The 285,876-nt window shown below is 45.0% G+C and overlaps 4 protein-coding genes and 2 long non-coding RNA genes across 25 annotated transcripts; 3 read left to right on the top strand and 3 right to left on the bottom strand.

Annotated features, from left to right (window-relative positions):
- The first annotated feature begins 1,874 nt into the window (after positions 1-1,874).
- Positions 1,875-144,805, top strand: NBEAL1 (neurobeachin like 1). 4 transcript variants are annotated; one of them, XR_014007218.1, is made up of 57 exons: positions 1,875-2,039; positions 3,694-4,127; positions 26,694-26,785; positions 31,270-31,431; positions 35,049-35,130; positions 39,233-39,360; positions 43,462-43,544; positions 48,699-48,784; positions 50,227-50,533; positions 53,667-53,773; positions 60,594-60,680; positions 62,222-62,305; positions 64,403-64,501; positions 65,478-66,058; positions 71,951-72,083; positions 74,041-74,160; positions 76,684-76,987; positions 79,759-79,844; positions 80,526-80,615; positions 82,634-82,802; positions 82,978-83,111; positions 84,572-84,731; positions 84,859-84,961; positions 85,858-86,014; positions 88,791-88,949; positions 90,803-90,962; positions 92,466-92,554; positions 95,059-95,616; positions 96,617-96,792; positions 97,953-98,106; positions 98,780-98,908; positions 100,164-100,469; positions 101,506-101,655; positions 102,667-102,824; positions 105,112-105,236; positions 105,906-106,032; positions 107,429-107,577; positions 109,991-110,124; positions 110,858-110,959; positions 113,245-113,340; positions 113,457-113,581; positions 115,873-116,013; positions 119,817-119,947; positions 121,036-121,145; positions 121,326-121,443; positions 123,362-123,459; positions 124,580-124,696; positions 126,148-126,237; positions 127,171-127,280; positions 127,987-128,159; positions 129,615-129,709; positions 132,588-132,704; positions 134,711-134,872; positions 139,420-139,568; positions 140,479-140,614; positions 142,625-142,792; positions 144,587-144,805. XR_014007218.1 is itself a non-coding variant. In XM_081190962.1 (56 exons), exons 2-56 carry the CDS (start codon positions 4,077-4,079, stop codon positions 142,724-142,726), a joined length of 8,151 nt encoding a protein of 2,716 aa, XP_081047088.1. In that variant the 5' UTR covers positions 1,875-2,039; positions 3,634-4,076; the 3' UTR covers positions 142,727-144,805. The 4 variants fall into 4 exon arrangements, 3 of the variants coding, with proteins under 3 accessions (XP_081047088.1, XP_081047087.1, XP_081047089.1); XM_081190962.1 differs by having other exon boundaries at positions 3,634-4,127; positions 142,625-144,805; XM_081190961.1 differs by having other exon boundaries at positions 142,625-144,805.
- Positions 140,621-161,853, bottom strand: LOC308581596 (uncharacterized protein). 2 transcript variants are annotated; one of them, XM_081184250.1, is made up of 4 exons: positions 160,978-161,853; positions 150,320-150,379; positions 148,076-148,140; positions 140,621-140,794 (listed from the first exon to the last, which is right to left on the bottom strand). In XM_081184250.1, exons 1-3 carry the CDS (start codon positions 161,180-161,182, stop codon positions 148,100-148,102), a joined length of 306 nt encoding a protein of 101 aa, XP_081040376.1. In that variant the 5' UTR covers positions 161,183-161,853; the 3' UTR covers positions 140,621-140,794; positions 148,076-148,099. The 2 variants fall into 2 exon arrangements, 1 of the variants encoding a protein (XP_081040376.1); XR_014005122.1 differs by lacking the exons at positions 140,621-140,794; positions 160,978-161,853 and adding an exon at positions 152,981-153,180 and having other exon boundaries at positions 147,938-148,140.
- On the top strand, positions 153,377-193,194 carry CYP20A1 (cytochrome P450 family 20 subfamily A member 1). The gene is made up of 13 exons (XM_081181166.1): positions 153,377-153,460; positions 156,391-156,440; positions 158,115-158,281; positions 162,651-162,796; positions 165,187-165,354; positions 169,300-169,378; positions 173,783-173,898; positions 176,317-176,371; positions 178,795-178,915; positions 181,087-181,198; positions 183,963-184,027; positions 189,870-189,959; positions 191,914-193,194. The coding sequence occupies exons 1-13, from the start codon at positions 153,389-153,391 to the stop codon at positions 192,062-192,064; spliced, it is 1,392 nt and encodes a 463-aa protein (XP_081037292.1). The 5' UTR covers positions 153,377-153,388; the 3' UTR covers positions 192,065-193,194.
- On the bottom strand, positions 181,114-189,073 carry LOC308582043. Its single transcript, XR_014005461.1, has 3 exons — positions 188,659-189,073; positions 183,928-184,021; positions 181,114-181,234 (listed from the first exon to the last, which is right to left on the bottom strand). It is a non-coding gene; the product is annotated as an uncharacterized lncRNA (long non-coding RNA).
- LOC308582424 lies at positions 184,161-188,650 on the bottom strand. The gene is made up of 2 exons (XR_014005683.1): positions 188,099-188,650; positions 184,161-185,690 (listed from the first exon to the last, which is right to left on the bottom strand). It is a non-coding gene; the product is annotated as an uncharacterized lncRNA (long non-coding RNA).
- A 22,390-nt stretch (positions 193,195-215,584) lies between the features above and the next one.
- Positions 215,585-279,058, top strand: ABI2 (abl interactor 2). Of its 16 annotated transcripts, none has more exons than XM_081176975.1 (12): positions 215,585-215,709; positions 253,129-253,296; positions 255,772-255,948; positions 258,417-258,434; positions 266,066-266,163; positions 266,991-267,137; positions 268,215-268,339; positions 268,674-268,862; positions 271,660-271,818; positions 275,436-275,522; positions 276,546-276,719; positions 278,675-279,058. In XM_081176975.1, the coding sequence occupies exons 2-12, from the start codon at positions 253,234-253,236 to the stop codon at positions 278,848-278,850; spliced, it is 1,413 nt and encodes a 470-aa protein (XP_081033101.1). In that variant the 5' UTR covers positions 215,585-215,709; positions 253,129-253,233; the 3' UTR covers positions 278,851-279,058. The 16 variants fall into 16 exon arrangements, with proteins under 16 accessions (XP_081033101.1, XP_081033108.1, XP_081033109.1 ...); XM_081176972.1 differs by lacking the exon at positions 215,585-215,709 and adding an exon at positions 233,926-234,329; XM_081176980.1 differs by lacking the exon at positions 215,585-215,709 and adding an exon at positions 233,926-234,329 and having other exon boundaries at positions 268,218-268,339.
- The last annotated feature ends 6,818 nt before the right edge of the window (positions 279,059-285,876 follow it).

Consider the following 285,876-nt stretch of genomic DNA (forward strand, 5'->3'; position numbering starts at 1 on the left):
AAAAATCCCTAAGCCGCGCGGTCACAATTTCAGCAAAAATCTGACGTTCTCCAATTCACTCAAAAATGGTGCCAAACTGTTGCAAACGATCCCCTGAAAGGTTTTTCGGTGGAAACAGATGGGTTTTTATAATCAAAACAGAATTAGCCCTCGAGGTCTAAACGTTTTTTTGAAAAAACCCTAAGCCGCGCGGTCACAATTTCAGCAAAAATCTGACGTTCTGCAATTCACTCAAAAATGGTGCCAAACTGTTGCAAACGATCCCCTGAAAGGTTTTTCGGTGGAAACAGATGGGTTTTTATCATCGAAACAGAATTAGCCCTCGAGGTCTGAGCAACTTTTTTTTGAAAAAATCCCTAAGCCGCGCGGTCACAATTTCAGTACAATAATAATAATAATAATAATAATAATAATAATAATAATAATAATAATAATATTTGGGGCGACAGCACAACCCTTCTTAACGCCTGAACTCACTGTGAATGGTTCACTTTGAGAGCCATTGTTATCTGAAATTGTTGATGCCATATTATCATGGAGGAGCTGAAGGACGTTCACAAATTGATCTGGACAACCAATTTTCAGAAGGACAGTCGACAGGGCATTACAATTCACAGTATCAAAGGCCTTAGTCAAGTCAATAAACACATATATGGGGGTTGGTTGGGCTCTCTGCATTTTTCTTGAAGCAGTCGAGCGGTGAAAATCACATCCTCTGTCCCTCCAGAAAATCAAAAAACCATTTTGGGATTCAGGAAGGCTCGCCTCGGATATTGTTAGGAGATCGTTTGCCTAAGATTCTTGCAAGAATTTTGCTGGCTGCGGCTGGTATTTTCCACAATCCGTTCTATCACATTTTTTAAAATAAAGAGATTGATAATTTTGGCATCCCTAAAGTCTGCTGGGATCTCCTCTCTCAGATTTTTTCACCAAAGAATAAAGAATAATAATGATAATGATAATGATAATAATAATAATAATGATAATAATGATAATAATAATAATAGATTCATCATCATAACAAATAGAATAATAGAAATACAGAGTACTACTACTAAATATAATAAATAAATAATAAATAGAAATGATAATATAATAATAACAATAAATAATAATAAATAAATAATAAAAGTATAAAATGATTAAAATAAATAGAATAATAGGCATAACAAGCAGCCCTGTTTAGGGAAGCTTTTAATAATAATAATAATAATAATAATAATAATAATAATAATAATAATAATAAGCTTTTAATGTTTAATAGGTTATTGTATTTTAGTGTTTTGTTGGAAGCTGTCCAGAGTGGCTGGGGAAACCCAGCCAGATGGGCGGGGTATAATTAATTAATTATTATTATTATTATTATTATTATTATTATTGAAAAATATAATGATAATAATGATAATAATGATGATGATAATAATAATAATAGTAATAGTAATAAACCTCAACAACAGAAACAACAACAACAACTATTATTATTGAATATGACGTCCCTCTTTTCAGAATTGTTGAAATAAAAAAATTCCTTCCAGTAGCACCTTAAAGACCAACTAAGTTAGTTCTTGGTATGAGCTTTCGTGTGCATGCACACTTCTTCAGATACACAGAATTTTCAGAATTGTTGGTAAGTATGCTCCCGTTCTAGAACAGAGAGCAAGCAGCGGGGGCAAGAAGTGTGCGGGAAGGGAAAAAGACTCTGCCAGGAACCAAGATGGCCGCCGAGGCTTCCTTTTCCCCTCCCCTCCCCCACCTCCTCCGCCAATGTCATCTCCGTGCGCCTTCGCCAGAAGGGCGGACGTGGTTGCGTCGCGGGGCGGGGCGGAAGGAGGCAGCTTTGGAATGTGGGCGGGGCGTCGGGGCGGCCGATGTGGCTTCCCATTTGCCAGCAGCGGCGGCAGCAGCAGCAGTAGCAAGCATCGCCGCCGCCGCCTCCTCGTCCTGCTGAGCCGTCTCAGCTTCTTCCCCCGAGCTGGGCTGAGTCCGCGGCCAGCGAAGGCGCCTCGTCTCCGGGGTCCGAGGAGCCTCCCGCGTCCCCGGTGAGCGAGGAGCCCCTGTGGGGCGGCGGGGAGGGGAGAGCCGCCTGGCTGTGGGGCTGGAGGAGGGCGAGGTATGGGGGGGGGGGGAGGAAACAGGGAAGTGGAGAGGGCAAATGCAATGAGAATAATGATAATTTCTCTCTCCTGAAACTATAATTTCTCTCTCCTGAAACTATAATTTCTCTCTCCTGAAACTACAGCACGGGGATTAGAGGTGGTGTGCCCTGGAAGAAGGGTGGGGTTGGGGGGCGATGAGAAATTAGTATTATTATTATTGTTATTGTTATTATTATCATTATCACCATCATTAAATTATTCATTATTATTATTATTATTATTTATTCATTTTTTTAAAAAAAAATCTGTGCTTTTCAGGTTTATGCATTATACTAGTTTTGCAATCCTTTTAACATTTGGGAACTCGACTTCCCTCCCCCTCTGTCTGCGGCTCCTTCAATTTATTTGTAACATCTTCTGCAAATTTCAAATTAGCTTAAGTTGCTCACTTTTTAATCTACTTTAACTCGACTTCCATCCCCCTCTTTCTGCGGCTCCTTCAATTTATTTGTAATATCTTCTGCATATTCAAAATTAACTTAAGTTGCTCACTTGTTAATCTACTTCAAATATATACGCTTGTCAAACTGCAGGTTATTACAACAATCCCGTTTTTACCTGTTTACAGTTTATCTGTAAATATTCAGTAAACCCATTTCCATTCTTTTATAAAAAGTTTGCTTTCTTGCTTTCTTATTTTTCCAATAAACCCATTTCCATTCTTTTATAAAAAGTTTGCAATCTTGATTTCTTACTTTTCCGGTAAGTAAGTTTCGCCATTTCTGCGTATTCCGTACGTTTTGGTATCCATTCTTCCTTTGCTGGGACTTCTTATTCTTTCCATTTTGGGGCGAGTAACCTTCTTGCGGCTGTAGTAGCATACATGAATAAGTTTCTATATAGTTTAGGTAGTTCTGTCCCTATAATTCCCAAAATAATTTATTCATTGTTGTTGTTGCATCATTGTATTGTGCTGGGCTGAAGGAGAGGCACCTTGTAAAAGGGGCAGACAAGTGAAGTTAGGAAAACAACTGTGTTTGAAATAGAGGAAGGTGAGGGGGGGGGAAGAACCATCAGAAACAAGGTTTGAGGAGAGGTGATCTGTGTTTAATTTTGGATTATTATTTTAAAAAGTATATATCTTAAGTAGTACTGTGGTAGAGCGCAGTCGACACTTTAACCTCTGACAGCTTTATCAGTCTACCCACCCCCCAAATTCCCCGGAAGTTGTCCGTTTTTCATCACCCTTTGAAAATGGTTAGGGTTTTTATAATTTCTAAGCTAGGGGGAACATTTGGACACTGGGTATGTGAGAGGAGGGGAAAACCTGGAGAGGTTGGTGGTTCTATTGTGAAGAGGTTTTATTTTTGCTCAGGGATGCCCTTATTCTAATTTCTGGCGCATTTTACGGAAGCAAAAGCAGGGAAATGAGTTTCCGAGCACTTTAAAATTAAATAAATTATTTTGAATTGTAGAAAATACCCAACATAGTGGGTACTTTTTAAATAAATAAATAAATCAGTCTTTATTTTGCCAGGTGATCTGTCAACATTGCTTTGCTGTTTGGTACACTGAAAATATATTTTCTACCATGCAGTTTGTCACTGAGGGGGATGATGAAGACTTGAGGTCAACAACATCTTACTGAGATTTCATCATTCAGAAACAACAAGAGCAGTTCCTGGGATCTCCTTCAGCACTCGTAATATGGAATTATAACGTTTCCTTTCTTACGTCGTCACACATCCTGCACGTTCCAGCCAGCACAATTTTCCTTTCAGAGGTTAATTCCAAAGTGCCATCGATGAAAAGGAGAGGGCTGATTGTCACCCTTAGCCGATTTAACCGTGCAAGAGTATTGGAGAAACTTGTTTTCCCCGTCCTTGATTGGATTGACGAATTAAAGCGAACATTTTGAATTGAAAGTGAGCATGATAGGATCTTGAGCATATGATACTTCACGACTGAGGAAGGCGAACGATGGCGTCCAGAGAGCGGCTGTATGAACTTTGGATGCTCTATTGCAATAAGGTAACTTCTTTTTAAAAAATAAATAAAACTTGGGGGATGCTTTAGTTGAAGCTGTTTTGTTGAAACCAAATGGCTAACAGTGCAGTCTTAACCACGTCTGCTCAAAAGTAAGTCATCTTGAATGCATTGCAGCCTTAGACTGTTTTTTTTATTGGAATCCTGATATGCTGGTACAGTTGACCAAAATGCCCACAGTTATGTTCTCCTATAGGACAGGTAAGGGACGCAGGTGGCGCTGTGGGTTAAACCACAGAGCCTAGGGCTTGCCGATCAGAAGGTCGGCAGTTCGAATCCCTGTGACGGGGTGAGCACCCGTTGCTCAGTCCCTGCTCCTGTCAACCTAGCAGTTCAAAAGCACGAAGTGCAAGTAGATAAATAGGTACCGCTCTGGCGGGACGGTAAATGGCGTTTTCGTGCGCTGCTCTGGTTCGCCAGAAGTGGCTTAGTCATGCTGGCCACATGACCCGGAAGCTGTACGCCGGCTCCCTCGGGCCAATAAAGTGAGATGAGCGCCACAACCCCAGAGTCGGCCACGACTGGACCTAATGGTCAGGGGTCCCTTTACCTTTACCTCTAGGACAGGTATGACAAACTTTTGAATCTCCAGGTGTTGCTGAACTACAACTCCCATCATCACTGGTCATTGGTCATGTTAGCTGGGGCTGATGAGAGTTGTAGTTCAACAGCATCTGGCTGGTCAAAGGTTCCCCATACCTAACCTAATCTGTTATATCTAAAACTTTAAATATTTGTTACCTGGCCTTCTTTCCACGGAACCAAGACTGGATGCATCCTTCCACTTGAGTGTATACTCATTATGCAAGGAGTTTGCCAAACTTGATGCTGAAGATGGTCTACAGTGAATCTCAGGCTACAGAAACGAGATGTTTACACCACCACAACAATTTGCCGTATAATCATAATTATTCTCGTTAGGCTCCGGTATTATTTCTGGTTCCTTTCATCTGAATTTTGCTTGCGTTAGGGTGGCGTTTTCTTCAGCAGTTTCATTGCGCAAAAGCACTTGGCATTTTTGTTTGCGTGTTGATTGTTTTGTTGCAAAGAAGAACATGCAGAAATGTTCCTCTGAGCCATAAGATTTGGAGTTCAGGAATTTGCCTTTAGTCCGCTGCCTAAGCTGGTGAGCTTTTGAAACACAAACGTCCTATTGTTTAGAAACTCAATATGACCGAGCTGATTGAGCTTTGTTTTGAAGTGAGCAGATACTTGGTGGCATAATGAAAAATAGCGCAAATGTGCAACAGAACATTTTCAAGTGGGACCTAAACTTTTATGAAGTTAGCAGTGTTTTCTAACCATTCCTACCTAGCAATTAATAAAGGTAAAGAGACCCCTGACCATTAGGTCCAGTCGTGCCTGACTCTGGGATTGTGGCGCTCATCTCGCTTTATTGTCCGAGGGAGCCGGTGTACAGCTTCCGGGTCACGTGGGCAGCATGACTAAGCCGCTTCTGGTGAACCAGAGCAGCACACAGAAACACTGTTTAGCTTCCCGCTAGAGTGGTACCTATTTATCTACTTGCACTTCGTACTTTCGAACTGCTAGGTTGGCAGGAGCTGGGACCGAGCAACGGGAGCTCACCCCGTCACGGGGATTCGAACCACCGACCTTCTGATCGGCAAGTCCTAGGCTCAGTGGCTTAACCCATAGCGCCACCCGCGTTCCAGTCTACCTAACAGTACAAACCACTTAAACCTTCCAGATGCTCTTAATATCTTTTGCCTCTGAACGCTTCCTCCAAGCTAACTACAGGAAGCCCTCAACTTACAGACATTTACCTTTTGTGCATTCAGCTTTTACATGCATGGCCATTTAAAAATAAAAAGGGGACAGGGGTCTGGGAAAAATGACTTTGGCAATCCCACCCGCCATTGAACCCAATGGGTTTTGACTATACGGGACTTTGGCATTAGGTGGAAGCCCTGGAACGCAACCGCTGCATAATGTTTATTGTATTGTGCACACGTGAGAGGAGAGAGACGGTAATGTGCGTCGCTGGGTCGAAACGGGTTACAATTTTATGGAAATAATATCTGGAAAAGTTGGTGGAGACTTGCTGCTTGTAGCACTGAGCCCAGCTGCTGGGGGCGCGTTTGGGTATTTTAAGTTGTCCTCTACCAAGCACGACGCGGGTGGCGCTGTGGTTAAACCACAGAGCCTAGGACTTGCCGATCAGAAGGTCAGCGGTTCGAATCCCCGTGGCGGGGTGAGCTCCCGTTGCTCGGTCCCTGCTCCTGCCAACCTAGCAGTTCGAAAGCACATCAAAGTGCAAGCAGATAAATAGGTACCACTCCGGCGAGAAGGTAAACGGCGTTTCCGTGTGCTGCTCTGGTTCGCCAGAAGTGACTTAGTCATGCTGGCCACATGACCCGGAAGCTGTACGCCAGCTCCCTCGGCCAATAAAGCGAGATGAGCGTCGCAACCCCAGAGTCAGCCACAACTGGACCAAATGGTAAGGGGTCCCTTTACCTTTACCTACCAAGCACTTTTCTTCTCTGATCAGCTGTGAAGGTCGCTTGGGCCAGTCACTGTTTTGTAGTCTAACCTGTCTCATACGGTTGTTGCGAGGACAAAATGGGGAGGGGGTAAAACCATGGATTCCCCTTTGAGCTGCTTAGAGGAAAGGTGGGGCATAAATCAAATGTATTAGTTGAGAAACCTTCGGTCTGGGGGTCAAATGCAACCCCAGAAGCCTCTCTGGAGGAGTGGAAGAATGTTTTCTGCTTGGCAGGGGGTTGGACTCGATGGCCCTTGTGTTTCCTGCTTGGCAGGGGGTTGGACTCGATGGCCCTTGTGGTCTATTCCAACTCTATGATTCTATGGAGGCCAAGACAGACACTAGCCGACCTACCAAAGTAAATGTTTATATTCCTTGTTCCACCCATTGTGGCTTCTGTGGCCCCAGGGAGGTGGCCCAGAGAAGAGTGGATCCCTGGCTGCTTAAAGTCTTGCCACCGTGCTTTAGAGATACGGTGTGAATGTGACCTAGGCAGCAAAACATGTCCCTGAAAGAAAGTACATTATGTGAATGGTTGAAATGAGAACCACCCCTACTGATATTGCCCGTTGCAAGGGCCCACTTGAGATCTTGACATCCTAATGTATAAGGATTCTCTTTTTCTCGGCAATCATGCCTGAAGATGACACTTTCAGTCAGTTCTCTCCATGCTGACTCGAAAGTAGGTTCCACTCCCAATAATTCAGTGTGACTTACATCCTAGGAAGCATGTTGAGAATGGTAGCCTGGGCATGTGCTTACGAGTGCTGAATGACTGGAAATTCTGTTGTATCAAATCTAACAAAACTTCTTATAATCTAGGAGCGAACTGTCTGATAGGGAATGCAGGAATCACAAATGACTTATGGGTTATGAAAGTAGGTTAAGATGACATCTTTTATTGGACCAACAGCTGTTGGTGAGAATGCAGAAGCTTTTGAGTTAAAAGCCTATCAGGCAAAAACTACTGCTCTTTAACGCTTTAATCTATGAGTAATGTATGGCTGCTTTGAAGCTGTCTGCAGCACAAAATGCAGCACCGGATCAGGTTTTGAGCTACCAGAGGAATATATATCAGTACTGTTTTTGTTTCTCTGCTGTCCTGTTTATGAGTTGAGTGACTCAGATTCGGGTGATCATCTTGGAGTGACTGCAAAAGTCAACCTTTTGAGGTTCATCCTATTTGACTGAAAAGGAGCAGAGATACTCTTATCCACGTGAAATGATTTCGTCTTTCATTTGCTGAAACTGTTTTCTTTAAACCCACAAATTAAAATGTAACGGTGAATGAATAAAATATCTACTAAATTGTTTTATTTGCGTCAGTATTTAGATGACCTATTAATTTCACTTGAAATTGTGTAGTCTTGCTTAGGGGGATTACAAGGCTGGAATTGTTACATAATAAGCTGTGCCAGTATGCCAGGGGCTACTTAGGAATAGAGCTCTGCCACTTCTAGGAAAAAAAGAGTGTGAAAATATTTGAATTGGTCAAACCATAAAACAATTTCCTTCTGACTTTACTTTTTAATGAGAGACGAGACAGAGACCAATGGCACGTGGTTTGACTTGACTCAATAAATTGTGTTATGCATATATTTTTTGAAATGCCACGTATAATAATACCATCTCCTTTTTTGTGCTGAAAAAAATACTCTGGGCAGAAAGCAGCAGTAAAACTCAAGAAAGCCAAGTAAGAAGCAATAACTGCTCAAGATAAAATGGAGCCTCAATCCTGTTTCCAGCAGAGATTGAGGATCCCCGTAAAATAGTCTCGCGGTGACAAACTTTGGGTACGATTCAACATGCAGCGAGTCCTGTTTTGTTCCCAGTGGGAGGAATTCTGAGCAGGTGCTTGCCTCTCTGCTGAAATCAATAGCACGTAAAAGGGCTTCGCTGTGGCTGGAGCAGGCCCATTGTTTTTTGGATCAGTATGCCAAATTGAAATATGTGGGCTTCTTGTTTTGATACCGAGTTAATGACTGCATAATGCATGAAGCACTTCTGCCACTTTAGGGCACTTGTTCAGATGTCTGTTTTGACTTTATTGCATTCCTGTCAAGATGTCCGCAGAGGAAAAGTTTCATCCATTGAGTAAATGCCCTATGTGGAGGGGGAAAAACCTGGCAGAAGTTCCTTTGTTTGCTAACGCATGCTCGTCTTCTGCCATTTAAGATTAGAAAAAAACTTTTCTGGCTATTGAAGGGAAGATTAGCTGCACTCATTATATAGACAAATGCAGCTTGGATTGGCACTGAAACAGCAGAAAATATCCAAGCTCTGTAAATTGTTCTTTGCGTGGCAGGAAGAAGATAGAATTTGGGGGTCATGTTTTTTGTTTAAAAAAGGCATTGGACCTACTGAGGTGATCTTGCTGGCTACATGTAGTGGAGGAGCTAGATTGTGGCTTCTTGTCCAGATATGTGCTTTCCTTGGTTGAAGAGATCCTACATGGAAAATCCATCATGTAAAGATTTAAGTCACTTACTGAATCTGTCCATACTGTTCTGTGTTGCTGGACTCCGTCTTCTGTCAGCCCCATTCAGCATAGATTGCAATGGCCATTGGTGATGGGTGCTGCAGTCTACAAAGATGTGGACAGTTTAGCCAGCCCTTTGATAAATGGCGGGTTGTTTGTCCATAAGTCAAATGTGGAACAGTTGTTACATCCTGGAGACAGTGGTGGAAACTGAGATATGAAAGCTAGGAGCTTAAATGGCACCTTAGACCTAGGTCATGGGTGCAACAACACAATGTCTAGTCTTGCTTTTTAATACAGAGCTGAAAATAAATGAACTGCTGCTAAAATATTACATTAATTTTTCACATGCTCTAGTCCATGGGTAGGCAAATTAAGGCCCTGGGGCCCGGGTCAGGCCCAATTGCCTTCTAAATCCAGCCCACGGAGGGTCTGGGAATCAGCATGTTTTTACATGAGTAGAATGTGTGCTTTTATTTAAAATGCATCCCTGGGTTATTTGTGGGGCATAGGAATTCGTTCATCCCCCCCCCCCCATACAGTCTGGCCCTCCACAAGGTCTGAGGGACAGTTGACCTGCTGAAGAGGTTTGCTGACCCCTAGTCCTTCCCCTGCCCACCCCCTTCATGTTCTTAAGAGGGTCTCTTCTGCAGTCTTCAGAGAGTAGCTGGAGGTGGGGAAGCAGAAAAAGCTCCTCTGCTCATGAAATTCCCTGTCGCAAAATGCGCCTAGGACAATGGGAGTTTTGAACACTGCCTGGAGATTGACATGTTCCCCCAGTGGGAGAGGTCACAATCCTGTCCGCCCCCCACCCGGAAAGTAATATGACTTGCTTATACAGTGGTGCCTCGCAAGACGAAATTAATTCGTTCCGCAATTATCTTCGTCTTGCGGTTTTTTCGTCTTGCGATGAACGGTTTCCCATAGGAATGCATTGAAAATCAATTAATGCGTTGCTAGGGAAACCGCCTTCAGACCAGGTCCGGGGACAGTCTGTCCCCTGGCCTCTTCTGAAGGCTGGGGGGGGACAAGGGCTTTTCTTCCCACCCCCAGCATTTTAAAAAACCCCGGGACAGCGGAGGACTTCTCCCCTGTCCGGGGCGATCTTAAAATGCTGGCGGGCGGCATTTTAAAATCGCCCCGGACAGCGGAGGACTTCTCCGCTGTTGGGGCGATTTAAAAGCCCCTGGGAAGGCAGGCAGGGGGGACAAAGACTTTTGCCCCCCGCCAGCCTTCAGAAGAGGTCCTGGACCTCTTCTGAAGGCTGGCGGGGGCGAAAGTCTTTGCTCCCCCCGCCTGCCTTCAAAAGCTGTCCGGCCCAGGCTTCCCGGACCTCTCCGCCAGCAGCGGCAGCGCTGCCGCTGCTGGCGGAGACTTGCCGGCATGCAGAAGCCTGCGCGCAGCGCGCCCAGGCTTCGCGGATCTCTCCACCAGCAGCGGCAGCGCTGCCGCTGCTGGCGGAGACTCTCCTGCCTTCAAAAGCCGTCCAGGATAGCAGGAAGCGCTTCCCTGCTATCCCGGACTGCTTTTAAAATGCTGGCGCTGGGGAGCAAAGCCTTTCGGCCCCCGCCAGCCTTCCTGGACTTCTTCTGAAGGCCGGAGGGGGGGGAAAGGCTTTGCTCCCCACCGCTAGCATTTAAAAGAGGTCCCCGGAGATTTCCCTATGGGCTTTCTTCTTGCGAAGCAAGCCCATAGGGAAATTCGTTTTGCGAAGCGCCTCCAAAACGGAAAACCCTTTCGTCTAGCGGGTTTTCCGTCTTGCGAGGCGTTCGTCTTGCGGGGTACCACTGTAATATGTTTGGAAAAGCAGCCTGTGGAATTGTTGAATATCGGGGCAGAACATTTGGTGAGAAAGCGAGGAGAAGTAATTGAACTGGTTATTATTAATATTAATGATATTATTAATGTATATTAATGAGTATATTAACGAAAGATGGATAGAAGCATACATACACCAGACAGGTGGACCTTCCAAGTCACAAGCCCACTGATTTACTAGCTGTAATATTCTGCCACTTTGACAGGGTAACCTAAGAGTCTTAGGAGCTAGTTGCGGCTATATAGACAGCTGTCACGTCAGGGATGTCCTCAGGTCATATTCGGCTTTGGGGCTTTGAAAACTAAAGGTCACTTTGGCAAAACAACAACTTGAAGTAAGTGTAAAACGATGAAGACCCCGTGTTTATAGTCACTTGCATAATCTGGTGGCGGTTATGGAGAAATGTTTTACCCAAATGTTTAACAAACTGAGTTCTGCCCAAACAGGTTTTTCATTCACCTGAAATGTAGTTACTGTTTCTTCTTCGTGAAACACAATAAGCCTTTTTTTAGGGGGTGACAACACCATTATTACTACTTCTTTTTAAAAAATCGAGTCACTGTGGTTTGAAAGCAATAATTTTACTCTGCTTCCATGACTTTTACTTTTAAAAGTGCTAAAAACTGAAACGGGGAAAAAAGTGGTACGTTTCTCTGGGTTTGGAACACCTTTCAGAGAGATGTTCCTTTGCCACAGCAACAGTGCAGAACCTGCAGCCCACGGTCAGAATCAGGCCTGCTAGGCCTCTCCATTTGGCCAGGGAGGCTGTTTGGGCCAAGCCATGTGCCGTTGTCCTGCTCCTAACATTGCAGGTAAAGGTGGAGCTCCCATGATGTTTGCAGGCCCTGGCAGAACCACAGAGCCTAGGACTTGCCGATCAGAAGGTCGGCCGTTTAGAATCATAGAATCATAGAATAGGATCATAGAATCATAGAGTTGGAAGAGACCACAAGGGCCATCGAGTCCAACCCCCTGCCAAACAGGAAACACCATCAGAGCACTCCTGACATATGGTTGTCAAGCCTCTGCTTAAAGACCTCCAAAGTAGGAGACTCCACCACACTCCTTGGCAGCAAATTCCACTGTCAAACAGCTCTTACTGTCAGGAAGTTCTTCCTAATGTTTAGGTGGAATCTTCTTTCTTGTAGTTTGGATCCATTGCTCCGTGTCCGCTTCTCTGGAGCAGCAGAAAACAACCTTTCTCCCTCCTCTATGTGACATCCTTTTATATATTTGAACATGGCTATCATATCACCCCTTAACCTCCTCTTCTCCAGGCTAAACATGCCCAGCTCCCTTAGCCGTTCCTCATAAGGCATCGTTTCCAGGCCTTTGACCATTTTGGTTGCCCTCCTCTGGACATGTTCCAGTTTGTCAGTGTCCTTCTTGAATTGTGGTGCCCAGAACTGGACACAGTACTCTAGGTGAGGTTTGAATCCCCGCGATGGGGTGAGCTCCCGTTGCTCGGTCCCTGCTCCTGCCCACCTAGCAGTTCGAAAGCACGTCAAAGTGCAAGTAGATAAATAGGTATTGCTCTGGTGGGCATTTCCATGCGCTGCTCTGGTTCGCCAGAAGCAGCTTAGTCCTCCTGGCCACATGACCCGGTCCCTTTACCTTAAACCTTTACCATACCTTACCTTTACCTTATCAGTCGTTAAATGGACTGCCTGAAATATTTTGGGCTCAAAATAAATTTCAAAGCAAAGCCCTCCCAAAGCAACTTTCGTCTAAGCCGTAATACCAATTCCATCACATATAATGGATGCTTTAGCTGAGATTCCTGCATTGCATGGGGTCCCTTCCAACTCTACAATTCTATGATTATTTATAAAAAAACAACCATTAAAATTCACACTAGCAAAACAGCAGAGGTTAGAACACAAAATGGTAAACGGCAGTTTGAAATAAACGAGTCTTCGGTTTCATTGAAAAGCCAATAGAGCTGAAATCATATGTTGCCTCTCTAGGGAGGGAATTCAAAGAGCACGGGGCCACTACTGAAAAGGCCCTTTTTCCTGTGCCCTTTGGACATACCCAGTCTGCCCTTGTAGCTGTTAGTTTATGGCAAGGGATGCAAGTTGGGTTTGTTTTAATCTTGGGAGTTGACACTTTCCCATGGAGTTTCTTAAAAGTTTAGTCATGCTATGCAGTCGGTTAAAACGCTTTTACTTGTACAGTGGTGCCTCGCAAGACGAAAAGAATCCGTTTTGTGATTCTCTTCGTCTAGCGGTTTTTTCGTCTTGCGAAGCAAGCCCATTGACGGATTAGCGCTATTAGCGGCTTTTAGCGGCTTTTAGTGGCTTATCGGCTTAGAAAAGGGGGGGGGAGGGGGAGAAACCCGCAGGAACTCGCAAGACATTCTCGTCTTGCGAAGCAAGCCCATAGGCGATTCATTTTGCGAAGCACCTCCAAAACGGAAAACTCTTTTGTCTAGCAAGTTTTCCGTCTTGCGAGGTATTCGTCTTGCGGGGCACCACTGTATATAAAGCAGTACATTAATACATGGCAGTTGACAGCCTCTTGCAGAAGGAACTGTGAGGGTGGATTTTAATTGACTCGATATTCAGACCAGTGTTTAGAAGAGGAAGGAGAAAAATATGCAGAGAGCGTTGCAACTATGAATTAAGCACATTTCAAGGTTCTGTTTTTCTTAGATGCCTAGGCAAAGTATGAGTGTTTAGTTGGGGTTCTCGGGACACGGGTACCAAAAACCTTGCCTTGAATTTGCCTTGAAAATATTCCATTAATCCTGAGACGTAGTGTTTATTTTGTGACAGTGCAAGACCTACCACCTCTCAGAGAGAGCGTGGGAAATGCATGGGCTTCTACTTCCGGATGATTTTTGGCAAATCACACAGCACAGTTTTCCCTGAGAGTTACCGACTGTGTTCTATTCAGTCACATGACTTATGACTTACTTTATAAAACATGCTGTAAAAAGCCTAAAGGATTTCATTGTATGGGATGAGCAAGGCATTTAAAAAAGTGCATTTTAAAAATTATTCTTGTACAGTGGTACCTCGGGTTACATATGCTTCAGGTTACAGACTCTGCTAACCCAGAAATAGTACCTCAGGTTAAGAACTTTGCTTCAGGATGAGAACAGAAATTGTGCTCCGGCGGTGCGGTAGCAGCCGGAGGCCCCATTAGCTAAAGTAGTGCTTCAGGTTAAGAACGGTTTCACGTTAAGAACGGACCTCTGGAACGAATTAAGTACTTAACCCAAGGTACCACTGTATATGATATCTGTGGGAGATAAATTCCCACTGCTTTTATATATCAAACTTGAAGCAAAAGGGTTTGTCTTAGTAGCTAGCTCTGTGTCTCCTACAACTTGCTTGTTACTTTTAAAAAGATTTCTCAGCTGATTACTTTCAACCTCTAAAGGGGGCATGACATAGCTGTCAACCTTCCCTTTTTTGCGGGAAATTCCCTTATTCCAGTGCCGTTTCCCGCTGCTATCCCGGATTGTTAGATATCCCGTAGGTGAGGCTGCTGATCTCTTATTTTCAAATCTGAAAGCTTGACAGCTATGGGGCACGAGGAACCTTCAGCCACTTATCTGTCGATGAACTACAACTCCCATCATCCCTTGCTATTGGCAATGCATGCTGGGGCTTATGGGAGTTGTAGCTCAACAACACCTGGAGGGTTTCCCCCCCACACCTGCTCTAAAAGCAGTCTTAGGGCTAGTTCAGCCATGCACCTTTATTTCATTTATGTATTTATTTCATGTTTACCCTTCCTCTGAAAGAGCTCAAGGCGCCATACATGATTCCTAGTTCAGTTTTATCCATGTAACATTTTTGTAGGCCACCCGATGGACTTCATAGCCAAGTGGAGATTTCAAACTTGTTCTCCGCAGCCTAAGGGGAAAAGATTCCTCATCACAACACACTTGCTAAGTGATTTTAATCACGTGACAGCTTTCATGTGCGAATGGACTGTTGCTGCCGCCATCGCAGATGCACCAACCAAAATTGTTTTCAAATTCAGTCAGTTCACGTGTTCAGCTGCAGATCGTCAACAGTAAATCATCAAGTGATGTGCTTTTAAAAAGTCTTGCTTTTTCAGAGAAGGCAGTTATTATTAAGAGCCATAGATTTAGCCTGGTTGCAGAGTATATATAACTATTTGTGAATGTTCACTCCAGTCCATTGTTAGAATAACGTCACTGAGTATGTATGTAACAATGTTTGATTCCAGCTAATAAGGGAAATGGCTGTGATTTACCAACCTCTGCTGGATAAACATGCTGAAAGTTACTCTCAAGAAATCATAGTTAACAGTATTTTTGCACTAATTTGATGTTCTGCTAGGATGGATGCTTTGTGACTAACGTAACGGCGGGTTGCACCACGATTCAGGTTTCCCATGGTTTCCGTTTTGAAGAATCCCCACCCCCAGTGTGGGGAATCCAGTACTGAAAGCTTCTACCGGCTGATCCAGCTTTTGTTTATAGCGGCCAGTACTTCCTGGTATAGCTCTAAAGGACTGAACTTTGCTCTTCCGGCTATTACCATCAGGTTGAGTTGAAGCTCAGTGAAGTCTCTTTCGAACTGTGCAGGATTCTTTCCTCACTGCCAGCATTGTAGTAAGATTCAGCTGCCCATCCGATTGGCATTTATGTATGGAATGGGAGGACAGGCGCCATTTTGATGCTTGCCTCAGGTGGCAAAACAGCTTGGCCAGCACTGAATAATATCCACACACAATAAATCTGTTACTAGGGCCCAGAACAGGTGACTTTAGTAAGGTCCTTCCTTTTCTCACATTTTGTGTTTTTCATTTTTCACAAAATCAAGTGTGGGGGAACCTTTGACCCACCAGGTATTTCTGAACTCCAACTCCCATCATGCCTGGCCATTGACCATGCTTACAAAGGCTGATGGGAGATATAGTTCAGAAATGTTTGCCATGCCAGAGGTTCTCCACCCATCTGATGTGGAAAAATTAACAGGAGGTCTTGACTCAAGATGACATCTCACTGGGTTAGCATTTAGAAAAATTTGCCTTTTGAGTCAGAATAAGACTGCTGCTTCCAGCAACCACTTCTTTTATGTACTTGGATACTTTTAGGTTTTCTGAGAGATGCTTTAATCTTCCGAAAGCTAAGGAGTCAGCTGCAAAAGAAGCAGGAGAAGGGATACAGAAATACCGTATTTTTTGCTCTATAAGACTCACTTTTTCCTTCCTAAAAAGAAAGGGGAAATGTGTGTGTGTGTCTTATGGAGTGAATGCAGGCTGCGCAGCTATCCCAGAAGCCAGAACAGCAAGAGGGATTGCTGTTTTCACTGCGCAGCGATCCCTCTTGCTGTTCTGGCTTCTGAGATTCAGAATATTTTTTCTCTTGTTTTCCTCCTCCAAAAACTAGGTCCATCTTGTGGTCTGGTGCGCCTTATAGAGCAAAAAATACGGTAATATGAAGAAGAGTCGGTTAAAGTTTCCCAGTGGAATATCGTTTTTTATTGCCTGATATGGGAGGAAGGGTCGGGATGTTGCCTAGAATGGCTCTTACATTAGAAACGTTCTGAATGTGCCATCAGTGTCTCTGTCTAGACTAGCCTCCCTCAACTGGGTGCTTTCCAAATGTTTTTGGACTACAACTCCCATCGGCCTCGGAAGCTGGCTTAGGTTGGTGGGAGTTGTAGTCAGAAACATACGGAGGTCTCCAGGTTGCAGAGGATGCATTAATGGGTCACTCCCATGAAATGGAGCGGAGGTCTTGGGCAGACAAAGGAAGATGCTTCTTTACAGAATGTGTCCTGTTTAGCTGCTTCCTCTCCCTAATACATGGGACGCGGGTGGCGCTGTGGGTTAAACCACAGAGCCTAGGACTTGCCGATCAGAAGGTTGCCGGTTCGAATCCCCGCGACGGGGTGAGCTCCCGTTGCTCGGTCTTCTGCCAACCTAGCAGTTCGAAAGCACGCCAGTGCAAGTAGATAAATAGGTACCGCTCGGGCGGGAAGGTAAATGGCGTTTCCGTGCGCTGCTCTGGTTCGCCAGAAGCGGCTTAGTCATGCTGGCCACATGACCCGGAAGCTGTACGCCGGCTCCCTCGGCCAATAAAGCGAGATGAGCGCCGCAACCCCAGAGTCGGCCACGACTGGACCTAATGGTCAGGGGTCCCTTTACCTTACCTCCCTAATACAGGGGTCGGCAAACTTTTTCAGCAGGGGCCTAGTCCACTGTCCCTCAGACCTTGTGGGGGCCTGGCCTATATGGGCCGGGGGGGGGGGATGAACGAATTCCTATGCACACTATGCACACCAGGCAGGCCCCATAAATAACCCACAGATGGATTTTAATAGGACACATTCCATGCAAGAGCACCAGGCAGGCCAGACAGTACTGCAGATGGTAAAAATTAAAATTAAATTTTTTTCTTACCTGCACTGATGGTAGTCATTGTTTGGATAGGGGTCCTCGCCTGGGGTTGGTGGTGCGTTGCGGCCTGCTGGGCCTCCTGCTGCCGGCACCTCTTCTGCACTTTGGGGGTGGGATTGGGGCCCTCCCTCCGGCAGTGGAGGCCAGATCGCTGCTGTGCAGCCAGCGGGCAGAGCTCCGGACTCCCCACAGGAGCACCAGGGCGGTGGCAGCAGCAGCGGAGGGAAGATGAGCGGCATGAAAGGGCTGGCTCCAGAGAGGGGCTGCAAAAAATGGCTCTCAGCCAGCTCAGCCCAGCCCAGCCCCCTTCCTCCTCTAGGCAGGGCAGAGAGAAGCCAGGAGGAGGGAGGGAGGAGGCGCCGCCGTGGTGGGGTGGGGGGAAATGGCGATGCAGAAAAAAAATGAACAGAATCCCCACGCCGATCCACAGACAGTCCACAGGCTGGATCCTGAAGGCATTTGGGCCTGATCCAGCCCACAGGCCTTAGTTTGCCGACCCCTGCCCTAATGAATCTGAAGCTGCAATCCTAAACAGATTTAATTGGGATTTCCCCCCCTCCCCCAGTAAACATGCATAGGATTGCAGTTCTGGGAGTTAGGGGGTAGAAAATGGTTGAGAGTCTCATCTGGGTTTTGTAAGCATATGTGGCATGCTGTAAAAATGCAGAACGTGGTGCAGAAAATCTGAAGCTATTAGAATTTCAAGGCGTGCGAATTTTGCTGCTCTTGCAAGCTCAAGCCGGCCAATCCTATTTGTCTCCTGTTTGTGCGTTATGTAAGACTCGCACGTGTGTTTTGCTGGGATTCTGTGGGAGGGCAAAATGTTGCATTTGGTGCAGAATTCAGGCTCCTGAGAAGCTGCTTGACTTTCATTTGAAAGGGAAGCAAGGCTCTCGGTCTTACGTGCTTGTGAAAATATGTGGCGATGCCTGGTGAAAGGCCAGAGCCCAGATGAGTTGTTGAATAAGGATTTTGAGTGGACTGGGGCAGGAATTTAGTCCCTTGCTTAGCTCCTCACACCTTCCTGTCATAGCGGACCTCAAATAACAATAATTGTTATTCTGATATGCATACTATACAGTGGTACCTCAGGTTAAGTACTTAATTCGTTCCGGAGGTCCGTACTTAACCTGAAACTGTTCTTAACCTGAAGCACCACTTTAGCTAATGGGGCCTCCTGCTGCCGCTGCTGCCCGATTTCTGTTCTCATCCTGAAGCAAAGTTCTTAACCTGAAGCACTATTTCTGGGTTAACGGAGTCTGTAACCTGAAGCGTATGTAACCTGAAGCGTATGTAACCTGAGGTACCACTGTATATGATTGGTTGCATTCGGAAGGTTAACTTGGTTTTCTTAAAAACAACACGACGTGGCTTGTATTTACATGAAAACCAATAAAATTTATTTGGAAAAAAACATGTGGAGCACACACAACCTTTTATAATTGTGGTACCTCGGGTTACAAATGCTTCAGGTTACAGACTCCGCTAACCCATAAATAGTACCTCGGATTAAGAACTTTGCTTCAGGATGAGAACAGAAATCGTGCGGCAGCAGCAGGAGGCCCCATTAAGTAAAGTGTTACCTCAGGTTAAGAACAGTTTCAGGTTAAGAATGGACCTCCAGAACCAATTAAGTTCTTAACCAGAGGTACCATTTTGGTGCATTTTGTATTGCATTGCAAAGGAAAGTTGTTGGAATATGGGAAGTTGAAACTAAAACTTGAAATTGCTGGACTTGCATTAGCTGTGTCCATTAATTTCAGTAGGTGTGCTCTGATACAACCCTGAAATAAGAACAAACCCTAAATTTCAAGTGTTTGACAATACACCCTTTAACATTTGCAAACCTCTTAAAATGAAAATTTGTCTTGTTTGACAGCAACAAACAAGGTTATTTGTTTTTTTCCCCTTTTGATCACAATCTTCGGTGCATCCCTGAGAGTTGAGCATTCCTAATTCTTTCCTCCTGGTATCTTGGTTTGTTTAGTCCTGGTCAGCAGATGATTGCCATCATATGATGTTTTTAATCCATCTTGGACAAAGATAGCTAGGCTAGGAACAGCAGGGGTAGCGGTGGCAGCACCGTGATAACAACGGGAGATGAGGAATGGATGGTACAGAACCAAGATGCTGGCGCAGGGAATGAACAGTTTGAAAGAGAAGCGGACACGGAGCAATGGATCCAAACTACAAGAAAGAAGATTCCACCTAAACATTAGGAAGAACTTCCTGACAGTAAGAGCTGTTTGACAGTGGAATTTGCTGCCAAGGAGTGTGGTGGAGTCTCCTACTTTGGAGGTCTTTAAGCAGAGGCTTGACAACCATATGTCAGGAGTGCTCTGATGGTGTTTCCTGCTTGGCAGGTGGTTGGACTCGATGGCCCTTGTGGTCTCTTCCAACTCTATGATTCTATGATTCTATGAAACGCATCCAGTATCTTTTTGCCCAACTTTATTACCCAGCCCGCTAGTTAAACAGCATTGTCAATATTAAAAATATACTGTAGCAGCCAGATGGTGATCTTTCTCACCCTCCCATGTGTGCTACATACAAGTCCTAAGAATGATAAGATCAAAATATTTTTCAAGATTTGGTGGCTTTTGATCAACATCAGGCATAGGCAAACTCAGCCCTCCAGTTTTTTGGGGGGGACTACAACTCCCATGATCCCTAGCTAACAGGGCAAGTGGTCAGGGATGATGGGAATTGTAGTCCCAGAACATCTGGAGGGCCGAGTTTGCCTATGCCTGACCAACATCATCAAATGTTGGCACAGCCCCTATATTTCTGCAGCGATCAAAGTTTCGCTCCAGTTCCCCCATCCCATCCTGGTTTGGAAAACCATCATTTGCCTCTAAGCCGCAATTAGGGAACAAACTGAGTTTGTGCAAAACGTAGCTCAGTTTGAACATAAGAGCATGCTATGGTTTTCCTGAGCCGTAGGGAAACAATTAGACCATGGAAACCTGAAGCGTGCATGGATTCAGTTGGGTCATTGGCATGTGAACTGAGCCATTGGCTGTGTTCACATGTAATGCTTAACCACATGTAACACTGTTGATACGATCAGGAAGGCGCTTCCATGAGCCTAGGGCCCTTACATCTCTCCCCACTGCACAGCTGGGAAGAGAAGAGCTTTGGCAGAGCTTCAGCTTCCACAAAACCTGGCCGCTTGTTGAGTACAAACCATGGATTGTGGTTTAAAACAAACCCTGATAAGCTCTGAAACAAGCTAGCTTCAAGCCATGGGTTACGAAACTGGACTGTTTTGAAACTTATCAGAGAATCAGAACTGTAGAGCTGTAAGCAGTGTTAGAAACTGGGATATGAATGCTGGGAGCCATGTGGTCCCTGGGACCTAGGTTGTGGGCACCCAAACAAAATGTTTAGGTGCCTTTTTGCTTTTTTGCTGCCCTGCTACCAGACCAGGCAGCCCCGCAGCAAAAATGGCATCTCCATCCAGTTGCAAAAGGCTGGTTGCCAGTCGCAAAATGTGACTGGTGCCCGCTAATTTCGAACCCTGGTTGGAAGGATCCCTGAGGCTCATCTAGTCCAATGCAGGAATATGCAGCGGTCCCATCATGGTTTAGTGTTGCTTGGAAAAGAAGCTGATGAGTTGCAGAGCCATTTCTGGGCAAATCCTGAATGTGTCCCCCAAACTGAAAAGCCATGCTTTTTGTCTCTGCTTGGTGGAGTGAAGAAGAAGAAGAAGAGGAGTTTGGATTTGATATCCCGCCTTTCACTCCCTTTTTAAGGAGTCTCAAAGCGGCCAACATTCTCCTTTCCCTTCCTCCCCCACAACAAACACTCTGTGAGGTGAGTGGGGCTGAGAGACTTCAAGGAAGTGTGACTGGCCCAAGGTCACGCAGCAGCTGCATGCGGAGGAGTGGAGACGCGAACCCGGTTCCCCAGATTAGGAGTCTACCGCTCTTAACCACTACACCACACTTTTTCAGACCTCTAAGCTTGAAAGAATATAGACAACCTATTTATTATTTTTTGCTTCTTAGATGCCATGCCCTTTTGTTTAGGCAACTGCTCTACAAAATCCTTTAAAACATTATCTAATTACAGCTTTTGTCATGACCTGTAATTCTGTAAGTAGCACTATGTTTGGATTTTATTTTACATTGTGATTCCAGTTTTGCCATGGCAAATACAGTCATACCTTGGGTTGAAGTAGCTTCGGGTTGAGCGTTTTCGGGTTGCGCTCCACGGCGATTTGGAAGTAACAGAACGCGTTACTTCCGGGTTTCGCCGCTTGCACATGTGCAGACACTCAAAATGACATCATGCGTGGAAGCGGCGAATCGCAACCTGTGCACGCGCAGACACGGGTTGCGTTCGCTTCAGGATGTGAATGGGGCTCCAGAATAGATCCCGTTCTCATCCAGAGGTACCACTGTAGTATGTATGAACTGAAGAATCCAGCTGTGCATCTTTACAATATTGTAGTGGAGCACAAAATCCTGACAGTTGCCTTATAACCTCTTAATGAACTAATGCCAAACTTGCTGAGTGACAGGTATATTGTCTTGTGATCTGTTGCTTAACCTTGCTTAGGGACCTCCACTTCCTGTTCAGGTTGTTAAACGAGGAAGACTTCTTTCTCCAACCTCGTGCCTTCTAGGTATTTTTTGGACTACAACTCCCATCAGCCCTAGCTAGCACAGCCATGCTGTTTGGTAGTCCAAAGCATCAAGAGAGAACCAGGTTTGTGAAGGCTGCCCAGGGAATTAAAATGCTGAAGTCCTGTGAATTCAGAAATACTGTCCAACTGATTGAATTAAAATCATTCCCATAGCCATAATAAGATTTCTAGTTATTCGGAAGAGCACGGCTCCAGTCTAGCTCTATGACTAAATTATGATCAAATTTGCATGATTTTGGACAGGTTGGAGTATTCAGGGTTTTTGGTGAAAAAATGTGAGCTGCTGAACTACAGAATTCCTTTTTTTTTTTTAAAGAGTAAGAACATAACAGCTGTACTGGATCACACCAAAGGCTTTATCTCAGGGGTAGGTCATACGGTACCCTCCAGTGGTGTGCTGTCAGTGGACTAGGGGGACTAGGCTGGTTCCCTAAATGTTCCCCTGGCACCTCCTTCCCAAAGCCTGGGAAGCTTCTGCCCGGCTTAGGGAGGGAGGCATGATGCTCCGATCGGTCCAAGAGCCTTCCCACCACCTTCCCAAAGCCCTCCTGCTTTTGGGAAGGAGGCAGGAGGGCTCCAGTATCTGGCCAAAGCCCTGGCGCCTCCTTTCCTATGATTCCCGGCTTAGGGAAGGAAACATGATGCTGTTCCAATGTGCAAGGTCACCCTAACTGTTCTCCTACGGAAAAAATTAACTGCATGCCACTGGTACCCTCCTGAAAGTGTCAGACTCCAGCTCCCATCAGCCCCAGCCAGCATGGTCAATGGTCAGGGATGATGGGCATCATAATCTAACAGCTGGGCATCGTGTCAGCTCCCCCTGACTTATCCAGTCCACCACTCCCTCCCCACCATGGCCAACCGGATGCTTATGAGAAGCCCTCAAGTATGCCCATCTCTCTCTTTGCTGCATAATAAACAAGATACAAGTACCCTAACAAGTTATATATAGCATCGCTATGAGGACTTTCAGAGATTCCAAGCATAGTTGTTTGGAGCTCTGTAGTACACTGCTAATTGCTCTTGCTGCTACTTGTTTCCAGGAAACACACCAAAAGGTGCCCACTTGCCATAGCTCAGCCTCTTGTTCTCTTTAACAAGCACTTAATGCATGGAACTATGGGTAGCGATCCAGCCTTCAGTCCTGGCCGCTGCTTCTCCCCACTCCCCAATGCTTCTATTTATTAATTTTGACATTCCTCTTGACTGAAAGCAGCTATACCACTTTCCAGGAGGTCACTAGCTCTGCTTGAAATTGGGAGCTTTTCTTCTCTAAGTTAGGATGTGCCTTTTCCGGCTTTTGGTGACAGCAGGGAGTTTGCAAATGCGGACTGCCTGTTGTAAAACAGAAGCCCTATTTGGGTGTCCATTCTCCTCCCTCCATCCTACACAACTCGATTCCAAAAGTGTGATGGGGAAAGCGAGGCTACACTCATTGATCCCACCTGCTGTTGTGTCCTGGGTAGAGCTGTGAAGGTCTGGGGGAAAGATGGACAATTTTGGATGGAAAACTGTTTCCTCCCCAATTTTTCTGTTGCCTCCATATTTAGGACACTGGCAGAAGAATGGGAAAGTGTGTGTGTGTGTGTGTGTGTGTGTGTGTGTGTGTGTAGATTCCCCCCATACATTTTTCCATTCCCTACCCCCAAGCCTTCATATCTCTAGTCCCCATTGGCTTGGCCTGCCAACTTGCATGGATTGATCAGCAAACTTCGAACTGCAGGGAAGCTGCTGTGCTCTTGTAGGAACCACGTGTGAGATAGAAACTTGATCGCGCAGGAATTATTTTGGAATCTAAGATGCTCCTTGAATTATCTGTGATTGACCTAGCTCAGGCGTAGCTGACGTGGTACCTATTGGAAGTTGTTGGACTATGACTCCTATTAAAGCATTGGCCATGTTGACTAGGGCTGAAGAATAACCTTTTCAGATTACCTGTGTGGTTTGCGACATCACACCCAGGAAAAGTAGCACTGAGCCTTTGTGGTGGTTACCGTGACTGTAGTTCAACACTGGTTTATATTGAAACAGACCGGTGTCTTACATGGAAGTTTCCATTTCCTTAGGAGTCGAGTTTATTTCTTGGACACATTTCTACGTTTGTTCCCTGCCACGTAGGTGAATGGGCTGATTTGTCAGCTGTGGTGGTCAGAAATGTTTTTTTAAAAGCAACACAACACTCTAGTGAAGGACTTCTGTTTACTCTGGAAGTGAGTCACCCTCCTGTTCTGTTTTTTTTTCTTCTCCTGAAGAAGTGTTTCTATTTTAGAATAGTCTTTTGATGTCTGTCCCTGTCTTTGAGCAAAGACTCCTTATCCTCGTGGATGATGCTGAGGGCATGACTACTTTTTAAAAATGAGAGGCCAAGAGATGCTTCAGTAGATTCTAGAAGGAGCACAAGTCCCCCATAATGTATAGAAGGAAATTTATTACATTTGCCTGTAGCCACTGCCTTGTGGGACATCTAAGGCTAAGGAGTAAGGTAAAGGTAAAGGGACCCCTGACCATTAGGTCCAGTCGTGACCGACTCTGGGGTTGCGGCGCTCATCTCGCTCTATAGGCCCAGGGAGCCGGCGTTTGTCCGCAGACAGCTTCCGGGTCATGTGGCCAGCATGACTAAGCCGCTTCTGACGAACCAGAGCAGCGCACGGAAACGCCGTTTACCTTCCTGCCGGAGCAGTACCTATTTATCTACTTGCACTTTGATGTGCTTTTGAACTGCTAGGTTGGCAGGAGCAGGGACCGAGCAACGGGAGCTCACCCCGTTGCGGGGATTCGAACCACCAACCTTCTGATCAGCAAGTCCTAGGCTCTGTGGTTTAACCCACAGCGCCACCCGTGTCCCAAGGCTAAGGAGTAAACCCTACAAAAATCCAGAGTGGAAAGCCAAAGATGGTTGGATGGTATCTTGCATGCGACCTGCAGCCAAGATGGTGCCAAAGGTATTGCTCTGCTCTCCTTTGGACCACATCTGCGAGGCCAAGAGTGGAGTCTTATTGTCTGGGCAGCCCAGGAAATTCCTACACACTGCCCAGGCTTGCACCCTGGAGAGGTCACTTAGATGCTGCTTAAGCCACAGAAACAATGCAGGAGGAAGCAGCAGTTATGAGCTACCGGTCTCTGCAGCCACAGCAGGTGCTGTGATTCTCCAGTGGATTGTCTTTGCCCCAGAGGCACACTCCAGTGGTCTCTCAAGACAGACGGGTGCCAACAACACGACTTTAAAAAAATGGTTGCAATTAATTCTACAGGTCCCAGTGTTCCATACTGCTTCTCCTGAAATTCATATTGGAGTTGCTTTTCCTTGGGTAGATGAAGATGGTGACTCAAGGCTCCACTTGAGAAGGGATGGGAATTTTGAAGGCGATTCACCATGCGCTCACAAATGTAAACCCGATAAAGCAGGTTGTGGGACTTGCCAATGCCCACAAGTTTGAGAGCTGCTCCGCCCAAGTCTTTATGTGGTTGACTTCCACAGGAGCAACATCAGCTTTCTGCAAACTGTGTTCAGCTTATTGCAGCAATGGTTGTGCTAAATCATGGCAGAGAGACGTATTGTAAGAGAAGTACCCAGTAGTACGAGAGATTGCTGTGCCTGTTCCACTCAAAGTGGTGGACTAGCTGTGATCACCATGGAACTTGGCATGGTTCCAGTGGCCTGATTCACCCAGCATGGAAAACTAAATTGGCTTAATGCACGAATATGTGGCCTTCTGGAAAGGACTTTGCAGCTGCTTTGCACTCCCCTGACTTTTCTACTCCTGCTGTGCTCCAAGCTAAGCTAAGGTTTGGCTTAGTGTGTCGTCCAGACTTGGGCTCATGCTTAAGCTCTTTGATCACTGGCTATGAGCTGCAGCCAAAGTTTATTCTTGGCCAGCTGTGACACAATGACATTTGACTGTCATTGGCAAAAATGACCACCTTGACATTTTCTAAGTCGGCTTTGCTCAGTTGCTCCCCAGCCTCCCCTTCTGCTCTGCCCCACTCTTTATCTTGTCTGCCTTCTGCCAAAAAGATGTTCTTTCTTATACCTTCTAGCTAAGTTATAACATTTAAGGATATGTTAAAGATAAGAAGCTGCGTCTATAGAGTCAGACACTTGGTCCACCTAGCTCCTCACTGTTGCTGGCAGCAGCTTTGAGGTTTCTTGTTGATAGGTCTTTTCCAGTCCTGCTTCCTGAGATCTGTTGTCAACTGAAGAAAGGAGAGATTGACCTTCTGTCCTTTTAAGCTTGCATTTGTTCTACCACTGTAAGCCCGTCCATTCCATCTCATAGTGGCTGGAGAAACCCAGCCAGATGGGTGAGGTATAAATAATATAATAAATCAATATTAAAACCATCATCTCATAGCCCGTCTTGGGGACCTAACAGGTCAATGTCCTTGCCTTCCTCCCAATTTATTGGATATGGTTATAAAAAAGTTGTATGAAGTTGCTGATGTCGTATTATGTTTTATTTTATTATTTTTGAGTGTTTGGGGAAGTGGAATCTCTGGGCAATGCTCATTCTTGTTAGGGAATATCTCAGCGTCAGGGCAGCAGTGTCAGGAAGAAGAGTGTTATTCCGGGAAGTTTAAAGTGGCCTCAACACCAAGAAATACATGATTATGGCAGGAAACTTGGAGGGCAGGAATGGGGCAGCATTGGACGCACACATTTACAAATGCTTTCAGAAGAAAAATTAACTTTTTAAATCTTTTTGCCTTTGCAGAAAGACCCAGACTACTTGAAGCTCTGGTTGGACAGTTTTGTTTCTAGTTACGAACAGTTTCTGGATGTGGATTTTGAAAAGCTGCCCACTAGGTATGTAGAAATAATAGTTCTTTGTGTTGATGCCTAAAAGTGATATGGCTGATTTAATAAGTATTTGTGTGTGTTGATATATGTCATCTCTTTGGGACTTCTCTACCTTGTGGCTGTGCTGCTTGCAGACATTTTGCTCAACAGAGGCGCAATGAAAACTTAGCGGCTGCATCCATATGATATAATAAACCATGGCTTTGTGTGACATACACAAGCTGGAATAAGCCATGGGCCTTACATGGCAGGGAGGAGAGGATTTGGGCTGTGTTTCCTCTTGTGGGTCACAAATTTGATAAGCTTCAGAAAGCAAAGAGTAGGAATGAGCGGGTAGCAGGCTCTTCTTAGGTTTTTTACATGGAATCCCCGCTTGTTGGGTGAACTATGGAGGGTGGTTTCTTAACAAATTCAGGTTACCGTATTTTTCGCTCCATAGGGTTCACCGGACCGTAGGGTGCACCTAGTTTTGGGAGGAAGAAAACAAGAAAAAATTATTCTGAATCCCAGAAGCCAGAACAGCAAGAGGGATCTGGCTTCTGGGATACCGTGTGGCTGTTCTGGCTTCTGGGATAACCGCGCCAAGCCTCTTCAGGGCAGCGGGATGAAGGCTCCCCCTGCCCGAAGAGGCTGTGCAGGGTTAAGGCAGAAGCTAGGACAGGCGCATCGCTGAAGGGGCGCTGCGCAGTTCTCCCTCTCTGAGAGGGAGAACTGCACAGCGCCCCTTCAGCAAAGCTGGAGACGGAACAGAAGGAGACCCTTCTGTTCCTCCTCTGGCTTCCAGGTCAGGCGCGTCGCTGAAGGGGCTCTGCGCAGTTCTCTCTCTCTGTGCAGCGCCTCTCCTTCACAGGAGAGGTGCTGCGCAGAGAGGGAGAAGGCGCAGTGCCCTTCAGCGAAGCTGGAGAAGGAACAGAAGGAGACCCTTCTGTTCCTCCTCCTGCTTCGCATGACAGGTGCGTCGCTCAAGGGGTGCTGCGCAGAGAGGGAGAAGGCGCTGCGCCCTTCAGCGAAACTGGAGAAGGAACAGAAAGAGACCCTTCTGTTCCTCCTCTGGCTTCTAGGTCAGGTGCGTCGCTGATAGCCACCTGAAGCCTTTGGAGCGCAGCGGGAACTCGCTCTGTGCTCCAAAGGCTTCAGGCGGCTATCCCTGAAGCCTGGAGAAGGAGAGGGGTCAGTTCTCACCGACCCCTCTCGCTCTCCAGGCTTCAGCGAAAGCAACGCGAAGCCTCTGGAGCGCGGAGGGAGCGCTCCCTCTGCGCTTTGGAGGCTTCACGTTGCTATCGCTAAAGCCAAGGAGCCTGCATTCGCTCCGTAGGATGCACACACATTTCCCCTTCATTTTTGGAGGGCATAAAGTGCGTCCTATAGAGCAAAAAATATGGTAGTTAAAAAGCCAGCTTCAGAAACCACGGTTTGAAGTTCTGCCAAATTCCTGCTCCCAGGTGCTCATTTGGGCTCCTTCTGCCTTTATATGCCACACCAATCACGGCCACTGATTCTACAAACTTTTACATCTCGCAGTTTGCTCTCAAAGGTGACTGAACTGTGTAATTAACTTCCAGCGGAAACACTACCAATTCCTAGGTTTTCCCAGGTCAGCTGCTGGTTAAATCAAAGGGGAATCAGCAGTAACCCAAAGTAAATTTTCAGTGTGAATAAGCCCTGTGTTTACGTGTTTAACCCCCACCCCACTTGTTCCACACTGGTATTTCTTGATTGTCCTGGTGTTCATTCTTTAAAAATGGGCTTTGAACTGCCAAATTACAGAGCCAGGTAAACATTCTTGTTTGCGGTGAACCAGGAAATGACCTCAGTATGCGATTTCAGCTGCACAGTCATAGACACATTTACTCAGAAGTCAGTTCCCACCATGTCTAGTGGGGTTTACTCCCCAGGCCTTAGTTTGCTTTCGATGATGACCATTGAATCAACCTTTTGATTGATTAACAGGTTTAATCAATCAAAAGGTTGATTCAATGGTCATCATCGACAGCAACAGCGGCAGAGACAGTTGCAAACCAAGCATAGATTCCTGAGATTCAGAGGGTGAGACACATTACCAGTAGACAACGACAGGTGGACTTGGATGCTTAGCAGATTGTGAATACCTTTAAAAAAAAAAAAAGATTAAATGGATAGTGTGTTTCCCCCCCTCTTAACTAATAGTATTTTTTTTAAAGACGACATGAATGCATGAACAGTAGCTTCCATCACCATTACTCTCCAGTGCTGTTACGGAGTGCTCTGTATAAAATCCGCTGTTTTCCTCTGAGATTAATGACGGGATTAAACTTGCGACCTAAAAAGAAAATCGTCATAGAGGACTGGACTTTTATTGCAGCAGATGAACAAGGGAAGATATCTAGGCAGCTAAAGACAAGGCGAGACTGTATAGAGTATTGGATAGCTGGCATCAAATAGCAAATTGCTTCCCATTATATCTTCTATACATTGTGTTTCAGATTACCATTTTTTTTGCTGTCTGTAATAACCAGATTGCATAGGAAGAATGCCGTCTCTTAGAATACATTACAATGTAATGCTGACGAAGCATTGATGGTAGGAAGATTTGAAACGTGGAAGGATAGCAATTGATATGTATTACCATGTTTTATACCTGGCTACATAGAAATCTAGTAGTTTCCTGTTGGTTTTCTTATTATTATTTTCTTTTGTACAGTGGTACCTTGCTTTTCAAACTTAATCCGTTCCAGAAGTCTTTTCCAAAACCAAAGTGTTCCAAAGCCAAGGTGGGCTTTCCCAAAGAAAGTAATGCAAAATGGATTAATCCATTCCAAACTTTTAAAAACAATCCCTAAAACAGCAATTCAACATGAATTTTACCATCTAACGAGACCATTGATCCATAAAATGAAAGCAGTAAAAAATGTACCGCAGTCACACAATCAATCAATCAGTAGCTGAACTGGGTTCTACACAGTCACCCCCCCCCCCAAAAAAAAAGAGCCACAGAAACGCAAAATAAACAGCAAAAACAGACAAACCTCAGCATAACACTCAAATCGGAAGTGTGGCACTCAAATCGGAAGCGTAACTCAAATCGGAAGCGTAACACTCAAAATGGAACTGTGGCACTCAAATCAGAAGCGTAACACTCAAACCGGAGCACGTTCAGCTTCCGAAAAACGTTCGCAAACCGGAATACTTACTTCCAGGTTTGCAGTGTTTGGTTTCCAAGTTGTTTGAGTACCAAGGCATTTAAGAACCAAGGTACCAATGTATAACAAATGTGGGGCAGCAACCATCCATTGGATCATTTCTGGCTCGCAGACTGAATGCAGGATGCAACCAATTGCACACACTCATCCTGTGGTTTGCAGGCTTTACTTTCGCGTAGCCTTCTCACCCGCCAATCCTTTCTCCTAGCAATCTTAATGCACCCGAGTCCTGAACACATTTCAAGGAAGTAAATTCTCTTGAAACAACCAGGTGCTTGTTTCTAAGAAACACATTTCAGACCAAGATGTTTAGCATGGCGTTTGTGGCTGTTTCTGCAGCCTCTGCTGGGGGCACGGGGGCAGCGGAGGGCAGGCAAGATTGAGCCCTCTGCAGTATAATAGATCTCTTGACAGCTGCGCTCAGGAGAACATGAAAGATTAATCCATTCTGCTGCTTTGTGTTTTCCCAACGCAGCAATGGCATCTTGTTCTACTTACAATTGAAAGGATGAACCCTTGCCAGCTGGTTAAAAAAAGTCTGTTTGTCTTCCTGCAGGGGAGCATTTTTCAGTTGCGAAAGGAATTTGAATATGCCAAGCCCTCGCCCTTCTAATTACGGTGTCAAGAGTATAAATAGAGAAATGCAGGTTTGCCTGCTATAAGGTGACTTGGACACTGACGTGCTTTTCTGGAATCGAAATCCACAGAGCAGTGACTAGTTTGGGGAACAATTGGCGGACACAAATTGATTTTTACAACTGTAATTACTTCTGAAAACGTTATATCTCATTGGACTTCTGGCCCTTCCAGTTAGCGTATAGGATTAGTATCCGGTCCGATCCATCTTAAATTCAATATTTGAATTCTACAAGAGAAGTAAGCACATGCTCCACTCTCTCCCGTTGAAACCGATGGAATTGAAAAGTGCTGAATTTCATGTGGATTACGCCCATTGTTAACCTGTTATGCCTTGCTTCTTCTGAATCAACAGTTTGGCATTTTGTGAGCCCTGGCAGCCTGTACACCTGCTTATGATCTCATAATCGCCCTGTGCCAGAGTGAAGGCTTTTTTATTCTTAAAGTCAAATATTTATTTAAAGTGTTAATTATAGGATTAAAGTGCAAGAGTCAATCTTACGTAATTTATTGGCATTATTACAATTTATTGGCCCTCTGGCAGTGAAATGTCTGGATACCATTGTATTGTCAAGTGCAGTAAAAGATGTTACGTGCATAAAATACGTTAGCGATTATTGCTGCTTGCCCTAGTTGTTGTTTTTTTTTAAAAAAAGCTCTTGGCTTTATTTTTAGGGTGGATGATGTCCCCCCGGGAATATCGCTGCTTCCTGATAACATCCTTCAGGTCTTGAGGCTCCAGTTGCTGCAGTGTGTCCAGAAATTGTCAGAAGGGCTAGAAGAACCACAACAGGCCTTGTCGCTTCTCCTGGTCAAATTCTTCATTATTCTTTGCCGGTATTTTGTATTATTATTATTATAAAAAAACTAGTTGACTTTTCTGAAGTTGGCTGGGGTGTGGAGTGTTTATGGGGAGATATCGCCAGTACTTCCGCCTCGCCATTTGTTATCTTACCAATTCCCAACTTCTTGGGATGAATTTTAACAATTCCCAACTTCTTGGGATGAATTTTAACAGGGAGAAATGTAAAGTATTGCACTTGGGCAAAAAAAATGAGAGGCACAAATACAAGATGGGGGACACCTGGCTTGAGAGCAGTACATGTGAAAAGGATCTAGGAGTCTTGGTTGACCACAAACTTGACATGAGCCAACAGTGTGACGCGGTAGCTAAAAAAGCCAATGCAATTCTGGGATGCATCAATAGGAGTATAGCATCTAGATCAAGGGAAGTAATAGTGCTACTGTATTCTGCTCTGGTCAGACCTCACCTGGAGTACTGTGTCCAGTTCTGGGCACCACAATTCAAGAAGGACACTTACAAACTGGAACGTGTCCAGAGGAGGGCAACCAAAATGGTCAAAGGCCTGGAAACGATGGCTTATGAGGAACGGCTAAGGGAGCTGGGCATGTTTAGCCTGGAGAAGAGGAGGTTAAGGGGTGATATGATAGCCATGTTCAAATATATAAAAGGATGTCACATAGAGGAGGGAGAAAGGTTGTTTTCTGCTGCTCCAGAGAAGCGGACACGGAGCAATGGATCCAAACTACAAGAAAGAAGATTCCACCTAAACATTAGGAAGAACTTCCTGACAGTAAGAGCTGTTCGACAGTGGAATTTGCTGCCAAGGAGTGTGGTGGAGTCTCCTACTTTGGAGGTCTTTGAGCAGAGGCTTGACAGCCATATGTCAGGAGTGCTCTGATGGTGTTTCCTGCTTGGCAGGGGGTTGGACTCGATGGCCCTTGTGGTCTCTTCCAACTCTATGATTCTATGATTCTATGATTCTTAGGTGCCGGCGTGGTTGCTTGAGAGCGAAGAGGCAAGACTCCCCCCGGTCTTTTCCAGGCTTTATTATCTGTACAAAAACATTTACAGTGCAGAGCGTCTCAAGCCCCCTTGCCCAGATTGTCTGGAGCTTTGGGCTGGGCTGTCACCAATATGCTGATGACACTCAGCTCCATCTGCTGATGGATGGCCACACTGACTCGGCCCCGGACACGCTGACCAAATGCTTGGAAGCTGTGGCTGGATGGTTTCGTGGGAGCCGATTGAAACTAAATCTTTTGAAGACAGAGGTCCTATGGCTGGGTCAGGATGGCATGGGGATGAGGGACCAACTCCCTTCTCTTGCGGGGGCCCAATTAGTGCCACTGCCTTCCATTAAGAGTTTGGGTGTAATCCTTGACGCCTCCCTTTCCATGGAGGTGCAGGTTACAGCAACAGCCAAGGCAACATTTTCCCAACTTCGCTGCATCAAGCAGTTGGTCCCTTACCTTTCCCGCCCCAACCTGGCCACAGTGATCCATGCGACAGTCACCTCCAGGCTTGACTACTGTAATTCGCTCTACGCGGGGCTGCCCTTGAAGCTGTCCCAGAAACTCCAGCGGGTGCAGAATGCAGCAGTGAGGCTCCTCATGGGGTCTCTGCCATGGGAGCATATTCACCTAGTGCTTTTCCAGCTGCACTGGCTCCCGGTGGAGTACACTGGCTCCGGCCTGGTGGAATGCTCTGCCTCATGGGACCAGGGCCCTGCAGGATCTGATTTCTTTCCGTAGGGCCTGTAAGACAGCGTTGTTCCGCCTGGCCTTTGGCTTGGAGCCGATTTGATTCCCTCCCCCTCTTTTTCCTTTCTCCTCCTGTGATGAGGCTGCATTTTAATATTTTAATGTTTCAATATTTTAATGTTGTATTTTAATCTTGTTTTTAAGTTGTATTCATTCAACTTGTTTTTATTATTGCTTGTTAGCCGCCCTGAGCCCGGCCTTGGCTGGGGAGGGCGGGGTATAAATAAAAATATTATTATTATTAGTCCATGTCTGCTCAGTCGCTAGCAGAATCTGGGAGTGGGAGGTCCTTAAACTTTCCCCAGCATAACAGTCTTTTGACCCCCATCCTTCTCCTCCCCTCTCTGCGCGCAAACCGACTGCGCAGGGAGGGTGTTGGCAAAGGGGGACGTGCCTCCCCCCCGCTTTGCTCAGGCTCGGTGTTGCAGCTCTCTCTAGCATCTTCCGATCCCTGCATCCCTTCCCCACAGGAGGCGGGGCTTCCCTCCTCCCCGGAGGAAGAGCTGCTTCGCACGATCTTCGGAGGCTCCCTGTAACCCAACTGCCCTTTCACCTCTCGCCTCTGAGCTGATGGCAGTTCCCTGACACAACTGTCTCGTTTAAGCCCCCTGCCCCATACCTTCACTTTTTCACCTTCTCGATTCACTGCCCTCACCCCATGCTCCATTGACAACGGCTCCTTCATCCTCAGAATCATGAAGCTGGGGCGAAGAAGCCCAGGCCCTCCAAACCTAAGGTTTCTGCCCAGGCCACTCCCTCCTTAGCCACGCCCCCTTAGCCACGCCCCTCACTGGCCCCTACCTTCCTATGGCATTTTTACCCAGCTGGAATGTGTCCTTGGGCTCTGACAATGCCTTTTGTTTGCCTGGAAGGGCTGTGTGAGCATTTGTAGAAACTGCCATGCAGGACAAGGGTGCCAAATTTGCCTCTGGCCCCCCACCCAGCATTGTCCTGTGGCCCCCCAGAAGTTTGTCTAGAAGGCAATGTGGCCCTCAGCCTGGGAAAAAGCTCCCCCAGCTCTGACATGGAGCAGGGTCCGTTCTACAGAATTAGAGGTGGCTGTGTCCATCAGTGACGTATGGGCAGGACATCTGATGTGAAACAAGATTTACCCTGGTAAAGAGCAGGCTGAGATATGATAGCCACCGTCAAATATCTTGAGGGCTGCTGCATGGAAGATGGAGCAAGCTTGTTTTCTCCTCCTCTGGAGGGTAGAACCCAAAGCAATGGATTCAAGTTTGAGAAAGGAGATTCTGACTAAGCATCGGGAAGAACTTTCTGGCAAAAAGAGCTGTTTGGCATCGGAATGGGCTCCCTCGTGAGGTTGTGGACTCTCCTTCCTCAAAGGTTTTTAAGCAGAGGTTGGATGGCCATCTGTCATGGATGCTTTAGGTTTGATTCCTGAATTGCAGGGGGGTTTGAACTAGATGAACTCTTTGGGTTCCATCCAGCGCTGTGATTCTTCCTTACTTCTGATTCTAGCCTCATCCAATTTGGTTCCAAATACCTCAGTTGGCTTTCTTCTGTAGCTCAGGTGACGCTCACAAACGTTCTAAAACATACAAAAAGTTGTAAAACACACACAAAAATAGTTGATGGTCCATGACTACATCTATGTGCAGTGTTGCTGTGAACCATTTTGATGCTATTTGGTGATGGAAAGAGGGATTTAAATTCCATTAATGATACGGTTTGCCATCAAGCGGCTTTGATTGGCTATAATTTCCATGTTTAAAGACAACCTCTTAATGTGAGATTATTCTGTATTTTTATAACACGGTGCAGAATGTTTAGGGAAATCGTGATATACCATTCTTTTGCTGCACCTTAAATCATATTGGACAGTTTTACCATGTCTTGCCACTCATGCCTTATTATTTCCCTTTCAGAAATTTGGCTAATGTGGAGGAGATTGGCACCTGTTCCTATATTAACCATGTCATTACGATGACTACACTGTATATTCAGCAGGTAGGTGAACCCGTAATTTGCTTAAATTGCTTTCTAGTCAGAAACTGGTGCTGCACTGAGAATAAACTCACCAGCACTTGACTTGGCCATGTGTACTGTCATCTGCAACACAATTCATCTCTTTATTTCCAAGTTCCATTTGGAGCGACAAAATTAATTCCACCACTGGAGTTCAGATTTAGTTGACTGGTTAGAACAAGCTCACTTGATGGTAGTGAGGTAGGCTTGAGTTTTACAATAAGTTTTGTGAGAATTCTTGATTGCTTTTTACAGTGGTGCCCCGCAAGACGAATGCCTCGCAAGACGAAAAACTCGCTAGATGAAAGGGTTTTGCGGTTTTTGAGCTGCTTCGCAAGACGAATTTCCCTATGGGCTTGCTTCGCAAGACGAAAACGTCTTGCAAGTTTGTTTCCTTTTTCTTAACACTGTTAATACAGTTGCGACTTGACTTCGAGGAGAAACTCATAGAACGCGGTGTGGTAGCCTTTTTTGAGGTTTTTGGTGATTTTTGAAGCTTTTCCAAAACTTTGCCGAAACCGTGCTTCGCAAGACGAAAAATTCACTAGACGAAAAAACTCGCGGAACGAATTAATTTCATCTTGCGAGGCACCACTGTATTTTTGTAGCCGTACTGCAATGGCAAAGGAATGCCTGAAAATTAATTTAGGGGGTAATTTATAAGGTGGCGAAAGGTTTGCTAGCTCAACATTACATGGAGAGCCTAATGCAGTGCTTTCCAAACGTTTTGTGTGGGCAACACACTTTTTAGACATCATTTTGTGACACAGTAATTCAGTTTTGCATCATGTCGTGACACAGTAATTTAGTTTTACTAGCAAACCGGAGGTTAAACAAACCCCTTTCCAGCCCCGGGAGAAGCGTTTGTGTGATGCACCTACACATTGCAGCCAACACACCAATGTGCTGCGACACACGGTTTGGAAAGCTCTGCCCTACCAACTTGCCTAAAGGGTGTGGGGACTGCATGTGCCCCCCACCTCATTTTATAAAACCTCCAATACTTGCTGAATGCCCCTGTTTTCTGTCTCATTAGAGTTTCTTCCTTCTTGTTTGTTTGTTCCTTCCTTCTTCTGATCATGAGTGTGCGACACTAAAGTCAGAAAGGAATTACTTTCACTTGGTTTCTACAAGAGTAGTTACAGTATTTTTCGCTCTATAGGGTGCACCGGACCATAGGTCGCACCTAGTTTTTTGGGGGGAAAATAAAGAAAAAAAAATTTTATTCCCCCTCCCCCCTGCTGGCTGTCTTCGCTTCCTCTTTAGCCACGCACAACCTCTCCAGCTGGGAGAGGCTGCGTGTGGCTTTGGCAGAAGCCAAGACAGCTAGCAGGATGGAACCTTTTTAGCCCGAGCTTTTTAGCTTTTTAGCTTCCTTTTTAGCCCGAGCTTCCCCTGACCCCAGCCACCAGAACGGGTCCGGGAGCAGGGGCGAGGTTACATGCAACCTCGCCTTCGCTTTCAGAGCTTGCTGCTATCCGCAAGCCTTGGGAGCCCGGCGGGAACTCCCGCCAGGCTCCGAAGGCTTGCGGATATCTGCCCGAAGCCTGGGGTGCGCAGCGCTGCGCTCCCCGGGCTTTGGGCTGCAGGCTGCTATCTGCAAGCCTTCGGAGCCCGGCGGGCACTCCCGCCATGTTCCGAAGGCTTGTGGATAGCTTCCTGAAGCCTGCATTCACTCCATAGGACGCACACACATTTCCCCTTCATTTTTGGAGGGGAAAAAGTGTGTCCTATAGAGCGAAAAATACGGTATATAGGTATTTTGTACTAAAAATTAAAAAAAATCCTACATACCCTTTTGTTAGAAGAGTATATCCATTGAACTCAGTAGGGCTGTGTACAATTGGGAATTTGGGGTAGCCATGGTGAAAACAGAAGCAGAGTGGTCTGAATTCTGGTTCTGCCCACCAGCAACCTTTGACTCTGCCCCCCAGCCAGGCAGGAAGAGAAAGTTGCCTTCCCTTCGGTAATTTTAGATATTTTAGAAGTGGTTTTTTTTGGTTCAGAATGTTTTAAGCAAACTACCTCAATCCTCATAAATAAAGCTGCAGGTCAGTGTTATTATTCCCATCTTGACAATGGGGGCTGAGACAAAGAGAGAGTGGCTTTCCTAAGGCGAGTTCATGGCTGGAGACTTCTTGAGTAACAACTTGTTCTCATAGATGGTATACTACAGTGGTACTTTGGGTTACATACACTTCAGGTTACGGACTCTGCTAACCCAGAAATAGTGCTTCAGGTTAAGAGCTTTGCTTCAGGATGAGAACAGAAATCGTGCTCCAGCGGTGCGGTGGCAGCAGGAGGCCCCATTAGCTAAAGTGGTGCTTCAGTTTAAGAACAGTTTCACATTAAGAACAGACCTCCAGAACAAATTAAGTACTTAACCCGAGGTACCACTGTACTTGCCAAATAAATAGTGGTCAATTTTATCTTTAATCCCCTCCCCCCATTAATTTTAAATATTAAATATGGTAGGATTCCCCTCCCAAAAAAACCTCATCATAGCTTGCTGACAGTCAAATATTTTTTTTAAAATGCAGCAATAACTTATAATAATTGACTTCCATCAGCTGGCCTCTAGTCCATTTCACAGGTTTCCTGTGCAGAAGGGGATTCCCGGAATTCACTAACTTTTTTTTTTAAAGCTCCCTCTGGTCAGTCCCAAATTTAACAAGCAGTTTGGTGTAAGAACTGTGGGGGGAAATAAACAGAGAAAATTATACTGTGTGTGTGCCTCCAAGGCAATTTTCTCCTACTGCTATTTTAGCTGTATAATTTTTAGCATGTGCTTTGTACTTATTTTGGGTTTTCTGCACACCCCTCTGATATTTTATAATGCGAGTGGTTTAAACATCTTTTAAAAATAAAACAATTACGGGAGCTCTCACATCCTATTTCAAATTTGCTTTTTGGGCCTCTTCTGATTATGGCCGCCTGGCAACCCTGTCAGATGGGTTGGCCACAAATAATAAAAATATTTATTTATCATCATCATCATCATCTTGGGACTGGCCAGTAGGGAGGCCTATGGGAAGAGGCAAGGACATGGGAGATAAAACCTCAATATCCCTTATTCGAGACAAAAGCAATATTGGAGCATTTGTTTCCATTTTTGCATGTGCTTCGGTTTAACTGCTCCAAACGGTGCTGATAATTACCGTATTTTTTGCTCTTTAAGACTCACTTTTTCCCTCCTAAAAAGTAAGGGAAATGTGTGTGCGTCTTATGGAGCGAATGCAGGCTGCGCAGCTATCCCAGAAGCCAGAACAGCAAGAGGGATTGCTGCTTTCACTGCGCAGCGATCCCTCTTGCTGTTCTGGCTTCTGAGATTCAGAATATTTTTTTCTTGTTTTCCTCCTCCAAAAACTAGGTGCGTCTTGTGGTCTGGTGCGTCTTATAGAGCGAAAAATACGGTACGTAGGGAGGGGGTTAGATTCCACTAGAATTGAAAACCTTTACAGTTAAACAGAACAACAACAGAAAAGTTGGTGTGTTTGGCAATGCTCTCACATGGAAAGGGTAGGAGAGGAAAGAAGACCTGGTCGGAGGGCATGCATGTTTTTGTCCCCGATCCCGAAACCCCCGTCTTCCTTGTGCATCTGAGCCTGATGAACGTGGTATTTCACTTCTGCGCAGCTCTCTTTGAAAACCCTACTGTATTTTTTGCTCTATGGCTCACTTTTTCCCTCCTAAAAAGTAAGGGGAAATGTGTGTGCGTCTTATGGAGCGAATGCAGGCTGCGCAGCTATCCCAGAAGCCAGAACAGCAAGAGGGATTGCTGCTTTCGCTGCGCAGCGATCCCTCTTGCTGTTCTGGCTTCTGAGATTCAGAATATTTTTTTCTCTTGTTTTCCTCCTCCAAAAACTAGGTGCGTCTTGTGGTCTGGTGCGTCTTATAGAGCGAAAAATGCGGTACATTTCATTTTGTTTCCTGGAAACCACAGGTAGCTAGCTGCTTTCCACAGAGTCAGGCTGTTGATTCCTCTCAACTGACAACAGCTGTCCAGCATTTTAGGCAGGGGCGCGGTGCATGCAAAACTGGTGGTGTTTTGGTGACCATCGTGTTTTTTTTGCTGTCTCTTCAGCTAAAGAGCAAAACGAAGGAGAAAGAAGTAGCCGACCAGACGCCCATAGAAGAGTTTGTAAGACACGCGCTGGCTTTTTGCGAAAGCCTGTACGACCCCTATCGCAACTGGAGGCAGAGAATTGCTGGGTAAGTGGCAATCGAGTGGGCGGTGTTTTATTGCTGCGCCGAATCTCTTTGCAGGACAAATGCCAGTGGAATGTGCCGACTTGCAAGCTCAGTGGACAGGCAATAGATGTGTATCTTTGCATTCTGTTGAAGAAATGTTTGCATGCACAGAGGAACTTGGTTTTTAGCTTCCCCCGCTGATGAAGAATATCCCGCAGTGTGTCTCCTTCCACCGCTGCTCACTGGGTACCGCGAGACTCCTTGAAAACCTGGGTTAGCACTTGCGTGGGGCGTGTGAACTCCTCTGGCACGGTCAGAGGCACCAGAAGGCAGGGAACTGCTGCTGTGATCTGTGCACTGGTGATGATGATGATCATGATAATAATAATAATAATAATAATAATAATAATAATAATATTTTTTTATTTATACCCCGCCCGCCCTGGCCAAGACCGGGCTCAGGGCGGCTAACACCGAATATAAATACAGTAAAAACATTAAAAACCAAACAAAACCCAAAAAAACAGTTGACTAAAATATTAGTTACAATACAGTTTAAAATGCAGCCTCGTTTTTGTGGTTGCCTATAGATCAAAGCCTATATATATTGGGACACGGGTGGCGCTGTGGGTTAAACCACTGAGCCTACGGCTTAGTCATGCTGGCCACATGACCCGGAAGCTGTACGCCGGCTCCCTCGGCCAATAAAGCGAGATGAGCGCCGCAACCCCAGAGTCGGTCACGACTGGACCTAATGGTCAGGGGTCCCTTTACCTTTATAAATCAAAGCCATAAGGGGAGAAAAGTCAAATATTCACCGGGGCCAACTATCCATGCTGGTCCTACATGGGCCAGGAAAAAAGAGCTGAGGGAAAATCTATATACAAAATCCCACATGAGGGGTTCCATAAAAAAAATAAATGAGGGGAGGGGGTTTAGACTGAGTCCAGACCAAAGGCCAAGCGGAACAGCTCCGTCTTGCAGGCCCTGCGGAAAGATGTCAAATCCCGCAGGGCCCTGATGTCCTGCGGTAGGGCATTCCACCAGGCCGGGGCCAGAGCTGAAAAGGCCCTGGCCCTGGTTGAAGCCAATCTAATCTCTTTGGGGCTCAGGACTTCCAAAGTGTTGTTATTTATGGACCTTAAGGTCCTCCGCTGGGCATACCAGGAGAGGCGGTCCTGTAGGTACGAGCCTTAGTGGGGCCTTAACGCTACCTTAGATAACAGGGCCTTAGTGCCCAGTTTCATGTTAAAACTGGGCTGGGTGTGTGTGTGGGATGCGTGCGCCTCTGCATGCTTTTGGACTCCGATTCCCATCAGCTGCACCCAACATAGCCTGTGGTCAGAGATGATGGGTGTCATAGTTCAGCAATGTTGGTGTGCGGACACAGGTTGTCCAACCCTGCTTTCAAACCACCACCTTGCTGTTCTCTCCCCTGTAGTATCTGTTGCTGCTTCGCTACCCGTATACCATAGTTTTCCGTGTATCAGATGAGGTTTTTTCCTAATAAAAATTAGTTTAAAATTTGGGGTCGTATTATATATGGGCAGTGCATTAAGGGACGGGGGGGCGCTGTGGGTTAAACCACAGAGCCTAGGACTTGCCAATCAGAAGGTCGGCAGTTTGAATCCCCGCGACGGGGTGAGCTCCCGTTGCTCGGTCCCTGTTCCTGCCAACCTAGCAGTTCGAAAGCATGTCAGAGTGCAAGTAGATAAATAGGTAGCACTCCGGCGGGAAGGTAAACGGCGTTTCCGTACGCTGCTCTGGTTTGCCAGAAGCGGCTTAGTCATGCTGGCCACATGACCCGGAAGCTGTACGCCGGCTCCCTCGGCCAATAAAGCGAGATGAGCGCAGCAACCCCAGAGTCGGTCACGACTGGACCTAATGATCAGGGGTCCCTATACCTTTACCTAGTGTATTGGTGGGACGTGTGATTGGTTGCTGCCGCGATCAGGAGATTGTCAGTGGCGATTGGGGCGGGTGAGTGGTGGCTGTGACAATGGCTGCTGTGTATTGGCTGCCGCTGTGACAATAGAGCGGGCGATTTGCTGCTGTTGGCGGTGAGCAGGCATATGATTGGTGCCTTTGGTGATGTGTGCGGTCATGCGGGTGAGCAATTTTCAGCAGTACCCCCTCCCAGAAAACCTAACAACTATGGACATTTCCCCCAAAAAGGTCAACAACTCTTGGCAATCTCCCCAAAGCTTAACAACTCCGCCCATTTTCTTAATTTGGAGTCCCCAAAAACAGGGGGTGTCTTAAACACAGGGCTGTGTTGTACATGGAAAAATGTGGTACTTTTTTTCAAACTTTCCTGTTAAATATTTTTTCCATTAATACGCCCCCTACTTTAAATACACCTTTTTTCAGTACATTGGGCCTATTATAACAACTGCCTTTCCAGCGTCTTGGCAAGCACAATCTGTAACTTGTTTTCTGCCATTGCTTTTGCTGCGTTATTCTTAGCCCTTGCACAAGCTCACTTTGGAACGATGTAACCGAGCCTAGAAAAGTAAAGAAACATAGCAAGATTCGTCTCCTGCGGTGTAACCTTTGCATCTTGGAAAAGGCATTCTTTTTTAATCACGCATGCAAGATATTCACTGAATAAAGGAGTGCTGGAACTTGTCATAGCTCAGTCATACATACAGACAGTTAACTAAGGAGAGAACTTTATCATATAGCATCCACTAAATGACTTATTAGTCAAGGAAATGCCATCTTTAAAGAGAGAGAGTAGGAGAGGCTAGTTTTGTTTGTTTGTGATGGGGGGGCAGAAGCAGGGGGGAACTGCATTACCCATGAAATTAGTGGGCCAGCAGCTATGGGAGACAAATGTGACTCTTATTGTGCTCATTCCATGGGAATGTGAAACTGCAGTCAATACATGCAGTCAAATAAAGACGTGGTTGACCCTTATCTTTGGCGATCACTTGTAGCCGAGTCAGATTGTCTTCCATAATCACGGTTTTAACAACGAGTCCGTAAGTGACTGTGGAGGCCAATTCTGGATCCACAGGTCCTTCCACAGTGGGGACATTGGCTACTGGGTGGGAGTTGATCACAATGTAGATTTGCCAAGCATGCCTTCCTCTTAGAACATTTCTCCCTTGCTTCTTGAGTTTGAGTGTCTTCACATTCCATGACACCTTTGGTAAAGGCTGTTCTCCAATTGGAGCGCTCGCAGGCCAGTGTTTCCCAATTGTTGGTGTTTATACTACATTTTTTAAAAATTGCCTTGAGAGAGCCTTTAAACCTTTTTTGTTGACCACCAGCATTATGCTTTCCATTTTTAAGTTTGGAATAGAGTAGTTGCTTTGGAAAACGATAATCAGGCGTCTGCACAACATGTGCTTATGTGGCACAACAAAGGAGCATACTGGCCTAGCTTGGACCAATATAAGTTGTCACATTCAGATCTTGGATTATTAAGCCATATGCTTTCGGGAGCAGCTTCTTCACTCCTCCCATTGCATGAGACTTGATGATGCCAGGACGTCATCTAAATCAGGAAACCATGTCTACCAGGATACTTAACCACAGTTTGACGGTGGGTCAAAATATTGGCGTGTTCAGAAGCTGGCAGTAGCCATTGTTTCCCAGTTTGGGCAAAACAGGAAACCGTGGTTCCCTTGAGACTTCCTGATTTGATTGTTTGCACCACAAAAGGACTGTGGCTAAAGACTCATTCATTCTGTGGCTTATTACGCTGAGATACAATCACTTAAACATGGTCACAGTATATGTAGGTACCTACCAACTTGCTTATGTGAGACGTAGCCTTCTAAATGTATGGCAAAATGGGTCACTTTGAGTAGCTGAGCTATCAATAAATCCTATTGTTTTAATTTGCCAAATTTGTAGTGTTAAAGCTGCATGTCCTTAAAGTCAGTTATGGGCTGGGTTTTGGTTTTGGTTTTATTTAAAAGTACACTGCTTAGAAATAAAGTAGTCCAAAATAGTACCCTGGTAGTTTTAAAAGTGCTGCTAATGTAATATGGAATAGGTATTTTATTGCATTTGAAGAAAAGCATGCTTTAGAATAAATAAAAAATGTGTTCTGCAGCGTCCGCCTACAAATAAATCTTACCTCTTGGTTTCTCCTTTTAAAAAAATATATAGACGAATTCTGAGCAGTGTTGAAAAAAGCAGGCAAAAGTACAAACCAGCTTCCCTCACAGTGGAGTTTGTCCCTTTCTTTTACCGTGAGTATCATTGCCTTGTTTTCTTAATGTGCTTACTTCGGAATTTTTTAAGGGATAAAATTTATTGCTGGACACTTCCAGTCTCAAGGTGACGAATACAAAATACCGTATTTTTCGCTCTATAAGATGCACCAGACCACAAGACGCACCTAGTTTTTGGAGGAGGAAAACAAGAAAAAGAATATTCTGAATCTCAGAAGCCAGAACAGCAAGAATGATCGCTGCGCAGTGAAAGCAGCATTCCATCTTGCTGTTCTGGCTTCTGGGATAGCTGCGCAGCCTGCATTCGCTCCATAAGACACACACACATTTCCCCTTACTTTTTAGGTGGGAAAAAGTGAGTCTTATAGAGCAAAAAATACGGTAATTGCTGAGAACTCCTTCGGGACATTAAGCACAGTTAAATGCAAGTTCTTAACAAATTCTTTTTGGCACATATTATCTGACCATTTCCATGCATGCCTGTGGTTGACTTTTGTGTATTTTGCCAAGGCTCACTTATTAGCTTAGCCATGGAGCTCACTTGGTGACCTTGAGTTAGTCACTGGCCCAGTTTGCATGTACAGTCGTACCTCGGAAGTCAAACGGAATCTGTTCCAGAAGTCCGTCCGACTTCCAAAACTTTCGGAAACCAAACTGCAGCTTACGATTGGCTGCAGGAAGCTCCTGCATCCAATCGGAAGCCGCAGAAGCCCCATCGAACGTTCGGGTTCCAAAGAACATTTGCAAATGGGAACACTCACTACCAGGTTTGCGGCGTTCAGGAGCCAAAATGTCTGAGCAGCAAGGTGTTCGGGATCCAAGGTATGAGTGTAAATCTAAGCCAAACCATGTTGTTGTTGTTTAATCGTTTAGTCGTGTCTGACTCTTCGTGACCCCATGGACCAGAGCACACCAGGCACTCCTGTCTTCCACTGCCTCCCGCAGTTTGGTCAAACTCATGCTGGTAGCTTCAAGAACACTGCCCAACCACCTCGTCCTCTGTAGTTCCCTTCTCCTTGTGCCCTCCATCTTTCCCAACATCAGGGTCTTCTCCAGGGAGTCTTCTCTTCTCATGAGGTGGCCAAAGTATTGGAGCCTCAGCTTCAGGATCTGTCCTTCCAGTGAGCACTCAGGGCTGATTTCCTTCAGAATGGATCTTCTTGCAGTCCATGGGACTCTCAAGTGTCTCTCCCAGCACCAGAATTCAAAAGCATCCATTCTTCAGCGATCAGCCTTCTTTATCGTCTAGCTCGCACTTCCATACATCACTACTGGGAAAACCATAGCTTTTACTATACAGACCTTTGTTGGCAAGGTGATGTCCCTAAGATACCATCTAGGTTTGTCATTGCTTTTCTCCCAAGAAGCAGGCGTCTTAATTTCGTGGCTGCTGTCACCATCTACAGTGATCATGGAGCCCAAGAAAGTAAAATCTCTCACTGCCTCCATTTCTTCCCCTTCTATTTGCCAGGAGGTGATGGGCCCAGTGGCCATGATCTTCCTTTTTTTGATGTTTTTGGATGCCAAACCATGCCTTAGTGCAAATTCCCCCAGTCCTGCTGTTGCCATGCTATCTGGGGCTAAGCCATGGTTTGACTTAGTCTTGTATCTGAAACCAGGCTCATGTTTTGTCTCCCCCCAACCCTGACCAACTACAAGCAGTAAACCTTGGTTTGAACAAACCTTGGTTTGTCTGGAGCAAGACAAACCACGAGTCCTTGGTCAGACGTAACTAAAAATTAATTTCTACGGTTTTCCCTTATACTCTAACACAAGTCAAAGGTTGCTGCTGCGAATACAAATTAAAGGTTAAATGCCAGGACCTCAGGAAGATAACCGTGATTAAATAAACTGAGCCCAACCCAATAACTGCCCCCTCCCAATCCCACCCATATGGGATCTCATCTTTGGAAGCTTACAGCAGGTAATAATTCTTGTTTGAATCAGGGTGGATTTGATTTAAATCAAACCGATTTAAATCACGATTTAAATCACTATTCAGTAAGACTTGATTTAAATCATTTTTTAACAGAAAGACCCGTTCTTGCTGGTATCATCTTAATATTCACAACCAGAGGAATGTTTCATTTTTGGAATAATAAATTTTCAGAGTAGTTTTTACAGCGATATCAAAAATTACTGATTTGGTTATACTATTAGAAATACATAGACCAATATTTATGAAATTATTGTGAGGTTTAATAAGTTAACTGTTTATATTTGAATGACTTTTCTTCTATGCTTTATGGGAAGGAGAAAAATAATCATTTCCTTAAAAACAATTTATTTAACTAAAATGATAACATTATAGCACATGTATCCATGTTTGTTAACTGATGTGGTTAAACAATTTTAAAACAACAACAACTTAGACTGAGTTTTAGCACACATGAAAACTTAAATCCTTATTTCCTGATGAATAGCCTTTGGACTATAATGTAACTTAAATAGAAAGCTATCTTGAGAAGGATTTTTCTTCCGAAAGCGTTTTATTTTAAAAATATGATTTTTTTTAAAAAAATCCGATTTAATTTTTTTTTTAAAAAAAAAACCCCTGCAACTACACAATTCAGGCAGTTTCAGACCACTTTGTACAGTCCCAAAGAATCCTGCGAACTAGTTTGTTAAGAATGGCATGGGTTGATAAGTGACCCCTGATCCGAGATCTAGCGTTCTCAGAGTTCCCTAGGGACAGGGGTTGACTGTAAAAACCACTCTGGAAATTACTGCTAACGTGGCTTCCCCCCAAGCTATTTACCCTTACATAAAGGTTTTTTAAAAAATTCCAAAATGTAGTTTTTGTTTCAATAGCTAGCTTGTTTTGAGACTTGGGCATCTCCACTGCCAGCTTCATTTAAAAATGGTGACATTTTAACAGTGCTGGTTGGTGACGTTACTCAGAGATTTTTATGGTGCTAATTTCAAACAAAATAATCTTGTGGCTTTGGCAGCAGCTCGTTCATCTGCGTAAAGTTATTGCTATGGTAACAGCTTCCAGGTTAATGTTTATTGCTGAGAAAAATTCCTTAGGCTACTTGTAATTCCCTTCTGCTAGGTATGCTTTGAGCAAAGAATACAGTGTAATGATTTTTCAATGGAAGGGGGAGATTTTAGGCTCGTTCTAGTTTTTGCCAATAGGAGGTTTTTTGTGCATTTTGGGCACTGTGAATGTTTAAGAGTTTTTTGCTACATAAAATTTTATTGGATTCTATGTCAGTATATAAAATCTCTGTGCACTTAATAGCACCTTTTAAATGGTTGCATTCTCACATAATACTAAACTACGATTTAGCATTATGTGGAAAAAATGCAGTGAGCCTCAGACTTTCATTCTCCCTGCCTCATCTTCACTTTTCTCCTCCGGCACACCCTAGAGGAGATGTCCAGAAATGTCCATTTCTGTTTCAGGCTAACTACAGCTTGTCACAAAGTCTGAACTGGGACAAATGTTGGTTAGTTTTGACAGCGGTTTGTGAAAACAAGCCAACTTCAAACCGTAGTTTATGAAGCTGCCTTGTTTTCGCTAACCACGGTCAAGGTTTAAGTGTGACACTAAACTGTGGTTAATCTGAGATGAAAGCAGAAGTTTCCAATCTTCTCGTGGCTGTGTTCAGGGAATCTTGGTGTGCTTCCTTACCGCTCGTATATTGACAAAATAGAGAAGAGAAAATGACTATGTTTTGATGTGTTTTAGTGCATTCTTTTGCAACTTGGGGTTCTCAGATGTTCCTGGACTTAAACTCAGTATCATCCTTTAACATTAGCTAATCTAGCGAAAATCATGGCCACTGGTCCCATCACCTCCTGGCAAACAGAGGGGGAAGAAATGGAGGCAGTGAGAGATTTTACTTTCTTGGGCTGCATGATCACTGCAGATGGTGACAGCAGCCACAAAATTAAAAGACGCCTGCTTCTTGGGAGAAAAGCAATGACAAACCTAGACAGCATCTTAAAAAGCAGAGATATCACCTTGCCAACAACGGTCCGTATAGTTAAAGCTATGGTTTTCCCAGTAGTGATGTATGGAAGTGAGAGCTGGACCATAAAGAAGGCTGATCGCCGAAGAATTGATGCTTTTGAATTCTGGTGCTGGAGGAGACTCTTGAGAGTCCCATGGACTGCAAGAAGATCCATTCTGAAGGAAATCAGCCCTGAGTGCTCACTGGAAGGACAGATCCTGAAGCTGAGGCTCCAATACTTTGGCCACCTCATGAGAAGAGAAGACTCCCTGGAAAAGACCCTGATGTTGGGAAAGATAGAGGGCACAAGGAGAAGGGGATGGGAGAGGACGAGATGGTTGGACAGTGTTCTCGAAGCTACCAGCATGAGTTTGACCAAACTGCGGGAGGCAGTGGAAGACAGGAGTGCCTGGTGTGCTCTGGTCCATGTGGTCACAAAGAGTCGGACACGACTGAACGACTAAACAACAACAACAAATCTAGCATCTGAAGACCCAAAGTTGAGGAAGGCTGGCTTAGTGAGATGTGAACACACCTAACCTCCTCCTCAGTTCATCTGTTGTCTCTTTCCTTTCCTTCGCCAACATATCTAGGAGGCGTTTGGAAGTTTTGCTTCTGCATTTGATTAATCTTACTTTGCGGTGTTCTTTGTACCTTTTAACCTGTGCTTAATCTTAACTGGGGCTAGTTTAAACAAGCGAGCTTCTGAAACCATGGTTTGGAACCAACTGTAGTTAAAATGATCCACAGTTTGAATGCTGGGAGAACAAAACAAACTACAGTTTTTACTAAAAGTTCAAGCAAAAAATTTTCCCATCCCAGCTGCACTGCTATGTTTCTCTGAAGGATGCTTTACTACTACATAGTTAAATGTGACAATTTGGAAAGGTGGATTTAACTGAAACGGTGGCTTAATTTTACCACTATAACTAAACATTGATTATAGGCCTTCTGGCGTTGAGCTAGGCAGCTGGTCCCGGAGCTCCCAGATAACACAGTTTTAATTGGGCTTAACTTGTTTTAAATCACCTGTTTTTATGTCTTAAAAAAAGGCAGATTTGATTATAGATTTGAGGGTTGACTTCATTATGAAAATAAAAATAGGAGCTGCGTATTTGTACAGTAATTGTTTTTGATATATATTATTTGACCATGTGGCTACAAATCTTTTAGCTCGAAGTTAATGTGCCTGCAACTTCTTCTCTTCTTTCAGAGTGTTTTCAAGAAAGTGAGCATCTCAAAGAGAGCTTGAAGTGTTGTTTGCTACACCTCTTTGGAGCGATTGTGGCTGGTGGTCAGGTGAGAATCCCAACAAATATTGGCGTCATCTTATTGACTGAAGGACGCAGCCGTGATGCCAGAAAGACCTTGAACTTCAGCATGATTGTTGCAGCCCCCCCCCCGGCTCCTCAAATCTTAGCAAGAAACAGATATGTGGAGACCAGATAGGCAGGAGTAGAAGGAAAATGCTCATTGCCACTATTTTGTACATGCTTAAGAGTTTGCGCGGTACTATGATAGTGAAGTATCCTCCTGCCATGACACTTTCTGTAAGCGGAAAGACGATATTTGGATTCTGCACATAGAAATCACTCATCAACTTTGTCCAGATAAAATGATAAGGTTTTAAAAACAATTCGATATACAGTGGTTCGATATACCTTGGTTCTCAAACTTAATCCATTCCAGAAGTTCCAAAGTTCCGTTCCAAAACCAAGGCGTGCTTTCCCATAGAAAGTAGTTCAAAATGTATTAATCCATTCCAGACTTTTTAAAACCACCCCTAAAACAGCTATTTAACATGAATTTTACTATCTAACGAGACCATTGATCCATAAAATGAAAGCAATAATCAGTGTACTATATTATAAAATAAATAAGACAGTATTGTCTTATTTGGTGCTGTGGTCTAAACCACAGAGCCTAGGGCTTGCCAATCGGAAGGTCAGCAGTTCGAATCCCCATGACGGGGTGAGCTCCCGTTGTTCGGTCCCAGCTCCTGCCCCCCCCGCAGTTCGAAAGCACGTCAAGTGCAAGCAGATAAATAGGTACCGCTCCGGCGGGAAGGTAAATGGTGTTTCCGTGTGCTGCTCTAGTTCACCAGAAGTGGCTTAGTCATGCTGCCCACATGACCTGGAAGCTGTACGCCGGCTTCCTCGGCCAATAAAGCGAGATGAGCGCCGCAACCCCAGAGTCATCCACGACTGGACCTAATGGTCAGGGGTCCCTTTACCTTTAAGACAGTATTATAGATGATAAAAATTAAAATTACATTTTTTTCTTACCTGCACTGATGATAGTCATTGTTTGGATGGGGGGCTTTTATCCATTTCCACAGTCACACAATCAATCAATCAATCGATCAGTAGCTGAATTGGGTTCCACACAGCCACAAAAACAAATTAACCGAATAAACCTCAAAAACAAAAATGCAAAATAAATAGCAAAAACAAAAGCGCCAAACGTAATCCGTTCCGGAAGTCCATTTGACTTCTGAAATGTTTGAAAACCAAGGTGCAGCTTCTGATAGGTGCAGGTGCCCCGGAAACAATAGCCGCTTCGGACGTTTGGCTTCCGAAAAACACTCGAAAACCGGAACACTTACTTTCGACTTTTCGGCTTTTGAGAACCAAGGTACCACTGTACCAAACTGGGTGTTGTTGTTTTTTTTGCTGTTTGTTTGTTTCAAGGTTTGCTGATATAATGTCCTGGTATTGAGAGAATTCTATTGTTGACTTTAGAGAAACGCTCTCCAAGCCATATCTCCTGCCACCATGGAAGTCTTGATGCGCGTACTGGCAGACTGCGACGCGTGGGACAGCCGAGACCCCGACGAAGTGAGCAGGAAGGCCGAGCTGACGCTGAAGTGCCTGACGGAAGTGGTTCACATCCTTCTGACCAGCAGCTCGGACCAGCGGCAAGTGGAGACCAGCACCATATTGGAGAACTACTTCAAGCTGCTCAACTCCGACCACACGGCTTTGCCGAACTCGCGGAGGTCCCGGCAGTGGGAGAGCCGATTCATAGCGCTACAGATTCAAATGCTGAGTGAGTGTGACGCCCCTTCTGGGAGTTGGGAAAAGGGGGGGGCAGGGTTGAGGTTTCTCCCTGGAACCATTTGCTTTTAGGGGTGGCAACATAGAATAATCTTGTGCGTAATAAAAAAAATACAAAGTGAGACATTAAGGAAATCCAAAGGGAAAATATGAAGAACAGAGGTTCTGACGAACGGATTATTAAAAACACGTGAGGTAAACGGTGGAAGTCTTTTTAAAAAAAACACACAACACTTTATTTAAGGTAGATAAAGACAAGATGAAATTATACAGTTGAATATAAATATAGATGGGAAACGGCTATGTATTGTGAGTACTTATCTACTTTTAAAAATTTTCACCTATGATCTTTTTCTTTTACTTCTTTATTCTTTCTTTGTTCTTTTTTCTGATATCTTATTTTTCATTTCACTGCTTTATTGTGAATAGCATTTTATAGAGGTATAAATAACTGTAAATATGAAAAGAGACAAAATATTCTCTAATTTTTTCCCCTTGGTTAGATGTATTTTCTTTTTCTTTTGTATTTTCTTTTGTTGTGTATATGTATGTTTTCTAATTTGTACTTAATAAAAATATTAAAATTAAAATTAAAAAAGGGGGTGGCAACATTTGTGCTCCTCCAGATGTTGCTGGACTCCCACCATCCTTGACCATTGGCTATGCCATCTGAGTTGGTTGGGAGTTTCAACAACATTCCCCATCCTCGCTTTAGGGAGTGCTGACCACGCTGCCTCGTGCCCTTTCTGTTGAGTCACTTTTTGTGACTGGTGTGTAATGATGGCTTCCAAATGAAACTGCTTCAGAAGGCTGACACAATCGAGATACCGTATTTTTCGCTCTATAGGACGCACCGGATCATAGGAGGGGGAGAACAGGAAAAAATAAATTCTCCCCCTCTCTGCTCAGCCCCTTCCATTTCTCCTCCGGCTTCGCTGAAGGGGCGCTGCGCAGCTTTCCCACTCTGCTGAAGCCAGGAGAGTCTTGCTCTCCCGGCTTCAGCAAAAGGAACCTGAAGCCTTTGGAGCGCAGCACGAGTTCCCGCTGCGCTCCAAAGGCTTCAGGCAGCTATCCCTGAAGCCTGGAGAGTGAGAGGGGTCGGTGTGCACCGACCCCTCTCGCTCTCCAGGCTTCAGCGAAAACAACGCGAAGCCTCCGGAGTGCGGAGGGAGTGCTCCCTCTGCGCTTCGGAGGCTTTGCGTTGCTATTGCTGAAGCCAAGGAGCCTGTGTTCGCTCCATAGGATGCACACACATTTCCCCTTAATTTTTGGAGGGGGGAAGTGCGTCCTATAGAGCGAAAAATACGGTATATACTTAGTTGCCTCCTAAGTGCAGTAGATTCTAAACATACACAAAAACTACTGGCAGCATCCAGCATCTGAAATAACTCTCTCAAATTATAATAACTTTATCACTGATTCACAGTGGGGGGAGAGAATATATAAAATCACCTGTGTTTCCTCTGCGCGTTTCCTGGAAAAGGAAAACAAGCACATCTTACATAGTCTTCAGTTTCACCTAGCCAGTGTTTGTGTACACGTGGTATTTATTTATTTAGGCATTTTCGGTGCTGGTCTTCAATATTTGTAATACCGGGGGAGCTTGCATTAAGCCAATTGCAAGTATTAAAAAAAACCGGTCAGCTAAAAAACACACAACCATTTCGGATGTGTCTATTCAGTTCTCCCAGAAGCAGACAAAAGAATGTGTCCTTCTCTGCCACCCCTCACCTGTAAGAACATAATCATGCTGTTCCCACACTTCCAAGTGTACCTGTAAATGGGCTAAGTTTTTGCACTCTTGGAAGCCAGTGCAATGAGTCCCTCTAGAGCAGTGTTTCCCAACCTTTTTTGGGCAAAGGCACACTTGTTTGATGAAAAAAATCTCGAGGCACACCACCATTACAGCCCCGTGACGTCAGCGCGCAGCGTCACGCCGGGAGGGACGCACGAAAGTGTAAGTTTCAATTTTTTCCCCTCCCCCTTGCCGGGGAACCTCCAAGCTTTGGGGGTGGGGGGGGGGAGGAGGCAGCAAAGCGAGGCAGGAAAGAGAGCGCGGCTTGGCTGGGTGAGCTTTGGCAGGGGCAGGGAATGAGAGCCGCGAGGCGGGCGCTGCGGACGGAGGCGCTGCCCGCCGAGCTCGCAGGCAGCCAGGCAGGCAGACGGCGAGAGCCCCGCGCTGGGTGGCCTCTCCTCGCCGCCGCCGCCTCGCCTCCCTCCAGGCAACATCTCGCGGCACACCAGGCAACATCTCGCGGCACACTAGTGTGCCGCGGAACAGTGGTTGGGAAACACTGCTCTAGAGCAATGAGACTGTCACCCCCTGCCACTCCTGTCCCTCATGCCCTCCCTAAATCTATTTGGGAGGGTTGGGAGAACCCCAGAACAGCGGGGAGGAGGAAGAGGGGAGATTGTTCTGTCTGGCAAGCAGAAATGCTTGCACTGACGCGACGATCTCCTTAGCACAATGTTGCATTCCACCTTATATTTCTTAGGTAGTAAAGGTAAAGGGTAAAGGGACCCCTGACCATTAGGCCCAGTCATGGCCGACTCTGGGGTTGCAGCGCTCACCTCGCTTTATTGGCCGAGGGAGCCAGCGTACAGCTTCCGGGTCATGTGGCCAGCATGACTAAGCCGCTTCTGTCGAACCAGAGCAGCGCACGGAAACGCCGTTTCCCTTCCCGCCCGAGCGGTACCTATTTATCTACTTGCACTGGTGTGCTTTCAAATTGCTAGGTTGGCAGGAGCAGGGACCGAGCAACGGGCACTCACTCCGTCACGGGGATTCGAACCGCTGACCTTCTGATCAGCAAGTCCTAGGATCTGTGGTTTAACCTACAGCGCCACCCGCGTCCCCTTCTTAGGTAGTAGTAGCTGATAATTTCCCATCTTGCAACAAATGTGCCCCTTTGGTTTCAGATAGTAGATGGGTAGATGAGTCAAAAAAGTCTGGAACACAAATCTTCACAGCCTTCTGGCAGCTATAGTGGCCTATTTACCAGAAGTCATGTATTTAGCATTAATTCTGGAAGTGTGTACTTGATTCTGACCAAACTAAGCCCCCTAGAGCGAAATGTCAAATTATATACTGTATTTCTCTTTGATTTTCACTTTCACCTCCTTAGATACCATCACCGCCATGTTAGACTGCACAGACAGGCCTGTTCTGCAAGCCATTTTCCTTAACAGCAACTGCTTTGAACATCTGATTCGCCTGCTGCAAAATTGCAAGGTAAACAGAAGGTTGTATAAGAGCTAATCTTTATTTCTTAAAAATACTATCCAGCTTTTGTAAGAGCTCAGTTGTTCCTAATACCTTGTCCATACATTAGATAAAATCTTCACCATTGCTGTGTACAAAATAACTCGATGCGAGCAGCAATGTTACCTTGCCAAGGAACAACTTGTACTTCTTCCATGTACTTAATACTCTGAATGCTTCAAGAGCCTTTGAGGCGGCAGTGGGGGCGTGTGTGTGTTTTTGGATTGTTATGCAGATATGCATCTTTTACTCCAGATGCCCTTAAAATTGTTATGTTGGTGTCAGGGGCAGGCCGTGAAAAGTAAATTAATATCACGTTTCTCTCGCCAAGCACACAATCCACAAGTTTTCTTTTTAGTTTCCTATAGTTCTTTGTTAATCTAGATAGCAGTGAATCATGTGGCAAGCCTCTTTTTGTACAGAAGTAGCTGAATGCTTCAGAAAAGTGCTTTCTCCTAGTCATATTGGGTGTGCTGTTTCTTTCAGTGCAGCAGAATTAGCAAATAATTTGCAAACTGGGAGCCATCCTTGGAGTTAAGTGCTTTCTATCCTTCCCGCCTGCTCCAGAGTAATTTCTTTCTCTCTTCCTCTCTTGTTACCATATGGTTTGGGCTTCAGTCCTATACACCTGGGAGTAAATCCTACGGAACACAGTGGGACTTTCTTCTGAGTAGACAGGCATAGAATCGCTCCTGCATGTCCACTTTCACAAAAGATGGTTAACGTTAACCGTGGTTCCCATGCAAACCTAGGACTGGGCTATTAGAAGGTTTGCAGACCCTTGTTAAGAGAACCCTGGCTGGCATTAACCATTTTAGTGCTGATACAGTGGTACCTCGGGTTAAGTACTTAATTCGTTCTGGAGGTCCGTTCTTAACCTGAAACTGTTCTTAACCTGAAGCACCACTTTAACTAAAGGGGCCTCCAGCTGCCGCCGTGCCGCCAGAGCACGGTTTCTGTTCTCATCCTGAAGCAAAGTTCTTAACCTGAGGTACTATTTCTGGGTTAGCGGAGTCTGTAACCTGAAGCGTATGTAACCCGAGGTACCACTGTACATGTCTAGCACTCTGAAGCATGGCTAACAAACATGGAAGGGAGGATTCACTCTGGAGAGGGGAAGGTGAGAGAGAGAGAGAACGTTTCCCAAACCCTGGATCCTAGTCTGCAAATTATTGAAGAACGTCACCTTTTATGCCTATGCAATACCTTTGTGTGTGGAATTGCATCTTGCCAACAAGATATTTACTATGCTCTTTTGAAATCAGTGGGACTTACTTCTGTGTAAGCCAGGATAGGGCTGTGATACTAGTCCCGGTAAACAACATTCAATATAGTTTCATTCTCAATGCCTAATAGCCTTGCAAAATCAATGATCCAGTAGTTGTTAATTCCTGAGATGTCAGTGTTGGTCTTACTTGCAGAGGGAATCCTAAGGTTGGGTTGTTTAAACCCATCAATTAGCTCAGGTCATGGCTATGTTTCCTTTCTGTGCTGTTTATCACCGAAGCACATTATGTAGCTGCTGTACTTGCCCTGGCCCCCTCCCTAGTGGTTAAGAGCAGTAGTCTCGTAATCTGGTGAACCAGGTTTGCGTCTCCGCTCCTCCACATGCAGCTGCTGGGTGACCTTGGGCCAGTCACACTTCTCTGAAGTCTCTCAGCCCCACTCATCTCACAGAGTGTTTGTTGTGGGGGAGGAAGGGAAAGGAGAATGTTAGCCGCTTTGAGACTCCTTCGGGTAGTGATAAAGCGGGATATCAAATCCAAACTTCTTCTTCTGGGGGGACAGGCAGCATGGAAAAAATCATGGAAGGCAACAGCGTCCTTCTTGTGGATAGGTTTCCAGCATGTGCTATGATGCACAGAACAGAGGATGTTTGGGTTTTTTGGGGGGGCAAGGCTGTGTATTTACTTCGTATCAGGCAGTAGTTCTGTAAGGTAGGGTTGCCGTGTTTCAAGAAGTAAAATGTTGTTGAGCGTTTTTGGGGGGAGAAATCTCCCCAAAGGTTGTGAGCTTTTCTTTTGGGGAATGAACCTCAAAGTTGTTGAGTTTTTCCCCCCAGGGGATTCGCCCCCAAAAGGCAAAAAAGTGAGATTCAAACACACACCTCCCGGTTCTCTTGGCAAAAACCTGGACATTTTGCCGATTTTTTGAATTTCCCCTAGTAGTTAATTTTGCCGTTTGAATCTGGACGTATGACAACCCTATAAGGCCATCCCAGGTCCCTCTAGGCTTTCCAGCTCATCCGACTTGGCTGAGCTGATGAACTGCAGCACACATTTCTAGCCACTACAGTGGTACCTCGGTTTAAGAACTTAATTCGTTCCGGAGGTCTGTTCTTAACCTGAAACTGTTCTTAACCTGAAGCACCACTTTAGCTAATGGGGCCTCCTGCTGCCGCCGTGCCGCCGGAGCACGATTTCTGTTCTCATCCTGAAGCAAAGTTCTTACCAAGGTAATATTTATAGGTTAGAGGAGTCTGTAACCTGAAGCGTATGTAACCTGAAGCGTATGTAACCCGAGGTACCACTGTACTGTGTTTGATGGACCAGTGAGTCTCCACCCCCATCGTTCAGCCTGGACACTGAGATCCAGCGCCAAGGGCCTTCTCGGTGGTGGCGCCCACCCTGTGGAACACCCTCCCTTGTGAAGGATGTGAAGGAAATAAGCAGCTATCCTATCTTTAAAAGACATCTGAAGGCAGCCCTGTTTAGGGAAGTTTTTAATATTTAATGCTGTACTGTTTTTAACACTCGATTGGGAGCCGCCCAGAGTGACTGGGGAAACTCAGCCAGATGGGCTGGGTATAAATAATAAATTATTATTATTATTATCATTATTATTATTATTAGTGCTTCTGGGGTTTCTGCCGATTTTTCTCTTCATGATACATCCCCACGCAGTGCATTGGATTACATTCTGAATAGTGCCCCTCATCCTTGAGAGCATTTTTTAGGGTTATGTTGGGCATTCATGGGTGCTGGAGCGATGGGCATGGCATGTGTGGGTATGTGTTGGGCAACCTGAACAATCTATAATGGCTAACATCGTCACCATTGTTGTTATTATTAATTACTATTGTTACATTTATATCCTGACTTTTTCCCCGGGCAGGGTTTCAAGGCAGCTTACTGATAAAATAAGAACAGCTAAAAACATAGGGGCAGGGAAATGATTAAAATAATAATTAAATAATTAAACATTTGTGTGTTTTGTGCTAGTTTTGGGGTCCCCCCTTTTTTTTTGGTCATGTTGAACTCACGTAGGTTACTTCATAATGTTCTTTTTCCTTGTACTTCCATAAATTATGTTAGGTATGTTTTTCCCTCACATATGCGGAGGGAAAACGTCTTGCGCTTGAAGGAGCAGACCCTTATAATGGTCCCAAGGCGTGGTTTGGAGTAATAATAATAATAATAATTTATTTATACCCCGTCCTTCCTGGTTCAAAAACCAGGCTCAGGGCGGCTAACAACAAATTTAAAACACTTTAAAACACTTAATTATAAAAGCAGCATAAAATACAGTATAAAAACATGAATAACAATAAAAATCAAAAATTCAGTTAAATAATCCCCAGGGCTAGCTGGGTCGTTGTGAGGATAGAATTGGGGAGGTGTCCATGTCCCAGCTTGGCTAGGGAAGACCTAACTCTCCAGATTTCAGTTGTGATTTAAGAGAGTGGGATCACACCATCAGGATAAAAGTGTTCCCTCTCCCTCAAGATAGATAGATAGATAATACTTTATTCGGCTATAAGCCCACAAGGTAAAACAAATCAATAGATAAAAATCAATAGATAAAATCAATAGCATTTTACAATCTAAAATATCAACTAAAATATTTCAACGCATAATCTCTAGATGTACCGTGTTATGGGCTTGAAGATAAAGATGGTGCATAGAGTTTACTGAATTTTTAATAGTCATGCAGCATTCCATGAAGTCTTGTATATGACAGAACTGAAATCAGGAATCTAGCAACCTGTAATGTTCTATAAGAGTCAATGTCCTGGAGTAGATAAGCTAGATGTAATTCAGGTGGTTTAGCAGCAATTTCCCTGGCCTTAACTAGAGAGTCAGTGTGATGCTTGAGCAGCTTGGAGGAAAAGCGGAATACAGTGGTACCTCTGCTTACGTACTTAATTTGTTCCGGAGGTCCGTTCTCAACCTGAAACTGTTCTGAAGCACCACTTTAGCTAATGGGGCCTCCTGCTGCTTCTGCGCCGCCAGAGCACGATTTCTGTTCTCATCCTGAAGCAAAGTTCTTAACCCGAGGTAATATTTCTGGGTTAGCGGAGTCTGTAACCTGAAGCCTATGTAACCTGAAGCGTATGTAACCCGAGGTACCACTGTATAAATGAAATAAGCATAAGGAAATAACTACTTGTTGATATCCGTCTGTCTCGAGAGACAATGGAGTTTGCACGTGCAGCGGTGAAGTCAAACCACTATGTTAGCAGCACCAAAGTGACTTTCTTGGGGTGCAAGCCTGGGCAGCGTATATGGAGGTCCTGGGATGCCCAGATAAGACCCACCTTTTGGCCTCGTTGATTTGGGCCTGCCTGGTGTTTTTACATGAGTAGAATGTGTGCTTTTATTTAAAATGCATCTCTGGGTTATTTGTGGGGCATAGGAATTCGTTCATATTTTGTTCCAAAATATAATCCGGCCCCCCACAAGGTCAGGGACAGTGGACCGGCCGCCTGCTGAAAAAATTTGCTGATCCCTGGAGCCTTAGCCTTTCCTTTTCCCGAAGATATCCCACAAGGCAGCTGAGGTTGAGTTTTCCTTCTCCTCAGTGGGCTCCTTTCCCAGGTTGAGTAGCCCACCTGCTAGACCCATTGGCTGCCTTCACTTGGTTTAGCTCAGTGTTTCCCAACCACTGTTCCGCGGCACACTAGTGTGCCGCGAGATGTTGCCTGGTGTGCCGCGAGATGTTGCCTGGAGGGAGGCGGGCGAGTCGGGTGGCGAGAGGCGGGGCGGCGGCGGCGAGGAGACGCCGCCCAGCGCGGGGCTCTCGCCGTCTGCCTGCCTGGCTGCCTGCGAGCTCGGCGGGCAGTGCCTCCGTCCGCAGCGCCCGCCTCGCGGCTCTCATTCCCTGCCCCTGCCAAAGCTCACCCAGCCAAGCCGCGCTCTCCTTCCTGCCTCGCTTTGCTGCCTCCTCCCCCCCCACCCCCAAAGCTTGGAGGTTCCCCGGCAAGGGGGAGGGAAAAAATACACTTTCGTGCGTCCCTCCCGGCGTGACGCTGCGCGCTGACGTCACGGGGCTGTAATGGTGGTGTGCCTCGAAATTTTTTTCATCAAACAAGTGTGCCTTTGCCCAAAAAAGGTTGGGAAACACTGGTTTAGCTGGCCACTTGAAGCCGTTTCCTGGGTGCGGCTGCTGTCATGTGCTGACAGCTTCTAGAAACCACAGGTGAGAGCTGAGTGCAGGGTGGGGACCAAAGTCGGAAAAACTTCCACAGAAGGAGCACAACATGCCCCCCACCACAGAGGCACTACTCTTTCAGAACCCCACACACCCCAAGGTATGAGGGATGCGGGTGGCGCTGTGGTCTAAACCACTGAGCCTCTTGGGCTTGCAGATCAAAAGGTCGGCGGTTCGAATCCGTGTGACGGGGTGAGCTCCCGTTGCTTTGTCCCAGCTCCTGCCAACCTAGCAGTTCGAAAGCACACCAGTGCAAGTAGATAAATAGGTACCACTGCGGCGGGAAGGTAAACGGCATTTCTGTGCCCTGTAGTTTCCATCACGGTGTTCCAGGAGCGATTTAGTCCTGCTGGCCACATGACCCGGAAAGCTGTCTGTGGACAAATGCCGGCTCCCTTGATCTGAAAGCGAGATAAGCGCCGCACCCCATAATTTCCTTTGACTGAACTTAAGCATCCTGGGGTCCCTTACCTTTTACCTTATTACATCCCAAGGAAATAAGGTAACCAAGTAACCTGGTTCCTCTCTATAGACTAGGGTTTGAAAATACGGTTCAAAGTGCACATGCAAATTCTGGTTAAGAGTGAACCAGTTTAGTAAAGGTAAATGTAAAGGGACCCCTGACCATTAGGTCCAGTCGTGGCCGACTCTGGTGTTTCGGCACTCATCTCTCTCTATTGGCTGAGGGAGCTGGCGTACAGCTTCATGTGACCAGCATGACTAAGCCGCTTCTGGCGAACCAGAGCAGCGCACGGAAACACTGTTTACCTTCCCGCTGGAGCGGTACCTATTTATCTACTTGCACTTTGACATGCTTTCGAACTGCTAGGTTGGCAGGAGCAGGGACCGAGCAACGGGAGCTCACCCCGCCGCGGGGATTTGAACCGCCGACCTTCTGATCAGCAAGTCCTAGGCTCTGTGGTTTAACCCACAGCGCCACCCGCGTGATTTAAAAGATCAGGGTGTTATATTTGCATGGGCCAAATGCATTCAAGAGGCCCGTCGAAACAATACATAATGCACCCCCACAATTCTATTATCAACACCATGCTTTGAGAGGTGTGGTTTGGAGGAGATCAGAATTGTCAGATCTTGGCATTCTCCTCCTATGTTTCCGTGGGCAGTGACTGTTTCCTATCTCCATATTTTGCATTTCTTGAGACGACATCTGGAAAGGAGGAAAAATATCCCCCAATCCTAGTTATTTCCTTCTGGAAAAAAGGGGCCCTTTATTTGTTACAGCCATTGTGTTAACTTGCCGGTTAGTGAGATGTTTGCTCCAGCCTTTATTGTCTCGGGCCTGCAGATTGACTGTTTAACACGCCTGTTCCCATTTATTCTTATCTCCCGTTTTTAACAGCTGTTTTTAAATGCTAACAGTCAGGTGGCAGACAAGACTGAGAAAGACCTTGCCAACAAATTACTGACAGAAATGAATCAGGAACAGGTATCTTTGAGTTGAAGCTGAGGCGCAGTGGCAATCGGTTGAACGAGACCTTTCCTGTACTTCACCTCTGAAACACCTTCCTTGTCCCTAAGATTTAGTTTGTCTTAACTAACCGAAAAACACAAGCTAGGTTTAAAGGCGCTTCAAGGCTTAAGCATTCCAAAATCCGTATTAAGGTGGTGCCGTTATTAGGCCAACAAAAATGTCAAAGCATTTGATACGTACAATATTTGTCGCGTTTTATTTTTTAAACGGAGGAAGGTGAAGTCCAGGAAGAGAACTCCAGTTTCAAAACTACCAACTTGGTGATTTCGTTTTATTTTAGTTCTGCCTTTCTTTCTTTCTTTCTTTCTTTCTTTCTTTCTTTCTTTCTTTCTTTCTTTCTTTTCTTCCCCCACCCTCGTCCATTCATCTTTCTAAGCGCTGTGGTGTATTTGGGCTTTTGGGGTTTTGTCAAATCTGTGCGATTGGATGTGATGTCTTGATTCTGTTGCAAAAAATAATGATGAAATGAAATAAAAATAAAACCAATCATTGTTCACGGTACAATGGACAGACTGAATTTGGGAGGCGGGGAGCAATTGGTGGCTTAATTTTTAAAAATGTTTTCCATCATGAGAGAATGTAAAATGCCAGATCTTACCTCATGACTTCTTTAGAAATGGTAGGAGCTTTGATAACAAATAGGTTCTTGTGCAGAACGACTGAAACAGGTGAAAACAATACACTTGCCTGAACCCCCATTCTGTCTAAATTAATCTGCTAATAAGTCAGCATGGTGATCACTGCCTAAGAGCTAATTCAGCTAACAACCTTTGTTTATTTTTATTTTTAAAAACTCCTGTTTGTTTTTGTGCAGTCCAGATGAAATGCCCTTTATACACACAGTCTTACTGTGCAGATTCACAAGCGGATTTGGGTGACAAAATATTTCTAGTTTCTCAAACAGAAAAAAATACGCCCCCCCCCCATTTGACAGAACAAAAAAGCATTGTGACTTTTTCGAGACGAGAGACTAGTGATGCCCCTTGCATGGAAAGCGCTATGGGGTTAACAAATTATCGAATTATCGTGAAACTATGCAGGCGCAATTAAGAATCTGTTTAAGAAGATGTCATGTGCTGGAGCATGGACTGAGACTAACTATTGATTACCCGCATGGCCAGGAAGCTGGCTAGATATGCATAGGCTAGCCTTGTTCGTTCCTCCCTCTTGAGATTGTCCATTAAAAGCATGGAGAAAATGTCAGTCCAACCGTCTTCCTGGGTATGTGTGAATCCTTCTTTCCTCCTCCTCCTTTCTCTTGAGATATCTGCCTACCCTTCTCTCGCGTCCTCTCTCTTGTAGGTTGTGGTGTCATAAAATCCATGCCTTTGAGGGGGGTTTGGGGCGCAGGGGGGCGTTGGGGAGATGATTGGGAAGCATGCGAATGAAATTGTTTGTTCACGCTAACACGAAAGAACGGGGTGGGCTGTTGGCCTCCAAGGTGGCAGTGGTTACTCGACTGTCCGTAACACCTTGTGTCTTTTTGCTGCTCGTAGGTATTTCAGGGACAGCTAGACTGCTTGGCGGTATCAGCCATCCGAGCCCTTACAGCTGTGATGCACAAATCTCCTGCTGCTAAGGTAAGCAAAACTTCCTCGGAGCAGTTGACGCCCTAATAATAATAATAATAATAATAATAATAATAATAATAATAATAATACTACTCTGGGCGGTTTCCACAAAGACCAAAAATAAACTAAGATGTCACACATTAAAAACTTCCCTGAACAGGGCTGCCTTAAGATGTCTTCTGAATATCAGGTAGTTGTTTATCTCTTTGACATCTGATGGGAGGGCGTTCCACAGGGCGGGCGCCACTACCAAGAAGGCCCTCTGCCTGGTTCCCTGTAGCTTTGCTTCTCGCCATGAGGGAACCGCCAGAAGGCCCTCGGCGCTGGACCTCAGCGTCCGGGCAGAATGATGGGGGTGGAGACGCTCCTTCAGGTATACTGGGCCGAGGTCGTTTAGGGCTTTAAAGGTCAACACCAGCACTTTGAATTGTGCTTGGAAACGTACTGGGAGCCAATGTAGGTCTTTCAAGACCGGTGTTAAGTGGTCCCGGCGGCCGCCCCCAGTCACCAGTCTAGCTGCCACATTCTGGATTAGTTGTAGTTTCTGAGTTACCTTCAAAGGTAGCCCCACATAGAGCGCATTGCAGTAGTCCAAGCGAGAGATAACTAGAGCATGCCCCACTCTGTCATTATATTGACAGTTCTTTTTAGGGCAGTGATTATTTGACTGGAAAGGATCACAGAGAGTGCAGCCGGCTATATTTCACATCCCTGACAAGTGAATGTTGTTTTTATTTTGATTATATATATTTTTTGCTTTCATATTTTGATTTATGTTTATATTTTGAGACCTCCGGGTATAGGGCAGTACAGTCGTACCTCGGAAGTCAACCGGAGTCCGTTCGACTTCCAAAACGTTCGGGAATCAAAGCGTGGCTTCTCATTGGCTGCAGGAAGCTCCTGCAGCCAGTCGGAAGTCGCGGAAGCCCTGTCGGACGTTTGGATACCAAAGAACGTTTGCAAACCAGAACACTCATTTCCAGGTTTGCGGCGTTCGGGAGCCAAAATTTTTGACTTGCAATGCTTTTGGGATCCAAGGTACGACTGTATAATAATAATAATAATAATAATAATAATAATAATAATAATAATAATGTGTTGTATGCCACAGAGGCTGTCCCGCTCAGGCCTGATCCTGCACCTTTAGCAGAATGTGTTGGTAGCGTGCTAAGAGGACTAGAATTGGCTGCATCCCTTCAGGTGGTGGGTCGGCAGGTGGTGGAAGAGAGAAATCACATTTTTAAATGCCCCCCTACCTTAAAAACTCTATACAGTTGAAACACCATCGCAGAGGCAAAAGGGGGCTTGGAAACGTTAGAACATTTCTCCCCAATATTGGTGTGTTCTCTTTGCAGGGATTTCTGTTGTTTTCACATTCTTTTCGAAGTAGCGTCGCTCACTTGTAGTCACAAGGGATTCAGTTCAAATTCCTGCCTTTTTCTGGTGCACCAGTAGGCCCATCCTCAGCCAGCATTTAGTGGTGGATCGAACCACTTGTGCAACTGTGCATTTCACGGAGGAGAAGGCTGTTGGTTCACTATGTAGGCTGAATTATATTTGAAGATTGTGGAACATCAAATCATTGCTCTTGGTTTTCATACTGGGGGTTGCTACCTAGATACAGTGGTGCCTCGCAAGACGAAAAGAATCCGTTCTGTGATTCTCTTCGTCTAGCGGTTTTTTCGTCTTGCGAAGCAAGCCCATTGAAGGATTAGCGGATTAGCGCTATTAGCGGCTTTTAGCGGCTTATCTGCTAATCGGATCAGCTATAAGCGGCTTAGCGGCTTAGAAAAAGGGGGGGGGGGAAACCAGCAGGAACTCGCAAGACATTGTCGTCTTGCGAAGCAAGCCCATAGGAAATTCGTTTTGCGAAGCACCTCCAAAACGGAAAACTCTTTCGTCTAGCGAGTTTTCCGTCTTGCGAGGCATTCGTCTTGCGGGGCACCACTGTATTGTGGCTTGTTTTGCTGCAGAATTTTTTTGGGGGGAGCATACAGTTACCTTGTAATTTCTGTTGCTTGGTAGGTTGAGCTTCAGCTTAAAGAAATGTCCATATCTTTGTGAACAGTATGCTGCTTATATGCAATATTAATTTTACCCCCTCAGGAGGTGTTTAAGGAGCGGATCGGTTATGCCCATATATTTGAGGTCCTAAAATCTATGGGTCAGCCGTCACGGGAACTGCTTGAAGAACTTTTGAATATGGTGAGACATCTGCTTGTTATGGAAATTTCTAAAAAAAAATTGTCGGTTGCAGCCAAAACAACGGAAGATTCTTGGCGGCAGAGCCTAACAGATTTACCGTACCATAAGCTTTTTATGACCTAAAGTCCATTTTGTCCTGTGCTTGAAACCATTTGCCACACACTTGCTACACACATGCATATACACATGTGAGTGTAGAGAAAACAAGGCAGTGTTAGATTCATGGTGTTTTTTTGCAAAGTCAAAATGCACACAAAAGGAAATGGTGACCAATTCTTGTTTCTTATTGTATATACAGACGGCTGTAGAAATACCCCAGAGCCTTTTGATTTCATTTATACTTAATATTCTCTCTCTCTCTCTCTCTCTCTCTCTCTCTCTCTCTCTCTCTCTTTCTGTCTCTCTGTAATACATGCTCACATATACCGTATTTTTTGCTCTATAAGGCTCACCTTTTCCCTCCTAAAAAGTAAGGGGAAATGTGTGTGTGTGTTATGGAGTGAATGCAGGCTGCGCAGCTATCCCAGAAGCCAGAACAGCAAGAGGGATTCCTGCTTTCACTGCGCAGCGATCCCTCTTGCTGTTCTGGCTTCTGAGATTCAGAATATTTTTTTTCTTGTTTTCCTCCTCCAAAAACTAGGTGCGTCTTGTGGTCTGGTGCGTTTTATAGAGCGAAAAATATGGTATGTTGTGGAAATGAGCTTTAATTTGCAAATAAATTACTATCCAATAATTTCTAGAGCCCAAGTTACTCTGTTTCAGCAGAAATCTTTGTGGCATGCGAAAGAGACGCTGGCTTTATGTTAGCATAAGCTCTTGTCTAGTGCCATTCGCTCGTGGCCTCCATGAAAGTCAGTGGCAGCCTTAAGCCACACAAAAATCTGCAGGTCTTTCAGGTGCCACAAACTCTCCTGTTGCTGCTGTTGCCGCTGTTCCCGTTAGCTTCTGGTAACCATTCCGTTTCCTTTCCACAAAGGCCGTTGAAGGTGAGCATGCGTCTGTTGGTTTGCTGGGCATAAGCAACGTCCAGCCCTTGTTGTTGTTGATTCAGTGGCTCCCAGAGCTCGAGTCGCACGATCTCCAGGTCTTCATCTCAAGCTTGCTGAAGCGAATTTGCTGCATCAACCGGCAGAGCCGGGCTGTCTGTGTCAATACGAACATGGTCATCCGCATCGTGGAGACCCTCGGCCAACACACCCTGCTCCACGGAGCCTGCGCCGAGAACCTGATCGTCCTCTTGGGCTCTCTGGGGAGCCAGTCGATGAGCTCCGAAGAACTCCACCAGCTCATTCGGCTGCTGAGGACTAAGGACCCCAAACAGACACACCCTTACGTTGTCCCGGTGATGCGCGCAATTCTGACGATGGCTCGGAAGCAGGGCCTGGATAGCGCCTTGCAATATTTCGACCTCTCCCACAGCATGGCGGGCATCGCCGTCCCACCTATTCACAAGTGGCCGGGTTCTGCCTTTGCTTTCAGCGCTTGGCTGTGCCTGGACCAAGAACAAACGACTCCTGGTGCCAGCGGCAAGGGGCCCAAGAGGAAACAGCTCTACAGGTATGGCGACTGCCATGGCGGGAAAGAGGGGGAATTGCCAGATCTGTGGCAATTGGCAAGCAAGCTGAGGTTCACATGCTTTTTTGATGCCCTTTTGAACAGCTGTGGGCTTGACTTCCTCTACATGGCAACATAGCTGATCTTAGTTTTAAGCAGCCCCATTGCACAGCCGATTAACGTTAAGGAAGAAGCCTGTTGTGGGTTTTGGAAGGCGGGGCAGAGTGGGAAAGCTTTGTAAGTAATAATAATAATAATGATAATAATAATTTATTATTTGTACCCCGCCCATCTGGTTGGGTTTCCCCAGCCACTCTGGGCGGTTTCCACAGAGACCAAAAATACACCAAAATGTCACACATTAAAAACTTCCCTGAACAGGGCTGCCTTCAGATGTCTTCTGAATGTCAGGTAGTTGTTTATCGCTTTGACATCTGATGGGAGGGTGTTCCACAGGGCGGGCGCCACTACCGAGAAGGCCCTCTGCCTGGTTCCCTATAGCTTTGCTTCTCGCCATGAGGGAACCGGCAGAAGGCCCTTGGCGCTGGACCTCAGCGTCCGGGCAGAACGATGGGGGTGGAGAGGCTCCTTCAGGTATACTGGGCCGAGGCCAGCTGTGTACAGTGGTACCTCGGGTTAAGAACTTAATTCGTTCTGGAGGTCTGTTCTTAACCTGAAACTGTTTTTAACCTGAAGCACCACTTTAGCTAATGGGGCCTCCTGCTGCTGCTGCCACACAATTTCTGTTCTCATCCTGAAGCAAAGTTCTTAACCTGAGGTACTATTTCTGGGTTAACCTGAAGCATCTGTAACCTGAAGCGTATGTAACCCGAGGTACCACTGTACCCAGGGCATCATCATCATCATCATTTTATTATTTATACCCTGCCCATCTGGCTGGGTTTCCCCAGCCACTCTGGGCAGAGCAGTAAAAGTAGAATAAAACATCAAACATTAAAAACTTCCCTAAATAGGGCTGCCTTCAGATGTCTTCTAAAAGTCAGATAGCTGCTTATTTCCTTCACATCTGAAGGGAGGGAATTTCACAGGGCGGGTGCCACTACCGAGAAGGCCCTCTGCCTGGTTCCCTGTAACCTCACTTCTCACAGTGAGGGAACCGCCAGAAGGCCCTTGGCGCTGGATCTCAGTGTCTGGGCTGAACGATGGGGGTGGAGACGCTCCTTCAGGTATACTAGGCCAGTGTTTCCCAAATGTTTTTGGGCAACGGCACACCTGCTTACCGGAAAAAAATCTCGCGGCACACCACCATTAAAGCCCCGCCCCGTGACGTCAGCGCGCAGCGTCACGCTGGGAGGGACGCACAGAAATGAAAGTTTTTTCCCTCCCCCTTGCCGGGGTGGGAGGAGGCAGCAGAGCGAGGGCAGCTGAGGCGGCGGCGGCAGCTGAGGCGGCGGCGGCTGCGATAGCGGGCGGAGGAGGAGCCGTCGCCGGGAGTTGCTGCTGCTGCTGCTGTTGCTGCTGCTGCCCGGACATGCCGGCCTCCTCCTCCTCCGCTGTCTCGCGCGCCTCCCTTTTGCGCGCGCTGCCCCGCCGCTCGGCACCACCACCGCGGAGCCGCCCCGGCTCGACGCGGATCCTCGCCGCCGCCGCCGCCTCTCGCCGCCGCCTCTCGCCCGCCTCCCTCCCACGGCACACCAGCCGGTGTCTCACGGCACAGTAGTGTGCCGCGGAACACCGGTTGGGAAACACTGTACTAGGCCGAGGTGGGTACTAAGAGGAAGAATGCTTAGGAAGGAGTGTGTGCTTGGGTGAGATGGAGGAAAAGGAGGACACGACTGGTGTGCATGTGCACATTTGCACGATTTGAAACTGTTGTTTCGGAAAGGAGTTGGGGCCACCGAACCTCAGCCTTCCCTCCCTCTCCCCTTCCTCCATGCCAGATTCACTCTCTGCTCTCTGTGTCGGTCTTTTTGTTTGTGGGTGGCATCACTGTGGCCCTCCCATCCCCCAAGAAAACCATGGGAATTACAGTTTACCCCTCACAGAGTTAGCAAACTATAGTCCCTGGGGAACTTTTTGGGAAGAAAATAAGCTTTAAATGTGCTTTTGACGTATGGTGCTTATGCAGCCTCAGTGAAATAGCGCTGGGAAATGATTTCTCTGCTCCGGGGGATTTCAGAAGCAGGTAAAAGAGGCCTCTCAAGACATTTATCAACAAAGCTGATCTCTTTTGCAGCATAATATTTAATGCTGTACTGTTTTTAACGTTTGATTGGGAGCCGCCCAGAGTGGCTGGGGAAACTCAGCCAGATGGGCGGGGTATAAATAATAAATAATTATTATCATCATCATCATCATCATCATCATCATCATCATCATCTTATCATTTAAGATAGTTTATCAGCAGCCAAACCTTCTGTAAATTACCAGAGTTTCTTCAAAGTACACACAGATTTATTTTTTTTAAAGGTCCTTTAGGGGAGGTCGATAGGAGCACAGTGTGTCAGTCTATTTTTTTTAGGTGGCACCACTGTGCCCCCCCTGCAGAAAAATACTTCCTTTCCAAGCAGTTCCAGTGATCAGTAACATACTGGAAGGGTGAGGGCATCCGTCAGCCTTCGACTGAGCCTTCGTTTTCTCTGTCTGGCAATGGCCAGCCAGCCAGTCAGGATGCTGTTGTCTGCATAAAGAAGGGTGTTATGACCGGCGCTTGGAATTCATCTATGCAGGACGTAGTTTTTGCTGGCTCTCATGCGTCATTTTTATAGGGCAGGCCGTGGAGAGTGACAGTGACTTGGTCTCTTTGTGGAGATCTCTTAGGTAAAGGACCCCTGTATGGTTAAGTCCAGTCAAAGGCGACTATGGGGTTGCGGCACCCATCTCAGTTTCAGGCCTAGGGAGCCGGAGTTTGTCCACAGACAGCTTTTCCAGGGCATGGGACCAGCATGACTAAGCCACTTCTGGCGCAACGGAAGCCAGAGCGCATGGACATGCCGTTTTCCTTCCCGCCGCAGTGGTGCCTATTTATCTACTAGCACTGGTGTGCTTTCGAACTGCTAGGTTGGCAGGAGCTGGGACAGAGCAACAGGAACTCGCCCTGTTGTAGAGATTCGAACCGCTGACCTTCTGATTGGCAAGCCCAAGAGGCTCAGTGGTTTAGACCACAGCACCATCTCTTAGATTGCAGGGCCAATAGGAGCAAGGTCATTTGAACTTCCTTCCCTGCCACTGTGCTCCTAATGCAGCCAAAATCCCTGCTTTTGGAAGCAAGGTGAGCTGGGAGGTCTTCTGTATTGCTGGTCTCGGGGTCTGGCCAGTTTGCACGGGGGTTGTGCAAGGTCTGATAACGACATAAAGGTAAAGGTACCCCTGCCCGTACGGGCCAGTCATGTCCGACTCTAGGGTTGTGCGCCCATCTCACTTAAGAGGCCGTGAGCTGGCGCTGTCCGGAGACACTTCCGGGTCACGTGGCCAGCGTGACGAAGCTGCTCTGGCAAGCCAGCACCAGCGCAGCACACGGAAACGCCATTTACCTTCCCACTATAAAGCGGTACCTATTTATCTACTTGCACTTAGGGGTGCTTTCGAACTGCTAGGTGGGCAGGAGCTGGGACCGAAAGACGGGAACTCACCCCGCCGCGGGGATTCAAACCGCCGACCATGCGATCGGCAAGCCCTAGGCGCTGAGGTTTTACCCACAGCGCCACCCACGTCCCCTGATAACAACATACCTGAGTCCTAAAAAGTCACTGAAACTGATATATAATATAATAACTTCTAAAAAACATAATTCCAGCTTGAAATGTAAAGGGAACTTCCTTTTTGATTACACTGAAATGAAATAGCCAGTGATTGTGTTAAGTACTACTGTAGATAGTAATATTTTTAAAAAACAACAACAAACCTTCACTGGCTATTTTCACTGTAAAGTACTACTGTAGATAGTAATCTTTTTAAAAAAATAAAAACCACAACAAAAAAACTGACAGGAATAGATTAGTGACCCATTTTCATGTTTTCTCTAACAACACTACAGTGGTACCTCGGGTTAAGTACTTAATTCGTTCCAGAGGTCCGTTCTTAACCTGAAACTGTTCTTAACCTGAAGCACCACTTTAGCTAATGGGGCCTCCTGCTGCCGCCGCACTGCCAGAGCACAATTTCTGTTCTCATCCTGAAGCAAAGTTCTTAACCTGAAGCACTATTTCTGGGTTACCGGAGTCTGTAATGTGAAGCATATGTAACCTGAAGCGTATGTAACCTGAGGTACCACTGTACTGTTGTCTGTGCCTGGGATTTAACATAGTGTTGGCGAAGATTGCCACCTATTGAAATACATACTGTATTCAGTTCAATGTGTCTTTAAAAGAACAATTTCCCAAATAATCCTGGCTTAAGTCTGCTTAATTTCCGAGGTTGTCTAATGGAAGTTCAGCACAAAGTGAAATGACCCTTGATGACCGCTAGTGTTTAGAAAGGAAATTATAGACAGGCGGACAGAGCTCAGTAATAGAGTCATCCGGTGCCTTGTATGTAGAAGGATACTGCCAGGTATTTAGAAGCATTAAACATTGCTAGATAACAGGAAGCATTTCAGTGGCTAGGTAGTTCAATGCATAGCTGTCAACTTACAGATTTGAAAATAAGGGACCAGCAGCCTCGAAAATAAGGGATCAGCAGCCAAAATAAGGGATATTCCCAGCACAAGTATGTTCAACTTCTGAGCCCCTCCGAGCCAAAGGCAGAAAGCCCAGCCAGCAGCCAAACGAAGCCTCAAGTGGTGGTTCCCACAGTGCAGCAACCCAGCAAAGGGGATGCAGCAAGGGAAACCACCGTCACCTCTCCGCTGGGAAGTGCTGAGCAAAGGCGAGTCCCCAGGCAACGCGGCCGATTTGATCAGCACAAGGCATGCAAGCTCCACCCCCCAGTCGTTCTTAGACTCCTTATTGGGTGAGCAACGCAGCCAAGCAACACAGTTGGAGCCTCCCTCCTCCCTGGCCGGCAGGGAGGGAGGGAGAGGAGCTGCTTCCTTTGAAACCCAGGAAATTTAAGGGACATCATCAATAAGGGACAGCAGCGGGACACGGCGCTGGGATAAGGGACTTTCCTGCCAAATAAGAGATGGTTGACAGCTATGGTTCAGTGCTTTGCAATCAGCAGGTATGGAAGGCCGATTCAGCAGACTGCCTCGGCCTTTGAGAGCTTCTTCTCATTAGAAACAGTAGCCTATGTTCTACTATGGTGCAAATTTTAAAATATGTTTATAAAATCCTAATTTATCTCCTCGCTACTTTCTCTACACTTGGGGAACTCAGTTGAATTTTCTGTTTCAGTTTTGATGGCGGAGGGCAGACTTAATATTACAGAAACTATAGCTAGGTTTCTCACTGTAGTCATCAAAACAAGACAATGACCGATAAAGGGAAGATAAGTTCTGAGTCAAGACTATCTGTATTCTCAAATGATTTTTGCTCGTAGATTTTCTTATCCTTTTATTTAAAAGGTGCAATCTTTGGGGATGTATATTGTATTTCCCCCCTCTTCTGTGGCTGTCTTGATAACCTTTATATGATGTTTATGGTCCATAGAACACGTAAACTAAGCTACCTATAGAATTTCAGACGGCCTCAGTTAAACAGCATTTTGCGTAGCTCTGCTAGGAGAGAGCTGCTCTCAGAAGTGGCTCCATGCTGAAATTGGTAGAATCTGAGAGGTATCAAAATTACATGGTCTGCCTGGAAAGATAAGTACGCTCAGATCTAAGATTGCCCTTCCGTCTGAATTAATCAGCTTAGTTTCAAATGAGCCTGGGGGGCCACCACCCTTGTGGAGACGATTATAACTCCTTGCAAAAGAAATGTTTATTATTATCTGCTAATGTGTGCCTCTGAAGAGCTGACCATATTCATTAAATATATATATATATATCTGTAGCTTTTTTACAGGCAATGGAACAGGGTTTGAGGCTTTTATTACGTGTTCAGGAATGCTAGTGGTTGCCGTGTGTACGAAGAAGGAATATGCGACCGTGATGCTCTCGGATCATTGCTTCTGTGATTCTCTGTGGGTAAGAGAGACTGTTTCAGCTGACCTTGTTGTAATGCAATAGGTAAAGGTAAAGGGACCCCTGACCATTAGGTCCAGTCGTGACCGACTCTGGGGTTGCGGCGCTCGTCTCGCTTTATTGGCCGAGGGAGCCGGCGTGTGGCCAGCATGACTAAGCCGCTTCTGGCGAACCAGAGCAGCGCACAGAAACACCGTTTTACCTTCCCGCCAGAGCGGTACCTATTTACTTGTACTTTGACGTGCTTTCGAACTGCTAGGTTGGCAGGAGCTGGGACCGAGCAATGGGAGCTCACCCCGTCATGGGGATTTGAACTGCCAACCTTCTGATCGGCAAGTCCTAGGCTCTGTGGTTTAACCCACAGCTCCACCCGCATCCCTGTAATGCAATAGGACCCTTTTAAAAAGTGGACTTGGCTCTCTGTTGGTAGGCACTGGGAATTCCCTGTCAGGATAAGATAACTGACCAAGTTCAAATGACCGGTTTTCGGGTTAATGCACGAAACCTTTCCCCGGATTCTCCATTCTCATGCCATCCCTTCCTTCCTATGTTCTTGGCATAGTGCATTTACACCCATAAGTCTTCAATTAACCATAGTTCCCAACGATGTCCAATTGGAAAACTATGATCATTGGGTTTGGAGCGACATAAACCAGCTTTGGACCATGTTTTGAGATGCTGACTTGCTCCAGACTTGGTTCAGATGTAACAGAAAACCATGGTTTATTATAGCTTGCCATTTTTTTGTTTATTTCGTAGTCGAAGACTGCATGTATGGACACAAAACTCATTCATATCTTGCCTTCTTAAGCAAAGATATTATCATCTGAAGGCAGTCATGATGTAAAGATGTAACGACGTCCTTGCCAGCCCCAAGTCTCACTAAATCTAGTCTGTGTAGGTCACAATTTGGGGTGCCTGACTGTTGTTAAATCTGATTAAGATGAACCCATGGAGGCTCCTAAACGTTATTGCATTTCTTAGGTTTAATCAGTTCTCTAAAGGGTGCTTAGGAGTGTCTTTGCATGCGTTGTACCAATGATTTACAACGCTCGGATGGAGCAACATTCCTGGGTATAGGAAAGGTGAGAGGAATTTGAGCATGATAGGATAGAGATGCAAGACTTGCTCCTCAGTGAGCATTACCGTATTTTTCGCTCTATAGGACGCACCAGAGAATAAGACGCACCTAGTTTTGGGGGGAGGAAAACAAGAAGAAGAAAAATTTGAATCCCAGAAGCCAGAAGAGCAAGAGGGATCTGGCTTCTGAGATACTGTGTGGCTGTTCTGGCTTCTGGGATAACAGCGCCAAGCCTCTTCAGAGCAGCGGGATGAAGGCTCCCCCTGCCCGGAAGAGGCTAAGGCACCTCGCTGAAGGGGCGCTGTGCGGTTCTCCCTCTGCGCAGCGCCACTCCTTCGCAGGAGAGGTGCTGCACAGAGAGGGAGAGCTGCGCAGCACCCCTTCAAGCGAAGCTGGAGAAGGAACAGAAGGAGACCCTTCTGTTCCTCCTCTGGCTTCCAGGACAGGCGCCTCGCTGAAGCTTTCCACTGCTCCCCGCAGCTTGTGGGATTGGCGGTGGGGAAAGCTGAGCTTCCCTCCCTGTGCTTGTGGGGCTGGCGAGGGAAGCCTGGGTTCCCCACCCCCAGCCCCAGGGACCACACATTCACTCCATAAGATGCACAGACATTTCCCCTTAGATTTTAAGAGGGGAAAAGTGCGTCTTATGGAGCGAAAAATACGGTGCGTCTCTCTAAGACCAATGAGAAAATCTAGGTCTGTTCCTAGTGATCAGATAAGTAATCTACTGCAATTGTTTATTTTATTTCTTTCATGGAGATGGATGCATATAGCTACATAATGTTCCTGGGTGCAAAATCTAGCAACAATTAGCCACTTGTAACTCCTCCATAGAATTAATAATGATGATGACTAAACAATATTATCATTTTTTTTCAACAGCACAACATAAGCATTGTTCATATGCCTGGGAAGAGGCCCTTTGGTCAAAGCCTTGTATATATTTATGTGAATGGACAGCAGAAGATCTCGGCACCCCTCAGATTTCCTGCCATGAATGAAGTAAGTCTGTGCTTTTGTCACACCTCACTTTCTCCCTGCATAGAATATGAGCCTTTAGCTTTCATTGTGGATGCATAAAGAAAAAAACTATGCAACAAGTGAGTTTGTCACATCAGCTTTTGCTTACTGACTATGGTCGCCTCTAAACTGGATAGTCAAGGAAGATTCTCCAAAATGATCAGCATGTTCTGAAAGTGGTAGTGAGATTATTAACCAAAACCTGCAAAGTGTAATACCTTTTATTACACCTGTACACCGATAATTACACTGGCTTCCAATAGGTTGTCAGGCTCAGTGACCAGGGGTCATTTACCTGTACCTTTTACCTGTTAGGCTCAACTCAAATCTTGTGGTATTCTGCTCACGGAAGACTGTTTCTTTTTCTCTTCTTTTCCCCCTATTTCAAATGTTTTATTAGATCCAAAACAGTATAGCAAAAACCATCAGTGGCTATTAAAGACAAAATAAAAAAAAGCCATTCATTCCTTGATAGATACTTATTTGTTACATCGTTTTGTAATAACGTGACCTCTGATATTCCCATTATGTTCCTGAATTTGATTCCTTAAATACGCACTTGACTGTATTTTCTCCATATTGTTTAGCTTACTTAAAATTATATAAAGTCGTCGTATTTACACACAGAAACTCAATCAAAGCCTGCCAGCAGATTAATATTTTGACAGTGTTCTTTTACATAGGTAAAGGTAAAGGGACCCCTGACCATTAGGTCCAGTCGCGGACAACTCTGGGGTTACGGCGCTCATCTCGCTCTGTAGGCCGAGGGAGCCGCCGTTTGTCCGCAGACAGGTTTTCTGGGTCATGTGGCCAGCATGACTAAGCCGCTTCTGGTGAACCAGAGCAGCGCACGGAAACGCCGTTTACCTTCCCACCAGAGCGTTACCTATTTATCTACTTGCACTTTGATGTGCTTTCGAACTGCTAGATTGGCAGGAGCTGGGTCCGAGCAACGGGAGCTCACCCTGTTGCGGGGATTCGAACCAACGACCTTTTGATCAGCAAGCCCTAGGCTCTGTGGTTTAGACCACAGTGCTACTCACGTCCCTTTTTTTACATAGACTGTGTATATATCCCACTGTTTCAGGAATCTTCTTTGAATGGAAGGGGAAGGAAGTTTCCCCCCCCCCACTTATCTCCCCTTCACCTGCTCTAGAATGGTTGAGGGATGTCTTTGAGGAGCTGGGGCAATTGTGTGAGCCATGGGGACCTGCAGGAGAAATGTGAGCCTTTGTGAAAATCACCTCCTACCTCCTTCTGTTGACAGACAGAAGTCTCTGCTGCCTTTGAGGGAAGGGGACAGCAATTGGTACAACCTTTTAAACTTTGCAGCAAAATAACCTGACATACCGTATTTTTCGCCCCATAGGGCACACCGCCCCATAGGACGCACCTAGTTTTTTGGGGGGGAAATAAAGGGGGGGGAATTTCCCCCGAGGCGCGGGGCTGGCGTAGGGGAAGCCTGAGCTTCCCCCGACCCCAGCCCTGAGAACAGCCTGCTATCCGCAAGCCTAGGGAGCCCGGCGGGAAGTCGCGCCGGTCTCCCCAGGCTTGCGCAGAGCTTCCTGAAGCCTGCATTCGCCCCATAGGATGCACACACATTTTCCCCTTCATTTTTGGAGGGGGAAAAGTGCGTCCGATAGGGCGAAAAATACGGGTGTGTAAAAAAGGGGTGTGTGCGCACGAGGTTTAAAGGCTGGTAAAGTTTTGTTTATCAATTAAAAGTTTCATTGAGGCTTTCAAATTCCATAGTGGAACACACGAGGAAAAAATAATAAGCACCTGTAAAATAAACCAAAACACAAGAGCGTAAGAGTGTATATATTTTATACATATGTATCACGAAAGACAACAATCTCTGTTACAGCAAACTTCAAGTTAAAACCGCTGATGTCTCAGTAAAAAGTCGATCCAAACTTTTTTTTGAGAGAGAGTTTGGTCACACTAAAGACCAGCATAAAGTTTTTTATGGTCTTTGACATAAAATTCACACATAATCAATGTTTTTTTTCCTGGGGGGTGTGCATTTTGTGAATCTAAGTTTGGCCTCGTTGAGGGGCAGTATTTCAATAGGAGTAGGAAAATAAGAGTACCCCTGAACATTTTTTTTTTAGAAATTTAGCACCGCACATAATAGATACATGTTTGTATGTGTACATATACCTATATGAAATTTTATTAAGGATATTTTACCCTGCCTTTGTATTAAAATGCTTAAGGCAGCTTACAGTCATTTAAAAGACAACTTAAAAAAACAAGAAACAAAAGCCGTAGCTCATAACCAGTGGCAAGAGACAGGAGATAAAACTATTTGAAATTAGCATGCTAAGGAGATTAAAGGTAACACTTGAGAGGCCAAATGTTTGTCAAAAGACAGAGATCTTCACGCAGTGATAATTTAGGCCCTTTATGGCTATCTGTTGGTATGTGCCAAACTGCATTCAATTTACTAATTTGCGATGTGTGTGGTTGTTGTTTTTTTGCAACATGGGTGAAATTCTCCAGTCTTTTACTTCATGCTGCATTGGTTCTGCTGGCCAAAGGACAACTACTCCACCGCCATCCCAGATCCCAGATCCGCCTTTTTCATCCCCTGCTCTTCCCCATCGGACGTCGCTCGGTGGTATTCTCAGCCCAGGCAGCTGGAGTGGGCTCCTGGGCAAGCCAGAACACATCACTAAGCTGATCTCGGCAGGAACGCAGGACAGCGAGTGGGGATGCCCTACCTCTCTCGAAGGCCAGCTTGGATCAGTTATCATATTTCATGAAGCGTTGCAGCCTCCTCATGTGAAAGCGTTGTATTTGGCAGGTGAGCATTCCGAAGTGCAGTTTGGTTTTTCAAATTAAAATTTTGCAGAGATATATCAAACATAAATAATCAAAAACAAGATTCCAAGGAATCTGCTGGATTTCCTCCCCTTTGTGGGTCCTGTTGTTCATCATTTCCTTCTGCATCTTTTACAGTAGTCCAAATCTTTTACATCTCCATTGTATCCATAATTCACCCTTAAACTACAAATGATATTCCAATCCTACTAACGATTTTAACTGTTCACAATGGTCTTTAAGATAAGTTATAAATTTCCCCCATTCCTTATGAAAATGTTGGTCTTCCTGATTTTTTATTCTTCTGGTATTTTAGCCATTTCAGCATACTCCATCAACTTCATCCGCCATTCTTCTCTGGCAGGGACTTTAGCTGCTTTCCATCTCTGGAAAGTGCAGTTTACTTTGGGTATTTCGATCCCGCTTCTGTTGTTCTTAAGTTTTAGTCTGCCTAGGAATCTCTTTTGTTTCCAGTTCCTATGGCCTATTATTATTAATAATAAGTAATTAAATTTCTATACTGCCCTTCATCTGAGGATCACAGGGCGGTTTGCAAGGCTCTGAACTGACATAGTTGCTTCCCCTGTCTAGTCCCTGCTTTTATAAAGGTTAAAGGTAAAGGGACCTCTGACCATTAGGTCCAGTTGTGACCGACTATGGGGTTGCGGTGATCATCTCGCTTTAAAGGCCGAGGAAGCCGGCGTACAGCTTCCGGGTCATGTGGCCAGCATGCCTAAGTCGCTTCTGGCGAACCAGAGCAGCGCACTGAAATGCCGTTTACCTTCCCGCTGGAGCGGTACTTATTAATCTACTTGCACTTTGACGTGCTTTCGAACTGCTAGGTTGGCAGGATTTATAAAGGCTAATTTGCCCCAATTTAGTCTCATTTGTTTTCTCTGCCTTATTTTTTGCTAACTTTATCTCTCATGGAAATGTGTGTTCATAAACACACGCACACAGTTCTGCGATTTGCCCTTGATTTTCTCCCATGCTTCATAATTAGCTTCACACTCATATTACAAATGGAACTCTGGTTACGCTTTAGCCGTGTGTGTCATCTGTGCCAATAGAAGACTGAGCACAGTAAAGTTGGCAAATGGAATGGGCATCTGTATTACTATCCCATTAAGTAACCACTGAGCCTCTTGGGCTTGCCGATCAGAAGGTCGGCAGTTCAAATCCCTGCGATGGGGTGAGCTCCCATTCCTCTGCCCCAGCTCCTGCCAACCTAGCCATTTGAAAGCACGCCAGTGCAAGTAGATAAATAGGTACCGCTGTGGCGGGAAGGTAAATGGCATTTCTGTGCACTTTGGTTTCCGTCACGATGTTCTGTTGTGCCCGAAGTTTAGTCCTACTGGCCACATGACTTGGAAAGCTGTCTGTGGACAAATGCCGGCTCCCTTGGCCTGAAAGCGAGATGTGTGCTGCAACCCCATAGTCGTCTTTGACTGGACTTAACCGTCCAGGGGTCCTTTCCTTTTTTACTTAGGTGTGAACCACATTGGTGACAAATATCATGAATGAAATAGTTGCTTCCATTTAGAGAACTCGTAAAACCTTTTATTGGCAACACACACAACATCCGAAACAAAACAAATCAATACAGAATTACCACTTCCCCAGTGACACGAAACATTTGCTGAAAGAAAGGAGGCAGAGCAGTCTATCGTCACATCTCATGATCTTCAGGGAGATCAGACGTCTGCAGTGTATTTTAACGACAAAAAACCAAATAGAGCCACTAACTTGGTGAGCTCCTGATCATTCCCCAGTAATAGAAAATGTATGACCTTTGACTCTGGTTTCCATTTGGGAATACAGAGTTGATCTAGAAATTGCTGGCGGAGATCAGCATATAGTTTACAATTGAGAGCCATATGTGTAAGGGTTTCCACCAGGTGGTCTTCACATGGACAAGTTCTTTCTCCTTCCACCCTGCCTGAGAACCATCCCCAAAGGAGGTTGGATGGATTTGAATTAAACCTGGCCAGCGAAAATGCCCTTCTTTCTTGAGGGTTAAGCAGAAATTCAAGGTAATTATGCTTAGTTTCATGTGCCCAAGAAAGTTGAAAATAAAGAGGGGAACGGTTATTTATTTATTTATTTCAAAACAACACGTGTCATCCCCCCCCCCTTTCTTCTGTTTTCATCTGCATCTGGGCTGTTATATACCGTATTTTTTGCTCTATAAGACTCACTTTTCCCTTCCTAAAAAGTAAGGGGAAATGTGTGTGCGTCTTATGGAGCGGATGCAGGCTGCGCAGCTATCCCAGAAGCCAGAACAGCAAGAGGGATTGCTGCTTTCGCTGCGCAGCGATCCCTCTTGCTGTTCTGGCTTCTGGGATTCAGAATATTTTTTTTCTTGTTTTCCTCCTCCAAAAACTAGGTGCGTCTTGTGGTCTGGTGCGTCTTATAGAGCAAAAAATACGGTATTTTGTCTGTCTAGCTTCATACCACTTGTTACATACATACTATGGGGCCACATTTGCTTCAAAAGAAACATCCAGCCAGGCTGGAGGAACAGGGTGTGTGGGGGGGGGGTGTGTGGGTGTGGGTGTGTGGAAATGGTCATGAGATGTGAGACACATTGAGATGCACCTTCAGCTCTCTCGATAGGCAGTCTGCATGGCAGCTTTGCTTCTTCACATGGATCTCTCTTGCTAGATTGGGGAGTAGGTGTTAAGTCAGGCTGTCGGCACAAATGTTAAACCTATTGTGGCTTTCTCTCTCTCTCTCTCCCGCAATATTTTGAAGGTCCAAACTGCTTAACTCCATGGAAATCTCAAGACTCCGAAGCAGCCGATTTGCCCAGTAAAATGCTTCTTCATTATACACCCAAGGTAGGAACTCCATTTTCCTTTAGTTTTGCTTTGATGGCTGTAGAAGAGGATTATATAAATATGGTGAGGATACCACCAGCTTTAGCCATGATAACTAAGCAGATTTCTGTACAGTGGTACCTTGGTTCTCAAATGCCTTGGTACTCAAACGACTTGGAACCCAAACACTGCAAACCCGGAAGTAAGTGTTCTGGTTTGCGAACTTTTTTCAGAAGCCGAACGTGCTCCGTTTTGAGTGTCACATTTCCGTTTTGAGTGTTAGGCTTCGGATTTGAGTGCCACACTTATTGAGTGTTACGCTGAGGTCTGTCTGGTTTTGCTATTTATTTAGCGTTTTTGCGGCTCATTTTTGTGTTTGTTTTTGTGACTGTGTGGAGCCCAGTTCAGCTACTGATTGATTGACTGATTGTGTGACTGCAGTACATTGTTTGTTGCTTTCATTTTATGGACCAATGGTCTCGTTAGATAGTAAAATCCATGTTAAATTGCTGTTTTAGGGGTTGCTTTTAAAAGTCTGGAACGGATTAATTCATTTTGCATTACTTTCTATGGGAAAGCACGCCTTGGTTTTGGAATGGACTTCCGAAACGGATTAGGTTTGAGAACCAAGGTACCACTGTCCTGCGCCTGAGCTGATTTGTTAAAGAGTGCTTAGCTCATTTTCTCCTATTTTTTGGACAGGCTTGCAGAAGCCCAATATGCCTTGACCTTTCCCCCAATCTTCTACATGGAAGGCTAACAGGGAACAAAGTGGTGAACTGGGACATAAAGGTAAACATCTCCAATGGCTTGTAATGACTGTGGGATTCCATAAGGGTTTGGATTATATTATGTGTATGAGAAATGACCACCCAACTTAACAGCGTTTTGGGGGAGCTAATGGTCTCAATCCTCTCTCTCTCTGTATGTGTGTGTTTCTAAGACCAAAGAAGGGATGGGGAGAGTAGATGGAAAGCAAAAAACCTGGCAGGGGAGATCAGTAGAGATACCTTGGAGGTGCTTTACAAAAGGTTACATAAAATCTTGACACTTTCATAGCAATGCAATCCTATGCAGGTCTATTTAGAAATAAGTCTTACTGTACATGTAAAGAATTGTGACTTTCTAAAGGCAAGTCTGCAGTGCAACTTTCTGCAGTCACAGTGAGCAGGAAGAGTGTGCGTTGACTCTTGACATCTAGGTTGTGTAGTTGTTTAGTCATGTCCGACTCTTCGTGACCCCATGGACCAGAGCACAGCAGGCACTCCTGTCTTCCACTGCCTCCTGCAGTTTGGTCAAACTCATGCTGGTAGCTTCGAGAACACTGTCCAACCATCTCGTCCTCTGCCGTCCCCTTCTCCTTGTGCCCTCCATCTTTCCCAACACCAGGATCTTTTCCAGGGAGTCTTCTCTTCTCATGAGGTGGCCAAAGTATTGGAGTCTCAGCTTCAGGATCTGTCCTTCCAGTGAGCACTCAGGGCTGATTTCCTTAAGAATGGATCTGGGTTGTAGATTCTCCCACTTGGGGCGTTGGTGGCGCTGTGGTCTAAACCACTGAGTCTTTTGGGCTTGTCAATCAGAAGGTTGGCGGTTCGAATCCCCATGGCGGGGTGAGCTCCCATTGCTTTATCCCAGCTTTCTGTCAGCCTAGCAGTTCGAAAACACGCCATTGCGAGTAGATAAATAGGTGCCGCTGCGGTGGGAAGGTAAACAGTGTTTCCGTGCACTCTGGTTTCCATCATGGTGTCCCGTTGTGCCAGAAGTGGTTTAGTCATGCTGGCCACATGACCCAGAAAAGCTGTCTGTGGACAAATGGCGACTCCCTTGGCCTGAAAGTGAGATGAGCGCCTTTGACTGGACTTAACTGTCCCGGGGTCCTTTACCTTTTTACCTTTACCTAGATTCTACCAAACGTTCAGAGGATTGGTGTAGCATAACACCTGCCATATAGCCCAATGGAGGGTTAAGAAGTTAATTCATTAACCTGTAAAGTACGTGGTAGTTTCAGCATTTCTGCTTACTTTCTCTTCTGGAAGTAGGTTATTATATGAGAGAAACTGAAAGGGACACAGTTGAGGTGGAGACAAAACCTGTCTCTCACTCTAGATTACGGGGACCAAAGTGGCACGAGAAGGGGGAAAGTTTTGCCTCTGCTTCCATGGCATCCCCACTTGCAGCCCCATACATTTCCCACAAATAAATCCAATGTTTTTAGGAATAATAATAATAATAATAATAATAATAATAATAATAATAATAATAGTAATAATAATAATAATTTATTATTTATACCCCGCCCATCTGGCTGAGTTTCCCCAGCCACTCTGGGCGGCTCCCAATCGAGTGTTAAAAACAATACAGTATTAAATATTAAAAACTTCCCTAAACAGGGCTGCATTCAGATGTCTTTTAAAAGTAAGATAGCTGCTTATTTCCTTGACATCTGATGGGGGGGGCATTCCACAGGGTGGGTGCCACTACCGAGAAGGCCCTCTGTCTGGTTCCCTGTAACCTCACTTCTCGCAATGAGGGAAGTGCCAGAAGGCCCTCGGCGCTGGACGATAGGGGTGGAGACACTCAGGAACACAGGACTGAGGCTGTTTAGGGTGCAGACAGAAAGCAGGGTGCAGTGTGATTTGCTATTAACCTCCGCATCTATATAGTATTTGCAGCTTGTTTCAGAAGCTCACAAGAATACCAATTCACTTACAGTCGCAGATCTTTACCAAAGCTCTTTGGTTGTTGATTTCCAAACACTGACTACACATTCCTCTTCCCACCCCTTCTCTCTCTTCCCTCTCTTCCTTAAGGATATGATCAACTGCGTTGGTGGACTGAATGTGCTGTTTCCACTGCTAGAACAGATCAGCTGCCTCGATGGGCAGCTACCTGAGAGGCTTGATGTGGAATCGGTTGCTCCTGAATTGCAGACACCTGTAGAAGGAGATTGGGTGGTGTTAACCTCCACCAAGGCTTCGGGTAAGGCGAGAACTGTGTGCATTGAGGCTTTTAAATAGCCTTTTTTATGAGCCCAGGGAAAAGCAATCCACCCAAACAACAACAAAACCTCTCTTGATCATTTTCTTCTTCTACTTCCACAATTGCTTAGCAGAGCTAACTTTTTTTAGCTAAAGGCCTATATTCCTTCTTCCAGAGGCTCGTTTAGAGAAGAACATTATTGCAACTTTCATCCTGATGATAAAGCACTTTATTCAGAGACACCCAATCAACCAGGATAATCTTGTTCACTCGCATGGGGTCGCAACCTTAGGAGCCCTGTTGCAGAAGGTACGCAGCAACTACCAACATTTAATACTAGCAATTGTACTGAGTAGGATAGTTAAACCATAGTTTGTATATGTTTTCATTTTTGGTAGACAAGTGTTGCCGTGTCAGATTCTCTGTTCACAAATATGTGCATTGTGAACTACAGTGAATCTATTGTTGTACAGGGTGAGTCTTTTAAAAGAGGCCCTGTGGAACATGTGTACTCTGTATCCGTGGGGCCATTTTTAAAGGAATCACCCTGTATATCCAAGCCAGATATATTTTTCCATTGATCCACACCAAAGAACTCCAGCGTAGATCAGTGAAGTGCAATGAAAATGCTACATAATTGTATGTAATTTTTTATCCAATTTTCTGTTTAAGAATTTCAAGTTCTCATTTTTACATCCTTAAGATATCAGTGACTTCCCTTCTCTTTCCGTGGTTCATTTTACATATCATAAATCCCTGCATATTTTACAGAAACTATACCATTCAGTAATTCATTATTACATCTATCATAGCTTATTTACACTGCTGAATCTATCTTAATGCTGCCAGCGTTTTTAGCTGTACACAGTTATTTCCCATATATTCAATAAACGTTTTCCAATCATCTTTAAATGTATGTTCTTCTTGTTCTCTTATTCTATATGTTAAGTCTGCAAGCTGCGCATATTCTATCAACTTAAGTTGCCAATCTTCTTTGGTTGGTAGTGGCATACATAAATAACCTTTTTTGACACCTGGGAATTTCATTCTAAATTATCCCCTGAAATGCTACAGGATTGTAACTCCCTGCCATTCATTAACATTAAGGGTGCACATATTAGCATTAGAGACTTGAATTTGATTTATTAAACTAAAGCTGTTATAAAAGGTAAAGGTAAAGGGACCCCTGACCATTAGGTCCAGTTGTGACCGACTCGGGGGTTGCGGCGCTCATCTCGCTTTATTGGCCAAGGGAGCTGGCATACAGCTTCCGGGTCATGTGGCCAGCATGACTAAGCCGCTTCTGGCGAATCAGAGCAGCACACGGAAACGCCATTTACCTTCCCGCCAGAGTGGTACCTATTTATCTACTTGCACTTTGAGGTGCTTTCGAACTGCTAGGTGGGCAGGAGCTGGGACTGAGCAACGGGAGCTCACCCCGTCATGGGGATTCGAACCGCCGACCTTCTGATTGGCAAGCCCTAGGCTCTGTGGTTTAACCCACAACACCACCCGCGTCCCTTCAAAGCTGTTATAGTCTATTGTAATAAAATTGCAAACCTGTGGGGAAAAGTGCAAATTCGGCTTGCGCACACCTCTTCTCTCAAGTCTCAGGTTGACTTCTTCCATGCAAACAAAACTGGTTGGTTTTTCTTACTAAGAACACATTTGTCACGAAGCCTACTTGCTTAAATACGCAGTCGCAATATTTGTTTTATAGTTTGTAGAACATAAAGGGATAGGCATAAATTTGTCCGACTCTTTCTTAGGTGCCGAGCAGCTTCATGGATGTGAATGTCTTGATGGCCGTCCAGTTGTTGATAGAACAGGTCTCTGTGGCGAAAAACGCACCCCTTCTGCAGCAGATGTATCAACACTTGCTTTTTGACTTTAGCATCTGGAATCGGGGAGACTTCCCGTTCCGAATCGGTGAGGCTAGGCGCTGTTAAAATTAACACTGAAACTTAACTTGGTTTGCTGCACGTATCATAATGCACTCGCCATATATATGAAAGGCTAGACTGACCTGCCCTGATGGGAAATGTTATGTTTGTAGGTCACATCCAGTACCTTTCTACAATTATCAAAGACAGTCGGAGGCTCTTCCGAAAAAAGTATGGCGTGCAGTTTTTACTGGATACACTGAGGATCTATTATGGGTATGCAATCTTGCATGTTTCCTTAGCTTGTTGTGCATTTTAACTTTTGTATGCTTTGACGTCTGGCTGTGAATTTTTCTTGATTTTATTGTTTTGTCTTAACCGCTCTGATGAGAGAGAGAAAGGGAGAGGAAGAAAGAATATACATATAGTAAAGGTACCCCTGCCCGTACGGGCCAGTCTTGACAGACTCTAGGGTTGTGCGCTCATCTCACTCTAGAGGCCGGGAGCCAGCGCTGTCCGCAGACACTTCCGGGTCACGTGGCCAGCGTGACGAAGCTGCTCCGGCAAACCGGCACCAGCGCAGCACACGGAAACGCCGTTTACCTTCCCGCTATAAAGCGGTACTTATTTATCTACTTGCACTTAGGGGTGAATTCGAACTGTTAGGTGGGCAGGAACTGGGACCGAACAACGGGAGCTCACCCTGCCGCGGGGATTCGAACTGCCGACCTTTCGATTGGCAAGCCCTAGGCACTGAGGCTTTTACCCACAGCGCCACTCGCGTCCCCGATTATACACACACACACATATATATATATCTCAAACTGCCGACCTTCTGATTTATAAAGAGTGCAGGCCAGAAGGACATGTGCCGCTGATTCAGTGCTGCCATCTCCACAGGGACATAAATGTTTTTCGTGTGGAATCTTGTTGGAATCGTCCCTCAAGTACCGCCGAGGGCAATACATTCAATCTTGTGAGAGTAAAAGCACGTCTATATTTTAGAATTGGGTAGGGGTAGCTGTTACATACAAAGAGGTAAATTATATACAAAGGGAAAAATGCTTTGTGAAAAGAAAACTGGAAGAACTAAGGTTCTCCTGGGTCTGGCCTCTTTTGTATTCATAGTACGCCATCATTTTGATGAAGTCTTCTTTCCTTGTTTTTGTTAGAAACAGCTCCAAAGACAGTGACTTGGCGCCAGATGATCTTAAAACAATAAGAACATCTCTGTATGGATTAATAAAGTACTTCCTGAGCAAAGGTGGGGCGCATGAGGAAGTGCAGAGCATCATGGGCTATATAGCAGCCATCAACGATGAGGCGCAGGTATTTAGCATGCCTGTGTTAAACTACGGTTTCTTTTTTCTTGTCATTCTCCATTCCATCTTCGAAACGTTGGGAGTGGGGGCGGGGGAAGAGATGAAATGCTTGTAAATAATGATATATAGCATATTGCATAAACCGTCTGCTGAGTGCAAGCACCATATTTTTCGCTCTATAGGACGCACCCGACCATAGGACGCACCTTGTTTTAGAGGGGGAGAACAAGAAAAAAATAATTCTCCCCCTCTCTGCTCAGCGCCCCTTCAGCGAAGCGGCAGGAGAAACGGAGCCCCTTCCCTTGACTGAAGGGGCGCTACGCAGCTCTCCCTCTCTGCTGAAGCCAGGAGAGTCTTGCTCTCCCGGCTTCAGCAAAAGGAGCCCGAAGCCTTTGGAGCGCAGCACGAGTTCCCGCTGCGCTCCAGAGGCTTCAGGTGGCTATCCCTGAAGCCTGGAGAGTGAGAGGGGTTGGTGCGCACCGACCCCTCTTGCTCTCCAGGCTTCAGTGAAAGCAACGCGAAGCCGCCGGAGCACGGAGGGAGCACTCCCTCTGCGCTTCGGAGGCTTCGCGTTGCTATCTCTGAAACCAAGGAGCCTGCATTCGTTCCATAGGACGCACACACATTTCCCTTTAATTTTTGGAGGGGAAAGAGTGCGTCCTATAGAGCGAAAAATACAGTATTTCATATAAGGTAACTGAGCCTCTTCCACAAACTCTTCTTTCTTAAGGGGATTCTATTTGTTTTTACCCTGCTATGCGTGGCAGATGGAGTGCTGCAGCCCGTGGCTTGTAAATCCAGAGCACACTGCTGTCTCGTGCAATTCTTTCCCCTTCCTCCAGAGCGAATTCCACCTTCCCTTCCATGCAGTGATCTAATCATGGCGCAGTGCTATCTCTGCATTGGCACTAAGCAGAATTCACTTCTTAACCAGGGTTTGAAGTAGCTTTGCTAAACCTGGTTCAGCAGAACTTCCTCAGTGCAGGTTGCTATGCTAAACCAGGGGGTGAGGAATTAGATCTGGCCAGCTCGTTGGATCGAAAACTGTTTGACTGCCCATCTGTCAGGGACCTGATACTGTATAAAGTGTCGGAGCCTCCGCTGCGACTGAGCTGGAAAGCTCGTCCTCCAGTCGAGTCCTTTGTAATCGCCTCCGATGATGATTAACGACCTGAGCTTCTGATAAGGCTCCAGGCACGTTCCCTCATTACGCAGAGTATCCAGCAGCAGGGAAGGACGAGATAGTATGAGCTACATTGCAAAGAGTTTTATTTCTAGCTACGCAGACAGAAAAGAAATAAACCGTATTTTTCGCTCAATAGGATGCACTTTTTCCCCTCCAAAAATTAAGGGGAAATGTGTGTGTGTGTCCTATGGAGCGAATGCAGGCTTCCTGGCTTCAGCGATAGCAACACGAAGCCTCCGAAGCCTTCGCTCCGGAGACTTCGCGTTGCTTTCACTGAAGCCAGGAGAGTCTGGTCTTTGAGGCTGGTGGTGGGGGAAAGCAGCGCTTCCCCCCACTCCCAGCCGCACAGGCTTGGGAGGCAGCGGGAAGGCACGCGACGCCTCCGCGCTACTCCCCGACCTGGTTTTGAGGCTGGCGGAGGGGGAAAGCAGTGCTTCCCCCCACCGCCAGCCCCACAGGCTCGGTCGAAAAGCCCGCAGGAGCCACACGCTCTTTAAAGAGCGTGCCGCTTTTGGGGGCTTTTCCCCAAGGAGGGGAAAGGGACTGACTGGCCGAGTCAGTCCCTTCTCCCTCCTGTGGGCTTTTGTGGGAGATGGGGGAATTCCCTCACCTCCCGCAGTAGCAGGGAGAAGGTCTGGGATAAGTGCACAGGCTGCGTGAAGCCTGTCTGCTTCTCCCAGAGCTGGGGTGTCATATTTCCCCCCTTGATTTCCTCCTCTGAGAACTAGGTGCACCCTATCGTCAGGTGCACCCTATAGAGTGAAAAATACGGTACATGCTCTCTCTGTGAAAGCAGAGAGCAACTGAAAAACAAAGGAACAGGAAACCAATAAAACATCACATCCGTCTCCTGTCTTTCATGAGACTTCCAACAGCCTGGAATCTCAGGAATGCAAAACAGAGTCTTGTGACTCCAAGCACTGCACAGTGGCATAAACAGAAACCAACATAAAGTCAGATGGTTCAACTTGAAAACCCATGGCTGCAAAGGAAGACTCGCGAGCTCTCTCAATTTTTCATTTCTTCCTTTGCACCCTCAACTTGAATTCCAGCTGTGTCTGCAAAGGATGAATTTGGTAGTGCCTTCAGTTCTTCCTTCCCTGCTTTAATGTGGCACTTTTTGAATTTGGTGCATTTTACCTTTGCCAAAAAAGGGACGCTGAATCAGAACAACCATCAATCGGTGGAACAACCAATTGACATTTGTTCCAGTTAAGCAGTAAAGAGCAGGTTTTCCCGAGGGAAGGCGGTGGGGTGAGTGGAAGTGTGGCTGAACCCTGAGTATCTGACTTGAATATCCAAGCAGCTCAATACCTCTCTGCCTTTTTCACTTGTTTTGCCCTTCCTGGCAAGTCTCTGATCCCCAGCTACAAATGTTCATGGAGAAAGCATGCAAATCCCAGATAGGGCTGTGCCTGACTCAGATTGGGTCCATCCTAATTCCATTAGGGGCGCTGGCATTTTTTAAGAAACCCCTCGCTTCAAATAATCACCCCCCCCCATCTCTGGAAATGAAAAGCTGTTTACAATGAGTGAGATTGAATAGTGAGAACTGTGTGGCTTTTGCACTTTTGATTCAGTTTTGTTCTCCCCCAAGCTCTGTGGCATCCTGGAAGTACTTTACAGCCTGCTCCACACCAGCCCAACTCGAGACCAGCTTTTCTTGTTGCTGTTCGAGCCCGGAAATGCAGACATCCTCTATGCTTTGCTGCTGAACCAGAGGTACTCGGATGGACTACGGGAGCTTGTGTTCAAGGTAACTTGCTTCATCTCCTCTAAAATGATAGATCTAGCTAGATTAAGCCACATTTTCTAGGAAACATCTTTCTTTTGGCACACTTGAGTCCTGCGCACACCGATGTATAGGATGCAAGCCAATAGCTTTTAAAATATATATATACCTTTGCTGAACTGTTGTACAGTTATAGCTTCAGCTTCTGGAAACTGGCTGTCATTAGCTAATTTTAAACTCCAATACTGTGTATATTTGCTCAGAAGTACCGTATTTTTTGCTCTATAAGACTCACTTTTTCCCTCCTAAAAAGTAAAGGGAAATGTGTGTGCATCTTATGGAGCGATTGCAGGCTGCACAGCTATCCCAGAAGCCAGAACAGCAAGAGGGATCACTGCTTTCGCTGCGCAGCGATCCCTCTTGTTGTTCTGGCTTCTGAGATTCAGAATATTTTTTTTCTTGTTTTCCTCCTCCAAAAGCTAGGTGCGTCTTATGGTCTGGTGCGTCTTATAGAGCGAAAAATACGATAGATCTTGCTGTGTCTACCTGCTCGCAAGCAAGTTGGTTTAGGATTGCAGTCTTCACCTGAGAGGTGTTTATCGACTTTTGGTTTTTTTAAAAATAATCATGTCCTTGTTCAAGCTGGCACTGCATATATGGCTGTTTTTAATCTTAGTTTGATGGTATGTTCTGAGCTGCCGCAAGGGTTCTGTAGAACTGCAATTTATTAAGAATAAATAATTGTGCCCATTTGAAATTTGTTCTAATGACATACTGACCCTTAAACGGCTTAGAAACAATACAAGCGCTGTCTAGAGAAGAAATGGAACCTCTTTACGGTTGTTTCTACTATCATCTGATAAATCTCAACACGAAAGCTAGCTCTCTTGCATTCTGAGACACAAACATGACCGAGAAAATAGTAGCCAGGATGGGCCTGTGTAGATTGGAGTCGAAGTTGGTTCTAAATGAGTGGGATTGAGGCGTTCCCAAAGTAAAGGAAGGATTGAACTCTGATTAATAAGAATACACACAGAGGCTTGAACCAGCAAGACTGGGAAGGATGCGTATAATAATCTGTGTCTCCACCCTCTGGCCCAGGTCGTTTTATTCACAAAAGAACTTTTTACAGAGTGTTCGTAAGAACCAATCAGATTTCTTCTGAGCATTTCAACAAACCCCACGTGGGGACAAAGTTAAACTACCAAAACTAATTAAGCACACATATTTCTGGGGTAAACAAAACAGAACTACAAAGGAGTGCATTTGGCAACCCCTGAGGTCATAAACAAGCAAAATACATGATAAGAAGGATGGCCAGGAAGACAGCGATCATTATCACCTTCAGGTGAGATCTGTTTCCTTGCCCTAAGATTAACATCCTAAGATTAACATATCAGAAAAGCTACAGCAAAGAAACTGCCCACTGTCTTTGATGACCCAGGATGCCTGCTTGGCGAAGCAACTGGCAGTGTACGTGACTGGTCAAGAAAGAGAAATGGAACAGGGATGCAGAGGTGTGGATTGATCAAGAATCATATCAAAATAGTTTAAACCCAGTCAACGCAATGCTTTCATTGCTGACACAGATGGCTTACTCTATATTTGTTATAATTCCTAATAGCAATCCCACCTGATCACTACATGGGATGGCGAAGACCAGGGCAAATGTCTCACCTCTATGATCATGCACTGTTTGGGGGATGAAGCCATCATGAATAGGAAACTATTCATCTTCCACCTCCAGAACCCAGCCAGACTTGGGTTTCTGGTTTCTTGCTTGTGAAGAAGGGTCTTTGGTGTGCATCAGTGCTACTGGGGAGGTTTGGATCTGGCTGCCCACCTAGGGAAGACCTTCATGCAGCCTTTCTTTGCAGATCATGGGGCAGATGTTGAAGTGCACCAAAGTCTATGAGCGGAGCAAACAGCGTATGAAACTCAGAGAAGTTGGGTATTCCGGATTGGGACTGCTCCTGAACGAATCTCCAGTGACCACATCTCTTATTAAGAACCTTCTCAACCAAGTTCTTCATGCAGGTACTTGGGTGGTTCAGTAATAATGATAATACTAATACTAATACTGGTACTAATAATATTTATTACCCCCCCCCCAATCTGGCTGGGTTTCCCCAGTCACTCTGAGCGGCTTACAGCACACACACACACACACACACACAGCATTACAAACTTCCCAATACAGGGCTGCATATCTTTCTCACCATCCTCTAAACCATGGGTTGCCAGCCTGGTCCATACCGCCCACTAGTGGGCATTTCAGGATTCTAGGTGGGTGGTAAGGGTAAAGGGGACCCCTGACCATTAGGTCCAGTCGTGATCGACTGGGGTTGTGGCGCTCATCTCGCTTTATTGGCCGAGGGAGCCGGCGTACAGCTTCCGGGTCATGTGGCCAGCATGACTAAGCCGCTTCTGGCGAACCAGAGCAGCGCATGGAAACGCCGTTTACCTTCCCACCGGAGTGGTACCTATTTATCTACTTGCACTTTGACGTGCTTTTCAACTGCTAGGTTGGCAGGAGCAGGGACCAAGCAACGGGAGCTCACCCCATTGTGGGTGGTACGGGGGTTCTAAATATTATTTTTTATTGGATGAGCCTCAATTTAAGCTCCAGGGACACCCTTGTTACAGCGCTTTAAAAAGTTCCCCACTGTGTGGTCGAACCCTATCAGTTTTTTCTTCTCGTCTGCGTTCTGAAATAGGAAAAATACATTTATCACTTCAATTCATTGCAGTGTTTTCATGGCAAAGTCCAAATACACAAAACCCCCCCAACCCTCTGCAATTTGGTGGTTGAAAAAGGGACAGAGGTGGACTTATGACATTTTCCCTTTTTCTCATCATGTGTGTCTTGAATCCTTACTCTACAGATCCAGTTGTGAATTTTTTTTTATAATATTTTTTATTAATTTTATCTTACAAAATTTTAAAGACATACCACACAAATTATTACATACATATTCTTATTTGGACTTCCATCAGCTCCTCTAATAATCCTCCGTCATAATCACATCTCCTGCAATACTTAACTTAATATTGCCTTTACATTTCTTAACAGATCGTCTCTCCCTTTCCATTTTTACAATATTTCTTAAATTACTCCTCACAGAACTTCTTGTAAACCTACAAACGTAGTTTGATCATCACAAATAACTTTTCAAATACTCTGTAAATTTAGTCCAGTCTTCGGTAAACCTCTGGTCCCGCTGGTTTTGGATACTTCCTGTTAGCTTATCCAATTCTGCATAGTCCATTAATTTCATCCTCCATTCTTCCAACGTTGGTAATTCTTCATGCTTCCATTTTTGGGCCAGTAATATTCTTGCTGCAGTTACCGCATATAAAAAGAGTTTACAGTCTTTTCTATTTATCTCATTTCCAACAATGCCCAAAAGAAATGCTTCTGGTTTCTTTATAAATGTATATTTCAACATTTTTTTCAACTCATTATGTATTATCTCCCTGAAGCCTTTCACCTTTTTACACTCCCACCACATATGATAAAATGATCCTTCTTTTTCACAGATCCAGTTGTGAATTACAGGGACTTTATAGCAGTGGTGCATCTGGCTCACAGAGCAGATATCAATGTCCGAGTGGCCATCTGTCAAAAGGTGAGTTGTTGTTGCTGTTGTCGTTTTGGAGTGGGCCAGGTGGTAGACAGGAACATCATTGGTGAATCGCAAAGAATGGGTCTATTGGACGAGGTCTGGAGAGAGACAGTGGAGTTCTTAGGATGTGTCCAGAAGTTGATGCAGGGTGCAATCCTGTTCACATGGGGCAGAGGAGGGGGAAAAGGCACCTGGTGGCTATGTGGAACTGATCTTGTGGAACAATGTTCATATCTGGTTTCTCTCATCTTTTTTTTTTCTTTTTTTGTAACCTGGTGAAGATAGTATGAATTGACTGCATTATAACTATAAGAATTCTCAGTGAGTTTTGCATCCTCAGGATTCGGCTCCTCCCCGTTTACACAGTCCATTTGTCTCTCTCTTTTGTAAAAAAAATATTTTATTTTTTAAAAATACGTAAACATAAAACAAAATCAATTAAAAATCTATAGAATGAGATTCCTCTGAATCTCAAGGTCCCCCCCCCCCAATTCCCTCCATGGGTCCTAAAAACAATGTTTACAACTGCATATCGGCTCATATCCAAATTTTCCATCAGTCTAAATCATGGGTAGGCAAACTAAGGCCTGTGGGCCGGATCCAGCCCAATCGCCTTCTAAATCCGGCCCGCGGACGGTCCGGGAATCAGTGTCTTTTTACATGAGCAGAATGTGTGCCTTTATTTAAAATGCATCTCTGGGTTATTTGTGGGGCATAGGAATTCGTTCATTCTCCCCCCCAAAAAAATATATAGTCCGCCCCCCCCCCTAGGTCTGAGGGACAGTGAACCGGCCCCCTGCTGAAAAAACTTTGTTGACCCCTGAAATTGTCCATAAGTTTTGTTACTTTACAAGTGTGGTTAAAATCCTGCTAATGTTTTCATCTGTCCGCAATTATAAATAAATAAATTAGAAATTTCCCCCATTATTTTTTAAAGTTCTTGTCCTCTTGGTTTCCGAGCTTCCCAGTTAATTTTGCCATTTCAGCATAGTCCATCAACTTGGTTTGCCATTCTTACCTGGTCAGAATTGTTTCTTACTTCCATCTCTGGGCTAGTAACATCCATGCGGTGGTTGTCACATACAAAAAATGTCTTTTCTGGTCCTTTGGAATCTTGGTACTGTACCTATAATTCCTAATAGAAAAGCTTCTGGGGTTTTTTTGACAAAAGTTATTTTAAACATTTTTTTCAGTTCATTGTAGATCATCTCCCAGAAAGCTTTTGTTTTCTTACACATCTACCACATATGATTAAAAGTACCTTATTTTTCTTTACATTTCCAGCAGATATTTGTACTTGTTCTATTTTTGCTAACTTAGTAGGGGTCAAATACCGCCAGTACATCATTTTCATATAATTTTCTTTCATTGTTCAACATGCCGTAGATTGCAAATTTGTTTACACAGTACATTTGTCTCTTAAACCATCTATTTAAAGTTTGATCTGTTGTATTATAATCCCTGCTCTGGTTTTTAAAAATGCATATTGTTTTAGGCTGAAATAATTATAAAGATGGCATGTCATATAACTAGAGATGGGAAGGTTTGGGGGGGAAACTGGAAAAATTGGGGAAAACCCCCAGTTGTTTCTAAAGCCATCCCCCCCCCCCAGAAAAATGGAAAAAAGTATGCAGAATATTCAGATTATATCAAACTGCACCCCCCCCCCGAAAAAAAATGGCTTGGGGAAAAACCAGGAAAAAACTTGGGGTTTTCCCAATTTTTCTGGTTTCCCCCCAGGTTTTTTCCCCATCTCTAGGTCACACCTTTAAATTCTCAGACCTATTAATTACAGCTTAAGTTACCGTATTTTTCACTCCATAGGACGCACCTTGTTTTAGAGGGGGAGAACAAGAAACAAAATTCTCCCCCTCTCTCTGCGCAGCGCCCCTTCAGCGAAGCGGCAGGAGAAACGGAGCCCCTTCCATTTCTCCTCCCACTTAGCTGAAGGGGCACCTACTCTTCAGCGAAAGGAACCCGAAGCCTTCAGAGCGCAGCGGGAGTTCCCGCTGCGCTCTGGAGGCTTCAGGTGGCTATCTTTGAAGCCTGGAGAGTGAGAGGGGTCGGTGCGCACCCCTCTCGCTCTCCAGGCTTCAGCAGAAGGCATCCCGAAGCCTCCGGAGGCTTTAGGCGCCAATCTGGAGAGCGAGAGGGGTCGGTGCGCACCGACCCCTCTCGCTCTCCCGATAGCCCCGGGTTCCTTTCGCTTGTGGGGCTGGCGGTGGGGAAAGCCGAGCTTCCCTCACCGCTGCTCCCCGCAACTTGTGGGGCTGGCGGCGGGGAAGGCTGAGCTTCCCTCACCGCCAGCCCCGGGGACCACACATTCGCTCCATAAGACGCACAGACATTTCCCCTTAGATTTTATGGAGCGAAAAATAGGTGCTGGTTTAGCACCTTGGTGGCTCTTCTTGAGGCAACGTGATTTACAGGCACACAGAAAGCTCTGAAAGGTTCCTGTTGCAGATTGATGTTGAGTCTTCAGCTCGCCCGCTTATTGCTTTCTGCAGCTTTTGCAAATCCTCCATAGCCAGCCGGATTCAGCGCAGCAGATTTCTCAGCAGCGTGGCTGGCAGGAGACGTTGGCGAGGCTCTTCCTGAAAGAGAACGCCGAGGTCCGGAACGGTGCGAGGGAGAACAGGAACGACTCTGCCAAAGAGGGTGAAAAACACGCTCTGGGTAAGGAGTTTCAGAAACACTCTTCTTCAAAGGCCGACGGGGGAGACGCTACCAGTTTTGCATCTGTCAACGGTTCCTGCGATCGGTGGAGCCTAGAAGACAGCAAGCCTGGCGTGATGCTCGATGATCCCACCGGGGCAGAGATGTCCTTCATGGCTGAGGACCAAGATGAGCTGTGGCAGAAGAACCCTTCTCACCTGAGCTTGGACCTCTCGAGCGTTGACTCCTACGAACTGGGCGACGGTGGGAGTCAGATGGTGGACAGCCTGCCCAGCACCCCTTCGCCTGTCGAGAACACCAAAACATTCTCTGGGCATCTTGAGAAAGACCCAAACGCAGCGGCAGAGGTGGCATTCCCGGCAGATCTCTCATTATTTGAAATTCGTGAGGTAATGTGTTCGTCCTGCTTCCGGGCAAACTTTTGTGGTTGGTCCCATTGCCCGCCCATCCAGTTTAGTTTTAAAAATTACTGTAATTTTCCGTGCATAGGACTAGGTTTTTTTCTTTAAAAATTATGCTAAAAAGTGGGGGCATAGCTGTCAACGTTTCCCCTTTTTTAAGGGGAATTCCCTTATTCCGAATAGGATTCCTCGCAAGAAAAGGGAAAAGTTGACAGCTATGAGTGGGGGTCGTCTTATACTTGGATAGTCCATAGGGTGGACGTTTGATTGGTTGCTGCCGCAGCTGTCAGCGGCTATTGGGCATGTGATTGGTTGCTGCCTTAATAGCTGAGGCTGATTGGCTGACATGACAATTGGGTGGGCGATTGGCAGCTTCTGCTGGCTAGGGGACAGACGAGAGGCAGATTTTGCGATGCGTGCGGGTGAGCGATTTTCGGCAATCCCCCCTAAAAAAAAGCTCAATAACCCTGGGTAATCCCCCCCCAAATAAGCTCGACAACTCTGTGTCATCTCTCCCCATTTTCTTCACTTTGAATCCCCTTATACATGGGGGCATCTTATACACGGAAAAGTACGGTAATCAGAATTCTTTCACAGTTAAACTTTTAATGAAAAGAGAGAAATAATGCGTGTTTATTCGGTTTTGCTCAAAAGATTTCAAGATTTGTGCTTTTCACATGGCTTTGCCACTGCATAGTAGGCAAATCCAGCACAAGTTGATTTTCTGCTGTCCCTGAATAGTTCACACTATTGTGGTTTTCACTGCTTGGTTAATTACCTTTTCTTTTTATAGTGTATCTTTTAATATGATTGGATGCTATTTTGGGCGCTTGTCAGCTAAAACAAGAGAGAGGGGGGGGGAGAGAGAGAGACCATAATTTCTAAAATAAGTACATATGCCCGCAGTCCCTGTTCCAAAGGATAAGACTTGTTAGGTACTCATAGTAATAATATTATAATTCCTTAAAATACACGATTGTTTCCATAGGCATGTGAAGAAGATCTCATACATTTACTCACTGATGCCCTGCTTTGTGTGATGTGGAGAGGCATAGAAAGATCTGACGATGCTGCTTGGGTTGAGAGGGGGCAGGTTTTTTCTGCCCTCACCAAACTGGGGATATCCAATGAGCTGCTACGGCCAACGGATGAAATAAAACTCAAGTGAGTTTATTTTAATAATTTATACACACACACACACACACACACACACACACATATATACTGCCCCTTGCCCAAAGGCCACAGGTCAGTTTTGTTGTTGTTTAGTTGTTTAGTCGTGTCCGACTCTTGATGACCCCATGGACCAGAGCACGCCAGGCACTTCTGTCCTCCACTGCCTCCCGCAGTTTGGTCAGACTCATGCTGGTAGCTTCGAGAACACTGTCCAACCATCTCGTCCTCTGTCGTCTCCTTCTCCTTGTGCCCTCCATCTTTCCCACCATCAGGGTCTTTTCCAAGGAGTCTTCTCTTCTCATGAGGTGGCCAAACTACTGGAGTCTCAGCTTCACGATCTGTCCTTCCAGTGAGCACTCAGGGCTGATTTCCTTCAGAATGGAGAGGTTTGATCTTCTTGCAGTCCATGGGACTCTCAAAAGTCTCCTCCAGCACCATAATTCAAAAGCATCAATTCTTCAGCGATCAGCCTTCTTTATAGTCCAGCTCTCACTTCCATACATCACTACTGGAAAAACCATAGCTTTAACTATACGGACCTTTGCTGGCAAGGTGATGTCTATGCTTTTTAAGATGCTGTCTACAGCATAGTGAATAACACAACGTATGCACAACATGTGTCCATACAAAGCTAAAAGACCAGCTGTATCAGCTGATTCTTCCATGCTAAGCAAAGAGTTGAGAGAGTCTTTGCAACCTGAGAAACAAGGTGTGATTCGTTTTCTTATTCCGGCGCCTGTATTGTAATTGGAACACAGTTTCGTGTGTCTGGAATTAACTTCACAGAACCTCTAACTCCTATTATTATTATTATTGTTGTTGTTGTTGTTGTTGCTGTTTTTCCATCTGCCTGTCTCAGGAGACAATGGAAGAATCAGAGCATTGGAGAGTTAGCATGCCTGCTGTGAAATGTTTTATTGCAGTCGGGGCAGATGAAGATGTTATTACTGATATATTATTTACCCGCCCTTTGCCCTGAAGCCCCAGGCTGGGTTACAGTATTTGAAACAAAAATTTTAAAAGCAGTTTAAAACACCTCCCCCTAGCAAGAAATACGGCGGCAGCGCTAGATACATAATCAGGTCCTTGTTCTCTGAAATTCATAATGTCCGCTTCCTTTGAATAACACGTTTCCTCTTTTAACTTAGCTTGCTAGAGAAGATGTTGGAATGGGCAGTCACGGACAACAGAGACACTAAATCTCTTCCAGTGTACGCAGAAAACGCCTTCCGGCTCCTGCTTGTCGTGCAAGATTTCCTGCAAGCGGAAGGGCTTGTTAATTCAAGTCTGTGGACGGAAAAGGTAGGAATGAATCTGTAAAAACAAGATACAGGTTGTCGGGTGGCTGCTTATGCCCTTGCGTCCTGCCTGCAGACTTCAATAATAATAATAATAATAATAATAATAATAATAATAATAATAATAATAATAATAATAATAATTTTTATTTATACCCCGCCCTCCCCAGCCAAGGCCGGGCTCAGGGCGGCTAACAAGCAATAATAAAAACAAGTTGATTAAAATACAATTTAAAAGATTAAGATAAAACATTAAAACATTAGGATGCAGTCTCTTCACAGGAGGAGAAAGGAAAAAGAAAGAGGGGGAGGGAATCAAATAGGCACCAAGCCAAAGGCCAGGCGGAACAACTCTGTCTTACAGGCCCTGCGGAAAGAGATCAGATCCTGCAGGGCCCTGGTCTCATGAGACAGAGCGTTCCACCAGGCCGGAGCCAGTGTTGAGAAGGCCCTGGCTCTGGTTGAGGCTAATCTAACTTCCTTAGGGCCCGGGACCACTAGGCTGTTGCCATTTATGGACTTTGAGGCTCTCCGTGGGGCATACCGGGAGAGGTGGTCCCATAGGTACAATATATGTATCTCTGTTCCTCTGCTTAAATGCTTTTTTAAAAAACAACAAAAAACACCATAACGTGTCTTCTCCTTCCCCTGTGATTTTGGAATGGTGTTTCTCGTAGCTCTTAGAAGAGTTGGTGACTCTCATGGATACCTTGTCCGTCTGGTACTCTTCTGGCCCAGAGTATGTGAAGTTCTACCAAGTGCAAGTCCAGATGCTGCTTGGATTCATTGGACAGGATAATTTGCAGGTTTGTTGTCGTGTGTATTGTACAGCGTGCAGCTGCTGCAATGCGGAATAGTGCTAGCAACATCCAGGGTCTGTATCATAGCTGTCAACAGTCCCTTATTTGGCGGGAAAGTCCCTTATCCCGGCGCCGTGTCCCGCTGCTGTCCCTTATTGATGATGTCCCTTAAATTTCCCGGGTTTCAAAGGAAGCAGCTCCTCTCCCTCCCTCCCTGCCGGCCAGGGGGGAGGGAGGCTCCAACTGGGTTGCTTGGCTGTGTTGCTCACCCAATAAGGAGTCTTAAGAACGACTGGGGGGTGGAGCTTGCATGCCTTGTGCTGATCAAATCGGCCGCGTTGCCTGGGGACTCCCCTTTGCTCAGCGCTTCCCAGCGGAGAGGTGACGGTGATTTTCCTTGCTGCATCCCCTTTGCTGGGTTGCTGTGCTGTGGGAACCACCGCTTGAGGCTTCGTTTGGCTGCTGGCTGGGCTTTCTGCCTTTGGCTCGGAGGGGCTCAGAAGCCGAACATACCTGTGCTAGGAAAATCCCTTATTTTGGCTGCTGATCCCTTATTTTCGAGGCTGCTGGTCCCTTATTTTCAAATCTGTAAGTTGACAGCTATGGTCTGTATAGCGTGTTGAGAATTAGATTTAATTTGCCATTCTTCTCTGGTTGGGACTTTATTAAACCGTTGGATTGTGCCGAAATGGCAAAACTGTCCGGAAGGCTCCGAAACCAAAGACTACCAAAACTTGAACAAAGAATGCGAAAAATGTATAATTTATCTTGGAGACCACTGCAAACAGATGAAAACGTTAGCAGGATTTCAAAAACACTTATAATGTAGCAAGTATTAGGGAGATAATGGTGTTATATAAAATTGGGACTATTGAAAAATATGCAGTAGAAAAGGTTAACAATTGGACCCATGGAGGAGAAGGTGGGAGGTCCAGAGATTCAGATGAATCTTTAAATGTGGATGTGTATAGTTGTATTGTTATAATTTTATACTGGTAAAATCAAAATTATTTATAAAAAAAGAGTATTAGATTTAAAGTGGGTAGGAGAATACAAGTGAGTTTATTGTGATGAGAATAGGCCATTGTGAGCCTCGAACTCCCCTTTCTTTTTCATTTCTTCTTCTGCAACAAGAAGTTTCTCTTTGTCGTTTTGGCTCAAACGACAGTTTGCTGTTCTCTACAAAGGAACGAAATCGCTTTGGGGAAATTGGGGGACACGTTGGCTGATGTGGTTGCCCCCTCTCTGCCTCCCCCCTCAGGTTTGCGCAATGGCTGCAGCCAAGCTAAACACCCTCCTTCAGACCAAAGTGCTGGACAACCAACTGGAGTCCTGCTACCTCCTGGGAAGGCTGGAAGGCATTCTGAGCCGATCGATCAAGGAAAAGACAGAGACCTACTCCTTCCTTATCCCTCTCGTCCGAACGCTGGTTTCCAAAATATACGAGCTTCTCTTCATGGGCTTGCACTTGCCCTCCCTGCCTTCGACGAACGGGAGCCCTTCCTTTTTCGAGGACTTCCAGGACTATTGCAACACGGAGGAATGGCAGACTTATATTGCTAAATTTGTAAGTCACAAGGCCCTCCTTCGGCCGTCGTTTTTTCTTTCTCCTTGTGGCGATCACACAGGGCCCCCAGACGTTTCACGGTCTGTTGACCCTGTGCCACCACTGCGGTTGCTTTCTTCGCTGCCACCACCCCGTGGACACACGGAGTCCAGCCAGTTGTTAACATTAACAAATAATCAAGTTTATTTTTAAATGCAGGAACAAGCTTATGGTTTCAGTTAACTTTTCTTGCCTAAGATTTCTTAATCTTAGTTCCTAACAACTTCAAATTGATTATCCCCAACTATCTGTCTGACTCTGAAGTGAAGGCCCAAGACAGGTGTTGATCATTATGTGAGCTGCGCACAGGTGGTCTGAAGCGAGCTACCACCATTCCTGTGGAGCCTCCTTTTATTGAGACAAATATGCAAGCCAGGCAAATACATTTTGGGCTGTGACCTTTACACACCTTCCGTCCCGAGATTGTGGGGTGGTACAAAGCTATTTTGGCACCTGTTCCACAGCGTCATTTTCCCCTTGCACAGTGTATGACGTAGGAGACAAAAGGTCTCTAAGGGAAAAGGTTACAGACAGGACACTGCTGACTTCTGAGACTGCAAAAGGTCAGACATAGGTGGAACGATGTACCAGAAAGCTGTGGCTTGTCGGGGGGGGGGGTGTTTCCCTGCACCCCAAGGTCACGCATGCAGGCAGACGTGGCTGCCTGCTGGTGGGGAGTGTGCTCCTTCCGGACCCCACCCCCCACTCCCTGCGATATCCCTACATGACTCCACCTAACAATTCCTCTCACTCTCTCACAATACAACTCTACCAACCCACACCTAATCCTCCCTCTTCCTTCTTCACCTCCCAAACCTCAACTGACTTTCAAAACCTCCCACTCTAACTTTTACTCCTCCCTTGCATTCCCACTGGCCAATCACATCACACTCATTTAACCCTTTCCTTATGACCCACCTAGGAGTCAAACGCCACACTCCTGCACAGGAGAGAGGAGGCGTGTTCACTATAACCCTCTTAACCTTTTGTGCACCAGATCATTCCACACATGAAACAGTACGAACTCAGCACTTTCAGCGACGGCCACGAGCGCATGGCAGTATTTTGGAAGGATTGTTACGAGGAGCTAATGGTCAACATCCACAAACGAGAGCGGGAGCGAGGAGAAAGCAAGCTCAAATTCCAGGTGACCGTTCATTCCTTCCCAAGCAGAGCAGACACCGCAAGAGCTCTTCCTATGGCATCATTGCCTAGCCAGGAAGATCCCAATTTGGTCCAAGGTTGAGGGTGGCAAAAAAACCTCTCATGGGTAGTCAACCTGGTGCCCTCTAGATGTTGCTGGACTTACAAGCTAGTTGACCGCACCTCCCTTCCTCTCTGGCTGTTCTGACTGGGACTGGGGGGGATATACCGTATTTTTCGCTTTATAAGACTCACCAGACCATAAGACACACCTAGTTTTTGGAGGAGGAAAACAAGGGAAAAAATATTCTGAATCCCAGAAGCCAGAACAGCAAAAAGCGAAAGCAGCAATCCCTCTTGCTGTTCTGGCTTCTGGGATAGCTGTGCAGCCTGCATTCACTCCATAAGACGCACACACATTTCCCCTTACTTTTTAGGAGGGAAAAAGTGAGTCTTATAGAGCAAAAATACGGTAGTTCAAAACATCTGGAGGGCACAAGGTTGGGAGAAGGCTGCCCTAATCTTTGGCACCAAGGCTTGCTGAAGACACCTCAAGGCTGGTGGCAGATCCGTGAAATCAACTGGATCTCTTTTCCAGCCTTGGGAGTCTTTATTTGGAGGACGACTCAACGGAATTATTTTCTTCTGCTTTGCCTTTTGTTGTTTTGGAGAGTATTAAAACAGCCCCTTGTATAGATGTTTCCATGTCCTTTGACAACCCCTCTAGCATTTACAGTCGCAACTTGGATCCTGAACACCCTGGAACTCGGACATTTTGGTTCCCGAACTCCGCAAACCCGGAAGTGATTGTTCCAGTTTGCGAACGTTCTTTTGGAACCCGAACGTGTGATGGAGCTTCCACAGCTTCTGATTCGCTGCTGGAGCTTCCTGCAGCCAATCAGAAGCCGCGCCTTGGTTTCCGAACATTTTGGAAGTCGAACGGACTTCCGGAACGGGTTCTGTTCGACTGCCAAGGTACGACTGCATTTAAATGTTTCAACTTTCTCACCTCCAGGAGTTTTTCGTGGAGCCATTCAACCGACGGGCAAGGCAGGAAAATCTGCGTTACAACAGCATGTTGAAGCAGCTGAACAATCAGCACACGGCAACTCTCCGACAGTGGAGAGCTGCCAAACTGTACCTCACGAGTGAGCAGGGACCCTGGGCTGAAAGGTAGGTGGAGGGTTCCATTTTCTCTTGCTCCTTCAGGTAGCATTTTGAATCTCTTTGGAACGACTCTTCCCTACCAAGCTGGTTAGCTAAATATTCTTTTGATCCTATGTGTCTTGTACATTAAGGTTCGGACTACCCATGTGTGGCGATCACACAGGGTCCCCAGACGTTTCACCGTCTCTTGATCCCTGTGCCACCACTTTATTTATTGCTGCCACCACCCAGGCCCTACCTGGTACAATACGGAGTCCAGTCAGGGTTAAATTGGAACATAAACTTTTGTTTATTTATTGCAGTTTAACAAGTGTGTGGTTTCATAAATGGTATCGGTCAATTACAATCATGGGCTGCCTATCCAGACCTATAACTTCTGTTACCTACTCTCACTCACTAAACCACCTCTCAGATATTTACCGTATTTTTCACTCTATAAGACACACCAGACCATAAGACGCACCTAGTATTTGGAGGAAGAAAACAAGAAAGAAAAATATTCTGAATCTCAGAAGCCAGAACAGCAAGAGGGATCGCTGCGCAGTGAAAGCAGCAATCCCTCTTGCTGTTCTGGCTTCTGGGATAGCTGCGCAGCCTGCATTCGCTCCATAAGACGCACACACATTTCCCCTTACTTTTTAGGAGGGAAAAAGTGAGTCTTATAGAGCAAAAAATACGGTACTTGTCTTCCTAGCCCCTAACTATTCCTGACTCAGCTTATTTCACTACACTAACTCAACCTACCCACAAACTCTATCCCAATTTACTCCCACTCCAACCAACCTCCCAACGAACTCCTCCCTTTGCCTCTCCCAGAGCTGGTTTTATAGTCCCTCTGACTCCACCCCCCTGGGTTCTGATTGGGTAACCTGTTTAACTATTTCACCTCCAGCACTCTCATATGTTAACGTCACACCATGTAAAGCTTTGGCGTGTGGCTCATTTCCCAGCAAATAATTTCTGATGCACACGTTCCTGCGCACACATTCACTCACCCCTGAGCTTTATGATTTTCCTCCCTAGTTAATCCTTTTCACAGTTCAGTTATGCAAAGCCCCATGACCATTCTGGTACTTTCAACATATTGTGGAACCTAGGGCTTTGATGGATCAATACAAGATCTTGCCGGGAAAATGGGGACAGGGGATGGCCTCTTCTAACATATGGCCATGCTTGTCAACGTTTGGGTCTAAGGGTTTTTTTTAATGTGTTTTGTCTAATCGAGGACAGATTACCGTATTTTTCGTTCTATAGGACGCACTTTTTCCCCTCCAAATATTAAGGGGAAATGTGTGTGTGTCCTATGGAGCAAATGCAGGCTCCTTGGCTTCAGCGATAGCAACGCGAAGCCTCCGAAGCGCAGAGGGAGCGCTCCCTCCGCGCTCCGGAGGCTTCGCATTGCTTTCGCTGAAGCCTGGAGAGCGAGAGGGGTCGGTGAGCACTGAAGCCTCCGGAGCACAGCAGGAGGTTCCGCTGTGCTCCGGAGGCTTCGGGTTCCTTTTGCTGAAGCTGGGAGAGCAAGACTCTCCTGGCTTCAGCAGAGAGGGAAAGCTGCGCAGCGCCCCTTCAGCCAAACGGGAGGAGAAATGGAAGGGGCTCCGTTTCTCCTGCCGCTTCGCTGAAGGGGCGCTGAGCAGAGAGGGGGAGAATTTTTTTTCTTGTTCTTCCCCTCTAAAACAAGGTGCATCTTATGGTCGGGTGCGTCCTATAGAGCGAAAAATACGGTGCTTGCAGTCAGCAGACGGTTTATGCAATATGCTATATTTCATTATTTACAAGCATTTCATCTCTGCTGTGGTCGGGTGCGTCCTATAGAGTGAAAAATATGGTAACCTGTGACCTTCCAAATGCAGTTGATCTCCAATTCCCATCGCCCCCAGCCTGCTTGGTCAAGTAGAATATGTTGTAGTTTAACAACATCTTGGGGTCCACAAATTAGCCACCCTAGAGAATCCTACCTTCCCTGGAAGAATACAAGCCAAAAATGATGCTTATCAAAGACTTCTCTGCCCCAAATGCTAGGGAGTTCTTCAACACAGCTGGGGACTGGAGTAGATTACCTTTGGGGGAATCCCACCATGGAGAAGCAGGTCTTCCACAACTGTCGACAAACCATTGCTCAGGGCCTTAAGGGGCTGCAGCTTGTTTGTGAATTTTGAAATCCACCTGCAGCAATGTTTGTCTGTGGTTTAAAGCTTTTTCTTTCTTGTTTATTTTTGTTGGAAACTCTTGTAGCAGTTAAGTTCTGTGTCTGATGCATGTCAAATTATTTTGGGTATATTCCTTTCGCCAGGAAGCTAAATCGTATTCACTGGAAACTTTCAAATGTGGAAAATTACTCACGGATGAGGCTAAAGTTGGTACAAAATTACAATTTCAACTCTCATCAGGAGGCCAGTGCCCTAAGGGATAATCTAGGTGAGATCTAATACCTTTTTTTGAATAAATTTTATTTTTGCATTTTCTCTTTTACATATTTTTGCATTTTCTCTTTTACATAAACAAATGAATCAAATACATAAACATATAATCCCTTCTGACTCCCCCTCCGTCCCCCAAATCTTAATGTAATGATTACCCCCTCTGCATCTCTTTCATAATTCTATTCTTATAAATCCTTTGTCAGTCCATAGTTCAAATTTTTACTACAAGTTTTCTGTCAATCCTACCAATGTATGCAATTGTTTACAATAGCTTTTCAAATAAATTAGAAACCTTCCCCATTCTTTATTAAAGACTTCCTCTTCCTGATTTCTGATTCTCCCTGTAAGTTTTGCCATCTCAGCATAGTTCATCAATTTTGTTTAGTGTGTTTTATAAACTCGATTTTTTAAAATCTTAAAATAGTCTGATTCGTCTCTGATCTCTCCCCCCGCCCCTTTGACTTCAGGAAACTATGTAGTCTAAAATACGTCTGTGCAAATCAGTTTGTCGCCCCCCCCCCCGCATCCCTTGCAATGATTATAACAGTATAATATGAACAGAAGCCATGTGATTTAATAGGACTTTCGTGTGGTTAACTTCCTTCAGCGATATAAGTCTAGCAGAATGCAGCTAACTTTGTAAAATCTCGCTTTATCTACAAAGGAGTCCAGCAGGCACCGCCATCGAGCGAGGCTTTGCTTCTGGAGGCTGTGAAGCAAGTGAAAGTCAGCGATATGGAGGATGATATACTTGAACTACCAGATGAAGATCCAGCATCTAATACAAGCATGTATGTCGCAAAGCCTGGTGATCCCAGGGCTGGAATCTAAAGAGCTGCTTTGTTCTTGCCCAAGGGCGCAGTAGGATTTCCAATATAAATTTGATTTGAGTAGCAGATGGCCATGCCATTGTCACAGACACTCCCCCGCTCCAGGTCCCCTCTGTTTTCAGAAGTTATTTTACACGTGGGCACAAGGAAACTGCGCTCGTTTCTCTCTGGTCTGGGACAGAGGGTGGCGCTTGGGGGGGAATTGTCATCGCGCCACTCCTTGGTGTGTGGAGTGCCTCAGGGTGCGATACTCTCCCTGATGCTTTTTAACATCTTTATGCGCCCCCTCGCCCAGCTTGTCCGGAGTTTTGGGCTGGGTTGCCATCAGTATGCCGATGACACCCAACTCTATCTGTTGATAGATGGCCATCCTGACTCGGCCCCAGACACACTGACCAGATGTTTGGAAGCTGTGGCTGGATGGTTACGTGGGAGCCGGTTGAAGTTAAATCCTTCGAAGACAGAGGTCCTCTGGCTGGGGCGGGACGATATGGGATTGGGGGGGGGGCAACTCCCATCTCTTGCGGGGGCGCAATTAGTGCCAGCACCGTCTGTTAAGAGTGAGTGTAATCTTCGACACCTCCCTTTCCATGGAGGCACATAGATTGCAGCTATAACAAAGGCGGCATTTTTCCATCTCCGCCAAGCTAAGCAGTTGGCTCCTTATCTCTCTCGCCCTGACCTAGCCACTGTGATCCATGCGGCAGTCACCTCCAGACTGGATTATTGTAACTTGCTCTACGTGGGGCTGCCCTTGAGACTGAGCTGTTCCACCAGGCCTTTGGTCAGGGCACAGCCTGACTCCCTCCTTTGGCAATCTTCACAGAACTTTAGCCTAACGGTTGCCATCAATTTGATTTGAATTAATTTTATAATGAAATGATTTTAGAATGTTGTACTATTTTATTGTTGTTAGCCGCCCTGAGCCCGGCTTTGGCTGGGGAGGGCGGGATATAAATAAAAATTATTATTATTATTATTATTATTATTATTATTATTATTATTATTATTATTATTATTTCAAGAAGCAGAAACCCAGAGGTTGAGCGGAACTAATTTTGCAGGTCTTTTGGATGCCAGACCAAATGTCTCTCCAGAAAAGAATGGTTGGGTCTCTTCTGCCCAGTTGCATTGTAAATAAAAAGGTCCACTCTGTGTTGTTGTTGTTGTAATTAAAAATGTGACTTTAAGCTGATCAGTCCAGCGTTTTAAAGATTATTTTATGCATGATAAAACTGCCATTCAAAATATTGTTAGGCGAGAGCGCAAAGAGAGCTATGGGTAGGGGGAATAAAGAGTTGCATCTTCTGGAGCTCCCCGTTGATTCTAGCCTGTCATTTTGGTGTTCCTGCTGCAGGGATGAAAAAGAGGAGCAGAGCCAGAAAGAAAAACTTGTCCTCTCTGAAGACTGCGAACTTATTACAATCATTAATGTCATCCCCGGCAGGCTGGAGGTCACTACACAGCACATTTACTTCTACGATGGCAGCATTGAAAAAGAGGAAGGTGAGGCCTGCAATGTAACAACAGCGAGCATTGTGTGGACCGTTTTGCTGTATGCATTTTAACTTTGGAATTACCGTATTTTTTGCTCTATAAGACTCACTTTTTCCCTCCTAAAAAGTAAGGGGAAATGTGTGTGCGTCTTATGGAGCGAATGCAGGTTGCGCAGCTATCCCAGAAGCCAGAACAGCAAGAGGGATTGCTGCTTTCACTGCGCAGCAATCCCTCTTGCTGTTCTGGCTTCTGAGATTCAGAGTATTTTTTTTCTTGTTTTCCTCCTCCAAAAACTAGGTGCGTCTTGTGGTCTGGTGCGTCTTATAGAATGAAAAGCACGGTAGTTCTGTTTGGGGGGGGGGGATAAAAGCTTGTTGTCAGGGAACTGCCATCGGCTCAGGGGTGAGGGGGGGGGAAGACAGATGGATTACAGAGAGCCCCCAAAGATCGTGGGAAGCAGCACTTCCTCAGTGGAGGAAGGAAGCCACGCCTCTAGTGGGGAGGAGATGCAGGGCTCGGAGGATGCAAGGCAGTGCCAGGACACCTTGCCTGAGCAAAGCTGGGAGGAGAGAGGTCCCCCTTTACCCAAGCCTTTCTTGCGCAGTAGGCTTCCGCGCAGAGAGGGGAGGCGTAGGCTGGGCGTCAAGAAACTACTCTGCTGGGGAAAGTTTAAGGACCGCCCACTCTCAGATTCTGCTAGTGAGTGAGCAAGACATGGAACAGAGGCGTTCTGCATTGTAAAGGTTTTAAGGTAAAGGTAAAGGGGCCCCTGACCATTAGGTCCAGTCATGGCCGTCTCTGGGGTTGCGGCACTCATCACGCTTTATTGGCCGAGGGAACCGGCGTACAGCTTCCGGGTCATGTGGCCAGCATGACTAAGCCGCTTCTGGCAAACCAGAGCAGCGCACGGAAATACCGTTTACCTTCCCACCAGAGCGGTACCTATTTATCTACTTGCACTTTGACGTGCTTTCGAACTGCTAGGTTGGCAGGAGCAGGGACTGAGCAACGGGAGCCCACCCCGTTGCGGGGATTCGAACCGCCAACCTTCTGATCTCCAAGGCCTAGGCTCTGTAGTTTAACCCACAGCGCCACGCGCGTCCCTTGTAAAGGTTTTAGCACCAATAATAAAGTTTTTGAAAAATCCAGTGAGGCATCTTGCCTGATTGCTCTCAAGCAACCACCCCGATAGCCATAACACTTGTCAGCTTAGGATTTGGTACAGATGAAATCAGGCTGCAGATTTGCATTGCATAGGGGGTAAATACGGGTGATTGCCAAGCCTTACGTTAGGTTATGAAGCGATGAGAGCTGCTCCTGTAAAAAGCATGGCAATTGTGCAGTTTCTTGAACTGTGTCAATACGAAATATTCCCCACATGGCATTTCCTCATGTGTGTTTGATTTCCCCAAGAAGGTTTAGTTTCTTGCGCTGCTCGAAGACAGGAGCACTGTAAGGAAATGTTATGCTGTTACAGGGCCTGGGACTTGGAGGTGTGCCATTAAACTTGTACATGTCACATGTGCAAATCTACAGATACCCAAGACAATGTTCCTATGTAGGCAAGATGGGTATGCGCGTGTGCAAGCTTAACGTTGTTGAAGCGTTTTACCGAACCTTGCTGCTTTGGCTTCACATAATAATAATAATAATAATAATAATACAATAGAGGTACCTTGGTTTGTGAGCAGCCTAGTTTACAACCATTTTGGATTACGACCGATTCAAACCCGGAAGTGCGCACCCCAGTTTGCAATTTTTTTTTGGATTACGACCTGTCTTGGGGTTTTTTTGGATTACAAACAATTTTTTTTGGTTTACAAACATATATTTTTTTATTACGACCCCTTTTTTTTGGATGCCCCATTGGTGAAAGCACGCCTTGGGTTACAACCTGTTTCGGTTTACAAACAGACCTCCGGAACGGATTATGGCCGTAAACCAAGGTACCACTGTAATTTATTATTTATACCCCACCCATCCAGCTGGGTTTCCCGAGCCACTCTGGGCTGCTTCCAACAAAAAAATTAAAATACATTAAGACATCAGTCATTAAAAACTTCCCTAAACAGGGCTGCCTTCAGATGTCTTCTAAACGTCAGGTAGTTGTTTATTTCCTTGACATCTGATGGGAGGGCGTTCCACAGGACAGGCGCCAGTACTGAGAAGCCCCTCTGCCTGGTTCCCTGTAACCTCACTTCTCACAGGGAGGGAACCACCAGAAGGCCCTCGGAGCTGGACCTCAGTGTCCGGGCAGAACGATGGGGGTGGAGACGCTCCTTCAGGTATACTGTGCTGAGGCCGTTTAGGGCTTTAAAGGTCACGTCACCACCAACACTTTGAATTGTGCTCGGAAACGTACTGGGACAATAAGTTATATGCCCGTTCAACATATTTCACAATGACCATCTCTTCTTTCCAGGTATAGGTTTTGATTTCAAATGGCCTCTTTCTCAGATTCGAGAGATTCATTTGCGTCGCTATAACTTGAGGAGGTCAGCTCTGGAGATCTTCTTCGTTGACCAGACCAATTACTTCCTGAACTTTAAAAAGGAGGTATGTCTTCTTAAAGGGTGAAATTCGTAACCAGGTGACCTCTGGCAGTTGCCGCTTGGTAAAAAGATGAACAGGGTCAACTCACCTGTACAATGTAAACATTCCTGACTGGTTGAGGATATCCTGCACTATTTGTTGATTTGCCCAGAGAATCTTTTTATCACAAAAATCCAGCTCTTTGAAAAAAAGTAACTATAAGCCTACTGAAATCGGCATTCCATCGTAGCATAAGAGAGTAAAGATTTGTCTTTTTGTGTAACTTGTTTTTTATTACTCTGAATGTTTGAGAATCACTTTTGCGATGTACATAATTCTTTGATAAAGTGCTAAAGGGGAAATCAAAGGCGTGGTTTCATTGTTAAGCTGTTAAATTGGCTGCGAAAAAGCAGGCTTCTAAAGCAAATTCATTGGACTGGCCCTTGAAAAAGACAATTGTGTAACCAGACGTAGAAGATTAATGGGTGATATTCAGCATTAGACATATTCAGACTGGACCCATTGAAATCAATGGACTCAAGTAATTAGTCCAATGATTTCAATGGATCTGCTCTGAGTTGGATTGAGTAGACATAAAAAGTTAATTTTCTAGAAAGCAGGAGGGATAATATTTGATTCAACAGTCATTAAATTCATGTGTGGGGTGGGAGGAAACAGTAAGGGGAAAATTGCATTCTTTCCAGAACGCTTATTTGGCATTTTCTTGGATTAATTAATCTACTGTACTCTGTTATAGGCAAGAAATAAAGTGTACAGCCGAATTCTGTCTCTGTGTTCTCCAAATATTAGTGGGACAAGATCTCCACAAGAATTATTTAAAACATCTGGACTGACCCAGGTAAGAAGATGTTGCCAGGAATGGCTTGGAAATTTTTTAATATTTAATTGTTGTTCTGTAGTAGGGTAGAATCTGGGTAGCTTCCTCCTGCCCTTTTAAAAAGCCCGGAACCTAACCGTTCTCTCTCCCAGTAATTTCCTAGCTTCAGAACTCAGGAAAACAACCATTTTGTTTCATATCAGGGATGGGGAACCTGTGGCCTTCCATTGGCCACTGGACTACAGATCCCATAAGCCCCAAACACTGGCTGTGCTTTGGGGGCTGATGGGAATTGTAGTCCAACAAACCGCTGGCAGGTCACAGGTTCCTCATCCCTGCTTTATACAACATCCCCAGTAGTCTGCTCTGCTGACATAATAATACTTTTTGCAAACTACTTTTGAGTTGCAATGTGTTATGATATAGAAGCAATGCGGCCGCGAGCTGGTAGCTTGAAAGCAAAACATAATGGGAATTTTGGGACTGTTCCGTGGGAAACAGAGGGACAGTCTATTCACAGTGCAGAGGGCACCGGAATTAGCTCAGAGTGTAATATGAGCTGTACAGGAGGAGTTTGTCTCTCGGCTGTTGGAGCTTGAAGAGAGCAGTCATGATTTTTGTAACGCTGCAAAGACAGAAATAAAGGCATGTAAATACGTTTCTGTCTATCTCTTTCCCCTGCCCAGGGGAGCAGGAAAGAGGGGGGGGGGTGTTCTTCTCACGCTGAGAAGGATCGCCTATCGCGACCTAGCCTGTATCCTGCTGGTGAATGCAGACAGGGAGGTCAACCGGAGATCAAGCCGGGTGCCTGGAGAGTGGCCAGTTTCTCCTGATAAAGGCTTGATTCCCAACACAATGTGCTGTAAAAATACGTAAAATATCGTATTTTTTGCTCTATAGGGCACACCTGACCATAGGGTGCACCTAGTTTCCCCCCCCCCCCAGCTCTGGGAGCAGCGGACAGGCTGTGCGCTTCTCCCATACCTTCTCCCTGCTATTGTGGGAGGTGGGGGAATTCCCCCATCTCCCACAAAAGCCCACAGGAGGGAGAAGGGACTGACTCACCCAGTCAGTCCCTTTTCCCTCCTTGGGGAAAAGCCCCCAAGAGTAGCACGCTCTTTAAAGGCTGCACGGCTCCTGCGGGCTTTTCTAAGAGGTGGGGGAATTCCCCCACCGCCAGCCTCAAAACCAGGTAGCGGAGTAGCGCAAAGGCATCACGCGCCTTCCTGCTGCCCCCCGAGCCTGTGGGGCTGGCGGTGGGGGGAAGCGCTGTCATATGGAAGCGCTGCTTTCCCCCACCACCAGCCTCAAAGACCAGACTCTCCTGGCTTCAGCGAAAGCAACGCAAAGCCTCAGGAGCCCAGGCTTCGGAGGCTTTGCGTTGCTATCGCTGAAGCCAGGGAGCGTGCATTCGCTCCATAGGACGCACACACATTTCCCCTTAATTTTTGGAGGGGAAAAAGTGCGTCCTATAGAGCGAAAAATACGGCAAATATACAAAAGGCAAACTCCACCTTCTGATCCCTCTGTTAAGAAAACCTGTTGGCAAAGTGTAATACAATAAGCCCTAATTTGTGGTGTGTAAAAGATGGAGTTCCCATCTCCAGATACGGCTGGGTTTTTCCCCCATCCTGCTGATGTTTGGTTAGCTACGTCAGACACAAAATGTCTGATTTGGATGCAGCATGCACATTGCACACTGCCCATAAACACGACAGGGAAGCTTGCACATGAACTTTATCGGTTAATCACTTGTCATATGGACCCACCAGCACGCCTGCTCTTTGAGCACTTCTAAGGTGGACCGGTGTCTCTTTCCTAGAAATTCCTAATGGACTTCCTAGAACCAGGAATGCCCAGGGTTCCCTCGAGGAAAGCCATCACTGTCAAACGGTAACCCAGGCTTCCTCAACCTCAGCTCTCCAGATGTTTTTGGCCTGCAACTCCCATGATCCCTAGCTAGCAGGACCAGTGGTCAGGGATGATGGGAATTGTAGTCTCAATTGTAGTCTCTCTTGAGGAAGCCTGTGGTAACACATGCCTACTCCAGATGGCCGGTAGCGGTGCAGAACCGGAAGGAATTCCAACCAAAGCCTTGTGGTTTTGTTTACAATTTTAAGAGACTTTGAGCCATTGGGTTAGGGCGGGATAAAAGTCCAAAATAAATAAACGTGTAAACTTGAATTTCCCCCTTAATTTTGTCACCTGAAGATATGTTGTTTAGTTCATTCAGATGCTGGCAAGATGTGTGGCCTAACCGTGATGCTCATTAACAGCTTCGATTTTTTGTTTTCCATTATTTGTAGAAATGGGTGAACAGAGAGATATCCAACTTTGACTACCTCATTCAATTAAACACAATGGCAGGACGAACCTATAATGACCTTGCACAATATCCTGTAGTAAGTTTCCTCCCCATCCAGCTCCCAGTGTCTTCTTTTCAGACTAGAATTCAGTATTTACATTTGTGGGGAGAAGCGATGTGAGATCTGAAACCTGTTTGTCTTCCCCATTCAAGTTTCCATGGGTCCTACAGGATTATACTTCAGAAGAATTGGATCTCAATAACCCGGCTGTGTTCCGGGATCTGTCCAAGCCCATTGGCGTGGCGAATGAAAAGAACGCCAAGGCTGTACTGGAAAGGTACTGTATTTCATTTAAAATGACCAAAGTATTTAGTTGCATTTGCATTCTTACTGGGGTTTTTTTTTTGGGGGGGGGAGCTCTTAATATGTTTACCTTCCTATTCTATGTTTCATCTGACAATGATGCTGTTGATTCAAATGGTGGTAAAGAAATTTACGGAAGCTACCGTATTTTTCGCACCATAGGACGCACTGGACCCTAGGGAGCACCTAGTTTTTAGACTAGGAAATCAATAAAAAAAATCTGCCCCCCCAGCCCCAAAGAGCAGCATACAGGCTGCGCACAGCCTCTCCCTGCCGGAGGGGTTGCGCGCAGCTATGGAACAAGCCAAGGCAGCCAGCGGGATGGATCCCACTCACTGCTTTGGCTTCCTCTTTAGCCCCGCGCAATCTCTCCCTACTGGGAGAGGCTGTGTGGAGCTAAAGAAGCCATAGCCCCGTGCAGCCTCTCCCTGCCGGAGGGGTTGCGCGCGGCTATGGCACAAGCCTGCATTCGCTCCATAGGACGCAGACACATTTCCCCTCAATTTTTGGAGGGGGAAAACTGCGTCCAATAGAGCGAAAAATACGGTAAACTTAGGTGGGAATCAATAGATGCGAGTTTAGTTGTTAACAGGATTTTGAGACACACATGGCCCAAACCAGCAAGGAAGGAAGCAATACTTGAAGCTATGGGCGGGGCAGTGGTGGTGGGGGGAGCAAGAATAGCTATACTGTGGAACCTTGGAATAATTCGGAACCCGAACACCGAAAACCCGGGAGTGAACGCTTCCGTTTTCAAATGTGCCTCGGAAGTCTAGCGGCTTCTGAGACGTGTTTCTCCATTTTCTCAATGGAATTTGCTGACTGCCATTGCGCCTCGGTTGTCGAATGTTTTGAAAGTCGAACAGTCTTCCAGAACGGATTGCGTTCGGCACCCGAGATACCACTGTACCTTGGTTCCCGAACTCAATCTGTTGTGGAGTCCGTTTGACTTCTGAAGCGTTCGCAAACCAAGGTGCGGCTTCTGATTGGCTGATTGGCCCTGGAAACCATGCTGACAGCCGAAACGGATGTTTGGCTTCCAAAAAACATTTGCAAACTGGAACACTTCTGGGTTTGCGACGTTCGGGAGCTAAGCTGTTCAGGAACCAAGGTACCATATTGATTGTATTGATGTATAACCATGGTAAAGAAAATAACCATGGTTCATTATTGAGACTTTGTGCTGTGTACAGCCATAGTAAGGTAAAGGTAAAGGGACCCCTGACCATTAGGTCCAGTCATGGCCGACTCTGGCGTTGCGGCGCTCATCTCGCTTTATTGGCCAAGGGAGCCGGCGTACAGCTTCTGGGTCATGTGGCCAGCAGGACTAAGCCGCTTCTGGTGAACCAGAGCAGTGCACGGAAACGCCGTTTACCTTCCTGCCAGAGTGGTACCTATTTATCTACTTGCACTTTGACGTGCTTTCGAACTGCTAGGTTGGCAGGAGCTGGGACCGAGCAACGGGAGCTCACCCCGTCGCGGGGATTCGAACCATCGACCTTCTGATCGGCAGGTTCTAGGCTCTGTGGTTTAACCCACAGCACTTTTCAGAAACTTGGCAGGTGGCATTGTAGAGCCGGTAGAGGAGGCACCTGGCCTCTCAGATCATTCAAAATGCTTTGGATTTCAGTCCACCCCCAGGTGATCTTGAAAGCTCTTGCTACTACTGGCTTTGCTTAACCACATAGTTTCAAATTGGCTTCCTTCATACAAACCATAGTAAGTGCCAACCATGGTTTGTCATTACATCTGAATGTGGCAGGTATATATACCTCAGGACTCCTGAACGATGGCTTCAGAAGAACCTGCTGTAAATCTCAAGTTAAATTGATCTGCACACTGTTTGACTAGCTCATCTTAGGTAAAGGTGAACCCCTGATCATTAGGTCCAGTCGTGACCGACTCTGAGGTTGCGGCGCTCATCTTGCTTTATTGGCCGAGGGAGCCGGCGTACAGCTCTGTGGTTTAACCCACAGCGCCACCCGCATGCTTGCTCTCCCCAAAATATGTGTGTTGCTCTGTATTTCCCCCCGTGTTCTAAAGTGAGCATAGTTGCAACACCCTGTGATAATGCCGTTTCCCAAACATTTTTGGAGGAAGAGTGTTTTTAATATCACAGGTGCTAACCAGTAACAGAATAACATCTTAGTTGGGGGGGGGTGGGAATCTTGAAATGTTCATATACCAGCAATCAGCATTTGATTTAACTGGTGAGAGAATTCAGCTATGGAACCCCTATTCTCTCTCTCTCTCTCTCTTTTAAAGATATGAGAACTTTGAAGACCCTCTTGGAATTGTCGACAAGTTCCACTACGGCACTCACTATTCCAACGCAGCTGGAGTCATGCATTACCTCATCCGGGTAGAGCCTTTCACCACATTGCACATCCAGCTTCAGAGTGGCAGGTAGGAGTATGACATGAATCAGTCGGAAACATCTCTATCTTTGCTGTCTCGGTTAAGGATGAACCCTCCTCTCTCTGGAGAGCACATTGAGGTGTTCCCAAAGTAAAGGAAGGATTGAACTCTGATTAATAAGAATACACACAGAGGCTTGAACCAGCAAGACTCTGGGAAAGGTGCGTATAATAATGTCTGCCTCTCTTTTTTTTTAATAAAAAAAATCATATTTATTAGAGTTTCCAATAATATAGAAATATAACAGAAAAGAAAAGATAGAATATATTTAAAGCCTTACTTTCGTTACCTTCTTTCTAAGACTCCCTCCTCCCCCTCCCGATTATATTCCCCTTTCATTAATTTGGTTCCACAAGCTCTCACTCCCAGTTTAAAACTTAATATGTTTAACCCATTAACCAATTTAAATTATACAATCTTACCATCATCCCTCATCGTTAACAGAAAAAGAAAAAAGATTTTTCCCCAAGATCCACCCCAATTTCCTTCCACGAATTCCCTTTTTTAAACATGTCAAATCAAAATAACATGATATACAAAAGTTATATAAAAAAATAGAAAATAAAAAATATAAGAAGGTTCAAAAAGATGGTTACATAGCCTTTGGATTCCAAAACTCCCCTCTCCCTTCCCCGGTTTGAATTCCCCATGTCCATCAGTCTATATGTTGTCAGCCTGGAGGTCTCAAGTCCATGGCCAGATTTTTTCCCATTCCACCTTGCCGGTTTTCTTTTAATTTATTTATTTTAATGATGTTTAACTTCAAAAATCCAGTCTAATAGAGGCCTTTAATTTCCTTGGTCTTTGCTGCTCCTCCCATTGTTCTTTCCGTGTCGTAGTTAGTCCTTTGTTCTTTTTGTTCCTTACTTTCTCAGGTTTCTTGTCTTGTTCAGCTGCTAAAACGTTCTTATTCCGAGATCTGGTATCTCTACAGAGGTTTGTTGTTCAGGAACAAAAACTTACGTCCAGTCCCTTCCTTTCTTCAATAGAAAATTCTATTGTCTCCTTTTAATGTAAACACCTCTGTAGACAAAATACTATTTCAGTTTTGCAGCTTTCCCAGAAGATAAGTCCTGTGCGAATCCCAGAGTGATTTTCCATGTACGACCACTTGTAATGTCCCGAAACCCCTCTAGGGGGATTGTAGTAACTTTGTATCCTCTAATCCAAAAGTCAAATTGTTGTTCCTTATTTTCCGACAGTTTATATCCATATTATGTCAAATTGTAGCAGAATTAGCCAGCAAAATCCTTGTAACAAAGTCCTCTTTATATTCTCCGGCTTTGACAGCTACTTTGACAGCTGTCAAAGTCTCCGTCTCTCTTCGCCAGGCTCTACGAATCGCCCCGGTTCCCAGGGGGGGTTGCATTTTCCCTCTCACCCTCCACTCTTCTCCTCCAGCACAGTTCTTGTAATTTCCCATCGTGGAATTAATGATTTTTGTCAGCAATAAACTTCTCTTTCGATCTTGGTTACCCAGTCCTTGTTTTAGAATGTTTACAATCGGGGGGGGGGGACTGACTTCCTTTTTAGATCACCCCCGCTCGTGCCGAATCCGAAAAAAAATTTCTTTTTTTCTCCTTTTGTACCCGGTTTCCCAATTACTCACGGGTTGTTGTTGATAGTCCGAATTTCCAATGGAAGAAGTCAGCGCTCTCCGTCGAATGGCATGCGGCTGCGCTCGGCAGGGGAAGCAATGGACTCAAAGCACCACGCCACTCCCCGGCACCCGATCTGAAGCCTTTAAAAAGGCTCCTTCACGAGTCAGGAGGGCGCTAGCGGTGCCAGCCGAGTCCCCATGTCCACGGGCTCCGTGCCCGTGGTTTTTAAGGGTCCCCGCATCGCCGGCGCGGTAGGACCCAGCCCTGCCGAGCAGACTGCCTCCGGAGCTCGGAGGGAGTCCGCCATTCGGCGATGGCGCCAACCCGGAAGTCCAATAATGTCTGCCTCTCAACCCCTCGGCCCAGGTCGTTTTATTCACAAAAGAACTTTTTACAGAGTGTTCGTAAGAACCAATCAGATTTCTTCTGAGCATTTCAACAAACCCCACGTGGGGACAAAATTAAACTACCAAAACTAATTAAGCACACATATTTCTGGGGTAAACAAAGAACAGAACTACAAAGGAGAGCATTTGGCAACCCCTGAGGTCATAAACAAGCAAAATACATGATAAGAAGGATGACCAGGAAGACAGCGATCATTATCACCTTCAGGTGAGATCTGTTTCCTGGCCCTAAGATTAACATCCTAAGATTAACATATCAGAAAAGCTACATCAAAGAAACTGCCCACTGTCTTTGATGACCCAGGACGCCTGCCTGTCTAAGTGGGTACGTGACTTGTGAAGAAAGAGAAATGGAACAGGGATACAGAGGTGTGGATTGACCAAGAATCATAAAAAAATAGTTTAAACCCAGTCAACGCAATGTTTTCATTGCTGACACAGATGGCTTACTCTATATTTGTTATAATTCCTCATAGCAATCCCACCTGATCACTACACACGTGTCTGGCATATTTTGTAATGGAATTCTACAAAGTATTGATCCAGAGCAGAACTGTGACGTATAGTTAGCAGAGTAAAAACTTAAACACGTTGCAGGATTCCCAAAAAATAGACCAGAACTTCCAGGTTTCGGCAGGTCCGTAACCCGAAAAAATGTAACCTAAAGCTTCTGTAACCCGAGGTATGACTGTATAAAATAAATGTTCATAAACGTGCCAGGCAAACACATACATAAATATATTAACCGCACGTCTGAAACAGTTCAGTGACCTCAAATATTCCTCTGCAGTTTGGATGGAATTGGGAAAAGCCTCCCCATTGTCTCTGTGCTCACAAATCCTGCCTTAAGGGCACATTTGTGTATGAATAGGGTGAGCCTGTGACCTGGACTCAGGAATTAAGTATTTACCATCACGAAAGAATGGCCAGGCTGTCCAGGTAAACCCATGAACAGGTTTCCTGCCGGACAGGATTCTGCTGTAGACTGCCCCTTCTGTGATGTATGTATGATGTATTGGGGGGTGGTCTTGAGCTACAGGGTGGTCAATTTCAAAAGTCTGTATAAGGGTTTTTCAGACTATTGTTCTGGGTTCCTCTCCTCCCTCCGTGAGTGGGAGCCCCTGTTGCAACAGTTCAGTAAAGATCAGGCTTACTAGCTGCTTTGCTTCCCAATATTCTCTGCTGAAATAGATTCCCTTTGGCAAATGACTGTACTGTTGAAATGGCCACGAGATCACCCTGGCCTATTCATTCTGAATGTTTGTAAGTGATGCCAATAAAGGTTTGATGATGATGATGAATACGGTGGTACCTCGGGTTAAGTACTTAGTTCATTCCGGAGGTCTGTTCTTAACCTGAAACTGTTCTTAACCTGAAGCACCACTTTAGCTAATGGGGCCTCCCGCTGCTGCCGTGCCGCCGGAGCACGATTTCTGTTCTCATCCTGAAGCAAAGTTCTTAACCCGAGGTATTATTTCTGGGTTAGCGGAGTCTGTAAGCTGAAGCGTATGTAACCCGAGGTACCACTGTATTCTCTGGTTGGCCTCTGTTATTTTCTCCTATAGATAGAGAACCCACATAAGGACTCTGGACGGGCTCTTGGGTTTAATAACACCTTTGCGGACCACGTGATGGTAGGATTGGGCCATTTAAGCTGTCAAAGGAATGCAGACAGCTGTGCTGTTTAAGCAGAATCCCGGCGTTTGCATTGATAGTACTTGCGCCTTGGATTGCGTTCAGAGATTTCTCAGGGCACATGTCCCATGCGTTCTCTAACCCACAGATTTGACTGTGCGGATCGGCAGTTCCATTCCATTCCTGCTACCTGGCAAGCTCTCATGGAGAACCCCAACGATGTGAAAGAGCTCATCCCAGAATTCTTCTACTTTCCAGAGTTCTTAGAGAATCAAAATAGTAAGTAGTGGAATGTTTTTCTGGCTGTGCGTTTCCCTGAGGAGAAGCTGCCTGGTTGTAGTTAACTATTCTAAGTAAAGTGCTTGGCTGAAATTTTGATCCCCTAGTTGCAGGGCACATAGAAATTCACATACCGCTAATAAACGTGGGAGTTGTTTTTAGCCAAATTACTATTTTTTTAATGTATTCCAAAGGTGGGGAAACTGATGCCTCACAGATGTTGTTGGGACTCCAGCTCCAAGGTTCCTCATTCCTGATATATTCTGTTGTATAACTTTCTGAAATCCATTTCTGTGACAAAGTACCGTATTTTTTACTCTGTAAGACTTTCTTTTTCCCTCTTAAAAAGTAAGGGGGAATGTGTGTGCGTCTTATGGAGTGAATGCAGGCTGCGCAGCTATCCCAGAAGCCAGAACAGCAAGAGGGATTGCTACTTTCACTGTGCAGCGATCCCTCTTGCTGTTCTGGCTTCTGAGATTCAGAATATATTTTTTCTTGCTTTCCTCCTCCAAAAACTAGGTGTGTCTTGTGGTCTGGTGCATCTTATAGAGCGAAAAATACGGTAATCATTTACCTAAGCAGCGGTTTTTTTGTGCTCTCACCTCCCTTCCGTATGGACTTTTAAAAACTCCTGATAAATGCTTCATTTATCGTTTCCGAGCACAATTCAAAGTGTTGGTGCTGACCTTTGGTCCAGTACACCTGAAGGAGCGTCTCCACTCCCATCGTTCAGCCTGGACACTGAGGTCCAGGGCCGAGGGCCTTCTGGCAGTTCCCTCGCTGCGAGAAGTGAAGTTACAGGGAACCAGGCAGAGGGCCTTCTTGGTAGTGGTGCCTGCCCTGTGGAATGCCCTCCTAGCAGATGTCAAGGCAATAAGCAACTATTTTACTTTTAAAAGACAACTGAAGACGCCCCTGTTTAGGGAAGTTTTCAATGTTTGATGCTGTATTATTTTTAATATTCGGTTGGAAGCCGCCCAGAGTGGCTGGGGAAACCCAGCCAGATGGGCTTGGTATAAATAATAAGTTGTTGTTGTTTGTTTTGCATGGTTAATAGCAACCTAATTGTCTTCATTGCGGCTCTACAGATTTCAGCTTGGGTCAGCTGCAGATCTCGAAAGAAGTCGTGAATGATGTTCTCCTCCCAAAATGGGCACACTCACCAGAGGACTTCATTTTTAAACACAGGAAAGCTTTGGTGAGCTATTGCCCTCTGGGTTCAGTGGCGTGTCAAAAATGCATATAGCACATGCTGCCCACAAGGCTTAAGCTGTACGTTTTGTTGCTACCGTTTGATTTGCATGTACAATACTTCGCAGTGCCCTTCGCCGCCACTTTTCCTGCGAGTGCTGAAACCCGTTCTCTTGGTCTGTCCTAGGAGTCGGAGTACGTCTCTGCTCATCTCCACGAGTGGATAGATCTGATTTTTGGCTACAAACAGAGAGGGCCAGCTGCGGTGGAGGCCATGAATGTGTTCTATTACTGTACTTACGAAGGTACCAAGCTACGTTGTTGTTGTTTAATCGTGTCTGACTCTTCGTGCCCCCTGGACCAGAGCACGCCAGGCACTCCTGTCTTCCACTGCCTCCCGCAGTTTGGTCAAACTCATGCTGGTATCTTCGAGAACACTGTCCAACCACCTCGTCCTCTGTCATCCCCTTCTTCTTGTGCCCTCCATCTTTCCCAACATCAGGGTCTTTTCCAGGGAGTCTTCTCTTCTCATGAGGTGGCCAAAGTCTTGGAGCCTCAGCTTCAGGATCTGTCCTTCCAGTGAGCACTCAGGGCTGATTTCCTTCAGAATGGAGAGGTTTGATCTTCTTGCAGTCCATGGGACTCTCAAGAGTCTCCTCCAGCACCATAATTCAAAAGCATCAATTCTTCGGCGATCAGCCTTCTCCAAGCTATACGTTACTCTTGAATCATGTGGGAAGGAGTTATATGTGATTTACATGGCAAAATTATTGCACCTTGCTGATTTCTGCCTCATATGGCTAATTCCCATTGAGCTGCAACATCGAGGTAGGGTAGGGTGGGGGGAGGCAAAGTGTTAGGAAAACATTCTTTAAGAAACAGATAAAAGTTCCTGGAAGCTTTAAAGAGGGTTCCAGAATTTTCTTTAGTGTGTAGGAGTGGCATTCTCGGCTTGTCTGGTGTCAGCTGGAGGTGAAAATAAAGGGAGAAAGTTTCAGGCTGCAATTTCTGCACAAGGAAAGCGCACATTGACACACACGCTGTCAGTACGCACACTGACAACAAGGTTGGAAGTAAGACAATGTGTGCTGCTGATACTGTGGGTTTTGCTGTGTCAGGATTGTCAATTACTGGACTGAGATTATACTGTGCTGGAGAGATAAAGAAGGAATGCAAATAGCTTGTATATAAAAGTAACAGAAATGCTTGTGGGTCAGTTCAACGCGGTCGTGCCACCCACCGTCTCGGATTTTGATGAAACTTGGTGTACACCCTTCCCTTATGGTTGAAAGAAACCCCCTTAAATTTCCCCCCTCTATCTCAAACGGTTTTTATTTTATAGCACTTCAAAGTTTCGTGAAATCTGTGTTTCTGTCTCTCTTGAGATCCTCGGCCTGGTGTGCATTTTATATTTATTCTCCATAACCAATGATCAGATCTCTTTGAAATTTTACACAGAGCTCAATAACATGATGAGCATTTCAGGGAAAAATACACCAACACTCAATTTTTTTATAAATGCCTAAAAAAAATGTATAAATGTAGGGTTTTTTTGGTGGAAAAAGGAGGTTTAGAAAACCTAAATTATCAGTGTGAGGGCATGACGGAATCAAAGGTTTTTGATGGTGAAAATTATTGCAAAGACATGCTCTTTCTCAACAAAGAATAAAATTTATGGGTCTCTTATGTCTTCTCGAGGAACAGAAACACAGATTTCACGAAACCTTGAAGTGCTATAAAATTAAAACTGTTTGAGATAGAGGGGGGAAATTTAAGAGTGTGGGTTTTTTTCCAACCATAAGGGAAGGGTGTACACCAAGTTTCATCAAAATCCGAGGCGGTGGGTGGTAAAACTCTTGTTTTTTGCGTTGATTTGATGTGGAATGACCCTTGCGCAACCAGTCAAGCAATAAAGCTCTTGACTGGAGAATTTGAGTATGACTCCTGTTCTTGTTCTCTGCCTCCGGGGGAAAACTATAAACAGTAAGAAGTGGATTTACTGAGGTGCCACCACACAAGCAGAAAAGCGCAGAAGTGTGTGGGCAGTAACCTCTAATACAAAGGCCTCCATCTCTTACGAAGGAGCATCATGGGAACAGTTGCAAAGGAGGCAGCAACTACATGCCTCCCAGTAACGGATAAATTAGGAGAAAGACCTTGTGCCTAAATTGTGTAATGAAATGAATGGGGTGTGCTGTGCTGATTTGTTTACTGTCGTCCCAGGAGCTGTAGATCTCGATGCCTTGACCGACGAGAAAGAAAGGAAAGCTTTAGAGGGGATGATTAATAATTTTGGACAAACACCTTGTCAGCTACTCAAGGTAAGTCCTTTGGCAGCAATAGAGAACACAAGTTTGCTATCCAGTCTATTTCCTGCACTGAAACAGGATATGCTGTGGGTGGAGGGGAAGAGAGGGGAATAATATATTGTTTCTGGTGTGTGTACGTGTGTGGTCCAAAGGCCTCTGTCTTGTCAAAATTAAGTTGGTCTAGCTCTGGTCTGTGCCTGGGAACCACACGGTCACCACCTTGAGTTCCACAGCAGGAGAAATGTGGGCTGTAGAAAAACAAATAAATATGCAGAGTTGAAAACTTAAATTTAGCTAGGGAGCCCCGTGTGAGTGTATATGTTTTGCCCTGCTATCCTTGTACTGGATTTTCTAAGTTGTTCTCCTAGGCTCCTTGCAAAATGTGCTTGCCCGATAATTGTGCATGGTTTGTTGTTGTTTAGTCGTGCCCGACTCCTTGTGACCCCATGGACAAGAGCACGCCAGGCACTTCTGTCTTCCACTGCCTCCCGCAGTTTGGTCAAACTCATGCTGCTAGCTTCGAGAACACTGTCCAACCATCTCATCCTCAGTCGTCCCCTTCTCCTTGTGCCCTCCATCTTTTCCAACATCAGGGTCTTTTCCAGAGAGTCTTCTCTTCTCATGAGGTGGCCAAAGTCTTGGAGCCTCAGCTTCAGGATCTGTCCTTCCAGTGAGCACTCAGGGCTGATTTCCTTCAGAATGGAGAGGTTTGATCTTCTTGCAGTCCATGGGACTCTCAAGAGTCTCCTCCAGCACCATAATTCAAAAGCATCAATTCTTTGGTGATCAGCCTTCTTTATGGTCCAGCTCTCACTTCCATACATCACTACTGGGAAAACCATAGCTTTAACTATACGGACCTTTGTTGGCAAGGTGATGTCTCTACTTTTTAAGAAGCTGTCTAGGTTTGTCATTGCTTTTCTCCCAAGAAGCAGGCGTCTTTTAATTTTGTGGCTGCTGTCACCATCTGCAGTGATCATGGAGCCTAAGAAAGTAAAATCTCTCACTGCCTCCATTTCTTCCCCTTCCCCTGTGCATGGTTAGGCATGCCTAAATTCCTAGTAACTTCGTTGCCAGGTTTGAAGAAGGCTTCCACAATTGCGACTTTCCCTGCTATTTATGTTTTACCCAGGAGCCGCATCCTGCGAGGCTGTCTGCGGCGGAAGTGGTGCAGAAGCAGACCAGAAATGAAAACGCCGCATTTCACCTCTTCCAACATCTCCCTGAATTGAAGTCATTCTTCATTGAGGTAACGTCTTGACAACATTGCATAAACATGAATTTAGAGAGAGTTGGCTTGAAAACAACAGGGTTCTTTCTAGCTAGGCCAATATCTGCAGCCGTTCCGCCTGTCTTGCTCGTTGCAAGGCTTAGGTTACCTGTCTGTGATGCATGCAATGTATTCAAAAGTCTAGGGCTGGTCTCTTATAAGATTGGCTTGGGGCCCTGGCACTATTCCACAAAATCAATGAGCGCTATTCCTGACTGTTCTTCACCCACCATTCCTTCTTGCAAGGCGATTAACAGTGCAATGATTCTTCAACATCAACTTTGTTGGACTGGTCATGCTGTGTGGATGCCTGATTATCGTCTTCCAAAGCAACTACTCTATTCCAAACTTAAAAATGGAAAGCGTAATGCTGGTGGTCAACAAAAGAGGTTTAAAGACACTCTCAAGGCAAATCTCAAGAAAAATGTAGTATAAACACAGAGAACTGGGAAACACTGGCCTGCGAGCGCTCCCGTTGGAGAACAGCCTTTACCAAAGGTGTCATGGACTTTGAAGACACTCGAACTCAGAACACAAGGCAGAAATGTGCTAAGAGGAAGGCACGCTTGGCAAACCCTCACCGTGATCAACTCCCGCCTGGAAACCTATGTCCCCACTGTGGAAGGACATGTGGATCCAGAATTGGCCTCCGCAGTCACTTATGGACTCACTGTTAAAACCAGGCATAGCAAACTCGGCCCTGCAGATGTTTTGGGACTACAACTCCCATCATCCCTAGCTAACAGGACCAGTGGTCAGGGATGATGATGGGAATTGTAGTCTCAAAAAACATATGGGAGTTTGCCTATGCCTGGTTAAAACCGTGTTCATGGAAGACAAAAGACAATGGAAGACAAAAGACATGGAAGACAAAAGACAATCTTACTCGGCTACAAAGAAGAAGATACCCAGTAATTATCTCATATGCACATATTTGGGATGGAGTGGCAAGGAGAATAACATTGTTGAGGAGCATACCTTTCCTACACTTCCTTGCCCTGTGCCTTTAGGGTACATGAGCCCAAGACACTGGTTTTCGACTGGTGAGTCAGAAACCTGCAGCCAGATTCCCAACTCCCAGCCAGCATGACCCCATTGGTCAGCGATGATGGGAGTGTAGTCTAGCAGTATCTGCAGGGCAGCCAATTTCCCATCCCAGCCATTACTGGGATGCAGTCTGACCCGAAGTGGATCTCAACAGCAACCCTACAAGCAGAAGGGGGAGGGGAATGGGGGCGTGGATCCCCAATTGCATGGTTGGGATAAAGGTTGACCCTTGCTCTAAAAATGTTGGAGACTGCTGCGCCAAGAGGATTTGCACAACTTGTTGATATCATGGGGAGCTTTGCCAAATACTGTCTGCCCAATCTCATCCAACTGTTGCCAACTGAAATTATTATTTTTTCCACCCACCCACTCCTCTCTCTTAGGGGATCAGCGATGGGATACCTATTGTTAAGTCCATTGTCCCCAGGAACCAGTCACGTTCTTTCATGTCACAAGGGAGCCCAGAGATTTTGGTGAGTAGGATGTGACGAAGAGTGGTGTTGTTGTTTGGAATTATCAACTGAGCTTGATAGTGATTTGTATGCTCTTAAGCCTTAAACGGCTCAGGACCGCAATACCTCAAGAACATCCTCTTTCCATACGAACCTGCCCGGACCCTGAGGTCATCTTCTGAGGCCTTCCTTCGTGTGCCTCCTCCTCAAGAGGTTCGGAGGGTGGCAACACGAGAACAGGGCCTTCTCTGCAGTGGCTCCCCATCTATGGAATGCTCTTCCTAGGGATGTTCACCTGGCACCTTCATTATACACTTTTAGGCGCCAGGCAAAAACATTCCTTTTTCACCAGGCCTTTGTTTGTTCTGATTGACATCCTACGCCCTTTTAGAGTGTGCTTCTTTATGTGGGGTGGGGGCTGTTGGGGTGTTCTTTTATTTTTATTATGTATTTTGTGGTTTTATATCTTGATTTTATTTTGTGAACTGCCCTGAGACCCCCAGGTATAGGGCAGTATATAATTTCAATTATTAATAATAATAATAATAATAATAATAATAATAATAATAATAATGCTGTTGCCCTGTATAACTGTGAAAAACCACAGACTAACATGGAGTGTTCTTTCTATTGAGCTCATTTTGCCGTGGTCTGAAGCACTTTCACTCTCTTCAAGTAAATGAGATTATTATTACAATGCCTAGTAAATGGCAGTAAAGATGCATCTCTACCCTCATATTATTATTATTATTATTATTATTATTATTATTATTATTATTATTATTATTATTATTACTGCTACTACCACTACAATCTAAACAAGGGGGGAAGTGGGGGGGGGAGAAGAGAAGGAAAATCAGCTGTTCTCGTCCTTGTGTAAATGTAGCTAATTAGACGCACTGCTTTAATCATTGATCGTTTCTCTGCTTTCTCCCACTGCACATTCTTCTGAAGGTAACAGTGAGTCAGAACTGCGTCATTGGAACTCATGGGTGGCTGCCTTACGACAGAAATATCTCCAACTATTTCACTTTTCTGAGAGATCAAACTGTGACAAATCCCAAGTGAGTAAAATAAGAATAAAGATCATTTTCTGGTCTATTATCGTGCCATGATTCAGGAGGACTTTCGTCAGACGTCTGAAGTGTTATCCTTGGTTGTAAACAACACAGATGTAGCTACGGAGGGAAAAAATGTGCATTAAAAGCTGGTGTCATGCAGTGGTTAGAACATGGACCAAAATCTCTCAAAGCCTCAACTCAGATCTATGCTTAGCTGTGAAACTCGCTAGCTTTGAACGTATTTGAGTGGTTCAGACATGATGCCAAGCCGTGTGGATAAGCGATGAGAAGCCTTGGGACCACACCTTCTGTTATTCTTCCCACTCCCAGGCATAGTTTGAGGCAAACCACAGTTTCCGTTTTGTCTGAGCCAGCAAACTATGGCCAGCTCTTCATGGTCACTTTTATCTTAGTCACTTTTATAAGAGAGTCACACCTTGCTACCTGCCATAGTAAAAGGCCTTTAGCTAGTATGAGAATAATAATGGTCATTGCTGAGATTAAATTTACACAATGAGCTTTGGGAACTTGAATAAATTACGAATTGCTTCCCTGTCTTTTGCTTAACTTTATTTCGTTTTCTGTATTTGTGCGGGTGAGTTTAATGAACTTATATTTATCTTGAAATTATGGGCTGAGCATTGTAGGTAGCGGAAATTAATGCCTTTAAATAGGCAACACAGACCTTAACGTCACCAGTTGTTTGCAGAACACAACGAAGCGTGAGTGGTCCTTTTGCGCCAGGACTGGAGATTACACCCAAGTTGTTTGTAGCATCTCACGATGCAAAGCTGCTATTTAGTGGAGGCCATTGGGACAACAGCATCAGAGTGACGTCACTCACGAAGGGGAAATTGATGGCACAGCATATTAGGCACATGGGTAAGTCATTTCTGATAACGGGGGGTGGGAGAGGGAGCATAGCTGTCAACTTACAGATTTGAAAATAAGGGGCCAGCAGCCTCGAAAATAAGGGATCAGCAGCCAAAATAAGGGATTTTCAGAGCACAGGTATGTTCAACTTCTGAGCCCCTCCGAGCCAAAGGCAGAAAGCCCAGCCAGCAGCCAAACGAAGCCTCAAGCGGTGGTTCCCACAGTGCAGCAACCCGGCAAAGGGGATTCAGCAAGGAAAACTACTGTCACCTCTCCGCTGGGAAGCGCTGAGCAAAGGCTAGTCCCCAGGCAACGCGGCCGATTTGATCGGCACAAGGCATGCAAGCTCCACCCCCCAGTCATTCTTAGACTCCTTATTGGGTGAGCAACGCAGCCAAGCAACACAGTTGGAGCCTCCCTCCTCCCTGGCCGGCAGGGAGGGAGGGAGAGGAGCTGCTTCCTTTGAAACCTGGGAAATTTAAGGGCCATCATCAATCCGGGACAGGAGCGGGACATGGCGCTGGGATAAGGGACTTTCCCGCCAAATAAGGGACGGTTGACGACTATGAGAGGGAGAGATGGGTACTTCAGTATGTTGCTTTGATCTATTAGCAAGAGTCATGCACAAACTAGAAATGCAAAAGGAAGTCCCTTATGGAATGGATTCCCCCTTCCCCCCTGGTGCAGAGAATTAGAGCTATCTCTGCTGCTTTGGTGCAATAGTAGTTCTGCTTCACAAAGTGATCTTGCTAATCTCATTGGATGATTCGGAGCCCAGATAACCCACCAAGGCATTGGTCTCCCTGTTTTCTCTCCCCCCCCCCCGCCCAATTTATTTTTATTGATTTCCCAAATTATTACAAATCAACTCAAACCAAATTAAATTACCGTATTTTTTGCTCTATAAGACTCACTTTTTCCCTCCTAAAAAGAAAGGGGAAATGTGTGTGCGTCTTATGGAGCGAATGCAGGCTGCGCAGCTATCCCAGAAGCCAGAACAGCAAGAGGGATCGCTGCTTTTGCTGCGCAGCTATCCCTCTTGCAGTTCTGGCTTCTGAGATTCAGAATATTTTTTTTCTTGTTTTCCTCCTCCAAAAACTAGGTGCGTCTTGTGGTCTGGTGCGTCTTATAGAGCGACAAATACAGTAATTCAATTTAATACAATACAATACAATACAATAATATTAATACAACAATACAGTCAGGTTTACCACTCCTGTTCCATCATCATTTCCACTCCTGATCGTCCTCATTTCCTCGGATATGAACATCATTTCTTATTTAGAGTCTGGCTGACACCCTTCACTTGCCGTTAAACCATTCTTCCAGCTGGCTGCTTTGGAGCGTAGAACCACACGCCTGTTTTTGTAGAAGCTGGCACGCCGCAGTCCCTTTTAAATTACATTTTGAAAATTGGGAACATATCTTGCTGTCCTCAGCTAATCGCTTTCCTTCTCTGTTCAGATATAGTGACATGCCTGGCTATGGATTTCTGTGGAATCCATTTAATTTCCGGCTCGAGGGACACCACTTGTATGATATGGCAAGTTGTTCAGCAGGTAAGTTAGCTTTGGAAGGCCAATGAAGGCAACCAGCGGTGGGTTAGGAAGCAGCAAAGGGGGGGGGGGAGAAGTGTTGTGACCTTGAGGTGTGATCGTCTTAAGAGCCAACTCATGCTTTCTGTGGTTGCTGAATTATGGAAAAATGTGCGAAATGTACAGGAGCAACTTGGGGATCTGCGATGGACGTGTGCCAGCAAGCCATTGGGATAACGGCTGACAAAGTCGGCTCTGGTGCCTGAAAGCTCATGTTAAGGTGCCAAAAAACCTCTTTCTTAAGATTGGCTGTTAACTCCTCGGAGCATTCTGCTGCACATTGAAGGTGCAAATCTCTTGTTCACACTTTTGATTCTTCCTGCAAGGAACAAGCAGTTTTAAATGTGACAAAATGTTGCCTGCTGCCCTATATTTGGACTTGGGTCTGAAGAATCCCTTAAAGAGCGTGACTCACAGTTCCTTCGTTTATTTTTATTCAAGATTCCGATATTCCCTTCTTCCTCCAGCCTCAAGGAAGTCGATAGAGAAACAATCAACAGAAAACAACACATCGTTTATACCACAGAGTCGTAGTTTTACTGATATTTAAACCCCCACTTTAAAATAGTTTACCCCGTTCTGAGTACTCCAGCTTTTTTAGGAGTGTGGTAGCTGCTTCACAAGGCTGCGTTGATTTTTTAAAATGATGATCTATTTTATTTTAAATCACCTTTTCACAGAGAAAACGAGTGATTCCCCTGGGCCTAAGGGCAAAACCACACTGTTTTGTTCATAGGGATCTATGTTACACAGAGTCACAGCATTGGTTCCTCCAGTATATTATGGTCTATAGTGACTTAACAGTGATTCCCCAGGGTTTCAGGTATTCCCAGCCCTACCTGAGGACACCAGGGATTGAACTTAGGACCTTCTGCATAAAGAACAAATTTTCTGCAATGAGCTACAGCCCTCCCCAAACCTACATCTATCAAGACAACTTGTGGGCAAAGTTAGACTTCATATTTTCTAAAATGCAAACTAGAAGCTGCTGGTACAGGAGGAAGGCTTGTCAATGGCCTTTTTGCCACAGGGGTGGAATCTACACACATACAAAAAACACTGTGAAAAACGTTTTGAAAGAAATACATTGAATTTGCCATAGCCCACTGTCGCCATCTAGTGTCACATTTGTATATTGCACTTTACAACACACTTGAAACATTTTATTTGCAGCTGTATAGCTGAGTCCAGGGGACGCGGGTGGCACCGTGGGTTAAACCACAGAGCCTAGGACTTGCCGATCAGAAGGTCGGCGGTTCGAATCCCCGCGACGGGGTGAGCTCCCGTTGCTCGGTCCCTGCTCCTGCGAACCTAGCAGTTTGAAAGCACCTCAAGGTGCAATTAGATAAATAGGTACCGCTCCGGCGGGAAGGTAAATGGCGTTTCCGTGCGCTGCTCTGGTTTGCCAGAAGCGGCTTAGTCCTGCTGGCCACATGACCCAGAAGCTGTACGCCGGCTCCCTCGGCCAATAAAGCGAGATGAGCGCCGCAACCCCAGAGTCGGTCACGACTGGACCTAATGGTCAGGGGTCCCTTTACCTTTACCTTAGCTGAGTCCAGGTAGGGAAGGGGAGTTTAACCAGTCACTTTGATGCTGCAGGGAAACATACTGAATGCCATGCCTACTTTGGTCCATAATGCGGATGCTTAAGGCCTTCTCCTGCACCCACCTGATTCTACTCTCTAGGTGGTCTCTTCCCATCGTTTTGATCCAGCTGAGCTTACTTATAATTTCAGAGCTCATCTTGGAGAGGAGGGATATGTTTCTTTAAAAGAGCTTCTGTAATGATAGGCTTTGCAGAGGAAAATTAAGCACACATAACTCTGCCCTTAGTCAGATAAGAAATTCATATCTTGCAGCTTCCTCCTTTCCTTCAAGCATTGGACAAAACACTTTCCAAGTTATTTTGGTGTGTATGATTTGTATTAACGGGTCTGTGGCTGTATATTCAAATGTGACTGGACTTGCATTTTGTGAATACAGTCGAACCTCTATTTACCATCGCCTCTTCTTATGGTTGTTCCAAGTCACGATCATGGCAAACCCGGAAGTAACCTGCGGGTGGGCTGCCGTTCGGGCATGCGCAGGAGTGGCGGTTGGCCTGCGCACATGCGCACAACGGCACCTCTCCCAGCGACCTGTTTTGACCTCCAGGCGGACCTCTGGAATGGATTATGGTCGCAAATAGAGGTTCCACTGTATATACCAGCAGTTGTTGTTGTTTAGTCATTTAGTCATGTCTGACTCTTCGTGACTCCATGGACCAGAGCTCGCCAGGCACTCCTGTCTTCCACTGCCTCCCGCAGTTTGGTCACACTCATGCTGGTAGCTTCGAGAACACTGTCCAACCATGTCGTCCCCTTCTCCTTGTGCCCTCAATCTTTCCCAACATCAGGGTCTTTTCCAGGGAGTCTTCTCTTCTCATGAGGTGGCCAAAGTATTGGAGCCTCAGCTTCAGGATCTGTCCTTCCAGTGAGCACTCAGGGCTGATTTCCTTAAGAATGGTTAGGTCTGATCTTCTTGCAGTCCGTGGGACTCTCAAGAGTCTCCTCCAACACCATAATTCAAAAACATCAATTCTTCGGCGATCAGCCTTCTTTATGGTCCAGTTCTCACTTCCATACATCACTACTGGGAAAACTATAGCTTCAAAACATGACTCTACCAGGATTTTATGTTGCAAGGATTTTCTGTACATTGATTTTGTGAGAAATTGCTTCGTTATGCCATGAGAAAAGCAAAAGGAACCACTGATTTAGAAATAACTGTTTGACTAAGCGCATTGATGTTTTGAAAGGGCCTTCTGTATGGTTAAAATATGTATTATTTTTATTTATACCAGGGAGGCATGCCTGTAGGCCTGGCACCTAAACCTTTGCAGATTCTGTATGGACACACCAATGAAGTTTCTTGTGTTGGCATCAGTACAGAACTGGACATGGCTGTGTCAGGGGGCAGGGTGAGTTTGCTTGCTATTTCCCCAACTACACTGAAAGCAAATAACTGTCCCGTGATTTAATTTTCAAGTCTTGGGCGACCTCATTTATGTGCTTCATTCTTACCCCTTCCATTTACGCTCGCGAGTTGTGTTTTTAGGCTGCACTGCTGCTAGGCAGACTTATTCTGGGAATAAGTCCCAATGAACACAGCGAGACTTAATTCTGAGTACATATGTACAGGATTGTACAGTTGCATGTTCAAAATGTGACGTCCTTCTTTAAAGGGAAGGAACGTTTAAAGAAGATTGGGAAATGTTTATTGAATATATGGGGGGAAATTGTGTACGTTGGAAAACGTTGGCAGCATTAAGATAAATTCAAACAGTTTTGATGGATGTAATAATGGAATGCTGAATGGTTTAGTTTATATAAAATATGCAGGGATTTATGTTATGCAAAATGAACCATGGAAAGAGAAGAAGGGAAGTCATTGATATTTTAAGGTTGTTTAAATGAATTTTTAAAATAGCAATATGTGTGTGTGTGTGTGTGTGTGTATGTATGTAAATGTTTTTTGCTTTTGCTTTCATATTTATTTCCGAAATCGTTCCTTCTCCTCCTCCTTTCTTTTAAAGTGAAGGGTGAAGAAGGAAACCTGGTGTATCTGATGAAATAGAAATATAGAATTAAAACATGCACACACATTGCAGATCAGGGAAAACCCAAAACGGCCCCAAACCTGACAAATGATAAGCCAAGCAATTAATTGATACTGTATAGGTGGAGCCAGAAGGGACGCGGGTGGCGCTGTGGGTAAAACCTCAGCGCCTAGGACTTGCCAATCATATGGTCGGCGATTCGAATCCCCGCGGCGGGGTGAGCTCCCGTCTTTCGGTCCCAGCTCCTGCCCACCTAGCAGTTCAAAAGCACCCCCAAGTGCAAGTAGATAAATAGGTACCACTTTATAGCAGGAAGGTAAACGGCGTTTCCGTGTGCTGCGCTGGTGCTGGCTTGCCAGAGCAGCTTCGTCATGCTGGCCACGTGACCCGGAAGTGTCTCCGGACAGCGCTGGCCCCCGGCCTCTTAAGCAAGATGGGCGCACAACCCTAGAGTCGGACACAACTGGCCCGTACGGGCAGGGGTACCTTTACCTTTACCTTAGGTGGAGCCAGAGCAGAAGATGGGGAAAGGCAACTGATGCTGATTTTGTCCCCATCTTCCACCCTGTTGTGTTCTCCAAGGGCTGAGACTGCTGAGAAAGGATGCCGCCCCCTGGACCGGTTATAAGTAAGGCAGGTCCATGGGCAGGGGCACGTTAAGGATGGTGGGGCTGTACCCCATTATTGGACCAGCCTACACTGCCTCCCCTCAGTGTCTTTTGTGTGTGTGTTGCTCTATTTCTAACAGAGCTGCTCTCATCACTGGGATTCTCAGTTCAAAACACCCCTGTTTTAAACCGAGTTTTAAGACACCCCTGCCCGTACTGCTGCCATGCAGAATGCTTCACATGGTTCCACATATGCTAAAAAAATCAATTGAAACCTGAAGGAGTGCCTCCACCCCCATCGTTCAGCCCAGACACTGAGGTCCAGCACCGAGGGCCTTCTGGCGGTTCCCTCCCTGCGAGAAGCCAAGTTACAGGGAACCAGGCAGAGGGCCTTCTTGGTAGTGGCGCCCACCCTGTGGAACGCCCTCCCATCCAGTTTCAAGGAAATAAATGCCCTCCCATCCAATTTCAAGGAAATAAACAACTACCTGACTTTTAGAAGACATCTGAAGGCAGCCCTGTTTAGGGAAGTTTTTAATGTTTGATGTTTTATTGTGCTTTTAATATTCTGTTGGGAGCTGCCCAGATGGGCGGGGTATAAATAATAAATAAATAATTTTATTTTATTTTATTTATTTATGTATTTATTTATTATTATTATTATTATTATTATTATTATTATTATTATTTAGTTGTTTTTGTTTGTTGTCTTAGAACACTTTTTGAATGGGTGGCTTTTTCTTTCTCCCTTCTGAACAGGACGGCACTGTGATTGTGCATACGATTCGGAAAGGTCAGTACGTGAAGACTCTGCGACCGCCCTGTGAGAGAGCTCTCTTGCTCACTGTCCCAAATCTCGCCATCTCCTGGGAAGGACATATTGTCGTCCACACCAGTGTAGAAGGAAAGACAACTCTCAAGGTATGGGGACAGCCAGACTCGCAAAGGCTTAGAAGCATGTGTCTTTGTTTTATTTTGCTTCCAGGGTGGGGGTGGGGGGGATTGGAGAGGGAATCAGTAGTACTTCTTATGTCAACTGGGCACTCTTAGGCCAATTCTTACCTTCCCTCCCCACCCCACCCCACATTGCCCCCTCCTAACCTATTTTTATACAGTGGTACCTCTGGATACGAACGGGATCCGTTCCGGAGCCCCATTCGCATCCTGAAGTAAATGTAACACACGACTGCGTGGGTCGTATTTCGCCGCTTCTGCGCATGTGTGTGACGTCATTTTGAGCATCTGCGCATGCGCGAGCGGCGAAACCCAGAAGTAACGTGCTCCATTACTACTGGGTTGCCGCGGAGTGCAACCTGAAAATATTCATCCCAAAGCTACTTCAACCCGAGGTATGACTGTAATGTGAACCATCCTGATACCTTTGGATTAAATAATACAGTCATACCTTGGTTGTCAAATGTCCTGGAACTCAAACCTTTTGGGTCCTGAATGCCGCAAAGTGATTGTTCCAGTTTGTGAATGTTCTTATGGAACCCGAATGTCTGAAGGGGCTTCCACGGCTTCTGGTTGGCTGCAGGAGCTCCCTGCAGCCAATCAGAACCTGTGATTTGGTTTCCGAACGTTTTGGAAGAACAGACTTCTAGAACAGATTCCGTTTGACTTCCAAGGTACGACTGTAATACAGTGGTGCCTCGCAAGACGAAAAGAATCCGTTCTGTGATTCTCTTCGTCTAGCGGTTTTTTCGTCTTGCGAAGCAAGCCCATTGACGGATTAGCGGCTTTTAGCGGCTTATCTGCTGATCGGATCAGCGGATAAGCGGCTTAGAAAAAGGGGGGGAAAGGAAAAAAACCAGCAGGAACTCGCAAGACATTGTCGTCTTGCGAAGCAAGCCCATAGGAAATTCGTTTTGTGAAGCACCTCCAAAACGGAAAACTCTTTCGTCTAGCGAGTTTTCCGTCTTGCGAGGCATTCGTCTTGCGGGGCACCACTGTAATAATGATGGCGATGATGATGATGATGATGATGATGATAATAATAATAATAATAATAATAATAATAATATCCTTCTTTCTTAAGCTCATGGGCTCAGATTCTCCCACCAGTGTGTAGCACACCTAGCACAAATTAAACCTTATTTATTTATGTAAGAACGTAACCTTTAAAACCACCACATCGCTATGTGACGGAGCTGTTCCGCCAGGCCTTTGGGCAGGATGCAGTTTGACTGACTTTCCTTTGTATAAAACAAGCCCAAAGGAGGCCCCCAACCCGCTCACCGGTCCTTGTATGATCAGTGGAAACAGTTGGTCCTGGCAATTATTAAACACTCTCAGTTCCACCCTGATAATCGCCACCTGCCCAGATTTTAACTTGTCTGAATTAATTTTAAGAGGTATTTAATTAACCGATGTCTGTTTTTATGCGTATTGTGTTGTTTTTATGACGTTAGCCGCTCTGAGCCTGGCCTTGGCCGGGGAGGGCGGGATACAATTATTATTATTATTATTATTATTATTATTATTATTATTATTATTATTATTTAACAAGTATACCTCCAACATGGCCTACTCATTATTGGGCTGCCTCCAAAAAGAGTTGAAGCAGTTGCTAAATCAGACACGCTCGTGCCTGCGCCCAGTTGCAAAATGGCTCCTTCAGATGTCACAATAAATCACCACAGAAAGGAGTTCTGAAACAGAAACTGCCAATGAATTGCAGACAGGTGTGTTGGCTGAACCTTGACAGGCTTGTGTTGTTCTTAACCGTGTCTTGTTTAAAACAAGCCAACCGCACCAGGAAGAACTTTCCGGTCGTAAGAGCTGTTCCGACAGTGGGCTCCCTTGGAAAGTGGTGGGCTCTCCTTCACGTGGAAGTTTTTAAGCAGAGGTTGGCTGGCCATCTGTCATGGATGCTTTAGACAAGATCTCTGCACTGCAGGGAGTTGGACTCAATGATTCGCAGGATCCCTTCCCCATGTGTCAGGGAACTGACATCAGAGGCACGGGAGAAGGAGAGGGTCACTGATTCTGCAGGGGAAGGTCCAAGTGCTAGAGGGAGACTTAGCCGGGAAGAAGGGGAAGAGAATGAGTGTAACACCAGGGAACCAGGAGAGCAACGGGACAGGGAGGTGCAGGGGCTCCAGGACTCTTCGTTGGAAGTTAGCGAGGAGAGCCCAAGCACCCCGCTGCCCACGCCCACCCTGCGCAGGAGACTCCCGCGCAGTGAGAGGCGGAGACGATTGGGCGTCAAACAACTCTTATGTTGGCAACGCTTTAAGAAACGCCCACAGACAGATTCTACGAGTGACTAAGGGCAGCCACGCTGAGATGGGCTGTGCAGTCCGGAGGGTTTAACCAGGCAATCCAATGCTCAAACGGGGCAGGATTACGCACAAGTAACTCCCAACCACTACAGCATGATTCTAAGTTGGCTTGTTTTTAACGAAGCGTGGTTAATATTAACTACCATTTGTGGCTTGGATCACACACCAAACTGCAGTAGCTCTAAACTGAAGTAAAAAGCTTCTTTTTTATTTATTTTTATTTTACTTTGACAAAGTAATAAGAATAAATAAATAAGAATAAAAATGTACACCCCACCTCCGAGATCATTGCATTGTAACTATCTAACCTCCCAAAATTTCAACACCTGTTTCGATGGTTTGACCCCTTTTCTGTTTTAACAGTACAAATTCTACAAACTCATTTCATATCTCCTCAAAATCATTTCTCCTGCATATTCCCCGTCATACCTTAATGGCACATGCTACTTTATTGTTAATAGCTATATCCCACACCTCTTTATACCATTCTTCCATTTTGTACTCTGCTTGCCCCTTCCACTTCCTGGCTATAATAATTCGTGCAGCTGTCAGTAAATTTGTGAGCAGGTCCTTCATAGCCTGCGAACCTTCCAGCCCATCGTAAATTGATGATGATGCTACCTGTGGACTTTTGGTCAGCTTTAACCCAGTGACTTCTGTTATCTCCTCAAAATAGAAGCTTCTAAACGCCTCCTCAGAGAAGGAAAGTACATGAGCCAGAAGAAGGTGGAGGGTTGACTCATAGAATCATAGAGTTGGAAGAGACCCCAAGGGCCATCAAGTCCAACCCCCTGCCAAGCAGGAAACACCATCAGAGCACTCCTGACATATGGTTGTCAAGCCTCTGCTTAAAGACCTCCAAAGAAGGAGACTCCACCACACTCCTTGGCAGCAAATTCCACTGTCGAACAGCTCTTACTGTCAGGAAGTTCTTCCTAATGTTTAGGTGGAATCTTCTTTCTTGTAGTTTGGATCCATTGCTCCGTGTCCGCTTCTCTGGAGCAGCAGGAAACAACCTTTCTCCCTCCTCTATGTGACATCCTTTTATATATTTGAACATGGCTATCATATCACCCCTTAACCTCCTCTTCTCCAGGCTAAACTTGCCCAGCTCCCTTAGCCGTTCCTCATAAGGCATCGTTTCCAGGCCTTTGACCATTTTGGTTGCCCTCCTCTGGACTCATTCCTATAAAACAGAGTTTCCCAAACTTGGGTCCCCCACTGTTTTTGGACTACAATTCCCATCATCACTGACCAATGGTTCTATTAGCTAGGGATCATGGGAGTTGTTGTCCAAAAACAGCTGGAGACCCAGGTTTGGGAAATCCTGATGTAAAGGATAAGTCAGTGTTTACTGCATTGCCTGAAACGTTTTCCATGTGTTGGTGGCAGAATACACCTCATTCCCACGTAATTGTCAAGAAGCATAATGCTCTTTCATATGTGGTGGACATGTAAAAAGGTAAAAGAATATTGGCAAATGATTTATAATGAATTGGAAAAAAATGTTTCAAATTATTTTCCCAAAAAACAGGGTCCTTTCTGTTGGGGATAACTCAGAGTGAAATTCCCAGGTGTCAGAAAAGGTGATTTATGTATGCAACAGCTGCGGCCTATGTTTTGTTAGCCCCCAAATAGAAAATGAGCGAAGTCCCAACCCAGAAAAATTGGCAACTTAAGTTGACAGAATATGCACAACTTGCAGACTTAACATATAGAATAAGAAAACAAGAAGAACATACGTTTAAAGAAGAAGGGGAAATGTTTAATGAATATATGGAAAATAATTGTGTACAGCTGAAAACACCGACAGCATTAAGATAAATTCACCAGTGTAAATAACTTTTGATGGATGTAATAATGGAAAACCGATTGGTACAGTTTTTGTAAAATATGCAGGGATATAAGATATGCAGAATGAACCATGGAAAGAGAAGAAGGGAAGTCATTGATACCTTAAGGATGTAAAAGGTTTATTTGAAATTGTAAAACAGAAAATGAATCAAAATTATGTTTATAAAAAAGAAGCACAATTTAAAATTGCTGCAGGCTGGTGTGAGCAAAAGCTTGGCTTTTCTCTGTCTCTCTGCCTCTTTCTTTCTCACAGTATTTATCTGCCTCTGTTCTGAAGAAATGCCTTCATTATGCAGTCTCCTGCAATCAATTCTGCTTTGTTTTTCTCAGGATAAAAATGCACTACATCTCTATTCTGTGAATGGAAGGTATTTGGGCTCCGAGAGCCTGAAAGAGGACGTGTCGGATCTGTGTGTGGCTGGGGAATATATTGTCACGGGGAGCCTACAGGGATTTCTATCGATACGAGATCTCCACAGGTAACGAGAACGGTTGGGAGGGGCAGGAAGTACCGTATTTTTTGCTCTATAAGACTCACTCCCCCCCCCCTTAAAAGGATTGGGAAATGTGTGTGCGTCTTATGGAGCAAATGCAGACTGCACAGCTATCCTAGAAGCCAGAACAGCAAGAAGGATTGCTGCTTTCACTGTTCTGGCTTCTGAAATTCAGAATTATTTTTTTCTTGATTTCCTCCTCCAAAAACTAGGTGCGTCTTGTGGTCTGGTGCGTCTTATAGAGCGAAAAATACGGTACTTCAACTGAAGCTGCTTCCATAGCTGGGGCTGCTGACTGCCCAGCGTTCCTTGGTTCTCGACTTAAAAGTTTAACCGTGAACCAACTGTTGACGTTTGCTTAGCCACAATCCCGGTACTCGGGGCTGCCGAAATAAATTCAGGGTTTTCTTACTATTTGCTGGCGGGAAGGTAAACGGTGTTTCCGTGCGCTGCTCTGGTTCACCAGAAGCGGCTTAGTCATGCTGGCCACATGACCCGGAAGCTGCACACTGGCTCCCTTGGCCAATAAAGCGAGATGAGCGCCGCAACCCCAGAGTCGGCCATGACTGGACCTAATGATCAGGGGTCCCTTTACCTTTATCCCTATAATTCCAAAAAGGAAAGCTTCTCTTCTTTTCGTTTCAGTGCATATAGAGTTCTAGTTGCTGTTGTCACATATGCAAATATGTGACAGATATGCAAATATATATCAAAAGGTTCCCCACTCCTGCTTTGAAACCATCTTCGTCCTTTCTGACGTTGGACCTCCCACAACCATAAGGCCTACCAGTCAATGTCAATATTCTCCCTGTATCCAGACATCCTCATCTAAAATATACCTTCGGCGCATTTCTAGGGGTTGCTAACCAGGCTGTTCTGTTTCCATTTATTTCAGCCTCAGCCCCAGCAGCTCCCCGTTGGCCATGCGACTGCCGATACGCTGTGTCTCTGTGACCAAAGAGTCCAGCCATATTCTGGTGGGCCTCGAGGACGGCAAGTTGATCATCATCGGCGTCGGGAAGCCGGCAGAGGTAAAACCTACCCTCAGGAACTTTATCTACCGAACGGTGGGCAGCTCGCTTATTTCTGCTTTCCAGCTGGGCAAGCGATCGCCTCTCTGGCAGGGCAAACGTCTCAGCAAGCTTGAGCTTTCCGAGGGGAAGAAATAGTTTTCGAGATGTTCTTGCCGTTTCTTTCCAAAAGGTCTTCTGCTGGAAACGAGAGCGTAGAAGGGAACAACACATTGGGGAGCTGGGGCAGAATCAGTGGACTAATATAGAGGTTTTACCATAGCTGAGATTACAACTTTCTGCTGCTTGCTAGATTGGGAAACCGTCTGAACTGAACTTGCACATTGCTGCCCGCCGTCTAACATTTCATTCTAAACACTAATGCACCACTCCTGTTTGCAAGTTACGGAATTTGATTTCGGAAGAACGCTGAACAGACAAGGATGAACTCCTGTGGATTTTTCTTTGTTTTGGCTTTACTGCATTTGGGTTTGACCTTGAAAGCTATAGTTAAAAGCACCACCTTATCCTTGCCCGTTAAGAGTTAAGAAAAGGGCAAATGCTGCTATTTTGTTCTGTGATGGTTCTTAAGCTGCTGTACGCAAGTATCACTTGTATAGCGTTCATCAGACACTGCACAAAAACAGGGTCTTACCAAACTTTTTTTTAAAAAACACAACTGCACCAAAGTATTTCGGTGCCATTGAGGAAGGATGCTGACATAAGCTTTGTGGACCAGTGGAGAATGCCATATTGCATCGAGTTTGAAAGAATTCCTTCTAATTTCACAGTGATGCCTAATAGGGCATTCCTAAGCCAAGCAAACCTCTGGACTAACATTGTCAGACGATGCTAGGAAGTAACTGATAACTATCTCCGATTGATTCCTGAAGATCTGCAGTTTTTTTCCTATCTCAAGCGTCACACGGTTTGAGCACTCCACAGATTTCTGAAATGTTTTGCACCACTTGCCTCTGGTCCAAACTTAAACCTGTGCCTGAGCCATTGGTCTGCTGAAGTCAAAGGCAACCAAACATTGCACTAGAAGTATTCCTTATGTTATATTGTATTGATTAGGTAATTGCTGGGCCCCACGAAAAGCTGCTCTGGAAGGCAGAACACTGGAGGGGGCTTGGAGGGATGAGCAAAAGTTGCTTCCATGACTGGAAATCTCTGCAGGATCTTAGCCTGTTCTGCAAACGGTGAAGGGATAAATCTGTTTGCAGAAGGGCATATCTGATTCCAGTCTAGTGTGTGCTGTTGAGACCACAGATATTGATCTGCCTTTAACCTCACCAGCATGATTGGTCCATACATATGTCAGCATAGGCTTTAACTTTTATGTATTTATGTCAATATACCTTACATGTTTTTTAAATAGTGATTCTTGCACTAATTATTTCACCTGAGCAATTTAAACGTGTACAGATTTGGCGCAATGAATGATCTTTTTGCTGCTGCTGCGCAGAATCGTCTTCTTTCTGATCCATGGTCAAGCGTTTTAGTTTTCCTGCTAAAGCGTAGCATTTTGCTAGGTGCATTTATGTCCTCCGCTTGTTTGGAATGAAAGTGAGTCCCATTGTGTTCCATGAGACTTACTCCCTAGCAAAACCTTAAAACTGATTTTGTTCTCTTACACTGGACTTTTAAAAATGGTGTTTATTAAAAAACACCAAACGAAAAACCGCCACCACAAAGCCAGAGATCTAAATTCCATTTCCCCCCCTGATTTTAAAGGAAGTCCAGACAAAGTTCTTATAAAACCACTTGACATTAAGGCCCCATAACAGTCAGAAAGCACAAGACAGACATCCATGTTGCTTTGCTTATTTGTGTGCCCTAAAATTGTCCAAGCGCTGAATTATTTTAGGAATAAATTGCCCATTATGTTTTGTTTTGTGTGTGTGCGTGTGCGCGCGCTATATCTTGTGCTGTCTGTGCTTTTCCAGAATCTCCTGAAGTTTTTATTTAATTTATTCCCCTTATCCGCTCCCTCCCCTTCTTTTTGTTTCTCTCAATTACCTGAAACAGATGCGTGTGGGACAGCTCTCCCGAAAGTTGTGGGGTTCAAGCAAACGTATCAGCCAGATTTCATCAGGAGAGACTGAATATAACACGCAAGATTCCATGTGATTTCTGCTCCTGCCTCCTCTTGGGGAATTCCACACATTTATTTAATCTTCTGATTATTTTCCAATCGTATCTTTCAACTTGCTCAGTTACGTTTGAAGCGACAGCACAGTTTCCACAGGCAGATATGGGGAATAAGCCTATAGCACCTGTCATTTTTGTAATTGTGTTAATATGTTAGAATTGGACGAAATAAGCTGATTCGATATTATTTAAGCAAATGAATTGTTTGTGAGAGATATGTATGCATTCATATGTTTATATGTGTATATTTGTGTGTAACATGTTTGTTTGTACATATATGTGTGTGTTTGATACTTAACTGACATTCGCAGCTTAATGCTGACAATCATGGGTAAGTTTGCTGAATATCTGAAAAATTGATTTCTATAAGCCTTTTGCATACATGCCAGTGAATGCGGACAAATATTCTGAGGTCAGCATTCACTGGTATAAAAGTTTATGAACACTTGCCAAATTTGTCTGGGTTATGTGACTGTCGGCATCACCAAACCGTTGACATTGACTGTAACATAATATATATTTATATAGGTTGTGATCCAGTAAATTCATTTACCTGTGCACAAGCAAATGGGTATGTGCATAGCTGATTTGTCGCTGCCCCATTCTGTGAACTAGCTTGTTGTTTAAAAATTGGCCTTGGGAGAGCAGGGAGTGTTGCCCAAAAATGAAACAGAAGATCCAATTTAATATACTGAGCAGGACATGGGCAGTCTTTTGGATCTTAACCAATGCCTCTAAATTTCCTGTCCGTTATAAGACAAACACACTTCCTTCTTTCCCCTCCAAAGCTTCCATAGTTCCAGAAATCTAAAAATGAAAATTATTCAGACTCAGCTTGTGGGGTGGGGAGAGTTTTCCTTGTGCCCTTCAGTTGAATTCTGCAATTGACGTCAGAATCGTATCGATCAGCTGGGAACTGTTCTTCAGGTGGTGCCTCCGTTGTCCAGTTTGGATGTCGTGCGTTGGATTGTCAGTGCGTTAAAAACGAATGTGGACCTGGGAGACACGGGGAGCAGGCCTGCTACTCTGAACCGTTACATGCCGCTGCAAATTAAACTTGAGAGGTAGGGTCATTTTGAAAAGAAAACGTGCAATATCTAGGCACCTGATCCAGCAATTGCAGTCCTTTTTGCACGGTAGCATATTTTTACACAAAGGGATGGCGATTCCGGGTCCAGCGCATGCAAACAGTGCTTAGTGTGGTGTGCGGAGATGCTGTCTCCAGCAGCGGGGAGTTGTGCAAGGCTGAAACCTACCTGCACACTCCCAAAAGTGATCAGCGCTGTGCTAATGTTGCGGATCCTTTGGTAATGGGGAAGAGATGGTTGTGCACAGGGCTGTGTCTTTTTCGAAGGACATTTCAGATACAGCAGAAGTAAATGGGAGAATCTAAGCACTACCTGCATTTTCGTTATTTCTTTGGACCAAGTGGGAGCCACAGTTTCCTACACATGGAGCGCCATAGTTTTGGGTGAGAGCTGAAGGATCTGTTTGCTTGGGATTCCAGAGCGTTCTTTGATGGTTAAAGCCAGAGGCCTTGGTTTTAGATCTGAATTTGCATGGGGAAATCTTGAAATCTTGTTGTTGATGGTGATGATGATGTTGTTGTTGTTGTTGTAGGGCTTTGCTCACTTGCTTGTTGGAAGAGCATCGTTTAAAACACGGTCTTTTATGGAACCGGTCAATAAGTTGTTATTTTATTATCACGCTCCAACGGACTGTGCAAAACTGGTTGAAGTGAGTGGATCACTTTGCTCAGATTTCTTTCCAGGTTGGAAAGATGTTGAACTACATGCGAAATATAAGCCATTTTCAGTTTATTCCTTGACTTTTGTGCAGATGTCTTTGGAAATTGGGTAATTTATTTCAGGGATGAAGAGCCTTTGGCCTGCCAGATTTTGTTCAACTCCCAACCCCAGTCAACACGGCCAAAGATCCAGGATGATAGGAGTTTTTTGTCCAGCAACATCTCTGCAGGCCACAGGTTTCCCCATGTCTTCTGATTTATTTATTTAAAGGATCAATGCTCTTGTATTGTGCTCTTTAACAAAGGTTATTTTTAAAAAAGTATTTAGTGGGTTTGTTTTAATAAATCTGGCTCGGGTGTGTAGAAATTCTGATTGGAAATAACTTTGCTGCTTATTATAGGGAAAAACTGGGATTTCAGGGATTAAAGCAGTTTTCACACAGGGCTGAAATTGAGAATGTGCTTATACATGTGGGAGCAAGTTAAAATGAAAGCCGTCGTTTTTGTAGCGATACCAAAGATAATCTGAAAGCGTTGAAACATTTATGAATGGGAAACTGGTTCATTAAGATTGAAAAGTGAAGGAGTATTGATGAATATTCTGGAATGAGTCACCTTTTCTTTTTTTAATTAAAAAAACTAGGTGAAGTAATTATGCTGTTACGGGTGGGTTTCTACAGTGCATTGTTTGGGGGCATCGTGTTGACGGTTATTTTGGATTTTTTTTTAAAAAAAATAACTATAAAGAAATGTCAGGCTGGTAAACAAAGACTAATTCAGGGGAGCAAACTAGAGAAATTGTGGGAACTGTTCACATGCTTGTTCTTTCTCCAGTGATATTTGGAAGGCCTCCCAGCAAAACTCTGAGTAACCTATGAGTCTTCTGCCTTTTGAAGAAAATAATGAAGGAAAGCCAACATGGTGGCCTCACAATATTGTTGGATGCACTGCCATCAGACCTGGTCACTGTTGCCAATGGTTGGGGAGTGATGGGAGTTGCAGTCCGACAACGCCTTGAAGGCATCATGTTGGCTGCTGCTGCAGTGGGTCAATGGAAATTTATCCATCTTCGATCTGTGTAGAACTTCCCTCCACAGCCGAGTTGGGCTTTTGGACTGAGTCCTTTCACGGCTGCAACTATGCTTCCATTTGGAGAATGGAAGCCTGGTTTCAGGCATAGGCAGACTCAGCCCTCCAGATGTTTTGGGACTACAACTCCCATCATCCCCAGCTAACAGGACCAGTGGTCAGGGAGGATGGGAATTGTAGTCCCAAAACACCTGGAGGGCCGAGTTTGTGTATGTCTGGCTTAGCTTAAGGGTAGGGCAGTACTATCCTTAGGAGAAGCAGCTGCAGTTCTTATGGAGAATACTGCCATTTCGACATCTTTTCTCGTAGTCGTGGTTTGTCTTAGGGTTACATGACGGGTGTGCGATTTCAGGTTCCCCACCTGCGCTGTAACTGCTAGGTCTGTGTCCTGTGCTACCCCAGTGGCATGGGTAATACCAGGAAACCGCACACTTTGCTGGCCTCTCTGTATACTCCTGTACAGAAGCATTCCAGGTTCCTCGTGCCACTTCCTAGCATGTCAACGAAAAGTCTTGCACTTTGAGAACACTAAACAGAGCTTTGAAAGCAGCAAAAATGGCATTTTCCCGAAATCTGGCAGCACCGTGCAAGAGTATGTAGGGAAAGTAATGATCATTGTTGACACCAGAGAGGCAGGGCCATTTTGTTGACTTTCCCCAATCCCCTCTTGCTTGGCCACAGACATGCATATTCTTCCCCACTGCAATGCTACAAGGAAAAAGAATACGGAGGGCGTTTTTGTACTGCTCAACGGCAGTTTTGAATATCCCAGCTTTGTTAATTAGCAACCTGCCCTGGAGATTGTGCTGCTATTTAAAACCGGTTTTTCTAAACAGAAAACAAAAATTCATTTACCACGTGCCTCTGCATTTGCTTAAAACACCACAATTAAAATAGAAACAGGACACTAAGCCTTATGTATATATACAGGCAAATGATAATCGAAGACTGATTATTCTGATAGTGCAATTGTGATTACAAATGGGTTTTTAATGCCAAAAATGCCTTCAGATTTTGGGTGGAAGTGTTTTTGATATATTTAGGTTCAACTAATCCTTGTATAACAGCAGCAAATATTTCTGTTAGTCTGTGCAATACCTTTCCTCTTTTTTTGGGGGGGTGCTTCTAAGGTTAAATAATACACTGTGTTTTCGACGGTAAGGTTTAATAATTTTAAGTCTGTATGTATGTATATTGGCTAACACGGAACTGATGTACAGCATGGTGTGAAATGTTCTAAAATTTGCACTTTGTAAGATTTACAGATTTGTAATTTAACCCTTTTTAAAAGGCTTGCTCAACTTGTACATAAAATTGATTGTCAAATTAGGTTTGTATATAATGGGTCTGCAGCCAATTAAATAAAATTGGACGTGTGCTTAGCCTCTCTCCTTTTTTGTTGCCCCAAAGCACTGTGCCTGCATTCAAACATCTGCATGGGCACCACAGCTGGATTGCAAGGTTTGCTCCACATGCAAACAGGGGCTGTGCAAACAATTCTCTTTATCCAATCTGTTGTTCAGCAGGGATGGCAGACGACAACTCGCAAAAATGGCTGGGAGTGTCCTGTCCAACCCCAGGAATACCTTCACATCTGATACGAATCTATGCATGGCTTGCACACACCCACACTTTTAGCCCTTGCGTGTTCCGATACATGCCTGGAAAAAGAAGATTTTTTGCCCTGGCTGAGCTGTAGCCTACGCAGAAACTATCACTTCTGCTATGGGAACATTTCCTCGAGCCAAAATAGCTGATAGTGGGTGAGGGGGAAGCATGTGAGAATAAGAGAGTTGCTGTGAAAGAATGCACAACTATATTTAATAATAATAATAATTTTATTTATACCCCGCCCTTCCCGGTTTAAAAACCGGGCTCAGGGCAGCTAACAGCAAATATAAAACACTGATTAAAATGTGACCTAAAAACAGCATAAAATACAACATAAATGCACCATCGATGTCAATAAAATTCAAAAATTCAGGGGTCATGGGGCGGGGGAACCCTAGTCAGTAAACATCAAATGATCACCAGGGCTAACTGGCCAAGTGGCTCCTACTAGGGCCAGCAAGGAGACCAGGGAAGAATTTAAGTGTGGGGTCCCAGAAGGGTTTCTTCATAGAAGAGGAAAGGAAAAGGGGAATAGAGGATCAGGCTAATTCAAATTGAAGGCCAGGCGGAATAGCTCTTACAGGCCCTGCGGAAGGAGATCAAGTCCTGCAGGGCCCTAATCTCGTGGGACAGAGCATTCCACTAGGTCGGAGCCATCACTGAAAAGGCCCTGGCCCTGGTGGAGGATAGTATAGGCTAAAGAAGCCAGAGTATCTAAGATAGTAAAGAGTTGCATTGTGGGAAGCAGTAACTTGCCAGCATGCGCCAGTGGCTTCTGGGCATCTGGGTTTTTCCCTCCTTCCCAGATAAGGCCATTCTTTTTCTGCTAAGCAAGAGTCTGCTTGGAAGTTGACTTCTCTTCAATTGACGTTACAGCTTACCTGAGCTTTCTGTCACCAGGAAACTCAAGTCCACTCCAGGGTCATAGTCCTTGGGGGTGTTCCCTCTGTACCAAAGGAAGAACGAGGCAAACTTGAAGTTACTAATGTACATAGCTGTTAGGACTGAGCATGTTTCTTGGAGGACACTTCTTGATTTTAATTAATTCTTATGATGTTTTTATAATGTTGCACTATTTTAGTGTTGTTAGCCGCCCTGAGCCCGGCTTCGGCTGGGGAGGGCGGGATATAAATAAAATTTATTATTATTATTATTATTATTATTACTGGTTCCCTATCTAGCTTTAACCCCTCAAATGTGAATTCGCTGGTTACATGCTGGTGGGTAAATGATTTGAGGCTCGGCTCCAAAGAACACACAACAACCAATGTGAGCTGTACTCATGTGGGTGGCGCTGTGGTCTAAACTGCTGAGCCTCTTGGGCTTGCCGATCAGAAGGTTGGCGGTTCGAATCCCCGCGACGGGGTGAGCTCCCGTTGCTCGGTCCCAGCTTCGCCACATGACCCAGAAAGCTGTCTGTGGACATACACCGGCTCCCTCGGCCTGAAAGTCCATAGTCGCCTTTGACTTTACCATCCGGGGTTGTTTACCTTTATATCCACGGCTGCTATGCCCATCATGCAAAGTCTCATGAAAGATGCACCCCCACTGCACCCCCAGTGGGGGTGCATGAAAGATGCCAACAGCAAGCTTTTATTTACATTGGGGGTCGGCAAAGTTTTTGTGGCTTGGGCCGGTTCATGGTCCCGCAAATGCTGCGGTGCGCCGGAGTGCGCACACACGCATGTGCAAACACTATTTCTGGCGCTCCTTCCTGTGCAGAGGAGGTGTGCACAGCTTCCCAGTGGCTGCAAGAGCTTCCTGCAGCCAATGGGAAGCTGGCCAGCGTCACAGAAGGCGGTCCCCACTCTGCTTTGCGCCGGTTTTGCATGGTGCATGGGAGCCGACTGAGTGGGCAGTGGGGGTGCATGGGCCGGTTAAACGACCCCCGTGGGCTGCCTGTGGCCTATGAGCCTTAAGTTGTCGACCCCTGATTTACATGATGCATTCATAGCTATCGTATAAAAGAGGATTGTGCTGCAGGTAGAGATTTTTGTCCGATCCTTTTTATTTAAAAAATCCCCAGGGTTAAAGATCGTCGATGAGATTATCTCACAGTGCGAGTGCTTGCCTCCCAACTATTAGGACAACTAAGTCTTCCTTTAAGTACCACACTTCCATGGATGCGAAGGCAATAAGAGCAAAGGAGGAGAAAACAGGTTTAAGATCTAAGATGCAACCACGGAATGGGTGGAAGCATCATCCCCCAATTATTGGATGCGTGGGGGGCAGGGAAGGCAAGTTTGAGAAACGCTTGCGCTGAGAGATCAGGAACTTAGACCCTCAGGACAGTCACAATGGCATCGTCCCAACATGGTGTGTCTGAGAAGACGCCAAGGCAGACTGCAAGGAGGAAGGGTTGCAAGACGGTAGCTGCTCCCTTTAAAAAAAAAAAAAACAAGACCAGAACTGATCTATGTTTATTTTAAATAAAAGGACACATTCTACTCATGTAAAAACACACTTTTTACATGAGTAGAATGTGTCCTTTTATTTAAAATGGGACAGTGTACCAGCCCCCTGCTGAAAAAGGTTGCTGAATCCTGATATAGATCATTTGAAATGCACATGCTGGCTATGCAATGTTTGTAATTATGGTAAAATCGCCCTTTGTACCCATAGACAGAGGTGGAGAAAATATAAAATGTTGAATGAACAGGGGATAGCAGTCACCTGCTGAGCTCAGACCTGGGCGAAAGATGCTGTCCTGTGCTTTGATGACGGTGTGTGTGTGTGTGTGTGTGTGTGTGTGTGTGTGTGTGGAGAGTTAATGTGTGTGGCACTTTAACCATTCACTTCGTTCGTTGCCTCTAAAGGGTTTACATGAAGGATCACTGCTGCTTGTAGGAGGAGGCAAAAACTACTTTGCGAGGGAAAGCTGGGTCTTGACTACTGGGGAGGCAAAAATCTCACCTTTTTGCAAGTTCCATGAAAATGGTGTTTGTAGTCCTATAGCCAAGGCCGCTGGCCATCAAATTCTTACATAGATCAGTTCTGGTCTTGTTTTTTTTTTTAAAGGGAGCAGCTACCGTCTTGCAACCCTTCCTCCTTGCAGTCTGCCTTGGCGTCTTCTCAGACACACCATGTTGGGACGATGCCATTGTGACTGAAAACATACTACTCACCAAAACAGGAGGTGTGTTGGATTCTCCATGGTACTGCGGGATCCTTTTCTCCTGAGTTTCCTGCAATAGTGATACAAAAAAGAATTACCTAGTAATCTTGTACTATACTGCAAATGTCTTTTTGAACCTGGCAAACAAAATATTCCAAATATTAAACGTTTATTTTTCAAGGCATATTACCTTGAACACCACACAATCTATTCATATTCTTCAAGATGAGACTTTTTGAGTTTTGTGCACCTCTGAGACTCAAAGGGGGGGGGGGAATCACCAACTCTTACCGCAAGTTTGTGCCGGCCTATTCAAGACTCACTATGCCCCATACGGATTGCTTGGGGGGCAAGAAGCCGTTGCAGAGGCCCAACAGGCATTTGAGCATCTCAAAACACACAGGCCTGGCCAGGACACGGGGAACATTTTCTGAATGGAGGAACCTGCATCCCCCAAAAGCTGAATGCCATGGTATAAGCAAGTTTGCAGCCCAGAACTCCTCATACACCTGTTGTTGTTTAGTTGTGTCCGACTCTTCGTGACCCCATGGACCAGAGCATGCCAGGCACTCCTGTCTTCCACTGCCTCCCGCAGTTTGGTCAAACTCATGTTGGTAACTTCGAGAACACTGTCCAACCATCTCGACCTCTGCCATCCCCTTCTCCTTGTGCCCTCCATCTTTCCCAACATCAGGGTCTTTTCCAGGGAGTCTTCTCTTCTCATGAGGTGGCCATATTGGAGCCTCAGCTTCAGGATCTGTCCTTCCAGTGAGCACTCAGGGCTGATCTCCTTAAGAATGGAGAGGTTTGATCTTCTTGCAGTCCATGGGACTCTCAAGAGTCTCCTCCAGCACCATAATTCAAAAGTATCAATTCTTCGGCGATCAGCCTTCTTGATGGTCCAGCTCTCACTTCCATACATCACTACTGGGAAAACCATAGCTTTTACTATATGGACCTTAAAACATACACCTATTTATGCTGAAATGCAACAACCGCTTGAAAAATGTGTGAATTTCTTCTTCAGCTGTTATCTGACAGCAGCGAGCTGCACTTGTTCTTTAGAGCACCTCAGTTCCCAGGCAAATGGTATTAACACTTTTTTAAAAAGTGGACAATCCTGTTCATAAATCAAGTGAGCTATGTCCAAAGCCTCAAATAAGACAATTTATTTCACTAATATTATCACTGAAGAGCCTCATACCTGTTCTGTTCAGACATACCAAACTATGGTTTGTGGTACCGTAGAAAAGAACCCAGAGGGATTGAGTTTCCATACACAAGCAACTATAGTTTGGAGATTTTTATTTATTCCGGTTTTCTGTCCTCTTTGGTGTTCAAAAGACCACTCCCCTCTATGAAAACTAATAATAATAATAATAGTAATTTTATTATTTACACCCCACCCATCGGGCTGGGTCTCCCCAGCCACTATGGGAGGCTTACGGCACATTATTAGATTATAACTGACAATTAATAAAATTATGATCTAGAGACAGAGTTGTGGGCAGCCTGAGGAAATCCCATCCACTTTGGGCCTGCCCATAAAAGCAAATCTAGAGAGAGAGTCTAGAGCTCCACAAATAACCCAGAGATGCATTTTAAATAAAAGGACACATTCTACTCATGTAAAAACATGCAGATTCCCGGACTGTCCGCGGGCCGGATTGAGAAGGCGATTGGGCCAGATGTGGCCCCTGGGCCTTGGGCTACCTACCCCTGGACTAGAATGATGTCCACTGTTTTGAAGAACTCTTTCTAGTTGCAAGACTTTTTGTGGGTGAGCTCAGAGTTTGTTTGGACGCTGGGGGAGAACCCGGAGGCCAAGAGGGAGGGTATGTCAGAAGGAAAATGGATTGATATTGATTAACAACTTTGTATTATTTTGTAAGCTGCCTGTTGCTGTTTCAGTTTTTAGTGCACAGCTTAAAGCTATTTTTTAACACATTGAGTAATGTACAGAAACAATATATCTCATCTAAGAAAGCAGATCCAAAGTTCTGAGCACAAGAAGAACATACGTTTGTATGGAAGATTGGAAAACATTTACAGTGGTACCTCTGGATACGAACGGGATCCGTTCCGGAGCCCCGTTTGCATCCTGAAGTAAACATAAGACGCGATGGCGCGTCTGCGGGTCTCATTTTGCCGCTTCCGCGCATGCGCGTGATGTCATTTTGAGCATTTGCGTATGCGCGAGAGGCGAAACCCGGAAGTAACGCACTCCGTTACTTCCGGGTTGCCGTAAAGCGCAACCCGAAAATATTCATCCCGAAGCTACTTCAACCCTAGATATGACTGTACTGAATATATGGGAAATAACTGTGTACAGCTGAAAACGCAGGCAGCATTAAGATAAATTCAACAACGTGAATAATTTTTGATGGACATAATAAGGGAAAACCGATTGGTATAGTTTTTGTAAAACATGCAGGGATACAAGATTTGCAAAACGAACCATGGAAAGAGAAAAAGCGAAGTCACTGATACCTCAAGGATGCAAAACATCTATCTGAAACTGTAAAACAGAAAATTTAATAAAAATATTAAACGAAGCTCTGGTTCATAAGCAACCGCTGCAAGACTTTTTGTACCGGAGGGCAGCGGAGCAACCTGCGTAGGAAAAAAACAAAAACCGTCGGCGAGGCAATTAATATTGACCAATATTTACCAATGAATTTTGCTGCAGCCGTCCTTGCAGCTTCGACGGGATCAAGGGCTTCAGGAATGCTTTGTAACCCAAAGCCTAAGGGAGGGGAAAAAGCAACAGTGCAAAAAAGTGCAAACAGTGCAAATGCACCGCTTTTCTTCCCGGAAGGCGTAAGGACGCCAGACCAGGCGCAGCAGCAGCAGCTGCGCGCGGAGAGGCGATGCAAACGCACCCTTGGGCGCAGCTGGGACTGGACCTCCATCAGCCGGGTTGGGGGGGGTGCGTGTGCACGCGCGTTTCAAGGAAAAGTCCCGCCCCCCTCCCCGCCTTCCTCGCACAGCCGATAGCTCGATTGCTCTCGCCTCTCCCGTTGCTCGGATCTCCGCCCTGCTGCCACCCGAACTCGGGCGAGGAATCGCTGCTGCTGCCATGCTGGACTTCGCTATCTTCGCCGTCACTTTCTTGCTGGTCCTGGTGGGGGCCGTGCTTTACCTCTACCCGGTAAAGGCTGCACCGCGCGCGCCGGGAGATCAAAGGGGAGATCAAAGGGGTTCTAGAATCTTGGGGCGCCGGGAGAAAGTGCCCGCGCGGAAGCGGGCGGCGCGTCCCCCGCAGCGCTAATGGCTTTACTGGGGAGGGAGTCCCGTCGCTGGTTTTGAGTTAGCGTAACTTAGTTCCGGGTGAGCCTGCACCGGAAGTAAGGTGTTTTTTTAAAGCATAATAATAATAATAATAATAATAATAATAATAATAATAATAATAATAATAATAATAATAATTTATACCCCGCCCATCTGGCTGAGTTTCCCCACCCATTCTGGGCGGCTCCCAATCAAGTGTTAAAACCAGTACAGCATTAAGTATTAAAAACTTCCCTAAACAGGGCTGCCTTCAGATGTCTTTTAAAGAGAAGATAGCTGCTTATTGCCTTCACATCTGAAGGGAGGGTGTTCCACAGGGTGGGCGCCACCACCGAGAAGGCCCTCTGGTTCCCTGTAACCTCACTTCTCGCCAGAAGGCCCTCAGCGCTGGATCTCAGTGTCCGGGCAGAACGATGGAGGTGGAGACGCTCCTTCAGGTATACAGGACCGAGGCCGTTTAGAGCTTTAAAGGTCAGCACCAACACCATGAATTGTGCTCGGAAACAGCACAAGCAGATATTTTTCTAGTGGAGATTCCTGCATTGCAGGGAGTTGGGCTACTCGGAAGTAAGTCCGAAGTTCTTCCCCTCCAACGATTCTGGCTGCAGCACTTGACCCATAGCTGTCAACCTTCCCTTTTTTTTTTGCGGGAAATTCCCTTATTCCAGCGCTGCTTCCCGCTGCTATCCCAGATTGTTAGATATCCCGTAGACTGTCCCCGGGACGGGTGAGGCTGCTGATCCCTTATTTTTGAGTCCGCTGATCCCTTATTTTCAAATCTGAAAGTTGACAGCTATGACTTGACCCCTCACAGAGAAATTCCAGCTCTACGGCAACTCGGAACAGACTACGGGACCCAGAATCCTTTGAGGGAGGGGACGCGCCTCCAATACGCTTTAAAGGCGTTTTTGCAAAGTGGGGACTACAGTTCCCATCGTCCCTGACTGCTGTTGCAGCTTGCCAAGGATGATGGGGGTTGTAGTTCTCCAAAACAGATGGAGATCCGAAATTCTGGCGTAGTGTGTACACGTGCAGCTGTGACTCCTCTGGGGTTAGACTTGCTTTCCAGGAGAGCAGGGCAGAAGCCACAGGGGATGAAAGCAAGGTGGTCCTTTCGAGGAGGAGGGGGCTAAACTTCAGGAGCAACTTTCCAGTAGATGATGATGATGATGATGATGATAATAATAATAATAATTATTATTATTATTATTATTATTATTATTATTATTATTATTATTTTATTTATTTATTTATACCCCACCCATCTGCCTGGGTTTCCCCAGCCACTCTGGGCGGCTTCCAACAAAGTATTAAAATACAGTAGTTTGTTAAGCATTAAAAGCTTCCCTAAACAGGGCTGCCTTCAGATGTCTTCTAAAAGTCAGAACGCTGCTTAGTTCCTTGACATCTGATGGGAGGGAGTTCCACAGGGCGGGTGCCACTACCAAGAAGGCCCTCTGCCTGGTTCCCTGTAACTTGGCTTCTCGCAGGGAGGGAACCGCCAGAAGGCCCTCGGCACTGGACCTCAGTGTCCAGGTAGTTTATCCTTGGCTATGAGCCATGGCTGCAGATGTGGTTCTGCATGTTTAACGGGAGTAAGGCCCTCGCTAAAGTCGGTGGGGCTTTCCACTTAGTACAGGTGTGCAAGTTTGCTGGCTGACAACACGGTCTTAATAGTTGTTTATTCAGTGGTTGGATGCAAGGAGGCCTGCTCCCTCGCAAGTGTGTTGAGGATCACAGCCCTTCGCAAAGGAGCCCACCATCTTCCTAGCAAGCCAGTTCTACTCTGACTGGCAGGGGTTGACCTGATTCGAACTTGGATCATGTTTCACATACAAAGGGTCCTGCTTTTTTCAGGGTCAGGTCAGGAAAGACTGCTGCCTCAAACCCCTGGGAATGTGCTGCCGTTTGATATCTTGAGTTGATCTATCTTTCTGCCCTTTGAGCATTTCAAACTTGGGGAGGGGGGGAAATACCAGTTCAAGAAGGACACTGACAAACTGGAACGTGCAGTGGCGTAGCGTGGGGGGTGCGGGGGGGCCGGCCGCACCGGGCGCAACATCTAGGGGTTAGGGTTAGGGGGTGCAAATCCACGGGTTAGGGGGCGCAAATCCACGGGTTAGGGGGCGCAAATTACTTGCCTTGCCCCGGGTGCTGACAACCCACGCTACGCCACTGGGAACGTGTCCAGAGGAGGGCAACCAAAATGGTCAAAGGCCTGGAAACGATGCCTTATGAGGAACGGCTAAGGGAGCTGGGCATGTTTAGCCTGGAGAAGAGGAGATTAAGGGGTGATATGATAGCCATGTTCAAATATATAAAAGGATGTCACATAGAGGAGGGAGAAAGGTTGTTTTTTGCTGCTCCAGAGAAGCGGACACGGAGCAATGGATCCAAACTACAAGAAAGAAGATTCCACCTAAACATTAGGAAGAACTTCCTGACAGTAAGAGCTGTTCGACAGTGGAATTTGCTGCCAAGGAGTGTGGTGGAGTCTCCTACTTTGGAGGTCTTTAAGCAGAGGCTTGACAACCATATGTCAGGAGTGCTCTGATGGTGTTTCCTGCTTGGCAGGGGGTTGGACTCGATGGCCCTTGTGGTCTCTTCCAACTCTATGATTCTATGATTCTACTTTTAGATATCCACTGCTGCTTTATAATGGTCTCGCTTAGTACATCTATACTAATGTGCAGCACATAATCTTGATGTTCCATTCAAGCCTCCGTTTACGTGACTGAATTCCATCAACCGTGGATTGTGGTTATGATTATTGCCCCTTTCCTTCCTTAGTCTTCCAGACAGGCTTCAGGTATCCCAGGGATGACTCCGACGGATGAAAAGTAAGTAGCTTCTTACATGTTCGATTGGGGCAGCGACGGGAAATCGTGTCTCCAGATGTTGCTGTGCTACAACTCACATCGTCCCTGACCATTGGGCAAGCTGATCAAGGCTGATGGGAGTTGGAGTCCAGCAAAACTTGGCAAGCCTCAGGTTTTCCACGCTCGATCAGTGGCGAGAATCTTTTCCCCTCCGTGCACAGAGGAGTAATATTTTTGTGCACAAACGGGGGGGGGGGGCGGTCTGGTCTTTCTTGGGAGCTGCTGATGGGGGAAGTTCCTACAGGGTAACTGTACCTCTGAAGGACCAGGTGCGCAGCCTGGGAGTCGTTTTGGACTCACAGCTGAACACGAAGCCGCAGGTCAATTCTGCGTCCAGGGCAGCTGTTTATCAGCTCCATCTGGTAGGCAGGCTGAGACCCTACCTGCCCACGGACCGTCTCGCCAGAGTGGTGCATGCACTGGTTATCTTCCGCTTGGACTACTGCAATGCGCTCTACGTGGGGCTACCTTTGAAGGTAACCTGGAAACTACAGTGGTACCTCAGGGAACTGGGCACGGGGCCTACTCGGTAGTGGCACCCTCCCTGAAGAACACCCTCCCACCAGATGTCAAGGAGATAAACAACTACAGTGGTACCTCGGGTTAAGTACTTAATTCGTTCCAGAGGTCCGTTCTTAACCTGAAACTGTTCTTAACCTGAAGCACCACTTTAGCTAATGGGGCCTCCTGCTGCTGCCGCACCACCAGAGCACGATTTCTGTTTTCATCCTGAAGCAAAGTTCTTAACCCGAGGTGCTATTTCTGGGTTAGCGGAGTCTGTAACCTGAAGCGTATGTAACCTGAAGTGTATGTAACCCAAGGTAACACTGTACAACTAATCCAGAATGCAGCAGCTAGACTGGTGACTGGGAGCAGCCGCCAGGACCATATAACACCGCTCCTGAAATACTTACATTGGCTCCCAGAACGTTTCTGAGCACAATTCAAAGTGTTGGTGCTCACCTTTAAAGCCCTAACTGGTCTCGGCCCAGTATACCTGAAGGAGCGTCTCCACCCCCCAATGTCAAGGAAATAAACAACTACCTGACTTTTAGAAGACACCTGAAGCCAGCCCTGTTTAAGGAAGTTTTTAATGTCTGATTTTTTAATTGTATTTTTAATATTCTGTTGGGAGCCGCCCAGAGTGGCTGGGGAAACGCAGCCAGATGGACAGGGTATAAATAAATTATTATTATTATTATTACTACTACTGCTGCTGCTGCTGCTGCTGCTGCTGATACTCTTGCCCAAGGGTTCATGAGGGCCGTCACATCTCTGGGCACCCCATTGGCAGCAAAGCATACTCTTTGCTGTGTCCAGTGGCTACACCAGGAGTATTCAGAAGTGGAGATCTCTGGATGGAGCGCATGGAACTCCAGCAGGTCTTCAAGTGCTATAGGTTTGTCACCAACTGCAACATGCCTACCATAGCAAAGGTGTCCATGGCACAGACAATAATGCCGACTTGGGCAGTGGAGGGTTCTAATGGGACCCCCTATATCTTTGCATGTTCAGAATTTTGATGGCAAATTGTATGGGTGATATTCAATTGACCAAGCTGTTCATTAATTTCAGTGGAGTAAAATTTAGTTGCCCTACCACCCGGCGGTCATCTCTGTCCTTTCTTCGTTCCAGAGATGGAAACCTCCCAGATATCATCGCTAGCGGTAGTTTGCATGAGTTCCAGGTGAATCTCCATGAGAAATACGGCCCTGTGGTCTCTTTCTGGTTTGGACGGCGTCTTGTGATTAGTCTCGGGTCCATGGATCTCCTCAAACAGCACATCAACCCCAACAAGACCTGTGAGTGCTCTTCCTTCCGGGTGTTTACAAAAAAACGAGTTGGGTTTGAACCGTAGAAATGACCGCATTTATTGTGGGATAAGCTTTTGAGGCGGGACGCAGGTGGCGCTGTGGTTTAAACCACTGAGCCTTGGGCTTGCTGATCAGAAGGTCGGTGGTTCGAATCCCCGTGACACGGTGAGCTCCCGTTGTTCGGTCCCAGCTCCTGCCAACCTAGCAGTTTGAAAGCACACCAGTGCAAGTAGATAAATAGGTACCGCTCCGGCGGGAAGGTAAACGACGTTTCCGTGCGCTGCTCTGGTTTTGCCAGAAGCGGCTTAGTCATGCTGGCCACGTGACCCGGGAAAACTGTCTGCAGACAAACGTCGGCTCCCTCGGCCAGTAAAGCGAGATGAGTGCCGCAACCCCAGAGTCGTCCGTGACTGGACTTAGCTGTCAGGGGTCCTTTACCTTTAAGCTTTTGAGAGCGGCGGCCCGTTTCATAGTGCAAGAACTCAAAGCCGCCAGTGATCTCTGTGTGTGTGAGGGAGCTGCTCAAAACTTACTTCAGTCTTCCCTGCTGAAATTTGGTGGGGCAACGTTGAGAAGAGATGTTTGACCCAGAGGCTGCAGTTTACTTGACTCTGACAACTACTTAAATTTCTCCTGATGCTTTTTGAAAAGCTCCTTGCCTTAGAAGAGCGTGGTATTTAACCAAGTCTCTGCTCACCCCTTTTCCTTTCAGGTGCGAATTAAGGTTACAGGGTTCCTTGGGCAAGCCTGCTTGCCAAAGAGATAGTTTGGAGGCAAATTTTTTATTTATTTACCCGTTGTTAGGCACGTGTTTAGTAACACTTAAAAATGGTTTCTGGACAGCTGGACACCCAATGCCTAACCAAAGCAGTCGACTTCATGGCCTTAAGGGATCTTTGGACGGTCATATGTATTACAGTGGTACCTCGGGTTAAGTACTTAATTCATTCTGGAGGTCCATTCTTAACCTGAAACTGTTCTTAACCTGAAGCACCACTTTAGCTAATGGGGCCTCCTGCTGCTGCCGCGCCGCCAAAGCACAATTTCTGTTCTCAGCCTGAAGCAAAGTTCTTAACCTGAAGCACTATTTCTGGGTTAGCGGAGTCTGTAACCTGAAGCGTATGTAACCTGAAGCATATGTAACCTGACGTACCACTGTACTGGGTTCACTTTTTTAAAAAAGTGTTAAACTCGTGTGGCATTTGGGAGCACTTTTGCTCTCAGCAAAATATTAAAAACACAGTAAAACAGGGGCCAGCAACCTTTTTCAGCTGTGGGCCGATCCACCGTCCCTCAGAGTATGTGGTGCGCCGGACTATATTTTTTTTTTGGGGGGGGGGGGAAATGAACAAATTCCTATGCCCCACAAATAACCCAGAGATGCATTTTAAATAAAAGGACACATTCTACTCATGTAAAAATACTAGGCAGGCCCCACAAATAACCCAGAGATGCATTTTAAATAAAAGGACACATTCTCCTCATGTAAAAACACGCTGATTCCCGGACCAGCCGGGGGCCGGATTTAGAAGGCGATTGGGCCGCATCCGGCCCACGGGCCTCAGATTGCCTACCCCTGCAGTAAAGCATCAGCCATTAAAAAACTTCCCTGGTGTCTTCTAAAAGTCAAATACAGTGGTACCTCGGGTTACATACGCTTCAGGTTACAGACTCCAGTAACCCAGAAATAGTACCTCGGGTTAAGAACTTTGCTTCAGGATAAGAACAGAAATCGTGCTCTGGCGGCGCGGCGGCAGCAGGAGGCCCCATTAGCTAAAGTGGTGCTTCAGGTTAAGAACAGTTTCAGGTTAAGAACGGACCTCTGGAACGAATTAAGTACTTAACCCGAGGTACCACTGTAGTTGTTTATCTCCTTGACATCTGATGGGAGGGCGTTCTTCAGGGAGGGTGCCACTACCGAGTAGGCCCCGTGCCCAGTTCCCTGTAGCTTCACGTCTCGCAGGGAGGGAACCGCTAGAGGCATCAAAAGCAGGGCATCACAGCCGTCAAACAAAAGCCAAGGCGGCTTCTGCGAATCCATAATATCCCGCTGAATTTGGCACAGCCGAGTGGTGTGGTGTTCAAGCCACCGTGAAGCTCATTGGATGACCAATGAGACGCTTCTTCTGCCTAACCTACCTCACAGGATGGTTGTGAGGATTAAATTGGGAGCTGTGAAATCTAATGCACGAAATTAAGTGCGGAAAGGCATGTGTTCGGGTTGAGGTGGCATGGAGTTCAGTCCTTGCCCAGCCAGGACGCCCACCGTGAGGTGACCTTGATGTTGTTGTTGCCCCTCACAGGGGTATGAAAGGAAAATAAGTTAGATGTGGATTGCATGGCACTATAACTGCCCTGAGACCTCCGGGTATAAATTCAATAAATACAGTGGTAGCTCGGGTTACATACGCTTCAGGTTACATACTCTTTAGGTTAAGGACTCTGCTAACCCAGAAATATTACCTCAGGTTAAGAACTTTGCTTCAGGATGACAACAGAAGTTGTGCTCCGGCGGCGCAGCAGCAGCAGCAGGAGGCCCCATTAGCTAAAGTGGTGCTTCAGGTTAAGAACAGTTTCAGGGTTATGGTGGTTGTTGTTATTTATTAAATTTGCATGCCGGCCTTCATCTGAAGACTGCGGGAAGGTTTGTGACCTAAAAACACAAGGAGAAAAACACAAAATACCTGACGACGACAGGGGGTCTATTTCAAATTTGGAGAGAGTGCCGTGGGCGCCGTTAACAAAATGGCTGCCATGGCGTCTGCGTGGCGTAACGGCAAATGGCTGCCACATCTGAAAGGATGGAAAAAGATACCAGACCACAAAATGGCTGGGGGCGTGTCTCTTTCCGCATGAATGGGGAGAAAAGGCGCCTACATCAGACGCCATGCTTGCTTGCAAACAGAAGCTTTTTGCACTTTTCCTCTTCAGAACGTGGCAGAGGGTGGGTGCCCAGTCTGGGCATCAGTAAAATGATCGGTGTGTGTGTGTGTGTGTTCAGTGTCGGAAAGGCTGAGCTGGCGTGGACAGAACCTGAAAGGGAATAGCAAACAGCCTCTTACGCATTTAAGACTTGATTTTTGAAGGGATATTTAAGGAGACCTTTTCGGGGGGCACACTTATCCACGACAGGCCCATGCGTACGAGCATTTTGAAATGCTTCTGCACACATTCCTCAGTGCGTTCCCTCCGGTGTTTCCTGCCACGGTCGTAATAATGCGGAGGTGCCTTTTACGTGCGGTTAAAAACCCGGGACTATGGCAAGGAGGGGTCTCTGCGGAGAGTGCCCACTGTATTTTTCCTAATTGAATTGAACGGCAGATGGCTTGGAGTTTTTGGCAGTGCTGGGCAGGGGATATCGCCTGCCAGCAAAGGTGGCTTGCATAATAAGTGGATTCTGCCGCAGCGCTCCTAACTGCTCTGCTGGCTTCTAATTTATCTCTCATGATTGAAAAACTCTTTCAAAGGGGACCCCTTGGTAGTTTCTTAAAGTGTGTCTCGGAAACTAAAATGGAGGGGCAGGGCTAGAATTGTATGGAAGGCACCTTGTTGCAGGAAAGGTTAAAAAGGCGAAGGGACCCCTGACCATTAGGGCTAGTTGTGACCGACTCTGGAGTTGCTGCGCTCATCTCGCTTTATTGGCCGAGGGAGCCGGCGTTCAGCTTCCGGGTCATGTGGCCAGCAGGACTAATCCGCTTCTGGCGAACCAGAGCAGCACACGGAAACGCCGTTTACCTTCCCGCCGGAGCGGTACCTATTTATCTATTTGCACTTTGACGTGCTTTCGACGTGCTGGGTTGGCAGGAGCAGGGACCGAGCAACGGGAGCTCACCCCGTCGTGGGGATTCAAACCGCTGACCTTCTGATCGGCAAGTCCTAGGCTCTATGGTTTAACCCACAGCGCCACCCGTGTCACTAAAAAAGGCCTGCATGTCCCCAAAGACAAGAGTCCCAGCAGGAAAGGTTAGTCATCCATAAATCTATTCCAGGGGTAGCTAATGTGGGGGTTTCCCCATCAGCCCTAAACAGCATGGCCATTGGCATGGGTCTAGCCAGCATTTTTGTTGGGGGGGGGCAGAACTTCAGTTAGCTATGTATTTTTATTGTTTTGCCCATGGCCATTGGAGAGGGATGGTGGGAGTTGTAGTTTAGCAACATATTAAGGGCACCGCGCTGGCCACTGCGATCTGCTTTGGTAGGTACAAACTCTGCCCTATTTTTGGGCAAGGAAGTGAGAGAAGTAGAAACTGCTCTCCGTTAAATGTTTTGACGGACCCACGCGTCACTGAATACTGCTCTTTTTGGGGACGTTGCAGGGATTTCTGTTGGATTTTGGATTTTCTCTCCCTCTGCCTAGCGGATCCCTTTGAAATGATGCTGAAGTCCTTGTTGCGGTACCAGTCCGGCCTTGGTGGAGATGCTGGCGAGAGCTGCTTGAGGAAGAAGCTCTATGAAAACGGAGTGACCAAGTGTCTGCAGAACAACTTCTCAGCCATTCAGAAGGTGAATCGCCTAGTCTTGAGGGCTCACTGCGTTGTTTGGTAGCAATGTGGGTGGTGGGTGTCTGTCTGAGCAAGGCAAGTCCCTTTTGAGGCACCAGCAAGATGGTGGACGTAAAGAGAAGCCAAGTTATTAGGGTTGTTGTTGTTTAGTCGTTTAGTCGTGTCCGACTCTTCGTGACCCCATGGACCAGAGCACGCCAGGCACTCCTGTCTTCCACTGCCTCCCACGGTTTGGTCAAACTCATGCTGGTAGCTTCGAAAACACTGTCCAACCATCTCGTCCTCTGTCGTCCACTTCTCCTTGTGCCCTCCATCTTTCCCAACATCAGGGTCTTTTCCAGGAAGTCTTCTCTTCTCAGGAGGTGGCCAAAGTATTGGAGTCTCAGCTTCAGGATTTGTCCTTCCAGTGAGCACTCAGGGCTGATTTCCTTCAGAATGGATACGTTTGATCTTCTTGCAGTCCATGGGACTCTCAAGAGTCTCCTCCAGCACCATAATTCAAAAGCATCAATTCTTTGGCGATCAGCCTTCTTTATGGTCCAGCTCTCACTTCCATACATCACTGATGGGAAAACCATAGCTGTCACTATAGGGACCTTTGTTGGCAAGGTGATGTCTCTGCTTTTCCTAATATTGCTGTTGCTAAATCTTTCATCATTAGCATGCAGAAATCTGCTTGCTTCCTCCCCAGTTAAATCTTGCCCGTTTACTTCCATCTTACATTCTTTAAACTTTGCAAAGCATTGTCTTGGCCCAGAGTCCCATCTGTGCTCTGAGATGTGGAAGCCCCCAGGTGAGGTGGCATCCACATGGACTTCTTTCTTGGAGGGAGCAGCTTCATACTCTTGTCTTTGGGGACGTGCAGGCCTTTTTTAATGACGCGGGTGGCGCTGTGGGTTAAACCACAGAGCCTAGGACTTGCCGATCAGAAGGTTGGTGGTTCGAATTCCCGCGATGGGGTGAGCTCCCGTTGTTCAGTCCCTTCTCCTGCCAACCTAGCAGTTCGAAAGCACACCAGTGCAAGTAGATAAATAGGTACCTCTCTGGCGGGAAGGTAAATGGTGTTTCCGTGCGCTGCTCTGGTTCGCCAGAAGCGGCTTGGTCATGCTGGCCACATGACCCAGAAGCTCTACGCCGGCTCCCTCAGCCAATAAAGTGAGATGAGCGCCGCAACCCCAGAGTCCGTCATGACTGGACCCAATGGTCAGGGGTCCCTTCACCTTTACCTTTATATGATGCAAACTACTAATAATTATAAATAGCAGAATGTAGGCACCCTATATATAGAAATGAGCAAACCAGTGATATTTTAGGGAGCAGGCTAGCAGGTGGGGTCCATTACTTACATCATAGGAGTCTACACAACACAAAACACTGTTCTTGTGTTTTTTTAGAGGAGGAAAACAAGAAAAAAAATACTCTGAATGAAACAGTGGGTGTATCATTTTTGTGGTTAATGCTGTGGCCACTGACATTTGATTTGATGGTGAATTTGGGGTGACCCAACGCAAAAATCCTGAGGATCCATGTGGATCCGTGCTCTGCAACCATGTTTTTGCACCATTGCGGCCCCACGCAACAGTGGGTGTGTGATTTTTTTGGAGCAGGCTGTAGCCATGGACATGCTATGTGATCTGATGGTGAATTTGGGGTGACCCAATGTAAAAATCCTGAGGATCCGTGGGCTTTTACCTCCCCCCTCCCAGGCAGCCTCCGCTAGCATCCCTTATCTCTCTTCCAATCCCACCGATCAGCTGTTTCCTTTCAACACTCCCTTCCCTCTTGTTTGCCTTAGTGTCCTTTCCTTAGCTGGAGCAGTTTTTTGCTCCTCCTTTTCTTCCAATTTCTCTCCTTATTGCTTTAGTTTTCCTGTTTCCCCCCTTTGCAAGTTTGCTGTCTTTACCTCCCCCCTCCCAGGTCAGCCTCCTTTATCTCTAGCGTCCCTTATCTCTCTCCCCGCAAACAACCAGCGGCTTTGTTTCAACACCCACTTCCCTCTTTCAAAAAAGAAAAGGAAAAAAGCATGAGCTGCTTTTTGCCCCTGAGCAATTCGGCTCCAGGGACCACGCATAAGATGCATAGACATTTCCCCTTACTTTTTAGGAAGAAAAAATGCGTCTTATGGAGCGAAAAATACGGTATATTGTGGCATTTTTGTATTGGATCAGATTGTTAAAAGGTGTGCGATCTTCGTTGTTTCTTCAGCTTGCAAACTGCCTTGCATATCATTATATAGAAAGGCGGTCTAACAAATTAAAAGCGAAATGAAATATCGATAGCCGTTGGGACAAGATAAGTAACAAATGCTTCCTTTACCTTAGTTCGTTCTCAAAGTAACTTGGGGTGGGCAAAGCAATGGGTTTGATACAGGATCTCTCTTTTTTCTTCAAGCTATCAGAGGAGCTTCTTGCAAAATGGCTGTCCTTCCCCGAATCTCAACATGTGCCCCTCAGTCAGCACATGCTTGGCTTTTCGATGAAGGCCGTCACTCAAGCCGCAATGGGCGGCAGGTTCGAGGATGACCAGGAAGTGATCCGGTTCCGTAAGAACCACGATGCGGTAAGCGTCTGGAAGGGGAGAGAATGAAATGTTATTTCTCAAGTTCTTGCTTCTGTTTGTCTTGCAGTCCCTGCACTTTTTGATTCCCGGGCACATTTAGCCTAAAACAGTTTAGCACAGAGTGGATAAAAATCGCTGATTAAAAAAAAATAAAAATCGGATTAAAAAAAATTTAAATCGGATTTTTTAAAATTTACATCGGATTTTTAAAATAAAATGCCTTTGGAGGAAAAATCTTTCTAAAGATAGTTTTCTATTTAAGTAACGTTATAGACCAAAGGCTATTCATCAGGAAATAAGGATTTGTTTAAAGTTTTTCATGTGTGCTAAAACTCAGGCTTAAGTTCTTTTTTTAAAAAAAAAGTTTAACCACATCATATATGCTATAATGTTATTGTTTTAGCTAAATTGTTTAAATTGTTATTAAGGAAATGATTGCTTTTCTCCTTCCAATTAAGTACATCAGCAAAGCTGTCCAAATATAAACAATTAACTTATTAAACCTCACAATAATTTCCTAACTATGTATTTCTAATAGTATAACCAAATCAGTAATTTTTTATATAACTGTAAAAACTACTCTGAAAATTTATTATTCCAAAAATGAAAGCTTCATCTGATGGTAAATATTAAGATGATACCAGCAAGAATGAGTCTTTCTGTAAAAAAAAGATTTAATTCAAGTCCTACTGACAAGTGATTTAAATTGTGATTTAAATCAAATCCACCCTGGTTTAGGCACAATCTCTTGCAGAGACTACAATTCCTACCATCCCTGACCACTGGTCTTGTTAGCTAGGGATCATGGGAGTTGTAGTCCCAAAACATCTGGAGGGCCGAGTTTGCCTATGCCTGTAGTGGACTGTTTGCTTGGGTTTCCCTTGACGGGACTTCTGTGGGTTTGGCTGGGAGAATCCCACAGCAATCAGTTTCGTAAATTCATTCCTCTGTTAGCAGACAGCTCAGAGAATGCCGTGTCGCTCTCCAGAGTGGCTCTAACCATTGCTCCTTTCCGGGGAAGTCACTGGGGTGGAGTATTACCTTCACTACAACAAACCTTCCAGTAGCACCTTAAAGACCAACTAAGTTAGTTCTTGGTATGAGCTTTCGTGTGCATGCACACGAAAGCTCATACCAAGAACTAACTTAGTTGGTCTTTAAGGTGCTACTGGAAGGAATTTTTTAATTTTGACTACAACAAACCTGTGAGAGAGGCTAATATTCTGGGGATTCTTCATGGGGTGGGTTTTAATTGCCCTCTGGCAAGGGGAGCGACAGGAACCCCAGTCTTCCTCTCTAGTCTGGGGCTGGGATGTGAGTGAATATTGTCCCTGCAGTTGTGCCAGCCTTTAAGGGACTTAGCAGAGGTGTTAAAGACCTGTGGGAATGTTTAGGGATGCGGGGGAGGATATATTGTCTAAGATATCCTATCCCAACTTGTCTTTACAAGTTCAACAAAATCAGCAGAGTTAACATTCCCCCTTTTTAAAACACACACACACAGCAGATCGCTTGCTCAGACTCATTAGAGTCTCGTGTATTTTGGCAGTGCGGCGGCAGCAGGAGGCCCCATTAGCTAAAGTGGTGCTTCAGGTTAAGAACAGTTTCAGGTTAAGAACGGACCTCCGGAACGAATTAAGTACTCAACCCGAGGTACCACTGTACGTAAATCCGGCACTGCTCCCACCAGCTGCAAGCTAGAGATGAAGGCTGTGGCGGACCTTTTCTTGGTCTTGCAAGGCTTTGTGACACCAAACCGAGCCCCAGCCTTTGCCTCCAACTCCAGAGGAAAGATGGGGACTGATGTTTTTGATGCCCAAGGTGTCCAGAGCGATAGGCTTGCGTGGAGAGGAGGGGCAGATTTCTGCCCACCGCCAACTTTGACAAAACGAAACGGTGAACCCCTCGTGGAGACATTTGCCCATAGCCACTCGGCCAGCTTCCTAAGCGAGCATGGATTTGAAAATGAGCTTTTTTGTACCCTGACGTTCTCATTGCCAAGGATCTGATGATGCCTTTTGCTCATAAATAAATATAATCTCACAAGTACAGTGGTACCTTGGTTCTCAAACTTAATCCGTTCCGGAAATCCGTTCCAAAACCAAAGCGTCTCAAAACCAAGGTGCGCTTTCCCATAGAAAGTAATGCAAAATGGATTAATCCGTTCCTGACTTTTCAAAGCAACCCCTAAAACAGCAATTTAACCTGAATTTTACTATCTAACGAGACCATTGATCGATAAAATGAAAGCAATGAATAATGTACTGCAGTCACACAATCAATCAGTAGCTGAACTGGGTTCCATGCAGTCACAAAAACAAAAAAAGAGACACAAAAATGCAAAATACCGTATTTTTTGCTCTATAAGACTCACTTTTCCCCTCCTAAAAAGTAAGGGGAAATGTGTGTGCGTCTCATGGAGCGAATGCAGGCTGCGCAGCTATCCCAGAAGCCAGAACTGCAAGAGGGATCGCTGCTTTCACTGCACAGCGATCCCTCTTGCTGTTCTGGCTTCTGAGATTCAGAATATTTTTTTTCTTGTTTTCCTCCTCCAAAAATTAGGTGTGTCTTGTGGTCTGGAGTGTCTTATAGAGTGAAAAATACGGTAAATAACAAAAACAGACCTCAGCGTAACACTCAAAACAGAAGTGCGGTACTCAAATCAGAAGTGTAACACTAAAAACGGCTTCCGAAAAAGACTTGCACACCGGAACACTTACTTCCGGGTTTGCAGTGTTTCGGTTCCAAGGCGTTTGAGAACCAAGGTACCATCGTAGTTGTAATTTCTGTTGCCATGATCCCAAGTCCTGTATTGCTGAGTTTTGTAGCTGATCATTTGTTGGAAGGAGCATCCTGGCTCTGTTTCAGCAGCGCTCTTATGGGCCATTCGGTGTGATTTATCCTGAGGGATTAATCTGCCCACTTTCTATTAATGGAGCCTTACCTCCAGCTGTGCCAGCAACTGCTGCGTAAGCCTTCCTCCTTGGAAATACCGCTCTAATGCTGTAGTCGTCAATTTACACCTAAGGCACGTTGGCTTGGATCCTAAGGTCAGTTGACATAAGGAAGTTCATGGAAGAAAAGTTTCCCACCCAAACCCGCAGTTTCCTGCAAAAAAAGCACCCCTCCACCCCCAGAAGGGACGCGGGTGGCGCTGTGGGTTAAACCACAGAGCCTAGGACTTGCAAATCAGAAGGTCGGCGGTTCGAATCCCCGCGACGGGGTGAGCTCCCGTTGCTCGGTCCCTGCTCCTGGCAACCTAGCAGTTTGAAAGAACATCATAGTGCAAGTAGATAAATAGGTACCACTCTGGCGGGAAGGTAAACAGCGTTTCTGTGCACTGCTCTGGTTCGCCAGAAGCGGCTTAGTCGTGCTAGCCACATGACCCGGAAGCTGGACGCCGGCTCCCTCGGCCAATAAAGTGAGAGGAGCGCCGCAACCCCAGAGTCGTCCGCAACTGGACCTAATGGTCAGGGGTCCCTTTACTTTTTACCACCCCCAGAAAACATAGCTAAGGGAAATACGGAGTTCTTGCTGAACCATGTGGTTGGGGAAACCTTTTATTCAGTGAAATTCCTTACGTTTTGTTTTAGGATTCGGGCCAGTGAGAGCCAGTCTCTTATTACAATTACAGTGGTACCTCGGGTTACAGATGCTTCAGGTTACAGACTCCGCTAACCCAGAAATAGTACCTTGGATTAAGAACTTTGCTTCAGGATGAGAACAGAAATCATGCTCTGGCGGCACGGCGGCAGCTGGAGGCCCCATTAGTTAAAGTGGTGCTTCAGGTTAAGAACGGACCTCCGGAACGAATTAAGTTCTTAACCAGAGGTACCACTGTATAGAACTAAAGCCCTAATTTTTATTTTTCCGGGGAGACTGATTTAAGACAAGATGCTTAATAAGACTTGGAAAGATAATGCGATTCTTCTGCACTTGTTTCAGATCTGGTCAGAAATTGGAAAGGGCTTCTTGGATGGCTCACTTGACAAAAGCATGACTCGAAAAAAGCTGTATGAAGACGGTGAGTTTAATCCCGGGGTCCGTGCATTAGCTCTGCAGGTGTGGATGCGACTATCTATCCAGCCTGCAAAATTCATTTTCTTTTTGTGTGTGTGGATGAATTAGGTATGCTTGCCTATTCCTTTTTTTAAAAAATATTTTTTATTGATTTTAACATATAAATTATAAAATGTACCACAAAACCTATCACTTATACAATCTTTTTAGACTTCCATCAGCACCTCTGACGATCCACCGTTTTAACCACTTCTTATGCATTTCTTAACTTTATATTGCTTTTACATCTCTTAACAAATCATCCTTCCCCTTCTCCATTTTTGCAATACTTCCAATAATACTCCTCACAAAACTTCTTGCAAACCTACAAACGTCATCTGATCTTCACAAGTACTTTTCAAATAGTCCATAAATTTACTCCAGTTTTCCGTGAATATCCGCCGGTTTCGAATCCTTCCTGTTAGTTTATCTAGTTCTGCATAGTCCATTAACTTCATCCTCCATTCTTCAATCGTCGAGGTATGCTTGCCTATTTCACAGGATTTGCCCAGAATGTCTTCAAATCAATAGGCCTTCAAATCAGAATGTCTTCAGACCATTGCCCTGGATTTAGTTCTCTTTTAACCGTTTTCACAAGAAAGAAAGAAAAACCTTATCCCTGCCACTGCAGAGAGAGGCTTAAAAATGTGAGGTTAAGGGTAGTTTGGTTTTAAGTAAAACTTCCAGGAGCCCTGGAGGTATTGCTCCAGCAATCTACTGTAGTACAGCCTCTGGCAAATTGAATAAGGCAGGACGTAACTTTTCAAATACTTTGTGCTGCCCTTTGCAGGCAGCTTGTTTTCCAATGCAGCTATTACATCAGATCGTTTGCCTTACCTAGTTGAACTACACGCAGCTAAGAACATGTGGTTCTTGAACCAGTCCAATAAGCCCTCTCTTCATTCATCTTCCCACTCAACAAATTGGTGTGCCCATTAAGTGGATTGCACACAGCCAAAGGCCTTTACACTTTAAAATAAACTGGGCACATTTTGTGCAATACTTTTCGTATCTGTAGGCAGGGGAGAGACTCTGGTTATTGGTTTAGTCTGAGAGCGGCTACCTGGTGACCCACAATACAGTCATATCTTGGTTCTCAAATGCCTTGGAACTCCCAAACGCTGAAAACCCAGAAGTAAGTGTTCTGGTTTTCGAACGTTTTTCGGAAGCCGGATGTCTGATGTGGCTTTGGCTTGAGTGCAGGAAGCTCCTGCAGCCAATCGGAAGCCGCACCTTGGTTTTCGAACATTTCGGAAGTCGAACGGACGTCCGGAACAGATTACCGTATTTTTCGCTCTATAAGACGCACCAGACCACAAGAGTTTTTGGAGGAGGAAAACAAGAAAAAAAATATTCTGAATCCCAGAAGCCAGAACTGCAAGAGGGATCGCTGCGCAGTGAAAGCAGCAATCCCTCTTGCTGTTCTGGCTTCTGGGATAGCTGCGCAGCCTGCATTCGCTCCATAAGACGCACACACATTTCCCCTTACTTTTAAGGAGGGAAAAAGTGAGTCTTATAGAGCAAAAAAAAGGTATGTTTGAGAACCAAGGTACGACTGTATGTTGTTGAACCCCCAACTTCTATAACCCCCGATAGCATGGCCTGCCATCAGGGATGATGGGAGCATTAGTCTAGCAACGGGATCCCTGGTAGCTATTATTATTCTCTCTCTCTCACACACACACACATTTTTCAAAAGGGCACAGTAAGCAATAAACCACGTCTGCATTTACGTGCCAAGAAAGTGATGCTGAGATCTCTTGACAATGCACTCTCTGCTCCAAAGGGGAGCTGCATGCAAAGGGATGTGCTTAGCTCAGATTCCACCTCTTCAGAGTCCAAGATGGATGGCGGCTAAAAATACCGTACTTAGACTTGGAGTGGTTTGTAACTTTAGGAATGTTGTGGCTCAGTATTCAGCTGCCTTGTATGGGAGGAAGCGTAGAAAGACAATTACAGATTTATTCATTATTTGCTTGGGGGTGTAAGAAATACTTCTTTCCCTCCTCCAGCTTGTCCATGCTATATATATTTTTAATAAATTGCATTTTCCAAAAAACAGGAACAGAGCGCATATTTAACCCCTCCCCCCTTCCCACTTACAACTTCGTACCAAATACAGCATGTATACATATACCCTATGACTTCCCTTCCACCCTTTTCCTGGTTCCTTTGCTTTTCTACTGCTCTGCGTAATCCACACCTTTTTAATCATCCAGTTTGTTACCTATTAAATACTCTGTCTATTTCAAGTTTGCTGGATCAAGACCTGCTAAGCTATGTATTTGTCTATAAAAGTAAAGGGTAAAGGGACCCCTGACCATTCGGTCCAGTCGTGGCCGACTCTGGGGTTGCGGCGCTCATCTCGCTTTATTGGCTGAGGGAGCCAGCGTACAGCTTCCGGGTCATGTGGCCAGCATGACTGAGCCGCTTCTGGCGAACCAGAGCAGCACACGGAAATGCTGTTTACCTTCCCGCCGGAGTGGTACCTATTTATCTACTTGCACTTTGAGGTGCTTTCGAACTGCTAGGTTGGCAGGAGCAGGGACCGAGCAATGGGAGCTCACCCCGTTGCAGGGTTTTGAACCACCGACCTTCTGATCAGCAAGCCCTAGGTTCTGTGGTTTAACCCACAGTGCCACCCGCGTCCCTCTCTTATTTGTCTATACTCGTTCTTAAAATATTCAATAAACATTGTCCATTCCTTCTTATATTCTTTATCTTTGTTTTCTCTTATCCTGTTCGTCAGACCAGCCAGTTCAGCATATTCAAACATTTTACACTGCCATTCTTCCTTAGTGGGTACTAGACTTGTTCTCCACCTTTGTGCCAATAAGGTTCTAGCTGTGGCTGTGGCGTATAGTAATAAACTATTTTGAGTTTTTGGGGGGCTTCCATTGTTACCATCCCCAAGAGGAAAATCTCAGGTGTTTTGGGGAAAGTTTTTTTTAAGTATCTTTTTTTAATTCATTATATATAGTTTCCCAATATTCCTTAATTATTTTACAGGACAACCACATGTGGGGGGAAAAGATCCCTCATTTTCATTACACTTCCAGCATACACCTTTTTTCTTTTTTAGACATTTTCACCAATGTGGTGGGTGCTGAATACCATCTGGGAGACATTTTCCTCTTTTCTTTCATCGCATAACATACCATAAAATTCATATTTATTTGCCACAACTTTCCCCATAATTCATAATCGATATTGTGACCTGCATCTTGTGCCCACTTAATCATGCTCGATTTCACAGATTCCTCTTTAGTTTCCCACTCCAACAACAGTTCGTACATTTTTGAGAACACTTTTATATTTGTATCTAATAAGTCTTTGGTAAGCTGAGAATTGAGGGATGCGGGTGGCACTGTGGGTTAAACCACCGAGCCTAGGGCTTGCCGATCAGAAGGTTGGCGGTTTAAATCCCCGCGACGGGGTGAGCTCCCATTGCTCGGTCCCTGCTCTTGCCCACCTAGCAGTTCAAAAGCACACCAGTGCAAGTAGATAAATAGGTACCACTCTGGCGGGAAGGTAAACGGCGTTTCCGTGCACTGCTCTGGTTCGCCAGAAGTGGCTTAGTCATGCTGGCCACATGACCCGGAAGCTGTACGCCGGCTCCCTCAGCCAATAAAGTGAGATGAGTGCCACAACCCCAGAGTCAGCCACGACTGGACCTAATGGTCAGGGGTCCCTTTACCTTTAAGCTGAGACACTTGTTGTGCAAAGAAGACGAAGAAGAAGAGTTTGGATTTGATATCCCGCTTTATCACTACCCGAAGGAGTCTCAAAGTCGCTAACATTCTCCTTTCCCTTCCTCCCCCACAACAAACACTCTGTGAGGTGAGTGGGGCTGAGAGACTTCAGAGAAGCGTGACTGGCCCAAGGTCACTCAGCAGCTGCATGTGGAGGAGCGGAGACGCGAACCCGGTTCCCCAGATTACGAGTCTATCGCTCTTAACCACTACACCACACTGGCTCATTCCCCCCCCCCCCATATACATGTGTATGGCTCTGTAGGCTCCCCTTCGAGAAGATATACCCACTTAATGAGGGCTTTGGAGAAAGAGATCTGCAGAGCTGCTTTCAAGCCGCTCATTTAATCTACAGCAGCTGCAGGGAACTGTTGGTCCTTCAGATTCTGCTGAGCTCCAACTCCCATCAGCACCGGGGAATGGCCAGGAATGATGGGAGTTGTCGTTCTTCAACATCTGGAGGTCCAAAGGTTCCCCACGCGTGATCTGTAACGCATGAAGCAGCCCTCACGAAGGAGCGGACTGCAAACCGCCTGGCAGGGTGTGTCAAGGCGGACTCTGAGACAATGTCCTCTGCCGGCTAATGAAAGAACTGTTTTGTTTTCTTGTGCCCGAAGCTCTGATGGACATGGAGTTGGTCTTGAAGAAAGTCATAAAAGAACGGCAGGGGAAGAATCTCAGCCGAGACATCTTCATAGACGCTTTACTGCAGGGGAAGCTGAGTGACAAGCAGGTATCTACATCTGTGCTGTAATTAACCGTTAATGGAAGTCCCGCTAGACCCGCTGGTAATTGCATTCTGCTGGGCTTGATTAATTTAATTGCCAGCATTGTTTCTCCCGATTTTAATCTTCATCCGAGAGAGGAAGAGAGAGGGGCGGGGGAGGGTTTTCTCCTTTTGCAACCTTGAAGCTTTAAATACCGTATTTTTCGCTCTATAGGACGCACTTTTTCCCCTCCAAAAATTAAGGGGAAATGTGTGTGCATCCTATGGAGCGAATGCAGGCTCCTTGGCTTCAGCGATAGCAACGCAAAGCCTCCGAAGCGCAGAGGGAGTGCTTCACGTTGTTTTCGCTGAAGGCTAGAGAGCGAGAGGCGTCGGTGCGCACCGACCCCTCTCACTCTCCAGGCTTCAGGGATAGCCCCCTTAAGCCTTTGGAGCGCAGAGCGAGTTACCGCTGCGTTCTGGAGGCTTCAGGTTCCTTTTGCTGAAGCCAGGAGAGTCTTGCTCTCCCGGCTTCAGCAAAAGGAACCCAAAGCCTGAGGAGCGCAGGGGGGACTTGCGCTGCGCTCGGAAGGCTTCAGGGATAGCCGCGTGCAGCCCCTCCGGCAGGGAGAGGCTACACGCGGCTATGGCTTCTTTAGCCCCGCGCAGCCTCTCCCTGCCGGAGGGGTTGCGCGCGGCTATGGCACAAGCCAAGACAGCGAGCGGGATGGATCCTGCTCGCTGTCTTGGCTTGTGCCATAGCCTTGCGCAACCCCTCCGGCAGGGAGAGGTTGCGCACAGCCTGTACGCTGCTCTTTGGGGCTGGGGGGGAAATAAGATTCTTTTTCTTGATTTCCCCCTCTAAAAACTAGGTGCGGCCTATGGTCCAGTGCACCTTGTGGAGCAAAAAATACGGTATATAGATTTCTATTTGATTGCTCTCTTTGCTTTCGTCCCGAGAGAAGCGTTTGAAGCAGCTACTTCTGCTTAACATGGCTCCATGCAGCGTTGACCTTTGTGGGGGAGTGGCTAGCCCGCGGCTTGCAAGGCATGCTGGTCCAAGTCTTTCAGGTTCCATGTTTGAACCTCAGGCCGCCATCTTGGAATCCTTGAGCAGCTGGCATTTAAAGGCCGCTGTTGTGACTCGTCCTCCTGAGTGAGCAGAAGCACCTTCTGTTCCAAGCATGACTTCCTCCCTGGAGGGAACCGCCAACTCAAGTCGAGTGAGCATGTTTCTTGGCAAGGTCATTGCTTGTCCAAAGGGAGATCCAAAGGGGACAGTATTGGTGGCCCCTTGCCAGTTTGCATGGCGAGTTTGAAAAGCCACTCATGTCGGGAGCAAAAGAGAGGGTGATCCTGAGACTCGGAATGTACGACACTTGCTCCATAGAGTAGCACATTAGCCATTTGAACACCACAGCAGTTGAGCACCATCGCTGGTACAGTGGTACCTTGGTTCTCAAACTTAATGTGTTCCAGACGTCTGTTCCAAAACCAAGGCGCACTTTCCCATAGAAAGTAATGCAAAATGGATTAATCCGTTCCAGACTTTTAGAAACAACCCCTAAAACAGCAATTTAACATGAATTTTACTATCTAACGAAATCATTGATCCATAAAATGAAAGCAATAATCAATGTACTGTACGATAAAATAAATAAGACAGTATTGTAGATGATAAAAATTAATTTTTTCCCCTTACCTGCAGTAATGATAGTCATTGTTTGGATGGGGGGCTTTTATCCATTTCCGCAGTCACACAATCAATCAATCAATCAATCAATCAGACTCTGGGTTCCACAGAGTCACAAAAACAAATTAACCGAAAAAGCCTCAAAAACACAAAATAAATAGCAAAAACAAAAGCACCAACCTTAATCAGTTCCGGAAGACCATTTGACTTCCGAAATGTTCGAAAACCAAGGCGCAGCTTCTGATTGGTGCAGGTGCCCTGGAAACAATAGCAGACAGCCGCATTGGACGTTAAGCTTCTGAAAAACGTTCAAAAACCAGAACACTTACTTCTAGGTTTTCAGCGTTTGAGAACTAAGGTACCACTGTGCACCCTATTGAACACAGTGGTACACAAATATGAGGGCTCTTTGTGTGTCTGTGTAGGTTTTTGAATGTTTGCGTGACGTTGCACATTTTTTCTACTCAGAACATCTGTAAAGGGGCTATGGAAGATAAGTCATTCCTGCTGTTCCCAAGTTTTTCCTACTATATCTGTAATTAACAAGTATAGAATTAATTCCAGATCCTAATATTGTTATTTTTTTACATCTTCTAAACAAACTATTTAGAATATAGACTATTAATAACTAGAGCAATTACTCAGATCCTGCTATTTTATTATTTGTCCCCTCAGCCAAGATTTTGGATGGGATAGTGACAATTTTTACCATGTACTGATTCGGTCTCCTTGAACCAGACTTTGTTTCCTAGATTTTGGAAGACACAATGATATTCTCGCTGGCAGGGTCCATAATCACAGCTAAGTGTAAGTACACAAAACGGAACATAAAGCGTTGTGCAACTGACGGGCGTAGGCTTGTGCCTGTGAAAACTCAAAACACAATAGATTTTACTCTTCAAGGTCCTAGGCCAATGGAAATGTAGAAAGTTGCCCATAGGACCAAGCCTAGTCATAGGTGAGCAACGGCAAAGAGTGTATTATGTTGGGACTCTGAAGTGAGACCCATGTAGCAGAAGTTGCGCCTAGTTCCATTCTCCACACAGAGGCAGCTTGAAGTCCAAAATAGTTTACTGGGGCAGAAGATAAGGCTTCAGTAATACAGTTCCAGACATTGATACAGGCATACAGCTTGTCGGCTTTGCAGATACAGATATATACAAATATTTCTGTTGATGCAGCAATTCAAGACTTAACACAGACTCCCAGGCAAACCCACTGATTGACCAATGAACTGACATGCCTTAATCAGCTGTCTTGGCTAACTCTACACCTGTGGGCTTATCTTATACCTGGGGTGATTTGTGCCCAAGAAGGAAATTAAACCCTTCCTCCATGTCCAGTTCTTGCAACATACTATGGTTGGTGAATTAGGACTAGGAAGTCTTGGGTTCAAATCACTGCTCAGCCATGAAGCTTCATATTGCCAGCTGCCCTGTGATCCTTGCATGAAGGATGGTACAGAAATTTAATTAATTAAAATGGATGACCTTGGGTCATTGCCTTTCCAGGCTAACCTACCTTGTAGAGTTGTCCCAAAGATAAAATGGGATATCCCCACATATGAAGGACAGAATATTATTTTGATCATTATATCAGAATCAGGTTTCACTTGATTGGGGTGGCTTGAGTAGGGGTGAGATTGGTCCCCATTCATCACATGAAGCCATTTTCTACAAACCACAGCCAACTGCCCCTTACCCAATGCTGTACATGCCATTGGGCATGGCGCAGGTAGAGACATGACTGCAGATGCATGGTCATGAGCCTTAAAAGTACGTTTTTTGTTGCGTGCCGGCGAGGGAGGCTTGCTGTCACAGACTGTCAGCAGATCGGTGGTACGAACAAGCCAGCTGGGATAATGGAGCTCTCGGTAGTGCTGAAGGAATGCGTTTCCCAAATCTAAAGCCTGACTGTGCAGTCAGTCTGAAACGGGCCCCAAAATCCCCATTTTTCCTTCTCCAAGGGTCCATTAGCTAAAAACCATTAACTTGAGCACTTGAGCCAATGTATAACAAGAACCCAGCTGTATAAACAAAACCCTCTCCTTTATCAGTCCGTGACGCTTAATGGATGGCCTTGTCAGTTCCGAAGTGGAGACGGGACGGCAGAGCAAGACAGGGTCTGTCAGCCCCCACAGCTGGAGATAGAGATGGCGTCAAGGGAAACTCCTATAGCTGAGTGACCCTCTTAACCCCAAGATAAGAGTACAGGAACAGGAACATCTGTTTATGGTCATGGATGTCAACTTACGTGTATGAACATACGAGGCTGGATTCCTGGGGAAGGGGGAAGAGGGTGCCTGGAGGATATACATACTGTGTGAAATTTCTCTTTCTTCGGACTTGCTGTGAACTGACCACACAAGTGCCTTTCTGCTACTCCGGAGAGCAGAAATCAAGAACTCTTTCTCTGAATCAACCTCGGTGTCTTTTGACTCCTTCCTCCCTCTCTGGGAGCAACGCTCACCCTACCAATCGGTAAAGTCTAAGAAGGCTTTAGTGCAGCTGACCCCTGCCCTAAATGGGGCATGGGGAAACTTCTACAGGCTTGAAGTTGCAGATAGGTGGAAACATTAAGCCTCACTTGGCTTAGTTCCCCCCCCCCGGCGCGGTTCGCCATGCTGCAAAGGAAAAATTGGTTGCCTGACACCATAGCGATGTCAGTTGATTGACAGGTAGGCAGTCTCCCACCCGCCTGTCGAAATGGCCAGCCCGTGGGATGGATCCATATCCCTGCTCTAGAGATTTCCAACTCCTTCAAAAGCTATTCTAGCATAGGGGCTATGAGCTAGAAATCTATCATCTAAATCTGGGCTCTGCTTTAAACTCACTGGATAGCTTTCAGCAAGCTACTATCTCCCCAGCCTCCACCTACAATGTGGGAATAATAATAATAATTGTCTACTTTTTACAAGGTGGTTATAGCGCTGGCTGAATCTTACATGTGGCGCACTTAGGCGAAAGCACTCCATAATTGCTAAGTAGCAGCCATACTTCAAAAGAACTCTTGAGGCTTTTGAAATGTCCTTCTGGTTTTTGCAAGCATATATTTTCATTTCCCCAGAACAGCTGTTTCCTCTTTGTGGGTAGCACTGCTTCGTATGATCTGATCTTTACATTCTGCGTTTTTGCTTTCTTTTCTTAGCTACCGTACAGGAACTGTAAATCGAAAGGGAGAAATTGCTGACTTAACATATCCTCTCGTCTTTTTCTTTTTTTATATGACAGTGTGCACCTGGGCAGTTTATTTCTTGACTACCTCAAAAGAAATTCAGGAGAAGCTTTACAAGGAGATGGACCAAGTTCTTGGAAAAGGTCCAGTTACACCTGTGAAAATTGAGCAACTCAGGTATTCACTTGGTTGTGTGTGTGTTTTTAGGGCTATGCTTGGGACTCAACAGCTACAACTTTCCTGATAACCTAAGCAGTTTTGAGAGCAGGATTGTACCACGCACCCCTGGACCTCTTCCACGCTGTTGCGATTTGGCATGTAGGAATCTCACGCAGGCAAATTCAGCTTGTGCCATTAAAGACGATTTGGCGCTTGTGTGCAGCAGCATAGCTGTCAACCGTCCCTTATTTGGCGGGAAACTCCCTTATCCCAGCGCCGTTTCCCATTGCTGTCCCGGATTGATGATATCCCGTAAAATTCCCAGGTTTCAAAGGAAGCAGCTCCTCTCCCTCCCTCCCTGCCGGCCAGGAAGGAGGGAGGCTCCAATTGTGTTGCTTGGCTGCATTGCTCACCCAATAAGGAGTCTAAGAACGACTGGGGGGTGGAGCTTGCATGCCTTGTGCCGATCAAATCGGCCGCGTTGCCTGGGGACTCGCCTTTGCTCAGCACTTCCCAGCGGAGAGGTGATGGTGGTTTTCCTTGCTGCATCCCCTTTGCCGGGTTGCTGCGCTGTGGGAACCACCGCTTGAGGCTTTGTTTGGCTGCTGGCTGGGCTTTCTGCCTTTGGCTTGGAGGGGCTCAGAAGTTGAACATACCTGTGCTTGGAATCGGATGGATACGTCATCGATGGCCCACTCACCTTTGCCGGGGAAAAGGTCTGTCTGGAGCGGGGGCACATGGTGGGGGGAAAGGAAAGGAGCTGGTTGAGTACGATGGCGGGTGGCGATCTCGTGGTGGGGGGGCTTTTGGATTTGTTTTGGAGGCTCCTTCGATTGACTGTTATGGGGGAAAGGAAAGGAGCTGGTTGGCTAAAATCCCTTATTTTGACTGCTGAACCCTTATTTTCGAGGCTGCTGGTCCCTTATTTTCAAATCTGTAAGTTGACAGCTATGTGCAGCAGACCTACTTCCAAGCAGACATCTGACTTCTTGCAGTAAGGAAAGTGTTAGGAAAAGTCCCGGGCGAATTTGGATTGCAGTTGGCTTGATGCAATGTCGTCCTATAGCCTCTCTGCAAACAAATCTGAATGAAGGCCTTACAACTTCCCCCCGAGTTTTATGCAAACAAATCAAGATGAACGCTCAAGAAGCCAGTCATCCAGACTGACCTTGCACTCCTTCTGTTACCTTCTCTTACACCAGTTTCCCTCCTCCTTTCTACGTTTTGTTTAAGTCCAGATATAACCATGGTCAACACAAACCAGAACTGAAGTGGGTTAGCAAACCCTGGTTACGAGGCAATCTTGTAACATTGTTGTTGTTGTTTAGTCGTTTAGTCGTGTCCGACTCTTCGTGACCCCATGGACCAGAGCACGCCAGGCACTTCTGTCTTCCACTGCCTCCCGCAGTTTGGTCAGACTCATGCTGGTAGCTTCGAGAACACTATCCAACCACCTCGTCCCCTTCTCCTTGTGCCCTCCATCTTTCCCAACATCAAGGTCTTTTCCATGGAGTCTTCTCTTCTCATGAGGTGGCCAAAGTATTGGAGCCTCGGCTTCATGATCTGTCCTTCCAGTGAGCACTCAGGGCTGATTTCCTTCCGAATGGATCGGTTTGATCTTCTTGCAGTCCATGGGACTCTCAAGAGTCTCCTCCAGCACCATAATTCAAAAGCATCAATTCTTCGGTGATCAGCCATCTTTATGGTCCAGCTCTCACTTCCATACATCACTACTGGGAAAACCATGGCTTTTACTAAACAGACCTTTGTTGGCAAGGTGATGTCTCTACTTTTTAAGATGCTGTCTAGGTTTGTCATTGCTAGACAGCATCTTGTAACATTAGGCCCTGATTTTTAAGCAAATCCATGGACCAGAGGTAGAACTGAAAGACTCAGGGGGCATGGAGTACGTGAGCCCCACATCAGAATCTGTGCTTCTTTTCTTCAAAGCATGGATAGCAATTTGGGAATGTTTTGCACCTGCCTTCTGGCCAGTTGAAATGCAATTTGTACCCTAATGGATTGATCCTGCTACAAGTTGCGCTGTAACTTAACGTGAAGCCCTTACAGAATCTAAGAAGCCTTCTTCAGGAGTCTGAAGATGTGTGTCCGATGGGGTTTTCATTGTTGCTGCCTTTTTCTTGCTTCAAGCGAAAGGCTTGGCTTGCAATGGGTTTCTCTGTTTGCAGATATTGCCGGCAGGTTCTGTGTGAGACGGTGAGGACATCAAAACTGACACCAATTGCGGCTCGGCTGCAAGAGCTGGAGGGCAGCGTTGACCAGCATATTATTCCCAAAGAGGTAGGACTGGAAGCCGGCGCTCAAAGCCTCCCTTTCCTTTAATCAGAGAAAAGTCATTGTTAACATTTGTTAAAGGTTGGAAACGTCTCAGAGAGGTTTTGCATGAAAAAGAAATAATGATATTTAGATTTGAGGACTGAAAATAATGTTTGCTCATAGAAAGTGGATTTGTTGGGTGTTATATGGGATTAGGGATGCGGGTGGCGCTGTGGGTTAAACAACAGAGCCTAGGACTTGCCGATCAGAAGGTCGGTGGTTCGAATCCCCACGACAGGGTGAGCTCCCGTTGCTCGGTCCCTGCTCCTGCCAACCTAGCAGTTTGAAAGCATGTCAAGTTGCAAGTAGATAAATACCTCCGGCGGTAAGGTAAACGGCGTTTTCGTGGGCTGCTCTGGTTCGCCAGAAGTGGCTTAGTCATGCTGGCCACATGACCCGGAAGCTGTACGCCGGCTCCCTTGGCCAATAAAGCGAGATGAGCGCCGCAACCCCAGAGTCAGCCACGACTGGACCTAATGGTCAGGGGTCCCTTTACCTTTACCTTTATATTGGATTGGATGAAGCGAATATTGTTTTTATATAGCAGACATAGGAAGAATCAGAAGTTCTTTACTTTCTGAATCTTATTTTTCGATCTTTCTCTTTTAACCTCTTTCTTTCTTTCTTTCTTTCTTTCTTTCTTTCTTTCTTTCTTTCTTTCTTTCTCTCTCTATTTCGCTCCCCCCCTTTTTATGTTTTTATTGTATCTAGATCAAAGTCTTAGTTTGGTTCAAAAACAGGGGAATATGCTAAGTTTTGTATTTTTCCTCTATAAGCCTTAATAAAATTTATTTTTTAAAAAAAGTTTTTTTTTAAAGTCTCCCTTTCCTATGGATGAAAGCTAATTTTTGTTTTTATTATAGGAATGCTTAGGTAGAGGTTTATGCATGAGGTTAAGAAACCAGGGTGTTCTTTTTCCAGTAAGCCAGGCTATCAGATCACCGCTATCAGACCCTTCGTGTAAACCACAATTTAAAAGGAAATCTCTTAAGTAACCTTGGTTTCCTGTATCACCCAAGCTATGGTTACTTCCTTCATTTAAATCAAGGGTAGGCAACCTAGGGCCCAGGGGCTGGATCACTTTCTCAATCCGGTCCACGGACGGTCCAGGAATCAGTGTGTTTTTACATGAGTAGAATGTGTCCTTTTATTTAAAATGCATCTCTGGGTTATTTGTGGGGCATAGGAATTCGTTCATCCCCCCCCCCAAAAAAAAATAATAATAATCCGGCCCACCACATGGTCTGAGGGATGGTGGACCGGCCCATGGCTGAAAAAGGTTGCTGACCCCTGATTTAAATGGTACATTCACATCCTCCCTCATCCTGACCCCCTCCCCCAGGCTGTGCTTGCTTAGAGCCAAACCCCACTTTTCTCTAGGCTAGCATGCTCAGGATTGCATCCTGATGTCCGCTTTAGAGCTTCAAAGCATTCCTTGCATCTGAAGGGAAGGCTCAAATGAGCCAATCTGAAAGAGAAACTAGAATAAGACGTCTTCCCGTGCCCAAGGATTAAGGCTTTCTGGGAGATGATTTATAATGAAATGAAAAGGGTATTTAAATATACCTTTCTGAAGAAACCAGAGGCCTTTCTTCTGGGCGTGGTCGGCCAAATGGTGCCAAAGAAGGACAGAACTATCTTTATGTATGCTACAACAGCAGCAAGAATACTTATTGCAAAGTATTGGAAGACACAAGATCTACCCACTCTGGAAGAATGGCAGATGAAGGTGATGGACTACATGGAATTGGCGGAAATGACTGGCAGAATCCGAGACCAGGGTGAAGAGTCGGTGGAAGAAGATTGGAAGAAATTTAAAGACTATTTACAGAAATACTGTAAAATTAATGAATGTTAGAATGAAATTAAGTGGTTCTAGCAGCAATGTCGTAAAGGTGTATGAAAAAATGGCTGGTTAATAGGTGAGAATTTAAAGTTATAATATATTAAGTTAAAGGACTAAGACAAGAACAAAGAGGGAAAGGAATTGCTGAATTAACCAATTGAACCAGAATACAAAAAAGGGAGGTGAGAGGAGGTCAGGAAAGGAAGGAAATGAAATGTAAGATACGGAAGGATAAAGTTGTTTCTAAGTGCTTTTTTATATATATATTTTTTCTATACTTTGTATTTTGTATGCTTTTCCCCTTTTTCTTTTCTATATTTTTTCATTGTCTTTTATGTATTTTTTTTGTCTTTGAAATTTCAATAAATATTATTTTTTTTAAAAAAAAAATAGAATAAGACGTCTTCCATCAGTCTTGTTTTAATCAGCTTGCCTAGAAGTGTCTATCTTACTTCCATTCATAAAACAAAATGAAGCCTGCAGGGCTTGGGTTTTTTTGTTTTTTTGCATTCCTGCATTCAAATATATTCCACCCCCCCCCCCCAATAACAGCAATGTATTATTGCTGGTTTCCTAGCAGATGTTCTGCTTTCACTAGCAAAATGCCCCCCCCCAAAAAAAAACACCACTCCTTTCAAATTTAACAACTGGAAATTAGACTGGTTCACTTCACATTCATTCTGCAAGGTGGCTGGATTTTGCATGAATAAAGCTTATTCAGTTGACATCCTGTACCAGTTTGCTTGGGAGAAAGGCCTGTTGAGAGGTACAGAATCCCTCTGCAAAGCCTGCAGTGCTCTGCTAGGGTGCGCCGTTTGTGTGCGACAAATGTGGTGTGTCATCTGACCTGGCTAAAGTGATGCATTTTTCATTTCGTTTCAGACTCTCGTGCTGTATGCGCTCGGTGTGGTGTTACATGACAGCTCGACTTGGCCGTTGCCCTATAAGTATGGAAACACAAGTAACTTTATCCGTTTCTGTCTTTCCCCTTCCCTTCCAGCTGATTTTGCCATGTGTTTCTAAATGGATGGTTGGGCTGTAATAATAATAATAATTATTTATTTATTTATACATACATACATACATACATACATAGGGATGCGGGTGGCACTGTAGGTTAAACCACAGACCCTAGGACTTGGCAATCAGAAAGTCGGTGGTTTGAATCCCTGCGACGGGGTGAGCTCCCGTTGCTCAGTCCCTACTCCTGGCAACCTAGCAGTTCAAAAGCACGTTAAAGTGCAAGTAGATAAATAGGTACCGCTCCAGTGGGAAGGTAAACGGTGTTTCCGTGCGCTGCTCTGGTTCGCCAGAAGCAGCTTAGTCCTGCTGGCCACATGACCCGGAAGCTGTACGCCGGCTCCCTCGGCCAATAAAGCGAGATGAGCGCTGCAGCCCCAGAGTTGGTCACGACTGGACCTAACGGTCAGGGGTCCCTTTACCTTACTTACATACATACATATCCTGCCCATCTGGCTGGGTTTCCCCAGCCACTCTGGGTGGCCTCCAGCAAAATATTAAAATACAATAATTCATCAAATATTAAAAGCTTCCCTAAACAGGGCTGCCTTCAGATGTCTTCTAAAAGTCAGATAGTTGTTTATTTCCTTGACATCTGATGGGAGGGTGTTCCACAGGGCAGGCGCCACTACCAAGAAGGCCCTCTACCTGGTTCCCTGTAACTTCACCTCTTGTAGTTAGAGAACTGCCAGAAAGCCCTTAGCACTGGACCTCAGTGATTGGGCTGAACGGTGCGGGTGGAGACGCTCCTTCAGGTATGTTGTTGTTTAGTCATTTAGTCGTGTCCGACTCTTCGTGACCCCATGGACCAGAGCGTGCCAGGCACTCCTGTCTTCCCTTCAGGTATATTGCACAATCATACTTTGGGTTGAAGTAGCTTCAGGATAAGTATTTTCGGGTTGCGCGCTGCGGCGACCCGAAAGTAACGGAGCGCGTTACTTCTGGGTTTCGCCTCTCGCACATGCGCAGACGGTCAAAATGACGTCACGTGCCTGCGCAGAAGCGGCAAATCGGGACCCGAGCATGTGCAGACGCACGGACGCGGGTTGTGTTTGCTTCTGGATGTGAATGGGGCTCCGGAATGGATCCCGTTCGCATCCAGAGGTACCACTGTACTATTTTAGAGGAAAGGGGGAGGACTGCATGTTGGAATTCTCCCCAGTGTTTGTTTGTTGTTGTTTTTTTAAAAGCCCTGCGCATGGAAAAATAGCATGTGGAAAAAGAAGTCTTCTCTTGACCTGGCTTCCCAGGATAGCTCAGTTGGTAGAGAACGAGACTCTTAATCTCCGGGTTGTAGGTTTGAGACCTATACTGGGCAAATATTTCCTACATTGCAGGGGGTTGGACTAGATGACCCACAAGGTCTCTTCCAACTAAGGGACTCTGTGGGTCATCTAGTCCAACCCCCTGCAATGTAGGAATATGCAGCTGTCCCATACGGGGATTGAACCTGCAACCTTGGCGTTATTGGCACCACGCTCTAACCAGTTATAACTAGTTATTATTATTAGAGTGGTACCTCGGGTTAAGTACTTAATTCGTTCCGGAGGTCCGTTCATAACCTGAGACTGTTCTTAACCTGAAGCACCACTTTAGCTAATGGGGCCTCCCGCTGCCGCTGCTGTGCAGCCGCTGCACGATTTCTGTTCTCATCCTGAAGCAAAGTTCTTAACCTGAAGCACTATTTCTGGGTTAGCGGAGTCTGTAACCTGAAGCGTATGTAACCCAAGGTACCACTGTATTTATACTCTGCCCATCTGGCTGGGTTTTCCCAGCCACTCTGGGCAGTTTACATAAAAAAATGGTAAAACATTAAGACATTAAAAAATTCCTGATACAGGTTTGCCTATCATCTGTAGGGAAAGAGGCAGTCTTTCAGGTATTTGGAGCCTAAGTCATTTAGGACTTTAAACAGTAACGTGAACACCTTGAGTTGGGCCTGGAAATCAACTGACAACCGGTCTGTTGTGCTGCTTGTATGGGATGGCGAGAGACGAAATAGCCTCTTGCCATATGCTTGCTGATCTGGAAATAGCCTACAGCTGTATTGCGGAAGACCTCTCCTCGATGCCTTCCTTTTTAGCAGACGGGAGGTTTTAGAAGTGCGGGAGAACATTCCCCCCCGATACAGTCCCAGGAGATGGTTCTGAACGTGCAGTTCAGTTCTATATTTTTTTGAACCTAATTAAACCAGTGGTTTGTTTTGAATTAATTTTATAATGAATGATTTTAGAGTGTTGTGTTGTACTGTTGTACTGTTTTATTGTTGTTAGCCGACCTGAGCCCGGCTTCGGCTGGGGAGGGCGGGATATAAATAAAATTTATTATTATTATTATTATTAAACATCCTGGGTGAGGCGAAAAGCCCCTTTTGTTAAGACGGATTTGCACCTTTGCTTTCAAACTCAGGGCTTTGCAAATGTGTTCTTGCAAAATGCTTTGGGTGGCATTATTTTTTTTAATCAATAACTTCCTTTTCTGAACGTTCATGACCTTCTGTGGCAAATGCTGTGTGCAGGATTTTCTTTTTAAAAACAGGTCGCTGTGAGAAGGAGGTGTTGCAATCGCAATGCATAATGAAATCTGTGGTTCGGAGGAGGAAACATCAATCATGGGTTTTTATTTTTAAGGAAATGGAGGTTCTACCTCATTATTTCCAGACTCATTTTTATGGATTCTTGGCTTCAGATTTTGACTGCTGCAGCACGACAGGAACTGCTCTAGCGCTCTTTGGCCTCCAGATGGCAAATTTTAATAGTTTGGGCACCGTTGCTCTGGGGTTGCTTACTGATTTCAGTTCAGGGCGGAAACACAGTAGGGCTTAATCTAAAGAAATAAATTCAGTCCAAGGGCCCCTGTTCTCTTTCCGGCAGCCATAGCTTTCCTCTTGGAAAAAGGAAGCAGATGAGCAACACAGCCAATAAGAATCGTAGGTCCTGATATAGTCTCCAGGAGTTCCACAGGAAGAACTGGAAGCGCAAGTGCTGTTGTCCCTTTTTAAAATGAGGACACTGGCTGGGAGCTATATGGCAAGGATGTGGTGATGATGTCAGTGGGATGAAAGAAATTTCTTCATGAAACTCCTGTACTTTTTGAGAATACTAAGGAAAAACCATCTTCCGCAGAAACTGCTGCTTGCCTTCTATCACTGTGCCATTGAGAGCGTGCTCACTTATGGCTTATGTGTGTGGTACGGAAGCTGTACTACCCAGGACAGGGTTGGGTTGTGCAGGGTTGTTAAGGCAGCGGAGAGCATTGTTGGCTGCCCACTCTCCACCTTGGAGCAGATTTATGCCACAAGGTGCCATAGGAAGGCACTGGACATAGTAAAAGATCCATCGCATCCTGGTCACTGTCTCTTCGAGCTCTTGCCGTCGGGACGGAGATACAGGACGATGAAGACAAGAACAAGCCGTCTTAAGAACAGCTTCTTCCCCAGAGCGATCTCGGCCCTGAATGGGAAGCCCGGACTTTGAAAGTCATCTAATCTCCCTTACTGTATTATACTGTATTGTTTAATTAGTGTTTTTATGGAGCAGTCAAGTAATTTCGTTGTCCCCGATGGGGGCAATGACAATAAAGATATTATTATTATTATTATTATTATTATTATTATTATTATTATTATTATTAAATCATGGGTGGGGGGCAGGAGTATGGGAAGTGGAAACAACTCTTGACAGGGAGACTCTGTCATCTCCTGCAAATCCTGCTGCATAGGCCTGGTCCTGAAAGCAGCCTATGCCAGACCCAAAAAGCAAAAAAAAAATGAACTTTCTTCCCTATACGGCAGCTACTAATAGCTGCCTGTTCTGATTGTCTCCAGGTTGGCTTTTAAAAAGTTGGCAGTAGGGAATTCAGCAAATATGAGCTGAATTTGCTGTTTCACTGCAAATCCCAGCTGGCTTTTAAGAAAAGGGTGCAACACTCAAACAGCTGAAGGTTTGAAGAATAAAAAAGTAAATACCGTATTTTTCACTCTATAAGACGCACCAGACCACAAGACGCACCTAGTTTTTGGAGGAGGAAAACAAGAAAAAAAATATTCTGAATCCCAGAAGCCAGAACTGCAAGAGGGATCGCTGCGCAGTGAAAGCAGCAATCCCTCTTGCTGTTCTGGCTTCTGGGATAGCTGCGCAGCCTGCATTCGCTCCATAAGACGCACACACATTTCCCCTTACTTTTTAGGAGGGAAAAAGTGAGTCTATAAGAGCAAAAAATACGGTAATTCTTTTCACATCCAGAGAAATACCATGCATGCAAAATAGCACATGTGCTGCAACACAGCCTCTACTCAGTATTATTTTCTGCCGCGAATGCTCTTTCCCCTTTTTGCTTTGGAAATAAACAGCCTGGCATCATCTTAATTTTCAATTACCACCCAATAACAGCCTCACTATAACAATACCAAATTATAATACAATTACTAATACCAGTCATTCAAATACCGAATTATTTAACGCCTGGCATCATCTTACGCCTTGTCAGTCCCTCGATGATGGCAATCTTAACGTTAATTTAGACTAGGCTGTATAATTGCTTTTAAAAACCCACTGACCTGATGGTGAAACAAGCTTTTCACTCTAATGAATCATCAGCTTCTGCACAGGTACTTGTTCGCAGCCTGGCTGGGTTGAGAAAAATTGGGAGGAAGCATTGTGCTGCAAGGAAAGAAGAAAAGAGAGCAGAGAAATTAGATTGCAGGGCTTTAGAGCAAGCAGTACAGAAATCGAGGGAGAAAAGGGTTAAGGCACACAGATACTGGGGCCCTGTGTATTTTGTACTGATGTAATTTCTGGCTGCCTTATAATGGCATTGTGATTCGAGGACCCGTTCCCCGCTTGGGAATAATAAAGACACGTGGACACCGGATATTAGGTTAATGGGATAGAAAAGGCCACAACTTTACTGATTACAGCAAGTGAGAAGGTATTGGCTTAGGCATTGGACAACTGCCATTATGACTCCACCCACTCCAAAAAAATGTGATGATTTTACCTTCTGAATTTTATCGTTTAATGTTTTTATTTGTACATTGGGGTACTTTTATAGCTTTGTTTAGAGTATGTAATGCTTTAATAATATAAATGTTTTAAGTCTTTTTTTACCAATTCAGTATATTTTCTTTTAATTGTCAAATAATTCTGTGTACATTGCGGCAGCCTTTGGCTGTGTGCAATAAAACTGACTGAGACTGACTGAGACTGAGACTCCACCCACTCGAAGAGGGGTGAGTCTGACGAGGGGTTAACCACCAGTAGGGGGAGCCTGTTGATGCAAATACAACTATAAGCTCTCCCCTGATGTCACCGGGGGTCGTGCCATAGCCCCCCACCACACAGGCATCGGACAGGATCCACGACCGCTGGATTCCTTTAACGGAATACCCTTAATTGAAGGGGTAGGCGATGGCCACACCTTGCCCTTCCACACACCAACAACACATTCCAATGCCTAACCGCCACTCGAGCCCGAAGGCTCGCCGCCAATACCCTCACAGCTGCAACCAATGGCGGGGAGAGCTGGCGTGGCCGCATTTAAGCGGCTAAACTACGCCTCCGCAGTGTCTCCCGATTGGGTGCCCAACCAGGAGGCGTGGCGCGCCAGCCGTGATGTCAGGGCAGGGGGCAGAACGCCCCGTGTGACGCGGGAATCTGCTCCCGCTCACAATCCCTCCCCTCCGGAAGGAGAAGAGGCTTTCTTGCAGACCTAGTTTTTGGGGTCAGGGAAGCTTCCGATCCTTATTTTTGTTCCTTCTTTCTTTTGTAGATTTGATCCAGATAGATTCAGTGACGACTCTGCCATGAAAAACTTCTCCCTTCTGGGTTTCTCAGGGAGCCAGGAATGCCCTGAACTGAGGTGAGCATATTTTTTTATTTGGGAGGGGGGGAGCAAGAACAGAGCATCTCTGTTTCTGTGAGGAATGAGGCAGCAAGGGGGGGGGGGCTTTTGGGTAGCATTTTTTCCAGGTCATTCCGCCTAATGGATTGTGTGATCTCCTCCATTGCCCGTTCTTGCTTTGATCCTAGAGATAAGATGGAAGGGAATTTTTCTGTCCACTCCTCTTTCTTACTCTCCACCTTGCCTCCCGAGTGACTGGGCCCTCCCTACAAAAAAAGGCTCTCTCCGGAGGGTTTGGGGTGGGGTATAAAGGTGCAGGGACCCCTGACCATTAGTCCAGTCGTGACCGACTCTGGGGTTGCGGCGCTCATCTCGCTTTATTGGCCGAGGGAGCCGGCGTACAGCTTCCGGGTCATGTGGCCAGCATGACGAAGCCGCTTCTGGCGAACCAGAGTAGTGCATGGAAACGCCGTTTACCTTCCCGCCAGAGCGGTACCTATTTATCTACTTGCATGTTGATGTGCTTTCAAACTGCTAGGCTGGCATGAGCAGCGACTGAGCAATGGGAGCTCCCCCCCTTGCGGGGATTCGAACCGCTGACCTTCTGATCAGCAAGTCCTAGGCTCTGTGGTTTAACCCACAGCGCCACCTGCATCCCATGTTTGGGGTGGGGTACTGTCATGAAATTCTACTCGTTATTGATCCAGAGCAGATTCCAACGTATGCCTAGCAGAGTAAAATCTTAAAACACGTTGCGGGATTCTTAAAAAAATAGAGGCAATTAATATTTCATCCAGCAGAGCTTTACTGCTACTGAAGGCAAATGAGCATAATGGTCACAAATACAATACATTCAGGATTGGCACTGTCCATAAGAAATCCAGTTGCTGCAGACTTAACTTAAACTTACAATAACTTATAATAAGTCTAAAACTCAACGCTAAGCATACTATGTACAGAACACCACACCAGAAGGAAGTGAAATAGAAAGAGAAAGTGAAACCCAGGCTCCTTCTGGCCTATTTTTATCGCCAGCATGACCTTGACAGAAGAGATAACAGAACCAGTTTAAGCCAGCTGTACAGTCGTACCTCTGGATGCAAACGGGATTCGTTCCGGAGCCCCGTTCGCATCCAGAAGCGAACGCAACCCACGTCTGTGCGTGTTGCTGCTTCCGCGCATGCGTGTGACGTCATTTTGACCATCTGCACATGCGCGAGCGGTAAAACCCGGAAGTAACGCGCTCCATTACTTCTGGGTCGCCGCAGCACACAACCCGAAAATACTTATCCCCAAGCTACTTCAACCCGCGGTATGACTGTACTCAGCTTCTCTGAAGGAATAACCCAAACATCAGGAACCTTCTGCTTGCTTCTTTCACACAGAGAAGCTTCCAGAACCCTCTGGGATTAATTAGAATAGGAAAGATCTCTACACATAAGGATCAATACTTTCTGTTCCAAAAAATGCAAACTGACAGGTACCTCCTGAACATTGCGGGATGGGACACAGGGAGAGGAGGGGAATTGCCCCAAATACATTTGGGGGCATTCCCTGCCCTCCCTTAGGGTCCCACACTTCAGAGACACGTTTTGGAGGATCCAAAGCTCTGACTTTTTCTTCACTGAGGTCCAGCGCTGTGGGCCTTCTGGCGGTTCCCTCACTGCGAGAAGCCAAGTTACAGGGAACCAGGCAGAGGGCCTTCTCGGTAGTGAGGCCCTCCCTGTGGAACGCCCTCCCACCAGATGTCAAAGAGAAGAACAACTACCAGACGTTTAGAAGACATCTGAAGGCAGCCCTGTTTAGGGAGGCTTTTAATGTTTGATGTATCACAGTATTTTAATATTTCCTGGAAGCCGCCCAGAGTGGCTGGGGTATAAGTAATAAATTATTATTATTATTATTATTATTATTATTATTATTATTATTATTATTATTATTATTTGCCTTCTCCTCCCCTCTGGTTACACAGGTTTGCCTACACGGTAGCTACAATCCTGCTGACTGTGATCGTGAGGAAACTCCACTTGCGTTCTGTAGAAGGTCAAGTCGTGGATACCAGATATGAGCTGGTCACCTCGCCGAAGGAGGAAGCCTGGTTAACCATATCCAAGAGAAACTGAGGCGAGCCGTGGAGTTTTATTTCAAGAGTCCTATTAGTGCCATCCGCCATCTTCCGTTATCTCACTGTAATAATTTTTCGGCATTCTTGGCCTAAAATACTTCCCCTCTTCTTTAATGAAAATGGCCTAAGCTAGGGCTGCTGTATGTTCAGAATTCCCCAGACTTAACCAGAATATGGCAGTCAGAAACAGCATCTGGGTGAAAATCGCTGACATGTCCGGGAAAATCCGGGCGTATGGCAATCCATGTCTAGATTTTGGCGAATTTCCTTAAAAACAGTTCAAAAACTTCTTTTCATTTCGCAATAAAAGCTCAACAACTGTTGGCAAAACTAAAAAAAACAGCTCAACGACTTTGCCCATCAACCACTTTTGTGTCCGGATTTTCACTTTTTGAAACATGGCAACTGAAACACTGAAGATAATCAGGTTGCCTCTAACGAAACTGTAATATAAACTGAAGGATTGACAGAAGAGGATAATTTTATAGAATAGATGTATTGCAGACTAAGCTCCCACCACCGAAAGCTGGAAATAATTAGAGTTGCAAAATAGCCGCACATTCTGTTTTAGATGCTCTTATGCTGTATACACCCAATGTGTGTATAGGTAGGTTGAGGTAAGGCATTTTGTATATGCACCGTTAAGTTCTGGCAAACTTGTTTTTATATATGAAGGGACACTTTTTATTCTTACAGGGGTGGGAATGACTTTTTCAGGACTGTGTCGTTGCATGGGAAAACACAATTTTTGGTGTAACGTTTGATGAGTTCTAGCCTTAAATTAAGCCTTGACTTAGCTACAAAAGACAAAAGGTCAGCTTGGAGGCCAGAAGCCCATTTTCAATAAGTATAATATCGTAAAGCCCTACCATTGTCCTTACTTCTCCATGAGCTGTATTGGAGAAACAAGTTTCGAAAGAGAATTGAATAAATCCGTGGGTGAATATTCAAGATGACATGCAGAAGCAGATTAGTTAGTTACAGCTTCTCATTTGTATGCCTAGTCCAGGCTCCAATCCAGTTTTAAGTCAGTTGCGACTAATCCCCATTGAAAGCAATGGAACACGTTCATTGTAAGTTGGAGACACCCCGTTGCATTCAATGGGACTTGGCCGCAACTGACTTAAACTGGATTGGGACTGATCAGGTTCAGGAGTGATGCACAGCGATTGTATCGATGAATTCTCTCTGTGTTCAGGAGTAGTTCTGAACTGAATTAATCCAGAAGAACAGACCTAAGGATGTTGCATTTTTGTTTTTTCAACGGAGAGCTCTGGGAAGAGCGGCTTTTCTGCCATACAGGTTTGAGGGGCCAAACCAGCTGCGCTACCAATGCAGTGTTTTGTTTTCAAAAGTAGCTCCGATCCAAATGAATCTCTGTTATGCATTATCATCAACCCATTTTATATTGTTGTTGTTTAGTCGTTTAGTCGTGTCCGACTCTCTCATCAGAACCTTCCCTGGGGTGCAGTTCTGGGGTGAATTCTCCTTCTCTGGCTGCACTCAAACAATACCAGTGTATTTATGCAACCATACCATCAGGGTTCGGAAGCCAGGAACGAGTGAAGCAGAATCTGCCTAAGGAGAGGCTCTGTTATCTCCTATGGGAAGGACCCAGCCAAATCTTTGCCACTGAGGATATCACCTAAGATCCTGTTGTTGTTGTTGTTAGTCATTTGGTCATGTCCGACTCTTCGTGACCCAATGGACCAGAGCATGCCAGGCACTCCTGTCTTCCACTGCCTCCCGCAGTTTGGTCAGACTCATGTTTGTAGCTTCGAGAACATGTCCAACCATCTCGTCCTCTGTCGTCCCTTTCTCCAACATCAGGGTCTTTTCCAGGGAGTCTTCTCATGAGGTGGCCAAAGTATTGGAGTCTCAGCTTCAGGATCTGTCCTTCCAGTGAGCTCTCAGGGCTGATTTCCTTAAGAATGGAGAGGTTTGATCTTCTTGCAGTCCATGGGACTCTCAAGAGTCTCCTCCAGCACCATAATTCAAAAGCATCAATTCTTCGGCGATCAGCCTTCTTTATGGTCCAGCTCTCACTTCCATACATCACTACTGGGAAAACCATAGCTTTAACTATACAGACCTTTGTTGGCAAGGTGATGTCTCTGTTTTTTAAGATGCTGTCTAGGTTTGTCATTGCTTTTCTCCCAAGAAACAGGCGTCTTTTAATTACGTGGCTGCCGTCACCATCTGCAGTGATCATGGAGCCCAAAATCTCTCACTGCCTCCATTTCTTCCCCTTCTATTTGCCAGGAGGTGATGGGACCAGTGGCCATGATCTTCCTTTTTTTGATGTTGAGCTTCAGACCATATTTTGCACTCTCCTCTTTCACCCTCATTAAAAGGTTCTTTAATTCCTCCTCACTTTCTGCCACCAAGGTTGTGTCATCTGCATATCTGAGGTTGTTGATATTTCTTCTGGAAATCTTAATTCCGGCTAGGGATTCATCGAGCCCAGCCTTTTGCACGATGAATTCTGCATATAAGTTAAATAAGCAGGGAGACAATATACAGCCTTGTTGCACTCCTTTCCCAATTTTGAACCAATCAGTTGTTCCATATCCAGTTCTAACGTTCCAAATTGTTTTCAGGCCCAAGTGCCTTTTTTTAAAAATCAGAGTTCCTCTTCCTGCTAACTTTTTAAATTGCAATTCTTCTACCCATGCAATTAGCTTCAATGAAAAGTAGGCAATTAAAAATAGTCAGCAAAATTAGTACACTAAGTTTAAAGGCTGGTGACCGGTTAGCAGCCCTGGATTTTTATTTTTATTCTTTCTTTCCCTTGCCGAGCTTTCTACTTAATTCTTGAAAGAGTCCTCTGAATTGTGCTACAAACCATTGTTTAGACTTACCTGGCGAGGAGGCACCTTATTCGAATTCCCCACCTCCCTATGCTCCGCCTAGGGGTACCCTATGCTTTTGTATGACAACTACAGGCAACAACCATTTTAGGCATGTCCCCAATTGATGCGCGATTCCCAGAGTGTGGGTCCTTTTGGCCTTGGAACAGGGTTGGGAATGGATCTCCCATGCAAAATTGTTGCCATCTGTACTGGGGTGAATCAAGCCCTTTCCAGAAGCCGGAATCTCTAAGATTTTGAGGTGAGCATTTGACTTGATCACTGACCAGCACGATAAACTTGTTTCTCGACATCAACACTGTGCAACTTTGGAAGAACCAAGCAATGGGCGATGGAAATGCCTTAATGCCACTTGCCGCAACTTCGTGGCCAGGTACTTTAAACCTTTTGAATGCCACAAGATGCCTGCTTATCCTCCGAAAAGCAGGAAGCAGACGACCTACTTATACAAAACGGCCAAAACACAGCCGCCAAGGGTGCAAAAGACTTTCCAGGGCTTGTAAGAGGATGACGGAATCTTGAGCATCAGTAAGCATGTTCTCAGCTTCTTATCTGCATTTGCAACACCTGAAGTAGGGTATGGCCTGCTGTCTCCCATGCATGCGGCAGAAAGTGCGAAAACGTCTTGCAGACATGGAGGCTCTGCACCCGTGATTGGATTATGCAGGGAGCACATGCGGAAGAGTTTAGATGTCTTCAATTTTAGGCATGCAGAGCTCTGTGTGTCTCCTGCTGTTTGCACGCAAGTTGCAGAAAGGGTCGTGCTTTGCCCAACATTTCAGTGAGCGTGGTTTATAAGGTGAGACTAGAGTGTGCATTCTTTGACTTCCACTGCAGATAGGAATTAAGAACTTTTCTCATTACTTGATCCCGGACTTGTTTGGGTGTTCTGTTCTCCTGCTTCCTTTCTGACTTCATTCTTTCCTTAAATAAAGTATGCTTTGACATAGTTTGATTGCTGGGGAAGCCTGTGGTTGTTTTTAACATGGTTTTCTTTACAGATTAAGCATAGAGCCAGTGTGGTGTAGTGGTTGAGAGCGGTAGTCTTGTAATCTGGGGAACCGGGTTCGCGTCTCCGCTCCTCCGCATGCAGCTGCTGGGTGACCTTGGGCCAGTCACACTTCTTTGAAGTCTCTCAGCCCCACTCACCTCACAGAGTGTTTGTTGTGGGGGAGGAAGGGAAAGGAGAATGTTAGCCGCTTTGAGACTCCTTAAAGGGAGTGAAAGGCGGGATATCAAATCCAAACTCTAGGGTGGAGAATCGCAAGATTAACTGGAACCGCTCCTTCATCAGGTTGTGGCCGGCGTTCAAAACCCCCATTGCTCTAGACGCCTTTTGCGACAGGGAATTTCATGAGCGTGAGCAGTTTCTGAGCTCTGGGCGCAGGACTGCACCTAAGATTTCAGATTAAACTGCAGAGTGGGAGGACAGGAGGACCATTTTCTGCCTCCCCACTTCCAGCTACTCTCTGAAGACTGGAGAAGAGACCCTCTTAAGAATATTAGGGGGGTGGGCAGGGGAAGGACTAGACCAGGCATAGGCAAACTCGGCCCTCCAGATGTTTTGGGACTACAACTCCCATCATCCCTGACCACTGGTCCTGTTAGCTACTGATAAGTAGTTGGTAGGTTTAGTTGAGCTGGAGCTAATTAAGGCTTTCTCCGATACTTTCCAAGACTTTCTCTAAGACTTTTAACTCAAGCCCTTAACTCAAGCTTTGTGAATATAATAGCTGCCAAATGACAGGGATAAAATACTGCGGCTGATGAAAGCTAATAAAAGACTAATAAAAATAATAAAAACCGCATCAACTGATGCGGAGCTCAAGTTGACACTACCACTAAGCTTAAAACGTTGACAGGTTCTTTTATCCTTAAACCAGGTGTGGACCAGACAGCTCTTCAGAGAGATGTTGCCTTCAAATAGAGGACTGCCCTCTCTAATGTTGGGCACACGGCCATTCTGCCACCTGCCAGTCTCTTTAGCTGAGCGGAAGACACAGGAGTGGAGACCTGCAAAACACTGGCAACTTATAGTTTAGTCATACTTTAAAAGGGAAATTAGTATTGCAGGTGCACAGGTAAAACACACACGTTCAGCATTCTTGCAGGTGTTTATGACACCATTGCAGAACAACCAACCAACTCTGCAAGCCACTGGCAATATGCCAGGTTTTCTGATAGAAATTGAAGGTGTAAATCCAAAGTGTCTCTCCAGAGCTGCAGCATTTAATTTATGATGGCACCGTGTGGAGTGTTTCTAAAATTTATGACTAATAGTTTGCTTAGCAAGGTAAGCATCCATTTTCTCTGCCGGCTGAATACCAACCACAATTGCAGCATGCTCATTATTTAAAAAATTGATCTGGCTGTATGGGCAAGCCTAACAGTCAATAACACTGGGAATTTCTGTCCAAAGAAACCATAGCTCCTGCAGTCAATTGGAAGCCGCGTCGGATTTTCAGGTTCCAAAGAATGTTTGCAAACCAGAACACGCACTTCCGGGTTTTCGGCATTCAGGAGCCAAAACGTTTTGAGTCGCAAGGCGTTTGTCAACCAAGGTACGACTGTACTTTGCATATATTATTCCTTAGCTATGTGTTCTGCAAGTCAAAGCTTCTTGAATATTTTAACAACGAATAATAATAATAATGGGACGCGGGTGGTGCTGTGGGTTAAACCACAGAGCTTGGGACTTGCCGATCAGAAGGTCAGCAGTTCAAATCCCCGTGACGGGGTGAGCTCCCGTTGCTTGGTCCCTGCTCCTGCCAACCTAGCAGTTGGAAAGCACATCAAAGTGCAAGTAGATAAATAGGTACCACTCCAGCGGGAAGATAAATGGCGTTTTCGTGTGCTGCTCTGGTTCGCCAGAAGCGGCTTCGTCATGCTGGCGACATGACCCGGAAGCTGTATGCCGGCTCCCTCGGCCAATAAAACGAGATGAGCGCTGCAACCCCAGAGTCGGCCACAACTGGACCTAATGGTCAGGGGTCCCTTTATCTTTAATAATAATAATAATAATAATAATGCTATTATTTATACCCTGCCCATCTAGCTTCAATATCAAGGAAAGAGTCAGCATTGCACATGATGTCGACTTCCTAGCTGCAATTTAGCTACTCTTACACAGCAGACACTTCCAGCACACAACTTGCTTGCTTCAGATCGCACCCTCCTAACACCAGTTTGCAACAACGAAAAATGTGTGGGCTAAGACTGAGGATGAGCTTGATTATATAGCGTTCTGTTCTATGTAAATTCCTTTTTAAAAAGGATAAATCTCTCTCTCTTTTGAGGGGAAGAGGCACTGGCCTACAAGTGCACTGAACTATAAATAATTAGGCAATCCGTTCCTACTCAAAATCTGTACGTTCGCCTCCTCCGCGCTGCCAAATCTTCTTGTCGCCTTTTTTAAAATCGGCAAGACAGGAGGGTTCTTTGCAAAACTCGCTTGGGAATTTTTAATTGCTGGCACCATCGCGGACTGTAATGGTGCTAGGAAATAGAGCTCCACACAAACTACGGTGGCTTTCCCACACCACCTGCTTCCTAAATCCACAGGTTTCCTATGCTTGGAAAATCCAGATAGGAGAGCTGCATGGATTGCATAGGGCAGGGATGTCAAACTGGTCAACCGCGATCAACAGGGTTGATCCCTGGGTGACAGCGGTCGATCACCCTGCGCACGACTGCAAAAATGGAAGACGGCATTATCGCTGGCGGGGTTAATACCTGGGCAGCGTTGTATGGAGTGTTCCCTGGCAAAAAGAGGCAGAACTATGTCAAACCACCCCCACCCCAATAAAGCTGGAAACTTTGGCTTGCCCCTCCTAAAAAAAAGCTCAACAACATAGGGTTGCCCCCTGCTAAAATGGGTAGATCACCGCTAGTTCTTTCTTCTGGGAGTAGATTGCACAGTCTTGGGAGCTGGATGTCTCTGGCATAGGGGAACTCCGCATTTAGGATGGAGAAATTGTGGGATAGCAGTAGTTGGAGCAGAATGATAATGGATGGGGGGAAGAATTAAAGGACGCACAAGAGTTTCACAAGCTACCGCATTTTTTGCTCTATAAGATGCACCAGACCACAAGACGCGCCTAGTTTTTGGAGGAGGAAAACAAGAAAAAAAATATTCTGAATCTCAGAAGCCAGAACAGCAAGAGGGATCGCTGCGCAGTGAAAGCAGGAATCCCTCTTGCTGTTCTGGCTTCTGGGATAGCTGCGCAGCCTGCATTCGCTCCATAAGACGCACACACATTTCCCCTTACTTTGTAGGAGGGAAAAAGTGAGTCTTATAGAGCAAAAAATACGGTACATTAAGCTGCGGGGTGGACAGGCCCTGAGGCTCAGGAGCATCGTAAGGCAATAATACAGAATCAGGAAAACATTGTGGATCTTTGCTGGTGCCGGCTACTCCATCAGATCAATCTGGATTTGGGCCTAGAAGACCAAGGAAAAGCATTGGAGAATGGAGGGTGTTTAGTATGTGTGAGAAATGAGGATGTTGCTTTTTCACATAAACCACAAATGGAACAAGTTAGATAAATGTCAGCAGTTCAGATCGATTTGCAGCTGAAAACTAGAGGTGTTTAGAGCTTGTGGGCTGGGATGTGGTGTTTTGCTTGGCTCAGTAAGTAACTGCATAGGAACATGGATGAAATAAGGGAAATAATAAATAAGGGTAAAGGTAAAGGGACCCCTGACCATTAGGTCCAGTCGTGACGGACTCTGGGGTTGCAGCGCTCATCTCGCTTTATTGGCCGAGGGAGCCGGCGTACAGCTTCCAGGTCATGTGGCCAGCATGACTAAGCCGCTTTTGGCGAACCAGAGCAGCGCACGGAAACGCCGTTTACCTTCCCACTGGAGTGGTACCTATTTATCTACTTGCACTTTGACGTGCTTTCAAACTGCTAGGTTGGCAGGAGCTGGGACCGAGCAACGGGAGCTCACACTGTCGTGGGGATTCGAACCGCCGACTTTCTGATCGGCAAGTCCTAGGCTCTGTGGTTTAAGGGTAAGGGACGCTGAAATAAGGGTAATGGGAGATGTAAACAGAGGAGGGACAAATTAGGCAGTCGTGATAGGCTGTAAACCTTGTAGTACGCAGCCAATGGGGAATCAAGGGAAGGTACTTTGTACTCAATATACTCTTTGCTGCTTTGTTCAGATTGCATTTTAAGGGCCTTAGGACCCACTTCTTACAGTATGGAAACACAATTTGCAGCATTGCCCAACCTCATTGCTGATCACCAGCATTCACTTCCAATTCCATGGGTTTGTAGAGCTTGAGCCTGCATGCAGTATATCCCACTCTGATCTCAAAGTGGCAGTTTTAAAAATAGTTGCATAACAAGACTTTGCCCACTGGAAAGTGCTGAAGAAATAAGACGCAGCGAGGACAGCAGATATGATAACTTAGCTTTAAATCGCCCCTGACCCTGACGTAAAGGAGACAAGAAGAATCGCCAGCTGACCGTGTGGCAGCTCCAAAATTCAATTTTTAGATTAAAACCACAAGGCGTCAGATGTTGAGGTGTCAGATGGGAGAAAGGCTGGATTAGGAACCACCACAAAGAGAAAGACAAAACACTTCTTACTCATACGGAGCAGGGTGTGGGAAAGGGATAAAAGATAAGTGTTACCATGGCAATAGTTGCTTGAAGACACATATTTTTAAATCTATCTCAGTGTAAGCATTCCAAACACATTTGTCTCTTCCTTTGAATTGCTGCTGTTGAAATTTCTCAGCTCTCGAAAGAGCTGAAAGGAAGAGATGCAATGTTTTATTTCTTATTAAAACAAAGCTTCGAGGTAAAGAAGAGGCTGCCATTTCTCCATTTATCTTGTCCCAGAGTTTTTGACAGAGTTTCCTTCCTGTCTGGGAATTAATTGTATGCCACTTAATAAGACAGAACGCTATTTAAATGCTACTCGTAAGCACTCATTCTCTTGGCGTATCTGTCAGGGTTAGTATTAAAATGGGTGGGGGGGCCTGTGACCCTCCAAATGGTGATGGACAGCCGGATGCTGTTGAACTACAACTCCCATCAGCCCCAGCAAGCATGACCAGTGGCCAGGGATGATGGGAGTTGTAGTCCAGCCACGTCTGAGGGCCACATGTTTCCCACCCCTATATTGACATTTAATTGGTTCCAGGCAGTTTCCTCCTTGTTTAAATTTGAACCCTGGCATGTCTCCAATGGGACCCTCAAGGCAACTCAACAGAGCACGCTAAGACCAAGCTATTATCATGAAACAATAGAAGGAGCCCTGCTGGATCCGACCAAAGGCCTTTTGCAGTTCCACATCCTGTCTTTCACAGTAGAGAGCCAAATGCATTTGAGAAGCCCAAAAGCATATCATCACAGCCTTCTCTTGCTGTTCTCCCACAAAATACTGCCTCTGTTCCTGTAAGTAGCACAGCAGTCACTGATAGCCTTATTATTGGTTGATTGGTTGATTGATTGAATTTATATATCGCCCTATACCTGGAGGTCTCACAAACCAATGTTGGCCACAACATAATTCAGATAAAGGGAGCAGGTGGTGCTGTGGTCTAAACCACTGAGCCTCTTGGGCTTGCTGATCTGAAGGGAGTTATGTCACCCCCAAGCCAAGGAGATACGTCACTAGACAACCTTTAGAAGACATTTGAAGGCAGCCCTGGATAGAGAAATATGGACGCGGGTGGCGCTGTGGTCTAAACCACTGAGCCTCTTGGACTTACTGATCGGAAGGTCGGCGGTTCGAATATGTGTGACGGGGTGAGCTCCCATTGCTTTGTCCCAGATCCTGCCAACCTAGCAGTTCAAAAGCACACCAGTGCAAGTAGATAAATAGGTTCTGCTGTGGCGGGAAGTTGTTGTTGTTGTTGTTGTTGTTGTTATACCCTGTCCATCTGACTGGGTTGCCCCAGCCACTCTGAGCGGCTTCCAACATATGTAAAAACATTGAAAAAATTAAACATGGAAAAAACTTTCCTATACAGGGCTGCCTTCAGATGTCTTCTAAAGGTTGTATAGTTACTTATCTCCTTGGCTCAGGGGTCACATAACTCCATACCCTCCAACATTTCTACCAATGAGAAAGGGACGTCCTAACGAAAAGCGGGACCTTCTGGGATAAAATCAGAAACTGGGACAGCTTCTGTAAATCCGGGACTGTCCCTGGAAAAAATAGACACATGGAGGGTCTGCCTACTCCTTTCAGCAACCATCCTAGCTTCAGCAGAGCTTATCACAAAGGACAGAGAGCAGAAGAAGGCAGTCCTTAAGATTGAAGTAAGAAAAGTACGCTGATTACCTTGCATGACATAGTGAGGTGTATTTGGCTGCAGACAAGCAGAGACATCACCTTGCCAACAAAGGTCTGTATAGTTAAAGCTATGGTTTTCCCAGTAGTGATGTATGGAAGTGAGAGCTGGACCATAAAGAAGGCTGATCGCCGAAGAATTGATGCTTTTGAATTATGGTGCTGGAGGAGACTCTTGAGAGTCCCATGGACTGCAAGAAGATCAAACCTATCCATTCTTAAGGAAATCAGCCCTGAGTGATCACTGGAAGGACAGATCGTGAAGCTGAGGCTCCAATACTTTGGCCACCTCATGAGAAGAGAAGACTCCCTGGAAAAGACTCTGATGTTGGGAGAGATGGAGGGCACAAGGAGAAGGGGACGAGAGAGGACGAGATGGTTGGACGGTGTTCTCGAATTTACTAACATGAGTTTGACCAAACTGTGGGAGGCAGTGGAAGACAGGAGTGCCTGGCGTGCTCTGGTCCAGGGGGTCACGAAGAGTCGGACACGACTAAACGACTAAACAAATGCCATGTCTGGAGGAGTTCTTGGAGAAGGTTCAAGTGTCCCTGTTCAAAACAAACAAGACACAGACAGCCATTTGGTCAGAAGTCATGGCATTAAAGCGGCATTGCTGTGCAACTGTGCTAATAATTTATTGGAGGCAAACAGCTTTATTGCCAAATTTGGGTTCCATCTTAAGGGCATTAGAACTGCTTTTGAATTAGAAGTATCTTCATTCATGTCTCGGCAAAGATCAGATTCCTAAAAGCAGTAACAGTTGGCGTTCCCTTCCTTATGTCTTGTTTCCCCTCTCCTACAGAATCCAAGTTGGTCCCTTCTGTTAAAAATCTAGAGATGCAAGACCCTGTTCCAGTCCTGCTCTGCTGCCTGATTTCTAATTAACCAAGAAAGAGAATTTAAACTGACACCTCTCATGTCAACGATGAAGCGCAGATTGCAGCAAGGGTAATATTGATCCATTTCTTTATGTGAGCTACTGCAAAGGGAGGGGTGATCAACAGCCAATAGAAGCCAGGTTATTTGGGCCAACGCATCCTGGAAACAAAAGTTCACATTCATTTTTTTCCTTAAGCCTAGATAGGAAAGTGTCAGGACTAGAAGTTCATTGTTGTTATATACCCTGTGTGAAAAGGTTCCTGCCAAACCATTTCCCAAACTCTGGGCTTTGTGTATTTGATATATTCTGTTTTAGGTATTCATACTGTTTCTTCGTAATCTCATAACAGTGGTTCTCTAGATGGCATGCGACAATAATAAAATTGATTAGATCTGTACATTCCAGAGTAAAGAAAGTTCTAAATGGTGGCACTTAAAACACAACAGAATAAAGTAAAGGTAAAGGGACCCCTGACCATTAGGTCCAGTCAAGACTGACTCTGGGGTTGCCGCACTCATCTTGCTTTACTGGCCAAGGGAGCCAGCGTACAGCTTCCGGGTCATGTGGCCAGCATGACTAAGCCACTTCTGGAGAACCAGAGCAGCGCACGGAAACGCTGTTTACCTTCCCGCCGGAACGGTACCTATTTATCTACTTGCACTTTGACGTGCTTTCAAACTGCTAGGTTGGCAGCAGCAGGGACCGAGCAACGGGAGCTCACCCCGTCATGGGGATTCGAACCGCCGACCTTCTGATCGGCAAGTACTAGGCTCTGTGGTTTAACCCACAGCACCACCCGCGTCCCATAGTAAGAGGAGAGGTTTTGCTAAATCACTTCTACAAACTGGGAGCAATCACAAAGGTTGGGAACAGCAAAGAACATTGGGGCAGGAATTCACATACCTTACTGATCACCTGATATTGATGCGGTTTGAAACCATGCCCAATCATTGCATTGAGCCAATGCAAGCACAAAGTTACAAAACTGGTATGGGTTGTTACTGGGATTTAATTTTGAACTTGAGTATATACCTGGCAAAAAACAACAACGCAGGGACTGCTGACACTTGTTGTCAGTGCAGGATTTCTTAAAGCCTTGCATGTTACATTCCCTTTGGAATGACTGCGTTCCTCTTGTTTAAAAACAAGAAATGTATGCCTGACCTGAGGAATGTCTTATGAACTGAAGGGATCATAGGAGAGGGTCCCTTTTAAAAGGGATCTAGGAGAGGATTTCCTTCTAAAACTTGCGCAAGTTCCAAGAGTGACCTACAATGTAGCGTGAGGAATCAGACCAGAAAATAAAATGAGGAAATGTGAATAAATGTGGTGGCACATGAAGCTGCTTCATCCGTCCTAGTGAAATAACAATGGGACATTCAAAAGCTCTGTACGGTATTAGATGAGAGGGAAACTGCAACAAAATGTTGCCATGTACTATTGCCTACCATTGCCAAGCAGACATGCCGTCTTTTGCCCAGTTTTCCAATTTTTTTTTCCAAATGACTGTCGACATTCTGTGGCTCCTAAGTAAGCCCAGTCCTCTTTGGGATGTTTTTGGGGGCAGTTTGCCCTCTTAGATGTTATATTTAAAAAAATTTCTCTGTTCTTTGGCAAAGCTCAGGGTTCCTTGAGCAAGCAGACAACTTGTTTGTGCTCAGTGGCTCAATTTTGGTTGCAATCCGGTTGACACCCATCACACGTTTCTGTTAGAAGGCGCGAGTAAAAGCTACCCAAATTACGGAAAAGAATAACATCTACTGGAAACTGGTGAAATATCCTATAGAGGACTGCATTCATTTGTGTTAACACTACACAACCACACAACAGCCCCTCTCTCTACACACACCCTATATGCTTCCGGGCTTATCTGCTGGTCTGACTTGGTTTTTAACTATCAGTTGGCCTTGCATATGAAAGTTGCACCCATGTATTGGAGAAGTGAGAGCTGGAGAATATTATTTTGATCATTATATCAGAATCAGAATTGATGCTTTTGAATTATAGTGCTTGAGGAGACTCTTGAGAGTCCCATGGACTGCAAGAAGATCAAACCTATCCATTCTTAAGGAAATCAGCCCTCAGTGCTCACTGGAAGGACAGATCCTGAAGCTGAGATTCCAATACTTGGGCCACCTCATGAGAAGAGAAGACTCCCTGGAAAAGACCTTGATGTTGGGAAAGATGGAGGGCACAAGGAGAAGGGGATGACGGAGGACGAGATGGTTGGACAGTGTTCTCGAAGCTACCAGCATGAGTTTGACCAAACTGCGGGAGGCAGTGGAAGACAGGAGTGCCTGGCGTGCTCTGGTCCATGGGGTCACGAAGAGTCGGACACGACTAAACAACAACATTGGGGCTGCTCAAGAACAGCGTATCTACATGGATAGCTCAGTTGGGTTAAAGAATGGTGCTGATGACACCATGGTTGCAGGTTCAACCCCCGTATTCCTGCAGGGTAGGATTAGATGATTCTTGGGGTCTCTTCGAACTCTACGATTCTAGTCCACTGATTATCCAGCTACCACCATCTCCAATGCATTAAGAGGACAGAAGCGAAAAGGTCCTGCCCTTCTAGGAATTGCTGCTTTGTTTAATTTAGGAAATACAGCTTGCCGTCATAACTGTGATAGAACCAGACATTTGTATCATATTTCTCCTTCTCCCAATTTGCCAAAGCTACAGCAATGGGTTTATAAACCAACGCCTCTAACTGAGACGAAGCCATGAGCCCCTCCAACGGAAACGTACTGTCAACGGCAGATTTGTACTTCCTTGATCTGAACAGTGGATCATTTTTTCTCGTGCAGGAGTTTAGTCAGATGTAAGGGACTGATTACATTTATCTTGTTTGTTCCAGATAATCCTTTAAGGCAATTTAAGCTTTTCAGCTGCTGCGCAGTGGCTCCTTCCCTGCTGTGATCCGAATTACAGCTGAATAGCCATCCAAGAATTCTAGCATATCCAAGCAACAAGAGAGGCGTCGGCGTCAGTTTGTACTCAGTAGGTTTCAGCCCCCAAAGATGTCAAAGAGAGACATATTTTTTTGATATATATATATATATATATATCTCCTTGGGTCTTGCACTGTCGCCTCATGTGACTATAATGGCTCCAAAAGGGTAGAGGCATCAAACAAGGGATAAAGGGATTGCCTCTGCACAGAACCTCTGGGAAAGCTGCCGGCTCACTTCAGCATTTATTAGCATTCATTCCCCATCCCAAGCTCTGCAAAAATATGAATCTATTTCTGCAACACTAGATTCTGCTCAATTCCTGCCACACCTTGCATTCAGAAAAAGGAAGACTGTATAGAATGTGGCCCATTTACACCTAATTGAAAAAATGTGCTGCACCGGGTGATGCTTTGCTTTCACACAGTTTTGACTTCCGTTAGCATAATTTACAAGGGTTCCATTAAGTAAAGCTCCCTTTACATTTGAATGTTTTCGAGGCTCCCAAAATGTCCATATCACGTCTCTTTTGGGTGTTAGCTTACCCCTGCGGCAGAGCCATATTCACAAGAAGACTGTACTGTACAATTATGATACTTTACATTAGTTCAGTGGTCCTAAGTAATAGGGTCACCTGGCAAAATGGCACACACTGGTAATAATTAGAATCTGAAAGATGTATTACCCCATTGGATTAAAGAGCTGAAACAACCTTATCAGGGGTACTGTAGCAGTTGCCAATCATTTTTGCTAATGAGATAGTTCGGTTGACTATCGTAAACTGACGCATATTACATTTTCAGTGAAGTGGTGCAGAGTGATGCATGCTCTAGTTGTCACCCGCTTGGACTACTGCAATGCACTCTACGTGGGGCTACCTTTGAAGGTGACCCAGAAACTGCAATTAATCCATCATGCGGCAGCTAGACTGGTGACTGGGAGCGGCCGCCGGGACCACATAACACCGGTCCTGAGAGATCTGCATTGGCTCCCAGTACGTTTCCGAGCACAATTCAAAGTGTTGGTGCTGACTTTTAAAGCCCTAAACGGCCTCGGTCCTGTATACCTGAACGAGCGTCCCATCGTTCAGCCCGGACACTGAGATCCAGCGCCGAGGGCCTTCTGGCAGTTCCCGCCCTGCAAGAAGTGAGGTTACAGGGAACCTGACAGAGGGCCTTCTCGGTAGTGGTGCCCACCCTGTGGAACGCCCTCCCATCAGATGTGAAGGAAATAAGCAGCTATCCTATCTTCAAAAGACATCTGAAGGCGGCCCTGTTCAGGGAGGTTTTTAATATTTAATGCTGTACTGTTTTTAACACTTGATTGGGAGCCGCCCAGAGTGGCTGGGGAGACTCAGCCAGATGGGCGGGGTATAAATAATAAATTATTATAATGATTATGATTATTATTATGAATGTTCTCAACATGGTGGAGTCCCAAATTATTCTTTCTCTTTGTGTGAGAACCACCTGTCCTTTCCAATCTCAGATCCAGAAATGAACCCCCATATACTGCATTGATCCCCAGAAAGCATTGCTGGCGATCAGGCAGCCTGCCTCCAAAATTCACATTACCGAGCATTTGGGAATAAACAAGTCTCTCATGGATGTATATTTCTAAAGTATGGAGAAACCAGTAGCGTGCAATAGCTCAACAAGACGATTACTGAAGAATAACTGAACTGCTTCCTTTTATCTGTCCTTCCAACATTCCAGCAACCTTGGCTTGCTTTTGCAATTAACGATGAAAAATGGAGGACTTTAACAGTGGATCAATACCCCTGCTCAGTTTAAGGATCCAGCCACCAGCCAGTTCTGAATGCAGGTGTTCAGACCAAAACCACTGGATATTTGGAGAGAGGTTCACTCTGGGAAGAAGGCAACAGAGTTACCAGGAGCTCTTTGCCCATGTTTTGCCATGCACGGGAGAAAGTGGCAGAGATGTTATAATGAACATGAAGCTCCTTGGAAATGGGGACAAGGCAATGGTGGGGTTTCACACTTACGTCTAATCCCTCCTCAAATCCCACCTTTGTACTGGCTTGAGAGCAGTACATGTGAAAAGGATCTAGGAGTCTTGGTTGACCACAAACTTGACATGAGCCAACAGTGTGACGCGGCAGCTAAAAAAGCCAATGCAATTCTGGGCTGCATCAATAGGAGTATAGCATCTAGATCAAGGGAAGTAATAGTGCCACTGTATTCTGCTCTGGTCAGACCTCACCTGGAGTACTGTGCCCAGTTCTGGGCACCACAGTTCAAGAAGGACACTGACAAACTGGAATGTGTCCAGAGGAGGGCAACCAAAATGGTCAAAGGCCTGGAAACGATGCCTTATGAGGAACGGCTAAGGGAGCTCAGGGACGCGGACTTAGAAAAAATATTGGGGGGGCCCGGGAAAGCTCATGAATAATAAATAAGCTCATGAATATGCAAATAAAGTGGCTCCGGCCCTAAATATGGCAAGCCACGCCCCCCCAGCCAGCCGATTGGCTGGCTGGGAGGTGTGGCCAGTCGGGATTCCCCTGTTCTCGCGGGATTTCCGGCCGGGGCTCTCCGATTAGGGCGCGCGGCTGGCTGGCTGGCGAAGGAGGAGGCGGGGGACGGCGGCGGCGCTCTGCTGGAAGGGCGCCCGTCTGAGATTATTGGGGGGGCTGAGCCCCCCCAAAAAATTTTTTGAGGGGGCTCGAGCCCCCTCAAGCCCCATGGAGTCGGCGCCTATGAGGGAGCTGGGCATGTTTAGCCTGGAGAAGAGGAGGTTAAGGGGTGATATGATAGCCATGTTCAAACATATAAAAGGATGTCACATAGAGGAGGGAGAAAGGTTGTTTTCTGCTGCTCCAGAGAAGCGGACACGGAGCAATGGATTCAAACTACAAGAAAGAAGATTCCACCTAAACATTAGGAAGAACTTCCTGATAGTAAGAGCTGTTCGACAGTGGAATTTCCTGCCAAGGAGTGTGGTGGAGTCTCCTTCTTTGGAGGTCTTTAAGCAGAGGCTTGACAACCATATGTCAGGAGTGCTCTGATGGTGTTTCCTGCTTGGCAGGGGGTTGGACTCGATGGCCCTTGGGGTCTCTTCCAACTCTATGATTCTATTATTCTATGATTCAGTCCTTCCATCCCCATGTCCTATTACAGGGGTCACCAGTATGGCTTCCAAGAATGCCACACCAATGTGCCCGCCAGTTCTTCTTACAGCACCTGCCCTGGCTCCTGCCCCTAGACCATGCAAGCAGATCTGGCTTGCAAGTAAGAAAAAGGCACAGCACTCAAGAGTCACAAGCAACGAAGGGAAAAACGCTCTCCTATTTATCCAATCTACCTCCCTTTCCTCCCCACTTCCTGTCTCCCACCACGGTTTATAGCAAAGTAGCTGCTCCAGAGCAGAAAAACACAAAAGGCAAGGCTCGTTTAAGGCTTATTCTTACTTTACAGTACCACACGCAGGTCCAGTTGTTTGGATATCTGAATCTGTGGTGTGTAAAGAAAGGGTTGGGTATTAATTCATTGTGTTTGGACAAATGAATTTCTATACAACAAGCATTTGTATACTGTAACTTGCATGCATTCCTAGTTCAGAGGCTGCTGTTAGTGCAGATTAGTGCTGGTTGATTAACGCAGGGAGTAAAATAATCCATTTGCTAGAGTATATGCTGGCCTCCTGTACGCTTCTGGATACAAGTTTTTAAATCTATTGTTAGAATAGGCCGCCTGCACCTCTGCAAGCAGCCTCTTCCTTCGCTTCATGTGTCAGCTTCCTAAATCAGCCATGGCCAACCTCTCTGGACGGCACATCTAATGCAGTTAATTTGAACTGAGTGCATCAACAATCTCTGGGGCTGCTCCTCCGTAACGAACGCTTGCTTCCAATGCAGAGATCTTCCAGTGCCCGAGTTTTGATTATGCTTCAAGTACAATATAATAAGCCCTTATTATCTGAACAGTCACTAACGTCACTAAGGTTATACTGATGCGATACTTACTTTAGAATATTCTACAGCCAGTGATGGTACTTTAAAAGCAGCACTGAAGAGCTGATGTCTGCCCCATTTTTTCTTTCCTTTTCTTTTCCCCCGGCAAAAACTCCCGAAACTTGAGCAGCTCTATGGCGACAGGCAGAAATGCACCTAGTAGAGAGCAAGGAGCGAGGCAGCGATGGGGAGAATGTCCCCTAATGATGAGTGTTAAGTTGTGGGTGAACATATCAGACGACACACCAATTCTTCAGACAGCTCTTGTTTATTCACAAGCCAGAACAGAACTGAACTGAAGCTTATATAGAGCTCCAGTACAACGTAACTGTAACAATTTTCTAAAACTATCCAATCACTGAACATCACTTTCAAGCCCTTATTTGCATAACTATCTACAGTATCCCCCTGCTGGCCCAGGGTGAGAACTTCAGTACATAACAATGAGCATCTGTTTAAAAGACTTATTAGGAATCCTGCCAGATAAGAAGAGCAGAAACGACTCCTGCAAATGCAAGGTGGATGGACCAGAGCTTTCTGTAGATCTTTGTGCCTTTTATAAATGGAGTGTTTTAATTACACTAAATTATATAGGAACAGGATGGTTTTCTAAATAAACTGTGTTGAGGGAGAACTACCACCCAGCTTCTACCTTCTCCGTTCCATGTTTCCCCTCAAGCTGAGAATAATAATAATAATAATAATAATAATAATAATAATAATAATAATAATAATTTATTATTTATACCCCAGCCACTCTGGGCAGCTTCCAAAAAAAAATATTAAAATACTGTAATACATCAAACATTAAAAGCTTCCCTAAACAGGGCTGCCTTCAGATGTCTTCTAAAAGTCTGGTAGTTGTTGTTCTCTTTGACATCTGGTGGGAGGGTGCCACTACTGAGAAGGCCCTCTGCCTGGTTCCCTGTAACTTGGCTTCTCACAGTGAGGGAACCGCCAGAACGATGGGGGTGGAGACTCTCCTTCAGATATACTGGACCAAGGCCGTTTAGGGCTTTAAAGGTCAGCACCAACACTTTGAATTGTGCTCGGAAACGTACTAGGAGCCAATGTAGGTCTTTCAAGAATGGAAGATTTGAGACTGGGTGATAGTTGGCCCCGGCCCTGCTCCCACGGTGGAGTCTACCTCTTCCCGAATCTGAGTGACTTTATCTGCAAAGTATCACATTCTGAAATAGGAATATGACTTTTGCTATTGCAAAAACTGGTTGGGCCAAGTCCTTCATGGATGTGACTCACTCCAGTTTGCTCATGTGGGCAGAGAATTTAGATCATACAAGTGGCTGATGGAAATTGGTGAGAAATAGCGGCTGCTTTCTGTAGAGGAGGAGGAGGAGGAAAGTTCCTGTTGCTGGCATCTTGTAAAAAGGAACGCTGATAAATTCAAGGAGCTCTGTTAACATTTTAGAATAGAAGAGGTTTTGTTGTAAGAACAGCAAGCGAGGAAGACTGGCAACTGCAGAATTTATAAATTGCATGAATATCCCTAATGCATCTCTTCAAGTTGGTACACTGGCGGTGTGCAGGGTTTTGTTTTGCTCTGTTGTGATACTGTTCCCCTAAATAAGCTCTTTGTCTGCTAAGCGTCTACCTGGGTAACGGTTCCAAATTAGTGTCTGTTCTCCTGTGCTGAGAGCAGCTAGCGAGTGCCTCAATTAATCTTTTGTTTAAAAACGCTGTTAAGTACTGACAAGTAACAGGCTGGTATAAAATAAATAAATAGCCCTTTGAGATTGTGCTCACACTGCAGGTCAGCTAATATAATTAGAGTTCAAATTCCAAGGGAGCTATTCTAAGTTACTCCCCATTCAACAAAGCTGTACACTTGGCGACTCCTTACAAAAGCAATTATTATATGCAAGCGTTTAGAAATCTCTCTGGTGCAAGCTGCAGAATTTGAATCTCTGATGTAGGGTCTGGGAGGCTCTGCAGAGCTTAAAGAGAGAAAAGTTTCTAGCCCTCATGATTATAAAGGAGGAGTGTGTTTGTTGTTTTGTTTATCCAACCAACCAACCCTGAAAAGTGTAGGTTTGTTTGTTTGTTTATGATTTTCATTTTTATACATTCCAATAATTTTACAATCATTTTAACATTCCAAAACTCGACTTCCTTCCCCCTCTTTCTGCGGTTCCTTAAATATATTTTTTGTATTTTCTGCATATTCCAAATTAACTTAATTGACACATTTATTCATCTACTTTAAATATATACGCTTATCAAGCTGTGCTTAGGTTTTGTATCCATGAATGAGAAACCATCGCCCTACTTCCCCAAGATCTTGGCAAGACCAAAAAATAAAAATAAAATAAAATTACTCTGAAGAAGAAAGACCTAATCACATTTGCAGCCAGAGCAAAACATGCAATTCACACAGATTCACCTTTGGTTTGGAAACAGACAATAGTTTATAACAGAAGCATTGTTACCTGTGGAGCGTGCGGTGGTTTTATTTGTGCTGCACTTCGTCCCTGGTAAAATTGCTTTCCCACATTCCCCTCGGGGACAATAAATAGAAGGTAAGGCAAAGTAGCGGGGTGGCGCTGTGGGTTAAACCACAGAGCCTAGGACTTGCGGATCAGAAGGTCGGCAGTTCAAATCCCCGCAACGGGGTGAGCTCCCGTTGCTCGGTCCCTGCTGCTGCCAACCTTGCAGTTCGAAAGCACGTCAAAGTGCAAGTAGATAAATAGGTACTGCTCCGGCAGGAAGGTAAACGGCGTTTCCGTGTGCTGCTCTGGTTTGCCAGAAGCGGCTTAGTCATGCTAGCCACGTGACCCGGAAGCTGTCTGATGACAAATGCCGGCTCCTTCGGCCAATAAAGCAAGATGAGCGTCGCAACCCCAGAGTCGGCCATGACTGGACCTAATGGTCAGGGGTCCCTTTACCTTTACCTAAGGCAAAGTAGGGAACCTGCAGCTCCCTAGAAGCTGGGCTTCCAACTCCTGCCTGCCAGCTGGTAAGGGACAGCGAGGGATTAGGTGCACAATCTGAGAAACGATACTACCTTGAGTACTCCTCCCACCTTTAGTACTCTGCAAAACATTGATCTGGCATGCATTTTATGCTGCACAATGTTGTTTTCTCTGGGTTGCAGAACTGACATGCCTCCATGTTAGTATGTCGTTCTGGTATGCCCACGTTCTTGTGTTAGTAAGAGACTAGAAATGAGTAGAAGCAGGAACTAAAGACTTCAAAGGGGATTTAAATTAAACCAAGAACCGAGTTAAAGGAGGCTGAAGCTGATTAGGAATGAGTCACAGGTACCTGGAAAGTAATGCAAATAATTAAGGTCTCCATTATAGGATTCTCCTGGGTGAAGGCAATTGCAGAAGGGGAAGGGAGTGAGTAGACTTCAGTGGGGGTTCCTGGAGTGATTTTCCAAAACTCTCCAGATGTGGGAGTTTAGGAAAAAAAACCAACGTTTTTGGTGGTAAAGATTCTTGGGACTTGAACCCGCACAGTGTGCTCTGCAGAACAGTTCCCTAACCATTCAGCCACAACAAGCAGGCTGATCATTGCCATTTGCTGCCCTCCTAAGCTGTAGTCTGGGACGCAGGTGGTGCTGTGGGTTAAACCATGGAGCCTAGGACTTGCCGATCAGAAGGTTGGCGGTTCGAATCCCCATGATGGGGTGAGCTCCCGTTGCCCGGTCCCTGCTCCTGCCAACCTAGCAGTTCGAAAGCACGTCAAAGTGCAAGTAGATAAATAGGTACCGCTCCGGCGGGAAGGTAAACGCCGTTTCCGTGCGCTGAAGCGGCTTCGTCATGCTGGCCACATGACCAGGAAGCTGTACGCCAGCTCCCTCTGCCAATAAAGTGAGATGAGCACCACAACCTCAGAGTTGGTCACGACTGGGCCTAATAGTCAGGGGTCCCTTTACCTTTACCTTAAGCTGTAGACTTAGTCCGAGAAAGCAGGAAGAGCCCTCATTGAAGGGGTATAACATAGAGAGTTGATGTTTTGTGCTCCTTCCCTGCACAGCTCACAACTTCTTGTTTTAGTCATTCCCCTTTTTGTTAGTGGGATGGCTTGGCCAGCAGAGGGTTTCGCCGGTCTATCTGTCATGGCAGTATATCTGGAGTTCCACCAGTATTGTGAATCCTATTGCCTGAGCCAGAAGATCTTGAGTATAGCATTGCACACCCAAACTAGACAGCATCTTAAAAAGCAGAGACATCACCTTGCCAACAAAGGTCCGTATAGTTAAAGCTATGGTTTTCCCAGTATTCCCATGTATGGAAGTGAAAGCTGGACCATAAAGAAGGCTGATCACCAAAGAATTTATGCTTTTGAATTATGGTGCTGGAGGAGACTCTTGAGAGTCCCGTGGACAGCAAGAAGATCAAACCTATCCATTCTTAAGGAAATCAGCCCTGAGTGCTCACTGGAAGGACAGATCCTGAAGCTGAGACTCCAATACTTTGGCCACCACATGAGAACAGAAGACTCCCTGGAAAAGACCCTGATATTAGGAAAGATGGAGGGCACAAGGAGAAGGGGATGACAGAGGACGAGATGGTTGGACAGTGTTCTCGAAGCTACCAGCATGAGTTTGACCAAACTGCAGGAGGCAGTAGATAACAGGAGTGCCTGGTGTGCTCTGGTCCATGAGGTCACAAAGAGTTGGACACAACTAAATGACTAAACAACAACAATAAAGCATGTAGACCCAAACCAGTACATTGTCTATATTGGGTGTGGGGATGAGGACCTACAATGGGAGCTGAAGTTCAGGAATGTCTGAAGAACCACAGGTTCTCCACCCCTGATCCAGAGGTATTAATAATTATGATAAATAATCACATGATAATTATATGATAAATAAACACCCAGCGGAGAGGAAATGCAGCTTGGCCACACTGATTTTCAGCTGAGACTCCAATGCAGTGAATTATCATTTCACATACCGATCAGAAAAAACCACAGACAGCTGTATGGAACATTGCGCTTGTCTAGCAGCCAAGACCGATGTCAGGTTTTGTCATGTGAGCATGTCCTAAGGGTCTAGCTTTTGCAAGACACCATCTGCTAAAGTGACTTCCGATCTCTGTTCTCTGTCCAGACCTCTCCGAGCTGCCGTTTCTGCCAGGCCTTAGCAGACCCCTCTGCTCTTGCTAAAGAACTGCGTGGCAGCAACGTCGACAGCTCTAAAGTTGGGCTGCCTTATGGAAAAAGAGTGAAACGTATCACATGGGAGGAGGAGGGCAGCGGCTTTCTCTCCGATGACTCATCATCCAAATGTTTTCATGCTTCCAATGTCAAAGTCAGATGACAATAATGGGAGACGGAGTTCGCATGCTGTCACCATGTTTTTTGATTTGCAGGCAGGAGAAGAAAGAGGATCTGCAAGCACAGCTCGCGAAACGCAAAGGAATCTGAGCAGTCACTGTTATGACTGAGGCACTGTATATATGCACAGCCTAGTACAAGAGGCGTCACTAAAAAATTCATGGACGTACTGTTGCCAAAGAGATCGCTTTCCTAAACAGGGTATTTTTAAAAAGACCAAGAGATGGCAAGAGATACGGTTAAGGTTGCACGGGCATTGGGCAGACTTTGTAATTCTGTATGCTGATTATCAAATAATGAAGAAATGAACCCGTGCTGCCAATTCTCGTAGTAGACCAGTAAGAAGTAAGTAAGTTAGATTCTGGAAAAAAAATATTTATTCTCAAAGTCAATCATGTGGATGTTAGCCACAGATGGGGCAAAGGCTGCACCCATGGCTACGACCTTAATTTGGACATAAAAATCATTTTTGTATCGGAAGAAATTGTTTTCAAAAACAATGTCCAATAGTTGAATTAAGAAATGATACAGTGGAACTTGTATTTGCCTGGATCGCAATAGTTTTTCAGTTGTCCCTCTTGTATGAGTTTTCTGTTTGTGGCTTCTGTAGTAGATCGTGTATCTTGTTCTCTCAATTTTTGGATTATTAATATAAGATTTAGAACGTAGAATGGTTTGGTAGTGTTTTGTGCGCCACTTATGTGCTGCTTACTTCTTACTGGATTATCAAATAATGGCTTTTGTCATCCTATAGACCAGGGATAATGTGAAACTGGACCACAAATCCCATCTCCCCTGATCACTGGTTTATGGGCGTTGGGAGTCCAGAAGGCCACAGGCTCCCCATCCTTTCTTTGAAACGGAAACAGGTAGCCTGCATAACTTCAGTATTAATTCCTTCCCACTCTGATTAGATCTCCTTCACAAGTACTCTCATTTCCAGGTCAGCACCTTCTGCCTTTACCTCCGGGAGACATCCCAACCCTGCCTGGTTATTAAGCTCCAGCTTCTACCTAGCTAGTTTTTCTAGGAAAGCAAAGGCTGAATTGCAATATGCAGCTGCCTAAAAAAGTGGTTATGTCATTGCTGGCAACCACAGACAGCTTTATCGTTTCACAGAGAGTTGGCCAAAAGCCACGCAAGGTTGAAGCGTCACGCTTAGTGGCAAGGAGGTGAAGATGCTCAGCTGATTTCACTAGAAATGCCCTGTTATAATCATGAGGGCCTATTATTCACTTACATCAGGTTGAATGTGCCTTTCAATTATTCTAACACGGAAACACTCCTGAATTGATGCCCTCATAGCTAATACAGTGCCGCAAAAGCAATCTCTTCAGAACCTTCCCTGGAGTGCAGTTCTGGGGTGAATTCTCCTTCTCTGACTGCGCTCAAACAATGCCAGTGTATTTATGCAACCATACCATCAGGGTTCGGAAGTCAGGAACGAGTGAAGCAGAATCTGCCTAAGGAGAGGCTCTGTTATCTCCTATGGGAAGGACCCAGCCAAATCTTTGCCATTAAAGACCGTTGATATCACCTAAGATCCTGTTATTGTTGTTTAGTCATTTAGTCGTGTCCGACTCTTTGTGACCCCACGGACCAGAGCACGCCAGGCACTCCTGTCTCCCACTGCCTCCCGCAGTTTGGTCAAACTCAGGCTGGTAGCTTCGAGAACACTATCCAACCATCTCGTCCTCTGTCGTCCCCTTCTCTTTGTGCCCTCCATCTTTCCCAACATCAGGGTCTTTTCCAGGGAGTCTTCTCTTCTCATGAGGTGGCCAAAGTATTGGAGCCTCAGCTTCAGGATCTGTCCTTCCAGTGAGCACTCAGGGCTGATTTCCTTAAGAATGGATAGGTTTGATCTTCTTGCAGTCCATGGGACTCTCAAGAGTCTCCTCCAGCACCATAATTCAAAAGCACCAATTCTTCGGCGATCAGCCTTCTTTATGGTCCAGCTCTCACTTCCATACATCACTACTGGGAAAACCATAGCTTTAACTATACGGACCTTTGTTGGCAAAGTGATGTCTCTGCTTTTTAAGATGCTGTCTAGGTTTGTCATTGCTTTTCCAGCAACTAAAATTACTGGCTAAAAATTCGTTTTAATGCAGACCCAGAAAGCTTACTACTGTAACTTCTTTATTGAGAGATATTCATGGTTTTCTGATATTACCCTGAAACTCAGGCAAATAGGGATTGCAATCCTTCTTCTATTGGATGACTCACAAATCTTCTCTCTCATCAAGCAGGGGCTGCTAGATCATGAAATCCAAAAACTCTACCCCTCCCAGCCTTTTGTATGTTCATCTGCTTAGTTAGGATTGCAGCCCCACCATAGAGCCTAATTACTTTTATAATTTAGAAACTCCATCGCATCACAGAGCTTTTATGCTAGCTCGTCTAAATGCACCCCCCCTCATCTGTATTGTTTGGAAGGTTTCAAAAAATCCCCTTCCAGAACAGATTCTGTTCCTGTAATAAGAAAACACCAGATACAATACATCACATAATTTTGGATTGTTCTCTTCTCCACTCCCATTGCAGAGATCTCCTAGTGACTACTTTACAGTTCAAAACATTGATTTGCAAAGAGTCTGTAATCCAGTATTTGTTGAGGGATGATACTTCCGAAACTACCAAGATTATTTCAGGGTACTTAGCCGAGATATTTAAAGCTAAATCTAAAGTTGACTGATTTATTCAATGGTGGTTATCTAGTCTTTCATATATTGTATGGATGACTTTGTATGATTTTATGATTTTACTGATGTATCTAGCCTTTATTGGCATAAGTTAAAAGTTACAACTAAAAATTTAAAGCATTCATTGTGACCAAAGAGGGACGCGGTGGCACTGTGGGTTAAACCACAGAGCCTAGGACTTGCCGATCAGAAGGTTGGCGGTTCGAATCCCTGTGATGGGATGAGCTCCCGTTGCTTGGTCCCAGCTCCTGCCAACCTAGCAGTTCGAAAGCGCGTCAAAGTGCAAGTAGATAAATAGGTACCGCTCCAGCGGGAAGGTAAACGGCATTTCCGTGCGCTGCTCTGGTTCGCCAGAAGCAGCTTAGTCATGCTGGCCACATGACCCGGAAGCTGTACTCCGGCTCCCTCGGCCAGTAAAGCGAGATGAGCGCTGCAACCCCAGAGTCGGTCACAACTGGACCTAATGGTCAGGGGTCCCTTTACCTTTACCTTTATTGTGACCAAAGCTCCAGCTTCAAACATATATACCCCAAAGTGGACTGCCAATAAATCCCATTAATCACACATTAATCTGTCTGGAGTAGGGCGGTCCAACTTTTCATACCAAATGGGACACAAGAGTACTTTGACATGGAACCTGTGGGTCACACACTGCCTTGTGCAGGGTGGGGAGGCAAGGCCAAAATTTGATGCCTCCCCCAGCCCTCTCACTGCCTTCCCAAAGCTGACAAAGCGAGGCACTGGGCTTTGGAAAGGAGGTGCAAAGCTCTGGCACGGTCCGAGAACCTTCCCACCTTCTTCCCAAAGCTGGGAAATGGCTAATTAGACTTTGGGAAGGAGGTTGGAGGGCTCTAGGACCCTGCCAGAGCCCCCATGTCTCCTTCCCAAAGCCCAGTGCCTACAGGAAGGCAGTTTGAGGGCTGCAGGGAATGGGAGCATCAATTGTTGCAAGGGGCCAGAAAAAATATCCTGAGGGCCGACTGTCCTGGTCTAGTATCACTTCCTCCTTATGATGATAGGAGCATCTTTAGGGGAGGGATTTCAGAAAAACAAAAGGCTGTTTTCCCAGTTATTTAAGAGTGATTTTTAGCACCATTTAAAAACTAATCCCTGTGTCAGATCCTCATTAGCCGCTGCTGTGAAATCACTAAGGCTTTTGCTCTTCAAGCCTTTGGGATTGTCTGCCTGTCCCATATCTCATGTGTTATGAGGTCATGCTGTTGGAAGAAAAAAACCCACCCTTTTGCTTGTCTTCTAGTGAGTCTTCTTGTCAGCATCCTCTTTGGCAGAGAAAAGCTTTTTATTTCTCTCCATAGGAGAGAAATACATTGTCTTGGGCAGAAAGAACCAGTGAGTCATGGTTGTACCTAAAGAGGCAGCCTCTAGAATCCTTTCAGTCTACGAAGTCTGCTGAAAAATAGTAATGAAAAGGGGGGAAATGGATGGAGTTCCTGTAAAAATATGCTTCGTACTTCAGAGGACATCGTCAAATTGGTTCACAGAGGGAAGCTCAAAATGAACCTTTTAAATCTATTGTGTTTTCTCTCTCTCTCTGCACACACACTCACAGAATATACATATGACTAATATTATCCGAATCAGCCATTGATAAATATCTTGGTTTCTAGTGGGTCTTACTAGGGCTATTTTAAAATCACACACACACCCCCGATCATTTTGTTGTTGTTTAGTTGTTTAGTCGTGTCTGACTCCTCGTGACCCCATGGACCAGAGCACGCCAGGCACTCCTGTCTTCCACTGCCTCCCGCAGTTTGGTCAGGCTCATGTTTGTAGCTTCAAGAACACTGTCCAACCATCTCATCCTCTGTCGTCCCCTTCTCCTTCTGCCCTCCATCTTTCTCAACATCAGGGTCTTTTCCAGGGAGTCTTCTCTTCTCATGAGGTGGCCAAAGTATTGGAGCCTCAACTCCACGATCTGTCCTTCCAGTGAGCACTCAGGGCTGATTTCCTTCAGAATGGAGAGGTTTGATCTCCTTGCAGTCCATGGGACTCTCAAGAGTCTCCTCCAGCACCATAATTCAAAAGCATCAATTCTTCGGTGATCAGCCTTCTTGATGGTCCAGCTCTCACTTCCAGACATCACTACTGGGAAAACCATGGCTTTAACTGTTATGCACAAAACATTCTAATAATGGGTAAATGCTCTCCCAAAGGAGGTGTTTATTATGATAATGAAGACTGAGAGAGTTAAGATTTTCTCCACTTTAGAATACCATTGAATCTGACAGAAGGGGACTAATTTGTTGGAATTAGTGAAATTAAATGGAATTCCAATTACAGCCTTCTGGATTCAAGCAATATATTTCATCATTACGAGTAGCCAGGACGTTGATTATAGGAAGACCACTCTTGTCACCGTCATGGCAAGAGGGATTTTCAGATTTAAATTCAAATGAATGAAGGCTTTGGAGCCTTGCAATTGGAATGCACAGAGACCTGCAAAAAGAGAGAGGCAGACTTAGGCATTGGTGCCCAAAGGTCAGGATCCTAGGCCCATGATCCTGAAGTCTACCAGTGACTAGGACACTAAGACATTAAACCTTTAAAGCACATTCCTGCCACCCCAAGAATGCTGGGAACTGGTGTTTCCCTTGATGCCCTATGCCAGAGGTTTTCAACCTTTTTGAGTCCGCGACTCCCTTGACCAACTGCATTCTTTCTGCGGCACCCCTGTGGGTCTCAGGAGCTCAGTTAGGTCCCCCCCTTGCCTGCAGAGGTGGCAGCCTCTCACCCTTTTTCAAACACCTTCGCTTGTGGAGTGTTCTTTCAACCTCCTCTCCCCTCTACTTGGGAGTCCTCTGGGCAGCTGCTGTTGCCCCCCCCAGTCTCTGAGCTGCCCCCCGCCCCAAAGACAGGTGCCTCTTCACACTGCCCCACAGGAGCCTGGGAAGCATTCCCTGGCCAGCTCCAGAGGCACCATTTGCCTGCAGCGCTTACAGCCAGGGCTGCTGCTGTTGTAAAAATGGCGGAGGACAAAGCAAACTGCATTTTTCAGTCATTAGTGCACCTTCCTGCTAAATCTATAGCATAGAACACTATTGAGAAAATGTTTCTCCCAAGAGCTAGAATGCCACAAGTAATTTAGTAACAAAATGCAACATGTGTTATTTTTATGTGATATCCTATATTTGCACAAAGGCATCCATTTACAGTGGTGCCTCGCAAGACGAAAATAATCCGTTCCGCGAGTCTCTTCGTCTAGCGGTTTTTTCGTCTTGCGAAGCAACCCTATTAGCGGTTTAGCGGCTATTAAAGGCTTAGCGGCTAAAAGGCTATTAGTGGATTAGCGGCTTAGAAAAAGAGGGGGGAAGAAAAAAAATGGCAAGACTCGCAAGACTTTTTCGTCTTGCGAAGCAAGCCCATAGGGAAATTCGTCTAGCGAAGCAACGCAAAAACGGAAAACCCTTTCGTCTAGCGGGTTTTTCGTCTTGCGAGGCATTCATCTTGCGGGGCACCACTGTACACATATGATGTTATTATTTGTGGGGCAAAATTTTTGAAGAAAAAGTCTAGCCCCAAAGGGGGGATATTGTGATAGGAATTTTTAGGTCTTAGATATATGGTAATGTTCATAACAGCGCATACAAAGATCAGCACAGGAAGACCAACCTGGAACCATTTTGATTCGTAAACTGAGCAAATGTTTTCTCTGCAAGGTCAAAGTGGAAAAGCCTCTCCATTGTCTTTTCCTTCACAAATCCTGCCTTAAGGGTATGTCTGTGTTTGAATAGGGTATGAGCCTGTGACATGGGCCAGGAACTAAGTATTTATCACTGCTAAAGAATGGCCAGGCTCCCCAGGAAATCCAATCAAGTAACCTGCCAGACAGGAGATAAACAACATTCAAATGTTCTGTTTTAGACTGCCTTTTCTGTGATGTAGGTGTGATGTATCTAAGGGGTGGTCTTAGGTCAGTGTTTCCCAACCTTTTTTGGGCAAAGGCACACTTGTTTCATGAAAAAAATCTCGAGGCACACCACCATTACAGCCCCGTGACGTCAGCGCGCAGCGTCACGCCGGGAGGGATGCACGAAAGTGTAAGTTTCAATTTTTCCCCTCCCCCTTGCTTTCCTTCTGTGCCAACCGCCAAAAAGCCAAGAAAAAAGCCAAGACTTTAGGGCAGCAGGTCGACACGGAAGAAGCTCCTACCTAAGGACAGGTGCGACGGCCGTGTCCTCTTCTGCCACACTTGGCAGCCCTGCCTCACGGTCGTGACTCCCACCCTGATTTCTCCCCGCAGGTCGAGCGGCACAGGCAGCCCAATGTGTCCAGCCCAGACACAAGCCCCGCTTCCCCACTCTAGATCCTGAATGCGACCAAGTGCTCTGGACTCCCGAGCAGGGTGGGAAAGAGGACTCGCATCTGGTAGCCTCCGGGCTCCTCGCCTGCTCGAGGGATGGCATTGCAGGCAAGCTGCTGGCCGTCGCCATCGCTGCCCCCTCATGCGAGTGGACCTGCCCGGAGTGGTGGGCCGGGGGAGGCTCGCTCTCTGTGGGGATGTGGCCCGCACGCGCGGCCCCGCTTCCTCCTGCCCAGGGCTGAGCTCCTTACCCGTGATCTCGGTCTCGCGCACACGGATCCCACTTATTCCGAAGCTCGCGCCACTAGCCGGGGCTCTCACACCGTGCCAGGGCGAGGCGGCGCGGCCCACTGACGTCATCGCGGCTCGCCGCCACCCTCGACTTCCCTGTTCCCTCCCCTCCCTTGGGTCGCCGTGGTTACTGAGGACTGCAAGCTGCTCGGGCGAGCGTGGGGCATTAAGTGGGAGAAGGAAAATTAAAATTAAAACTCGCCTGAAGGCTGCCTCTCCGGATATGAAGCTATCTTTCGAATTTTTTAATTTTTCCCGCGGCACACCAGGCAACGTCTCGCGGCACACTAGTGTGCCGCGGAACACCGGTTGGGAAACACTGTCTTAGGTTACACCCCTTCTGTGATGTATGTATGATGTTTCTGGGGGTGGTCTTGATCTACAGGAGGGGAATTTCAAAAGTCTTTATAAGGCCTTGTGTGCCATTTTTCTGGGTCCCTCCTCCTCTCCTGCGGGTGAGGGGAGCACCCTATTGCAACAGATCAATAAAGATCAAGCTTACTAGCTGCTTTGCTTCTCAATATTCTCTGGTTGGCCTCTGTTATTTTCTCCTACCAATAGAGAACCTATGTAAGGACTCTATATGGGCTCTTGGATACTCCATAAGGGAAAAGGGCAATTTTTGTTTACAACACTGCAACAAACAGATGTGCAAGCCTTTGGGAGGCAGAGACGCAAGAGGGTATCAGAGGAGGGAGGGAAGGAAAGAGGGACCCGTGTTGCCCGTGGCACCCCTGACCATCCTTCAAGACACCCCAGGGTGCCATAGCATGCTGGTTGAAAACCACTGCCCTATGTTATGCATTCAGTGGTCTGTGGTCGGCTGAGCTCCAATCTGGACTAATGAGTCTAAGCTCCTGCGTTCTGACTCGATGCATGACATCCAATCATGTAGCATTATCAGGGTTTGGGCTACCGGCATTGGCTCTTCAGCTCTGAGTTACGATTCGCAGCCAATCATGTTGAGAGTGGGAGTGGGCCAGGCCTTCGGAAATATATATAAGCAGTTGCTCTGCCCCTGTCGTTCCGTTCCATTAGCTCACTAAGGTCTCTTGCTGTTATCCCTGTGTCTCGACTTATAGAAGCCCACTGTTATGTACTGAGTTGAATAGGATCCAAAATGCAGCAGTCTGATTGGTCCTAGAACAATAGGATTCAGAATGCAGCAGTCTGATTGGTCCTAGAACAATGCAGAAGTATGGTTGGTCTGCAGGAGCCACCCAATCCAGCTCCAGGTGGAAGTGAATCCACAACCTGATTGGCCTACAGGAGAATTCCGGAATTAGCCAATCACGTGCAGCCCATTGTGTAAATAATGTATATAAAGCAGATATTGTGGGGGAACTTCCATTCCTCCTCACCACTATGAGCTGAATAAAGAGCATGAAATCTCCTGTAGGCCAATCAGGTTGTGGATTCACTTCCACCTGGAACAGTCACTTCTGGGTTTGCAGCATTTGGGAGCCAAAACGTTCGACTTGCAAAACTAGGGGTAGGCAAACTAAGGCCTGTGGGCCACATACGGGCCAATCACCTTTTCAGTCTGGCCCGCGGACAGTCTGGGAATCAGTGTGTTTTTACATGAGTAGAATGTTTCCTTTTATTTAAAATGCATCTCTGGGTTATTTGTGGGGCATAGGAATCCGTTCATTTCCCCCCCCCAAAAAAATATAGTCCGGCCCACCGCATGGTCTGAGGGACGGTGGGCCAGCCCACGGCTGAAAAAGGTTGTTGACCCCGGTGCAAGACGTTCGGGATCCAAGGTACAACTGTATTTGTCTATACTGGTTCTTGAAATAGTCAATAAACAGCTATTTCTCCTCCTATTCCTTATCTTCATTTTCTCTTATCCTGTTTGTCAGACCAGCCAGTTCAGCATATTCAAACGTTTTACACTGACTTGTTCTCTACCTTTCTGACCTTGCTTAATGGTTAACCCAGCCCTGGGTGGCCCCGGTATAGTATCCCTCTGGACCGTAGTGGAAACCTAAAATTGGTGGCACCAATCTGCCCACTGCTGAAATTGAGGGATCTTTTATTCACACGTCGTGGTGCTGGAAAATAATTAAGGAATATTGGGAAACTATATATAATGAATTTAAAAAGATACGTAAAAAACTTTCCCCAAAACACCTGAGATTTTCATCTTGGGAATGATAAGTCCCCCCAAAAAACAAAAGCATTTATTACTATGCACCACCGCCAAAGCTAGAACCTTATTGTCAGAAAGGCGAACCAGAGCAGCGCACGGAAACGCCGTTTACCTTCCCGCTGGAGCGGTACCTATCTACTTGCACTTTGACGCGCTTTCGAACTGCTAGGTCGGCAGGAGCTGGGACCGAGCAACAGGAGCTCACCCCGTTGCGGGGAATCGAACCACCGACCTTCTGATCAGCAAGTCCTAGGCTCTGTGGTTTAACCCACAGCGCCACCTGCGTCCCTATAATCATGCTTAGGCTTGCACAAGTAGGCACACAGCTGGAAGGAATGAGATGAACGCCTTTTATATTGAAGAAAATCAAGTATCACAATCTAGATGACAGTTGTCCACATCAAATGTAAATCTATGTATCCCTAGCAGAGTATGAATTATTTAATTATCCCTGCATCGCTATGTCGAACAAAGTGACTTATAAAATATAAATAAGGTTTACAGAGTCTTAACTCAGTAAAAAAGAAAAGATAAAATAAACAGGATTAGCAAACAGCTTAGATTGCAGATGTGTTCTCTATTATCCGAAGGGTTTGGATCATGAAACTTTTTACAAGCATGGAGAATCTCAGGTGGAAAAACTTACAGAGCAGGGACAAAGAGAAAGACTCCTCTTTATAAACATTTGTTTCCTTGGCTCTGAAATACATCAAGGATTGTCCCGTGTCTGGAGGTACGTGACATACAAATGGTTCATTCTTTAAGACTGAGATAATTCCAGAGTATTCAGAGGAAGCCAAACACATCGATGCAGAAGTCCTTGTATTTTGTGGTGTCTCCATGGTTACTTTCCAAACATCTTGAAATTGCCCTGGGATTGTTTCGAAACAAGCGATGCTTGTGAGGTGAAAACACACAAGGGAAGATAGTGATTGAGGTGCTGGAGTTTTTAAGAGTTTAAGTCTTGCTGGATCAAACTACAGTCCAACTAACCCAGCATTCTGTTTCAAACCAGATGAATTTGGAAGTCAGGCTAATGTGCCTTGGCAAGAGGTAGGGAGGAAGAACAAAGGGAACCGTGACTTTCTAAGATGTTTTCAAAATGCACTTCTACATTTTGGCTTTGGAGAAATCTTAACATTCTATATTGCATTGCATTGCAATTCCCCCATTTCATGACTTGTTAGGACATTCACATGGTATGTGGTTATTTTGTAAGCCGCTTACGTACTATCTTGGTTTTGAGTGGTATATAAATCTATGAAGGAAAATAAAAGAAGGGAGAATGCTCACAAGCAAAGAATGAAGATGTATCTGTCATGGTTAAAAGGTAAAGGTAAAGGGACCCCGACTCTGGGGTTGCGGCGCTCTTCTCGCTTTATTGGCCGAGGGAGCCGGCATACGGCTTCCGGGTCATGTGGCCAGCATGACTAAGCTGCTTCTGGCGAACCAGAGCAGCGCACGGAAACATCGTTTACCTTCCCGCTGGAGCAGTACCTATTTATCTACTTGCACTTTGATGTGCTTTTGAACTGCTAGGTTGGAAGGAGCAGGGACCGAGCAACGGGAGCTCACCCCGTCACGGGGATTCGAACCGCCGACCTTCTGATTGGCAAGTCCTATGCTCTGTGGTTTAACTCACAGCGCCACCCGCGTCCCATAGCTGTCATGGTTAACACCTTTTATATAAGCCTCTCCTTTATGGCACGGAGAGGGAATTTTTGGCTGTTTGGATAATGTGTGAAATTTACCTCTCCCTGTCCCTAAACCCTGGCCAGGTTGGCAGAGGCTGATGGGCTTTGAAATCCACCAATATCTGGTGGATCATGGGTTAATTTAATCTACATTAATCCTTATGACTTAATCAAAGGCTAGTATTCCTTAGAAACATGTTCTACTTAAATCAATGGAAAGTCTATGGACTGAGCTGCCTGCCACTGCCTCCAGTACTGTGGCCACTTTTTTCATGTTGTGATGAAGCTGCTTGCGCTGTTGGAACTGGGGTTAATGGAACTTTTACACACTGTAGTGTTCCAGAAATATTTTTAGTTTATAACCATTTTCCTCTTCAGCCTCCCTACACAGCCAAATATATTAATCCCTCTACAAATGCTCTGATTGCATCTCAATGAAAGATTGTAACGAACAACAACGATATAAATGCTCAATTTTTAAAGAGTTCAGCTCCTATAGAAATAATTCACATGTGTGAAATGATGCACATATGGCAGTGGGATAAACGGGAAAGAATTCTTCTGACATCCTGGCTTTGGGGTAGCCTAATCAAAGAAGAGTTGTAGAGGTGATGAGTAATTTGCCTGAGATTACTGAGGAAACTGAGTTCTCAGCGAGGTGGTTAATCTGCTCTGGGTTATAGAGCTTCGGATGACAATGGGCACATAACTGAATATTCCGTCTTGCAAAAATAAACCCCTGCTCACAGAAAACTAGTATGTCAGGGAGAAAGCTAAGCTAGAACCATTATCCCTGACATCTAGGTTTCTTTGATGGGGACCTTTTTGAAAAAAGCAGCATTCAATCATTCATGGTAGCTCAGAGTCACACCTACAGTCTCAGACACAGGTTTGCCACCTCAGTGAAAGCCGAAATGTAGCCTTATTAGACTTTACCAATTGGTTGGGTGAGCATTGCTCCCGGACGGGAGGAAGGAAGTCAAATGACACCGAGGTTTGGTTCAGAGAAAGAGTTTATTCTGCTCTCCGGATAGCAGAAGGCACTGCGTGAATCAGTTCACAGCAAGCACAAAAGCAATAGAAATTGCATAAGGGAGACAGTTACGTTTGTACAGCTGGGTTCCTGTTATACACGAGCTCAAGTTAATGGTTTTTAGCTAATACACCCTTCGAGAAGGAGAAACGGGAATTTGGGGCCCGTTCCAAACTGACTGCACAGTCAGGTTTTAGATTTGGGAAACCCATTCCTTCAAAAGTAGACACAATTGGGTAATCACTTTTGTTGTTTGCATATTTCACCAACGCAGTCCAGATCTCTTAGGGAGGTGCTACACATCAGCTGGACCTCTCCCTGCATGCAAATCCCTGACACAGAAGCCTAAGGAGGCAGGACAATATGACGGGAAATAGCCCTACATGCTTTTACCTAGCAGCAATGACCAGCAATCAATCAAAGGCTTGCAGGTAACCTTAGCAATAATCAAGCCGTTGAACCCGAAGTCCTAATTGAACTGCTCACAGGCGTCGGTAGATCCAATATTTTGCGGAAACTCCCTAGCAAGACTAGTGTACGAGGGACGCACTAGGTCTGGCAGGTTGGAGCATCAGAATGCGACATGGGGAAACACCAGCTGGGATGCTTTCAGACATGGAGCACAGTGGTTTTACCTGTTGTAATTCATTCTTCCCTACAAGTCGTCTGAGGATGGTTTAGTAACCTGTGACAGAGCATTCTCCTTACTTTAGCAACTTGCAGTTCTTTAGCTCCTACCAATCTCTGCTGGTGAAAATGGAACAAGTCCCAATGAGTAATATTAGTAAATTTGTAATAATTGACTCGGGACATGGGTGGCGCTGTGGGTTAAGCCACAGAGCCTAGGACTTGCCGATCAGGTCGGTGGTTCAAATCCCCGCAACGGGGTGAGCTCCTGCTGCTCGGTCCCTGCTCCTGCCAACCTAGCAGTTTGAAAGCACGTCAGAGTGCAAGTAGATAAATAGGTACCGCTCTGGCGGGAAGGTAAACGACGTTTCCGTGCGCTGCTCTGGTTCGCCAGAAGCGGCTTAGTCATGCTGGCCACACGACCCGGAAGCTGTACGCCGGCTCCCTTGGCCAATAAAGTGAGATGAGCCTTGCAACCCCAGAGTCGTCCGCGACTGGACCTAATGGTCAGGGGTCCCTTTACCTTAATAATTGACTGACCATCCTGTAATGCACAGGTGCAATATAACTGAAGTATCATTTCTCCCAAACGCTCTGTGATTCTGTGCAGACTAGACCCCACACTTTGTAGGTGAACGTGTCAATATTGTTTGGCCTCTTAACGCTCAATGAAATCCGTCTTGTTTCCCGTGAACCATATGATCGGATCACCTGCCTAGGCAGCTTTTTGTTTTCAAAAGAGCATCTCTTTTCGACCCAGTTCTTCCAAATGTTTTATGTGATTAGTGTTTCTCCATTCACACGTAAAACATTTATTGGCTCCTGGGTGCATTTGGGGTAGGGGAAGCCTTCTTCCAAGTAGCCCTCTAGGGCAGATTAAAGGAGGGGAAACAATTGAAAAATGTGTGTTCGTGTGGTGGGGGCACTCTTGGAAAACAGATGAGATTTTTCTGAAAGACGGCAGACAAAGCTTGTAAATAATGAAGTGATTATGAATCAAACTGAGGGGGACTTGTTCATCACCTATCACTAAATGATGTATGTGTGCACTGTAGCTAAAGGGTTTTTCTTTTCATTTGTTAGGTGTGCTGTTCACTGTGCCAACCAATGTTTGATACCTTGGTGAACTACCAAGGCTACTCAGTCCAAAAGAATAAGTGCAAAGAGTTTGACAAAAGATAGTTGGCACCTCTTTCCTGAAATGCCTTTCCCTTTTTTTTCTGATTTAGCACTACAGTGCTAAACCAGCCACAGAGGAAGCCATCTGGATGCTGCCTTATCTCTGAGTAGTTTAATTTAGAACAAGAAGACTGTTCCACAAAGAGGCACTTGAAAACTGCACCTTTTCCTATGTAATTGATTCTCGACTTAACATACCGAAATGAAATTTTCACAAGGGTGTTGCTCTGTTGCAATACAGCTTTGACGGCTATAAATTCACAGCTGAATGCTGGAAAATGGCATCCAATTTTGTCCTTCCTAGTTCTTTATTGTCTTACAAATACTTGGTGGAATTAGATATAACTTTCATGAGAACCAGTAATTAATCTTTTCTAAGACAGGTATAAACAGAACGGTAAAATCTCATTTATGCCAGAATGGTGGAAATACCTTGCACTTAATGGACTATGCATGTATAATTTATGCAACATGGATAAATCCTAATAATCATTTAGGGATACAGTGGATACACAAATTGAACTCAGGTGTATCAGCCTGAGCATTCGTTTTCAGGTATTGGATATCTCATGTTTTGACAGCCTACAATTTAGGAGTGGGGAATATTATTTATCCACCATTTCATGTGACAAATAACGACAAAATACAAAAGCATTCTGGAAATATATGCAACATTAGGGAACTCTGCTTGTTACCGTCTCTCCAGAGGATTTGTGGATGCATTTGTTTTTCTAAACTCTAAACAGGGAGTTTGGCCTTGTTGTGGCTTTCAGTAGGTTTAATGATTGAAATTATAATCCAGGAAGGCTAATGTGCAATATGAGAGGAGTTATTCAGCGGGATGCTATTTCTCTGCATACGTATTTTTACAAAGAGATCATCAGTATTCCAAATGTCATCTATCTTTGTGACAGTAATAGGTATTTCACAATTCTTGTTTTAACTACTCTCAACAGTAGCTACATCAATTTATATTCTAGTCAATTTTATTATTATTTTTTAAGCCTCCACTGGGCAAAGGTTTTCAAACCTTGGGCATGATCTAGCCAAAGTTAAGCATGGTGAAGTCCTGTTGATTTTAACGAGAGGATTACAACTCTGTTAGCTACCCATGGAACGTAACACATTATAAAAATAAAAATAAATTAAAAGCATTGATTCCCACTCTCCCCAGTGGGGCTTGCTTCTAAGTAAGTATGCATAAGATTACCTTTCGTATAGGAGGGACAGGCTGACTTCAGTCTTGTGTGGTCTACCTTATTAATAGAGCCCTTGTGATCCACTGACATGTTTTGAATTAACAAAGCAAGATTGTGTGCTCAGTTAAGGCAAAATCTATGTTATGTATTCCCAAGAGCACTCTCGTTTAAGAACAAGAAAAGTGCTGTTCTGGATCAGACAAAGGCTGACCAAATCTAGCAGTCTTTTGCAAGAATCCTAGTCTCCCTTCAGAAATTGGTAAGAAGCCCAGAGGCAGCACCTAGCACATTGGGGCTGGTGAATATATGTTTACTGGAAATAATAGCTGAAGCAATCTTTCCAGTCAAGATTCCAGAGGGGTAGCCGCATTAGTCTGTTGCAAGAACCAATAAGTACTGTGAATTTTAACAGATTTATTACGGCACAAGCTTTTTGTGGATTAGAGCCTAGTTCCAGGCAAGACTTGCCACACATTTGGTCCCCAAACATTTATCCTGCAATAAATCTTTTAGCCAGCCATAAATTTTGTGGGTTTCCCCTTTTAAAAATAAAAAAGCTCAGTCGGTAGAGCACGAGACTCTTAATCTCAGGGTTGTTGGTTTGAGCCTCATGTTGGGCAAAATATCCCTGCACTGCAGGGGGTTGGACTACATGACCCTCATGGTCCCTCTACAATTCTATGGTACTATGTACATTTCTCAAATTCGGATGGCTTATAGATGCATTTTTGAAAAACAACAACAGCAAGTAAGTAAATGACCCATTAAACAATAGATTGGGTTCCAGAAGGCTGTGTGCTGGTTCAAGACCGTGTGCCAAGGGCGAAAAAGAAAAATAGCCTCATTTGCAACATATATGCCCTTTTAAAATGTGGTTCTTTTTTGTGGGGAATGTTATTGGGTTATCGTTCTTATTTTGATTAGGTATATCACAGCTCTATATTTTGTTTTTGTTCTGTGAACTGCCTCGAGACATCCGGCTATAGGACGGTATAAAAATTCAATAAATACCGTATTTTTTGCTCTATAAGACTCACTTTTTCCCTCCTAAAAAGTAAGGGGAAATGTGTGTGTGTGTTATGGAGCGAATGCGGGCTGCGCAGCTATCCCAGAAGCCAGAACAGCAAGAGGGATTGCTGCTTTCACTGCGCAGCGATCCCTCTTGCTGTTCTGGCTTCTGAGATTCAGAATTTTTTTTTCTTGTTTTCCTCCTCCAAAAACTAGGTGCGTCTTGTGATCTGGTGCGTCTTATAGAGCGAAAAATATGGTAAATTAATGAAAGTGATATAGAAAAATAAGGGTGGTTGGCTTTTGCTGCCCAACTCCCCAAGGAACTGAGTCCCCTAAGTCCAGAATCTGTCAGAGATGAAGGGATGGAGGCAGGATGCAGTGAAAGCAAGGCTGATCTTTATTTTTCTGTTGCGACAGAGTTCCCTCCCCTCCTAGCAAGGAGGCAAGAGAGACTCTAGAACCCAGAAGAAACATCTCTTTTCAGGGTTTGCATTTTGGCGTGGAGAAGGAGGACATCCCCTCTACAGACAGTCAGAAATTACATCACACACAAGGTGGGGTTACTGTGGCTCAGGCAGGCCAAGTGTGATATTCCTGAGGATTTAGCAAGTTTCACAAAGTTCTAGACACAGTTTACACAAAACATTAGCATTTGATAAGACCATCAGGATGACCATCGGACATCCCTCAAAGCAGAACATGTGGATATAGATATAGGAGAGGAATCCCTTCAGAAAGTTCCCTTAATTGCTATCTGCCTACCTGTTCTCAGGCAAGGGGGATTAAGGAGGTAGGGGAAATATTGAGAGTCTTTAGGAGAGCCAAGATGGCATCATCATCATCATCATCATCATCATCATCATTATTATTATTATTATTATTATTATTATACTGCCCTCAGGGTGGTTCACAGAACAAAATCAAAATATAAAACCACAAAATATATAATCAAAATAAAAACAGCAACCCAATAACCATTTTAAAAGGGTATAGGATGTCAATCAAATCAACCAAAGACCTGGTTAAAAAGGAATGTTTTTGCCTGGCCCCTAAAGGTGTATAATGAAGGCGCCAGGCGAACTTCCCTGGGGGAGCATTCCACAGATGGTGAGCCACTGCAGAGAAGACCCTGTTCTCGTGTTGGCACCCTCCGGACCTCTTCAGGAGGCACACGAAGAAGCGGCTCAGATGACGATCTCAGGTTCTGGGTAGGTTCCTATGGAAAGAGGTATTGCCCCTGAGGTATTGCGGTCTGGAGCCGTTTAAGGTTTCATAGGTCAAAACTTTTGGATTGCTCTCCTGTGCTATGTTAGGCATGTCGTTTATATACAGTGGTACCTTGGGATGCGAACGGGATCCGTTCCGGAGCCCCGTTCACATCCTGAATGGAACATAAGACACGACGGCGCGTCTGCGCGTGTCACGTTTTGCCGCTTCCGCACATGTGCGTGACGTCATTTTGAGCGTCTGCACATGCGCGAGCGGCGAAACCTGGAAGTAACGCGCTCAGTTACTTCCGGGTTGCCATGGAGCACAACCCAAAGCACATTCAACCGGAGGTATGACTGTACTTACTTATGTGTATTTGCCTTGTGCAGTGATCAACATTTATTCTCTATTTGAGACCTCAGTATTTCTGTAACAAAAGAAAATGGAATGTTGTGAAAAAGAGATATGGAGGCTGAATTTTTTATTTATTATTACTACAGTGGTACCTCTGGTTACGTACTTAATTCGTTCTGGAGGTCCGTTCTTAACCTGAAACTGTTCTGAACCTGAGGTACCACTTTAGCTAATGGGGCCTCCAGCTGCTGCCGCACGATTTCTGTTCTCATCCTGAAGCAAAGTTCTTAACCCGAGGTACTATTTCTGGGTTAGCGGAGTCTGTAACCTGAAGCGTATGTAACCTGAAGCGTATGTAACCTGAGGTACCACTGTATTATTATTATTTTTTTTGGTGGGGAGGCAGGATGGAATTGTGGCGTCCAGTTCACCTCCTCTCCAGCCACCACTATTCCTTTCTCCCCACACAAGGGGATGTGTGGGCATAGGAGACACCCCATCCCATCCTTCACCCCATTCCTCACTCCACTCCCCATAACTCCCCCGCCAAGCCCTTCTCCCCACAGGCCGCCATGACGCGATATGGGGGGGGGGAGAGAAGGGGGGCGGGGCAGACGGGGACACCGGAAGCGGCCCGAACGGCGGCAGCAGCGCCGGGAGACCGCGGAAGGCGGGGTTTACGTGTGAGGGAAGCGGGGAGCATGCGCGCGTGCGCGTGCGCGAGGGAGAGAGCGCGCGAACGAGGGAGGGGGGGAGGAGGAGGAGCAGCAGCCGTTGTGGAAGCCCCCGGCGCCTGCGCAGTGGCGTCCGCCGCTGTTGGCCGGTTGCGCCGCGCCTCCGCCGACGCCTGGCCGGTGGGTGTTTCTCTCACGGCGAGGGGAAAGAGCGTGAGGCGCCGCGGCCGGGGGCCGTCGGAGGGCGTCCGTCGCAAGGGGGTGTGTGTGTGTGGCGGGGAGGGGGGTGAGGTGGAGAAGAGAGGGGAGGGGGCGGCTGTCCGTCCCCGCGGCTGAGGCGCGGGGTTGAGGGGGGGGGAGGCGAGGGAAGAGGGGCGGGACGGAGCGCGCGAGCATGTGAAGATGGCGGAGCTGCAGATGCTGCTGGAGGAGGAGATCCCCGGGGGGCGCCGGGCCCTCTTCGACAGCTACACCAACCTCGAGCGGGTCGCCGAGTACTGCGAGACCAACTACATACAGGTACGGCGTTACGTGTGAGGGTGGGGGGCGCGCCTTTCCCCCAACCGGGTCTGGTCTCCACCCCCCCAAAAAAAACCCCGCCGCCCCTTGCTGAGGGGAAATCTCGGGGCGTCCTACGTTTCGTGCTTCTGGAGGCCTGGAACCCGGAGTGTGGGGGTTGGGCGGTCGTGGGAAAGGGCGACACGCGTGTTGCGGCGGGATGTCCGCGCGAGAGGCCGCCTCGGCATATCTTGGGCGCTGGGAGAGATGCTCGCTTTCGCAGGCTCAGCCCTGCGTTGTGTGTGGTTTTTTTTAAACAACAGTGGAGCAAGCCCGTGGACATTTTTTTTTGGGGGGGGGGAACCCAGCCAGATGGGCGGGGTATGAATATTTTTATTTATTAGATTTCTATCCCGCCCTTCATCAAAAAATCTCGGTGCGGTTCAGAAGAGAAATAATCATAATAATACATGGGGACGGCTTCCCTTTTTTGCCCTCCCGGTGACCCTCCCATGCTGCTCGCGGCTCCCAGAAGCTGTGGGATCCTTCGGATCGTAGATCTGGTAGGGACCACGAGGGTCATCTAGCCCACCCCCCCAGCCCCCTGCAGCGCAGGAATCCTTTGCCCAACGCGGGGCTCCAACCCACGACCGAGGGATTAAGAGCTTCGAGGAAACGCTTCTCGTTCTGCAGCGTTGTGTGGAGTGATTTGTGCTCATGCTGCGCTTGTTAAGTGTGTGTGTGTGAATGCGCACACGATTCTTGGCAGATGCTGCTGTGAAATGATTTGAGAACAGACCTTTTCCCCTTTACAATGTGTCGCTCCTTCTAGATAGGTGGTGGCCAGATGTGCATTCATAAAGGACTGCCTTCTTCCCTCCTCCTCCTCCTCCGCTAAGAATATCACAGTATGCTCGGAATAAAAGGATATAGTTGATCTTGTAATTCAGACTCCCAAGCCACCAGACTGCCCATTACTGCTGAAATATCCAGCAGGCAACATTGTTCTGGAGGTGATGATGTTAAGCTGCATCTTCAGGGCTCCTCCTGTGATGTGGTAGTTGAGGTTACTTGCATCTGGGTGGGTTAGCATTTTGGTATTTCTGCTGGGTCTTGGGGAGAAGGAAAAAACCAACCGAGTTTCCTTCTGAATAAACATGCTGCGTGCTGAAATTATACTTGAATATTCAAACAGGCAGTTGGCCTAGCTTAGGTTGCATGTACAGTATTTTAGATTGCATCCTCGCCACACCAGCCTTTCATGCACACTTGCAGGAGAGAGGTGATACGGTTAATTCTCATATTATTGCATGGTATGCAGTGTCATTAAAATGTCACATTGATACAATTCAGCAGCTCTCTGCCTGCTGACTGGCATTTTGTCTTTTCAAAGATTTTTCAATGAAGCTGCCATGTCAATGACTGCATAGTGAAAAGATGCTGAGGAAAGACAAGGCAAATGAGTAGTAGATCTCCAAAGGCACAGGGATGGGTGCATATGTGTAAGTTCCAAATATAAATAATGGCATAATGATAAATAATGGCATAATGACAGCTTGTCTTCCACGCATTGCTGATTAAAAGGGAAATCGGATATGGCTAACAACTGAATGCAGGTGATTTTGCTTCAAGTGGGCATTGTGAAGCTTCATCTGTTGCTTCAGTACATGCCTAGGTTTTATTCACGTACCTTTTATCTTATTATTGAAGTCTGCATTGCCTTCCAACTCGTTCTAATGAATCTAAGCTTTCTGGGCTTTATGTAAAGGAATGATTAAAGAAAAGAAAGGCAAATTTATTTTCTCTTGGCATAGTCAGGGCACTTTACAACAAGTGAATTCTGCAACCTGTTTTTGATTTGAAAAATAACATAGCTTGGGGCATGTAAGGGTTGTGAAATCTTGGAATTTGTTTCCTTATAAGTGTATCCATGATGTAAGTATAGCAAGTTCTTGAGGAGAGACCAAGAAACAGTAAAAGACATTTATAGAATGTTTCTCTGTATCTTCTAACATATTATTTGAAGAACAAGGGAAGGGTGGAGCATTTACAGTGTCACAATGAGAATATGCCATAGCTGTCAATTTACAGATTTGAAAATAAGGGACCAGCAGCCTTGAAAATAAGGGACCTGCTGCCTCACCTGTTCCAGGCACTCCAGTCTTCCTGTCCTCCTGCAGTCTGGTCAAACTCATGCTGGTAGCTTCGAGAACACTGTCCAACCAACTTTGTAACCAGAGGTTCAACTGAATAGAATCTGAATCACATGCACCACAAGGCCTATGCAGCCTCAACTTAAGATGGCTCCCCGGCCTGGCTTTGCACTGCAAAGTTTGCAGCAGCACGTGCAACAAAATGGCACCCAGCATTCAAAAGCCCCCTCAGCTTGCATTAACTAGCCACACACAAGGCATGCAAGCTCCACCCCCCAGTTGTTCTTAGACTTCTTTTTGGGTGAGCAACACAGCCAAGCAACACAGTTGGAGCCTCCCTCCTCCCGGCCGGCAGGGAGGGAGGGAGAGAGAGGAGCTGCTTCCTTTGAAATTTAAGGGACATCTATCAGTAAGGGACAGCAGCGGGACATGGCGCTGGAATAAGGGACTGTCCCTTCAAATAAGGGACACTTGCCAGCTATGGAATATGCATTGATTCATTTGCATTATTTGAATGACCAGACCTATTAATTGGGTTATCTTTGTGTGTTCAGAGAGCTTTTGTAGTTGATCTGCCTTGGTGCATGTACCATGGTTTCACCATGGTGTCCTTTATGCGTAATAGCTAATGGTCTGAACTAAGCAAAAGTTTTTCTTTTATAGCACAGGATGAATGAGATCTTTTTTGCCATGTTGCATCATGGTGGGAACGGGTAGGCTTGCAGGATTTTTTGCTTTTAGTTTTAATAATAACGATGGAAAATATTCTGGCATTTGACCTGGAGATGATTGAATTTCTGATCAGGTTTTGCTGAAATGGTGGTGTGATGTGGCGAGAGCAATTATCATCGCCCCCTGATATCATAGCCTTGGAGAATTTTACTGAGGCTTGCAGAAGGTTAAAGAAGTATTGTTTGCAGAGGAACATAGAGTCTGATATAATGATAGAAATTTTAGCCAACTGTGCAGATTAAAGCTTCATATAGTTCTGGTAACAATACTTCTTGAGCTGAGATATTTTTCTGTCAGATTTTTTGATACTTGTTATATTACATGATGTAAAGTGGGTAACTAATAAGGACCAGAGTGGAAGATAGATCTTGCTCAGTTCACATGTAATTCTAAGCCAAAACATGGATAAAAGATTGTGATATTCCTGGTACTGCAAGCTAAGCCATGATTTGACTTATGTTGTCCAAACCCAGGGTCATGCTTTGCTTTCTTCAAACCAACCACAAGCTGTAAACAAAGAACAAAGCTTGGCTACCGCTTGTGGAGTGAAATAAATCTCAAGCCCAAATTCTGATAACACTTGATTAAGTCCAACCATAGTTTACCTTATAGCAGCACAGCAGCAACAGGACTGAAGAAGGAACAAAGCGGCTGCAGTCTCATCTCCATGACTCCACATGCCTGCACATTTGGGCTAACCTATAGTTTGGCTTAGTGTTACATTTGAACTGGGTCATTGTGAAGTTGGAAAATGACTCAGAATCTGCTAGTTTTCAGAATGGCAGTTTCCAGTGGAAAACAAGGTAAGGCTGGACCACTGAAAACTAGGTTTCCTCCCAGGAATTACTGGGAAAATGAGAACTTCAAAATCACTTAAAAACCCCACTTTGCAACCGTAGTTTTTGCTGTGATATGGGCCTAATTTTTTAAAGAAAGCAAGACTAAAATAACCTGGATGCGTCTTTAGCCCATGTATATTGTTTTGAGTGCAACTTAACTAAGCAAAAAAGGGAATTTACAGATGCAGAAATTAGATTTCCATTTAATTGGAACAGATGTCCTCTGTTGTGCAAACTGTTCTCAGATATGTGGCTTAATTCTCTGTGTGTTTACTCTGAAGTAAGGATCACAGTGTGTAGTGGGGGTTACTTTTAGGTAAGTATGCATGGTATTTGTAGCCTGAGTGAGTACTGAAAGGATCTTCAGCACTTGCACCAATTTTTGAAGAGTTAATGTATGTGTTGAAGTGAGCCTGTTGCTTCTAAATGACATTTTATACTCCCACATAAGTATATGCATGCACTGCGTTTTCATTTGCAACATATGCAAATAGAAACATGGTCTTTTCTGCTCTACTCATGCATATTTTTAAAGGAAAAGGGGGTGATTTATAAACGTGTGCACCCTTCATATCTGAAGTGCAATGCATGTATTTTTACAGAATATTATAAAGAAGCAGCCTAACACAGATAGGTGAAGTAGTGAGTGGGATGTGAAGGCAGCTTGTATGAGCCAGCGATTTGCAAAATGCAGATATAAGAAGAGGCTGTAACTACAGAGGATTCTTGCTAAGCATATATGGGGTACTAGAATCCTGAAAATGACATTGTGGATAGTACTACACTGAAAAGTAGCAAATCGAACAATGTTTCTCACTTAATATTTTATGATTTCTTGAAGAAATATGTATACACATGCAGGTGTTGAGTGTTCAGTATTGAAGTTAGTGTATCAGAATTTATCCCAGAACCTTACTTTGTAAATGGTTACAGTTCAGAATCTACTTTTTTATACAGTCATAGGCCATACAGTCATACCTCGGGTTACAGACGCCTTAGGTTGCGTGTTTTCGGGTTGTGCACCGTGCCGAACCCGGAAGTACCAGAACGGGTTGCTTCTGGTGCTTGTGCATGCGCAGAAGTGCCAAATTGCGACCCGCACGTGCGCAGACGCGGCGCTGCGGGTTGTGAACGCTACGGGTTGCGAACGTGCCTCCCGCACGTATCACGTTCGCAACCCGGGCATCCACTGTATTTGGACATTATTCTAAGTCATAGTTTAGCACAAGTGTTGCTGTCTTTCTTGCGTTTGTAGGTATGTTTGCAGTTTTGAAAGACTTCTGGGGACACCACGCTTTTGGTTGCTTCTTACCCCCATGTATCAGTCAGTTTGCATGTGCAAACTCTTTCTCTCTTTTCCATAGAGTTTGGGTAAAAGTCAGATGCAGTAGAATTAAAAATTCTCTTGAATTCTTATTTTCAGCATGGAAGCCAATGGAAACAAATGTGATCTGTACTGGGCGGGGGACGTGTGGGGGGGGGGACCAATTTCAAGAGGATCTGCTCTATTGGCTCTAGTGGCTTTCAATGTCAATAAGTCTACTGACTGAGTAAAACTTAGTTGAATGCATTTGCATGTTTCCCTTTTCACTGTACAATCAATCACTCATGACTATCCCTGGATTTTCAGGGAAAAACATTGTGAAGGGCTGTGTATACTCATTCAGCCAACAATATTTGGCTTAATTTAAACCTACTCATGTTTCCTCATGAGAGCTCAAACACAGCTGTTTGTAGGGGTTTGTAGGGGTTGGGGAAAAGTAGGTTTCATGAAGCAGGGTGTGTGTGTGTGTGTGTGTGTGTGTGTGTATTTCCTCTGAGGTAGGTGAACCCTAGGCAGTGGGAGGGTTGAGGATGCTAGTGGGCATGATGTACAGGGCCATTAATGTACATTCATACATACAGTTGGAAGTCAAATGGAATCTATTCCAGAAGTCCATTCGACTTCCAAAATGTTTGGAAACCAAAGCTTCTGATTGGCTGCAGCAAGCTGCGGAAGCTGCACCAGATGTTCGGCTTCCGAAAATCTTTTGAAAACCGGAACACTCACTTCTGGGTTTCGATCGTTCGGGAGCCGATTTGTTTGGGAGCCAAGGTGTTTGAGTTCCAAGGTACTACTGTACTTATTTTCTCTCTCTCCCTCTTTGAAGGGGATAAATGCATTTGTGGACATCCTCTGCAACATAAGATACAAGCAGCGGTATTTCTTACCCAAATAAAGATTTTTATTTTTAAGCTATGCTGAGAAAGAAGCGCAACTTTTAATCTTCACGATTACCTTCATAGCTGAATGCAAAACAATGTAACTACACTTGCATGTTGGTAATCTGACAAGAGCATAGTGTTGTCCTGAAATAAACAGTGTGATTTTTGTACTCTGCCATTTGGTTATATATAAACTTTGCGTGAGGGAAGGAAAGTCTCAGCACTTTTCCCAATGCCTTTTTTTTATTTATTCTCTCTCCTGTATGATGGGTTGGAAGTTTTTACTTTGCCACACAAGTTGAAAAGGAATACAGTATGTTGGTGGGATAACTGATTCTAGGAATGCAACAGGGCTCCACTTGGTATTTGGGAGCTACCGTAGTCCTCCTGAAATACTGGTTTTACTAAGCAAGATCTAATAGTTTTGAATTAATAAGTACTTCTGTTTGTTCATTCCTTGAGGTCAGAGCATGTCACGTTACTACTGCACAAGGAAATTGAGTATTCTTCAGAGATTCTCCCAGTTAAGGATGCTTTGGGATGAAATGTCTTCTCCTGCTGGGCAAGACTGCTTTTTCCAGCACTTTATTGTCTCTGGTCATCTGCAGAGATAGCTGACTCAGTATTACAGAGGGGAACAGGTCTAACCTTGCCTGTGGAATAAATTCCTTTAGGAAAGGAAAAGGATTGCAATCAAGAGCAATAGGGGGGTATATAAGTTCTAAATTTATAAAACAGAATAAATAGCTCAAAGTAGTATTGATGAGACGACTCGTAATGTAACACAGTGATGCTACAGAAACCAAGAGACAACTGTAATATTCACCATCTTTCTTGCACTGAGGCAACCAGTGCTCTTTTGCTAGATAAAGAGGTGCTGGAACTTACCATGAATATCTCCCTCTTTCTCTTAGAATGGCAATGGCACCTGCCTGAGAGGTGCTGGAACTCTCCTGAGAGGTACCAGAACTGAGTTCCTGTGAGTTCCCCCTGAAAAAAGCACTGGAGATGACCAAACTTATCACAGTGGTTAAGGCTGGGGATTTCTCAGGAATTTGGGCTCTCTTTACTGCTGGCAATATTTGAGTTATGATGTCCTTGAGATTTCTATACAGTGGAACCTTGTGTTACATACCGCCCTCATTACGAATGCTTTGGGTTACGAGCTCTGCTAACCCGGAAGTAGATGCTTCCGGTTGCAAACTTTGCCACGGGATTTGAGCGGAAGTCACTCGCTGCAGCATGAGGCGCCATTAGCGAAAGCGCGCCTCATGTTAAGAACGGTTTCGGGTTACAAACGGACCTCTGGAATGAATTAAGTTTGTAACTGGAGGTACCACTGTACAGTGGTGCCTCGCAAGACGAAAATAATTCGTTCCGCGAGTCTTTTCGTCTTGCGATGCTTTTCGTCTTGCGAAGCGCGGTCCGTCGCAACTGCGCCTCTTCAAGCGGCTTTAAGAAAAAAGCGCAAGACGTTTTCGTCTTGCGAAGCAAGCTCATAGGGAAATTTGTCTAGCGAAGCAACACAAAACCGAAAAACCCTTTCGTCTAGCGAGTTTTTCGTCTTGCGAGTCATTCGTCTTGCAGGGCACCACTGTACTGGAAAGTCTAAAACAGAGATGAGGAACCTGTTGCCCTCCATATGTTGGTGGGCTCTAACAATATCTGGAGGGTCACAGGTTCTTTATCCCTGGTCTAAAGTAAGGGTTAGAAGGGATGAGCAGAAAGCTTGATGCTATGCCGCCCTAGAATCTAGACAGAAACCACATAGATAGAAATTCCTTCCCTGCAGACAATTGTGTAACTTCCTCATGTACTTTGTTATATGTGACAAACACATGTGTATTTATTTCTTCTGGGTAGAAGTTGGTGGCAAGCTGTATTTGTTAGTTGCCTACCATACCACATTTGCACCTTGTGAGATTACAAATGTGACTATCTCACACCGGATGAATAATTCACACAGTTCTATAGAAGAGGCTTCCATCTAGGAAATGTCATCTTGTGAGAAACAGCCCTGGAAAAGGGTGGGGGAACATTATCATTAAAGAGATTTAAGGATGCAGGGTGAAAAAAATCAGATTGAAATGGATTTAAGACATGTAAACACTTCAAGCATCTAATGCTTTAAGCACATACTGGACGGATTTAAAAGGCATTAGTGGTCTAATTGGGATACTTCAAAACTAATGTTCCTGCTTTTTAAAAACAAGCAAACAAACAAACTTGCTAATGTCAAAGATTTGTGTGCAGTAAAAATCAGTGTGCGCACCTAGACTAAACATATTCCAACTGACATATGAAATTGCTGAATGTGTGAAATACATACATAGAAAATACCCTGATGTGCAATTTTTTGAGACAGTACTTAGATTAAAATCTAAATTTAAGTACTACAGTTTATTTGTGATGTATTAAATTGATAATATTGGACATCTAGACACTTGAATCTGTTTTTTATGAATAAACTGAATCAGGGGACTGATTTCATTTTCTTAGGGGCTAGACTACATTGGCATTGTCTAAAAAGGCACAAGGGATATGCAGTCTATGGCCCAAGGCTGCTTGACTTGTCAGGATGCCCTTTTCACTGAAGCACACACACACAGACAGGCTTGGTTTAGAATAGTACAAATGAAATGTGATTGGCTTTATATAGATGGTAACATTGTGGAGTACATATTTCCTCGTTGTTTCTGGCATGAGGAAAGACCAGCACTAGCTGGGAGGCTCAGGAAAGTATCATTAACCTCCGCAGAACTTCCCATGTGCTGTTGTCTGCCTCTTTTGGAGGAGTGAGTTTGGAGCCACCTATGAACTACCTAGTCTGGTGGGAAGACCCAGCTTTCTCTGAACTGTGTTTATGCCAGGCTGCTGAGCCCCTTGGAATACAGCAAGATGAGCATTTTAATTTAATTTAGTTTAGCTTTTGTTGCTTAACTTTGGTTTTGCTTTATGTATTATTTCTTCCTGCTAATGAACTTCGTTGAGTTACTTTTGTTTTATTTGACATTATTGAAAGGTTTTGCAACATTTTTTTTCAAATTTTTTGATAATTAGTTGATGGTTGGGAGATGCTTTGAGCATAGGAAGAGTCTGCTGGGCCTAGCATCCTGTTCTCACAGTTGCCAGCCCAATGGCAATGGGAAGGCCAAAAGCAAACCCTGAGTGCAACAGCACTCTACCCATTTGTGATTCCCAGCAACTGGTATACTGCCTCCAACAGTGGAGGTAGAAACAACATAGCCATCATGGGCACAATTTCCTGTGGAGAAGTGACATAAAGTGGTACCTTGGAAGTTGAACGGAATCTGTTCCGGAAGTCCATTTGACTTCCAAAATGTTCAGAAACCGCAGAAGTTGCATTGGACATTTGGGTTCCAAAGAACGTTCACAAACCGGAACACTCACTTCTGAGTTTGTGGTGTTTGGGAGCCAAAACATTCGACTTTCAAGGTGTTCACGAACCAGGGTACGACTGCATATCTGAACTTAAACTAGTAGGCTGCTTTCAAGTACTATACATGAATTGACTTTAAATACTAAGCTTATACTATTGAGGTTGCAGGATAGTTTATACTTAGCAACCTATTCTTGAGCAAGACATGAATTTACCAATGAATTTACCAATTAAAGCACAGTTTAGAAGTCAAGAAACAATTTCTTCTACTAATTCTACGAAATTCAATGGTTTCTCAGGAAACACTCCAGTTTCTCAGCCAGTAGTCTAAATAAGACTATTGCCTGAACTGTCTCGGGCAGAATGTCCCAAATGCCAGTTTTTGGAAATCACAAATGGATAGAGTGCTGTTGCACTCAGCTCTTGCTTGTGTACAGGATTCTGGACTAGATCAACCACTGGCTTGATACACTAGGCTCTTCCTATGTTCTTATGTTAGGATAGTAGCTTTGGCAAGAACAGCTAAAATAATCTCTTGCCATGCTCCTTGTGTATATGATGTAATCTCCAATTTAGTAAATTTGATTTATTGGAAGTAATAGATTCTGCATACTTGACAGAAATTTCCATCATCTGTTAGTCTTTCATCAAGCAAGATGAGTAGAATTTCTGACTTCTAAGTATAGAAGATCATAAACTTTTAAGATAAAATATGAATATATGACAGTGGGATATAAATCCATAATGCTACAAAAATAACTGCAACTTAACCTATGCTCTTGCTTTGCATCCTGATTTTTTACTATTCATTTTTAAATTAACCCATAATGCTTAGGAGGCTTCTGAATATCAAATTACAGTAAATTTGCCTTTTTGCAATTGAAAATAGAATGAACAGGGTAGGTGTCTATCTCTGTTGTTGTTGATATTTATATTTCATATGACTAAATGTATTTGACTGTCTCTTTTGGCTGCTGTTGGAAATGTAACATGTTGGTTCTCAAATTATGCTACTATATAGTTGTTTTGCACGGCTGTTTAATACTGATTTATGGCAATACTATTTTAAAAATAATTGTTCAGATACTAACTTTTTATTTGGAGCATCAGTATTCTGAATTCTATTCAGTTGCTTATGTTGTAGGAGTTGTGCCTGCAACACATGTTAATCTCTGTGGCTAATTTCTTTTGGTTTTTAGACAGGAAGTGGCTCACCACTGTGGTGAATATTTAGTTGCAGCCTGTGCCTAGACTAGAGTTAGGTGACAAACTCAAATGTTCTTCAAAAGTCAGTACAGTTCAGCTGAAAATGTAGAGTCTAGCTTCCTTATTGAATATACGTATAAAATAACAAAAGGTACTGTTAAAATAACAGTACAATACTTAATAAATAATAATACTGTAGATGAAAATTAATTGAGCCTAATTGGCCAAAGATCTAAAACGCTTAAAAAGTAGGTAGTAAGTAGATGAATGGACTTAATTGTCAACACAGCCTGTAAATTAGGTATTAGTGGAAGTTTTGAAGGAGCCAGTATTTGTCTGTTCAGGGGCTAGTTCTCCATATCAATCTCTTAGTGTTGACTAATTATTTGGGCCTTTGATACTGCAACAAAAGCATATTGCTATAAATATAAACCATTATGTAGAGCAGTGTTTCCCAACCTTGGGCCTCCAGCTGTTTTTGGACTACAACTCCCATCATCCCTAGCTAGCAAGACCAGTGGTCAGGGATGATGGGAATTGTAGTTCAAAAAACAGCTGGAGGCCCAATGTTGGGAAACACTGATGTAGAGCATGGATAGGCAAACTAAGGCCCGGGGGCCGGATCCTGCCCAATCGCCTTCTAAACCCGGCCCGCGGACGGTCCGGGAATTAGCGTGTTTTGACATGAGTAGAAATGTTGAGTAGAAAATGCATCTCTGGGTTATTTGTGGGGCCTGCCTGGTGTTTTTACATGAGTAGAATGTGTGCTTTTATTTAAAATGCATCTCTGGGTTATTTGTGGGGCATAGGAATTTGTTCATTTATTTATTTTTCCAAAATATAGTCCAGCCCCCCACACGGTCTGAGGGACAGTGGACTAGCCCCCTGTTGAAAAAGTTTGCTGACCCCTGATGTAGAGCTTCACGTTTGGGTTGTCGTAGTCATTGATAGGACATTGAGGGGGAATTGAGTTTCCATTTGTCCAGTGCTGCCTTAACATAAACACTCCAAAACAGGAGTGTAATAAAAATGGTTTCTGTTGTGGTTTGCACAGAAACTTGAAATAAGTGCTGGTGGTTTGCTGATTGCATACTTGGACTTCATTACTATGAGGGATCTTTTAAAACAATGATAAAGCATATGTGTTTGATGTTTCCTAGTTGAATTCTGTCATGGTTAAAGACTTCTCTTTCCCCTAATATGCCGTAATTAAAACTTGTGGTTACATAAAAGTTTTGTCAGACAAGAGTGTTTCCATTACCTCTGCAAATCTAGCAGTGGGAGAGGAATATTCCAGCAACATTGTAGAATACGTGTGATAGAATTTGTAGACGAGTTGATTTGCTCCTATTAAAATATAGGTGCTGAGTATGGTTTCCCCCTCTCTTTAGGACGGGGGTTATTGGGTTGTTTTTATTTTGATTATATATTTTTATTTTGTTCTGTGAACTGCCCTGAGACCTCCGGGTATAGGGCGGTATATAAAATCAATTAATAATAATAATAATAATAATAATAATAATAATAATAATAATAATAATTTTAAGACACAACACCCTCTTGTTTTTCAGTGCCTCTTAACATCTAATATCCCTAGACTATTAAACTGAAAATTACTTTCTTAATTCACACATGTGTTACTTTAGATGATGTAAGTTAGTTGTGTTATTAGAATTTTGAAAAGGAAAGAGTATTAATCTGGAGAGAGTCTTAATTTCCTAGAGCAGACTTGTAAATAGCTAAGTGCTTGGATGCCTGTGGCAAGTGAAATTTGTCTGCATGACGTATGATGAGTTTGAATTTCTTCTAGTCATAAAAAGGCACTAGCTGTCTCTTCTCCTCTCCTTCTGGAAGACCATCAGCTCTGAAGAATATCAGACCCTGTTCACCATTGGGGGAGTGGGGGCTTGGACTGTGTATATATGCAGCCTCTGTAGAAGAATTCAAATCCCTGTTGAGTTTACATTGTACATCTCTCTCCCACTCTCTGTGATGTGCAACTAAGCTGTGGTTGCTGCCTGATTTGTCCCACTTAGGATTGCGTGTTTGTGTCCCATCGTTCAGCCTGGACACTGAGGTCCAGCTCTGAGGGCCTTCTGGCGGTTCCCTCACTGTGAGAGATGAGGTTACAGGGAACCTGTAAAGAGGGCCTTCTCAGTAGCAGCGCCTGCAGAACACCCTCCCATCAGATGTCAAGGAAGTAAACAACTATCTGACTTTTAGAAGACATCTGAAGGCAACCCTGTATTGGGAAATTTTTAATGTCTAATGTTTGGCAATTTCTGTGTGCTGTAAGCCACCCAGAGTGGCTGGAGAAACCCAACCAGATGGGCGGGGAATAATAATAATAATAATAATAAGAAGAAGAAGAAGAAGAAGAAGTAGTTTCCCCCACCCAGAGTTTCTCCATTATAACCTTTGCATTCAGACTCGGACTCTTCTGTAACAGTTCCAACTATCGCTTAATAATATTTTTTTTCAGCAGTCCTATCCCCATCCCCCTAGACCAGATGGCTGCTTGGGATAAACCATCTACTTGGCTGAGATTACACCTGTCTGCTATCATTGGTTGTATTGTGAACACTGCTCACTTCAAAGAGATTGTGCAGTCATTTTCCCCAGGTCCTGCAAACATGTGGATTCTGCTCTCATTTGAGTCTTATTTTCTCTGCAGAACCTTCTATATTCAATGTTATGCTCTCCATATGTTGTTGGACTATATCTCCCATCAGACCCAGCCAGCATGGTCAGTGATGATGGGATGGGAGTTTATACTCTAAACAATATCTATAGGGCACTATATTGACTTCCCCTGCTGTTCTGTCCTAAGCAGGGTTCCCGCCTGGGGGATGAGGATGCAGCTAGAATAGGGTGTATGCTAAGCACAAATTCCAGGGATCCAGGGTCATGTACTGCTAGTCCCAGGTCAGGGTCAAGTAAACAAAGGTCTAGCACAGGTCAGGTGCCAGCAAGACAAGGTCATATAAAGGAGGGAGGGATCTGTGGAAGTAAAGTTAGGCAAAAGAGAGGTTTAGGTTGAAATGCAAGCAAGCTGGGTAGCACCCTAGATAGCTCCACGTGGCACCTAGGCAGGAAGCCAAACAAGGCAAACTTAAATGTTGTTTTAAAACCAGCAACTGAACCTTAAATGGGAATGCACATTCCTCTAAGTAGCTAGCTCCACTCATGATGAGTGGAGCCTCTGTTCTTAAAGGAATGTAGAGGAGGCCGGGGTTCTTTTGTGGCCTGTGAGCTGAAGTTACTGGAATCTGAGGACGGCTATGTGCCTTTTCCAGGCACTAAAGGCTGTGGCATAATGTGACCCTCGTGCGAAGGCCCATATGTCAAAGACTGGTGAATCCTTTTCCCAGTCCATCATGTCCTCTGTATCCATGGTCTTTTCCCCCTGAGAATGTGGCCATTAGAGCTGTCAGCAATGCCGACTTCTCCGGCCGGTGCCGCCTCCTCCTCCTCCATCCCAGCAGCCGCCGCCTCTCGAGCTCCACTGCCGCCGCCGCCTTGCTTTGCCCGGCTCGGCTGCCCAGCTCCATCCCCCTCCTCTTTCTGGTGCTTCTGCTTTTCTGCTCAGGGTCCCCGAGGATCTGCAGAGCCGTGGCAAAGGTGTAAAAGAGCCGTGGGTTGCCGACCCCTGAACTAGTTGACCAGGCTGCCAAGATGGCGAGCTGCCTTGCTTTAAATCAGAAAAATGTACCACCAAGAGACTTTATTTGTATTCATTCATCTATTCATTGCATTTGTATCCTTTTTCACCAGCTCCCATTTTTAAGTCCAACATGAAAGACTGGTGGCAAGAGCTGTGGGAAGGCCAGACAAACTGTAGGTTTTGAAATCTGAAACCTGTACTTCAGTTGTGCTTAGCCACCTTACTTAAGAGCTGAAGGAAGAAAGTTGTCTTGACAGCACCAGGTTTGAGGGCTGCCAGACTGCTCCTCCAAATGCCATCTGGATGGTCCTTAGGCAGCATGGTGGAGGCAAACAACAGTGGGGGAAAGTGGAAAAGAGAGGCATTAGACACCCAGAAGCACAAGGGGAGGGGGGAAGACAGCTCAAATTAGTACTGTAAATTGATTTTTTCAAAATAGCCAAATACACTTTTAGCATAGTTAAGTGCCAAGCTTTTTTGGTAAGACGTTCAGGTCTCTTTCTGGATCTCTCTTGAGCGTTCTAGCCTTTACCTGGAAAACAGAGAGACCCAGGCAGGGCAACTGTTGCATGTAGCTTTCCATGCCTTCTCAGGCCTAAAAGGGTAAGGGCTTAGGCACTATGAAGTGCCTTGACGGTTCAGCTGCACTCACTTCATTCTTGTGAAAGATGCAAAGGGAAAAAGAGAAGGAGGAGGGGTTGCAACTTAGACAAGTGGGATGGGTGATGGGTGAGCATTGCCTCAAATCTTATTTGCAACGCTGTAGATACACTCTGATGCTAACATACCATGGCATTTCATGGGTTTTCAGCTGGGGCACTTTTGTCTAGTGTCACAAATAGAGTGGTGGTGCTATTAGTAAAACAAATCCCTATCTAAAGAAAAGGCTTTATTGTGCAGCTATTTCATTGAACTGGAGCTGTCTTTGTTCACACAGAGAAAAACTTGTAAACACAGATTTAAAATGCCTCAGTGGACAATTTAAGAACAAATTGTTTCTAAGCATGGAAGAATGTAAAATCGTACTTGTCAGAATTTGACCTGCTTTTATTCTTAAATTCTATGATAGACAGTTTCTGTTTGTAGTCCTATTAGTAAGAACTGAAAATTCACTTGCTAAAGGTTACTGTTGGATTGATCCTTGCCTATCTTAAAGTTTAGGACAACTTTTGTACACTCTTGTGTGAGTTGATGTTTGGCAAATAGTGCAGTTTCTTTAAGGGAAGTAAAGGTCAGTTTGCCTGGGGGAAAATCACATAGGTTTTTAGGAGCTTTTCAGAAAAAGAGACAGAAGCATGGTAGTGAATAGTTGCCTTGAATGAGAATGTAGAAAGTGGAGAAACCCAGAGATCAGGAATGGGGTGGGCAGATGAGTCATGATAATGGGTAGTGACTGAAGGGTCCCAGGAGAATGGCGAGTGTTGAGACAGAAGGGATTGCAGTATGTGAGGGTTATGTGGAAAAAGCATTGAGGAGCTGGGAAAATTAAGGAGATGTTGCGTGCACTAAAAGGTGGGCTAACAGTGATTCTTATAAATAAATTAGAAGTGTTGAAGAACACTTGGGACCTTGCTCATTTTCCATTTGGGGGCTAACAAAACACGGGCCACAGTTGTTGCATACATAAATCACCTTTTCTGACACCTGGGAATTTCAGTCTGAGTTATCCCCAACAGAAAGGACTGTTTTTTTGCGGGGGGGGGGGTAATTTCAAACATTTTTTTCAATTCTTTATGAATCATTTCCCCATGCTCTTTTACCCTTTTACATGTCCAAGCAAAGTGAAAAGTATTAACGTGGGTGGCGCTGTGGGTAAAACCCAGCACCTAGGACTTGCTGATCGCATGGTCGGCGGTTCGAATCCCCGCGGCGGGGTGCGCTCCCGTTGCTCGGTCCCAGCGCCTGCCAACCTAGCAGTTCAAAAGCACCCCCGGGTGCAAGTAGATAAATAGGGACCGCTTACTAGCGGGAAGGTAAACGGTGTTTCCGTGCGCTGCGCTGGCTCGCCGGAGCAGCTCCGTCACGCTGGCCACGTGACCCGGAAGTGTCTGCGGACAGCGCTGGCTCCCGGCCTCTAGAGTGAGATGAGCACACAACCCTAGAGTCTGTCAAGGCTGGCCCGTACGGGCAGGGGTACCTTTACCTTTACCTAACCTTGTTGTAGGCATGACCATGTGTTTGTAAGTGCTTGGTCATCTTTGCAATAAAACTTGTTCCATGGTGCTTTATAGCTTCTGGCTCCTCTGGGAAAAAGTTGCTTTGCAGCACTGGAGAGGACACGTAGCAGGAGTGATTGCATCAATAGCCCCCCACATTTCACTGTTCCAAAATGAGGCTAGGGCCATGACACAATCCTAAGCCTTGTCAACCATAAAATATCCTAGCACATTAAAGGATCTGTTGATAAGCAATAGCAAAATTGTAGAGAGATGGGATTGCAATTATTTGCCTCACTTTGACAAAGTTAACGGGTTAAAGCAGGGGCATTAAGGAAAATGGGCTGTAGCCCCTCAAAACAAATGCCTGTTATTAAGATGGTTGCAGAATACAGTTTCAGTTGCATCTGATGAACTTGGTGCTTTAGAAACAGATAACCAGATGGTCAGCTTTTCTGTTTTCATCCAAATGGACTCTGACTGTTTTCACGCTGAATCATATTTCTGCTGTTGCCAAAACTGATTTCACTGGTTACTTTAAAAAGCGAATTACTAGCTTTGAGTTGAAAGATGACTACACGTTTGGCTTGCCGTTGACTCTAGAAATGCTGCTCTTGCTAAAAATGTTGGAGTGCTGATTTATTGACTGCATCCACTTGGCACTGGTTGGAATAATAGATACGGGAAGGGAGGATGTAACCTTTGCAAGTTTTGAAGATTATGTCTTTCTTAGCTGGTGTTCCCTTAAGTTGTAAGTTTTGAATAGCTCACAGCTTCTTTCCCCTCATATTTTCTTTTCTGTTACTTGAAGCAGAAAAAACCATGTCATGAGGCACATGGCTAGTCATGAGATACATAGTACAAAGAGGAGGATGTTCTCCTGCCAGCTATATAGGGGAATATGTGACACTTCAGATGCTCTTGGACTTCAGCTCTTAGCAGCTTCAGCCCCGTGAACTATACACTTTGTATGTTTTATTTAGTCTTTGAATTGTTGCTTGATTTGAATACAGGACATTGGGGAGATTTAGTTAGATGCAGCAAACTGGCTATCCGTTAAATATTTCACTTGGTACAGGGTGACCTGGCATAATGCTAAGCATAATGCTACATAATATGCTACATGGTACATAACGCTAAGCCATGGCTTAGACTACAAACAAGCAAACATTGGCATTTCCAGGCAGAAGATCACGGCCACTGTACTCATCTCATTCCCTGGTTGCTGTGCTACGTGGCATTAAGACATGGTTTGACTTCACATCTGATCCTGGACTCCTGCTTTTAGCTTGTCTGGGGAAAAACCAATCACTAATCAGGGTTTGCATGTAACAAAAAGCCAAACCACACAGCAGCATAGCCAAGGAAAGGCACTCAAGCAGCCACAATCTTCCCTCCAGGAACCTGGTTTTTTGCTTGTTTGGCTTCCCATATGTACAAGTGAAGCCAGTATCTTGTGAATATTGTATAGAAAATGCTGATTAGGTATTCAGGAAGAAACCGCTTTGGAGTTCACTTGAGTTAGGAAGGGTAAGAGTGGTAAATTGATGGGTTTCCCCGCCCCTTTTCCTGTATTTATATTTGCAGTGGTCATGGTAATCTATGTTAGACTAAAACCAGGGTGCAGTATTTCATTCATATTGGTCAATTTTGGTATAAATGAATGTGTCCAAAAAGGGCACAAGAAATATCTCCAGACACTTAGGCACCTAAAAATCTGTTGTGGGCAGGATATCCGCTATAGTGCACCACAACAATTTCCAAAATATACTTCAAAGGTTGAATTGTGGTATTTGGAGAGAGTGATAGGTGGGTGCACAGATTACAGTTGCATGTGCACCTGTCCTCATTGGCTGAGAAGTTTGTGTTTATTATCTCACCAAACTAGGCAACTTTTTTCTCAGTTGTTGTTGTTGTTGTTGTTGTTGTTGTTGTTGTTGTTGTTGTTGTTGTTGTTGTTGGAATCTATATATTGCCCTATACCCAGAGATCTCAGGGCGGTTCACAGAACAATATCAACATAAAACACCACAATCTATATAATCAGTGCTTTTTTTCTAAAAAAAAATGTTTAGGGGTACTCTCATTTTCCTACTCATATTGAAATACTGCCCCTCAATGAGGCCAAATTTAGATTCACAAAATGTGTACAGTAGTGGTATGCGTACCCCTGTGCCCCCCCCAGAAAAAAGCACTGTATATAATCAAAATAAAAACAACAACCCAATAACACCCCCCCCAGTTTACATTTATATGTAAATACTGCCCCTCAATGAGGTCTCTGGGTGCCATTAATCTGTACAATGAGTGGGAAGGGGGTGGTGGAAGAGGAGTTGCCAGACATGAATGTACTCTGCGCATTGGCCCAAGGCGTGGGAAGGTTCAGGCAGAGAATGTCACCTGTTACCTCAAAGTAGTTCATATGAAAATGTTGCATTTCTGATTATTTTGCTTTTCCCTTTCAGTCAACAGATAAGCAACGGGCCCTAGAAGAAACCAAAGCATATACAACACAGTCCTTAGCTAGTGTAGCCTATTTGATCAACACCTTGGCCAACAATGTTCTACAGATGCTGGATATCCAGGCATCCCAGCTTAGGCGTATGGAATCTTCAATCAACCACATTTCGCAAGTGAGAAAACTTGTTCTTTATGTTTGCTTAGTTTGTATCAAGCACCTAGTGTGGTACGGTGGATAGGATGGGACCCAGATCATAGGGGGGGGGGATCTGAATTCAGTCCACTAAATGCATTTGATGACCTTGGACAAATCAGCATCTTCACAAGGTGGTTGTGAGGATGAAATTGTACAACCTTCATGTGGTGGAAGGTTAGGAAACTCACAGAGATGTTGCCACAGATACAACTTGAAAATAATTTGACTTATCAGTATGATCTGGAAAAACTACCTTACTGCAGTTTGCAGTAGCAGGTCAAACTTTCTTAAAAAGTAAGATGACTTGTTTTCTTTTTGCCTTCAAATGGTGTTTGTAATGAAGACATTTTGGGGAATAATTCTAGTAGATTGGGAAAAAATCCAGGTGGCGTGCATTTCTCCCTTTTTCTCCTGTTACCTTGACTTTTGTTAGTTTAAAATCTTGATTGTCTTTCTAAAATTTGTAATTTTGATATGCATTATTAATGCAGGCAAGGGTAGTATGGAGAATGAAATGTCTTTCTGCTAGGAAATCGATTACTCCTTTTTAAATATGATAAATGTTTGTCCTGGTGCGTTAAAAAAAATAATAACAACAACTTCATTGTGAAGTCTCAATTCCACTTGCTTAACACTGAATAGGAAAATTTCTTCATAGCCTGCGTGTAAAGAGCTTTGATTGGAGCAGACCTTGCCGTTCCCTATTCTACAGTCTCTGTTATAAAACAGTATACGCATAATGGGACATGACTCATGAAGGTTCCTAGCTGGGCTACATGAAAATTTCCAGTGTAACATTAATATACACTGATTATTATGAGTTAGTGAAGGTTAAAAGATTTAAATGTAATTTGTGATTGTGCACTGTAGGTCCCAGTTTTCAGAATGAGTGTTTTGTTTTTGTTTTCTGGATACCCCTACTCTCTGGGAAAAAAATAATTAAAACAATAATTCTGGCCAGCTAAAAACTATTAACTCATTCATGCAAAATGTTTTAAATATTGAAGTGGTATGATTTTAGTAGAGGAGAGTTATGTTTATAAAATTTGTTAGAGTGTGCAATGTATTAATAGTTTAAAGCAAGCTAATAGAGCTTTAATGATACTTGAAAGCAGATTTTGAAAATTGAAACATTAAAAAATATTTTTGATAGCACGTGTGTAGAGAATAATTTCTTTGCCTTGGTGGTTTTTTAACGAGCTTTTAAAAGACTCTTATAACTTCATCAAAATAGAAGTCTGTACATGGCTGGATAAAGGCAGTATTGTTTTTCTTTTTTTGCTCAGTTAAAAGATGTATGGCAATTGCATAGTAGCACTTTATTTTTCTTCACTTTCTAATCTGACTTGCCAGTTTCCTAAATGACCAATTGTGCCAGTGGCTTTCCCATGCAGTATTGTTCTCCACATTCAAGTATAATTTGACCTCCTAGCGAAAGTTGATCTATCGGATCCTGCAAGGAAGCAAAAACCTTTCAAGGGAGATCCTGGTGGTTAGGCCCCATTCATGCTTTTTGCAAGATGCCATGTTGCAGAATGAGGTCAGGGAATGTCACCAGGTGAGACCCTCGTCTCCATCTCCCACAATGCAACCTGTTGCAAAGCAAAGTTGTAATTGTTTGCTTGCTCAGCAGAGTCTTTCCTAGTAATGTTTGGAATGGCCTTTGTTGGTAGCAGCATAACTGTAACCATTTGCATAACATAAGAGGAGATACCTTTACGGAAGGAATCTCCTGGGATCTTAGGGTCCGGTGCTGCTGGTCTACCACCCCTTCCTGTACAAACATTGAGGCATGAGCAGTATGTGTGGTTCATGTGTCAGGAAATGACATCTCTGCCAGGACATCTGCTCAAGTTACTTTTTCTAACAAGAAAATTAAAGCTGACATTTGGGGAAAATGTTTATAGTGAGCATGGCAATGACCACAACAATATATGCCATCTATCAGTCGTCAGAAGCACCAGAGGCTAGCTTTTAAGTCTTGCTATGTTTACTTACTTACCGTATTTTTCTGTGTATAAGATGCCCCCATGTATAAGACGCCCCCTATTTTGGGGGACTCCAAATTAAGAAAAACACCCCTCAGCACTACCCATGTATAAGACGAGCCCCAATTTTAAACCTAATTTTTTGTTTTAAAAACCTAGTCTTATGCTGTACACGGAAAAATATGGTACATAGCATTAATAGGATGCTTTTATGGTAACATTCCTACTTAATTCAGACATTTTAGATTGCCCCATCCCATTTAGGCAAATATGAAAATACTGTACAGTATATCTGCATAAACCAAAAATTCTGATATTAAATGAGAATAAATATAAATTATATTGGAACTTAGGGGAAAATTAGAGGTATAGTAATGACACCGACTAGCTTGCTTAATGTGTCTTAAATAAATTCATTTTACCAGTCATTCATCTCTAATGTTTTAATTCTTTTATGCTCGCAGACAGTTGACATACATAAAGAAAAAGTGGCCAGAAGAGAAATTGGCATCTTGACCACAAATAAAAACACTTCAAGAACTCACAAAATCATTGCACCAGCCAACCTGGAGAGACCAGTTCGCTATATTAGAAAACCTATTGATTATACAATCCTAGATGACATTGGACATGGGGTGAAGGTAAGTGGTAATGTGGAATAATTCTGATTTATGAGTCTCCCTGTATGTTTTCAGAATGCAAAGATTTGTATGCAGGACTCCTTCCCTTTCCCAAATGGCATCATGGTCCTTTTTACTGAACTCCTATTCTTCCTTCTGTATCTCAGTCTTTAAAAAACAAAAACCCCAGCCTCCCTGCTTTTCTGGCTACTTGTGATATCTGTATTTTGAGAAATGGGTAGAAGGCTTTCACCATGGGAAAGAAAGCATTTGGTGCCATTCCCTTCCTTTGGATTCGGTTGTCAAACAGTACCTTTGTGACAACAGGGTATGTCCCTCTCCCTTTTCTGTTTGCATGTCCCAGATGTTGTCATGACCCAGATATAATGCCACCCATGTGTGTTGCATTGGCTTCCAAGATCAAATACAATTTCCAGATTTGCATGATATGCAAAATCTAGGGATTAGCTTCCTGTGTGTCTGTACTGGGAATTTTTAAATCAACAGAATAAATAAAAATAATAGTTAGGCTTCAGTCTGCATGTAGTTCTAACAGCCCTTGTAGCTGAGTCTAACAGTGCTAAATTGTGAATCAGGTTACATGTTCAGTTTGTCTGCTTGTTTTGTGCAGATACATATCTGATTGCATGTTCAAATTTTGTTCAGATTCTTGCATGTCTTTTCCTAAAGTACCCTTTCCCTGTGGTATTTTTGCAATTCGTTAGGCATATCTCAAGAGTAATGTGAATAAGAATGATTCGCAAGGCTTACAGCTATTCAGTCAGAACATTGCAGCAAGATAATGGCATAGTGGCATGCCATTTTATTCATTTCCTTGGGAATTATATGAGCTTGCAGAGAAATAAATTTGTAGTGCAACCCTAACCATACCTACTCAGAAGTAATCCCTATTGAATTCCATGGGGCTTACCCCCAGGTAAGTGGGGTTAGGAGGGCAGCCTTAGTTACTCATTTGATGGCTCCTGAACTACAGGCATTACATGCCTGTTTACATTTCAAAAAAGTGGAGATAAATCTCATCAGTGAAGCCATAATGAATGTTTAAGTACACAAATATATTCCAACATTCTTTGCTTGGAGGCAAGTGTCACTTTAATTAGTTAACTTCACTGAAAATGCACAATTTTTGAACAAGTACTAGTCCTAAATATTGATGAATTTGAAACCTGTTCTATAGTGCCTTTTAAAACGCATGTCTATAAGCTTTTCAGATTCTTACAAAGCTGAAATTGCTGTACCAGTTACACTAATGTTTACCCTTGGAGTGTCGAAAATACAGTGTCTCTTTGATTTATGGAGTTACATTCTCTTTTCAGCAGTGTAAATATCAGGGAGACAAGTAGTGCATGCACACTGTATTATCCGAAAGGGAAATTCTGAATAAAAAAACTTTTGAAGAAGAAAGAAAAATGCATAGACAGTAGTTACAGTGTTATACTATCTTTAATCATTAAAGCTTTAAAAATGTGGTAATCAGTTGTAGAGCTCTTTAAGTAGCCGAATAAAACCTAATGCTGATATTTAGAGATTTTAGTTCAATTCCACTCTGAATTAGCTGCTCTGCATATTTTTTTTTGTAAAAACATAACATTAAAAAACTCTTGGTTTTTACAATTATAATACAATTAAATTATTTGTAATCACCATGAACAATCTGGTTTTAAAGGTTATTTTGAAAAAAAAAGTTCTGCGGAGCAATGATATAAACCATGTCTATGAAAACCTTTTACAAAAGTTACTTTTTGTTAGCTACATCTCACAAGTAGAGTGAATAAGCTGGACCCATGACTGGCTTATCAAGCAAAATTGATGAGGGAAAAAAAGTTTTGGATTTTAATTTAATAAATCAAAAATAGTAATGTGTATATTTGATCAAGTAGTGTATGCAGTTCCATGAAACCTCATTTAATGATGTTAGGTTAAACAGCAGAAGGCTTGTGAGAAGATCTATATTGGGTAAAGTTTGGTCACACTCATTGTCTCTGATATTGAATGGGAGTTGTGAAATATGCCACACATATAATTTAAAAACCCGAAAATTATTATTTCTCAATTGGTTGAAATTGTACATGCAGTAGTTAGATTTGCTTCATATTACTCTAAATAATTTTTTTAACTTATTCCATGTAGAAATAAGATGTTGGTTGCTGGAGGTTGTTTCATGGGCGGGTTAATAGTGGCTCTCTAGCTGTCTCTCATGAAATAGTGTTTGAAACATTGAGTGCTGACCTTGGAGTTAATAGTGTCTTAAGATGGTTCTAATAGTGGCTTTATAAATTTCATCTCGAAAACCATTACATATTCTGCTTTAATCACTCTTTCTATGATCTACTGATACATTATTTTGTTGATGCTAAATGCTTAACTTCTTTCTTTTTTCCCCTTCTCTCTTCATATCCTGAAGTTTCAACTAACCTTTCAATGCTTTTCTTCCTTACCTCTTTTATTTGCTTCATTTATGCATTAAGTGGTTGCTTAGATTTAAGGTAAGAAACGACAGGGCTGAATTTCATTCTTATTCTTTAGACTATTACATTCGGGGAGAGTGATAATTTCTGGTGGGTGGGGTGGGAGGGAATACCACCTTGAACACTATTCTTTGGTCTTAAAACATTTTTTAAAGCATAACAAAATGATGACCATAAGGATCTGGATAATGGATGATTTTCATGATAAAAAAATATATATTTGTGACCTCTGATCTCCCACTGTGTAATGATCTTTTTATCCTATATATGATGTAATTTGCTTACTTTTATTAATAGTGCTTGAATTTGCAAGCTTGCCTGTCTTGAAAAATCAAAAGTAATGTGGGGCATGATTCTTTTATGAAAAAGTGATGTTTACCAGTTAGCCATTTACAGCCCACTTTTGGGACTTCCAAACCTGCTAGGAAGTATGTATAGTACTTACATTAGACTGTTATTGCAAGTCAGTACACTGGCACAAATGGCTATGCTCAAATAAAAAACGTAAACTATATTGTGAGACTGCCCTTATTTACATGGATTCCCCCATACTTTGTAGCTTTGAACAGTATTAGGAGGAGCTTAACATTTTTCTCAGTGTTGTCATGCTTGAATACATTCATTCATGTCATGCTGTTTGCAGTCAAAAGTTACAATATAGAAAAAGATGGGCATGCCTAAATTCCATTGGAAATCAATCTGATTGAAATGCTTGATGGCATTTAATCTGTGATCCGACTCTTTTAGAATTGCATCCAAAGACATTTTAAAAATTCAGTTACTTTTACGTGTGCTCAAGGGTTTCCGGCATCCAGTGGGTTTCTGGTTTTTTATTGGAACAACATATTCTTTCCAGTCCTTGACATGTCAGGAATTAGTTGTTGTGCAACATATTTGGTTTGCCAGTTCGGAAAAGCACATTGCAGATCCCCCTGAGCACATGGAGCTAATTGTGTAGCTCCCATTGGAAAAGCAGCGGAAGATTTTGAAATCTGGTTGAAACTAATTAGAAATGTAAAGATCAGGTAATTGATTGTTCACTATGTTTAATTATACTAATAATTAAAATGTAATTTAACATAAGGCAACCTCCTTCAAGTTTGGAAATGTGGGGCATGCTTTCCGGTGTCATGAGAAACAACTGTGATGGGGAAGAATTAAGCCAAACTCGGGTTTAGGAAATGAAATTATTCCTATCTTGCTCTGTATACTCAAATTATTTCCAGCAGCTTCATATCTTAGCCTAGATGAGAGATTCTTTAAGGATAGCGGAAAAATAGCTTCTCATAAAAATGGATCAACATTACACAATTCCTCCATCTTAAATATTTCTGCGTATGTGTTTACTGCTTTCCAACATCAGTTTAGGAGTTTGAGCATAGGTGCTCAGTCGGAACTGAAGTAGCAAGCAAGCACCATTTCTGACCCCTTTTTCTGAGGATAGCATTTCATCATTCTAAGAATCCTATTCTCCCTTCTATTTTGTTAAGAGCTGAATTACCATAGAATCATACAGTTGGAAGGGACCACTAGGGTAATATAATCCAGCCTCCTATAGTGCAGGAATCTTTTGCCCAACATGGGGCTCAGACCCATTGAGACTAAGAGTCTGAGCTAGACTGAGTGGAATTATCCATATGAAATTGCTGTTAAAGTCCAGCTTGGAACATGTGTCTTCAACACCCATGCTTATTAATTAACCAACCCATAATCTAGCCAGTTTATCTATACTTGCCATCTTCTGTCAGTGATTGGCAGGTATCTGCAGCTAGTTTAAAAAGCAGCCAACACTAGAATCATTAATGGATCCCTTATGCCTGGCTCCTAGATGCCTACTTAATATGTTGTCTTTCATTACTTTAAGAATATACAGTGGTGCCTCGCAAGACGAAAAGAATCCGTTCTGTGATTCTCTTCGTCTAGCGGTTTTTTTGTCTTGCGAAGCAAGCCCATTGACGGATTAGCGCTATTAGCGGCTTTTAGCGGCTTATCTGCTGATCGGATCAGCTGATAAGCGGCTTAGCGGCTTAGAAAAAGGGGGGGAGGGAAAAAAACCAGCAGGAACTCGCAATACATTGTCGTCTTGCGAAGCAAGCCCATAGGAAATTCGTTTTGCGAAGCACCTCCAAAACGGAAAACTCTTTCGTCTAGCGAGTTTTCCGTCTTGCGAGGCATTTGTCTTGCGGGGCACCACTGTAATCAGATTTCAGGAAGAGCAACCTATCAGTCTGCAGAAGGTAGTTAAGAAGCCGTTTAATGGTCTATGGAGGATACTTTTAAGAATGTGTTATAGCTAACTGTTGTCATTTAAGAAAGATGCCAGTCTTACTTAGGAGTAAGTACTATTGAACTCAGTGGGACTTGCCACTAAGTAACATATAATGCTACCAATGCATATTGACATAATTACGTCTAGGATTCTAGTTAACTGAACACAGCATGGTATAGACTTTTGAACTTGGATCATAGACATCCACGTTCAAATCTTCACTCAGACACAAAGCTAATTCGGTGTCCTTGGGCCTGTCAAACTCTTTCACCTTCATCTGCTTCGCACAGGGTTCTTGTGAGTATAATATGGGGTAATTTCTGTGTATACTGCCCTGAGCTCCTTGAATGGGTGGCATACAAATGTGAGGCAATGATTGAAGGTGATAAAAAAACATATCTGATGCAGCTGACCATGGTAAGGAGCCCTCAGCCCCCAAAGCAGATGTGTCACTCTCACCTTAGTTTTCCAAGTATCTTTGAGCTGAAAATGGCGAATCCATTTGTGTGCCCATGCCCTTAACTGGTATAAATTTTGACAAAAGGGGGTGCAGTGCGGAAAGGGACTTCCCCTAGATATATTTATTTAATTCCATTTATGGACCAATAAAAACATTCCACTACTAGGCTGACTGCAGAGGCGTACACATTCTGCATTTCCAGTGTTGGGCCTTCTCAAAACCCAAGTCTTCTATCATATTGGCCAAGTGACCAATATGATGCCCTGCAGATGTTGTGAACTACAACTCGCATCACCCTGTCCATGCCAGCTGGGGGTTGGGATCTAACAACTCCTGGGGAGTAGCTTCTCAGATGTAGCCAGTTTTTGTGTGGACTGGAGCACATATGTATTGTTTGTCAGGTGTTGCAATTGAACCAACCCCGTGCGCAGATCCTTTGTTCCCTTTGCCAGGTTCTTGGTTTTGGGTGAAGTAGGAAAGCCTCAGCAGTTGTACAGACCTTTTCCCCTACTCCTCATGCTTGGGTGAGAGAAGAGGGGCTGTGTGGGGAAAGGAACCCTTTCCCTCTGTCCCGGACCCTGGAAGCAGCAGTGTCCATTGGAAATGTTCCTCTTGCACCCCACTGTTTACACTAATGCAAAACACCAACCTAAAATCTGCAGGGTATGCTTGAAGGCCACTTTGATACCTATTGCTGAAGAATTTGTATTTGCTGCTGCCTACGCCACACACACATTTAGTGAGGAAATGCTGTTTTCATTGTTTCAGCAGTGCTTTCCTCCTTAATAATTCTGCATGACATGCGAGCAATATTAGATTATTGCGAGCGAGCTCCTAAAGCAGTTGGGAGAAGGAGAGATGATGTTCTGAATTTTAATCAAGGGAAATATAAAAAAAGTGTAATTGACAAAGACTGTTCTCTGTTGAAGCTTCACAGTTCATTCTGAAGATAAATTAAGAACCTCTTCTTTCTCTCCCCTGCTTTCCAGTTATTAGTTTGGGAAAATACATATATATTTGGGATACTTAGTTCACTTAAACAATTTTGTAGCTTATTTTTCCTTTCCTTGCTTGTTACAGCTCTGTTGGCTCTTAATTTTCTGAACTAAGTAGCAGAGCTGAGTACAAGAAAATGGGGCTATGTATGTTTTTTAAAAGATTCCATCTTTTTGCATCCTCCTTGAGGGTGTTGATTTCTTTAATGTTTTCACTTGCACAGACTCCCCCCCCCCTTTACCCCTAGCTTCTTGCCAATCTGGATACTGTTAAATCAAAGCCGTGTAATGAAAATGGCAAACATCTTAGTCATTTCTGGCTTCTAAAATAGCCATGTAAAATCAAAGTTGCTTCTCTTTTAGTGTCAGGCATATGTGCCACAATCCACAAACCTTTTCAGCGATGCTAAGGGTTTAATCGTCCCCACAGAAACTTTTGCTTTCTTTTCTTAGAAGTCTAAAATATCTTGTCATTTAACAAGCTGCTTCTGAAAATCCTCGTGTCAAAATCAGTTTGTGTGTTGTGGAGCTGTTATGCTGTAAAACCCAAGCTCCAAACACAACAGGGTTTATTGTTCCCTAGATTGTGACCACGGAAATAAAATTGAATATGGTGGGTTTCCTTCCTTCGCACTTGCATCCTAAAATGACACACATGTGATACTGCTTACATTTTGTAATCTATATTAGCTTTTTAAAGGCTTCTTAACTTGTTGCAGTGTTCACATTCATGCTAAAAGTGGCCACATGAGTTTTTCCTCTTTATGTGTACATGCTGATGATCTGTGGCCAATCATGGCTCCTGTTGTAACTATATCTGCTTCAAAGACAATGGCATACTTTGACTGTGTGAAGTAGCTCTCAACCTATTTTAAGATAAATTCTTGTTCTAAATGCTGTGATTTTTGTGTGGAAACCCCACAAGGTCACAGAACTTTTCATTGCACCTCTGGCGGAGGACAGAAGCCCAGTGATTGTGAGAGGTTGAGTCACACGCAACCCTAAAAGAAAAATCATGGAGTTTACCATATTTTTCCGTGTATAAGACTAGGTTCCCCCCACCAAAAAAAATAATGTCAAAAATCAGTGGATAGTGCAGAGGGTGGACTGGCGATTGTTTGTTGCCCCCAAAATAGGGGTCGTCTTCTACATGGGGGCGTCTTATAGATGGAAAAATACGGTATTTTTAAAAAAAGCATTTTACTAGCTTGCCTTTTAGTGTGTATCGAACCTGGATAAATATTTCCATGCCTAGTAGTGAATCTTGGATATTGTATGTAGAAAATGTAGTGTAGTGATCTCTAAAATTTATCCAGAAGAAAAAGTGAAGGCATGTTATTTAGCTGCATTTATCCAACGTCCTGTAACAATCATATGGGCCAGTTATTGGGGACGGACAGACAACTTTTGATCTAGCTTTGAAATTTGAAAACTTAGTTTTCCCAGATTCAACGATCTTTCAATGTTGAGGTGTCTTTTCCATAATGTTCTACCTCATGCTCCATGTGGTGGAGCGATCCTGTCTTGTAAAAGTGTTGCTTTTTAAAATATGAAATTTTAGATTCATAGTCCAGGGATAAGGTAGCTTTCCTAGCAGTGCGCGTTCATACACACATGCACACACAAGCTCTTTCCATACACAAACACAAGTATTAGTGTCCCCATGTTTGTGATTTATGTGGAAACAAGCAGTGATTTTTTCCCCTTTTTAAAAAAAATCAACCCACCGTGATGCTGATGAACACAAAACATTAAATTATTCATACCTTGCATTTGCAGCATTGTAAATGTAATTTGTCATCAGCATCTCTTGAAACAGATCAATAAAATGGCTACCAATCCTAAAAAAATGAGGTGATCTATGACAGAAATAACTCTTGGTGATATAGTCTTTTATACACAAAATGTCACCTTTTCTTTTTCTTTTAAAAAAGGCCATATTTTATTAGGGTGGTGTTGCAAGTGAAGCTTCATTTCATATATGAAGTTGATTTATGAAAGTGCTTAGTGCAGATAGAAAGTGTCCAAATAGATACTTTTTTTTTGGGGGGGGGAAATATTTTGGGAAAGACTGCAGTGTTTAGACTATAAAGCTGAAAGACCAGGCTTCCTCAACCTTGGCCCTCCAGATGTTTTTGGCCTACAACTCCCATGATCCCTAGCTAGCAGGACCAGTGGTCAGGGATGATGGGAATTGTAGTCTCAAAACATCTGGAGGGCCAAGGTTGAGGAAGCCTGTGAAAGACTGTATGGGACCAGCACAAGCACCCTTGAATGACAAGGATGAAGGGAGCAGAATCAGCAATAATCCTACTGCTACACTGGCTTCTGTTACTTCAGAGTAGACTCTTTTCAGCAGAATGAGATATTCACCAATACTTGGCCAGGTCATTGCATCCCTCTTGGGAAGTGAGGATACCAGATTATTTCTTAAATTGAGCTTTTAGGATTCCCCCTTGTGCTTTTGTAATACATGGCGTAAGAGTTTCACGTTATGTATAACTCATTCCCTGTCCTAGGCACATCAGCTTCATAGACACTGCAGGTTGGTGGCAGGCAACCTTTTGCCTACCCCCACAACCACCCCGAGGTTGCTGGGCCCAAACTCCCATCAGCCCTAGCTAGCACGCTCTAGTTGGTCAGGTGAGAGGAGAGTTGGAATCAAATGACACCTGCAGGGCTGCAGGTTCCCCACCACTCAGTCAAACAAGAAAGCAGGGGTTTCCTGAAATATATATTAAGTGCTTTTGAGAGACACTTCATGTGTTGTGCTGTGGCAGAGTTGCATTTGCTACCGCTAGAATGTGTAGCTGAGGTTCCATAGCCAAACCCCTAGGCACGTCCCCTGGACGCATGCAATACAAATGTATTTTTAAACTTTATGTATTACATAGTTCAGGGATATATTGTGGCCCTTCAGATGTGCTTGGACTACAGCTCCCATCAGTCCTAGCCAGCCTAGCCCAGTGGTCCAGAATCCTAGGAGTTGTAGGCAAATAATATCTAGGAGCCACCCGTGATTTGTATTATAATACATAAAGTTTGGAAACCCATTTGTCTTTCATTTATACCCTACATTTCAGTAAAATATCTCATTTGTATTTCTAGGCGGCGGTTCTAAACCTACTTTCTTGGCAACAAATCACATCAAGCCCCGTGGGGCTTACCTCTGAGCAGACGTGGGCAGGATTTGCATAGCTAGAAATGCAGTGAGGGAAAGGATGTTGCCTTGAGCCTAGTAAGCAAAGTTTGCCTTGAGATAGGCACGCTTTCCTTGTTGCTGGTGATTGGAAGTTAAATGTGAAATCAGTCAGAACAACTCTTAAACACGCCATAGAACCACAAGTCCTTTGAGCACATCTTAACTCTTGTACAGTGGTGCCTCGCAAGACGAAAAGAATCCGTTCCGTGATTCTCTTCGTCTAGCGGTTTTTTCGTCTTGCGAAGCAAGCCCATTGACAGATTAGCGGATTAGCGCTATTAGCGGCTTTTAGCAATTTATCGGCTTATCGGATCAGCTGATAAGCGGCTTGGCGGCTTAGAAAAAGGGGGGGAAGGAAAAAAAAGCCTGCAGGAACTTGCAAGACATTTTTGTCTTGCGAAGCAAGCCCATAGGAGATTTGTTTTGCGAAGCACCTCCAAAACGGAAAACTCTTTCGTCTAGCGAGTTTTCCGTCTTGCGAGGCATTCGTCTTGCGGGGCACCACTGTATGTAGAAATTGCACATAGGTGCATGGCCACTGGGGCTTCTACATTATTATTATTATTATTATTATTATTATTATTATTATTATTATTATTATTACACATTCCCCTGCTTTTTTAATGTTGCAGATCAGTTCCCAAAGCGTTCTTAATTTATTCTCAGTCGTTGACCTGAAGAGTTCAGTGAGGTTTGCTTTTCTTCCCATTGCCTCTCATGCAGGTTAGTACACAGAATATGAAAATGGGTGGCCTGCCTCGTACCACGCCACCCACCCAGAAGCCACCCAGTCCGCCAATGTCAGGGAAAGGAACGATTGGGTAAGTACAACTTCATGCGCATTGGAAAGGGGGCAGGGTGCAAAAAGGGAAGGTAAAAATCCTTTCTTGCTTTTACTATTGCTTCATGGCTCATTAGTGCCTCAAAATGACATTGTGGGCTTTGGAGGTGTCTTGTCTCTCTCCCCTGTAGGCAGATAGCACATTCATAGCATCGCCAGGAGGTGGAAATAATGGTTGAATATGGTTTCTTTCGGCAGGAGCCTTTTGGGCTTTTGTTTGTAGAGTAGCTCTACACTGCTGTACCTAGAAAAAGTAGTGGCCCTGATTATTCTATACGACATGAACAGAGAAATTTCATGGGCCCAGTTAGGTCCGCTGAGAAGCATGGCACCAGCATGTGGAGTGTTCTTACAGGCTCAATAGAGCCCCCATTTTCTCTCTTCCTCTTCTGACCTACTAAGTGTGCAGGCACATCGCAGGCACCATGATAGACCAGCGATTGGACCAGGAACTCTCTGCATGCTTCCCCAGTCTGCCCTCTCCTCTTAATGCAAGTCACTGATGCACCAGAGCAGAAGTCACTTACTTTGAGAGGAGAGGGAGAGCTGGCTGGGGACATGGGCGGCATGCAAAGACCTCTCTTTTTGGCACCTCCTTCTTGTGCGCCGTGAAGGGGGAGTAGGAAAATTGGGCTCTGCTGTGCCCAAGGGAATCCTTCACAGGCGCTGCCCCGGCAGTGGACTGGATCCTGCCCTGTGCATTTTCAATATGAACAGTAAGCAGGAGTTCTACACTGCCTTGCCCAAAGGTGTTTGGTGTATTTCATTGTCTGAAATTGCTTCCATACATATGTTTTTCTTGTGTAGGCGTCACTCTCCCTATCGCACACTGGAGCCAGTGCGTCCTCCAGTGGTACCCAATGACTATGTACCTAGCCCTACCCGTAATATGGCTCCCTCGCAACAGAGCCCTGTTAGGACAGCTTCTGTGAATCAGAGGAATCGCACTTACAGGTATTCAGTCTGCTCCTGCACAAAGTATTAACAATAATTAAGACACATAACACAGCTTTATAGTGATCTGCTTTTAACCCCCCCCCCTCCCTCCAACCCTTCACTTAGAACTTCATAAATTCATGTGATTTCTTGGGAAATCCATTGGGAGTTAGAGGGAAACCATGCTCTTTATGCTACATGTTGTATAATGCGAAGTTGTTTGTCTAGGAAGAGTTTTTTTAAAAAGATACACAATTTGCTTGCCGAATTGTGTATTGTAGCATATGAAGTCTTGAATAGAACTGTATCCTGTTTGTTTGTTTGTTTGTTTGTTTGTTTGCTTGTTTGTTTGTTTGTTTGTTATAACTTCTATTTATTTGCCTCTCCGCCATAAGACGGTCATGGCCGTGCACTGTTTCTAAAATGTGGTGTCTACAAATGAGGGTGATGCTGTCATGAGGCTTTATTGTTACTTCCCAATAAGTTCTGAAACTTGAGATTCCATGCGGAACAGACATTATTGTTGTTGTTGTTGTTGTTGTTGTTGTTATACCTGTAGATGAGACTTTGGTGCCTGTGAAAATGTTGGTAACATGAACTAGATAGGAAACATGACTGATTTAATTCCTTTATGTGGATTTGCAGAAGTAATGTAAAAGCTGGAGAAAGGCCTTGGCCTAAGATAGGTCTGTACTAAGGAAATTGATCTGCAGAACAGATTAGCCCTGGCCAGCATAAAATGTAATGGTATGTTGGTGAGATTTCATGGTGCCGTGCCAAAAACTATTTTAGGCATAAGCGTTTTTACTTGTGGAGTATTAAGCAATGCAGATAAAACCAACCTCCTTCTAATATTGGCCCTTTGCCCATTAAGAGTTGATATTTCTAGGGTCCTGAAAGCCATCTCCTATAATCTAGCAGGCAGCTGTTACTCGTCAGCGATGTACCCTGATTTTAGCTTGGACGTAGGGGGAAAAACAGCAGCACGTCTCTCTTTGTCCCCAAAATTGCAAAGTTTAGCAATCTGCGTGTGCCTGGCATGGAATGGAATATGGATGCCTTTGTGGTTTGTTTGTTTTTATATTATTTCTTTAGCAGCAGCGGGAGCAGTGGAGGGAGCCATCCTAGCAGTAGGAGCAGCAGTCGAGAGAACAGCGGAAGTGGAAGTGTGGGAGTCCCTATTGCTGTCCCTACTCCGTCCCCTCCCAGTGTGTATCCAGGTAAATCCTCTTGGGTTTGGGCGATTCCTTGGTAATGGCAATTATATGTAAGCTGCTTTGAGTCCTGTCAGGGGGAAAGGCGATGTTTTACATTGGATAAGTTGAAATCCTCCTTCCATTCCCCACCCCGTTTTTGCTGCGTACCTAAGGGGTAACCCTTTCCCTACATAAACATTTTTCTACCTCTCCTTCCTCCCCCTCCGCTGCTGCCATTTTTGGGGCTAGAGTTTTAAGCGTTTGTGGAACGTTCCGCACAAAAGACTCGAAAGCTTTTCTAATCCTTGCTAACCGTAACTCCTTATTAACTCCTCCTCTTCCTCCTCTTTTCACGTAGCCCCTGCCAGTTCTGCTGGCACTTCTCCCCTTCCTGCTACTTCTGCCCCTGCTCCCACTCCTCTCACTCCTGCAACTGCCCCACCCTCTGCCGCCCCAGATGCTGCTGCCGCTGCTGCAGGGGCTCAGCCCCTTGCCGATGGCTTCACATCTCCAACTCCCCCTGCTGCTTCTTCTACTCCTTCCGCAGGTGAGTTTCAGCTCTTCCTCTTGAGGCAGGTCAGCCAAGATGCAATAGCAGCCTAAGACTGGTTTTGTTGAGTGCTGCAGATTCACAGAGTTTCCTGTGCTTGTGTGGTTTTCATTGGGAAAGCGTGGCATTTCGTTTTCCATCGTTTCATCATCTTTCTCAGCTGCTGAAAGCACCTTGTTATACAGAATTGTTTGGCTTGCTGTGTTTCTTTGTGCGTTGTTTTCAAAATGCCCCTTTGTCTACCCTACCGTCTATCTCGGTTATTTCGATCCAAGCATTATTCTGACAACCGCGCATTGTTGACTTACCATACTTTTCTGTGTAGAAGACTATGTTTTTCTTTTCAAATCATGGTAAAAAGTGGGGGTTGTCTTATACATGGGTAGTGCATAGGGTGGGCGTTTGATTGGTTGCTGCTGCGGCTGTCAGCTGCTATTGTGCGTATGATTGGTTGCTGCATCAATGGGTGGTGTTGATTGGCTGACGCTTTGGCAGTTGGGTGGGTGAATTGCAGCTGCTGCCAGCGATGGGGCAGACAGGAGTCAGATTTTGCTATGCATATGGGTGAGCTATTTTCGGCAATCCCCCCCTGAAAAAAGCTCAACAATGCTGAGCAGTCCTCTGCAATAAGCTCAATGACTCTCTGCCATCTCACCTCATTTTCTTAAATATGAGTCCCCCAAAATAGGGGAAGTCTTATACACGGGGGCGTCTTATAGATGGAATAGTACGGTATTTGCAGCTTGTTTCAAAAAAAAAAGTTCAACATTTTGTAGGTAACATTGTATCAAACTCATTGCTTGGAAGCATGGTTGTAAATCTTAAGTGATGGCAGTGTACAAGGCTGTTTAATATTTAGGGGGAGCAACTGATTTACAAGTAGCAAAATATATTTTTCAGGTTTAATTGATTAACCTTTTAGGTAAAAATATTGCTGTACTCTAGACTTTACCAAGGCACTGCTTTTGGATTTGAAAGTTGAGGCGGGGGCGGGGGGGCGGGGTGAAGACCACCTGAAACGAGCATCATAGTTGGGTGTTCTGTGACTGGTGAAACCCATTTAAACTTGGAGCAGCTTACGGCCATCTCTTACAAGGATATTTGCTATTTGATTATTTTGCAGTTTTTTGGCTTTGCTAAACATGTCCCCTTCCATTCAAAAGTATTATGGATGTAAAAGTTTCTGCTGCGTTGGTTCGTTCCAGCATGTTGGTCATCAAGTGGTGAACGTGCATATAGGAACTTAACCTTAGTTGAGTTACTCTGGAAAATCGGGCAGAGCACGCTGTGGTCGTGTACTTGTTTCATGTTTCCCTCAGCTTCTTTGAGAGCTAATGAAGAATCAGCTCAGAGACCTGCTTTTTTAAAATGCTGGGTGGAATGCTACCATTCTGCTCTGCCCCATATTCATCTTAACAAGTTTCCTTTGAAGTGTAATTTAAGGTATCCCATCGTATGTACCTGCTATGTCAGCTGAATTGCTTCGTTTTCAAAAGCATAACATTGTAGGGTTTGTATTAATGCCGAACCTCTGAATCATCTGAGCAGCTTTTAAAGCATGTGAAAAAACCACACCAATGGGTTGTTTCTAAAACTGTCTTCCCACAAGCAGAGTAGACTTGCAGTCATGCAGTGGCATTTCATCTTCCTCTCTTTCACACCTCAAATTTGCTCTGGGGGTTTGGGGGACCCGTTGGACTTGGGGCTTTTTTTTGCGGGGGCGGGGCGGCAAGAAGCTGCAAGGAGGAGATAGGAAAGATGAAGACCCGGTGTGTGAGCCAAACGTCTCCTTATGCAACATTGGGTTCCACCCTTTGTGTTCAAACATTTTAGATAAAGCTGAAATCTGTCTATCTACACACACACACACACACACACACACACACACACACACACATTTCTTTATTGAAAGTTAAATACTACAGTCATACCTCGGGTTACAGATGCTTCAGGTTGCGTTTTTTTGGGTTGCGGACCGCCGAAACCCGGAAGTACCGGAACGGGTTGCTTCCGGGTTTCGGCGGTCGTGCATGCACAGAAGCACCGAATCACAAATCACAACCCATGCGTGCGCAGAGCGCCACTGCGGTTTGCAAACGCTGCGGGTGTGAACATGCATCCCACACTGATCACGTTCGCAACCCGAGCATCCACTGTACATAACCATATACAGTGGTACCTCAAGTTACATATGCTTCAGGTTACAGACTCTGCTAACCCAGAAATAGTACCTTGGGTTAAGAACTTTGCTTCAGGATGAGAACAGAAATCGTGCTCTGGTGGTATGGCAGCAGCTGGAGGCCCCATTAACTAAAGTGGTGCTTCAGGTTAAGAATGGACCTCTGGAACGAATTAAGTACTTAACCCGAGGTACCACTGTATGTCCACCAAGCATGGCGAGACGAAATAAAAGAGAGAAAAAGGAAAAGAGAAACAGCACGTGTGTAGAAGGGAAAGTGAAGGGGGAAACCCAAAATTGTATACTTTACAAAGTTGTTATTGTACCTCACCAGATCTTAACCTATTACAGTATTTGTAAGAATGGATTCTAAATATCATTGAATTGGTCCATGGCAAGTCTGCGTTTATATGCAAGTTGTTCATATGACGCGAGTTTGTATAAGTCTTCAATCCAATCGTAGAAGGGAGCCACGTTTTTATTTTTCCCATTCAGTTTCAGTCTTTTTGCTGTGGTGAGTCCACTCATATGAAGCGGAAATCTAAATGTGAAAAGGCAGGATTCATCTTCAACATTTTGGTCCTTATCCTGACACTTTTCTCCCTTCCGAAACAGGTCATCCTGTTCAGTTCTACAGCATGAACAGACCTGCTACTCGGCACACCCCTCCAACAATAGGGGGCTCTTTGCCGTACAGGCGTCCTCCTTCCATCACTTCGCAGAACAGCCTTCAAAGCCAGGTGAACGGAGGACCCTTTTATAGCCAGAACCCAGGTAAGATGCACCGCAGTGAAAATCAGTGCTCTAACCCACCAACAAAAATGCCATTGTTGTGGTGCCTTTAAAGATCTAACCACATGTTGTCGTGATGATGAATAATTCGACCTTTACCTTAAAATCCTAAATATTAATCTCTGATTGCGGGGAAGGGGTTGCCTTTCTTTGATAAAGTATTATATTTGAAATGTGGCTGTTTTGGGAATTTATCAGTTTGTCTGTACTTTCTGCATTTTATTTTCCTCTGGCCTCACTGTTTACAAGCGCCCCCCCCCCCCCATTCCCCGACCAAACCATATACTTGTAACTTGAGATAACACTTTATTCATCTGCCATGAAAAGGTTAGTCTTTAAGATGCCCAAAGTCTCGGTGTTTTCTGCAACAGACTAACATGGTTATCCCTGAGACAACATTTTGTTTCCCCTCACAGTTCTTAGTTCAGTAGGTGGCCAGATTGCTAAAGAGATGGCTTGTACAGTGGTGCATCGCAAGACGAAATTAATTCATTCCGCAAGTTTTTTCTTCTTGCGAGTTTTTCGTCTTGCGAAGCACGGTTTCCCATAGGAATGCATTGAAAATCAATCAATGTGTTCCTATGGAGACCATCCGGGGACAGAGGGGAAGTGCCGCGGGCCTTCCCCTCTGTCCCTGGACCTGTTTTAAAGCAAGGGAAGGGGCAACGGGGAGAATCACTTCTCCCCATTGCCGCCCCTTGGTTCAAAAGGGGTCTGGGGAGAGAGGGGAAGGCGCGTGTGCGCCTTCCCCTCTGTCCCCTCTTTTGAAGCAAGGGGCGGAGGGGAGAAGATCGCTTCTCCCCGTTGCCGCCCCTTGGTTCAAAAGGGGTCCGGGGACAGAGGGCAAGGCGCGCGCGCGCCTTCCCCTCTGTCCCCGGAGATTGCGGGGCTGGCAACGAGGAGAAGCGATCTTCTCCCCGCCGCCCCTTGCTTAAAAAGAGGTCCGGGGTGCGGGGGCAAGCTTCGTTTTGCGAAGCAAGCCCATAGGGAAATTTGTCTTGCGAAGCAACTCGAAAACGAAAAAACCTCTCGTCTTGCGAGTTTTTCGTCTCGCGAGGCGTTCGTCTTGCGGGGCACCACTGTATTTGGAAGGAAACCTGGCTTGAATCAGTTGTACATCATAGAAACAAGCATGAGGAAGGCAGAACCCCGTGATCTTGTCAGTTTGCTAATGTTTCATAGGAGATCAGTTGATGAAATCCTGAAAAGCACAACTGCAAATAGGCGTGTGAATTGATTAGTCTGAGAGCCTGTAACTTGACAGAAGCCACACTGGTTGAGCTTCATGACTAAGTTGTGGCATAAGTCTGGCTCTTCCACCCCTAAACCAACACCTGTCTACTGAACCTAAGTGCCTAGAATATATATGCATGTTAATAATGGATCTGCACTCAGTGCACATAACCTGCACGATGTCTGAAGTTTGCACACACCTGTTGAACTTGAATATTTGTGTATGGAATATTTTGTGTGTACATGTTCAAAACATACCGAGAAGTGTCCCTAAATATGACAACGCATAACACTCACAAATGTGAAAAGGTGTTAATAATAAGCATGACTCTTTGCATGCTGAAGGAGAGAACCTATGATTATTCACTCTTTTATGGGGAGACCGATTTCTGAAGGTTTGTTTTTTTATGCAAAGGTGTTTTCTGGATGCTCAGCATGTTTTGTGGAATCCTTTGTTGTGGTAAGAGTTGTTAGATGGGTGGCCCTTCATTAGTCGGTCATTTTGTTGTCGAGGCACCACAGAAGATGCCAAATAGCCAATAAATATTAGGTAACTCTCATTCAATCTGTTTAGCCAAGCAGAATGTTATGATTTAAAAGGGTAGCTTGCTTGGATTGTAAATTTACAAAAAGAGTGGCTTTCCCGTGGCGCAAATAATGAGAGGTTTGTAAGTGTAGAATTTCAGCAGATGAAGATGGGATATGTCAGTGGACTTGGACTTCGTCCAGCGTAGAGGCAAAAGGACCTCCAACAAAGACTCACTGTCGGGAGAGGACTGCTGAGGGCAACCAGATTACTGTGGTGCCATAAAGAGGGAGGGAAATGACAGGATAGGGGAGCAAGGAATGCCATTTGAAAATTGGCCTGTTACCTTTTCATTGAGGGAGCATCAGAAGAAGAATGCATTTGAGAACATGGGCTTCAGCAAGGGAGAAGGAGCATGGTGCTTGCTGGGGGAGATCTTGGGACTGATTCTCATTCTTTTCATTGTACATGAAGTGCAGATTGAAATGCACTCCTGCATAGACTTCCCCATGTTACAGGCACACACTGTACAAGAGAAAGCAAAGCAAAAATAGGTTCTGCACACAACAGCTTGATTTTAAAAATGAAGCGATTGGCAGCAACCATGATCTGAAGGGGCAAGTATATAGGGAGCTCAATTTTCAAGAAGTTGTGAGTGCTGAAATACTCTCTTTTAGAAATGAGTAGCATCCACTGAATGACTCAGCAGAGAGTGAAAGAACGGGAGTCTCTGACATCATTGAGTTGTGGGGAAAACCTAAATTCTGCCCTGACACTCAAGTTGCCAAGACTTGGGGGCCGGGATTTGGTTTTGCTTCCAGCTAAACTGTGACCCCAAGTGCAGCTACTTTATCTACCCATAGAATTAAAAGATTCCCATGGACTTCTGTGGAAGGAAGTAAATTGTTTCAGCTGCTGTCTCAAAGCCATGCAGAATGGTGCTTAATCGCACAAGCACACTTCTAAAATCCTGTTTTAAACAGTCAGGTCACACTGTTCATGAAAGTGTTCTGTGTGCTCAGAAACACTTCACGTAAAGTTATTCTAAGTCTCAATCCTGAACATTTTCTCAGACCGGGTTAAGAGATTGCTTTCTAATTTGCTTGTAGATGTTGAATTTTTATGAAGAAATATGAAGCTGTAAATGTTGGTCTTTGGTAATGCAAATGCAGGCTATGTAAAAAAGAAGCGCTGGAAAGTCCTTGTGAGTTGGGGAATATTTTCCCTGACTGCACCAGACTGTCTTCCTAATAGCCAAGGATTTCTGTGCTTCTGCTGGACTTGTTTCAGGACTGGTTCTGTGGAGACTGCAGGAGACGAATCCCTTAAGCATGAATTATTTCTGTTTTTTAATAAAAATAAAAATAATAATTTTTTAAAATTTATTTATATCCCTCCCTTCCCAGCCGAAGCTGGGCTCAGAGCGGCTAACAACCATAAAAATAACACAGTTTACATAAAATCACAATCAATTAATTGAAATACATTCTAAAATCAATTGAGAATCAAATTAATGGCAACCATTGGGCTTGAGTTCTATGAGGATTACCAAAGGAGGGGGTCAGACTGTGCCTTGGCCAAAGGCCTGGTGGAACAGCTCTGTCTTGCAGGCCCTGCAGAAAGATGTCACGTTAAGAAACAAGCCTGATGATTAATACTGCTTCAAGCAAATTTCAGTGCTGTCCTTGGCAGCTAGGTTCAAGTTGACCTGTTACTATTTTTCCTCCCTTTTTCTTGCATTGAGTAGGAAACCACAGTGCCCATGCAATCTCTCATGTTTTGGGTTCAACTTTTCTAACCGGAGGCCTGCTTTTTTATTGTTGTCGTTCCTTTTCTGCAGTGTCTCTTGCGCCGCCGCCTCCCTCTATCCTACAGGTAACTCCTCAGTTACCACTCATGGGATTTGTGGCCAGAGTTCAGGAGAATAGTAAGTATGCATTTTTATTTTGTTTTGATTCAGGTAGAGATATTTTAGTAAGCTTAAGCTCACCTGCAAGTGTTGGGTTTGGAAGATGACAATGTCTCTTGATCACAGACAACCTTGTAATGCCCACTTGCTTCTAATCTAGCAGACGTTCCACATTTAGATTGGTTGTTCATAGACTGTTTCATAAATTTTGTGCATCTACCAGTCAGCAGCCAAGACAGTGCATTTTGCAAAGTGTGATGCTGTGGTCTTCTGCCAGGCAGAAGAGGAACACTTGTTTTTCATGTGGGATTGGGTCGATTACCTTCTGGCCCCCACTGCAGCAGCGTCCACATAGTGACTAAACTCAGAGCTTCAAAGTTCCTGCTTTACAATCTGAAGGGCATGCAGTCCGCCCCAAAGCAAAAGAAAGCGACTTAACCAGGAACTGCCATTCAGCATAACTATATGGGATTGAGAACATAAGGACAGCCCTACTGAATTCAACCAAAGACCCACCAAGTCCAACATTGTGGGGCCAGCCAGATATCTATGAAAAACCACTAGAAGAGTGCAAGAGCTATAGCACTTTTTTCCCCCTTTTGAGTTCCCTAGCAAATGATGTTCAGAGACATACTGCCTCTGAGACTGGATTTGGAAGATCTAGCAGCAGGTAATGTGGAACATGAATCTCTCTAGAAAAGGGCTGGTCCTCCAGCGCTGCTTAATTGTCAGAGATGATGAGAACAATGGTCCAAAGACACCTGGAGGGCCACAGATGTGCTACCTCTTCCCTAAAGTGGAAAAGCTGCTGATTTCCCTGATGTCCAGTGTTTGAGTGTCAGACTCGATGGAAGGTGAACTTTGAACCTTGATCAGTGATTACACGCACTGCCTTGGATCTTTTCTGTCAAAGGAGGACAGCCCATTGAAGCAGACACTGGGCAGGGGGCGGGAATAAGACTTGTAAAGCTCTTAATATATTGGACGTTCTGTATAGCCTTTAAACTCTAGGAATTGCAGTGTGGATTTTTGCTCCTCTAGTTTCAGACACACCTCCACCCCCACCCCCGGTAGATGAGCCAGTCTTTGATGAATCCCCACCACCACCACCTCCTCCAGAAGATTATGAGGAGGAAGAAGCCGCTGTGGTAGAATACAGTGACCCATATGCTGAAGAGGATCCACCGTGGGCACCAAGGACCTACTTGGAGAAAGGTACATTTGCTGGAAGTTCTAACCGTAGAGTTAACTGCTGAGGCAAGAGTCTTTTCCAGCCATTTGACATGGGTTCAGCTCACTGCACCTTACTGGCTATGCCTCATCCTTGAGATCCTTCAGATGTTATGTTGCCCGGTGGTGGCACAACATGAAATTAATATTTTACCAGTTGATAGTGTGTCTCAGAGTCCGAGCCACTTCCTTCAGCATGAGGGAAGACAAAACCAACGTTGGCCAGTCCCTGTGAAGCAACTGCTGCTCTCTCGGCTGGTGCTGGATCCTGGTAGCCGGTACTTTGCTAGTTTCTCCAGGATTCCAGTACAAGCAGGGAACGGATCGGATCTGTGTTTACCCTTTTTTTATTTAATAAGCAAGCCAGCTCTTTCTAATCTTGCGGTTTGGTAAGAAAAACCTGTTTTCCGTATCCTCCCCATTCACAATTGTCATTCTTGCAAGCTTGCACCACAGAACACCACAGCTTGCACCACAGGGCTGGGAAGTAGGATCTGGCGGGTGGGCTGGATCCTGAACTCCCCCACTCACTGGGAACTCCACTTGCTCTTCGGTGCCAAATGCATGCCTGCTGGGATCAGCTTTACTTGTCTGATTGGAGCTCCCAGATGCAACCATTCCTGCCTTCAAGCAGGGCTGGTAAGACAGAGGGATCAGCTCCACATAGGTGTTCTGGTGGGGAACTCGGCAGTGGGCTGATCCCAGCTGGCTTGCATTCAGCACTGACTGCAACGATCTGGTTTGCACTCTAGATCCATTATTTCCTTGCAGCTTTGCCTGCTCCACCCCTGACTTCAGGGCATGGCTGTTGGGAAAATGGCCTCACAGGCCAAATTAGGACCTTTGGCAGGCTTAATTTGACTCGCAGGCTGGAGGTTTCCCATTCCTGTTGAGTGACTGTCCTCTAGTATCCTTTGCTCTGTCACGTAACAGATCACAGCGTGAAAAAGCATATTGAATAGTAAGTTAATTCATATTTCTTATTACATCTGTAAGCCAACATTAATTCAAACTCCCCCTTTTTTCCCCTTGGAGAGGAAAGAAACGAAAGAATTTTTTGTGCGTGAGAAAGAATGCAGAAAGAAAGGGAATCTTAGCTGATTAAAAAGTAATTCCATAAGGTCTTCAGCCACCTGAATTTGTGGGCCGTAGTAAAACAGAACTATGCAGAACTACCAAAAGATATTGGCAGTTCTGCATCTGACATACTAGAAAAACAACAATAGGTAGATTGCATCGGTTGGACAGTCCCTTTGAATTGAATTGGTTTCTCTTTCTCTCTTGCAACCCTTGCCTGGCCTGTTTGTTTTTTTGCTCGTATGCAGAAACTGAATTTATCTCCATTTCATCACTGCACAAGTTTGAGAAAGGAAACGAGCAGTTAGAATTCCTCGGTAGACCTGCCTTTTGCTACTTTTAGGAAAGCAAGCAGCATTTTTTAAGGATGTCGTAACCCATCAATTTACTATGTGGGGACTGTTCTCACCAAGACCCCCTTTTTATTATATGAAACCAGAGGGGGAGCATCATGTTGTGTTGACTTTTTCCAAAATAGTTTTATACATTGGTCATTTTGGAAACCCTAAATAAGCTTCCTCTTTTTCAGTAGTAGCAATTACTTGGTTCAGTCTTTTGTATATTGGAATGAGAGGCGTGGAGTAGGCCAAAATTTCTCCCATTTTTATTTTTAGAACTTCAGCATTTGAGCACAAAATATTCTGAAACATCGAAAGTCATGTTTTGGCCTTTTGGGCGAGGAACTGACTTCTTGCGCAAACAGGGAGAAAGACAGCATTCAAATCGGCTGCTGTTAAAGAGAAATGTCTGCTGTTTGGGAAATGAGGGATTGAAAGCTATAATATGATTTTGACATTGCCTTCAGTTCAGGCAACTGCTTTCTTGGGATCTTGCTATTCTCTCCTTTTTCTGTTTGCTCCTAGTTGTGGCGATCTACGACTACACTAAAGACAAGGAAGATGAACTCTCCTTCCAGGAAGGCGCCATCATCTACGTCATTAAGAAAAACGACGATGGTTGGTATGAAGGGGTGATGAATGGAGTAACGGGACTCTTCCCAGGGAACTACGTGGAGTCCATTATGCATTACTCAGAGTGAAGACGGCCACAACAAGAGGCAGATTTGCACCTTGCTTGCCATGAGGTTGTTGGGCTCCCCAGATCTTCTCCAGCGGCTGGGGGTGCCTGTCAAATGAACTGAAGGAAGGAAGGATCATTGTAAACAAAACCACTCTTTATTTTTTTTGTTTTGCTCCCCCCTCCCCCAACCATTTTATAAAATAGTGATTTGAGTTGTTTTGGAGAAATGGTTCTTCCATTTGCCAGCGGCGGCTGGGCTGAGCTGAACGACGTATTTGAATAAGCTGACCGATTTTTGGTGTAGATATAGGAGATGTAACGAACTTGCCAATTAACCGATCCGTTGCTCAAATTGTGACCCATTCAACCAAGACATGGGATTTTTCTCAGGAATAATGTAAGCCCTGGTATTGGGACATCCCAGATGCCAGTGCTGAAGGGTTGGCTTCGATAGGCCATCCACCCCCCTCCCTCTTTGCCTTTCCCCAAGTCCCCATTCTTCACTCTCTTACTATTGGAAAGAGCGTTATTGTACTGGCAAACATTTTGGGGTTCACACACCAACTGGATCTCAGGTTGGTTCCTTGCATCTCTGACCCAAAACACTTCTGCAGCTGTTCAGCACATGTAGCCTGATCCAGGTCACACGGAGCTGGTTTCGAATCACATTCCTCTTGCTTTGAGAACACAGGAAGTTGTAGCTTTCTGCTTGGCCTCCTGTTATATAGATCCTTGAAAGCTTCGAGCGAGGCCTCATTTGGTGAAATGGTTGTTAAAAAGTTGGAAGGAAGATGAAGCTTGAAATTAAGATTTGGGCTGCTTCCCTATTTGGAAAAATATCCAGGGAATAGTTTGCATCCTCCTCTCTTGATAAGTGACATATTGTCCAGATTCTGCTTTCAGAATACGTATAAGCCACATCTTGTGGTTTCACATATCAGGCTTCAGCCCTGGTTCTTCTCCCGAAGGCTGGCTGCAATCTTCTGAAATTACCTCATGTTTTATAGTTTGGGGAATTAGAATAGAGAAGAATTCAATATCTCTAGAGGTGGGGGAAGTTTGAATTCATTCATAAGTTTTAGCTAAAAGTTTGAGCTGTTTGGCTCAAATATCATGCATACCAATCGGATGGTACAATTCGACTTCAGTGCGTATCATGAAAGGCTTGTGGAGGCAGGCAGACAAATGTGGCTGAGGCCTGTTAGCTGATCTTGCAAGGAATCCAGAGGGCTGCCTTCTGTTTTGGTTTCCTTTGAAGGCAAATTAGAAACGGAAGAGAGCTTGAGCTACCTTTTCTCCAGTCTTTCAGATGAGTGATTTTCTTAAATGTGAGGAGAAGCCTTCTGTAATGGCTTCTTAAGTTTTAAGGCCAAACTTGATGACACGTGAAATGTCTTTGCTTTTGGTTAAATTGCAGCTGTCCTATTCAGGCATGGGGTAGTAGGGGGCTAACCATTTCCCTCCTACATCACGGTTCCCTCAAAAATAGCCTTTTCCAAGCAGTTGTTAGTTGCAGAAGGAAGTTGCTGCCGCCACCAATGGCAGATTCCCTCTCATACAGAGAGCAGCTTTGAAAGGAATCCCTGTAATTTTTGATGGAACCGTGGTGTGGAAGAAAATGTGTCTCCCCTCCCCCCAATATGCCGCAGCCCCCATCCTGACCCCCATAACAGCAACCCAAATGAACCATGAATATGCAAAATGCAACCACATCTCTCCCTGACCTGTTGAGTCTTCACTTCAATAGTGACCGAAAAGTGATGAACCTGGAACCACATGTTATGCTAGCCTGCCTTTCTTAACACCAACTAGCCAAAATTCCACGAGACCAGCAAAAATGTGGTTTTGCAGGCATCTAGTTCCTCTATCTGCGCAGGCTGTCTTGGCTTACCCCCTGCAGCTGGTGTGCTCGGAAATCTTCTTCATCATGCTTTGCTCGAGCCAGGAGCAGAATTCAAGCGGTACCAAGAATCTAGCGTAGATTTTATGTATCTCCCATCTGCACAGTTTGCTTATGTGGGGAGTGCCTTCAGAGATCGCAGAATCAGTGCTCCGAGCAGCTCTAGCCTCACTAAAATGGGATGGCTTTCAGGACTGGCTTGTTTGACGGAGTCAAGGCTTTATGGGGCTGTAGCCCTATAGGCACTGGAGCATTAGGGCAAATTTCTGGCATGATCAGTCTTTACTCCCTGCACAGAATGTGCATGATAAGACTCCTACATATCTACATTTGTGCATGCTCTGTCTGCTATGAGAGGACGTTGTCTTCTATTATGGCTGCGATGCAACCATGCACAAATGTAAGTACAGTGGTGCCTCGCAAGACGAATGCCTCGCAAAACGAAAAACTCGCAAGACGAAAGAGTTTTCCGTTTTCAAGTCGTCCCGCAAGACGAATTTCCCTATGGGCTTGCTTCGCAAGAAGAAAGCCCATAGGGAAATCTCCGGGGACCTCTTTTAAAGTGCTGGCGGTCGGGAGCAAAGACTTTCGCCCACCGCCGGCCTTCAGAAGAGGTCCTGGACCTCTTCTGAAGGCCGGCGGGGGGCAAAAGTCTTTGCTCCCCCCCCCGCCTGCCTTCCCGGGACAGCAGAGACTTCTCCGCTGTCCCGGGCGATCTTAAAATGCTGGCCGGCGGCAGCGAAGCCTTTTTAAAAGCCCCCGGGGACTTGCTCAGCTCGACACGATAAACCCTTGGCGCTCTCATCTGATTCTGTGCAGGAGGAGGCAAGTCTCGGATATTGTTCTGGGCTTTGATGCAGAATGCCTTCAAGAGAACTAGGTGCTGGAAAGAAAAACGGGGAAAGAAATGTTGTTTTCCCTTCTGCGCAAAGCACATTGTGTACCTGCAAGGTAGCTTGCTATGTTGCAAAGAGCTTTTATAGCCGTGAAAAATCCGAAGGAAACAAGGCAGGATAATGAGGATGCTTGAATTAGAGTTTCCTTCTTCTCCAACTGCTCCTGCGGGGAGGGGAGCATCCCCCACCACCCCGTTTGGGGACCCATCTTAATTTCCCCCATTGTTGATGCACTTTAAGTCTGGTACTGGGCCCTTGACTTCTCGAGAATACTTACCCCCAATTAAACCTCACCCCATTACTCCACCCTCCCCCCACAAAAAAACAAACAGGTTGCCTTAGTGCCGGATTCGTCACATCTTAAGAGAGTTCCTGTCTTCTTAGCCCTTCTGGAAAACGCCACAATATCGTTCATCTTAGATTATACAGCTGACCAAACAGCAGACCTGCAGTTCCGATGCCGAAATATCATAATCTGTCGCTTTTGAGGTTGCAGCTTGGTTTTATTTCTAAGAGCAAGGGAAGTTGGCTTGGAGTGTAGGTCCAATCCGGACAGATTCCTCACACGCACAAGTTGTTTGGAGAAGCTTCTGAGATTGTATCTGTAGTGGGTTCCCCCCTTTTAAAAGTGCTTTCACTATAGAATTGGTTTATAAGGAGCTTCTCTGCACTGGGTGTTTTTTTTTTAATGGTTGCATTTCCTTGGTTGTGTGGAGAGGGACTCTGATGATTGTTGCCGGCTCCAGTGGGGGGCAATGCCAAGTGTTGCCCTAGAAGACTTGATTTTTGTGGCCGTTCCCCACAAACCTCCCGGGCCAAGATCACTTTCCATGAAGCTGCTGCAGACGGTCTTTCCAGATTGCTCGCCTCTTGCTGGTCTTATGCTTTCTATTCTGCAGTACTAACGTAAAGAACTTCCTTGGATTTTACGCTTTTTTATTTTGTACAGTTTTGAATTCTGTAGAATGTTTAGGGACGATATGTACCCGGCCCAAAGTAATCAGACTTTGTATGTATGTAATGTTGCATAGACTGCATGCTATTTCAAGTCAGTGAGGGTGGTACTCCATCTATCGGTTGTAATTTCCTCTAAACGTTCCCTTTTTTAATTTAATGTTGACTTCTTTTTTAAAGAAAAGGGGGTGGGTGGGGGACGGGAAAAAGAGGGTGGGGGGACAGGCCTGGGAAATTGGAAATAAAATCATTTTCTCCCCATAGAGTCCTGCTTTCAAAAATCAAACTGAGGTGTTAAAAGTTATGATGATTTGAACATTTACTTTCAGCTTCTTAAGTGCAAACAGTGTAAGAGTTCTGTGTATGATCCGATATCAAGCTCCTGATCATTTATTCCTTCATAAAATGGCTTTCATTCCCTTGGCCTTCCTTCTCCCACCCATGCAAGTAATGGATCCAAGATGTGTGTGTTTTTCCTGCTGCTCGCATTGGCTTCCTGCTTAAAGACAAAATCTCGGGTTCCAAAACACCGGGAACAAATCCTTCCAAGCCAGAAGAGATGCCAATCTAGAGTAGGAATGATGTATCGCTGGAGTCTTTGCTTCTGGTTGGTTGTTCTTTCCAGGGGCTGCCTCTGCTCTGCTTTGTGTAAACTTAGCACTGTCCCCCTAGTTTTGCTCCTGAAGCCTTGCGCACATGCTATGTAAAGGGGAAGAGGGACTAAGGCCATACTCCATGGCTCTGCACGGCACACCAGCGTGGCACAGAAGATGCTATGGAGACCTGCAAGTGAGTTTCGTCTTGCTACCTTGGACTATATTAGCAATGTTTAGAAGGTGGGGGGGGGGGGGGAGAAGAGAATTTAATAAGAGGCTCACGAAACATTGACCGCCAGTTTGCAGATGCTATGCGCTGCTAAAGCTCAGGTTCGAACATGCGGATGGCCTGCTTTTCTATCTTTGCCCCCCCTTCCCATTTTGGATCATGTCATGATATTAAAAAGTCCCATTGTTTCCAACTCTCTTCTGTAATCTTGCATACAAATATTGGGAAAACCCAGGCCTGTCCGTTAATGGGACATTGCCTGATGGCAGATCCCCATCATTGGAGCATCGCTGAGGACCTTGAGTAAATGGGTCCCTTTCCACAAGGTTTCGGGGTGGAATGAACCTTGGGAGCTGTTGAGTTTTCGCATCAACATCTAGCTGTGTGGGGTGATTCTCTCCCCCCAGCCCAAGGAGGACAACGGTTGCCAACTTACTCTCTTTAAAGTAACAATTTCTTACCTGGGCTGCCATCATTCAATTTTTGAAGTGGCATCTTCAGTAAGTAGAACTGACTTCTAGTGTTTTCCAGTCTCTGCTGGGCGAAAGCCTTAAATGTTCCGTTTTTCTCAGTATTATCCCATTGATCTCGGCTTTGAGCTAAACCCAAAGCAGTAAACACTTTCCCCTGTAGGAAAGGGGGGCTAATTCTAAATTTCCCCGAGCAAATTCTGCCAGGGAAAACCAACCAAGGGCATGGCTAGGTTTGGTGCTAAAATTGAATGGAGCATGATGTATGAATGGAAATAGGGTGTCTTCCAATTTGTAGTTTCTGGGGCAGCCTTTGAACATAGAGCAGTATTTGAAAGTGTCATAAGCTTAATGAGGGGAATGATGACTTTAAGACTTGATAACCGGGGGGTGATTTCTCAGTGATGCTGGTTAACCTCTCGGTGTTAACTTTGTGTGTGGGAGACATAAGAGGCAGACATAGATGTTAAAAAACGGTGCACAGCTCATATCCTAAATGAAGATGGGGATAGTCCTTGTTCACGAGAAATGATTCCTTGCAAATGAGAGAGAATGGGGTGGTAGCCAACTCGTAGGTTTTACTCATAAATGGACCCACTGAAATTAAGGAAATGTGACCAATTTCAGTGGGCCTACTGTGAGTAAAACTTAGTTGGATAACACCCATGACTCTTAAACCTGCAGTATTAAGACACTCACTTTTTTCCAAATGAGGAGTGTTGCGGTATTTAAATGCAAAACGAAGCTAACTGATGTTGCCTAAATCTAGGTCGCCTTGATATTTTTATTTCAAAGGCCAGATTTTCCTAGGCAAATGAAATTTGGAGGGACTGTCATTTTTACCCGAGTATTAGATTTACCATCTTCTGCAGCTGCTATTATGTGTATGCAGCATTTGACCATACCTTTGTTTGTAGTTAACGTGCTTTCTTGAGAAGAATGGCATATGCCTGTCTTTTTTCTTAGCGCCGTTTCTAAAGGCAGCAAACCGGCATGCCTTGAGGCGAGCATAAAATTTTGAGACCAGAGTTGTGCTTGGACCGGAGAATGAAATTGTATGCAGTTCAGTGATTCTTTTCTTATTGATGATGCTATCTATCGTGTGTACCAAATTCTAAGAGACTGGGTTAAAAGCACAGGCTGGTGTCCGTTAGGATCTTGCTGAATCTCGATGATCAGGTGCTTATTTTTCTCACGTAACTATCATTGCTTATGTATGGATAGGTTTCTGAAACCTATCACAATGGAAACAAACTCCAATTTGGTTTACACTGAGCAACCTCTGCTACTAGTGGCAAGTGTTTATTTCCTGAGCTCTTGTGGTGACCTCACAGATGGTGAGAATTGTGCAGGATTCTAAAGAAAGCCCTGTTAATTATGTTTTACTGTGTGTGCCATTAAACCACCTTCCAATGAATGAGGGAGCATAAATTTTTAAGAGTTTTTAAACTGTATTTGGAATTAACTGTTGCTGTGTACTAAACCCTCTTGTTACAAGTCCTAAATAAAAAAAGAAAGCACACTCCAATTCTCTCCAAGCGTCTTGAGGTTGTCCCCTCCTTGCCAGATATGGCATTAATTGAACTGCTGTGTGGACTGAGATTAAATTAAATTCCTGTTGGTTCCGGGAATAACTGTGTCTCTCTTTGTAATAGTTCCAGATAATACCAAGATGTCATAAACTGCAGTGGATGCAAAAATAGTGTTAAGGACACTCCTCATTTTGAGTGGCTCCAAGAACTTTAGAGGGAGCTTGGAAGGTGGAAGATCTGATCTAGGATACCGTAAAGTTACAGTCCCTGAAAGTGTGTATAAAACTTGCATTGAAATCCTTTAACTAACAGGTGCTGCGTATCTCCCAATCTGAGTATTTTCAGATAAGCTAAGTGGGTATTTTTAATGCTTCACTATGTTTGGACACCACCTTAGGGAGCTAGGTCAATCTATGCTCCGCATGCAGCAGGTTTGTGGTCTTGTGATGCAATATTTTCCTTTATCCA

The sequence above is a fragment of the Podarcis bocagei genome (genome assembly GCF_964188305.1).
Source record: "Podarcis bocagei genome assembly, chromosome: 1".
In the NCBI taxonomy this organism is placed as follows: domain Eukaryota; kingdom Metazoa; phylum Chordata; class Lepidosauria; order Squamata; family Lacertidae; genus Podarcis; species Podarcis bocagei.

Bases quoted from the DNA above. Each gene is read 5' to 3' on its own strand.
- NBEAL1 (XM_081190962.1), top strand. From the start codon at position 4,077: ATGGCGTCCAGAGAGCGGCTGTATGAACTTTGGATGCTCTATTGCAAT. The intron at 35,131-39,232 runs GTAGGTGAACCC...CTGTCTCTTCAG, and splicing joins CTACACTGTATATTCAGCAG to CTAAAGAGCAAAACGAAGGA. The intron at 126,238-127,170 runs GTGAGTAGGATG...ATTCTTCTGAAG, and splicing joins AAGGGAGCCCAGAGATTTTG to GTAACAGTGAGTCAGAACTG.
- CYP20A1 (XM_081181166.1), top strand. From the start codon at position 153,389: ATGCTGGACTTCGCTATCTTCGCCGTCACTTTCTTGCTGGTCCTGGTG. The intron at 169,379-173,782 runs GTGAGTTTAATC...TTGTGCCCGAAG, and splicing joins AAAAAAGCTGTATGAAGACG to CTCTGATGGACATGGAGTTG. The intron at 176,372-178,794 runs GTAAGTACACAA...TTTATATGACAG, and splicing joins GTCCATAATCACAGCTAAGT to TGTGCACCTGGGCAGTTTAT.
- LOC308581596 (XM_081184250.1), bottom strand. From the start codon at position 161,182: ATGGCGTCTGATGTAGGCGCCTTTTCTCCCCATTCATGCGGAAAGAGA. The intron at 150,380-160,977 runs GTATTTTGTGTT...TCACTATTGCAG, and splicing joins AGACCCCCTGTCGTCGTCAG to GAAACTCAGGAGAAAAGGAT. The intron at 148,141-150,319 runs GTGAGTAGTATG...CCTTTGGTACAG, and splicing joins CCAACACACCTCCTGTTTTG to AGGGAACACCCCCAAGGACT.
- ABI2 (XM_081176972.1), top strand. From the start codon at position 234,213: ATGGCGGAGCTGCAGATGCTGCTGGAGGAGGAGATCCCCGGGGGGCGC. The intron at 267,138-268,214 runs GTATTCAGTCTG...TTATTTCTTTAG, and splicing joins CAGAGGAATCGCACTTACAG to CAGCAGCGGGAGCAGTGGAG. The intron at 271,819-275,435 runs GTAAGATGCACC...CCTTTTCTGCAG, and splicing joins CTTTTATAGCCAGAACCCAG to TGTCTCTTGCGCCGCCGCCT.